The sequence below is a fragment of the Anabrus simplex genome, chromosome 8, assembly GCF_040414725.1.
Source record: "Anabrus simplex isolate iqAnaSimp1 chromosome 8, ASM4041472v1, whole genome shotgun sequence".
NCBI lineage: Eukaryota > Metazoa > Arthropoda > Insecta > Orthoptera > Tettigoniidae > Anabrus > Anabrus simplex.
In genome coordinates, this window is record NC_090272.1 from 56642930 (window position 1) to 56931287 (window position 288358).

Consider the following 288358-nt stretch of genomic DNA (forward strand, 5'->3'; position numbering starts at 1 on the left):
CCGGCTCCATGGCTAAATGGTTAGCGTGCTGGCCTTTGGTCACAGGGGTCCCGGATTCGATTCCCGGTAGGGTCGGAAATTTTAACCATCATTGGTTAATTTCTCTGGCACGGGGGCTGGGTATGTGTCGTCTTCATCATCATTTCATCCTCATCATGACGCGCAGGTCGCCTACTGGCGTCAAATCAAAAGACCTGCACCTGGCGAGCCGAACATGTCTTCGGACATTCCCGGCGCTAAAAGCCATACGCCATTTCAGTGGAAACCCTAGGGACCAGATTTTTTTCGCTGTATGCAGGATTCTGTTCCTAAAGGTGGTTAAAAAGTAAAATAAAAATCATAAGTACATACCTCCATTAGATAATCCAGCAGTAGTTTTATATGATTTTGTGTGGTAGTAGATACAATAATGACACTAGTACACACTTATATACACTAGTTCCTTATCACTAACACAAATCTGTTCTTGCTTATAACTTCCCTGCAGTGCACAGTAGTACAGTACGTACACTTTTTTTAAAACACATTACATGTTTTATAAAATAGCACCGATAGTATTACTGTACAGTACTGTCATTTACTTCTTCCAGCAATCCAATAGTACACTGGACACAACTATCCCTGGTAGAATAGTTCTCAATTAAAATGTGGGCATGGCAAATAATGTGGAACAATTTTGCATTTTTCGCTGTTAATAAACTTAACCATGATAGGTTAATATTGTGTCTGGTCCATATTGACTAGTCTGAATGTATAATATAACCATTTAAAATAGTTTATTTGAATCCGCCTTGATCAATACACTCATTAAATGAAAGAAAAACTATTTATTAAGCCAAACATTTTTCGGGAAGGCTCAACCATTCCCTTCCTCAGTGGTCAGATCAAAGAACAAAGCAATATCACACAATCTTTTGTTTTACAATTTAAAGAAGTATTGTCCTAATACACCATATCAAAGAGTAAAGAGAAATAATGTAAAAATGATCAGTACATAAAATTTTGGTTGAACTGAATGAGAATACTATATAAATTTAGGATCTTCAAGTTTTTATACTTTTCTTCTTCTTTTTGTTCCTTAAATGATCGTATGCTAGTCTATACACTGGGTTATCTTCTGCACTTCTCTCATTTAAACTTGATTCAAAATTATTTTTTTGTGTATTGATCAAGGCAGATTCAAATAAACTATTTTAAATAGTTATACATTATTTTTCGCTAGTGAGAAAGACTAAATGTCCTTTACAGCTGATAGGGCATGTCGGTAGGACTTCACGTTACATAAACCATCTTCTTCATCGTCCTCGTTCTCGTCATCATTTTCGGTTTTATTTTCTTGGGGGTGATGGGTGACGAACTCTTTAATGTGTTCTAACACCACTTCTGTCTCACCTGCATGATCTTCTGCACAGACATTACCATAATTACACTGTTCGAGAATTTGTTGTAACACATCAGGATTTTTGTTTATTATTGTTCCTTCATCAGGATATGAGACAAACTTGGCTTTGAGAAAGCACTGACATACTGTATTTGGCAACACCCCTTTCATTGCTTTTGTGATAAATTACAGCATCAAACACAGAAACAGACATTTTCTCGCTGAATACTATCTCGGCATTTGGAATACACATATACTGAAAATGGTTAGGAAGGAAAGTTACATATTTTTTCTGTTATAGTAGCAAAATTTCCTACTGTTCACACGTCAGAGAGATTCCATTAAATATAAGTAAAGTTACATGAATAGTAAACCATAACTCACGGGACCAGGAAAATTTTCCAATAGTGACAATTTTCCGGTTCATAAGGTTCCGCCAAAGGCAGGTTTTACTGTACTTACTTAATTTCAGCACATAACATTAAAATTAAACAATGGTTTACTTCAGCCTTTATTTCTAACGAGTTAACATCTGCTATCAGGCATGTTATTTACTCGTTTATTAGGAAAACGAGTTCTCTTTCATTTCAAAATTTTGTTTACAGTATACCAGTTGACGGGTATTACTAATCGACTCTGATATCGCCTTTGAATGTTGACAAGAGAGCTCGTAATGAATATGGCGAGAAAAGATACCAAAGATGATCTATCAAATTCAGTATAATTGCTGGAGTGTATAAATATCAGTAATGGAAAAAATAATGCACGCTTAATCACTCGTGACAACAGATGCATCAATGATAGGGTTCTCGCTGTAACCAAAGGATAAAATATATATAGAAATTTTCAATGGTCAGAAAAAGAAAACTTGTTACAGCTGGGTTCTCGCTATATGCCATACTCGCTATAGTGAACTTCTGCTGTAGTTCTTATTTCACAATTATTATCCATTGTGCCATTAATTAAACTGAAAATTTTAATCGATGTTTATGATTGTCATGCCCAGGTTGTTCACCCATCCCATTACGTTTGGGGGAGGCCTCTGTTCTATCATGAACTGCCTTCCATTTCAATAGTCTCTGCCAGTGTTATTTAGCAGTACACCACTGGGTACCTTAGTTCTAATTCCGGTCATCCATATGAGATTTGTGCTGGACAAAATGGGACAGGTTTTTCTCCAGGTACTCCGGTTCTCCCTGTCATATTTAATTCCAGCAACACTCTCGAATATCATTTCATTTCATCTGTCATTCATTAAACATTGCCCCAGAGCAGTGCGACAGGCTTCGGCAGCCGGCACAATTCCTATCCTCGCCGCTAGATGAGGGTTTCATTCATTCCATTCCTGATCCGGTCGAATGACTGGAAGCAGGCTGTGGATTTTCATTTTCACAGAGTGTTCTCAAGAATTGTGTGAGTACACATCAGACAGGGATTTCTGTGACTTATTATCATAGTCTCACATCCTCGATATAGTACTTTCATATCAATTAAGAGATGAAAGTATATGATTTTCCACCTGTTCAATACAAATTCAAATGTGACATTTCATTGTATATCACATTTGAATTTGTATTGAACAGGTGGAAAATCATATACTTTCATCTCTTAATTGTAAATCTTTTTTCAATACGGACCAATTATGAAGTTTTTAACATTAAATACTTATATATCAGTTTGAAATTCTGTTCCTGATGATAGCCCAAGTTCTAAAACATGTGCGGTACCATAGTAGTGGTGATAGAAACTGGTGTTGGTTTCTCACTTCTACTTTGACAATTCAACATTGTTGTGAATGCTAGTTAATGATGGCCATTTCCGCCTTTCCACGCCTACAGTACATCCTTTCTAACTTCTTAATTCCTCTCTTTCCTTGCCTTTCCTGTCATCTGGAAATAATTTCTTCCAACTGGCTTGAATTTAACTCTCTTCTCAGTGTCCAGATCTCTCCTTTTTTATATCCGTATGGTTAAAAAGTACCAGATTTGCATTTTGCATCCATACTTAAAATTATCTGCCAATTTTCAGACTGTGACAGTTTTTTAAAGTTATTATTATTATACCTTTCCACTCATTATTACCATGGTGTTACCCTTCTGCACAATGATATATTTTTCATAAATTTTTCATTCTTATATCTGTTTGCTCCTGTTCGTTCTTTCTGTTTTGCTTCCCACACCACAGTATCATCAGCAAATTTTCTGTTCTCTTCTACCACATGCTTGCATTTTGACTTCATGCATTACCATCGTAAACAACACTAGTGACAACATGCTTTCCTGTCTTGGTCCAATAACATTCCTACTTCAGTCTGGGCACCAGTAAAACTGTTGTCATACATAGCTCATACCATTTCTTTCTTACTATGGTTTTTCATGCCTTTTATCTGGAGACTTAGCTAAGTGGAGAAAGACCAATTCACTTCGTGGCTCTTGTCTTTCTTTGGCCGATACCTGCATTTTTCGAAGTGTTGGATCCCTTCCATTTTTCTCTATGATTAATGTTATATAGAGGATGGTTGCCCAGTTGTACTTCCTCTTAAAACAATCACCACCACCACCATCAGAAGGCGCAAGGTCCGGGCGGTAGGGTGGATGAGGAAGAACAGTCCACTGAAGTTTTGTGAGTTTCTGTCGAATGTGCAGACTTGTGTTGTCATGGAGAAGGCTCACCGTGCATTTGTCCATTGCTAAGTCTCCATAGGCATTCTTCAAGCGCGTGTGAATATCTGTGATGCCCTGGTTTTCCGCCAGAAGAAACTCAATAATTGCTTTCTGTTTGGTACGCACCTCTGTGACAGATGCCATTTTGAAGGCTAGTTATAGTGCTGCCACCTATCAGAAATTAATGAAACTCTATGAGACTAAGCAGGAAAATTCAAAGATGTTTCAAACAAAATTACCATTTTTTAAAACCGAAATTGGCTGAGAAATAAAATGTGCTGCATTATATATTGAACACCCCTCGTAGAATGAGGGAATGAAGAAAGATGAAAGGATGGGAGGAAGAAAGCACAAGTATGAAATAGAGATCAATAAGAAGAAAAGAAAAGGAGATGTAAAAGAGTGGTCGTTGAAGAGCTCTCCTCTGATTGTTTTATTAACTCACTACCTTAGAGCAGGGCCATCCAACCATTGCGCTCCGATAGCGCGCCCGTGCTCGGGGAGCACTGGACAGTCAGACTAGCGCTCTTTCCCTTACGACCACTACACTGTGGCAGCGAGGAGACCTGAGATGGATGATGTTCAGACTGCACTGACTAGATACGTACGTACAGTCGTGCGTCTGACGGCTTTCGTGGGTTTGTTGACATATTGATAGGGCTGTTTTGCCATAACAAATATACCGCATATACAAATCCGATGTGTGGAATATGCAGGAAACGAAATCAAGTGTTAAGTAAAGAATACAGTAATGTGATTTATTCAGAACTGAAATTTTAACATATCTGAGGGGAAAATTCAACAATATTTTACCAGTATTCTTAAACAATTGCACAAGTTTCTATCACTCATCATTGCACGATGTTTACTTTTGGTAAGGTTAAGAACTGAAAAGAAATGCTCACAAATGTATGTTGAGCCAAACATTGACAGAACTTTACAAGCATGTTTATACAAAAGGGGGTATTTCCTTGCGGAAAGCTGCTGTAAAATTCTTCTAAACTTCGTGTCGTTAGAAAGCTGTCTTTAAGACGAACATTGCACTGCAGTTCAAGCAACTCTAATTGAAATAGCTTTGGAGCACTGTCTGCACTAAGAGAAAATGGTCAAACATATACATTTAACACCGCTTGGAGCTCTGATAATTCTGAAAATCTCTTTTCAAACTCTTCTTGTAATTGGCGAATTACCTGCAAGTACTCATCAAAGTTGACACCTTATTTCACTGTTTCAAGCAATGGAAAATATCCTGTGTTCCTTACACGCAACTGGTTTTCCCACAAAATCAATTTTCTTTTGAACGCTTGAATTTTTTTCCACCAAATCACAGATCATGTGCTTTTCGCCCTGAAGCAAAGCGTTCAAATTATTCAGATGGGCAGTAAAGTCACTTAAAAAGGCCGCCACTGACTTAGGATCACGCAAAAGAACTTCAGGCCGCCCTTTCGTGTCATGAAAGGTACCTATTGCATTCCGCAAGCAAAAAACTCGATAAAGCACCTTCGTCTTGCTCAGCCATCTCACTTCTGCATGGTACGGGATATCCGGATACTCCGCTTCGACTTCATCCAAGGACTCTTTGAATTTCTTCTTCTTTTTTTCTATTCACTTTACGTAGCACCGACACAGATAGGCCTTATGGTGAAGATGGAACAAGAAAGGCCCAGGAATGGGAAGGAAGCGGCTGTGGCCTTAACTAAGGTGGTGCCTGGTGTGAAAATGGGAAAGCGCAGAAAACCATCTTCAGGGCTGCCGACAGTGAGGTTCGAACCCACTCTTTCCCGATTGCGAGCTCACAGCTGCCCGCCCCTAACTGCACGACCATCTCGCCCGGTACTCTTTGAATTGACGGTGCGTGAGTCCGTGGGAGCAAAGAAAATTTACCATTCGCACAACTGTTTGCTTCCTGATGTATCAAGCACTCGATCGCTGCCGTTAGGGTACTACCACTCTAAGCCATTTTTAATTTTACATAGCTGAGGAACCCCATATGCAGACCACGTAAAGCAGGAGCTCCATCCATCGTTACACTCTTCAACCGCTTCCATTTTAATCCCATTGACTCAAAAACACCCACCACTACTTCGAAAATATCAAAATGGGTAGTGGTGTCATTGAGAGCTACCAAGTCTAGGAAATCCTCAGTGACCCGAAGATCGTCATCTACCCCTCGAATGAAAATAACGAGCTGAGCTGTGTCCGCAATTTCGGTCAATTTGTCGAGGACGATGGAAAAGGATACAAAATTTGCTGCCTTCTCCATTAATTGCTGTTCCATATCAACAACCATGTCGTCTATTCTGCGAGCCACAATTTGAGGAGAAAGGGAAATTTCTCAACTAGCTCTATAGGACAAATACATGCCGCTGCGTCCATCAGGCACTCCTTGATTAAATTCCCTTCTGTGAAGGGTTTCCCAGCTTTGGCAATTCACAGTGAACATTTGTAGCTTGCTCGTAAAACGGGTCCACCAACCTCACTCTCCTCAATCTCCTGTCAAACAAAAATACGGCAAGTCACAATTTTAGTGTTCTTCTGATAAATCAGTCCTTTCTTCATTCCCGTTTGTAAACAAGCATTTAAAAATTAAAACAATAATACTTACAGAACAGTGCTGCTTGAAATTTTCTTTCAATTCTTCCAACTTCGATTGCCGACTGGTGTCAGCCAAATCACCGTGGTTGGCACTGTAGGGGCATTTTTTTTTTAAACACATTAAATCTCGGTGGCACACTAAAAATTTGGCATGCCCTTTATATGCTGTACAGAAAAATTAAATTTTCCGTTCTACTTTAAAGGCTGCTGCTTCACCACTCTTTTTTTTTGTTTGTATGATGTTCAGTCATCACAACTGCGAATCTGACTTAGTTACACGCTTTTATCTTTAAATTTAGTTACACGCTGTCAACAAAGCGCATTGGACTAGACTACAGTGACTCCATACATATAGACTAGACTAGCGACTGATGGATCGGCTGCTCTTTTCGGCGCGGCGGGCAGACCGCTCGCTCAGCCAGCCAAGCTCCTCCCACCACTACCGAAACTACCTTCTCTCAAAGCGCTCAGAGCACTGGCTTAGAGAGCAGCCAGAAGCACTCGGGGAGTGCTGTTTGGATGGCCCTTCCTTAGAGTAAACTCTTTCTTTCCTGTTACTTCTTACCAACTTATACATCCTTCTTCCCCTCAAGCATATCCTTTTCTATCTTCTTTGTAAATCTTCCTGCTTTTCTTCATCTACCAGTCTCTTGCATCTCCTTTTCTTTCTTATTGATCTCTAATTTTATTCTTGTCATACTTCCTTTCTGCAGTTCCTTCGTTCCCTCATTCTACCAGAGTGTTTTCTTATACTTTTTAAATGAACTTGTTTTTTCATTGAACAGTGATAAATTTTGTAAGGGTGAAAATAAAGAGGATACATTGTCAACCGGTGATAATGGTTATTTGGACTTCCATTCTGTGTGGACAAAAGTCAGTGGCTAAGAGAAGTCGTACTATGTTTTGACAGCAGTGTGTGTTGTTATCGTGTCAAGACAAAATAGTTCATTTTCTTGTGTGTACTGACTCGTTAAGTTTGCTGCAGTCTATAGACACCTGTTTCCCACAACATCCACTGGTACAGCAGATACATGGCTCCCAAGCCACATTGGGATTGCGGGAAATGAACTTGCGGGTGAAGCTGCAAAAAGAAAAGTGATACTTTTATCTCCTAGACCTGTAAATGTACCAACTAAGGATATTTCTTCTCAGCTACGTCGAACCATCTTGGCATCCTGGGTATCAGCTAGCTATCCAAGCTTCCAACAAGCAAGAGCAATTAAGAATACGACTACCATGTGGCGATGTTCTTTCTAGCCTTCATGTAGGCCGAGGATAGGTCTTGGAAGTTCTACGCACTCTTACTTCCAGTGTATTCTTGTGGCGCCGACTTCACCATTGTCTACATCCTCACAGAGTGCGCTGATTTCTCTGGCCTAAGACAGAACCTTGGCCTGCAGGAGAAACTTGAACTCATACTAGCTGATCTCATCACTCTTTATGCGTGAGAGTGGATTAATCATGGGCATGTAAATTTTAAGTGTTCTATTACTTGGGGAACGTACGTTCCCTTTTCAGCTTAATAAACATAATTTTTATTTTATTTTTTAATTCACTTTTAAAATTTCTCTCTTGAGTAAGTATATTTTAATTTTGGTGTCCATTTAATTTGTTCAGAGAGGATGATTATCTAGTTGTACTTTCTTTTAAAACAAAAATCACTACCACCACTCTCACTACTGACTCCCACTTCCCTCTTCTTCTCTCCACATCCTCTCTCTGCTGGTACAGCCATCTCCTCCGAGATCTTCCTACTGGCCTTCTTCCTTCAACCCCTCTTTCTAGGTATGGACGTTGTGCTCTTGTGTCGGGCATTCACTTTACAGGTCCATACCATGTTAGTCTCAAAGTCTTCTTTTCAGATCCCTTGTGAGTGGGGGACACAGACGAAGAATACATTCATGGTATCCCCTGCCTGTTGTAAGAGGCGACTGAAAGGGGCAGCCAAGGGATGATTGAATTAGAACCAAGAAACTACTTGTGATAAGTACCATTACACGGGTACCCTTTACTTGCGAGTAGTACGATTATGTTACATACACAATAGGTTTGTGATTAGTAGCGGCAGAGAGTGGTTCACTGTGGGTTTACATTACCTGTGATTAGTATCACTATGTGCGGAACACCATGGGCTTACATTGCCTGTGATTACCATTATGTGAGAACCACCACGGGTCTGAGTGTTGCCTGTGATTATTACCACTATATGACCGACACCGTAGGTCTGCGTTACTTATGATTAGTACCCAGTATGTGAGGAACACCACGGGATAGTTTGGGTACCTGTGATTAGTACACCTAGGTAACGAACCCTATGGGTTTGCGTTGCATATGAGTGGTGCCATTATGTGAAAAACATCATTGGTCTGTGTTACCTGTGCAACGTATAATACTTGTGTATTTTGGACTCCTTTAGACAAGAAGCATCATTGATTCAGGTTTGTGCTTTGGAAGCAGTCCCTTGGTCAGTAATACTATTGTTTTAAGCTAGTTTCTGGGAAGGTGGGACATTGCGGGTCAGATCCACTGATTGTTTCAAGTTCATAATCATTGTTCAGCATCGTCTTTTTGAATTCTAGTCAGTGGATCAATTTTGGAATTATTTTTAACTTTCATTATTGTGAATTGAATCTGCTGCCTATTTCAAATTAATATTCACCCATCCATTCATTTTTTTATCATCACGTTTTGAATTCTGGTCAGTGGGTGAATTTTGGACGTAATTTTCATTACATTTTGTCTCATTTCATACCATTAGGGACTGAAGACTTGTGTTTTGAATTCTGGTCAGTGGGTGAATTTTGAACGTAATTTTCATTACATTTTGTCTCATTTCATACCATTAGGGACTGAAGACTTAGATGTTATGTCCCTTCAAACAACAATCGTCATCTTCTTTTCTGTGGAGTCCATTTCCAGTTCCATTCTGAAGTCGTCGTTCCTTACATGGTCCTTGTATGTTTTTTGGAGGGTAGTTCGTAAAAAATTAATTTCACATGCCTGCAGTTTCTTTCTCTCTCTTTCATTGTACATGTTTCTAGACTGACCAGAGTGTGTATAGGCAATTAAATTTAAACACCATTTAGAAACCAATCATTGCACCATTCACCTAACTACTTCACCAGTAAGTTAAAAGAATTAAACACCGAGTGAGTTGGCCACACAGTTCAGGCCGTGTAGCTGCTAGCATGCATTCAGGAGATGATGGATTTGAACCTTACTGCTGGCAGCCTTGAAGATAGTTTTCTATGGTTCCTTGTTTTTACACAGGGCAAATGCTGGGGCTGTAAATTAAGGCTATGATCAATTCCTTCCCAGTCCTAAACCTATCCTATCCCATTGTCACTGTACGACCTGTTTGAATTGGTACAACGTAAAATTGATAACAAAAGAAAAAGAATTAAATAACAATAAGGGATTTCTTTTAAGCAGGTGTCAAAACCAGTCAGTGTTTTGCTAGCATCGTACAAAGTAAGAAATAGAATAGTGAAATGTAAAAGAAATGGTTCACCATCACAGAAGAACTCCTCCTACTGACTCATGTAGATATGAATAATTTAATGATTGATATGAGTACTGAGAAACTGCTTTCAAAACAGGCACTTGGTAGACCCAGTTGCAGAATACAACACGTGGTGGAGGATCTCAGTGATAGGTTAATGAAAAAATAACAGGTAAGCAATGTGGGTTACTGCTGGCGTAGGCCATAAATTATTATATTATAATATTACTCACTTGATATGTTTCATGCATTTCGTAATGAGATTGAAGACTTTCTACTCGAGACTATAATAATTTATCTGGAGTGGACTGAGTGCAGTCATTTGCTGTTGTGGAGGGTTACAAGCACCCACTTAAAAAAAAAGCAGAGCCCCTGACACATCGTATACCCATTGTGTTATTCTCAAAGAAGCACTCGCAGCAAAGTATTATAGTTGTACAGTGAACTAGGTCTTAGAATGTATAATGTAGTGAACTTTGATACCAGGATGACCGGGCAAGTTGGCCGTGCGGTTAGGGACATGCGGCTGTGAGCTTGCACCCAGGAGATAGTGGGTTCGAATCCCACTGTCGGCAGCCCTGAAGATGGTTTTTCATGGTTTCCCATTTTCACATCAGGCAAATGCTGGGGCCGTACCTTAATTAAGGCCACGGCCGCTTCCTTCCAACTCCTAGGCCTTTCCTATCTCATCATCGCCATAAGACCTGTCTGTGTCGGTGCGACATAAAGCCACTACCAAAAAAAGATACTAGGATGATTCCATGAATGATGCACAGTATTTTATTTCACTTAAACGTTTCTTAATTTTGGCAGTATCTCTTTACGACCTATCTGCTTCTCAGTAACCAAATACCAATGTTTGGTAAGATTTATTATTCCATCCAAAGCATCACTTAAGTTCACGTGTGGAATGGCTTAGGGAACGGCAGCAGAAAAAAAACATGTCCACACATGGTCAAAGTTTGATGGACTCGTGCACAGGTTGTAGGGTGAGTGAGATAACACTTCCCATCTGTATTCACGCAGCTTAGTGGTCGCAACATTCCCGATGCATGTAATGAACTTCTGTATTGACATTTACTCAAACCAAATTGAGAAGAATTATCTTTTCAATATTACTACGTATACTTTGCAATCTCTCAGAGCAAATACACTTTTTCTATTCCAATTATAATGACATGTTTCATCCCCTTATGTGGGACATTTTCAGCTTAAGGAAGATATAAAATATACAAAACACATAAATAAAATTGACAATAGACTCTCTAAAAATGAAATAAATATTTTTTAAAGTTTATTAAATAAATATTTCTAGATTAAAGGAAGTACAACATAAGTCCAGTTTTCACTACAAACTGGAAGCTTGAATCCCTCTTTTGACCAGTCAAAGAAAAACCACATCTTGAAACACCTGGCGTGTATGAAGTTCCATGTGGTTGTGGTCGCTCACATATTGGCATGACAACAAGGCTTATTAGCACCAGGGTGAAAGATTAGTTAAGAATGTCACTCTTTCATCTTCTGCAGAAAATGCTATAAGCCAGTGCCCAAATAATTTTAACAGGGAAGATGCTTTCAAGTTGTGAAATACATGGAGACCTGTACTCTAGAAATACATAACACCATCCTGGCACAGCACGACACTCCAGAAACTGTCAGCAGAGGGCGGCGAGTCCCGACCACCAAAGCACAGTGCGATGATCCCAGAGTCCAGTCAGTAGAAGGCCATGGATAATGGGTCATGATTCGCTCAACATACTTCACATTCCTTCATATGCTTTGCCCTGATGAAAGCCAATGAAACTTAGCTGAATGTTTGTTAAATATTTGTTAATATATGTACTCTTAAATGGCTTTAATCCAGAAATAATATTTATTTAATAAATGATGAGTCATGAAAACCTACGTTCTTTAATTTTTGAAAGTTTTTTAAAACTTTGTGTATGGGTAACACTTCGGTCGTCTTTCTAAATTATACAGTTCTTTGTGTGTTGTGTCCTTGTAATGATAATGTTCACTCATGCAAAATGATGTCATGTGTATACTGATAATTGGATAATTAAAAGTTAAAATCTCTCCTACAAGCTGTCAACTTGTATTTGATGTTGGGGTGATGTTAAACGGTGTAACCTAGCCAGGGAAATTCCTCTTATAATATTAATGTGCTGTATAATTAATGTTCAATATTTGCCAGGGTAGCATGAAGGTTCCAAGAAATTTTTTGTTGAGGAGTTCCCTGCTGGTCCATTTAAAACACTTGTTCTTGTTCGTACCTCGTATTGCCAGCAGCTAATCGCATATTAAACTCGTACACAATGAACAAATGTTAAGGATATTTTGAGGGTAGACTCCACCTTTACAATACTTAAAGGCATTTTATTCCCTTTTAGAACAGCATCAAAGGGAGATGTTTTGTCTTTATGTGGGAGACCTCTTCAGCCAAAGAATAAAAATATACTAAAGATACACATGGAATTCCTAATAAACTGCTGTATTTTGAATAACATGTCCAAACTTCTTGAGTTATACATTAAGAACTCAGTCAAATGCCACAATTAAAAATACACACTTCAACAGACCTAGTTATGATTAACCTTTTGAACTCCATTACTCTTAGCGTATGCTTCCTGCTCCACTCCTAATTAATTTCTGCACTATGAACAGCTGTAGGATGTGAACAATGCAAAAGAATCTAACACAAAATATAAGTATGTTACATGAATATATTTACAATTAGTAGGGACCTGAAAAATTAGCATCTATTTTTTTCCAAAATTAGCATCTATTTACAAAGTTAAAATAATCAAATGGTATTATTAATTTTAACGATTCCAAGTTTATGAAGTGCAATTATTGTCCTTGGTTCACACACAATACAAATTCATTGTTAAAACAAAAGCATTGTCAGTACTTTGGCATTGCTTTTTCTCAAAATGCACCGTCTGTCTGTAACCACTGTTTTGTAATGAGACAACACGCGCTCGCTGTCTACATTGTTCGTTGGGGTCCACAACAACTCAAGACAGTATTTAGCAAGTATGCTGAACTCTGTCTGAATTGCAGTTAATGCAAGCATGACATCACATTTTTCACTTTCTTGCATCTGGGTTTGAATTGCATATTTCAGAGAACAGTAACCAGACCAGATCCATCGGGTTATGAAAGGTGCAGGAAAAAGCTTTGCTTCCTTTGAATCACCATACTTTGATGCTAAGAATTGTAAATAATTGTATTTTCGCTTTCTTGTGTTCAAAAATGCAGACTTTACCATCGCAACCACATGATTTAAATCTGTCATCATTGTGACCCAACTATTGTCAACCAAGCCGACCTTATGTGCCCAGCACTGTACATGCATTAAATGATCCCCTATGACCACACTTAATGTTTCATAACACTAACAAACACTTCAACTGCATCATATGATACACTATAACTGTGCAGAGCTTCTAAAACACCACGAGAGCAGTTTGTAGCATTTCCTGCATCAAGATAGTTCCCGGAAACAACGTGCTGCTTTCTTTTCAATCTGTCTGGGACTTGGAATATGATGATAAAAACACAATGGCCCATTCTATCTGTAGTTTCATCACAGAGTATGTTGATGTTTTTCCCCACTAGAACCTCTGCTGTTCTTTTCTGGTGGTCAGATGCAATTTCTAGAAAGGAAGAAAGACCTCAAATTATAACAAAATAATTTCAAATTCCTGGATCAATTGGGCACGGGAAAGATAGTTTGATATGGAAATCGCACTCATATTCGGTATCCTGCAGTTTTGCGCGTGGTTTTGATGTCGTAAAACTTAAACCATACCCGATCAATGAAATCGAAACTTACCCGGTAAATATACTTAACGTCGAGTTCTCACACATGGCACCTCTTCATTTGAAAACTCATTAATCCAGGCTCTTAGCTCTTTGCTTTCCAGCTGGTCCAGAAGTATACTTGGCAAATACTTCAACTAGCATTTCGAGAAGTTATCTCTGTAAATTTTTGACGTTTACAACTATCTAACTGTGTAAGCACAGAAGATTGCTTTCTTTGAGACGTACTAGCAACAGGGGTTGAACTTTCGTTATCACGTCGCTTACCCACGTGTTTTTCAGATTTAACATGTTTCACAGTGCTATGTTTTTTCCCACCCAACTCGGCAATTACAATAATTGCAAAACACTGTCGCTGAATCTGTGGCATATAAACCATCCTTTGCATATTGTTGAGCCCTTTCGTGCGCAGTTTTTGTCGTGCGCCCCGTAACCTAAACGATCGCTCGACTTTCTTGCTTTCTACTCTTCACTACAGTAGTTTCTATTTTGAACAACAGGAAAATAACGCTGCGTCTATCTCGTTATTTCCGTGACACTCGATTTACATTTTGATAATAATCGATACAGATCTTATTCCCATTGTAAATGTCGATTAAAGTCAGCAAGCAGCAAACGATCGGCTACTTTTCTTCATCGACCGGAACGCTCGAAAGATTTATGCATCATATTTTGAGTATTTCTGACGATTTTGCCGAAATATGTTGTTTTCGCCAGTAAAATAGCACATTTTCGCAGAATTCACACCAAAATTGCATATTCATACTAATTTCGCATTTTGGGTCACAATTCGCATTTTGTCGCACTTCTATTTAGGCGTAAAAATTATTTTATTCCACGTTAGAATTACCATAGGCTTGGATTCAGTACAAGATTTAAAAATTTGCATTTATCGCAAATGCGATTTTCTTCAGGTCCCTAACAATTAGGCACACAAAATACATTAATCCTTTTAGGTTTTCACTGTGTGGTACTTTTCAAAACAGGTTTCTGGGTGGAGACCAGGTTTTATCGAACATGTTTTGCAGTTGTAAACTGTTTCCTTTCTACCACCTTTCTTGCTCCTGTTTCAACAGACAGCACAGACTTTATGTTGTTTGCCAGGCAGCTTGTTGATGATGTGCAGTTTACCATTCAAACGTTCTTCAACATCAGAAGTAGATGGCCTTCCTCGCTTTTGACGTTTGTTGCGTACTTCGCCAACCAACTCGCTGATCACCTGTTTTCGGAAGGTTTTGTGTGACTGAATCTCCATGCAATTCGTGGTGCAGTAATCTTTATAGAGAAAAAAGCTGTTGACTATTGCCACTTCCAATAGCCAGAAGTACAATTTCCGCCACCATTTCAAGCTTTTCACTACAAAAGCGTAGCTTGATGTGTAGTGGTCCAAGCGATCAACACCTCCCATATGTGACGTGTAGTCAACAATTACGTTTGGTTTCTCTTAATTGTTCAACACAGTTTCTCTTCTTTCTGACAATAACTGAGGTTGAATTGTTTCCAGATGTTGAAAGCATCAGTACTGTGTGCTTTTCATGCTTCTTTAGGCGCAGATTTTTCTTCCGGATCCCATTTGGCAAGCGCTTGCGATTCGGTTGAATTGTTCCAGTGATATGGATCTTTTGCTTCAGTAATTCATCAGCCAGAGTAACACCTGTATAGAGACGATCAGTGTAAACATGGTACCCAGACTGACCTGTTGCATTTGTAACATTAGCAACTAACTGAAGCACGATTCTTTCTGTGAAAGCCAAGTCCAGTCGAATCAAAGATTCTGTAGTTGCAGAACCGTAGTAAGGGATGACTACACATATATCCGTTTGTAGAATCGGATATTACGTAAACTACCCATTTAGTAGGCCTCTGCGGATTGTACATCTTGAATAACACACGGCTTCTGAAAGACACTGTTGATTCATCAGCTGCTAGATATTAATGTGGTGCATAAACTTCCAAGAACTTTTCACTGATATAGTCCAAAACGTACTTGACTTTGCTAATTTGAGACCTAACTTGAGAATTCAAATGGATTGCTGAATCTGGAGCAGAAACATGCAGAGCCCAGAATATCTGAAAAAAATCTTTTGTGGCTAAAACAGTCTACAAAAAACTTGACGATTGTAACCAACCTCTTGAAAAGAAATCCTGCATTCTGTTGTTTTTTTTTTTTTTTTTTTGCATTGCCATATTCAGTAAAACTTCATGGAAAGCCTTCATTTCGTTTACGGTAACACCAGTCCAACCCCACCAAGTCAAATGCCTTGTAAGTGGTGTCACTTTCTGAATTTTGACTTTAGCATATCTGTTGGTCTCGTCGGCAATTTGCTTGAATAACTTGTCATTAAAAATAAGTTGAAAAAATCCGTAAGGTGTTGTGTGATTGTTCCTACCTGATGCTTTGTATCCACAAACTGTTTCATTGAATGAGAATGCAGGTAAATCAGAATCGCCAGCTTTCCACTCGCGCCATGGGTATGGACGAGCATCACCACCTCTGGTTTCATTATCACTATCACTTTGTTCGCTTTCACTTACATCATTCACTAATAAATCATCCAAGTCAGTTGTCGATTCATCATCGTCACTATCACTGTCCACTAACTGTTCTAAAATATCCAGTTCCGTGAGTGAAGACGAAGCAGAAGCCATGTTTACATTCAAACAACAACATCTGTGAACTTGCATAAACATTCAAGAATAACAGAGCTTAAAAAAGTTACCACAATTCCCGCGAACTATTGTAAATAGGAAAACGTGTTCTCTCAAAGACTGTTAGATAGTTCTACAATACCAGAACATGGCACAGTCGTCATACGAGCGCTGAAAGTATGAGATATTGTCATGTCGAGTGGAGCTCGACATAGGAGTGCAAGAGGTTAAAGAGAAGATCATAAAGTTAAAATGAGATTACAAGGTTAAAACAAGATGCATTGTTTTTTGGATAATGATGGAAATTTTATAGGTCCTGTGAATACTCAATTAAAAACACTGGTTAATAGTCCAACACTTAGGTGACGAGTTATTGTTTTTGATGTTCTGGTACCAAGTTGGATATAGGCTTAAATCAGGTGGAACTTCTCTCAAAATATAAAGGTTGAATTACCAGGTTGGTCTAATGGCTCCATATGTTATGGAGAAATTATAATGTAAGAGAAGTCTAAAAAGAAAAAAATTTGGAAAAGATCTGAAAAGAATGAAGTGAAAGATATAGATAACGATAGAGATTGCTGGTCGTCTGTCGGAAGCGGCAAGCGTGTGAGTGGAGGCAAGAGGGAGGGGTTGAGGGGAAATTGAAAGGGGAGAAAAAATAGAAAGGCAACCTTTGTTTGTTAAGGTAGTTTTAACAACCTCAACATTCTTTTTGAGGAGATCATAAATACATTCTTTGTTAAAACTACCATAACTAAACACACGTAGTCTTTCTACTTTTTCTCCTCTTTCAATTTCCCCTCAACCACTCCCCTCTTGCCTCAGCTCATACACTTGCTGCTTCCGACAGACAGCCGGCAATCTCTGAAGGCCTAACAATTTAAATTTTAAATACGCCTTTTAACAAAGTAGATCCAATGAAGTGAATATTTTTAATTGTTGCATTTGATTGAATTCATGTATAACTCAAGAAGTTTCAACATGTTATTCAAAATGTAGCAATTTGTTAGGAATTCCATGTGTATCTTTACTATATTTTTATTCTGTGGCTGAAGATGTCTCCCACATAAAGTCAAAACACGTCCTTTTCACGCTGTTCTAAAAAGGAATAAAAATTCTTTTATTGTAAAGGTGGAGTTTACCCTCAAAATATTCTTACCACTTGTTCAAGTTTGACAATACAGATTAATTATGAACTTCATTTCTTTTAATAATTATACATAGGCCTAATGTTTAAAAAAATGTAACATGTTTATTTTATTTTTATAGTGTCTATTGTCAATTTTGTATATTTTATATCTTCATTAAGCTGAAGATGTCCCGTATAAGAGGTCGAAACATGTTTTTATAATTAGAAAAGTGTATTTTCTATTGAGATAATATGTATTGAAAGGTAGTCTTCTCAATTTGATTTTACTTTCCCGATGTGCAGACGAGTGTTGTCATGGAAGATGAGTAGCCTAGCCTTGAGCAACTGAGGATAGTCTTTGTGTATTTTTGCACAGGTTTTGCATGAAGCCATGATGATTCTGTCATGATGATTCCTAGATGATCATAAGCAAGGATCATCATTTGCTTGACCTTTGAATGCACCTGTCAAAATTTTTGTGGTTATGAAGAAGAAGAAGAAGAAGAAGAAGAAGAAGAAGAAGAAGCTCTAGCTCTCCGCTCCTTAGACTGTACTTTTAACTTTGGCTCAAAGTCTCTAATCCTGTTTAATCAATTGTAACAATTTAACACGAGAATACTTGACCTTGCTTTCATATTATTAGAAAGAAAAGTATGGGCTCTTTGATACAAAATAAGCTTTCAAAAGAAAAATTCAATACAAACCATTATTTTATAACAGTAAACAGTTACATTAATATTATACATCTGTTTAATTAAACAGTTACAATGTATATTGGCACAAACATTTCATTTACATTTTCTTACAGATAAACAGCACATCATATACCGTATATATGTGAATAATCTCCATACCCTTTTGCTATAGTTTTGAACAGACACATTTCACTTATGACCTCATATTCAAGCTCTGTATTAAGTCACACATTTGCAAATCATGTTTTCGATTTCTGGAAACTTTGATTTCATCCACAAAATGCCCGATAGTCCTGCAGCACAATTATCAAGGGAAATTTTTATTTCATTTTCTGGTAATAAGTCAGGTCTGCATTACCAGTTTGAGAGAGTAAATACAAATTTCTCTGGTGCAAATCAATAACAAATATGCAGAAATTCTCAATACATTTCCATAACTGGCTGGGAGACATTGCACAATGCTAGTTTCCCTCAGAAAACTGAAGTTACTTAGTTCAAAAACATGTGCGAAACCATCTTCAGCTAGCCTTTCAACCTGTCATTTTTATTCTCTTGCTTTTGCTGTAGTTTTTAACAGATTCATTTCACTCATGATTGCATATCCAAACACACTATTCAGTCGCTTATTTGCGTACCCTGTTTTCAGTTTCTGGAAACTTCACTTTTCGTCCACAAAATGCTCGATGATCCCACCTTTTCAATAACATGGAGCTTTTCGTTAACAATGAATGCCTTAGAACACCGGCCATCCTAAACATGTGATACTACTTACAATGAAGCTACGTAAATGACATGGTATGCAGCACACTTCTCACTTTTGGCAGGAACACACCTGCCAACAGAGTGAGCAGAATCATTATAGATCCTAGATTTTAGTATGAATTGTACCGACCTTGATGCAAATAATATGTGCGCTACAACTTTCTGCTGCCAAATTTTGGAAGGAAAACAAGCTGTGATTATTTGCATATATAGGGTATATGGTACATACATATTATATATATATATATATGTATTTGTAATAAAAGGTAAATGATTCATTCTGTTTATGGTTATGAAGTAAGTAAACAAAGATGGACAGCAGCTTTCACAGCCAATAAATGGTAACAACTGTTAAAATAGACCTTTCAGTGGATACATTGATTCTTTCTTTCTTTCCTTTTTTGTTTGTTTTACATTCACTGATGTTGGGGATAAAATAAAGATACCAGTCACTAAAAGGAAATAGCACTTTATAAAGAAAAGAGACACATTTTCAACATTTACCACGTAATACGCCCTAATACTTTAGGAATGATACAGCTATCAGATGTAAACGATTAAATTTGTATCCTCGTCCCAAGGTGACGCTGCACTTTTCAGGCACACCCCTAATGGAGGTGAGCTACATGCATCTTTTCTAAACACATACCAGCTCTCCTGCCAATCTTAAATTTCTAGCCGTCCTGGGAAAAACGCCCAGACCTCTTAGAATGACAGCTAATAGTGCTAACAGTTATGGAGATGGACAACTATGAGGTTATTTCAGAGAATTGCCAAACAAAAAATGCAGCACTGCAGGCATTGTCTGTATGCCTATGTTTGTTGCAATGTGAATTGCAAAGACTACTTTAGCTGGGAGAGAAGCTGAAACAGATCCTAATCTCTTCATTTACCTCTACTTTCAACAATATTAGGCAATTCTGTCAATACACTGTCATATGACTAAAACGGATTTGAGTCGTATCCAAGCAGTTGATAATAGGACCCAAATACCAGAGTTCACCTATGAGAAATACTGCAAGGAGCTACAGTAAATGATCTTCCAAAAGACCATTTCTTCAAAGGTAGGCTGATAAAATGTACAAAGAGACATTTGCAGGTCTTGCTACTATACAATCTTAACTTGATAGTAGGAGATTCACTCCTATGGACAGTCCAACAGGCATTCTTATAGGTAAAAGTAGTAATTACCAGCCAGAAATAGCTCGTAAGTTGTGTAATTTCTTCTTCCTGGCCTTTCCCCCTCAGATATACTGGGACTGGCATTTCATGTGCATTGGTCCCAATTTTACAGCCACATGCCCTTCCTGATTCTGACCCTATGTGGATGGACGTATTGACTATTGTGTGTTTCTGTGGTGTTTGGTAATGTATATGTTGTATAAAGATGAAGAGATGTACTGTATATTAAGACAAACACCCAGTTCCCGAACTAGAGGAATGGCTATCAAATCCTCTCAAAAATGAGGTAAACTTGAGTCCTACCTGAAAATGTGGTAGAAAATTCCAGTTGATATATCATGTTATCATAATGGTTAAATAAACTGCTGAGCAAAGAGCATCATAGTTGAGGTGTGACTCTTAAAAAAGAAGCTGTTCAAGTGTATGCAAAAGTTTTGTTTCATCAACATTTTTCTGAGAATGCACACCCATATAAGTCATATCTTCACAATTTGTTTTAAAATGTGGAGTGAGACAGATTCTGCCTTTTAAAAAAAAGAAGCGTTGTTTCAAGTCCTTACAGAAGATACACTTGAAAGTAATCTGCTATAAAATTTCCAGCTGCCAAGTACAGGAGAGTGACATATCACTGACCTCCATGTTCAAGAGGATCGAAGTCCTTAAATTTTCTTGTACATAAGCTAAATGTGATGGTTGTCATTAATGTCTGTTGTTGGGTGTTGCAAGTTGTGCATGATGGAGAGAGAGATATCTTTCACTTCTAATCTTTTTCTTTTTGTTCACCTCTTCACCAACCTCTTGGGCTCAGCACTTTGCTTGTATTTGGCCCAGTTTTACAATCCAATATCCTTCCTAATGACAACACTGTACAGTAGATATGTACTGATACAAACACAAACCCTTAGTCCCTGAGCTAGAGGAATTAAACATACACAGTTAAAATCCCCAACCTGGCCAGGAATCGAACCTAGGGCCCTCTGAACCAAAGCAAGTATGCTGATCATTAAGCCAAGGAGCTGGGCACATTATGCATTGTATAATATATTATAATAAAATGCAGCAGAATATCCAAAAAGCTAATCAAAGACTAACAAAATTCTACAAGTGCACTGATTCAAGAATGCCTGTCATACTTCCTCACTATAACAAAGTGAATAACGTTATTCTTAAAATAATAAAACTTTAATAACTTGCTAAAACAAAGAACAATAAATTCATTATAAAATTGTGACCTATAAATTTGACTTATTCACATAACAGTATATTCATAAATCTATTACGTAATCTTTCATCATATACTTTGCATTTTTACTTTAAACAGATGAGGTAGATATATACTATATGTACTTAACATGTGAATGTTTGCTTGAGATCTGGAAAAAACAAAACAAAAAAAAAAAAAAAAAAAAAAAACCAGTATTTTATCAGAATATTCCTAAAACTAGAGGAACATTACTTTGACACATGAACAATAAAAAGAAATGAAAAAGAGAACAATTGCTTCAAGAAATTCAAATTTGCTTCCTGCAATGTGGCCATACAAATTCATTTTAACAGAACTGTTTACTTCAAAGTTAGACCCTTTAATAAAATAATAATAATAATAAACTCTACTGTTCTTCAATAACTGTTTAGCAACTGTTACTTCAATGGTGGAAGCAGTGTTGCAAGTTTGTAGCACAGGAGTGAAGAGTAAGTGGAATGTACACTGCACATGCACCCAAGCCCAATAAAACCACATTGTTTTGCCTTTTAAGTTAAGCTTAGTAAGTTGGGAGGCATAAAGTAACAGGTGGTTTGGAATAGTAGATTTTCAGTCCAAACACAGGATGTTTCAGCAAACTCTCTGCTTTATCTGCGAGTGGAATGATCTATTCTAAAGCAAAAAGTCTCAAGTAATGGGATGAAGAGAAACATAAATAACGGTGCAATTTCTTTACTGTGTAGTACCATTTTATTTACCAAATATGTTCAGAATACCCACCCTCTTGTTCTACATCATGCACATAAGCATCATAAGACTTCAGCTATCCTCAGCAGCATGATCATTCCTGTTATCAGGTAATGGTGCATAAATTATGTCACGCATGTTGCTCCCCCACCCCCCAAAAAAAAGAAATCCATTTTCTTTAGCTTTCTCCAAACACTTAATGGCATATCCACCAACTCATCTTTACTATAATGCCTCTGCTCCACTTAATAACAAACAACAGCAACTGATCCTCTACTGTGAGTGAAGTCACAACATTAACAAATATCCCTCCCCTCATATACAATGCTTTAACCGGCATATAAAGAAAGACTTGTTTGCTTATAATGAACCTGCAACATTTGCCTTTGGTAAGAGTATGTAACTTAAAAGCTTTTCAGTCCATCGAAAACACTTATTGTAACACGTATAACACTATAACAAAACTGCTTTAGAAAAGATCATCCCATGCACAGATAAAGCAGAGAGGTTGCTTAAACATCATGAGTTTGGATTAAAGATCTACTGTACTTCTTCTCTCCTCTCAATGTATATAGTCAATGCCCACAACATTCCTCTCACTCCCTTGCTTCCATTTCCCTCTCCTTGGAGCAAGGTTATTGTCTGCAGAATTTATCCTCAACCGCCCTACTCTTAGCTACCAAGAATGGAGCAGAGAAACTGGCTTCAGTCCAAATGCAGATGTTGAAGGTAATGGATGATCAGCAGCTTGTATAAGTATACAAAAAATTCAAAAAGTTACTAAAGAGACAGTGGAGGACTGCTACAATAATCACATGTTCATAACATCACTAAATTGCAATCACGGACAAGTTTACACAATGTTAACTATATTGTTCATGAATACACGTGATGTAAAGTGATGAGATAGAATCTGAGGATGTTCTTGTAGAACAAAACATGGCATTCTCTGATTAATAGTGTGTATTGTTTTACAAGTATGTTTTAGTGTTATATGTGTATTAATTAGTGTTTTCGACAAAATGAAATTCTTTAAAGGCACATTAACTAAGTTGACACCGAAAAGTATGGCTTCCTTCTTAAATTTAGTAAGAGTAGGTTGTCCCACTGCACAGATAAAACAGAGGGAGAGAGAGCAGAGATGTTGATGAAATATTGGGAATTTGACTGAAAATCTGTTTTTTCAACAGCAACTGTTACTTCAGGCTACCCAGCTTTCTGAGCTGTATGTATCTGAAGTATGTGGTACAGCAATGGTGTCAAGGGGTAGCATACAGAGATCAAATGAAGTATGTATTTTGATGATTTCCTTGAGAAAGGAATTTACTGCTGTCAGAGCATTTTATTCTTTACAGTACCCAAGGTCGTACCCGGGGGGTGGGGGGGAGGTTAGTGGGGTTAAAACCCCCTCCAAAATAAAAGTGAACTTGAGAAATTTAAACACCATATACGGGTTTAGAAATGGCCTACAATAAATTACACAAATATTATAAAAACAAATATTTGCAAAATACACAATTGAATTTAACCTATAAAATCTGTACCATCTTTAAATGTTTCTCTGCGAATATAGTTAACAATTTTACTAAAAACATGAATACCAGGCGAGTTGGCCGTGCAGTTAGAGGCACGCGGCTGTGAGCTTGCATCCGGGAGATAGTGGGTTCGAATCCCACTGCCGGCAGCCCTGAAGATGGTTTTCCGTGGTTTCCCATTTTCACACCAGGCAAATGCTGGGGCTGTACCTTAATTAAGGCCACGGCCGCTTCCTTCCAACTCCTAGGCCTTTCCTATCCCATTGTCGCTGTAAGACCTATCTTTGTTGGTGCGACGTAAAGCCACCACCAAAAAAAAATGGAAATTTTAATTATGGTGAGAATATGGATTGCTTGATTTTTTAATGTTCTTTAATACATTTTACACCATAAAAATCAATTTCAGTAAACATACAGAAATACTTGCATGTTATCAAGCTGCTAGAATATTTTTTAAAATGAATCAAACCTTTAAATACTTTTAATACTTATAGTGAAAGATATTATTACGTCTATGTTTAAACAAATGACAGAAATCTTTGTGTCGCAGTGTATGTACTTGATAAAGTGTGTTCTGCCCATCAGAGCGCTATGAATTTACCTTTCTACTTCACCCTTTGAGTTGTAAAATGTACTGCTCTAAAACTATTTCAAATGCAGATCAGTAGTGACTGAAAAAGAAAACTTTTCTTTCTGTGAAATCTATTTGAAAGAAAAAAAACATTTGTTACTATTGTTTTTGTTTTTGGAAAATTCCTGGGTACGGCCTTGACAGTACCTATACATAATGGAAAGGAACAAACAAATGAAATATATAAAAAATACAGGGACATAAATAATGGAATCACATAATATGATAAGCACAATAATTAGGAGGGAGAGGGAGGAGACAACATTCTGCACACCTTTGTACATTGCTGTTTTGAAACTCACAGGCTCTGTCTTTATTAACAGTTCTTCTACACATATTTCTTCTCAGCCCCAACCGAGCTTGTTTCTGCTTCCAAGCTTGATCAAGCTGTAATAGTCAAGGAATGGCAATACTGATGGATCTTCAGTCTTGATAGAGAATGTGCAGGATAAGAAAAAGGCCAGGTACACACAGGAAAAGGGAAGGGATGAAAATGAATACAGGTGATAAAAGACTAAGAACATAGGACACACACATACGAGAAGAGGATCCCAATGGGTTAATATAAGTAATCTAAAGTATCTTTGTTGTCTCTTTCCTTTTCCCTGCATTTATCTGGCTTCCTTATTACCTCACACTTCCTACATCAAGACTGAAGATCTGTTGAGATGAGATGAGTGTTGAAGCCCACCCTCCTGATGACAGAGAGAAGCAGAAATAAGTTCTTTGGAGACTGAGAAGGAATGGGTGTAGAAGAACTAGAACTGATGAGGAAAAAGCCTATCAATTTCAAGACGTGGAGATGTGTACAGCAACTAAGGTATTGATGATAACTTGGGGACCGAGCAAGTGGCTGAGTAGCATGGGTCACGTAGCTATGAGCTTGCATTTGGGAGTTTGTGGGTCAGCAGCCCTGAATATGGTTTTCCGTAGTTTCCCATTTTCACACCAGGCAAATGCTGGAGCTGTGCATTAATTAAGGCCATGGCCATTTCCTTCACACTCCTAGCCCTTTCCTATCCTATTGTCGCTATGAGATTGATCTGTATCGGTGCAACATAAAAATAAATAAAAAAACTTGGGGTCTTTCATCTTCATGCCCTTCATGGTCCTACCTTTCTTTTGCCAATACCTTCATTCTTTGAAAACTCGGAACTCTAATGCTTTTTCTTCATACTCTGGTTAATAATAATAATAATAATAATAATAATAATCATAATCATCATCTCAGCTACTGCGTGCAGACATTTTAATTTGTCAGCACGAGCCTGCCTGCTTGTCAATTTTGGCATTCCATTTTACTGTAGGTCTTCTAGATGGCAGAGTAGACCGAATCTCTCTTGGGCGTCTATGGCTGAGTTTTAATGATTTTTTTTCAGGTGAACACCCAAATGTGTCACGAGAGATCTGTTACATATTGTATGACATGGAGTGTTGAATGGACTTTTGTCTGGGCTTCAGAAATCCAACTATCTCTGCCAGGCTTGAACCCATGATCTTGGGATGGCTGCCTGGTTGTTCTTCCTCTTAAAATAATAATCACCACCTTTCCTACACAATAATCAAAGTGTTAACATAATAATTCATCTGACCGGTTTGCATCTTTGCTTCAAAAGAACTGACAAACAAAATGATTAGCACAAAATAATTTCAGCAATTTCCTAAATGTTCAAATGAGTTGCCCAGTTGCAAAACCCGTTTTTTTTCTCTCTCAAAATAAGTTATCACCGCCATTGTATGCAGCTCATCAAAATACATAATCCAGTAATGTAATACATGAGTAAAGGCCATTTAATCCATACATTTAAAGGTGACAAATAACGGAACTGCTGCAGAAGTCGTTATGTGCAGCGTATGTTATGCAGTAAAGCTCGTTATATCCCAGAACCCTGTAAGAGGATCATACTTACACAAACAAAATCAGGCAACTATGTGATAAGAGGTGAAGTAAACTATAACAGCGATTGTGGTGGAAGCAAAAAGCATTCTGAAGCATGGGAAACCCTTTTCTGCTATTGTGCCAGTAACAGTGGGTTCCTCTCAAGAAAGAAAAGCTCAGCAACCTGCATACATTGCCGACCAAACATTACAGGAAAGAGTGGATAAGAAACGATGGCTTCATGTTCTACAAGGCACTGTTTGACCAGCAGAAAAATTTAAACAGTGAAATACCAGACTATGACACTGATGTGGGAGATTTTGTTGGGGACAATAATGGATTGTTAATATAACTGTACAAAATGTTAAATAACTTATAAAACGTTTTGAATGAGTGATGATTTCTTGATGTAATCATTAAATCAAAGAGCAGGGATTAGATACCAAATTTTACATCCTAACATAAAAATTAGTTCCATTCATGCTATTTTCATAGTGTAATACTTTCAAACATAGCTAATAAAACACTTTCACCATAAATCTGCACACTCTATTCCATATACTGCTGCACATATCTTTTATCTCCACAAAACTGCTGCAAAACTCGTTATGCCCAAATGTTTTTTGCAAAAAACATGGGTTCTGTAAGTTAAATTTTGTGGAGATTTTGTGGTATGACAAAGATGAATGCTTACTGTTTAATTACAAAATGTCAACCTCCTATCTTTGTTGCATAACAAATGACAGTTTACTGCGCTTCCTGAAAAATTTGTTTGTCTGCACATAACGGGTTTTGCAACTGGACGACTCAAATTTTAGTTCTTATTTCTGCCTTTATCTGGTTTCTTTATTTGGGTGGCCACTCATTTTCTGTGTATATCTACAAATGTTTCTTACTTCCCTGGAATTCTCTTTAATCTTGAAAATTCATATAAATCCAAACTTGGCCAGTTTGTAAAATAATACCATAAAATGTATAAAACTTAAAAAGAAGAAATGTATGAAACATCAACATTAACAAATTATAATCATCAGCACTTTGTCACCTTAATATATAATATAAAATAAATCCACTATTAGTGCAACTATTAATGCTGAACTTAAAAAGAGGGAAATGCAATGGATACTGTACATTACATCCTGGACACCATGAATAATTCAACATACAGACTTCAGATTAAAAACAACATACAAAATGACTTCATATTTCACTTGTAATTTAGCTACAAACATTGCATTCCAAATCTTAATATCACAACAACTAGACTGACCAAAAGTATGAATGAAGAAAACTCAATTAGTTATAATTACAGTATTATACCATAGGAAAGAACAAAACAAAAGTGCATCCCCATGTTTCTTATCGATAGTATTTTACTATAATTGAAAGGACATGTTTCTTCATTGGTTAAAACAACTAATTATTCCCAGTCAACCCCTCAGCATGGAATTACCTTCATTTTGCAGCAAAGGGAAATAATGCAACCATACAGAATAATTTGAATCTCGTAGTCCGTAAACTATAAACGCTCATTTTAAAATCATGAAGTATCATAATTACAGCCTGCTGTGAATACTGTATTACTCTTTGATCTAAGTAAACACATAATAAACATATGAAGAGCATTGTTACTACAGTACTACCTCACTAATTTGGTCCTCTCAGGATTGGAGGGAGCTGGATTATTGGAAAAGCCACGTTATTAGATACTTGTAAGTACAGGTAACAATGTTGTTGGACTAACGAGTAGTAAAATACAAGGAGATCCCACTGTGGAATGATAAAATTACAGGAAACATTGAAGAGACAAATGCTACAAAGATACTCTGAGACAAAGACGAAATGGAAGAAACAATAACAAAATTACAGAACTAGATCAGAAATACAGAAAACTAAAGCTTCATATAAGAAAGAAATCAAAGAGGAAATGAAACAATATATTTATCATCATTTATGTTAGGGGGGGGGGGGGAATCAAAGGAAGAAAATATACAAGGTGAGCAATCAGATACTTGATATATGGACCGAGGTTGAATGAGCACTAAGGGAAAGTCCACAGGTATAGATGAACTCGGTGTTGATATGATTAAAGCAGTCAGCATTTGTCAAATCCAGTGGCTATACAGAGCGTTGAACACATTTGGACAAATAGGAAAATTCCACCAGATTGGACAAAAGATGCAACTGTCCCATTGTTTAAGAAAGAAACAAAAGAAAATTTGAGAACATCAGATTTTAAGTTTGTCACATGGGTTAAAAATAATGGAGAAAATAATCGAAAGGAGGTTGAGGACTTTTATTAAGCCACTACTAAAAGAGAAACAATGTGGGTTTAGGAATGGCAGATCTGCAATTGACCTGGTCTTTGCTGTCTGAATGGTCACTGAAAATCTCTTGGAGAGGAAAAGACTTAATATTTATATTCCTTGAAATAGAGAAAGCATACAATACTTTCCAGAGAGAAAATATGTGGGAGTATGTAGTCAACAAGGTCAAGGTACTTTATGAGAACTGCCAAAGCTGTGTTCAAATTGGAGATGGATATTCAGATTGGTTTAAAACAATGAAAGGTAAATAACAAGGTAGAGCATTGTTGCAAATGCTGCAGTTTTTGCTGATGATGTGCTACTGCGGGGAAACATACAAGGGAAAGTACAGCAGAGGTTGGATGAGTAGAACAAACAGATCAAAGCGTTTGGCCTTAAAATAAATACATTAAACAGAGTAGTTATGTCCATTGCCAGGAATAATTATGCAGTCAATATCTTTCTGGAAGGAACCAAACTGGAACAAGTGGAAAGCTTCAAGTACCTTTCCAGTATCGTATCTGAGAATGGCACTTCAAAGAGAGAAATAAATAACTAATTGAATACAAATGAGGACACAGCTATATTACTCAGCAAGAAACCTCCTCACAAAGTACAATCTAAAGCTAAACAAACCCTGAACAATAGTTACTTCATTCCCATAATTTTGTATGGATCAGAGATTTGTACCATTTCAGGAAGAGACAGTAGTACACTGCAAAGTGCAGAAATGAAATTTCTGAGGACAGCAGTTCAGAAAATAAGACAGGATAAGACCACGAATGATAAAATTTGTGAAGATGCAAAAATAAAGGGGCCTCTCTTAAAAGATCAAGACTGCAATTGTTTGGCCATGTTAAATGAATGGCACCTGACAAAATAACAAAAGTATGGCTGGAGAGAAATGGGAGGGCACCAGATCAAGGGAAAGATCTAGGAGATGTTGAATGGAGTTAAAAATAATATGTACGAGGTGACTAGAATGGAGACCAGGGCCTTCGTTAATAGAATTCAGCCTTTCTGAATCATTGCCAATTTTACAGATGTATGCAAAAAAAAGTGTCTGTCATTATGTCACCATTCTTTCTTCGGAACAGGAAATAATATACTATGACCACAGGAGTGACTATGGTTAAAAAGTATTTCTAATGTACTAAAAATATATTTAGGAGTTTATCACATAAAAAAAAAAGAGAGAGAAATCTGTTTGGAATTGAGGAAAAGTGTACTGTAGAAATTGGTATCTTATTATTTTTAACTAGTTTTCGACCATAGTCAACCCAGCTGATAGTACGCAATCAACACTAATGCATAGATGTATAAACTATGAAAGAGAAGAAATGTTTCTCTATTACTGTATTTTAAAAAGTGTGTAATATTTTGTAATATATAAATCAAAGCATGTTAATTTATAATAGCCAGCATGTAACTATGCTGTGAAAGGGACTCCATGCTGAATAGTTAACCATTTCCTATCTTTCCCAAATATAACTGATCATATATTTATATATCTCCATTATTACCAAGCTGAAAATGCAATATAACAGCACACAGCTGTCCTTGCAACTTGGCTATCAGCACTGAAAATGAGTGCTTTGTAACATGGAGGCATACTTTTGCTCACTTGTTACAAAAATGAAAATATTTTATTAAAATACATACAAATGCAATTTTTTTTTAATGACCCCATGTTGATAGGAAAATCAAACCTCAATGCTTCAGAAAAATCTTGACTAGATACAACATAATTCAAATATAACCAGATTTTTTCTTCTTTCCCTTCTGATCATTTACAAATAACATTAAAAATGGCACTGCTCTCTACAAATAAAGATTCATAATGTATAATATTGCAATGATTACATGGTAGTTACAACGCACCAAAAAGCTGCTCATTTCACTGAAATGAAAGGGAAGTATGAATGACTACAATGTCACCCATTTGTTAAGTCAGGCTGCCAGCAGCTGAATGGTTATAATCTCATGACAGAACAATACAGAACCACAACACATTTAGTAATTTCATTACACAAAGAGTCAACTTCATACGAGTAAAGTTTCCATGATGATATTCCTCTTGACAGCAGGAGCTAGTTATATTCCACATTAGTTAAAATGGCTATATTTGACAGAGGACAAATCCACATAGTCAAAAAAGAAAAGCAAGATGCAGTTGATATCGTGAACAGAGTCACGAGACCTTCACTTTTACATGGAGTATGAACCACTGAAATGTGACATTTCAAAAACCCCACAATCACACTCCTGATGTGGCAAGAATTCATCTTATGTTCAAATAGTTTTCTTCTTAAAATCTGATTGATTCTAAGGTTGATTTATCAATAATAGATGACCTTAAGATAATATAAAAAGACATAGAGATGGTTGCTTAGTTAAGGGAAATATAAAGTAAAATATATATTTTAACAAAAGTATTGTAGCTCTACGCTGTTAATAAGTAAATCCTTATAACATCTCAATGTACAAGTATTACTCATTCAAAATGTGACTGCACATGGGTGATGTGGCACAAGTGTTTGGTTATCATGGTTGGTAGAAGACAACAGTATGAGCAGTGGGCACATCAGTGCACCAAGTATAGTCATCATATACAGAAAAAATTAATTTTAGGGAAGGATTTACGACAGCTATAAAATGCAAAAACAATACTTGAAATTGAACAAATGACCAAAACTATAAATACTAGGTAGAGTGAAAGGAACCATTGTATTATCACCAAGGACTACTGGTGCACTAACTGAGCAGTCACAGATTTAATGCACTACTATACACAATCTTATTTTGAACACGTAATACTAGTCTTGATGTCATGAAATGCTCCAACTCATACTATTTTTGAGCTTCTTCCTTTTGTGGAAGCCACTAAGGATGAGAAACTTACCACTAAATTCCTGGCCTCTACAAAACTAATCACTTGCAGTTTATAATTATCAATAAATCAAATGTATTTTACCTTTGTGGCTATATTAATATTTTTTTAACAGCACTCACTATTAAGAAAGATGTGCATAGGCCAAAATGTCCACAATATCATGGAAGCTTTACTCTAATTTAAACTCTTTCCTATAGTAACGATTTTTAACAACAAAATTTTTCAATCAGCAATTCACAATTCTAGGATTGCAGTAACAACAATAATAATAATAATCACCATGGCTGAACAGTTCCTGTGATTTCCACTAATAGGAGATATTTCCTTCCATAACTAAACTTAAATGAATCAACAGAATGATTCAATTTAATCTATTTCTCCTATTATTTTATAAGCTGCAAAGTTGAAATTCATGCAGCTGCCAATAATTTCTTGCTTCGTTGATTACACATTTATTGGCAAAAAAAGCAATTTTAAACTTTTTAAGCCAAGAATATGACTATTCAATTTTAATCTTTTCATCTTTACCTCTATGAAAGGAAGATACATGGTGACATGAGATCAATCAGATGATGATGATGAAGATTATGATAAACAATGTGTTATCAACTTATTCAATTCTGAGGGCATTGGAACCATATTAGGTTAAGTCAGAGATTTAGGCCTGATGTCCTACTGGCACATAATTTTTCATACAAAAATTCCACCTGGAGTGTAAGGCTCAGTCATTAGGGCAGAAAGTTAGCAGATATGAATAATTCAAGAAAAATCTCTTCAGAATGTTATTTAAAGAATAATAAACTATGAACCTGACTGAGACTGTCAAAGAATCACATGGTAACTATCTGAAAAAATGTGAAATATCAATTTCTACAAAATTCTTGTAATTTTTGCTATCATTTCTCTGTACAGAAAGGGGCGTGTGTATAAAAATCATATCACAGCCAAATCCAAGGGATCACACCTCCAACTTTAGATGTTGAACAACAGGCCAAGAACTCTTATTAGATAAAGAATGGAATTTTTTGATTTTGCTTACCACCTGGGGTGGAGGATCAAAATACATGCACAGCACCCCGTGCCTGTTGTAAGGGGCAACTAGAAGGAGCAAGCCACTAGCAGTTCACAACTTGGAAGCATGGGATGTCAACCAGAGTCTGCTATTCCTCCACTAGTGCCAATCTCTTCAACTTCACCCCGCCCCCCTCTGTGGGGACTGTAGAACACAACCACAGCACCTATTATCTCTCCTAAGAGGCAAATAAAGGGCTAATCCCCAGATACTCTCTATTTTGGAACATAGGTTGACAACCATGACAACCTAGTTGAATCAGGAATTGTTTCCTCTTACCTATGCCATGCTCCTCTCTTTCATCTTTCCTATCTGACCTCCTTGGTCAACTCTTGTTCCCTCTGACTCTGACTTAGGTTTACTAAGTCTAGGGAATCTTCCATTTTCACATCCATCATGGCTCTTTCCTTTCTTTTGTCGATACCCTCATTCTTTGAAGGATTAGACCTCCTACAGTTCCAGAGGATGGTTATCCTCCTAAAAGAATAGGTTATCACCCCCACCATCTTTATTTTTCCTTCAAATACCACCAGTCTGACCCAGGATCGAACCTGCCAAGTTGGGGTCAGAAGGCCAGGACCTCAACCATCTGAGTCACTCAGCCCAGCAGGTATGAGTAAAAGAAAGGGAGAGAGCATGAAAGATACTCTAGGCATTGCAAACCTTTCAGTGATGAAAGGAATGGATGACTTCCCAAAACATGTATGGTAAAATAAAGTTTTCTTTCATTATAAGGTGTATTGACAAGGCGGACTCAATTAAAACTATTTTAAATAGTTCTGTCATAGAATCAGACAAGTAAATACGGATCAAACAACCATATTAACCTATCATGGTTAAGTTTATCAACAGAGGTACAATGCTTTGCAGAATGAAAGTATAAGTAAAGTAGTAATAATTATAACAATAATATTATTTTTATGTCCCACTAACTGATTTTGCGGTTTTTGGAGACGCCGAAGTGCTGGAATTTATTCCTGTAGGAGTTGTTTTACATGCCAGTAAATCTGCCAACACGAGACTGACGTATCTGGCACACCTTCAAATACCACCGGTCTGAGCCAGGATTGAACCTGCTAAGTTGGAGTAAGAAGGCCAGCACCTCAACCGTCTGAGTCACTGATGAAGGGAATGGATGACTTCCCGAAACATGTATGGTAAAATAAATAATTTTCTTTCATTATAAGGTGTATTGACAAGGCGGACTCAAGTAAAACTATTTTAAATTGTTCTGTAATAGATGCATTGTACCTCTTCCTCTTTCTTCTAATATTACGTAGAGTTAATAGAGGATGCTTATCTCATACTTCCCTTTGAAAAAATCATCATCATCTTCATCATCATCATCTAGAGTATGCTTCAAAATCTCAGTGTCTCTTCCTTGCAGAAGATCACTACAGATTTATTTCCAAATGTCTTTTCTGGATTTTAGATCAATTAAAAGGATATTCTGTAGCTAAAAACAAACTGTTCTTTAATTGAAGGATTAGCAGTCATGAAAAGAACACCTGGGACCTGATTTTATTCTTAATGTTTATGAATATTTAGCAAAACATTTCATACCACAAAAGTAACCACTAGAACTGTTAAGACACTTATCTCACTGGCTGATGAGACGGAACCACATCTGTATCTAGTCACATACACGTCATTGTCCGATGCAAACTGATGTCCAAGAATGTCTCCTTTCAGCTCCCCAAAGAGGAGAAAATAGTGTGGGGAAAGATCAGTGATGTAGGGAGGTTGCTGAATAGTTTCCCCACACAAATCTCGGAAGCATATTCCTCACAGATTTGGCAGTGTGGGGGCAGGCACTGTCATGAAGAAGAATAATGCCATCAACAGCCCACTAGCTTTTTTAACAAGAGACTGACCGTCTCGTCACCCAGTGGGACAAATGTCGTAACAGTTCTGGTGATTACTTTAGAGGTACAAAATGTTCTACTGTACTTTTTGGCAGGTGACCTGTTTTCGTTTGGCGATCTTTTATATTTGTACTTCCCAAAAATTGAACAGACTGTCCATATCTTAGATAATAATTTCTATAATAGTAATTTTTAAATGTTTCCATTTCTCACCTTAAATATTCACTAAAATGCAGCTAAAATAAACAACAAAATCAGAATAAAGTCACACTACTTCAACAAAACAGATCTATACAGAGATGATTTAAGGAATAGTAGGTTAGAATACAACATCATAAAATCGCATAAACAAAAATGAGAAAAAATAATCTTCCATTTCAACAACATATAAAAATAAAGGTTTTCATAACCTATCAATTTTTTTAAATTTACTGTCTCAGCTACAGTTCCAACTAAAATCTCGTATTACGTATAAAATACCTTACAGAATGACTACTCCATTGTAATAATAGCCTATACTGAAGATGGCAGTAAATATGGCATCTAACAGAATTAAACAGTTCTCACTGCTAGCAACACATACAGTGGCTACTATGATAGTGAGGGAGTTGTGAAAGGGAGCAACGATTATCAAACCTCACTCAGTATGATACTATTAAAATGGTGGCATCAGACTTGACATAGATTTTTGAAAAGACCAAAAAGTGGTCAAAGGTATGAAGGGGAAGGACATAGCTATCCTTGGGCTAGGGGCTGATTACCACATTGTTTTGTACCTTAAGAAAACCATCACCAAAGCTGCCACCTACCCTTAGGTTACCTCTGGAAAAAATATCATATCAGTGTCTTAGAAGAATATTTTTTAGTAAAATGGACAACAGCAGAGAAGGCTTGAGTCTGATAAAGGAGATCACAGAAAAAAACAAAAAAAATCACATAAGGAATGACTGCAGGGTTCTACAACAAGAAAAAGCTTTAGCAATAACCCTGCAAGGAGGTGCAAGAACCCATAATCAGCAACCTTGATACATTCTGAAAACATCATCATACTCGCCAATGAGTGAATAATGATGTACTGTGAAACCAACTGGAAGTGAAGAGGAGAAAAAATATTTAAGAATGAAAATAGGCTGCTTTCTAGAGAAAACTAGAAACCAGAAAGAGTAGGCATGACCTTCAGGAGCAATGTACAGGAATACACAGAAGAAGTAACACATTTTGTAATGACAGGATCATAATACTGTCAACTCACCAAGAAAAAAGGAACAGGAGATTTATTTCAAATATGAGCCCCACAAACTGAAAATAAAGATGACAAGAACAAGAGGAGACAAAGTATGGAAGTAAGGATAATTAATTAATAAATAATTAATTAATACAAGACTGTATATGAAAATCAACAGAAGGACTCACTAAGAAAAAAGGAACGGGAGATTTATTTCAAATATGAGTCCCACAAACTGAAAATAAAGAAGATGACAAGAACTAGAGGAGACAAAGTACAGAAGTAATGATAATTAATTAAAGACTGCATATGGAAATCAACAGAAGGACGTGTGCAAGGTTTTCTATCACTGAGTGACTTAGCTATGCAGTACAGGTTGTTCAGGTGTAAGCATACATTCAGGAAATGTTTATACGCAATAAATGTATCTTAATGAGGGGCATGGTTGCTACCTTCACAGTCTATCATTTTCTTACCTCAGTTCTGCTGAAAACTCCCAAAGGTATCATCACCTTGACGAAGACGAAATACATTTTGCCGGGTGATTTGAAGGCTTGCATGTTCAAATGATCCTTAGAGTTATGCCCGCAGGAGGATATGATCCTGGTAGGGCTATCCAAGCCAGACAGGTCTAAGGCGATGATCCAGACTACGAGGGATACCCTAATCCTCCAGGTTGGGGGTTAACTCCCCTATTTCATAAAAAGAAAGTTTTTTTTTACGGATGCCTTAGGATTGCCTAAAGTAAAATCGGATAACTTAGTGATGACCCGGCGAGATAAACGGCTAAAGAAAAGGAGAAATGATACGATGGGGAGGACAACTTTTGGAAGATGGGAGTTAAATGCTGGAGAAGGAAAGCTGAGGATCAAGATAAATGGAGGCAGTTCAAGGACCTACATGGACTGTAGTGCCGACCAGTAAGTAAGTAAGTAGTAAGTTCTGCTGAAAACCTTTGCAACATAAAATGGCTTGTAAAATATAAAATAAATAATAATAATAACCACTATTAGCTGCCACCTTGGAGACCCAAGGTCAATTCTGATGTACCTGGGAAAAGTTGCATCATCTTAGGAAATGCAAGGATACAAATTCCCCGGTGGGTGGGGGCAGTACAGTAGAATACTGTAGGCAACTGAAGGGGATAATACCAGGTATTTTGTACCAGCCTAGAGAGTCTTCATTTTCATGTCCAAGAGGTCCTTTTCTCTTTCTTTCGTCAATACCCTCATTTTTACACTTTCCTTAAACTTGTCCTCGGACACTCCTGGCACTAAAAGCCATATGCCATTTCATTTTACACTTTCCTTGTTAAGAGAGGTTGGCTGCTTAAAACAACAAGGACACAAACTTACTTTCAATTACTAAGACCTGGCCAGTGAGAAGCACGCACTAGAAATGGAATGTTTGAAAAGTGTACTGCAGAAGACAAGGAGAAATGGATAACAATAGATAGAAACAAATAAAAGAGGAGAAGTTGAGAAGAAAAAGAGAATAATATGGTTACAATATATAAAACTGCTGGATGAAAAAAGACTGCCAAAACAAACTACAGAATTATAAATGAAAGGGAAGAGACTGGGTAAGACCCAGATTGCTATGGATGGACCCAGTGAAAGGCAGCTGAGGGGAAGATGGAATATCCTATGTCATGCATACTATAAAACTGACTAATTAATGTCAAAATATCTCTGAAATCCCTTGAGCTACAATTCTGAAATATTCAGATTTCTTTTTGGCATCTACTGCAAGTTCACTAAACCTCAATGATGCAACCTTCCTAATTTGAATATGCAAGTTTTGAGATGAACAAATGTTATGCAAGAATGTCTAATTCAGAAAATGAGACAATCTGTTTGATGATTTTGATTATGTGATCCCTTTTAGTTATTCTATAGCTTTGTTGTTCAGTTTATATACAATGATCGTGTAATGCTATTACTGCCTGGTGAGTGACCATTGAAACTATGGGTCTGCTGTTGTGAGCAGTGTTGTTCCTGACCTTGTAGGTGTGCGAGTGGCCTGAAATGGCACTGAAAATCAACCTTTATCGGAAAGGGTATGTTACGACCCTTCTCAATGTTCGTTTTTCATGCACAAACGTAGTGAAACAGTGTCAGGAGAAGGGGTTAAAATATGGGGTAATACAAGGTAGAAAAAGAAAAATGTGAGAAATGAATTCAGGTTACTTCCCAGAATCCAAGACACTTATCTATCACAGATATTCCACAATTGTATGGAAGGGACCCAAAAAGGAGGTGCAGATCCATATGGACAAAGCCTCAAGACATAGCGCTGGAACATGCCTGCATTTCTATCAGGCAACAGAACAAGAATCAGAAACCATGAAATTCTATTTCAAGACATTCCTTTAAAGAGTCATGATGTCAGTCCAATGAATTTCCAAGTATTTGGACCATTGATAAGACGTCTCCATTATCTGTTCCATCTGGTCAATGGAAAGCTTGCAAGGAGGAATGGGGCAGAATTTCCATACCTATGCTTTGCTGGAGTTTGCTTCAACAAAAACTTTGATACGGGGAGGGGGGTCCAATGGAATATGACCACTAGCGGCACTGAGGTACTTTGTAAGGTGAGTACCCTTGAAAATTGGGAACACGGAAAGAGAATGTGTTAAATGAGAAAATGTATTATTGAATGCAGGAATCAAAACCATCTAACAGGGATATGGAAACACATGTGTGTTTTTCAATATGAGTGCATTTTACGTTGTGTAAGTGAGGGTATAGCAAAAGCTATATCTATCATTTCTAAAGATGAGAGGAGAGTATTAAAAGATGTGAAAAAACACGAGAGGACAAATACAAAAACCTCTTACGCTGGGGCTTATAAAATAACAGTGTATTGAAATGAAATGAAATGAAATGAAATGGCGTATGGCTTTTAGTGCCGGGAGTGTCCGAGGACATGTTCGGCTCGCCAGGTGCAGGTCTTTTGATTTGACACCCGTAGGCGACCTGCGCGTCATGATGAGGATGAAATGATGATGAAGACGACACATACACCCAGCCCTCGAGCCGGCGAAATTAACCAATGATGGTTAAAATTCCCGACCCTACCGGGAATCGAACCCGGAACCCCTCTGACCAAAGGCCAGAATGCTAACCATATAGCCATGGAGCCGGACAACAGTGTATTGAAAGGCGTGAAAAACACCAGACAACAAATATGAAAACATTTGCAGAATAAAACTATCAATGTATTATTGCAGATAGGGGACACGAGATAAGCCTCCACAAAGGTTGTATATCACTTTGAGATTGTACATCCGGGTGTCTCCTGGGCAACAGACTAGGACATTTCCTAGATAGCTGATTCTCTCACACCAGAAGCAAAGAAGTTTGTATGTATGTAACTCAGCTTCTGACATGATATAAATATCTTTTTAAAAAAATATTGTAGGTTATACTCTTTCTACAACAAATGTTAGTTGAAGCCTTACATTTCGGACAGTGGGTTATTAAACATTGTTACCTGGTCACACTTTTTTGACCATGAATTATTCAGAGGTTACACTCAGCCATGTGCGAGAGAATGACTTTGGCCGCCATTTTGAACACGACAAGACTGTGACTAACTCGAGTCAAAACTCGAAGGTGTGAGTTTCAACATTCGGGCTACCTCTACATGCTTAAAGATGAGGGTGCCAGTCCACTTACTAAGGATTATAATTTTGTCTCCATTAGTAAGCAACTTCATGATTTTTTTCCAAATCTGTAACTAGGTTATCATCACCAGACAAAGATGTACCATGCTAGTCAACTTCACACAATTATGTTCCTAATCCATAAGTAGGCTATTACACAACAAATATTTGCTCAACACAGAAAAAGTTTCTAACTTCTGAATGGAATCCAAAATACAAGCACAAACAGGTTCACTGGGTTATTCAGCAATTCCACTGCTAACTGGCAAGCAAAACTGAACATTCTTGAGGCTAACGGTTTGCTCCCTGTGGTGTGGGCTATCTGTGTTGGAAATCATGGTCCTTTCACAAAGGATGACAACAAAAAATTTCAGGGTTAGGCAAAATGTGACTGTACTAACCAGTAATAGCAAAAATTTGTGAGGGAATTTACAACATGTTAATGAGAAATGCATTAATGAATACAAAAGGTCAATAAGTACCACAAAGAAATGTATTATATATCCTTATGCAATGAAGTACTGAATTACCCATCAAGCACCTCACTCCAGGCAGCCATAATTTTTATAGCAATGCTACCAATGTTAATAATGACTATAAATTAGTGGAAACCGAAACTTCAGTCACATGGTTTTGGAAATGTACAGGTTTCAGGGTTTTCTTAATAAATCATACACCAGTAAAATATACATTTCTTTGCAGGACAAAAATCTGAAAATATCAACAATTTTTAGAGTTCCAACTCCCCTTAAGGCAACAAGACAGACAGAGAGAGAGAGAAAGAGAGAGAAAGGAGGGGGGGGACCCCTCAACCCAGCTACATCTGGATAAGGAGAACTTGATAATGATGATGATGATATGATAACAAAGACTATTCAAATATGTACATTCTCAGAATATTACTTTTCCTGCTCTTTCATTTCCATTTATGGCATTTACATGTTGAATCAGGTTAGAAGAGGTCAGTTCATTTTCCACACTCACTCTTATATCAATGTAAGTTTGTAATCTAACCTTCTAGAGCTTTAAATAGGCTCCATGAAAGTGGTATAGGATTTTTTTTTTTTTTTTTTACATCACAATGCAATACAACCTCCTAATGATAAAATGATTCTTGAAATATATGTAATATTAATTTGTACAGTAATTCTGTTTTAAATATGTATCATGGTTTACCTGTATAAGCGATGATTACGTTGGGATTTCCTTCCAACTGCCTGGCAAATAATATATAACACAGTACAATATAACTACCGTAATTACAAAAACAGAATGTAACAAATGACGAATACAGGTAATATATCATTGGTAAGAAAATAACAAGATATACAAGAAGATTAACTAGGTAGAGACACAAAAATATGCACATAAAAGAGTAAAACACACAGTAGTTATGATAACAGAATTTAATCAACTTCTACTGTCTTACTATGGTAGAAGAATAACCTTGTTGGAGTGCTTTTAACCACTTTCTGTGTGTTCCAGTTAGAAAGGCAATTTTCTGTGATGTAGTCTTTTAGTGCATCGTCACTAATTTACTGCTCCAGAAAGCTGGACAGTGCATATGATATGAATACATGTTTATTTGGAATTTTCTTTGCTAGAAGTTTAACATTGCACAAACATATTGAAGGTTTTCGGCGACACTGGGATGAGAAAAGCCATGGTTTTATTTAGTGTACAGCCCCAGCCTTTACCTGTTGTTCATGTTCATCCTTTAGACAGAGTGTGTACCTATTTTCTTTTCTTATGTCGCACCAACTCAGAGAGATCTTATGGTGACGATGGAGTAGGACCGGGAAGGAAGCGACCATGGCCTTTGCCTGACATGAAAATGGGAAACTATGGAAAATCATATTCAAGGCTGCGTACAGAGGGATTTGAAACCACTATATTCTGAAACCAAGCTCACAGCCCCACCGCATAGCCAGCTCGCTCAGTTTATAAAGTATTTTATACGGTTCTATACTATTCCAAAAATGGCTTTCACGGCCGCAGATCTTAAAATCTCGAAAATAGAACCAGCTTCTGGGTGGTTAGGCTGCGTGCATTTGCAGAATTTTGCTCAGACATGGCATTTGGGCTCATCAGTTGGAATGGCACGCCCCTCCAAGATTCTGATTAGCACTGGCAGACCAACTGCGTGATCCTGCCATGTTAGCAAATAGGGATTGCTAACCTGCTAAAGGAGAAGTTTCTCCTTGGCCTGCCACTGCTAAGCAGTCTTGGAGGGGCGTGCCAATCCAACTGATAAGCCCAAATGGCATGTCTGGGAGAAACTCTGCAAACGCACATGGCCTTACCACCCAAAAGTTGGTTATATTCCCGAGATTTTAGGTTCTATACTATCCTTTCGAAACTCCCTTTCAAACTGCAATATTGGTTACACGTACAAAGCATCAAGTGTTCCTGTCTCTGGAGTCAGCTGCTGAAGACGACCGTGTAGAAAATGGCTGAAAGTGCTCCAATGAGGTCATTAATTTACCATTATAAGAAAATGGCAAAGCTAGTTTAGTTTAATTTTTTTTTAAATGAACAACATATCTTCATTTGAGCATTTTACAGAACAACACTGTACACTGGCAAGTAAGGAAATGCTTAACAATGGAAGAGGAAGGTGCAAAAGAGTATCCAAAATAAGACTATTTAACGTTCAGGCATGAGTCTTCCTTGAACTTTGGGAATGAACAGATGTGCAATATCCAAGTCTCTCAGTCTGTCACACAGTATCATTCTGAACAGCATAATCTGGATCTCCTCTTTACCATGAAGCTCCTGCCAAGTTATGCTACTTTGACCTACAGATACCCTTCCACTCTTAAGGGTGATTTGATTTACCCGTTATTCTCACTAACATCAATTCGCCCAAGAGCAATTAGAAAGCTGCACCACTTTTTGACAACTGTTTTGCTACTAAAGTCATCACCAGATTATCTAATTGCCTTTTTCCTACTCTGAGTGACTTTGCACAACATCTGATTCTAAATCCAGAGAGAACTCAGTTAGCTTCAGCATGATCACCCCTTCCATTTCTCATCACTACGCTCACTCTCTTTGTCTTCAGCACCCTATGCATTCCACATGAAGTACTTGCCAGCCTACAATCAGCACCTCACATACGACTAGAACTTCTCCCTAATTCAAGATACATATTTTTTTGGTGTTCTACTCTTGTTGTGTATGTGTCTATCTTGTATAATCCAGAGTCACTTCCTTTCTACACTGGTCAAAATAATTTAGTATATTTCCAGTTTATCCACTAGTCTCTAATGGTTATGTTTCTTTCATGTTTGGATAGGAAAGATTTTATTTTGATTTAAAGAAACAATGCCTTCTTCACTGTTGAGACATTCACAGTTAAACTATGAACATTGCATGTTGTAAGTTTCATTCCGTATTGGCAGCTATCACTTTACAATCGAAAAATCTTTACGTTATCCTCCTTTTCAATACAAAAGTGTCTCTGTGTTAGATGGAACAGTGTCTAACTACACATGTTTTGGCTTATCTAAAAGCCATTTTCAGTAGAAAGCTTAAAATGTTACATATATACACTAAGAAATAAAACACTGAGAAAATTTCTACTTCTTCTAGATTTTACAGTTTAAAATTGCACAGTGCCAATCCCCATTAACATATTTTGCCTCTTCAACCGTTTTTGTGAAAGACTCACTCTTTAATTTCTTATTTACCTATGCATTGTTTTTTGCATTTTATTCGGCTGATGATGACCCAGATTAGGGTCGAAACCAGTACCGCTTCTGCTTTTAATTAAATAGGAATGTAATACTACATTTCATATTTATTTGTATTGAATAGGTTGAACTACCTTATTTATTATTTCAATTTCATTGTGATACATTTCAATATGGAGCATTACGAAATTTTTATTTTTAGATCAGAAAGTGTCGCTCATTTTTCCTACTCTAACTGAAGGAAGTCCTTTGATTAAGCTGCTATTCTGTAGGTGATATTTTTCTTTTCATACAGTGAACAAAGTTAATGAGAAGTACCAGTATATTTTTTCTGTTACTTTGAAACTAAAGGGAAATGCTTCATAATCAAGGTGGAGAATATCTGTATATGCTAAACTTATTTTGACCAGTGTATTTTTCTCTTTCTAGTTCATTATAACAATAATTTGACCATTCCCATTATAAAGGTAATGTTAATATATATAATAATTCTGTTAGATATGTATCACATTTAGCATTTGATGGGCACATTAGGATCTGCCAATACAGTAATATGGTAATAAATTGGCCATTCCCATTAAACATAATATTAGTATTTCTGTTAGATATGTATCACAACTTGCTCATTTGCATATAACTATTATGTTGGGATCTTTTTCCAACTCATCCTCCAACTGCTGGGAACTGATACCTTGGGTACAACAGATTTCATCGAAGGAACTGCTGCCATTGAAGCTCTGATGTGAACTATTTCTTGCAGTCACATGATTCAGTTCAGGTAGAAACACAGGATACTGGTAAACAAACATTGCTCATTAAGAAATATCTCATCAGTTATTTACCTTCAAAATAAATGTAATAAAAATCGTCCACTTGGTCTATTTGGTAAAAGTATAGAAACTTACAGATAAAGCCATGGTATTTGCAAACACTAATTTCTAACATAAAAGGTGCTCTGCTAAGACCCCAATTAAGCATGGTTCCAGTGCATGGGATCCACACTGAGATTTCTTTATATGAGAACTCAGAAAGATCCAAAGGAAAGCAGCACGATTTGTTGTGCATGATTTGTGACAAAAAAGTAGTGTTACAAAAATGTTGCAAACTTTGGGCTGGGAAGACTCAACTGTTATTGGCTGTCTAGACCGGGGTTAACAGTAGGTACTGAAGATGGCATTTATAAAATAATAATGGCTTTCAGTCTTGTTATACAATAGAGCCCGCCTGGTGGCCATGATCTGACACCATAGTTAGCCAGTTTGAGTCTCGCTGGTCGAAAAAAATTTCACCACCAGAATGTTGGCCGGCAGGGCAGGGGAGGTGGTGGTATACCAGTTTCACCCTCTCCCTACTATCATATACCGTGTCATTCATTTCATCTCATTAACTCCTCTGATGAGGTTGACGTCAGGAAGGGCATCCGGAGATAAAAACCCGCCACGACAGATTCATCTCACCTCATACCCGACCCCATAGAGAAACAGGACAAGAGTTGGACAAACCACAGTATTGTTATACAATAGACAACACAACTGGTTGTCTCGCAAAGCAAAATTCTGACTCTCCATTGAGCCTCCTCCTTGATCTTCTCATTTATCACCAATTGGCACACCAGCCCATCCCTTATCTCCTTCCAAGTAACCAAGTTATAATCATTATAAAATATCAAAGCCATTTCTTATTAACAGTGCTGATGTAGTTATTTTATTATTATTAATAATTATATACAGTCGTATCAGCACACACTTTTTTAAAACATAACCGGTTTTTGGACACTAAGGTCCATCATCAGTGTTGAGCCTCCTCCTTGATCTTCTCATTTATCACCAATTGGCACACCAGCCCATCCCTTATCTCCTTCCAAGTAACCAAGTTATAATCATTATAAAATATCAAAGCCATTTCTTATTAACATTGCTGATGCATTTATTTTATTATTATTAAAAATTATATACAGTCATATCAGCACACACTTTTTTAAAACGTAACTGGTTTTTGAACACTAAGGTCCATCATCAGTGTTAGAATTTAAATTTAATTCCACATGAGTGTGTCGTCAAAATGAGTTAAAGTGAGTTTAAAATGTAGCTCTGTTGACATCAACTGTAAAATAAGAAAAAGAAAAAAAAAAAAAGTGTAAAAGTATGAAAATAATACATATAAATTTACAATGTTGTTGTAAAAGGTATGGACATACCATATGAAGAGCTGACTTTTTCTCGTGCTCAGGCTGTTGGTCGAGTACTAACAAATGATCAGCTTTAAGTACGGAAACGCCTGCAAGCACATGATGTTACGTCACCTCAAGGTTACGGTGGAAGCACCTGATGTTACGTCAACTCAAGATTGTGAACAAAATGTTGCTTGCAACTGTTTCATTTAAAATTTTCTCTGGATCCCTTGTCTGCGCCAAAAATGTCTCAATGAATTGACGTGTATTTAATTCAAATCCATAATTACCCTTTAAAATTAATTTTATGTCCTTTTTGATCCCTAAAAAGCTGTAGTTATTGTTGTAAATGTGTTCCGCAAAAGCTGAATATCTGTTGTACTTTATTCCCTTGAAATATTCTTGATATCTTTGATTTAAGGTTCGCCCAGTTCTTCCTATATAAAACATTTTACAGTTGTCACAAGTGAGCCTGTATACTCCCAAATTGGTATACTGTATATATCTTTTTTATTGATACTATGTCATCATCATCATTTCTTCGCTCCAGCAAGCCGGGTGCGGTTGTGTACAAGCCTCTTCCGGTTTGTTCTATCCATCCACAGATGTGCATTATATATATGTTCTGATATTTTATTTCTGGTTCTAAATGCTGTTTTAAGTCGAAATATCTTAAATATATTCACGATTTTAAAAGCTTGATTTCCAAAATACGTAAATGTTACAAATTGACTACGTTCAGAGAATTTCTTTCTTTTCTCATGGATAGACAATATTATACGTAAGAAAGAAAATTGAGAAAAAAAAAGAAAACCATGAGAAAAGAAAGAAAATCTCTGAATGTAATCAATTTGTAACATTTACGCATTTTGGAAATCAAGTTTTTAAAATCGCGAATATATTTAAGAAATTTCAACTTAAAACAACATTTAGAACCAGAAATAAAATATCAGAACATATATATAATGCACATCTGTGGATGGATAGAACAAACTGGAGGAGGCTCGTACACAACCGCACCCGGCTTGATGGAGCGAAGAAATGATGATGATGACATAGTATCAATAAAAAAGATATATACAGTATACCAATTTGGGAGTATACAGGCTCACTTGTGATGACTGTAAAATCTTTTATATAGGAAGAACTGGGCGAACCTTAAATCAAAGATATCAAGAATATTTCAAGGGAATTAAGTATAACAGATATTCAGCTTTTGCGGAACACATTTACAACAATAACCACAGCTTTTTAGGGATCAAAAAGGACACAAAATTAATTTTAAAGGGTAATTATGAATTTGAATTAAATACACGTTAATACATTGAGATATTTTTGGCGCAGACAAGGGATCCAGAGAAAATTTTAAATGAAACAGTTGCAAGCAACATTTTGTTTACAATCTTGAGTTGACGTAACATCAGGTGCTTCCACCATAACCTTGAGGTGACGTAACATCATGTGCTTGCAGCGCGTTTCCATACTTAAAGCTGAACATTTGTTAGTACTCGACCAACAGCCTGAGCACGAGGAAAAGCCAGCCCTTCCTATGGTATGTCCATACCTTTTACAACAACATTGTAAGTTTATATGTATTATTTTCATACTTTTACACTTGTTTTTTCTCTTATTTTACAAGTGATGTCAACAGGGCTACATTTTAAACTCATTTTAACTAATTTTGACGACACACTCATGTGGAATTAAATTTAAATTCTAACACTGATGATGGACCTTAGTGTCCGAAAACCGGTTATGTTAAAAAAAACAGTGTGTGCTGATATGACTGTCTTATTAATAATAATAAAGTAACCAAGTGATAAACCAAGTCCTGTCCTTATCCTTTTGTGTTGTCATGTTTGTCCTCATCTCCTCTTTCTGTTACTCCCTCTTCCCACAATGATGTTTATCTTATCATGTGTTTCTTGTCTCTTGGGTTCCCCTTCATGCACTATCCAAACCATCATCGTTATTTTCTCTACATTTTCTTCTGGATTATCACAATGTCAAATCATGCCTTATGCCTACATAGAAAGCACTATCCAGCTCTGTGATGCTATCTGACCATCTCAACAGCTTTGTCTCTACGATATTTAGCCTCTTTTACAGCTCATCAACTCTGCTGTGTGTTAAGATCAAGCTGAAGAGATATTATGTACATAGCATAGTCCTGTTTCCTGATACAGAGTCGGGGATGAGGTGAGATGAAATAACATGGTATGTTTTACGGCCGGACGCTTTTCCTGATCCCAACATCAGTTGAGGAGCTAATAAAGATGAAGTGAATGATGGTGAATCAAACTGTAAGTAGTGGAAGGAATCAGCTGTGGTCCATAAAAATTCACTGTTTCGGCATTTGCCTGGAATTGAAAATGAGGAACTACAGAAAACAATTCTCAGGACAGCTGACGGTGGGGTTTTAACCCACTTGCTGTAGCGCAACACAACAGTCCTCTTGGGCCTTGGTCTACAAAGCAACTGCTTTGTTTCAAATTAAGTGTCAGCTGTTGTATATTTAGTGCTTCTGGTTTGATAAGTAGGCTAAACAAGCGGCCACACATGTACAGAAGGCGTTAACTGCAACAAACCGGCTTGCATGTTGCTCAAGATCACATCGGTTCATGACTCGTGGTTAGCTGTATGTATCGATTTCTGATTTGTAAACAAGCAGCCGCACATATACTGGAAGGTTTGATCACAACCTGGCTCGTAAGTTGTTTAGCATTTTAAGAAGTTATTTACTACACAAGGAATACGAATGGAGCTGTACTAGAAATTTGAGTCTTAAATTTTTGACACACACATTTTTAATAAATTATTTTAAAGACATTATATAGAACATTTTAACCTTTACTGGTCAACTGGTGGGCTGGCCCCGACATTATGTTTTCCTTGAGGAGGACGAATGTTGGGCAGAACCCGACATGTGATCTTTTTATCATCTTATGGCAATTATACGTTTCTTTGCGTAATATCGATGTTTGTGCTAATTTCTCAAAGTAGTTAATAAAATATCTCAATATATGTCGAAACACTACAATTGAATTCTAGCAAGAAACAACCAAGTGTTTATGTTCTGCATACTCACTGAGCATCATGGCATCGACCAGTAATACAGATAACAAACATAAATGTATCTTTTTGAGCGATTCAGACATTATTGATGCATTGGAGAATTCTGATAGTGATAATACATTTTCTTTGGAAAAATTAAGAGAAAATTGTTGAAAACACTATTGGCCAAGAGGAGGTCTGTACAAGGATCCACGAAGCAAGGCTGTCAATCAACACGTGACATGTAAAAGCCTGAACGGGAAACCACATTTTATTTATTCCAATGAGATAAGCAACACAAGGGACTGCGCAGTGTGTTCAAATAGGAAAATCAAGGGTGGTCGACGGGAAACTGTGTACTTTTGTGCAATTTGTGGAAAGAAACCTGGTTTGTATCCAGGCGTTTGTTTCATACTGTACCACACGGGAGTCGATTAAAGGACTAAGGACTAAAGGTGTAGGTGTCAAACAAATTAGAACAGCAGAATCAGTAGCTAAATCAGCCCTGTATATAAAGATACATCCCTGTATTTAACCCGCCATCGGTATCGTTGTTAGGTAGCCCCTAACAAAAACATTCCTTATTAAGAAAAGTTTTTTGGTTTAAGACTCAAACTTTTCAAACTCCAGGTATTCTCAAATGAGTTTATGAGTCACATGTTTTCCTTCGTTACGCGATGATTCAAAACAAAAAACTTTTCTTAATAAGGAATGTTTTTGTTAGGGGATACCTAACAACGATACCGATGGCGGGTTAAAAATGACCTAAATTAAAGCATTTGTGTGAAATCTGTAAAACTTGCCCCTTTTGAATATGAGCCGCTGAGCAAACATTCTTTATTTAAATATGATTGCTAAATATTAAGAACGGAGAGACTTTTTGGATAATTTTACATTTTTTATTTACAATTGACAATTGAGGTTTTTAAAGTTGTAATCCCATTAGTGGGAATGATATAAGTTGTTAGATGATGAATTATAACAGTTTAGTATTTTTGTTTGCAAGATATTTGATATTATGTGGTAGCATGTAATTTGATCAAGTCTGCAGAACATGTTGTCACTGATGAAGAGAATGTAATGGTGTTCTTAAAACATATACGACAGATTAAATAATATATATTAAAGAGTTTTTTGTAAGTATTGACAAGGCAGACTCATAACATGACCTATAGCATTTTTTTAGTGTTGAGATTATTAGATAAAAGTCTATTCATATTATTCTTTCCTAGCGTTTAGTTCCGCATTGCTGCAGGATCCGCTTTTAAACATGCCATTCTCCAGTTCTTGCAGTCAACGATGTCAGCTCCAGCGGTGCCTACAAGACGTATGTATTCCTTGCTGCAGTAGAACCATTGCTTCTTGGGACAACATCGGGATCGAGAACTTCCGAGGGCTGTATCTATCACTGAATCTGCAGTGTTTCGGACAACATGACCATACCATCTAAGTCGTGCTTCTAGCATATTCTCTGGAACAGGTGCCAGTCAGTCATCATCATCATCATCATCCTAAACCATCTCCAGTTTCCCGGGTGTGGTATATGAGCCTCCTCCATCTCATCCTGTCCTTGTACCATTCTTCCTCCACCAACTTGTCCCAATCATGACCTCTCAGCATTACATCGCTCTTAACTAAATCTATCCATTTCCTTCGTGGCCTTCCCACGGGTCGTCTTCCTTCTACCTTTCTGTCAAATTCCTTCCTTGCAGTTCTGTTTACTGGCATCCTCTTCATGTGACCAAACCACTTCAGTCTTGATATCTGAATCTTATTTAGGAGAGAATTGTCTATTCCTACTTCTTCTCTAATTTTCTCATTCCTAATCTTGTCTTTCCTGGTTTTCTGGATCATAGTGCGTAGGAATTTCATTTCAGCTGCCTGAAGTTTGGAATTATCTCTATTGGTCTGTGTTGTGGTTTCGAGACTGTATGTAAGAATTGGTGTATAATAGGACTTGTACAATGTCATTTTTGTTTTCATGGGTATTTGCTCATCCCACAGCAGGTGTCTTACCTGGTGGTAAAATTGTGCTGCCTTATTGATTCGATTGTTCACCTCATGTTTTGCTAGGTTGTCATTTGATATAACGCTACCCAAGTATTTGAAAACTGGAACGCTGTCCAGTTGAGCTTCATTTAACATGACTATTGGTTCTGCTCCTTCCCCATATACTTTCATCACCACCGTCTTGGTCTTGCTGATGTTTAAACCATATTTCTTAAACTCCTCATTCCAGCTTTGTATTCTCTCTCCCAATTCATCTTCTGAGTCACTCCAGATCGCAACATCATCTGCAAATGTGAAGGCTTTGATATCTCCGTGTTCTTTCCTTTTAATAGATTTCATTATTACATCCATTACAATAATAAATAGAAGTGGTGACAATGAGCTGCCCTGCTGCACTCCTCTCTTTGTTTCAAACCAGTCCGACAAACCACATCCTACTTGAATACAGCTTCTGTTCCCACTATACAACATTTTCACTTTGTCTATGAGGCTGTCTCGCACTTGAAGTTCTTTCATGCATTGCCAAATTCTTTCCCTTGGTACACTATCGTATGCTTTCTCAATGTCCAAAAATATTAGGAATAAAGGCTTGTTCTTCTCCCAGTATTTTTCCATTAGCATCCTAATTGCAAATATAAGGTCTGTAGTTGACCTTCCTGGTCTGAAACCATACTGCTCTTCTTCCAAAATTGGTTCAACAATATCTCTGATTCTGGTCTCTATTATTTTTTCCAATATTTTCAGGACATGAGACAGTAGTGTGATACCACGGTAATTAGTACATTTTCGTCGGCTTCCTTTCTTGAACAGAGGTACAATGATGCCCATCTTCCAGTCCTCAGGAACAGTATTTTCCTCCCATATCTTGTTGAGCAGTCTATAGAGCCATTGGATTCCTGGAACTCCCGCTGCTTTCAGCATATCTGCACTTAGTTCATCTACGCCCACTGCCTTTCCTTTCTTCATGCTCTTGAGCGCATTTTCAACCTCAAGCCATGTAATTGGTGGTTCAGTTGTGGTTCCTCGACTTGGCTCTCCTCTATCCGTTGTTATGTTTTCTGTATCTCCATTCAGCAGCTTTTCGAAATAGATCTTGAGTTCTTGTTTAATTTCTCCCTCTTCTTGTGCCAGAGTTCCATCATCACGTTCTATTGCTTTTATGGTCTCTTGATCCCTTCGCTTGTTTTTCACTACTCTGTATAGCAATTTCATATTTCCTCTACTGTCCTCTTCCAGTTTGTCTGCAAATTCATTCCATTTCTTCTCTTTTTCTTCCCTTACAATGTTCTTTACAGCAAGTTTCTTGTTCCTGTATACTCCTTGAAGTCTTTGTATTTCTTGTTCATTTTGTTCTTGTCCCTGTTTTTGTTTCTCCTTGTCCAGTGCCTTCTTTATTTGGTTTCTTTCTTTCACCGCTGTTTTCACTCTATCATTCCACCATGGTGTCTCCTTTTTTCTTTTGATTGAACTTGTAACTCCACATAGGTTTTTGGCTTCTCCCACAAAGGTGTCTTTGAAGGCCTTCCATTCTTCATTAACGCTGGTTACTTCACACTTCGGCAAACTCTGTTGAATCCTTAGTTTGTATTCTTCCTTTATTTGGACTTCTTGCAACTTCCAAGTTTTAATCCTTGGTTTTTTCGTAATAAGTTTCTGCGTTTCATTTGTCTTATGTTTGAAGTCTACTACCAACAATCTGTGGTCACTGTCCATGCTTTCACTAGGGATGACCTTTACATCTGTGATGTACCTGCCACCATCTTTATTTGTGATTACGTACTCAATCAATGTTCTATACTGGCCATCCCAACTGTACCTTGTTATTCTGTGACTGTCTCTTTTTTGAAGAATGTATTTTTGATTATAAGATCATTTCTTCTGCACAGATCTAATAGTTGTTCTCCTTCTGGGTTCCTTTGACCAAATCCATGTGGACCAATGATGTTCTCGTACCCAAGTCTGTCTACCCCAACTTGCGCATTTAGATCTCCAATAATAATAACATTTTCCTCATTAACTGTATCTTCCAGGTCTTGCCGAAATTTCTCTTTGTCTTCCTCACTGCAGCCTGTCTGTGGGGCATACACTTGTATGATGGTGTACTTAGTGTTCTCCAGTTTCATGGACATTTTAATGATTCTATCACTTTTGCAGATAACTTCAGCTGTAGCATCAGTCCTTTCGTTAATTAAGAATCCAACACCATTTTTCGCTACCTTCTCCTGTCCACTCCAGTATAATTTATAACCTCCATGAAGTGTCTTACTTCCAATCCCTTTCCATTTGGTCTCACTTAATCCCAATATTGATATTTTTCTTCTATCCATCATGTCTAGGAGTTCTTCTAACTTTCCAGTTAATGATAGAATGTTCATAGTTCCAATTCGGTATTTGGGTCTCTTTTTTATTTGGGGTTTCCTTTCAGAACATTGTATATCATCAGCCTTACGGTCATCATACTTTACAATTGTCTGAGAGGACGTGTCAGTCCGGTCTATAATATTCTTTCCGAGGCTCTTTTTCTTATTGAAAGCAACTATACTCAATACTCTCCTGCTGACTTGCTAGGCCTAACGCATAAGAGGATTTTCTTTCAGGGTTTACTCCCTTAGCCTTTGAGGATGCCTTCCTCGTCCTACAAGGCAGTAGGTTCCATCTGTACACCCCAGAAGGATGGGTTGCCTCTTCCGCCATCTCCGCCGTACCGAAGTCCATCTTCTCCGCCGTAGATGCCGTTGAGGTCTTCACCCTTAACCCAGGGCAAGGGTCCTCCATATTTATGACCCCTGGAGAGAGGGTGTCCCAGTATTTTAAAACCCCCAGGAATTGGGCTACCTGTTGGTCCGCGGGTTGTATTGGTTATTTCAACCAGCCCTACATACTGTAGGGGCCCCCTATCCGCCACCTGGGGACGCGCTCTGTAGGGGTCAGGTTCCCCTGGTTACTTATTGGAAGTTAACCCCACCCACAAGGAGTAAGGTTATTTGCAGAGCGCCAGTCAGTACGGACCAAAATGGTCAAAATAATTTTAAAATGCTGTTCAGGTTTGCTCAGATCACAAGACGTGTGGTCAGCATGGCGAATCCTCTCAGCTGTTATTAGCTTCCTAGACCAGGGTTACAATCTCACCATCAGATAGCTTCTCAATTGTTATCACGTAGGCTGAGTGGACCTTGAACCATCCCTCAAATCTGGGTAAAAATCCCTGACTTGGACAGGAATCAAGTCTGAAACATTTGGGTATGAAGCAGGCTCACTGCTTTTAGATCGCAGGACAGGCTTTATTTATTTATTTACATATTTTACGCCCACATTGGAGCACTTAAAATCAATACATTTGAGTTAATTTCTTCTTTTTTCTTCTCCCAGAACTTTCTCATCCTCTCCGACCTGGAATCCCTTTGTGAGTCTGATATAGTATACTGTTTCTGTTCAACTGATTTTAGTTTGAGACTTATGCTTTTGTTCTTCAAAATCCTCTTCTCTTTTCTGTCTTTGATTTGTTGCCGAGTTATACCCAATTCTTCCAAATCATCCTGAACTTCTTTAAACCAATTATTATTGATTTTATTTTTCAAAAAGTAATCAAATAGTTGTTTCAATATCCTGGTGTCTGGTAATCTTGATATGTGACAGAAAAAGGAAATTCTTCTTTTACGCATTGTAGATATTATTGATTCACATTCACAGTAGACAGTGTTGTTAGGCAACAATCTCCACTGTCCATCAACTTCGTGTTTTTTATTAATAATTGTTCTAAGAATTCTTCTGTCAGTTTTCTGTAATTTGTCCGTTGTAGATTTTACATTTAATTTGAATAAAGTTTCACTAGCATACGTTGCCTCTGGTTTAACTATGGAATTATAGTGTTTCAGCTTAGCGTTTATCGAAAGAGATTTTTTTTAATACGTTGGCCAGGTAAGTCTTTGTGCTTGTTTAAATTTAGTTTTTCTGTGTTCTATTGCTTCTTTTTCATTTGTGTTCCATGTTATTATTTCCCCAAGATATTTGAATTTCTGAACAATTTTAATCTCTTTATTACTGTTCAGTTGAATAACTGGTAAATCAACTTTAAAAGTTGGCATCATTTCTGTTTTTTCAAATAAAATTTGTAATCCCATTTTTTTGGCTATAATTTCTAGTTGTTCAATTTGAAATTTAGCTTCTATTGTATTTGCAAGTAATGCTAAATCGTCCACAAAAGCAAGGCAGTTGAGTTTAATACTTCTACCGATCTTGATAGTTCGTTGGCATTTCTTGTTCCATTCACAGTTCACACATAACCTTCTCCAATGCACAATTAAATAACAATGGTGAGAGTCCGTCTCCTTGTCGAAGTCCAGTTCTTATAGTGAATGATTCTGATAATTCACCTCCAAATTTAACTTTTGCCTTCGTATTTTTAAAAGTCATACTAATGAGGTTAACAAGTTTTTGGTGTAATCCAAATTCTTTAAGGCTTTTTAATAATGATTCACGATGAATACTGTCGTATGCTTTTTTTAAATCTACAAACGTGATGACTAGACCCTTACTTCGAACTCTTTGGTGCTTCATTATCCATTTTAAACTAATGATTTGATCTGGAAAGCATCTACCTGGTCAAAATCCTCCCTGATATTCTCTAAGTTCTTGGTCAAGTTGTTCTTGGATACTTGTGTATATAATCTTGGATAAAATCTTGTATGTAATATCAAGCAAGGATATCCTCCGATAATTATTTGGATCGGAGCGATCACCTTTCTTATGCAGCGGGTGGATTATCACTGTATTCCATTCCTTGGGAAGCTTCTCCATGTTCCAAATATCACTGATGTATTTATAGTCGTCCCCGTGTAAGGACGTACCCTAAGGGTGCAACCTTACCCTTTCTCCCCTGTAATATTAAAGTATTGATTTATAGTAACTTTTCTTGCTGTTGGGTCTTTTTCAGTGTCGGTAACCATACAGTTTAGGGACCCTACTTGCCGATACGACGTCTTACATTTACCGTTAATCTGGCACGTTGGCAACGTTCAATCACTGTTCTAGCATAAATTGCGTGTTGCCACCGCATTGATATTAAAGTCACTAATGATACATTTGCGAGAATATTTAAAGAATATTTTCTTTTTCTGTGGGATTGTAAATCTATTTGGCTAATACCAGGTAAGTAGAATTGTGGCATGTTCGGATAATGCATTTAATAACATAGTTTGTGTGAAATGATGAGCACAACATTTTATTAATTACGTTCCTATTTCGTCCCATACTTATACGAACAGAATTCGATTGGGATGTCTAAGAAGGAAGAAGGAAGAAAAATCTGCAAGAACTCCTCCGAAAAGGAAAGCAAGGTTACGTCCTTTACAATCATCAGGTCAAGAAATGCTTGTACATTGCTACGAGCAATTGAAACACGAACTACGACGAAGAATGTATCAGTCGCAGTGATACGAAGCTAATGGCAAGAGTTTCATTATTAACTGGGGTAAGTGTTCGTTTTTATCTTGTTTCTATGATAAGTTTCTGACATAATGACAATCAGTTCAAATGGAGCAGTATTTCATTCTGAACCTAACCTAACCTAATCATGTAGGCCTATACCATGTCTTGTGTCGACTTCGATACGGTTTGTAGACTTAACCTTTGTGTATTCCTGTTGACGTATGGTGTATGTGTATGTAATATATTTCTGTGTGTGTATTCTTACAGGGTAGTGGTGAATATATATGTTATATATTATATTTTATTTAAAAATCTTAGAATAATTTATCTTCATCAGGTGTCTTTGGTTTCAAATGTGCATTTCTCTTTCAGGGTTGCCCACATACTCCTGGAATAAACCACACAAATCTGGACATGATGTTCAAGGAGTAATTCGTCGACCTGTGTCTGAGGGAGGAAGACTGGTTATTGTTCATGCTGGAAAGAAAGATGGCTTTGTACCTGGTATGTTCTTACTTTATTTTACTTCATTTTATTATAGTGAGGTGATCTCTCTTTTCATAGTTATGAGGGTATTTAGGGTTTGTAGTACGGATGTAAAGGGGGAGGGCACGTAAGTCTCTGATAAAACCCCAACTTGAGTACAGTTCCTGTGTATGAGACCCTCACTAGGATTACTTGATTTGAGAACTGGAAAAGTTCAAAAGAAAGAAGCACGATTTGTTGTGGGTGATTTCTGACAAAAGAGTAGCGTTACAAAAATTTTGTCGAGTGGGCTGGGAAGACTTGGGTGAAAGGAGACGAGTGGCTGGACTAAGTGGTGTGTTCCGAGCTGTCGGTGGAGAGGTGGTGTGGAATGACATTGGTAGACGAATACGTTTCAGTGGTATTTTAAAAGTAGGTAAGATCATAGTACAATTATAAAGTTGAGGATGAAAAGTGGGGCAAATATTTGTTTTTGTTTTTTTTAAGAAGGGAGTTAGGGATTGGAGTAATTTACCAAGGGAGATGTTCAATAAATTTCCAAATTCTTTGCAATTGTTGAAGAAAAGACTAGGCCTATCCCTGAAACTACATCTTCCACCTGGGCGACTGATCTAAGTGCAGATCAGTGGTGCCCGATTGATTGAAATTGACTGGCACGAGATCGGTAGTGGCATTATAAGTTACCGCTCATTGGGTTCTGTACGTGGTTTTTGATTTTGACTCCTCCACTGTCAAGGGATCTCTTGGTTATTAAAAAGACTTGCAGGTATTCACTTTAGGCCAATGATTAACCTTAGAGAGGTTTTTCAATCAAAACTTCCCCAGTGTATTTTCATATAATATTACTGGATATTTGTATCAGTAAATTACTTGTATTGCAGGCCTATTTATTATGTTTATTCTGCATTCGACAATCTCCACCTGAATCGGTGCTTGATACCTGACTGTTGAACACCTTCCAAGCTTCTTATTTCTTACTGCCTGATATAGGTTCAGTGTTCGCAGCAATTACATTTGTTCTAAGGTATTGAAATGGGTGTTTATACTTATATCTTTAATGCAAGTGATCGTGGACTTCTAATCCAGATATAGGCCTACTAATGGAAATACATTCATGAGAGATGTTAGGATAAAGTAGTGCAAGTAGTAATTCATTGACTTCATCATCAGGTGACTTTGCTACACAGTAGTTGGTTTCACTTAAAATCAGACATCTTTTTGTATCATTCAACAGAAATCACATTTTTCATCAATTAATAGGCCTATCCTTGAAGAGGATCTCATATTTTTAGGGAATACTTTTTTTTAGAAGAAATAACTTCAAACTAAAACTCAAAATTCTTACAGGTGCTGATTTGATGCTACAAACTTGAAGAGAAATCAAGATTATGCTACAAAAGATGAGCTGCAAAGGTTGTGTAATATGAATCGAAGTCACTTAAAGAGGTACAGAAGCACCTAAACATAAGTTTAGATAATGTTGTTTACATTCATGTTGTTGACTTTCATGTATGCATAACAATATTTCTCTGTTTCTTTACAACCAGGTACATTGTTGACGAGATGCTGCACAGTGAAGGCCATACTGTCCTACGATTTCCTCCAACCACTCATTTTTCAATGCCATCGAATTTGCATGGTCTGTGGCAAAACAGTATTATAACAAAACGGTGGCTTCAAGACCTGGTCATGGATTGGACAGAGCTACAGCTGTGTGGAAGGAATCTCTTGATCAGGTAGGCCAAGTGGAAATGTTATTTATTGGATATAGGCAAGTGGAGTTTATAATATACTTGTCAGGTTGTGATACTTCAATATATCCTACAGGTGACAGCAGAGATGTGGAGAAATGAAGTGAAACACACTGAGAAGAAGATTGTCGAGTCGGCCAACTAACTGGGTCATCTTTGAAAATGTCTTTTTCTATCAGCAGAGGCTTTTTTTAAATCGTCATATTTTGTATAGGCTACGCGAGATGGACAGTAGCCCACTGGTTTTCTGATTAAACATAATTTATTTTAGCTATTGCATCAGTCTACTTACATACTCACTGTCCACGTATACCGGTAACCTGGTGATTCGATTATTGAAGCATTGTGCAATGATGCGACATACAAACTGAGACAATTTCGAGTGGTCATGAGCATAACTCATAGTCATAGGGTAGGCTAAATAATAATGTTATTGGCTTTATGTCCCACTAACAACTTTTATGGTTTTTTTTGAGATGTCGACGTGCTGGAATTTAGTCCTGCAGGAGCTCTTATGTGCCAGTAAATCTACTGACACGAGGCTGAGCACCTTCAAATGCCATCGCACTGAGCTCGGCCCTGCCAAGTTGGGTTCAGAAGGCCAGCGCCTCATCCGTCTGAGCCATTCAGACAGGCGTGGAGGCTAGAGAGCTGAGTTTAAGTAATTGTCGAACGTCAACTAGTTATAAAAATACTGATTGATTAAACTAATACGGTAATTAGAATAACCTAATTGCCTACCTACTTACAAGCTAGGTACTTTGGAATTATGTTTTGACTATCTTTTTAACACTGCAAATAAATCCATCTATTATTTAAAACTCCCTGTAAGAAGAGGACAGTGAATGCGAGTGGGTATTATTTTCAAATGAGCTGAGCTCGAGAGTCCATTGTAGCATATGATTTTTCCAGTGTACCATGACTCTGTATGTATTGCTTCAGAGGAAGTTTGGCTCCCCGCCTATGTCCAGTGTACTGATAATGAGCCGTGTGTGTGTTGTGTCTCACTGATCCGTGACTACGCACGATTCTTTCTGTGTGCCATGATTCACTGTGTCTCGCTGCAACGGAAGCTCGGCTCCCCGCCAGTGTCCTTTTAGCATCCTACATACAGTGTCCATTGTGCCGATAAGGAGCCGTGTGTGTCATGTGGCTCACTGAGCCGTGATTGTGCATGATTTGTGTGCCGTGAGCTTGCCGTTCCTGTGAATCGATTCACTCGGACACTTGAATGAATCGATACACTGCTTCGAATCATGCACTCAGTAGCCAACATTAGTACAGGTACATAGTACATTACCATTAAGACAGATAGCATTGCAAAGTAATTCGTCTTTACCATAATAATAATAATAATAATAATAATAATAATAATAATAATAATAATAATAATAATAATAATAATAATAATAATAATCGTATGGCCTCAGTTACCGTGTGTAGACATTTCAAGTTGACGCCATCTGGCTGTCTGCTTGTCAATTTTGACGTTCCGTTTTATTCTAGGCCCACTAGATGGCAGACCGAGTATACAGAAACTCTCTTGGGCGTCTCTGGCTGAGATTTAATTAATTTTGTCAGGTAAACACCAAATGTGTCGCCAGAGATCTTTTACATGCCGATATCATACGGCATGGAGTGTCGAATGGACTTTTTTCCGCCCTTCAAAAATCCGACCACCTCTGCCGGGTTTGAACCCGCTATCTTGGGATCCGGAGGCCGTCACTCTACCACTGATCCACAGAGGCAGCTGTCTTTACCATGAAATACATCGTCAACATAGATTAGTAAGGTTGGACATCCTGCCCGTCATCATTCATGAGTCGCTGTTGAACATACTGTACTTGTCAAAACTAGTAAGTTTCTATTTTACACAATAATAGTGAAATGTTGATGAAGACGACATACACCCAGCCCCCGTGCCAGAGATATTAACCAACGGTGGTTCAAATTCGTGACCCTGTCGGGAATCGAACCCGCATCCTGTGACCAAAGGCCAGCACGCTAACCATTTAGCCATGGGGCCGGACAATAATAGTGAAAAACCACGTTCACTGCAGCTATTGTTGACTGGATATTTCTTCTCTTTAAAGAACAGTGAGTACCACGAATTAATATCCTGTTTTGTTGATTCCTGTAAACTTTGTATGTACCGGTACGGTGTTGGTTTGCCAGTTCCTAGCGTATCTACTGAATGAAAACTTTGTAGATCAAAGGATTCAGTTTTATGTTTATTGGCTTCAGTCGTCACGGCAGTGCTTTCAATGACAACAGTCGCTCGAGTACAATTCCTGTCGAACCTAACCCTGGTTTTCGGTGGATCACAACCTAACCGGTCATTATAATTTGTTTTCGGTGGATCACAACCAAACCTGTCCCTATCAGTGGTTTTCGGAAGAATACTGTGGTTTTGTCACAAGCCAATACAGACTCTTGAATCAATGTGTGAAAATGGGAAAGTGCAGAAAACCCTCTTCAGGAATGCCAATCTCAAAGTCCATAGTCTTTTTAGCGTTGTCACACAGCTGAAATATCACTTTAGAGGTAATTGTAAAAAGTCTTGTATATAGGCTCTACAGATACATAGTACATTACCAATTCCATCTCGATAGCTATGAGACGCACACTGCATAGCGGTTTCGCTCTATAGATAAATCATATTATAGTGAAAAAAATTTGTTTAAAAAAAATCTGACATGAAGGTCCAGAAGGAAAATACTTTCATTGGAATTCTTATTTATGTGTTCACCACCCTAGTAGGTTTAAATAAACCTTATAAATGCTTCGTAAGGCCCATTCTCGAAAATGGATCTGCATGCTGGGATGCGTACAGGATGGGTTTAATAAATTCCCTAGAGAAAGTTCAAAGAAGAGCGATGCGTTTCGTAACTGGGAATAGGAGGAATACCATTAATTGGGAAAGTCTTGAATCTAGAAGAACTAGAGCTCGCCTGTGTGGTCTTTATAAGACCTATACGGAAAGGGCTGCCTGGAGTTGTATTAGGAATAATTTGGAACCTCCCTCATACTTATCGAGAAATTATCATAAGCATAAAAACCAGCATACGGATGTGGGCAAGTTTTCCTTCGTCAACAGGATCGTAAGGGATTGGAATAAATTACCTGCAGCAGTCTTTGATAGATTCCCTTCTGGTATCAAGTCATTTAAGAAGACCATTAGTGTTTGTGTAAAGTGAAAAGTAAAAGTTGTAAATTATGGGCACTGAATTTGTGATTTTCTGCTTGGATTCGATTGTGAAACTGGGAGGTTTTTACTTGTGGTATTCTCTTTCCAGGAAATTGCTTGCTGTACTCATGTTTTTGTAATTGTTGTTGTTCTTGGTTAATTAACAATGTTTTTAACTTTATTTTTTATCACTTGTAACGTTAAGCTAGTAGTAAGCTCAATCTATAGTTTTGTAAGCCATAGTGTCAAGTATTGGAAATAATTAAATTGTGTGTGAAACTGTACATGATGCTGGATTTAAAACGACTAGTAGTATTTCTTGTAATATTTTTTATGGAATTCCTTTTTGTACCGATACTTGAGTTGTTGTAGTTGTTGGGTAGTAGGTTTTAACTTTATCATCACTTGTAGTGTTAAGCTAGTAGCAAGTTCAGTCTGTAGTATTGTAATTTGTAGTGTTAAGTACTGGAAATACTTAAGTTGTGTGCGAATATGTATATAATGACACTGGATTTAGAAAGTTAAATTACTAGTATTTCTTGCTTGTTGTAATGTTGTTGTTGTAGGGTAATTACAGTTTAACTTCACTTTATTATCACTTATAATGGTAAGCTAGTAGTAAGGTCAACCTATAATATTGTAAGCCATATTGTTAAGCACTATAAATACTTAAGTTGTGTGACAATTTGTATATGATGTTGCTCGATTTAGAATATTAAACTAGCAGTAATGCTTGCAATATTTTCCTTCCATATATCTGCTTCTTGTACTCTTGTTCTTTGCTTGTTTGTTTGTTTTTTTGTTTGTTGTTGTTGGGTAATTATGTTAACTTTATTTTATTATTACAGTACTGTAAGTGACCGTTGCCACCGGGATATTTCCCATTTGCAATTTAATAATAATAATAATAATAATAATAATAATAATAATAATCATAATAATAATGAGTGACAGGGGTTTAACGTAATTTGGAAGGAATGTTTTGCGTATGATAAACGAGTACCAGGTTAACTACTGGGGGGCAAGGGCAGCATGCGTAGAGCTAACCACTCCACTCCACCAAGTGCCAACGTTATGGATAGTGGAAGCCTTCACCTTCCACCCTTCCAATGGCTTTCATGGTTTGTACGGAGATGACTTTGCTTTTTGCTTTTTAAATATTAGTATTCGTGTTTATTATGTTTGTTTATTCATACCCCTGCTTTGTAATTCAGTGACCATGGAATGGCTCTAAATGTTGTAAATTATATTTATATTTACTTGTATTTATTTCCTTTTTCCATATTGCACATGTTTGTTGTTATTATTATTACTGCTACATATCGCTTAACATGTAAATAAACTAATATTTAATACAGTAAATAATGTTTATCTCTTTGGATTCATTTTTTCGTTGCATATTCTTTTTGCTATGACAACATTACTTCTTTATGATATAAATAAATATAAAATAAAAGTATTTCTTCCCAAACATATTTGTTATACGTGCACCAATCAGAGAACCAACTAGGGAAGTACCTTTTACTAAAGTGCATAATGTTTTTGCATACATGTATAATTGAAGAACTAAAGATCCATATACAGGTAAGTGGGTCGCCCATGTGGTAGGCCTATTACGCGTCATAGGAAACTGAGTGAACTGGCTGTGCAGTTTGATCACATTGCTGTGAGCTTGGTATCAGGAGATGGTGATGGATTTGAACCCCACACTTGGCAGGTCTGAAGTTTTTTTTTCGCCCGTCATTTTCATCTCAGGCTAGTGCTGTGTCTGTACGCTTATGTATATTTTAAACGTTTGAAATCTTAGCCCTCTTTCCTATCCCATTCTTGCCTCACAACCTGTCTTCATGTGATTTAAGGCAATGTATATGTAAAAATCTGGTAATGTTGTTTGACTCATAGTGCTCCTGTACATTGGTTTCTGTAATGTTGTAAGCTTGAGATACACCAACTTGTAAGCTGAAAATATTTTTCAAATGCCAAATGCCATAAAAGTACTTAGTGGGATGTAAAGCTGTTAGCATTATTATTAAAAGGAAGGACAGATATGTCTTATGTGGTAAGTCCTTGAACTTGCAGAAATCGCAATGAATTATACAATCTATATTCCCTCCCCCCTTCCTTTTTTTTTTTTTTTTTTTTTTTGCTAGTTGCTTTACGTCGCTCCGACACAGATAGGTCTTATGGCGACGACCCCCCTTCCTTTAAGAATGCAGTTATAGTAATGCGTACATCAGAATAAAGGCAGGATTTTTAAAAATTAATTTAAGCAAGTGAAGGAGAGAATGTATGACTAGCTCAGGTTGACGGATTCGAGTTAGGCGGTATTTGAAAGTGCTCAAATACGCCAGCCTCATGTCTAGATCTACCGGTACATAAAGAACTCTTGCGGGACGAAATACTGGCACCTCGGCGTATATGAAAACGATAGAAGTAGATAGTAGAAGTAATATTCAATTCTGCAGTGAGCTTGAAAGCTGACCTAATTTCCGTTCACGTAGCTTGGCACATTAGTGTTCTTATATGGTGGGTTCGAGTCCGGCGGTATTTGAAAGTGCTCAAATACGCCAGTGTCATGTCTAGATCTACCGGTACATGAAATAACTCTTGCGGGACGAAATTTTTTGGCAGTAGAACTTATTACATTATTATTTTCAAATCCGCAGTGAACTTGAAAGCTGACCTAATTTCCGTTCACGGAGCTTGGCACATTAGTATTCCTATATGTTTCCTGGTAAGCTTGAAGATATAACCAGCCTGCAGGCTGAAAATATGCCCAGTAATCTCTCTCCTTACTGGTTACCGGTATTGAAGAGAGAAGGAAATGTTCGCGCAAAAGAAAGGGAAGTCATTGGATGTCTGGAACTTTCGAAAATCACACTGCAAAGATTTATTAAATAAATTCTATCATTTAACACGCCCCTCTTTTCAAGAATATGGTTAGTACGCCTACTGTATATCAAAATAAAGACAGATACATGTAACATTAATTTGAGTGAGAAAGTGTGTTTATTTCCTTAATTCCTCATTGAGCGTGGAAACCGACTTAATTATGAATATCTTGATTTATTTCATCTTAACTTTTAGCATTTACTAGGGTAGGGACACATTCATTATCGGTGTTTACATTGAGGTTAGTTTGTTATGGTTATGTCTGGTGATTTTAATATGTAACCAGGCAGGTTGGCAGCAGTGATCAGCCATTACAAAAAAGAGAAAAGAAGAGCATCGGGCGGCGATATTTACTTTCTGGGGTATTTCCTTACGCGGCGATTACTATATGTAGGTTTTGAATAGTCTGACCATTAGCATTCTTCCATATTTCTGCTACTATTTGATTCTCTCCTGCTTCTTTGTAGTTTTTAAGTGCATTAATTGCTGTTTTCACTTCATTGTAAACTGGTGGTATAATCTTTTGTAATGGAGTTTTATTTTTTGGGTTAGGGTCAAATTCTAAATGTTCCCCAGGATCCTCACAATTAAGTAACTCTTTAAAGTATTCTGCAAGGATGTTAGCATTATCTTGATTATTGTGTGCCATTTTTCCATTTTTATTCCTTAACATAAGTGTGGGAGGGGTAAACTTAGATTGATATTGCTTGAATGTTTTGTAATAGTCTCTTGTTTTATGCTGATTGAATGTTTCCTCTATTGTGCTAAGCATTTCCTTTTGATAATTTCTTTTAATTGTCCTAATTTCCTTAGCTGTTTGTATTCTGGCATTAATTAGTTCTTCTAGAGATTTTTCTGTTTTCTTCTGTCGATCATTTAACCATGCCTTGTGCCTTGCTTGAATTGCTTTGTCACATTCCCCGTTCCACCACGCATGTTTTTTTCTCCTTTTAATTGGAGTGATTTCTTCAGCTATGGTTTTAAGTTTCTTGATCATCGTCTCTAATTTGTCATTTGGACAGGCTTTATTATAATAATAATCTAAATACCGCTGGGCTGAGTGGCTCAGATGGTTGGACACTGGCTTTCTGAGATCAAGTTCACAGGTTCACTCCTGGCTCAGTCTGGTGGAATTTGAAGTTGCTCAGACACGCCAGTCTTATGCTGGTTGATTTACCAGCACATAAACGAAAGTTCTGTGGAACAAAATTTCAACCACCTCGCTGTCTCCAAAAACCAAAAAGGAAGGTAGTGGGTCATAAAACCAAAAGTGTCATACTCCAAATATCATGGCTTTAAAGGAAATTTATTAGTAAACAAGATGATATAATGTGGTCTTCCGAAAAGAGAGAGAGTAAGCTCATTTGTTTTTCTTAAAACAGAAATAATAAGGACATGGATGAGTACCTTTTGAATTCTACGTATTAGCCCCTCCAAAACACCAAACTGGACCAGCTTACGTTCATTTATTCGTAGAGGATGTGGATTTAACCTAATGCAGAGATCACGTACAGTCGTTCCATATGTCATATTGGAGTACATTCTGAATATATCTCGAAATGCAGGAGGCTGTCGAACTGTAAACAAGACATGAACATCATTAGCATCACTTTCATGAGGTATTTTTTAAGCAAGGCTGATCAGGTACTGTAATTGAATACTGGTCATATCTGTAAATAGGTTTATTAGTTATTCGCTGATAGAGACTTGAAAGTTTTGCATTTGTAATATTTGAGTATTATAAGTTTAAAAAATTGTTTCTTTTTAACTTTCATTAATTAATTGAAATCGACTTTCAACCTATAATGTCATGTTACATACATAATGTGCGTGTTGAAGAGATGTTAAGTACAGAACAAAAATGGCCAACCGGACACCAGTGTGATCCGAACCCACAGTCGTTGAGCTATGGTGGCCTAGGTCATATCTGTTTTGTTGGAAAGGATCTAAGCTACAGGTAGAGCAACCAACGCAAAATCGGGAGGTTGTGGGTTCGGATACCACTGGTGTTTGTGTTGACCATTTTTGTTCTGTATTTAACATCTCTTCAACATGTACTATATGTATGTAACATGACCTAATAGGTTGAAAGTTGATTTTGATAACAATGTGGTTGTGAAAATTGAATATTCATTTCATTAATTCCTTTGGCTTGGGGACTTGAGTGTTTGTGCGCTCTTCATCATTCAAATTCATCTTAAGCAGGGCCTCATCTTCACAGACGCGCAGGTCACCTATAGAGCGTCAACTTGAAAGACCTCCACGAGGCCTCTCTGGAGACCACATGCCATTATTATTATAGCAATTACAGAATTTGTAAAATGCTGTTACTTTATGAATCAGTGGCGTACAAGCTTTGATTGGAATATTGTTGAGCCCTTTCACGAGCAGTTTTTTTGTGTGCCCCACAACCCTACCATTATCATCATCATCTTGAACAAATTTTCTGAACTACATAAAGTAATCAATCTTTTTTTTTTTTTTTTTGGGTATTACCTTATTTTCCTTCTGCACCTTATCATGCAAATCTGCTGCAGTTTGATGTATTTTGAATATAATTGGCAGGGTTGTGTCAAAGCCAGGCTGAAATGGTTTGGTCATCTCAAAAGAATAGACCTACAAAAAACAGCTTGAGTCTGGTTTGAGAAGGAACTCGAAGGCAAAAGATCGCGAGGTCAGCCCAGGAAGAGATGGATCGATCAGATTAGAAATGATCTAGCTGGGTGAAGCCTGGATTTGCAGCAGATTAAATAAGAAGACACCTACATGGACAGATATAAGTGGAGAGCACTAATTCACCGCACCTGGAAAACTGGAGTTGGTTCAAGGTGACCTGCTGCTCTCAGCGTATCGGGCGGCGTGATGATGGTAGGGCTGTGGGGCACACAAAAGAAAACTGCTTGTGAAAGGGCTCAACAAAATTCCAATAAAAGCTTTTAAGCCACAGATTCATAAACAGCATTTTATAAATTATAACAATAATTACAACAATAATGGCATGTGGCCTCCGGAGAGGCCTGGTGCAGGTCTTTCGAGTTGGTGCCCTACCTAAGATGAATTCTAATAACGAAGACAGCTCAAACACTGAGTCCCCAAGCCAGAGGAATTAATTAATGAAGGTTAAAAAATGCCAACCTGGCCAGGAATCAAACCCAGGACCTATTGGACCAAAGGCCAGCATTTAGCCATGGAACCAGACCTATAACTGCTGAGTCAGACGGACAAAGAAAGAAGTTCAAAACACAAGAATTATGAGCCTGAGAACCATGAACTCCAATACAAAACTCGTTGGTGTGTCCTGAAGTATTATGTGCTACCGGTGCTCCTTTACAATGTTGAAGGAGGGACACTACAGGCCTTTGAAATGCGGATGTATCGCAGGATGTTGAACATCCTGAGGTCACTAATGAGGAGGTATTCTCTCGTGCTGAGAAATCGTGGGAAGTCTTAACCCTCGCAAAATCAGTCTATTTTGGTCAAATCTTCCAAAATGACAAATACAGCCTTATATAACTGATCACAGAAATCTAACTCCTTGGCTGAATGGTCAGAATTGAGGCCTTCAGTTCTTAGAGTCCTGATTCCCAGCTGAGTTAGAGGTATTTATTGCATATGGTTAATTCTTGGTCAGAAGAATGCCACATGCTTATATGGAGAGAAGTATAACGTGCAGAAGAACGGTTGAAAGACCAACTGAGGGAAGATGTGGAGAGCAGAAGATGGACTTAGGAATTTGTCATGAACAACAAAACATTTCTAGAGATAGCATTGGAGATGCTTGTTTATAACCAACCTACCCGGCATGCTGGAAGTGTTCGATGATGTTGATGATGGTTAATTCTTCTGGCTTAAGACTGGGTGTTCGTGTTTGTCCCAATACTTTCCTCTTCATACACATGCAACATACCACACTACCAGCCACCCCACCACAGAAATACACAATAATGAATACATTCCCCTCCCCCATAGGGTTAGCATCTCAAAGGACATCCAGCTATAATCATGACCAAATCCCCGTGTGTGACACAATTCACATCGTTGATAAACTTAACCATAATACGTTTGATCCTGTATTGACTTGTCTAAATCTATTACAGAAACTATTTAAAATATTGATTTGACTCCACTGATGAAGGCAATGCATATTGTTCCTGAAACATTTACGACAAAATAAATAAATAAATAAATAAATAAATAAATAAATAAATAAATAAATAAATAAATAAATAAATGAATAAATAAATAAATAAATAAATAAATAAATAAATAAATAAATAAATAAATAAATAAATAATTTTCAATCATTAAAAGTGTATTGACAAGGTGGACCCAACATAAACTATTTTAAATAGTTTCCTTAACAGATGTACAATTCACATCCACGAACCCATTAAGGTGTGGGAAAGGCAGTAGAAGAAGTACAGAAGGCAACTGATCATACAAGGGAAGAGAGAAAGTAAACGTGAACATGGGTAAAGAAGATTATCCTGGACGTTGAACCGTAGACATCCATAATACGGCAACCATTATATGAGGAGCTAAAAACAGGAAAAAATAACTTCATGATGATCTCCAACATTATGAGAAGAGACAGCAGCACCAGCAGCAGAAGAAAAAGAAGAAAAAGAACTACTTCAAAATGGAAAATATATTAATTGCAAACATTCAGCATGTACTCTGAACACCATTCCATGATTATACATCTGCCGTTGGCACACTTTTATGGAGGGAAACTTACAGCTGTATAGTTCAGTTATTATGAGTTTCGACTTGACGTTTGAGCGCTGCCTTTTGGCGGAGGGTAAGTGAATTAATCAACAGCCAGTCATAGGCAGCCGATCGCTCCGATAGAGCGCGTTAGACTCCAGTTCTGGTTAGCGGTGTTGTCGATCTGTTGTTTACTGTAACCACGTGCTATCAGCTGTGTGTTATTGTGCTCAGTTCTTTTCGCGGTCTTTGTGTGTCTTTGTGCTAGGTTGTTGTTCGTTTATATTTCGTAGTGTAGAGTTTATAAATGAATTGTTTAGTATTTTTAATAGTATAACGCGTTATATTGTAGTGAATAGTGTGTAACAGGTGATCTAGTTTATATAGTAGCTTAGTTTAATATTTCGTTCGGTAGTTATATAGTAGGTTAATTTTAGGCCCGTGTGTGAATTTGATATTCTGTCACGTTGACGCCTACGTCTAAGGATGAAGCTCCCAAGAGAAGAAAGCCCTTCGGACGAGGTACTCCACTAAGGAGCCAGACCCGGGAAATTGTTTGTAATGTTAGGGAGTCATTCTTGACAAAGCACCAACAATGGCAGTTAGAAAGAATGAGTTGATTAAGTGGTTGAAGGAGCACAATATTTCGGTTCGCGATGACATGGGGAAGGGGATCTTATGCATCTCTTGAAACAAAACAAGCCCCAGTGCCCAGTTTATGTAGTGGATGAAATAGCCAGAAGGAACGGGCATAAAGTAGTTCACCTTCCACTATACCATTGCCATTTTAACGCCATAGAACTGATTTGGGCCCAAGTGAAGGATTATGTAGCTGAGGATAATCGACTCTTCACAGTTTCGGAAGTTGAAAGACTTATTTTCGAAGCCGTAGGCCGTATAAGTGCGGAGGACTGGAGCAACGTTGTGAGACACACAAAATCCGAGATAATTAAAGCTTGGAAGAAAGAAAGTCTCACAGACGATTATATTGAAAACTTGATTATCTCTTTAGGGTCAAGCGAGAGTGAAACCTCAACAGACGATGAAAATGCCGATAGTGACTCAGAAATGAGTGGTATATTCGCTTTGAAGGATTATTTCCTTCGTTACGGGAAACTGAATCTAACAGCAACGCGAGATCTTCTACATGGTGAGTAGAAATTTAATTTTTCTCACGTTTTATCTGTTCGAGCATTGACATATTTTATCTTGTAGCCTTATGCTATATGTGTTGTGTATTATTGCTCATCTTGTGAATCGTGTATGTTGTTACAAAGAATAACTGATTATGGACTTATATTCCAGTATTTACATTTCTGTTCGTGTTGTGTATCGTCAATCAGCTGTTTGTATTCGTAGCAATTTGGCACCACCGTCTGACTTCCGGCTAACTGTCAAGTCGAAACTCATAAAAACAGAACTATAGAAAAACTGTGTGCCAGACAGGCAAAAAATTTTTCTATTTGTTTTGTTACACTCACTCAGAATCCATGGCAATGATACGATAGGACACCAAAACATTTGCCTAATATAAAAATAGGAAATAACGGAAAATCACCTTCAGGGCTGCCAACAGCGGGGCTCAAACCCACTATCTCCCAAATGCAAGCTCACAGCTTAATGACACAAACATTCAGCAACTCACTCATATTTATTCGTGTAATTAACACACCTTTTTGGCCACTGAGAAAAAACGCAAACTGATTGTCATCTATATATATAAAATAAGAATTTTGTCTGTACATTGCTCAGAATTTGAAAAGAATGGTATATCTGTATCGGTCATGTCCACAAGGAAATGCACTTTTTACTTTTCCGTAATTTCTGTCTGTCTGTATGTATGCACATGCATCACAAGAAAACGGCTGAAGAGAATTTAATGAAAATCGGTATGTGAAGTAGGGAGGATGAGCCACTACAATCTAGGCTATAAATCATTTTACTCACGATGAGTGAAATGGTAGTTTAGGGGAAGGCCTAAAATTTAATTCTCAAATATTTATATTATTAGTGGTCCTATCGATAAATACTACATAACGGAAGTTATATAGAATTACATTTTCGATCATTTGTCATACATTGTTACCGTACCGGCTTTGATAACACAGATATTCATGAATTTGTATTTTTGTTGCCAAGTCCATATCAACGCCGAGCCACGACGAGAAAATGGGTTAACAGAATTTAATGAAAGTCGGTATATAAAGTCGGGGAATAAGAAACTACAGTCTAAGTTATAAAAAAATTTATTCACCCGGAATGAAATTGTAGTTTATGGAAGGCCGCCTAAAATTTAATTTTTAAATACCTACAGTATGTTATTAGTCCTATCGAAAAGTACTACATAACAAAAGTTATAGAGAATACAATTTCCGACCATTTATGTTTTATTCAGTTTTACCGTATCGGCTATGATAAGAGTGGTATTTCAAAGTTGGAAGAAAACTAAACGTGAAGGCCTACAATACTGAAAGCTCATAACTAGAGCCCGGATTTCCATGCACTATCAAATCTCAAAATATGCATGCATTAATGCACTATAATATAGCAAAACATGCACAATAAACCGGAAAATATGCACTATCAAAATTCAGTTTCTCTTGAAACTTTGTACAACTACCATAATTTCTGCCAATGGTCTTAATTTAAGCTCATCCTTTATCTGTCAGCATATTCTTAAACACAGAAAATGATCTTTCTACGTCAGCAGAAGTGACAGGTGCACACTTAAATGAAAACATTAGGGACAAACTGTGGTCACATTGTACATATTTTGCATTTTTACCACAATCTGTCTTATACAAGCTTGACGAATTCAAAGTCAGGATTTGTACGGATCACTTTGTTCGCAGCTACTTATCCGTGCGATGATTGCAGATACTTTTGAATGTCCTCAATAACTGGTAACGATTGCCTGCTGCGATAACGAAGACGTGTGAGGGGTAAGAGTTCCGGGTAGGATATTCCATGATCACAACAGAAGAGGGTTCAGTGCAAAATCAAGGTTTGTGAGCTGCTACCTAAGTACCGTGACGCGGAGTCATAGATGTGTGATACAAGAGATACAACACATGAGCCGTCAATGAGTCATGCAAAATTTAAGGTTCAATTTATAGCAGTGTATAACAGGGACACCTTTATTCCTAAGAAGTACAAAGATCGACGTGGGAACTTCCGACTTACGTCAATGTTTACTCAAGCAACAGATAAGAAAGTGCTTTGGTAATTGGATTATAGGACCTCTGTCATATGTACTGACTTTGGTTGTCAGATAGGATGCCAGGAATACATTCTCCCCGTCTCTCAGTAATAGACATACTGTATAATGTAGAAAAATGGTCCCAAATTCTGCAAACCAACATTCATGAAAGGCATTATCATGCAACTTAACATTATATATGCGCCAAAGTCAGAAGAAATGTCATACTATGCAATATAAACGTCCAAATATTTGCTATTATATCCAAAATCTTCAAAATATGCATTATGCATGACTTTTCCTCTAAAAAGGCCAAAACATGCAAACATGCACGAAAAAAGAACGGTTATTTGGAATCGTTAAGCCATAAAACGAATATTTGCAAAGACTGAGAAGTGTAGCTAGCTTATTTAAAAACATGCATTTGCATGGAAATCCGGGCTCTACTCATAACATTGACCATTGACCACTGTTTGTTGTGATGTTCTTTGTCTCTTATGTTGCCGCTCAACTCCGATAGATGGGATTATTGCTGCATACCGAGTATAACAGCCTGACTGAATACTGGCGGAAAATAGCTGGGGAGTTAAAAAAACGTTCTTCTCTAGCATGCAATTCCTCTGGTTCCTACATTTTTTGATACTGCCGATACGTAACAGACTGATTCATCATACGGTTCCAGCTATTCGATCCCTACTCTGACGCGCTGTTTTGAATGAGCAGTGTACACACTTACGCCAGAGGCTCACTTAGTAGTAGTAGTAGTAGTAGTAGTAGTAAGAGTAGTAGTATGACCTGTTCTAGAATTACATTTTAGGCCTGTTCCAAATTATAGCGCCACAGTTCACTCAATAACTCAAAATTCAAGCCTGAAAAGAGCCATTTCTTAAGAAAAGCTTCTTCCTCTTCACTTTTATTGAATTCTAAATTCATTTTATTCCAAATTAGCAGTGAAGAGGGGGTTTCTCCTCTGGCTTGGAGGAAAAATTTGCCTCCAAGTCAGATAGATTTTTCCGCGCCTGTGTAGTGAACTGAGATTTTCAGACTCGTTGGGTACTCCTAGGAAACAGATTAGTAAAAGGGCATAGTTTTTGCCCTGGGCGTCTCCACTATTCGATACCCCACCCGGCCGAAATAAGACGAAGAGTGTCCGCGGATCACGGCTGTCTGCGGCTTGGTCATTCCAGCTCTGGAACTTTGCACTGTTAAATCGGCAGCGTAGTACTGTTCGTTAAAAGTGAGAAAATGTGTGTTTTTTTATTTGATCGAGTATTTCATATGAAAGCATTGCTTTTAATCGCATCATTCCTACTGACGCCATTGTAATGACTTATGTTCATTTCAGTTGGGAAAACTACTAAGACAGTCTTTCTGAGGATGTAAAAAGGCAGATGGAGAGTAAGTGCCTGCCATTATAATGAAAACTCCCCAACCTGATTGTGACTGACGGTGGGCAAGAGGGCCTACCATTACAATGAAAATTCCCCAACCCAGTCTTCATATGAGGAAAGACGTTTGGTGACTTCCCCGTTACGTTTCTAGCGTAACGTTGAGTGCTACGCAATTTAATACAATCTTGCTCACAACGTGTACACTAACTAACCTAGAATTCTGTATACAATGTAGAATTCCGTAGCGAAGTACGGGTACATCAGCTAGTTTGGCATAAAGTTATCGCATAAGCTTACATCTAGCACGCTGAACACACAGGTTTGAAGTAGCCTATTCTTCCTGTTGCAAACTAATAACAACATCTGAAGCTCCAAGTGAATGGCTGTGTTGTTTGCATCACATAACTTTCAGCTTGCATTCGGGAGATAGTGTGTTCAAACTCTCCTGTTGGCAGCCCTGCAGATGGTTTCCTGTGATTTCCCATTTTCACACCAAGCAAATGGTGGGGCTGTATGTCAATTAAGGCCATGTTCGCTTCCTTCCCGCTCCTTGCCCTTTCCTATCCCTTGTTACCATAAACCTATCTATGTCGGTGTAACGAAAAGCAACTAGCAATTATGTGGGTGGTAACATTCTCTCTGCAATAATGGAGATCCACCCTCGACACTTTTCACCTCAGAAACCCAAATTCACGAGTAATCTCCACAATGCTATGACCCATGCACCGTGCGCTGATGATCATCCCATGTTCAAAGTCAGTTACGATGCATTGCCATCTTCACAACACTGGTATCTGTGACAGACTGCTAAGCTATGCCACAGCTAGCCACAACGCTCAGGGGTCATGCAAGGCACATTTTCTAATGGGACACCCCTTCCTGTGACTTTTGGCCACTCCGTGTAAACACAAATTAACTCAAGTACCAATCACATTTGTATACAATGGCACATCAGCAAGAAGAAGAAGAAGAAGAAGAAGAAGAAGAAGAAAATATTTTCCTTTGTATTCCATTCTTTGTTACTACTGCTGCCATTACCACTTGTATCTTTCCAGAGCAAATTATCTTCCCTCCCATCTAATGTGTTCAAGATTCCTGTTTTCTTGAAATTGTTTTCAATAATCCCCAAATAAATCTTGTCATAAGAAGTGGCATAACCATCACAACGTGGCGATATCATGTATTCCATAAGTTCCTTTTCTACATGCAGAAACTTACCAGTTTTCAGGCCATGAAACACTTTATGACACTTGCTAGTAGCTTGAAACACTTCTTTGTTTTGTTTCTGCTTGTACCGCACACTGCACTTGGACACCGAAAGCACGGCCTGCTGTGCTATTGCCGTGAATCTCAGCATAATCAATTACTGCACTGGAGTTTATACAATGCTGTATTAATTGTACAAGAGCCTCTGTGGCTCAGGCGGCAGGGTGCCGGCCTCTCACTGCTGGATACAGTGGTTCAAATCCCGGTCATTCCATGTGAGATTTGTGCTGGACAAAGTGGAGGCGGGACAGGTTTTTCTCTGGGTACTCTGGTTTTCCCTGTCATCTTTCATTCCAGCAACACTCTCCACTATCATTTCATTTCATCTGTCAGTCATTAATCATTGCCCCAGAAGTGTGACATGCCTCGGTGGCCGGCACAATTCCTATCCTCGCCGCAAGTTGGGGGCTTTATTCATCCCAACCCTGACCTGGTCATTGACTGGATAACAGGTTATAGGTTTTCAAAAAAGTATTAATTGCACACTTGCTCATTGTGGATTTTATAACAAACAATTTCGAGATCACAGAACAAACGTGAAATCACTTGCATATAGTAAAATATGTACGACAGACTGCAAAGAGTTTTACTGCATGAGATCAATGCTGACTCTCACAATGAACAAGTTGAGCAGTACAATTTGGAAACATCGGATTTCAAAACAGAAAGACCTACATTTTGCAACATTCCCAAAACTGCATGGTACAATGTACAAGAAAATGAGTGTATCAAATATCCAAAAATTATATAAATTTTCTCCGCTCTGAATAAAAAAACGGGCTGTATAAATTATGCCATGGTGAGAATTATGCAAATAAATATAACTGCTACAATAATTTTTTTCTATATTCGCCATAAGTGTAGGCAGTAAAAACAGCGGAGGTAGACTAAGGTATGACAAACAGATTAGAGTGGATGTAGAATGTAGTAGTTGTGTAGAAATGAAAAGCTTAACATAGGATAGAATGGCATGGAGAGCTGCATCAAAACAGTCTATGGACTGATGACCCAAACGATGATGAAGGAAATATCTCCCTAGAGCTTTTAGACAAGGAAGAGGCAAGAAAACCAGTTACAAAATGTCATAAAACGCACATGCATATCGTATGATATTTTCCAGGTGTCTGTTTCAGAAATATTAATTTTCAGAGACAGTTCTTTACAGGATTTATGATGAGAATTTTACAAGACTTAACTCTGTGTTGTCAATTTTTCCTTCTGTAATTAGTGACCTCTCTCTATAATACTTTCTGTTCCCAAATGAACCTGTTTTTCCTCACTGATTTTTTGAAGCTTAAAACTGATTCAGTGACACCAGGAAATTTCCTGCAAGACCTTGTAAGTGCCTATCTAATTCTCACTATATCAATAACCAACACTTCTCCCTTCAACTGCACTGCACTGTCTGAACTACACTCAGAAGGAAGCATCAGTTTCTGGTCATGTGGTCCTGACAAGGGAGAAAGTGCTGATCTCTCATTCTTTGTTTTTTCTGCACACAGAGTTGTATCACAGTGCAATCCAAAGAGCTTGCTGTATATAAATATCTATGACAGTATCTAACTTACTAGATTTTGCTACGTATTGTATGCATCTATCTTGGAGATTTTTGTCTGTAATCAGACTCCTGATTTTAGGAGTGACGGCATAAACATTTGAATATTGGAAGATTGGTATCAATGTTACTACTCCATAGTACCTAAAAAAAAGAAAGAAAAAGTACGTGTTACTCTCAAGGCAAGAAGAATACAGTAATTATACATTATTGGAAATAAATGCTGATGAGTAGAGGAAGTAAAGAAGGAAAAGGAGCTATCAAAATTGGAGACAAGGAACTGGAAATAGTAGAACACTTCAAATACTTGGGAAGTGAACTGACAGAAAATGGAAGACTGGATATGGAAATTAGTAGAAGGATACAAGTACAAGGATACTTTTACCACCAGGTATGGAAATTAATATGGATAAAGATATACCAATGAAGGCTACAGAAGTAATATACAAGGGACATTACTTACCTGTAATGACATATGCAGCAGAAACCTGGACAATGACTCAGAGAGATGAAATTCCTGAGGAATATGGTACAGAAGACAAGGAGGGATAGAGTGAGAAAATAAGACATACCAAAAGTGCTAAATGTGAAAACATTAAATGAAAAATTGCAACAGAACAGATTGACATGGTCTGGAAATGTCAAGTGGATGAAAGAAGAAAGACTGCCAAGACAAGCATTGGAAAGACAGATGACAGGAAAGAGAGGACGATGAAGACCAATATAATGATGGATGGGCTCTGTGAAGAACAGCATAGGAAAACAGAACCTGGAATGGAACACAGTGTTGGATGAGGAATGGTGGAGAGACAGGACGAAGTATAGAGAAACAATATTTACCCTCACCTGGTGTCAGGTGGACAAGGAGAATTGATGATGGTGATGGTTGGAAATATGAGAATTAAATAATATACAGCACTGCTTCTCACACTGCCCTAGGCACCCACAGAATAATTTTAAAATTTGATAGTGAATGTATGAACAGATAGCAGGTAGGGACCCTCCTCAGAAGCAGCCCTGCCTATGTGAGTCACAGAGCACACTGACCTGGTGTATAACATCTGGTAAGGGTCCCAGCTGAGGGTTACGAGTGAAGACCTCAACGGCATCTATGATGGAGAAGGTGGAGTTGGGTATGGTGGAGATGGTGGAAGAGGCAGCCCTGGACTTGGGAATAAATACGAGTACAATCTAAAGAGGCCAATGGCTTTGGGCAGGTAAGACTCTTTAGGAGGGTTGATGGTCCCTTGGTGGAGGTGATACCACGAAAGTCCACCTAGCAGTGTCTGGCTACAAAAGGCATCTGCTTCCCCATATTAGGGGCAGCCTGAAAAATTCTTGGCAGTAGGTATAAAATGCCTTTGGGTGTGGTGAGCCCATCATACTAATAGCCTATAAAATGACTAAGAGCAAGTTAGGCCTCTGAAACAGTTAGGGCATCCCCCAAAAGTGACACGTAGTTCCTGGTATTCCCATCCTGAGGGAACTATGAAAAGAAGAAAACTGTGGAAGTCCTTGATTCACAACCCGACCCAGAAGACTGGAAACTGTAAGTGAAGAAGAAGTGAATGTATGAAAGTACTCTCTTTTTCTCCATGTGTGATGGAAGTGGGGGTGGGGAGACATTTAAAAAAAAGTAATGTGAAGTCATGTGGCCTCCTGAGAGGCCTGGTGTTGGTCTTTCTGGCTGACGCCCAAGGGCAACCTGCATACCTGGATGTGTGGTGGTGGTGGTGGTAGTAATGATAATGAAGGTGAAACCAACATGGCAATCTCCTGTCGAATAACACCAAGGGGTCTGCTCAAGGCTTAATGGCCCCATCCAATGATTGAATCACCATCAACAGGATCATATAATATTATCAAATAAAATGAAATAGTGCATTTTGTTTTGAATTTTATAAGGATTCTTCTTCTTCTTTTTCGAGTGCCAATCCGCTACCAAATGTTAGCAGTCCACATGACAATTTTGCTTTTATTGACTGTAGTTTGAAGAAGATCGGTCAATGAAGTATTGAACCAAGTCTCCAGACCTTTTAGGCAGGTTCTCTGAGGTCTTCTGCATCAGTGACTGCCAGGTACATTCCTTTCAAATATTAAATAGAGACCAAACATCTCAGGAAGTCTCACTGTGTGACCCAGATATTCAATTTTTCTTTTCTTAACAGTTTTAATAATTCCTATATCCTTCCTGAGTCTCCATAATAATTCATGATTTGTAATTTCCAAGTTCTTTGATCAAGGTTATGAACTTCATGTTGTTGGTCCGTATTGAACTGGGATTACATATAAATTACAAACAGAAAAGTTTTCCACCTATTCAATATATTTTTATATTTTTATATTTACAATGTATGTATTTACATTACATGGGACTAGTTTCAACCCTACTCGGGGTCAACATCAGCCATATTTAAACAATACACAATATTTGATGAAATCCTAAAACATGTTTCTAAGCAGTAAGAACGTTATGAATATATAATTAACTCTATGATGTGTGGTTGAATTAGGCAAAGTGCTATGGTGCTCAGAATGTTGCAAATGAAAGTGAAATATTAAGAGTGACATAGGTGAGCAATATATAATACAAAGTACACTAAACACGTTAAAAAGTGTGGGTATATAAGTACAAATGAGATGCTCTATGTTGTAGATCAACTTGAGTAAAATTTTAGACACATGGTGTTTTAGATAGAATTCAGTAGGTCCTGGTAATATATTACGGTTGTGGACAGAGTGCTATGGTACTAAGACTGAACAATACAACGTGACACATATAATAAAATTAAACAAGTATGTACAAATGTTTGAGATCCTCTCTAGAAGAATCTGTGAGGAGTTGATTATATACTGTATCAGCTTAAGCAGAAAATTTTATAAATGGTGTATTAGGTAACCCAGCTGTGTTGATATGGCTGCATGGTTGATTGTTGGAACTGTGTGGACTGAATATGAAGTTTTAGAAATCTTCTGGAGTTGTAAGTAGACACTATGCGTTGTGATATTGATGGGTGGAACTCTCAGTTCATAATGGAACCAATGGGATCTATTAAAATTGAGAAAAGCCAGTAAAAAATGCAAAGTACGCAAAAAGAAGAATAGATGACAACAAAGCAAATGGACACTCACCTTGCGGGGCGGCGTGTGCAGCTTAGCTGGTAGTGTGTGACTGGTGGCCTTAAATTCCCCCCCTCCATCCCCTCCCAAACCTCCTCCACTCTGCCCAACCTGCATGCGCCTGCCCTTCACCTTCCTCCCCTCCCATATATCTCCTTCCACCACCAGCTAAGTTGCACACACCGCCCGCAAGTGAGTGTCCATTCGCTTTGTTGTCATCTATTCTTCTTTTCGCGTACTTTGCATTTTTTACTGGCTTTTCTCAATTTTAATAGATCCCATTGGTTCCGCTATAAACTGAGAGTTCCACCCATCAATATCACAACGCATAGTGTCTACTTACAACTCCAGAAGAATTCTAAAACTTCATATTCAGTCCGCACAGTTCCAACAATCAACCATGCAGCCATATCAACACAGCTGGGTTACCTAATACACCATTTATAAAATTTTCTGCTTAAGCTGATACAGTATATAATCAACTCCTCACAGATTCTTCTAGAGAGGATCTCAAACATTTGTACATACTTGTTTAATTTTATTATATGTGTCACGTTGTATTGTTCAGTCTTAGTACCATAGCACTCTGTCCACAACCGTAATATATTACCAGGACCTACTGAATTCTATCTGAAACACCATGTGTCTAAAATTTTACTCAAGTTGATCTACAACATAGAGCATCTCATTTGTACTTATATACCCACACTTTTTAACGTGTTTAGTGTACTTTGTATTATATATTGCTCACCTATGTCACTCTTAATATTTCACTTTCATTTGCAACATTTTGAGCACCGTAGCACTTCGCCTAATTCATAGTGTTAATTATATATTCATAATCTTCTTACTGCTTAGAAACATGTTTTAGGATTTCATCAAATATTGTGTATTGTTTAAATATGGCTGATGTTGACCCCGAGTAGGGTTGAAACTAGTCCCATGTAATGTAAATACACGCATTTTAAATATAACTATATATTGAATAGGTGGAAAACTTTTCTAATTTATATGTAAGTTCTTTGATATCATTTAAGAAAAGACTAGGTAAAATTGATAGGGAATCTGCCCCCAGGGCAACAGTCCTAAATGCAGATCATTGACAACTGAATATGTATCTGTCCAGGAAATTCTTGGGCCCAAATGGCACGTCTGGGCAAAACTCTGCAAATGCACACAGCTAACGACCCAAAAGCTGGTTCTATTCCAAAGATTTTAAGATCTGCAGCTGTGAAAGCCATTTTTGGAACATTTAGAAATAATTTTCATGAAATGTTCTGTTGTTTGCTAAACCATACTTTTTTCTTTTCCTTTTCACACTGATATTTAAACTATATAGTGCACTAACTTCTTATGTTATCCATAAGCTGTTATAGACCTCACAAGGAATCAGCAAATACAACAGTATCATCTGCATTCTTGATATTATTGAGATATTCAACATTAATAAGAACTTGCTGGTACAAAACTATAAAGGCCCCTCTGAAGATAAACTCTGAACAGAAATTGAAAAGTACTGGAGACAAAATCCTTGTCGGACATCAGACTAGAAGGCAGTATTTGCCAAATGAACTCCTTCAACTCTTATTTATCAGCTGTTTGATTCCAGTAAAGTTCTTAACAATATGAATATCCTATCTTCAATTCCAGTTTCTTTGAGGATGCAAATCAGTTTGGAATGTTGTACAGTGTCAAAGGCCTTCTCATATCTATAGAGCAAGCAACTAGATCACAATTTACATCTCAACATCTTTGAAATCTGTATATACATACTAGTTTCTCTAATACCAAGAGCATTTCTAAAGCCAAACTGGGTGTGAGACAATTGTTCCTTACAACGATGATGTGAATAATTTTGACAAATATTTTTAACAAGTGACTCATTAGGCATATTTTTCTATCATCCCCACATGCCTTGGCTGTATGCTTCTTAGGAATAGTGATGAAGGTAGAATGTAATCATTCTGCAGAAATTCTTCCTGTGCTGTAAATATCATTAAAGAGTTGTGTGATGATGCTAATGGTTCTGTCATCAGCAGCTTCAAATGTTCCACAAGGACTTCATAGGTCCTGGTGCCTTTCCATTTTTGGCAAGTTTTATTATTCTTATATCGTCTTCCTTTAGAATACGAGGGCTGGATTCAGAAATTATATCATTTACCACAACATGCCTACAAAAAGATTCTCTATGCACCTTTTCCACACATCAACCCTCTCCCATTTGTCCACAATAATATCACCATTCTGGTCTATATATTCCACAAGCCTCCTTAACCTTTTTACAAAGATTAAAGCTATGAGGGGGATCAAACATAAACAGGATTTTATTTTTTATTTAAATTCACTTATTGAAAAACACAAGGCAAATACAATTTATTTTTCTACATAGTTTCCTGCTTTGGAAATGCTTTTGTCCAAGCGTATGGGCAGCTTTTTGATGCCCTCATCGTAAAAAGAACAGGGTCGTGTCACCAGTCAGTTGCGCACGAAGTCTTCCACACTCTCGTCATCTTCAAATCGTTGCCCTCCTAGAGCTTCTTTAAGTGGTCTGAACAAATGGAAATCGCAGGGCAATAAGTCTGGGCTGTGAGGACGACGATCAAATGTAGTCCAGTGGATTTCCTGTAGTTAGAGCTGCAGTATGGTGCCGCACATTGTCGTGGAGGAGGACCTGTCGAATCGGTTGGTCTCGTCTTTTGCGGCAATATGCAACCCTCGCCTTGTTCAACAGCCCGCAGTAGTAAGCAGCACTGATTGTGTGTCAATCCTGTGCATAGATCGTTGTCAGTAATGTCTTTAACCGCATGAATGTTTTCGTCTGCAATGCTGATCCGAGGACGGTGATCGTGTTGCTGATTTTCCACACGTTCTCGTCCTTCCTTGAACGTTTTACGCCAGGCAAACACACATGTCCTTGACAATGTTTGATCGCCGAACTGTGCAGTCAATCTCTGGAAAGATTCCGCAGCTGTAACTCCTTCACGAGCATGAAATTTTATAATTATGCATTGCACAGTGGAGGGGTGCACCTGTTGCTCCAACATCATGAGCGTTACTGACGAAATGGCGGGAAATATATAACAGCACGCTCACCCCACTCCTAACAGTCCCGCCTAAACATAGCAAAAGCACGGGGCCAGTCCTACCAACTGTTGATGTTTAGGAACAAAAATCCCATTTATATTTGATCGACCTTCGTATCATGTTTTTCTGTAGAACCTCTCTCTATTCACATTTCAATTTCAACCCGTCTTCGCTCAACTCTTAAATTTTCCTCTTATATCCTTATCGATGGTTTTTTAACTAATGTTAATTAGTAATGTTACTTGCTTTATGTCCCACTAACTACTTTTATGGTCTTCGGAGACGCCGAGGTGCCGGAATTTAGTCTGGCAGGAGTTGTTTTACGTGCCAGTAAATCTACTGACATGAGGCTGACGTATTTGAGGACCTTCAAATACCACTGGACTGAGCCAGGATCAAACCTGCCAAGTTGGGGTCAGAAAGCCAGTGTCTCAACCATCTGAGCCACTCAGCCTGGCTGGTTTTTTAACTAGTTTAGCTAATATTCTTAAGCTCTAGCCTCTTTTCTATCAGTTGGAGAATTTCATCAGTCATCCATTTATTTTTCTTATTATTAGAGTCAGATGTGAGTTGTCTTTGTGCAACATTTTTAGTATATTTCCTAGCTTTCTTACAACTGTTTATATTTCAGAGGAATTTGGCTTTACTACTATGAACTAACTTGATATTAAGATCTTTGTAACTTTGATTCTGATTTCAGTAAATGAGTCTCAACTTTCTTGTCGATGCTTTTTAATTTTGTTGTGCAGCAACAACCGGCACATAATCAGATCCAATATCAGCACCAGGACGTGTTTTAACGGAAAAGAAGCTATTGTGAAATATCTTATTGACCAAGATGAAGTTGATTTGGTTCCTTTTTTTTTATTCGCTATGGGAGCATATTTCTGTAACAAGGTCAGATTAACAGATGCTGCTTGAATATCCAAAAGCATCATTTGTTCACTAACTGGCATAAAGTAATGTACAGTATTTCTCTTGCAATGCTGTTAGGAACTACCACCCCCCACTCTGAATTCATTCCTGTTATTATCACAACCTTAATAATAACATGTATAACCACCAGATATGCACTGACCGTGCCGCAGCCATCTCATTTCACAGTTACCCATAATTTCTACAGCCATCCTTTGCAATTCTTGCTTTAAACTCTCTAGTTTTCCTGGCTGGCCCATTGTCTGCACGTTCCAGAAACCTATTTTCTTCAACAGTGTAAATTTCTTCTGTTCCATTGCCCCAAGAGATCCGATTGGAAGAATTACTACAGAACTGAATTTTATATTGGTCATTGAAGCCATATGAACATAATATGGATACTTCAAGAGTTTTTAATGCAATGGTTTCCCGTCTTCTGCATTCTAATGCTGTTGATCATATGTATGGTTATTCTACCTTTAGGGGCAATTTCTTACCCCAAGGGCAACAGAGTGCCAATTCACCTATCTGCTCGTCCACCCTCCAAAGAGGCTGTTGGCCTACACCAGAAGACACTCAGTCCTTGCATCTGTTAAACTACGATCTTATAACAGTCGCTCTTGCTTATTCTGTGAACTGAAGTAGTTGAAGTATAGTCGACAGTATATCACAAGAGATTACAGGGTATGTGTGCCTCTGATGAATTGAGCACAAACTGACACAGGACATGATGCAATGACTGATTGTGTCTCAAGGATAATGGAACATTAACACACCTGTGGGAAAAGGAGGAACTAAAACCAGCGGTGCAGGTATCTAGTTGGTGTTTAGTGTAATTCTCTTGACAAGTAAAGCACATGTAAGAAGAAAACAACCTTACTAAAACACCAGTCACCTATTTGGAAGTAATATATTTGAACAACACTCAATCAGTGATGCAAGGACAAACACAATAAAAGTTGTACGCATGACAAAATGGTGAAATCTAGTTATATATGTATGAATGTTAATTTAGAAGCAATAGAGGCTATGGAAGAAGATTAAAATATCGTATCAATTACAGACACAGTAGTCCTAAAAAGGCCCAGAGGATAACAATCGCACTCACAAATTGGATATCAATATTACAATCAAACATAAAGAAACTAAATCAAATTCAGAGCTCCAACATAAACATGTAAATAGGAGCTTATAGTGAAGCACATCTGTCATAGCCTCCAACAATATCACACATCTAATATGAAATGGAAAGAAAGAACTTCAGTCTTCAATTTGACACACTGAAAGTAATTTAAAATCATCCTTCATATTAGATAGCCCAAAAAAATTTCCCAGACCAAGGTTCATGCTCATTTTAGGAATGGTTAATAAAATGGATACTTTTTATTAGTAAACTATAGGCACTGGATTCCAAAAACTGCAAAATACAGCACACAAAGGAATTTTACAATGGTAAGAAAAGTATGTTAGTTTGATTAGTGCTTACACTGAATAATAAATTACACATGTTTCTTGGTCAATAATGCACATTCTACACATTATTCAGAGAGATATCCTTTGTATTTCCAGCAAAATGATAAGGATTTAATAATTTAAAAACAATATTACTTCCTTGATATTTAAAAAAATTCTCACACTATACATAAAATTTAACTGCTGGGCTGAAAAAACAAACTCACACCAAGTTCTGAATGCAGGCTTTCACAAGGTTATTCTCCACATCAGCTTCTGCTGCAATTCTAGCAACATGGTTGAAGCCATCAATGTAGGGTAGAATCTGTAAAAGATAACATATAAGAAAGCACAAAGAACATCTGAAATAGCCACATAAAACTACTGGTAATACACATTTGAGACAGGAAGCTAGGAAAGAAAATAGAAACTCTCTACTATAGTCTAGCCCCTTGTCTGAATGGTCAGTTTAGTGGCCTTCACTTCAGATAGCCCCAGGTTCCAGATTCCTGGCTGAAACAGGGAATTTTAACTGCCTACAGTTAATTCCTCTAGTGTCTTAACACTCACCCGGCTATAAAACTGGGCAGAACCATACCCCAGGTAATTGGGAGAGAGGCCAAGAAGAAGAAGAAGAAGAAGAAGAAGAAGAAGGAGAAGAAGAAGTCTATTTTCTTTAGTTTCTGCCCTCCAAATATTACATGTGGAAATAATAAATTTAAACATAATTACAAGTCAATATGGATAGAGGGAGCAACAGAAAGGAAAGATAAAAGGCCAAAACTAAACATTAAATAGCTTTTTTTCCAACAATATTTTTTTTGCATCCAATGAGTCAGAAACCAATAGGCTATGTCTTCTCGCACCCTTCCTTTGATGTCTGTCCTCACTAATTCTGCGAGCTTCAAATCGTCGTGGTATAGGAGCAAATATACCCTACTATGGTGTGTTCTGAAGAGGAAAACTTATCATCAATGCAGTAGCTTTTCTCTACTCCAGTACTCCAAATAACTTGAAACATTTCTGTTTTCTTCATTTTATTCAGCTCACATTTTCTCTACTCTACTCTCCCCTTCTATCTCTGTTTCTAGTTGTTTATTCTGAAATACCCACTCAACAATTGAACAGTTGAGAGATGACACTGTAGCTTCTTGTTTCTATGACTATTATGGGAGTGTACATTATCACGACCAACGGCACTATTATATGGAAGATTAGGCAATAATTTTTCACTCAGTCCACTTTGAAAAGTGACCATAATTCATGACATTGTGATAATCACCACTCTTCTGCTTCAAATAATAAATCAATAAAGTGTTTTCCACGAAAATGAATTTTCTGTCAGCATGAATAATGATTAATTGATAACATGAACAACTTACAAATTTCATTATATACGTCTGAGGGGAATTCCTCAAGGCAGTATTATCGGACCTTTATGTTTTCTTATATATATAAATGAAATGAGTAAAGGAGTGGAATCAGAGGTAAGGCTTTTTGCGGATGATGTTATTCTCTATAGAGTGATAAATAAGTTACAAGATTGTGAGCAACTGCAACGTGACCTCGAAAATGTTGTGAGATGGACAGTAGGCAATGGTATGTTGATAAACGGGGTTAAAAGTCAGGTTGTGAGTTTCACAAATAGGAAAAGTCCTCTCAGTTTTAATTACTGCATTGATGGGGTGAAAGTTCCTTTTGGGGATCATTGTAAGTATCTAGGTGTTAATATAAGGAAAGATCTTCATTGGGGTAATCACATAAATGGGATTGTAAATAAAGGGTACAGATCTCTGCACATGGTTATGAGGGTGTTCAGGGGTTGTAGTAAGGATGTAAAGGAGAGTGCATATAAGTCTCTGGTAAGACCCCAACTAGAGTATGGTTCCAGTGAATGGGACCCTCACCAGGATTACCTGATTCAAGAACTGGAAAAAATCCAAAGAAAAGCAGCTCGATTTGTTCTGGGTGATTTCCGACAAAAGAGTAGCGTTACAAAAATGGTGCAGTGTTTGGGTTGGGAAGAATTGAAAGAAAGAAGAAGAGCTGTTTGACTAAGTGGTATGTTCCAAGCTGTCAGCGGAGAGATGGCATGGAATGACATTAGTAGATGAATAAGTTTGAATGGCGTTTATAAAAGTAGGAAAGCTCACAATGTGAAGATAAAGTTGGAATTCAAGAGGACAAACTGGCGCAAATATTCATTTATAGGAAGGGGAGTTAGGGATTGGAATAACTTACCAAGGGAGATGTTCAATAAATTTCCAATTTCTTTGAAATCATTTAGGAAAAGGCTAGGAAAGCAACAAATAGGGAATCTGCCACCTGGGCGACTGCCCTAAATGCAGATCAGTATTGATTGATTGATTGTATTGATACAGCTTAATTACGAACTAATATTTGGTTTAATGATCTATCCAATCAATACACTTCACTTTACACTTTACTTTGGTACATCTATCCAATCAATACACTTCACTTTACACTTTACTTTGGTACATGTTTTATATGCATAAAATATTTTAAGATTAAGCATATTCTCACTTATAAAGTATATTGATTGGGTGGATCATGAAACCAAATATTAGTTCTTAACATGAGCAACACTGAGACCGCCAGTAAGAGGAGACTGAGTGCAGGCTAGCATACACAATCGGTCTGTTCTCTTGCCTGTACTGACAAATAGATGTAAGTATTGTGCGCACACCTCTCTATGATATTGGGGTTTTCTACTAGTACTTTACAATGGAACTGGCATTTTTTCCACTTAAATCCTAATAATTTCAGCAAAATTCATAAACATTCTAAGCCAGCTCTAAAATACCTTTAAAGCTTTGCATAAATTTCCTAAGTTAGAAATTTACTTCTTAACAGTATCTGTCTGTTAGGTCATCAGCCCATAGGCTGGTTGGATCCTCAAACAGCACCACCAAAGGCTATGCAGTTATAGGGAAACTGCAAAAACCAATGGCAGCACCAAAATGAGGCGTACTAGGCAAGATGAGGAGTGAGGTAGTTTGCCACTGCTTTCCTCACTGGACCAGAAGGTGCTACTGCAGCACGACTGATCCTATGAGCAACACCTTTCATAACACTCAGACATTAGTTGTGCTCCAAATGTCATTACTCAGCACCACCCATACCCCAGCAGCTTCCATATTGTCACAGCCATGGATGAGACTGGGACTTCGGTGGAAGCTACACTTTGCTTTGGCCTGTGCCAATTTGTGAATTTTTCTGTGGATTGCATGTTTCGTAAATTAATTTTTCTGATGTTTGACTGAAGTGATCTCTTTTTGGTTTCAACTCAGTTTATAACTGCTAAGTTCTTCAGTCTGTAAAAACTAATTTTGAATAAATCAATTTATAAACTTAATTTTTTTTTTTTTAAGGTAGAGTATAAATGCATTTATTCAAAATTAGTTTTGGCAGACTAAAAATCCCAGCAGTTATAAATTTTGTAAATTAATCAACTTCAGTTTGCTTGCGGTGTTTTATTTTCTTACCCATTGGAGAAGAGAATGATAACTGGCACTTAGCAAGGGACTGTTTGCCCTCTTGAATTACGTCTTCAATAACTACTGTGATACATCTGTTGCTTCACAGGTATATTCTATAACATTATTATTGAATTTATACTGTTCTTCCACGGTTTTCAAATATATTCTATTTCATTAGCCTGTCCTTGTAAACGCCTTCCCCGACAAAACTTTGATCGAGACCATAGATGCCATTTGAACATCAATAATGAAATAAAAAGGGAGGGTATGGAAGGTGATCACAGATTATTGATTGTGGAATTATACCCCATGGCACTTATGCCCTTGAAAGGGCTTTGGCCTGCCCAGCAACCGCTGCTCAGCCTGAAGGCCTGCAGATTACAAGGGGCTGTGTGGTCAGCACGTCGCATCCTCTCGGTCGTTATTCTGGGCTTTCGAGACTGGGGCCGCCATCTCACCGTGAGATAGCTCCTCAATTCTAATCACGTAGGCTGAGTGGACTTCGAACCAGCCCTCAGGTTGAGAGAAAAATCCCTGACCTGACTGGGAAACGAATCCAGGGCCTCCGGGCGAGAGGCAGGCAAGCTACCCCTACACCACGAGGCCAGCTTGATTGTGGAATTGAGACAAGTAAAAATCCCTAAAATTGTATTGAAGAAGAAACCAAAGATCAAGATTTGGGAATTGGAGGAAGAGGATAAAAGAATGGCATTCCAAGATTGTATAAAAAGGAAGTTGCCTAACACGGAAATACGAAGTGAAGAAGAAGAGTGGGACAATTTAAGACAGACATTTGTGGGAGCAGCAATTGAGGTATGCGGGACAACAAAAGCAAAGATTAAGGGAAGGGAGACACAGTGCTGGACAGACAAAATTTAAAAAAAGAAATAAGAGAAAGGAACAAGGTGAAGAAAGAAATGGATAAGGAAAAGCAGAAAACGTATCAGAGGGATGAGAATAAGATAGAAAGGTTGGGGCTGAGTGGACTTCGAACCAGCCCTCAGGTTGAGAGAAAAATCCCTGACCTGACTGGGAAACGAATCCAGGGCCTCCGGGCGAGAGGCAGGCAAGCTACCCCTACACCACGAGGCCAGCTTGATTGTGGAATTGAGACAAGTAAAAATCCCTAAAATTGTATTGAAGAAGAAACCAAAGATCAAGATTTGGGAATTGGAGGAAGAGGATAAAAGAATGGCATTCCAAGATTGTATAAAAAGGAAGTTGCCTAACACGGAAATACGAAGTGAAGAAGAAGAGTGGGACAATTTAAGACAGACATTTGTGGGAGCAGCAATTGAGGTATGCGGGACAACAAAAGCAAAGATTAAGGGAAGGGAGACACAGTGCTGGACAGACAAAATTTAAAAAAAGAAATAAGAGAAAGGAACAAGGTGAAGAAAGAAATGGATAAGGAAAAGCAGAAAACGTATCAGAGGGATGAGAATAAGATAGAAAGGTTACATGTGGAATACAAAAGATTGAAACTACAACTAAAGAAGAGTATCAAGGAAGAAAAGGAGAAATGTTGGGGAGAGTTTACCAACAAAATTGAGCAAGATAGTCGAGGAAATCGGAAACAATTATGCAGAGTAATAAAATCGAAAAGAATAAATCAAGAATAAAATCAGTGCATTAGAGAGGGAAGATGGATCCATAGTACGAGGACGGTTTGAAAAGTTCTTGGAATCACCGCTAGATGTCAGTGCCAGAGCAACGAGGTTCCCACGCAATAATCACACATCCTTTGTGAGTGAACACGTGGCGTGTCAGTGTTCTAGCTGCAGGAATGTGGTAATGATGACTCTTTGTTGTTGTTCCCGCGCAGTGATTTGTGACAATGGAAAAACTGAGATTCGAACAGTGATTAAATACTTCGTAAAGAAAGGTATGAAAGCAAAGGAAATTCATGTCGACTTTCAGAACACACTGGGGGACTCTGCTCCTTCATTTTCAACTGTTGCCAAGTGGACCAGCAAGTTTAAATTTGGTCGGGAGAGCTTGGATGATGATCCGCGTAGTGGACGGCCAAAAAGTGTTACGACCCCAGAATTTATCGCAAAAGTGCATAAAATGGTCATGGAGGATCGTCGACTGAAAGTGCGGGAGATTGCTGAAGCTGTAGGGATGTCTTCTGACTGGGTATATTATATTTTAACCGAAGAATTGGGTATGAAAAAATTATCTGCAAGATGGACATGCTCTGGACATTGGACAATAAACGCACCAGATTGGAAATGTCCGAACAAATTCTGGCCCATTTTCAGTGCAACCAACAAGATTTTTTGCGCCAGTTTGTGACTACAGATGAAACTTGGGTCCACTACTATACCCCAGAGACTAAACAGCAGTCAAAGCAGTGGAAACATGCTGATTCACCACCACCAAAAAGAGCAAAGGCAGTGCGTTCGGCCGGAAAGGTCATGGCCTCAGTTTTCTGGGATGCAAAAGGCATTCTGCTGATAGATTATCTTCCTACTGGCCAAACAATTACAGGGCAATACTATGCAAACCTCCTAGACCAACTACAGGAAAAGATACGCGAAACAAGGCCTGGTTTGGCAAGGAAAAAGGTCATCTTTCATCAGGACAACGCTCCGCCGCACACAAGTGTTATTGCCATGGCAAAACTTCATGAACTGAGGTATGAATTGTTGCCACATCCACCTTATTTGGCACCATCAGACTTTCATCTATTCCCCAAGCTGAAAATTTTCCTCGGTGGACGGAGATTTTCTACAAGGGAAGAACTGACAGCCGAATTGGAGAGGTATTTTGCAGACTGGAGAAATCTCATTTTCGAGATGGGATCAAGGCATTGGAAGATCGCTGGACCAAATGCATTAGTCTACAGGGAGACTATGTTGAAAAATAAAAGCAGTTCCACCGAGGTAAGATACTTAATTCTAGTACATTCCGAAAACTTTTCAAACCACCTACGTACATGACAAAAAGGGTCTTCAGAAGGTGATGGCAAAGTATTTTGAAAAACTTTATAATGAGGATGACTGCTCGGAGGAAGAAGGAGATAAGAAAATGGAAATAATAGATGGAGAAAAAGAAGAGAACCCGATAACATGGTTGGAACTTGAAAGGGCAGTTGAAACAATGACCAAAGGTAAAACAAGTGGAAAAGATGAATTCTATGCTGATATGATTAAGGCAGCAGGAAACATTGGACTACAGTGGTTATACCGAACCTTCAATACCATATGAAAGGATGAAAGGAAACCTGAAGATTGGCAACAAGGAAACATTGTACCATTGTTCAAAAAAGGAAATAGGAAGAAATGTGAAAATTATAGAGGTAACCCTGTTATCAGATGGGCTAACAATAATGGAGAAAGTCACAGACAAAAGACTGAGGGATATAAGAGAAACACAGTTAGAAGAAGAACAATATGGCTTTAGACCAAATAGATCAACAATAGACTTGATATTTACAGTGCGAACGATAATGGAAAAAAGTTTGGAAAGGAACAAGGAAATCATACTCGTATTTTTTGTTTTGGAAAAAGCTTATGATACAATTAAGAGAAAACATGTATGGGAATGCCTACTGTAAAGGAATGTACCAAAATCATTAATTAACAAGATAAAAATGTTGTATCATGAGAGTAAAAGCAGTGTACAAGTGGAGAGTGGTGACTGAAACATTTTATACAAAAAAAGGTCTCAAGCAAGGAAGTGCACTGTCGCCATTATTGTTTATTATATTGATGGATGAAATCATAAAACGTGTAAAACAAAGTATAGGTAGTGAGGAAGTGAATCCTTTGGTATTTGCAGATGATGTGATGATTTGGGGAGGGAGAAAAGGAAGTACAAAGGAGACTGGACATTTGGAATGAAAATCTGGAGTTTGGAATGGTAATTAGTAAAAAGAAAACTGTAGTCATGCACTGTGGAAAAGAGAAGAAGGGCAGCCAAGTGAACAGAGATGGAGAACGGTTAGAGAATGCAGAACAGTTTACATATCTGGGTAGAATTATTAATGGAAGTAATGAAATCAACACTGAAATTAATAACTGACTAAGTAAAGGTACAACATTTTATCATCAAGTCAGAGAGCTCTTATGGGATAACAAAGTACCCAAGAGAACTAAATATACAGTGTATATACCGTATTTCATACCAATTGTAGCATACGGACTAGAAAGGCTGGTAACTAATAAGAGACAAGATAGTAAGAACCAAGCAGTAGAAATGAAATTTTTAAGAACATCGGTTAAAAAGACAAGAAGTGACAGAATTCAAAATATTAAAATCAGAGAGGAGCTAAATATAGAACTGTTAATACAGAAGATACAGAAAGCAAGACTGAGATGGTTCGGACATGTAAAAAGAATGGGAAAGGAACGGGTAGCAAGAAGGGAATTGGAAAGAGAAGTTAAGTGAAAGAGACCAGTTGGAAGACCTAGAAGAATGTAGATGGATCAGATTTGGAAGGACATTAGAGAAGCTGGATTGGATGTGGCAGAAATAATGGACCAGGAAAAGTGGAAGGACAGAAAGGAGTGGAGGAGGCTTGTTAACCACACCTGAGCGACTGGAAGTGGGACACTGATGATGATGATAATGATTATAGAAAGATAAGGGTAATTTCAAGACGACTCAACAACATGCTGGTATGAAGTCTGAGAGAGAAATGTACATAGTACTGCCATAAGTTCTGTCAGTACTTTCAATTCATATAACTACTAAATAAAACTACACAAACCCATTAATATACATATATATTGAGAAACCACAAAAAATGCTACAGAATGAACATAGGCCTACTCTTATTCTAAATGATCACCATGTGCGGCAACACAGCGGTGTAGATGCTGAGGCCACTCATCAATAGCTGCACGAATCGTGTCCAGTGGAATGTATTTGACAGCTGACGTGATTGATTTTTTAACATCTCAACATTGTAGTGCCGTTTTTGACATGCTATTGCCTTGAGCTTCTGCCACAGAGAATAATCCAATGAATTGAGGTCCGGACTTCCACTAGGCCAGTAAGCAGCAGCGATGAACCGATATTGGCTATCCCCATATGTCATTAACAAGGCCTGGGATCGAAACTGGCATATCACATTCAGTTTGTCAGTTAGTAAATGCCGTGTGTATATTTTATATGCACCAATACATAAATCATCCTTCAAAATACGTGATGTATTTCATAGAGATATATTCATTTCATGAGACAAAATTATTTGTTTATGCAAAGGATTGCGTTGAATCCTTGCATGAACAGCATTCACAACTTCATTTCTGTATACACACCTAGGATGGCGTGATCTGACATTTGTTTAAACCATGCTATTGTCCGAAAACACAAATAGTTCATTGATACCGATATGTTTCAGCGCAGAAAAAACTTCCTTAGCTCGCTTTCTGCAACGAAATACAGCGATATGATTTTCATACACTCCCCACTCCATCTTTCACTGCTACCTGCTGCTGGCACATTGCAAGCCGGGTACTGGCGGAGTCATGAAGGTGACCTTGTGGACAACATACAGTGTTGCCATGCTTCTTTATTCATAATTACCATACTACAGCGTGTTCAGATTTTACTGACAGAACTTAAGGCAGTACTGTGCATAAATCGTAGTGGAGGGAAGGAAGTGCTGGAAGGGAGAAGGGAAGATGTGCTGACTAGTGATACCCAATGGTTTCTCCCACAAGCACTACAGAAACAATACTTCATACTAACCTGATATGTTGTGAGATCCCATTGCTCTTTGTGAAATGTCGAAGGATCCTCAATGAAGACAGGTACTTGGTGGTCTTGAACAGGTTCTGGATCCTGAGACACAGGAGCAACTTTCAGGTGAGTTGCAGTTCTTCCTCCTATTTAACATGTACACACTCCACAACTGATTCTTTTTAGGTTCCAGCAGTTATAAAATAATTTGTATTCATGTTTGGTGTTCTTATACTTTGCTTTTTTATTTTATACATTTTAAAAGTTGGCAATGGGATGAAAATCGTGTAATTATCATACAAGGTCTTGTTATTGTAATAAAATCTGCCAATGAACTGCAGAGAGTCAAATACAAAACTTCTCTACCAAACTGAAAAAATACCTTAGAATCAATATACCCATAAAAATTCAAAAGAAAGAACTCTATAAAATTATTTAGCCCTGAAAACTACACAGACAGAAGTTATATACATAATTATTATATATTAAAAATCAGATTCAACAATACTGCCCTTTCACATTGTATCAGCATCTAATTTTCAACAATGGGTCTACCATTCTTTCCCTATTTTTGCTGGTGGAAGCTGCACTTCTGAACATGTATTGTTTCTTTTATGTGTGTCCTAGCTATGCACACTTACCTGAAAGTCACTGCTCTCCCTCTGTTTCCTCATGCGTGTATATATCATTCTTGTTAGCTTATTCACCTGAATATGTCACAAAAAAAAGGAAAGTATTTACATTCCTTTCCTGTAAAGGGATGAAACAGACAATGATCCTACTGAAGTACAGCAAAACCCACTTGTCCAAGACTCGATTATCTGGGGCTCTATGTTAAATGAGACACTCGTTTTGTCAACATAATTAATCAAGTTAATGGTAAAATTCGTAAGAATGTGCTTTGCAAATTATCCAAAAATATTTGTGGCTCTAACAAGTATCTTTCCTGTCATTGAGCCTGTGAACCAATAAGCCATCATAGGTTGAATGAAAGGAGACGAGGAGCAGGACCTAACAGACCATGCCACTGTTGAAGTTTTACATACAAAAGACCATGATGAAAGTGATAAAGTTGCTGAATGCATTTCTCATGCACATGGCCTACGTGCGATCGAAGCAGCCTTGGCCTACACAGAACAACAAGAAAAGTCTACAGCACACAATTTGCTTTGGTTGAGATGGTGGTGCAACATATCAGTGAGAAAGGGGCATAAGCTTAAACAACAAACAGGACTTCTTTGTAAAGAAAGTTTAACTTGATTTTAAAATGGTTATTAGGGCCTATTCTGTTAGTTTCTCTATTTGTTTTATGACACATCAACACAGACAGGTCTTATGGCTGGGAAGGAAGCGACCATAGCCTTAATTCAGGTGTGAAAACGGGAAACCATGGAAAACCATCTTCAGGGCTCCAACAGTGGGGTTCGAACCCATCATCTCCGGAATGCACGCTATTAGTTATGTGACCCAAATGGCGTACCCAAGTCACTCGGTGCCTACTCTATTAAGTCCTGTACATACAATTTCCAATTTTATAAGACAAATTCAATTACTTAAAATTTGCATTACATCAGCAGTAACAATGTCATCATTTCTAACTAAAACCATGCTTTGCTACACGTTCTGCCTTATCTGAGTTTTCTGCTATCTGAGGTACCCTCGATCCAGCTACCCAAGATAAGTGGATCTGTTCAGTAATAAGCAATCATTCCTCCATTTTGTGTTCTTGTTTCAAAAAAACTTAAAATCAAAAGATATGTGCCACGTAAGAAATTAACAACTCTGATGAAGAAAAAATATTAACGAACCGCTCTTTTAAGGTCATTATTGGGCAAAACGTAAGCAAGTCCTTTGGAGTTAAAAAAACTGCCTCAAGGATCTGTGCTAGCCCCGTTACTCTTCAACTTATACACCGGTGACATGCCTAATACCATCAGTACCAAATCCTGCTATGACAATGACTAAGCATTAGCCACTCAAACCTCAAAGATAGAGGAGGGAGAGAGCTTCCTATCCAAATATATAAAAACCTTGAATTCGTACTACAAGAAGTGGAGATGCTATCCAAATCTAATACTGGGTCGTGGATCTATCTCTGACTTACAGAAATCACTTAGAAAATACCAGTTATAAACCTAAAATGTGCAACATCCTCAAGAAGCTGACTGGTACCTCTTGGGGAACTGATGCATCTACCCTCCACACCACAGCCCTCACCCTAGAGTACCCCCTTGCTGAATATTGTGTCTTAGGGTGGCAATGCAGCACTCAAACTAAGAAAATCTATGTCCACCTTAATGGATGTATGGGAGATTAAAAGTGCACTGGAACCTACTCCTGTTTCCTACCTGCATACCATCTGCAATATCCTGCCACAATAACTTACACAACAGGTAGTGCAATTACAAGAATGGAAGAAACCTCATGATCCCAACTATCTGCAACAACTCCCAATCCAGGACATATGTACTAAATGATCTTCCCTCAAACTGCCTGAAATCTAGGAACCCAGTATGGCAAGATATAAGAGGAACTTATACATCAAGGAAGAATGGCAGAAGGATTGGAACTCAGCACCAAATATAACCACCAAGGCCACCAAGGTGTTACAGATCCCACCAGTCAACATCAGGAGTTCAATCTAGAGACGAATATGTGAACTAGACTAAACCGAGTGTAGAGTGGCCATGCCACATGCAATGCTTCCAGGCATAAATGGAGGGGGGCACTGCAACTCTCCAGCATGTGACTGCAAACACTTTGTGAAAGTTTGCCCACTGAGAAACTTCTATGGATTTTACCAAGACCTCATCAGCTTTAACCTAGCTTCAGTTACAAGATATTGATTCATGATATACTATATGTATATTTCTATACCACATTTCTTTGTTTACTTAAGAGCTATTGTTCTGCTGTGTGATAAATAAATACATTAATTAATGAATGAAAATCCTCCATTTCACATTTTGTGAACATCAACCCTATACTATATAATTATAATAAACAGTACTAGTAACATATTTTCTTACCAATAAGCGTGCAAATTCTGTAAGTATTCAGATCATAAAGCACTTGCTTTAACATTGTAGAAAGACGAGCTTTCCCACTAAGAGTTTGATTCTGTTTTGACAGGAAGTGTGTTTCCAACTCCATTGTCATCTAGGCAAAGAGATAATTTAACAAACATTATTTCTAGTCACCATTTTAGATACCATTGCTGTACTGAAGTTCAAAAATATTTCTTCATAAAATTAAAAAGCAAGCTCGCACTTTTACAAGACTGGTGATTTTTTGCATAGGAAAGTTTACAAGTGTGTATTTATCATATCTATTTGGGTGACTCAAAGTACTACAGTAATACATCTAGAGGCCTTCAATACAGCAAGCTCTATGAACTGTGGTGAGATATTCTAAATGGCAACTCACTCATAAGGCAACAGATGAGGATATATTATCTTTCTAAAATTCCATAAAATATTGTATATTGATTTTTAATACAAATAAGCACTAGTGGTAAAAATTAAGCACTCCTTCAGGAAAAGATCAATTGAATGCTTTTACTAACACTAAAATTAAAAATATTGCTCAAGGCCACACCAAAATGCAGGTTGAGGGGTTGTGGAAAGATAAGACTAAACTGGAGAAGAACCACATTTTCCTCAAACCAGCTGCATCAGCTTATGGGAAAATAATGATGATGACAATGATCTATGGAATAGTTCTGAACTAAATGAAATAATAATAATAATAATAATAATAATAATAATAATAATAATAATAATAATAATAATAATAATAATAATAATAATAATAATAATAATAATAATAATAATAATAATAATAATAATAATAATAATAATAAATTGTTGCCATAAATTAGTGAAATGCTAAACAATTAGCAAAACAAAAATGAAAACACTGTATGTGCAGGCATTTTGATTTGATACCTTCAAAGCCAACACCAGTTATAAGAGAAAAGTATAATATATGCCAGATATGATATTATTTAGGATCTATACCGAATGAAATGAGACAATAAGGAAACTTTATGTTTCATGATGGCTTAGGGGTTGTAGTACAGATGAAAAGGAAAGGGCATATAAGTCACTGGTAAGACCTCAATGTATGGGACCAACAACAGGATTACTTGATATGAAAACTGTAAAAGATTCATAGGAAATCAGCACGGTTTGTTCAGGGCAATTTCAGACAAGAGGAGTGTTACGAAAATGTTGCAAACTTTGGGCTGGGAAAACTTGGAAGTAAGGAAATAAGCTGCTCGACTAAGCGAAATGTTCTGAGATATCAGTGGAGAAACGGCTTGAGTAGAATTTTTAAAAGTAGGAAAAACCTTGTGGATGAATCTGAAATTCAAGAGGACAAACTGAGGCAAATATTCATTTATTGGAAGAGGAATTAGGGATGGAATAATTTATCAAAGGAAATTTTTGGTAAATTTCCAACTTTTTAAAATTCATTTAAGATAATTATACAACTGATAGGAATCTGCCATCTGAGTAACAGTCCTAAATGCAGATCAATGGTGATTAATTGATTGACTGACTTTGCTCTGCTTCCTCAGAAATGACATATGAGTGGCCATAGCTATTCTAATAATGTCAAAATGTTTGAATTTAATAGACCATTGCTCTATTGACAAAATGGTATGCTTGCCAATCACAAGATGGCTCATTTCTCTGATATGAATGCGATAAATGTGTCATGGCTTAGCACACTGTTGACTGTTTCAGAATTATCCATACCTTCTGAAATGCCTAATTCACAGGAAAGGTTCACGATTATTTTATTGAATAAAGTGAAGGTTGCATGAGAACCTACGAATAGCTGTGACTCATGTAAATTAAAAACCAATTCTGGGCATACAAAGGGCTACAAAATTGATATATCAATGGGTTAAATAAATCACACTGTCTACAAACTTTGAGTTTTGAGTAGAATTTGCTTATTGTTGTGTATTCAGAGCATACTAAAAACGGGCATACTAATAGAAAAAATATAAATTCAGAAGACCAAATGTTTGATAGAGATTGTACACTTTTACTGATATCACCATTCCTAACTACTGTATACAGAAACCACTAGAAACAACGAAAGACAATGTAGTCAGTGTAATTAGTCATTTCACACGATGTCATAAACTTGGTTACCAGAGCACAAAGCTAGAAAATACCTAGAAGTACATGGTCACCACAAGTTATTGTGATGTCTTTTGTATGTAAAATGTTGTCCATACAAAGATTATTTATTTTCTTTCTAACTACATAATGTTGTCACTTACCAGGTAATCAGCAAGCTTCTTAACAACAGTTTCATACTGTACACTTCGTGCCCACGCATCACACACAAAACACAGGTTGAAATAAAATGCATTTCTGGCATACTTTTTGTTGTCTATTCTCACAGGAAATCCCAGGATCTTTGATTCATATAATGTTCTGAAATGTTAAATGATTTTTCCATTAATAATCAACATATTTTTTAACTACAAGAAAAATTTAAAACTAAATTTTATCATCAGATCAGATATCAATTATATCTACTTTATCATAATAGCAACTTCAGATTTACCAATAAATGTACAAAAGAAATGTACATTTCTATTTAAAAAATGTAACATTCAGTTCTATTACATAATATTAATTTATATTTACATTAAAGAATTCCATGCTTAATTCCTATGCTAGAAGGTCATCACATACATTAAATCTCTACTAGGGCTTAATCGGTGACAAAAGCCTCTGATTATTCATATCTTCTCCCTTTTAAAAACAATCACATCTTTGTTAACATTGGTGCTTCCACGGCCCGTACTGGTAGACATGATATGGGCCTTTGGGCTTATGCCATATCAAGAAAACAAGGTGAAACCCTTTATGTTTCACAGAGAACTTTGCATTTAAGATTGTTTTACCGTTGGAGCAGTAGTGGTACATTCATTCAACACCAGGTGGCTCGCTGTATGCTGGCACAGCGCTCCAAGCGGGAGCTGCCGACAACTTTAAGCTCCAATTAAGATGTTCATCACACCGTGTGTGCGTGAGGAGTTACAGAGAGGACATCAGATGAATCAGGGACGAATGTGGTAGAAGAAATAAATAGAAACTAATAAAATCAAATGCAACAAAAGACACCAAGATAAAATAGAACAGAGCTGAAGAATGAAAAGAAAGTATGTGATGATAGGAAAAACTTAAAACGGTCCACCTTTTCAATACAAAAAGTTATATTTTATTTATAACATGTATTTGTACTTGGAACTAGTTTCGACGCTGTGTTTGCGTCATCATCAGCCAAAATGGGAAACGGGCAAGCATGTAGGCATTTATGTTACACAAGGCGTTACATTAAACAATACACATCTTACAAGGAGATAATGTAACGCCTTGTGCCTGTTTCCCATTTTGGCTGATGATGACGCAAACACAGCGTCGAAACTAGTTCCAAGTACAAATACATGTTATAAATAAAATATAACTTTTTGTATTGAAAAGGTGGACCGTTTTAAGTTTTTCCTATCATCCTTCTCAGTTCAATACGGACAAAAAAAAATGAAATTCTTAGGTTTAAAAGAAAGTATGTGGAGAAAACCAGATGATGATGTGAGATGGTGTGAGAGAGGGGGGAGGGGGCATAACCAGTGTACACATGTTATGAAAGTACGATATTAACACATAGCTTGGAATGAACCAACTGGGTGATGACGAACGTACGAATTTGGAAAACACTGAAACGAAATAACAATATAGAAAGGACAGGGAAGAGAACTACCTACGTAAATCCTTAATGGCTGGCAACTACGTATTACTTAATTGATAGCCAGTGTCCCTGTTGAAATTGATAGGATTTTTACGTATTTCCACAGCTTTCCGTATAATTCTAGATCTGCAGTGTTTAGTGCGGGTAAGAGCTCAAGCATTTTGGAACACAACATCATGACCCAACGATAGAGCGTGCTCAGCTATTGTTGACTTGTCTGGCTGGTTGAGACGGATATTTTTTTGGTGTTCCTTGATGCAAGACCCAATGGACCGGCATGTTTGGCCAATGTATACCTTGCTGCAAGTAAGTTAAATTTTGTACACCCCAAGGTGTAATAGTGCGGACAATTTGTCCTTGCTTTTACCTAAACTGTGAGCAATTTTAGTGACTGTGCCAAACACGGTTTTTATATTATGCTTGGGAAGAGTTTCACCTTATTTTCTTGACACAGCATAAGCCCAAAAGCCCATATCATGTCTAATCACATCTTTGCTCAGAGAAACACTCCTTCAGACATTTATTCTGATATCAGTAGTTCAAAAAGTACGTTCCTTCTGTCATGTCCTAGTTTATGAGCCACGAGTAATGGATGAGTGGTCTAGTATGTAGGTCTGGAAGTCCAGATACTAATTTGTTAACAAACAAAAAAGTGAATCTTGGACAAGTTGCAGTTCCTCTTGTGTTCAGATGGAGAAAACTAAACAATTCACCAGTAGCCTCTAAACCGTTAGAGTTAAAGGCTGGCTAAGGCTGTCACCAGTCGGTGGGACGGAGAATTGGAACTACAGTGTGTTTAGAAATATAAATTTTAAAGTTTTTGTGTAACTGAAATATGTTTGTAAATTTTTTTAAATATGGAAACATCACGATAATATGGAACTGTAAATGAACATTGCAAGATACGAGAATTGTTTTCACGATAATATGGAACTGTAAATGAACATTGCGAGATACGAGAATTGTTTTCGAAGTGTTTTTTTTTTTTTGTATGTAAATTTTTATGTAATTTATAATTTAAATTAATGTCAGCAAGGATGTAACTTGTCCAAAGGTTGATTTGATGTTTGTAATGTGATTTAAAAATGTAAAAGGTTATTTAAGTTGAGTCACCCTGTACCACACGTGTGGTTTCCTATGATGAAATTTTGGTGTTGTAATCGTAATGTTCCAGAACTTGTGCAATTGCTAACGATGCTAAAATGACCATATATGGTCACAAGATTTCCTATTGGCAAAAAGGTCCAGGAATCTAGCGTAAGTTTAATCTTATTGGTTAATTGTAATCGGGCCATTTCCGGCCTGGTGGCCGGCTTGGAAAAATTATGCGTGAGGTCGGCGTCAATTTCCATCCGACCGCCCAAGCGAGTGTTCGCGCTCGAGGGCTACTACCCTCGGGAGCTCCATCTTTCCGCGGTAAGTGTTATTTCAGTGTTTTTGCTATGTTATTCTCAATGTTTTCTGGTTTTGTTTCATTTAGTTTAATTCCTTTGGTGTTTCATTATTTCTTTGCTTAATGTCATTTTAAAAGTTTAATTTAATGTGTCCGAGTTTACCCTAGGTTCCAATTGCCGTAGTTTCAATTCTTTCATCCATTAAATACCTTCGCTTTAAACTATACCTTTAATGTAGCATCACCTTCATTGTTAAATCAAATTTTATGTTAAGTTACTTAAGTATGTCTTGTTTCCGTGTCGTGGAACTGTATTCTGTAAAACTTTGTCATTTTTAATATAGTTGCGCTAGAGGGTGTTTCTTGTAAGTCTTTTCTCCCCCATAACGTCATACGTTCCCATGGACCTCATAGATAGGGCTTCCCAGCACGTTCCACTATCCTGTCTTAGTTGTCATTTTTAGGCCTGTAAGTGTTCCCTGTATTTGGTTTATATGAATTCTCTGCCAATGCGTCATTTTCCTATCTCATTATTATTATTATTATTACTCTTATATTACTTTCTATTATTATTCTTATTTTATCATTATTTTTTCTATGTTATTATTATAATTTATGTGTAACTGTAGTTGTCCCGAAATTATGGTTACAAGGCTATGCATTAAGACATTCACTGCAGCCTGCTAACTATGCTTTCTTTTTAATACCACCCGTACCCCAGCAGCTTGCATACTGACACAGCCAAGAATGAGACTGGGACTTCGGTTGTAGCTACATTTTTGCTTTAGCCTATGTCAGAGACAGTGCAAAAGTACTGCGTTCATCAAGAAATGGCAGTACGCAGAACAAGCTAGAGATACTGCATATATTCTGACTAATTGCAGGCAACTAAAGGAGTTCACGTTACTTTTCTTCGTTCCTTTGTACGATATCATAAAAGAAGGAAAAAATGTGTGTCCTCATCCCAAGATGGTGCAACTCTTTTCAGGCACACCCCTAATGGAGGTCAACTGCATGTACCAGCCCTTCTGCCATTCTTAAACCTTTGGCAGTGCCAGAAATTGAGCCGGGGCCTCCAAGGATGACAGCTAATACGGCTAACCATTACATTACGCAGATCCACACAAAAGAAGTGAAGCAGAAGAACAGCATGGGCCCTCAATCATTTGCTTTTGCAGATAATTTAGTCACCTGGGGAAATACTGAGACAGAGATCTAAGAAAGGTTGCACTTCTGGAATGATTATCTGAAGGTGAATGGACTAAAATAAGCACATTCAAAATTGCTATGGATTCAATGTCAAACTAAAATTGAAAGTACTGTATATTCTTCTTCTTTTCCTACCGCTTTTCCCACACCTGTGGGGTCACGACTACGAACTGCATCACACGTGTGGATTTGGCCCTGTTTTATGGCTGAATGCCCTTCCTGACACCAACCCTAGATGGAGGGATGTAATCACTATTGCGTGTTTCTGTGGTGGTTGGTAGTGTGGTATGTTGTCTGAATATGATGAGGAGAGTGTTGGGACGGACACATACACCCAGTCCCCGAGCCAGAAGAATTAATCAGAAGTGATTAAACCAAGCTCAATAGCTGCAGTCGCTTAAGTGCTATGTTGCTAGATTTTTCGACCTATTTATTAAGTCAAGTCAAATATACCCGTCTCCCTTAATCTCGAAAACCAACAGTCGCTTAAGTGCGGCCAGTATCCAGTAATCGGGAGATAGTGGGTTCGAGCCCCACTGTTGGCAGCCCTGAAGATGGTTTTCCATGGTTTCCCATTTTCACACCAGGCAAATGCCGGGGCTGTACCTCAATTAAGGCCACGGTCACTTCCTTCCACTTCCTAGGCCTTTCCTATCCCATTGTCGCCAAAGACCTGTCTGTGTCAGTGTGACGTAAAACAAATAGCAAAAAAAAAAAAAAAAGGGCAGCGATTAAAATCCCCGACTCGGCCGTGAATCGAACCCAGGATCCTCTGAACCGAAGGTCAGTATGCTGACCATTCAGCCAACAAGTCGGACAAAAGTACTGTATATGAAAGACTTAAGACATTTACATAATTTAACTAGTCCTATTTTTTTTTATCAGGCTTGAAGATGGTTCATACATATCACAGAAAGGCAGATAAAACTAGTCATGATGCAATGCAAGATGCTGTACAGGATGTTCTGAATACTGGAATGTCGGTTCACCAAGCAGCTAAATCTCATTCAATACCTTACCCTACTCTTCGACGATACATCCAAAAAATTAAAAGTGATTCTGATGGAAGATTGACACCAAACTATGACAACCGTAAGGTATTTACTGTGGAACAAGAAAAGGAATTAGTGGAGTATGTGTTGCATTCTTCTAGGATATGCTTCGGCGTTGACACCAAAACATACTGGCGCTTAGCGTGTGAGCTGGCTGTGAAAAATAGTCTGACAATTCCAGAGAACTGGAATGAGGGAACAGGTGTGGACTGGTTATATGGGTTCATGAAATGAAATCCTAGTTTAAGTATCCGAACCCCAGAAGGCTGCAGCTTGTTCAGGGCAATGTCTTTTAATCGGTATAATGTTTCGACTTTCTTCAACAACCTGGAAGAACTGTACCAGAGGTATCCTGAGTTTGCTGATGGTACCAGGGTCTTCAATTTAGATGAAACCAGTACCTCAATTGTACCAGAGACACTTCCAAAGATTGTGGCACAGAAAGGAATAAAACAGGTTTCTCAAGCTACTATTGGTGAACATGGTGTCTTGGTCACCACCTGCTGCATAATTAGTGCGAGTGGTACTTTCTTGCCCCCAGCAATGGTATTACCTCGAGTACATTTTAAGCAACATATGACAAGTAGTGCAGCAACAGGCACCCTCAGATTAGCTACAAAGACTGCCTGGATGAACAGTGAACTCTTTATGGATGTCATGAAGCATTTCATTCATAAATCCAGTAGTAGCAAAGATAATCCTTCGCTTCTGATTTTAGACAATCATGAAAGCCATCTGTCTATTGACGTAATATATTTAGCAAAGGCCAATGGAGTTGTTATGCTGACTATACCCCCACATACCTCAAACAAACTGCAGCCTCTAGATGTGGGCGGGTTCTCTTCATTCAAGGGAAGTTATTACTCAGCACTAAATTCCAAACTCCTACAAAATAAGGGTATTCCTCTTACAATTTACAATGTAGCTGCATGCGTTAAAATTGCTCATGACAGATCTATGACACCCTCTAACATATGTTCTGCCTTTCAAAAAAACTGGAATTTTTCCTTTTGAGAAAGACATATTCACCAATGAAGATTATATGGTCAGTGAGGTGACAAACAGAGTTAAGGAAAATAAAGGAACAATGTCAGATGCTAGCAGTGTTAGCCTGTCACAAGATCAGCAGCAAGCAGGACCATGTGTAGTGCAAGATAGGCCTACTCAAACATCTTTTCCTAAAAGATTTTCTCCAGAAGTAATTCGAGGATATCCAAAAGCTGAGAACAGAAAGACTAGTAGGCCTAAATGCAGGAAAGGATGAAGTTTAATTGCAACTGATACACCAAAGAAAAATTTGTTGAAAGCCACAAAACATCCCATAGAAAAGGTTAAACAGAAGCTTTATGAGCAGGAATCTGAGGAAGAGGACGGTGGAGTTCAGTACGAAGAGAGCGATGCCAACCTGGATGAGTTTGATGAATCGGAATACAACTTTGAGGATTTGGACAAATCTCCAGAAACAGATGATTTTGTTCTGACCAAGTTTGAACTGAAAAACAAAAAGTATGTTTACTATGTGGGGAAAATATTGAAACCAAAGGATGATGCAGGTGACTATCAGGTATCATTTATGAGAAAGAGGAAAGCATGGGTGGAAAGTTCTTTTTTCCTCAGGTAAGGGATGAGGCATCTGTTCCAGCAAACAATATAGTATATGTGCTGCCAAATCCTACTGAACAGGGGTTGACAAAGAGACAAAAATCATACTTCAAATTTGGAATTAACTTCCAGTCCACTGAAGTCCGTTAATTTCAAATGTGTATGCTTGGTTGTAAGAGAGTCATATATGAAACTTATTACGTACCAATCCTGACCTATGGTTGCGAAACATGGACCGTGAGAAACAAAGATGTTAGTAGAATCCAAGCAGCAGAAATGAGATTTGTCCGTAGCATGATCGGCAAAACACGGAGGGACAGAGTCCGTAATGAGGAAATCCGCAAGCAGGCTCAAGTTGTAAGACTGCAGGACAAAATAACAGTGCAGCAACTGAGATGGTATGGACATATGCGACATATGGGTGATAACAGAATACCAAAAAAAATGTACGATCTAAAACTTGAAAACAAAAGATCAAGAGGGCGACCAAGACTCAGGTACAAGGACATGGTGAAGATTGATATCCAACAGAGATGACATACTTTGGAAAGCACTGAAGAAGGAGAGAAGTTCAGGGACCGCAACTGGTGGAGAAGCCTCGTTTGCCGACCCATCGCTTAAGATGGAACGACGTGGGATATGTATGTATGTATGCTTGGTTGAATGCCTATATGCTTAGTTATGTAATTTATAAGAGGATTGTATGTGAAGATCACATTAAATTTGGAAATAACTCTGTAATTAAGTTCTTCTGTAGACTGTAGACTGGTTCATGGTACCCCAAGGATGGGGCAGAATGAACCATTTACCTAATTTTATTTAAAGACACACAGCTTAGAAACTACTATTCATAGTATATTCATATAAGGGCATTAGATATTTGAATGATTGAACTTCAACAGGGGGAAAACCGCAGATCTGTATTAAAATTACTGGATGAGTAGCAGTGAAAAATATTTTTTCCGGTTCAATGTGCCCCACACTCCCCTATGATATTTTATGATATGTATATACTATATGATATATTCCTCTGTTTAACACTTTCTCTGAGTATTCTGAATTCCTCTCACACACGCTTAATTACTTGACTAATTCCAGTTTCTCATATTTTCCCACTCAGTTCCCAACTGTTATTTATTTCAACAGGCCATGGAATCTTATTGAGGAAATATTACAATATATGTGTTCATATGAATTATTAGGTCTAAAGTCTAGTAAGGTTTAGAAATGAAAGTACAAGAGGAAAACATACACAGTCAAAGTGCTTCTTTGAAGTTGAGCTTTTGGGATAATGTACACACTCACAGCATCAAAAATCTCCTTTGAAATATAATTTTCAGGAACCTGAAACAGAAGAGCATAAAAGAGCTGTTAAATATAATATCTTCATTTAACTGATCAGTAGTTGCCATAAGACCTATGTGTGTTCGTACAACGTAAAGCAAATTGGAATATTCATCCAAATACAAAGAGGGAATGTGAGATGAGGATAACGAGCCTGTTATATAGCAAAAATTCTATAAGTTAAATAAACAATGTCTTAAACATCTGAAACATACATTTTCACATCACATGGGGAAAATAAAACTAAAATTTATTTTTACATCAATAACACTGCGATATGCCCTTGCTGGCGGGACCTAGTGTTTACAGTGCACTATGTCTTCTGGTATGGGCTAGAGCAATCTTGTTACTTTCATTGATCTGTCTCAGCTTTACCCTTGGCTTTGACAAAATGAAAGTGACTGAGGTATGAGTGATGCTAGTAATGCCATTCCTTCTGCAGCCAGTCCCTGCTATGAATGGTGTGAAAATATTGCTCATAGGGTCGGTTGGTGCATGCATTTCAGTGGGCTTGGCAGACTGATGTGTAATAGCAACTTCTGGCTCGGTGAGGAAAGCAACGGGAAACTACCTCACTCCTCATTTCCCTAGTACGCCTCTTCAGTGATGCCTAGGCCATATATGACAGCTGATGGCAGAGCTGTTGAGGATCCAACCAGCTTTCGGGCTGAGGACTAAACATACATACATAACACTGCGATAACAATGTGACTACAGAATGCAGAACACATTACACTAAAACAATTGCTTAAGGGGGGAGACCTGGCTTAACAAAGGGAAAAAAAAGGTTAATATTCATTCGATTGTTAAATATGCTACAACTGTTGTTGACAATTGCTGCACATATCCCAGTATTGGCATGCTTCCTGGCAACCAGAAGCAACTTCAACAATTTTAATTCTAATAATTATACATACATACATACATACATACATACATACATACATACATACATATCCCACGTCGTTCCATCCTAAGCGATGGGTCGGCGAATGAGGCTTCTCCACCAGTTGCGGTCTCTGAATTTCTCTCCTTCTTCGATGCTTTCCAAAGTATGTCCTCGCTGCTGAATGTCAATCTTCACCCTGTCCTTGTACCTGAGTCTTGGTCGCCCTCTTGGTCTTTTGTCTTCAAGTTTTAGATCATACATTTTTTCAGTAATCTGTTATCTCCCATGCATCGCATATGTCCATACCATCTCAGTCGCTGCGCTGTTATTCTGTCCTGCAGTCTTACAACTTGAACCTGCTTGCAGATTTCCTCATTACGGACTCTGTCCCTCCGTGTTTTACCGATCATGCTACGGACAAATCTCATTTCTGTTGCCTGGATTCTACTAACATCTTTATTTCTCATGGTCCATGTTTTGCAACCATAGGTCAGGATTGGTACGTAATAGATTTCACATATGACTCTCTTACATTTTGTTGGTATTTTCTTGTTCCATATTATGTCTTTAACTATTTTGTAAAAGTTGCTACCTGCCTGAATTCTGTGGGAAATTCCTTACCTATAGAACCAGAATCAGAGATAACACTTCCAAGATATTTGAATTGTTCATCTGTAGCTGTTTCCCCTCCATTTCAATGTGCCCCATTGCTTGTCCGTATCTCTTCATGACCATAACCTCACTTTTCTCTTGGCTGAAGATGAGTCCATATTCTTTAGCAGCTTCTGTCCAGGAGTTTATTTGTCCTTGAAGGTCTTCTTTAGAATCTCCCCACAAACATATATCATCCACGAACAAGATAACTTTCATTTTCTTACCTCTATGGCTTGGTGAACTTTTCTCTGAATCTCATTCATCACAGTGATGAAAAGAAGAGGAGACAAAACACCACCCTGTCTTAACCCAGATTTTATATCAAAGATTTCAGTCATTCCTACAGGTGTTTTGATTTTACTTTGGGTATCTTCATACAAATTCTTGATCCTGTGTATCACGTCATCCTGTATTCCAATTTTCTTCAGTATTTCCCACACATTCTCTCCGTTCACAGCATCAAATGCTTTCTTGATATCCAGAAAGGCTAACCACAAATCTCGGTTGTGTTCGTAGTATTTTTCCATTAACTGATGGACTGTAAAGATTAAATCAGTTGTTTATCTCCCCTTCCTGAATCCATATTGTTCTTCGAAGAGGTTCTCTTCAATAAGGGGTCTGATTTTACGCTCTATAATTCTTTCATAAAGTTTACCACTTGAGTAATTCCTGTCTCGGGGGTGGGCACTTTACACTTCAGTAGGCCAGAGTGATAGGATGGCTGAGTTCAGTCGGAGACCCAGTCCTGTGGGGTATAACATGGAACCCATGCCCAGGGATATGGGTGAAGACCTCAACGGCAGTGAAGACAGAAGTGAAAATCACTGGTATGGTGGATCTGGCGGAAGAGGCAATATCTGATCCCTGAGATCTGACGCAGGGCCTGCTGCCTTGCAGGGTGATAGGGGACTATTAAAGGCTAAAGGAGATAACCCTAACAGAAAAATCTTCGGAAGTGATAGGCCCAGCAAGTCAGCTTCTGAATAATTTGGAATTGCTTCCAAAACTAAACGAGGCCTCGGATGGAAATATTGTAATCACCAGAATAATGACTCTAATAATTGTAATATTTTAAAATAAAATGTTCAAAATTTCCCGCCTTTTTAACAACATATCACTGTTTCCCTTATAAATTCCAATTTTATGAGAATTTTCATACTTTTCCTTTTATAAAGTGTGTATCAAACCTCCACCTACAAAATGAACCTCAATCACTAACATAGACTGTGATTTAGATATTTTAGTCGGGTTTTTATTCCGAGCACCTGAAAATATTAATATTTTTTAAATAAATATGTTATATAAAATCTAATATAAATCCTATTGATCTGAATGAGGTACAGATTGTAGTACAAAACTATGGGAGGAACCCTGAAAAAAAATAATAATTATCCGTGAAACAGTAAGATAGTTATGAAGGAAACCGTGATATATTGTTAAAAAGGTGGGAAATTTTGAACATTTTATTTAAAATTGTTATAATTAGAATTCTGAAATTATTGAAGTTGCTTCTGATTGCTAGGAAGCATGCCAATACTGGAATATGTGCAGCATTTGTCAACAACGTTTGTAGCATATATAACAATTGAATGAATATTGGCCTATTTTCCCTGTGTTAAGCTGGGTCTCCCCCCTTAGCATATTAGATCTCAAAATCGGAGGTAAATTGAATGGACAATGTACCGGGCGGTACACCTCTATGCCGCACATTTAAATCTTGCGCCAATTAGAACTCCTCTACAGGAGAAACACAGAACTTGGAACTAGATCTACTTAAACGTTTCCTCAGAAGATGTCACCTCCTTAATTTTGTGATTGTGAAGTTTCCAGTACTGTATGAAATTCTACGTGTTTTGTTTACCATTTATCAGGAAGTTTGGATTTTCTGCAACAGATGTCGCTACAAAACTATGATCATGCACCCTGGTGCGAAGTGAAGGAACTTTATTTGAAGAAATTTTGTATTCATAAGTTTGTTCTTTACTAAATTATGTTCATTCATTTTTGGGTTGGCAATATTGATCTTTTCTTTCCGCCAGTTTTGAATTCAGCCAATCCCTAATTTCTGTAATTAATTTTCGGCCTATCACAGGCTTCTTCTTCGATTTGATGTGTAACTTTACGCTAGCCAATAAAAGTAAGAGGGTGTGGCTTGATTATTCATGAAAGGTCTCGAACTTTCCCCGAGGGTTTATAAACTGCGGATTTTCACGGCTCTTGGCCACTTGATCAACATCTAACTGAGTGTGTGTATGTGAAGCAGGAGACGGGTGCTGCCTCTTTCATCAGGCAGCAGTTCTTCAGCAAGGTAATGGCTGTTTAACATCTTTATTTCTTGTTAACTCAGCAGTTTAACCCGCGGGAAAGGTCCGAAACTTTTACCATGTAACCTACTTTTCTAAAAATGTAATTTTCTGCCGGCTTATGTAAAAACTTCATAAAATCTGTAACCGTAATTCGGGGATAGAGAGTGATGCACCCACTCGAGCTCCCCTTCATATTGGTTTGAGGTGACTATGTTTTGTAACTGGTTTTCTTCCTTTCTGTAATGTCTTAAATTATTCTTATACGAGTCACTTCCATAGTTTGGGAATAGCCCCTGTTTCATCGGCCTAGTGCCTTTTAGGTTTTAGGAATGCATATTTAGGAGTGCAAGTACACGCTTCCATTCAACTTGGTGTTTCAGGCCATTTACTTAACCTGTTCTTTTTCCGCTAAGGCCCAGTAGGTTGGGTACGAGATACCCCCATTTCATTTGTGTAAGTTGTGCCTTGATGGCAAGTAATTGCAAAGTCTGATATTGCCTTGAAGAGACTTGAAAAACTGAGAGCGTGTCAGCTCTTTTCAAGTGTTGTAAAGGTGCCTCTGGGAGGGCTGATATTGTAAATGCTGGAGCAAGGGCTCCATGTATTAGGGGCTTGAAGCCCAGGACTTGTAGAATTCACTACCTTGTATTTTACTTGGCTCATATCTAACTTGCCTATGGGACCCATTATATTGTTATTCGTTGATTTTTGAAATTCTAAAAAAGAAAAGAAAAAAACCTTTGTTAAAGTTTTAAATTCCATTCTTGACTTTGTAGTTAGACCCGTTCACCCTGGCACCTTCTTTCACCTATGCGTTCCACGGGTAACCCCGTAACAGACAACAATAGACAAAATGAGTTTAGGAATAATTTTTTTGGGAAGTCTTTGACTTAATGCAACTGAATATTTTCATGTTAAATTCAAAATAACTATAAGTTGTTTTCAGTATATGAAAATGCTTTATTTTACAATGCAAAATGTAAATTTATGTCCTCGTCGCAAGGTGGTGCAGTTCTGTCCAGGCACAGCCCCCAAAGGAGGCAATCTTAAATATCTGGCAGTACTGAGAATTGGACCCAGGTTTCTGAGGACGGCTGCAAAAGGCACTAACTGTTACACTATGGAGGTGGTCATATTTTACAATAATAATAATAATAATTTCGTGTGGCTATTACTAGCCGAGTGCAGCCCTTGTAAGGCAGACCCTCCGACGAGGGTGGGCGGCATCTGCCATGTGTAGGTAACTGCGTGTTATTGTGGCGGAGGGTAGTGTCATGTGTGGTGTGTGAGTTGCAGGAATGTTGGGGACAGCACAAACACCCAGCCCCCGGGCCACTGGAATTAACCAATTAAGGTTAAAATCCCCGACCCGGCCGGGAATCGAACCCTGGACCCTCTGAACCGAAGGCCAGTACGCTGACTATTCCGCCCACTCGGACATATTTTACAATGAGATAACTTCATAGGTTAAAGTGACCTAAGGGAGAGACCAACACCTTTGACCGACCAAAAATAAGATTTTTCAATTTATTTTTCATTTAAAATTGAAATTTTCTCTATATAACAGCGCAAAATTTTTGTTAATATCTCCAATACTTTCGAAGTTATGACCAAAATTGCAAAGCCCTCTCACCCAAGCAAGCCCTTTACCGGTAAGTTTGTTGCTCGTTTCCCATAACTTTTGTTTTTCAGAAATCTGGGTACACAGATCAAGGCAGGAACTATATGCGAGTATAGAACCAATCTCGAGTGTGATAAGAAAGAGAAGGTTAGGATTTGTTGGACATCTCATGAGGATGGATGACAGTAGGCTGACGAAGAAGATATGGAATGCAACCTGCTTAACTGGAAATAAGTGGATGAGGAAGTCAGAGAAGATTGGGAGACTATTGGCATAAAGGAAAAATATCCACTGATGACAGTACAGGATAGGTCCAAATACAAAAAGCTCGTGAAAGGTCACAGATGGACAGACACCAGGATCCAGATTCAGATCACGGAAGCTGAGAGAAAGAGGAGGAGTGAGAGAATGAAGAGGTATTGGGAAGAAAGAAGACGTACCGAACAAGTCACTCGTGATCGTCAGGGGTCGTAACGAACCTAATAAATAAATAAACTCTTGAAGTTTTTAAGATATTAAGAGAAGATTTTTTAAACGAAATGGAAAACAGGAAATTAAAATTTATTTGACATGTCATCAGATACAAAACTTTTATCACTAACATACTTGAAGGGAAAGTGCTGGGAAAAAAAGAGAGGAAGACCTAGGATGAAGTATTTGGACCCGGTCGGGAATCGCACCCGGGACCCTCTGAACCGAAGAGGTTAGGTTGTGTCAATTACATGGAACTGAAATGAACATCCAATGAAAGAAAAGAGTGGTTGCATCGACAAGGCATTAGCCTTTAGAATATTGATTGATTTATGTATATTTAACAAAAAGAAAGAAGAAGATATACTACAATTATTAAGCTGGTTCCAGTGGTTAGGTTTTGAAAAATATTTTCAAATGAAAATTAATGAAAAATTTGACTGCTTGAAAATAACTTCATGAAAAAAAATATTTATATTTGATGGACTACACTGATTCTAGTATATGTTGCAGCTCATACCTGCCAACTTTCAGAAATCAAAAATAGGAAGATTTTTAAATTCTTGGATTTCATCCCTATATTGCGCCAAAGTCTCGATGCAAAAAGGACAACATGGAAGGCATCCATATCTACAGTTACAAGGCGAATTGACCATTAAATTTACAAACTTAATCTAAGGAAACATAAAAATGGCTACAAGAAAATGTAACAAACATGGAACAAAATGCAAAATAGTTTCCTTTATTAGATTATAACCTCCCCCCTCATAGCGCAACAGCCCCGAATGGCCATGGCCTACCAAGCAACTGCTGCTCAGCTCGAAGGCCTGCAGATTACAAGGTGTCGTGTGGTCAGCACGACGGGTCCTCTCGTCCGTTATTTTTTGCTTTCTAGACCGGAGCCACATCATCAGATAGCTCCTCAATTGTAATCATGTAGGCTGAGTGATCCTCGCCAACCCTCAGATGCAGGCAAAAATCTCTGACTTGGCCAGGAATCGAACCCAGGGCCTCCGGGTAAGAGGCAGGCACGCTACCACTACACCGCGGGGCAGACTACTACACTATAACACGAGTAGCTATAACATTACTAATTATAATAAAAAAGAATCATACAAAATATCCATGTGCTTGGAAATGATCAGGGAAATGGCAAAATAGTGGCCATGATTCACTGCCCTTTTGAATAATTAATTATATAATTATAATGGCACGGGTTTATATGATTTCCAAATAAGTAGGCATATTATTAAGGAATAATGTGTTTGTCATACTAAGTTTAATACACCCTATTTTTCTATGCTGAAAGGTGTAGGCCCCCCCTTAAATATCATACAAAATCATAAAATTTGAGGTTATTCTGAAGCCATAAAGAGTATCTACTAAGGGATGGAGTAGACCATACAGCCAGTGACTCAATGTCAAGTATTGGGTGATGGTAAATAACCCGGTTCTCTCTTTAAGTTCATTTTTTTATAATTTACTTTTTGTCGCACCGACACAGATAGGTCTTATAGTAATAATAATTTTGTGTGGCTATTTCTAGCCGAGTGCAGCCCTTGTAAGGCAGACCCTCCGATGAGGGTGGGCGGCATCTGCCATGTGTAGGTAACTGCGTGTTATTGTGGTGGAGGATAGTATGTGTGGTGTGTGAGTTGCAGGGATGTTGGGGACAGCACAAACACCCAGTCCCCATGCCAATGGAATTAACCAATGAAGGTTAAAATTCCCGACCCGGCCGGGAATCGAACCCGGGACCCTCTGAACCGAAGACCAGTATGCTGACCATTTAGCCAACGAGTCGGACGGTCTTATAGTGATGACAGGGAAGAAATCGACTAGGAGCAGATAGGAAGCGCCGAGGCCTTAATTAAGATATGGCCCCAGCATTTGCCTGCTATGGACATGGAAAACCATTTTCAGGGCTGCCGACAGTGGGGATCAAACCCACTATCTCCCAAATGCAAGCTGACAACTACATGACCCAAACTGTGCAACCACTCACTCAATCAACTCGACTCTCTAAATGAGCCACTGATTTTGTGCGGAGCAGCTTCTTTAGTTGCGTGCTAGTCACCCGGTGGAGGAAATGCCACTGAAACCCAGCAGGTTAGGGACAGCCTCAGTCAAACCTGGCAGTTAGGTATAAAATGCCTTTGGGTGTGGTGAGCTCATTATAATAATAGCCTTTATGAAGCATCAAAGTGCATCCAGAACAAAGTTCTAAGGAGTACCTCAGAAACGACGCATATCTCTTGTGTCTTCAGGGAGGTGCAAGAAGTGGATGGAGGTAACGATCTACAGCTGACCCAGAGGCTCCCTCGATAAGGGTGACGGAGGAAATAAAAATAGTTTTAGATAAGACCACACTGTATTTAACTAATCTAAGTACCTAGTAAATTTAGCTTAGAAAAAATAAAACTGATGTATTATAATTTGGACTGAAAATTCTAAAAAAATAGTTTTTTCTAAAAATGATACATGAGGGATTCCTACGTAAATACTATAGGTAGCAACTTGAGGTCAAAATGAGAAAGGATGCAAAAATTATTGATATATGTGTTTAACAGGATTTTCCTTCCTTAATTAGGGTACATCCCCAGCATTTGCTTGGTATGAAAATGGGAAACCACAGAAAACCATCTTGAGGGCTGCCGACAGTGGGGTTTGAACCCACCTTCTTCTCAATGCAAGCTCACAGCTGCATGCCTCTAACCGCATGGCCAGTTGCTTGGTCTGTGACTTTATTTAAGTTTATGTGATCATATACATACTGGCATATTATGTAAAACAAGGAATAGTTTGGATAACCCTTATTTTATTGTGAAAAAACCAGGCTGTATAATTTTTGGGAAAGTCTTGGGTGTGTTATTTTAGTACCCTTACCTTACATATTTTATCTTTAATAATTATATGAACATAAAGTTTAACTTTATTATCTTCATGGCAAGCATTTCTAAATTAAATCACTGTCAATCACTGGCTCATCTTCTTCCTGCTCTTGCTTTTCCTGCTCTTTGAAAGTTCAGTTGTTGAAAATTAGTCATTTTTGTGTGTGTAAAATGTGAGGTATGGATTGGATTCTAATTATCTCTCACAATGCCTTTCTGAGAAGATCTATGTCGATGACTTTTGTAACTTTAGGTAAACATTCAGCTGTACGGCTTCAGTAGACATTTGGTTTATGTTCTTCCCTTCCTTTTTTTGTTAGTTGCTTTACGACGCACCGCCACAAGTATGTCTTATGGCAATGATGGGATAGGAAAGGCCTAGGAGTTGGAAGGAAGCGGCCGTGGCCTTAATTAAGGTACAGGCCCCCAGCATATGCCTGGTGTGAAAATGGGAAACCACGGAAAACCATCTTTAGGGCTGCTGACAGTGGGATTCGAACCCACTATCTCCAGGATGAAAGCTCACAGACGCGCGCCCCTAACCACACGGCCAATTCTCCCGGTCGTCCCTTTCCTGCAGGCACCTTTTGCCTCCCCCAGGTTTGTGAAATACAGTATGTTGCTTCCTCTTCAATGATTAGGCCTACTGTTTTCTTGATTTGTAAGATGAACCTTCATCGGAGCAAATTTTTTTGCTATTTTGCTTTACATCGCACTCACATAGACAGGTCTTATGGCGATGATGGGATAGGAAAGGCATAGGAATGGGAAGGAAGCGGCCATGGCCTTAATTAAGATACAGTCCCAGCATTTGTCTGGTGTGAAAATGGGAAACCACGGAAAACCATCTTCAGGGCTGCCGACAGTGAGGTTCGAACCCACTATCTCCCGGATGCAAGCTCACAGCTGCACGCTCTTAACCGCACAACCAACTCGCCCGGTCGAAACAAATTTGAAATGCCAGTTAGCAGATGGTTTTAGAACCGCACTGGCTGCTTTCTTCCAGTCAAAAAATTATCAGGACAGATTAGAGTTCCAAATTTCAGTGGGGTCAAATACTCAATTTGGTACCAATATAGTTGGGGATGTGTGGAATCTGGTAAATGCAGCACGGATGAAGTTTAAGGAAGTGGAGATTGCTACCAGTGGAATACTGTGTAGGAGGGATACTGACTGGAGGGTGATTGGGGATTTAAATGAGACTATGGAGTGGCTATGTGGGAAACTGGGAGTGAGGTTTCTAGATCTTAATGGGTGGGTAGGAGACAGGGATCTGTGCTCAGATGGCCTTCACTTAAACCGCAGTGATACGTATAAGTTAGGAAATTTGTTTGAAAGGGTAACAGGGAGGTACATTCAGAGAAACGGGTTGGGCTAGGGAGCGGTGATAAGTTTACAGGGATCTGGAAGTCAAGTAGGGATGACATAAAAATGATACTGTTGAACTGTAGAAGTACTGTAAAGACAGGAATAGAATTAAATAATTTAATAGATATAACCTCCCCCCATGGCACTACATCCCTTGAAGGGCCTTCGCCCACCAAGCGACCGGTGCTCAGCCCGAAGGGCTGTAGATTACGAGGTGTCATGTGGTCAACACAACGAATCCTTTCGGCCGTTATTCTTGGCTTTCTAGTCCGGGGCCGCTACCTCACCGTCAGAGAGCTCCTCAATTCTAATCACATAGGCTGAGTGGACCTTGATCCAACCCTCAGGTCCAGGTAAAAATCCCTGACCTGGCTAGGAATCGAAACCGACGCCTATGGGTTAGAGGCAGGCACGCTACCCCTACACCACGGGGCTGGCTGTTTAATAGATATATACTTACCAGATACTGTAATAGGAGTTGATTCATGGCTGAGAAACGACATAACGGATGCTGAAATTTTCTCACGGAACTGGAGTGTGTATCACAGAGATAGGATAGGAATAGTGGGAGGGGGAGTATTCATTCTGGTGAGAGAAGAATTTGAAAGCTACGGAAAAGTTAAAGATGACAAACATGAAATTCTAGGTGTAAGGCTCATTTCTAAAGATAATAGGCAACTTGATGTCTTTGGAGTGTACAGACCGGGAAAGGGTAGCGCTGACGCTGATTCAGAATTATCTGGTAAGATAATTGGATATGTGGGAAATGACATGGAAAGGAATGTGATTGTAGCGGGAGATCTGAATTTGCCAAATATCAACTGGAAAGGTAACGCAAACTACAGGAAGCATGACCAACAAATGGCAAATAAGCTAATATGGGAAGGACAGCTGATTCAGAAAGTGATGGAACCAACTAGAGGGAAAAGTATCCTGGACATAGTGTAAAACGAGATGAGCTCTATAGAGAAACTGAAGTAATAGATGGTATTAGTGATCACGAATCTGTTTTTGTTGTAGTTAAAAATAAATGTGATAGAAAGGAAGGCCTTAAAAGTAGGACTATTAGGCAGTACCATATGGCTGATAAAGCAGGCATGAGGGAGTTGAAAAACTATGATCGCCGGGCTGAGTGGCTCAGACGGTTAAGGCGCTGGCCTTCTGACCCCAACTTGGCAGGTTCGATCCTGGCTCAGTCCGGTGGTATTTGAAGGTGTTCAAATACATCAGCCTCGTGTCGGTAGATTTACTGGCACGTAAAAGAACTCCTGCGGGAGTAAATTCCGGCACCTCGGCGTCTCCGAAAACCATAAAAGAGTAGTTAGTGGGACGTAAAGCAAATAACATTATTATTAAAACTATGATTGGTGGAAAACAGTACATAAAAATGTAAACAGACTCTGGTATGGGTTTAAAGCAATTGTTGAGGAATGTGAAAATAGGTTTGTATCTTTAACGGTGGTAAGGAATGGTAAAGACCCACCTTATTATAATACAGAAATAAAGAGACTAAGGAGGAGGTGCAGACTGGAAAGAAATAGAGTTAGAAATGGATGTGGAAGTAAGGAGAAATTGAAGGAACTTACCAGGAAACTGAATCTAGCAAAGAAGTCAGCTAGGGATAATATGATGGCAAGCATAATTGACAGTTATACAAATTTTAGTTAAAAATGGAAGGGTATGTATAGGTACCTTAAAGCAGAAACAGGTTACAAGAAGGACATTCCAGGAATAATTAATGAACAAGGGATCTTCAAAAGGCAGAAGTATTCAGGAAAATTACTACATATACCTAGACCAATACTTTAATGCCAGTCACAATTTCAATGAAATCTCAGAGAAACCCAACATACTCTTCGATCTATTTATCACTTTCCTCAGAAACAATAATGCAGCCAACCTAAACTCAATCCTAAATTTAATCAAAGGTACTTTTCCAAGACAATTACACTTTCTCCCGCACCCTTCAGCCCCACCTTAAGCCCTCTTCCTAAGCTATATATAATTTTATATATGTCATTTCAATACAAGAACTTACTGATTTCCATGATTATAATTTTTACAACACCCCATTTATACTTTATTCTTTGTTAAAAACCTCTTAGTATGTATATTCCTTGTATTATTAACTATTACCATAATAACATCTCATTTCACTTGTTATTCTTTAAAATAACATTTTCTTAGGATTTCGCCAAAAGTGATCTTTGCTCCAATACGGCTGATGATGACCCCTAGATGGGTCGAAACTAGTACCGTGTAATTTATAATTTTGTGAATATATTTTAGTATTGAAAAGGTGGAAACGTTTATGTTGTTATTATTATTATTACTTATATATTATTCTCAGTTCAATACGGACCAAAAACATGAAATTCATAACCATTAATAGTCATTATGAGTACACCTGCGTCAAAGCTTTTGTAATGAATACCTGGCTCTGTTGATTCACAGAGGGCAGAGATGACAAGAGCAACTGAAAGCAGGATATGTGATGCTAATCAAAATGGATATGAAGAGGACCCACTGGCCGCTTGGAGTAATCTTGGAAGTCTCTCCAGGGCAGGATGGGTATAGCCGGGTACCCAGAGTGAAGACCACTGAAGGAGAGAAATTGAGACCTGTGCAACGCTTGTATCCCCTGGAGGTTTCCTCAAGCTGTGATGATCCCAAACTTGTCCAGCAGATGGGACCTTCGAAATTGGACTGTGATGTGCCTAGTGACACCCCATAAGTGATTACAACCACAGCAGGAAGAAAAATTAAAGTCCCTAAAAGACTAGACTTACGATGCATAAAGGAGGGTTGTAATTTTATCACATAAGTACTATACGCGCACTTTATCTTGAGCCCGGATCTCTATAGTAACGAATGGGAACTAGGGCTCAAGATAAAGTGCGCGTACTATATCTAAAATTGCAAGATGGGAGTGATGTTATGGATATGGTAGGTGTGAAATAAAAAAGACTATTCAGTTTACTCTGTGTATAATTTCCTTGCCTTTTTTGTTTCTTACCGAGAAGGCCTGTTACACTGTTGTTCTGTTTATATAAAATAAATGGTTGTGTGATTTGTTCGCTTTATATTTGTGTACTATACGCGAACCTTTTCTTGAGCCCTGAGCTCCCTAGTGCTGAATCGGTAGACTTCGGTTATCTTCGACATCCACATTGGCATCCTTTGAAACACAAACTATGCATCGCTGTGCGACATCTGGCGTACACTTTACGAACTGGTACTGATGTTGTTTACACAGCAAAGCCAAACTATATAATTCATGCTAGGAACAAGATTCACATCGAGAAATGTTATATAATGTTAAATAATGTATGTGTGACAGAGTTGTTGGCGTAAGATAATAAATGTTTAGAAAATTCATATCGATCGATCATATTATCGATTCAATTCAGAATTCATTTCCATCCAGTTGGCAGTATAACCGGGACCGTCAGCACTCCCTCCTTACCCCTCACCCCGTAAAAATCGGGCTCAAGAAAAAGTTCGCGTATAGTAAATCTCCTTCAAGTCCGATGCTTGAACCATGACTTCAGCACCAGACGAAAGTCGTCCTCGATCGTGTTTCCAGATTTTATTTCACTATTCTACATACGAGCGTACAGGGCTACCCACAAACTGTTAGTGATAACACCCAGCATGTTTCATACACAGTCATGCACATGACAGATCGCTCCATATTCTTCAGACCTGCCTGGAGTACAAATACGCATTAAAACATCAGTTGTATGGTATTCCTTTAAAAAAATTAAATCATATAACTAGAGTGTGATAAGTTATGGCAGGACAAGTTGATGATGTATGGCTTCCAGAAGAGATATCCTGTCTTAATGGGCAGTAATGGGTGGCATGCAGTAACATGTACTCACCTGGCACGTAATCTTCGGTCCGGCTATAGGATGAAATTCACACAGAAATATACATCTCAGAGCTCCTTCTTGGTTATACCTTCTAAAATCTGTGTCCTCTTCCATCTTATCCTTATTATTAAGTTATCATTTATGCAGCACGTGATCGCGGTACAAGGTATTCATCACCATCTCTGTTTACAAACAATTACCAATAGCCCTATTAGCATTTCTAAATTTTCGTTGTCTTCAAACAGGCTCATTTGTCTTGGCAATAAGAAAATGTGCTTAAGTGTGAAGTAAACGTTAAGTATTTTATTACAAATTACATTTGAGCCACAGAAATGTGAACGTAGTTTTGATATATAAATATTAATTTACAACACGTTAGTTGGTAGACCTGAGTCTAAATCAGCTGGGGAGCATGTGGCCTTGCTTGTAATTGGTTGTGGTGTGCAAGTCCAGTGTTTGTGTAGTATTTTACGCCTGTGTTATTTTTAGAACCAGTTGTGCAGTTATGTAATTGTTTGTTGAAGAGCAACAAAGAGCTCGTTGTTGAAGAGTGAAGACAGTTGTAGCGCTTTGTATTGCTTTTTATCTCGCTTTGGGCGCTTAGCGGCGTCCATATTCTCTTTGGCGGCGTCGTAATTTGGTCGACTCGTAGCACACCGACAGTGTGTATACCATCTTTTATAGGTGAATGTGAATCCTCGGTCAGTACATTTGTAGTAAACTCTTCGAAACGAAATAATAATTTAAAATTTTGAAGAAAATAGAGGGGTCCCATACTTTCCGTATAAACTACAGTAAATAAAATCAAAGAGTGAATCATCATGTCTACCATGACTTTTGGACAGAAGTCTTTCACTCCCACACCTCCTGATAAGGGAAGTTTTCCTCTGGATCACGAAGGCCACTGCAAAATTCCAATGCTGAAGTATATGATTTGCCTTAAAGAACATAAAAATGATAACTCTGCTTGTCGGAAGGAAGCTAAGGACTATCTTGGTTGCAGAATGGATAATTCTTTGATGGCAAAGGAGGATTGGTCTAAATTGGGTTATGCTGATTTAGAGAATGATTCTAAGATGTCAAAGAATAACTGATGTAGACTATTTACTTTAAACTATCAGGTGAATTTCTTATGTAAGAGTTTTATTGCCTGTAGGCATTAAGTAGAGATTCTTCTTGAGTGTACACTTGAAAGGATCTCTTAAGTTACATGGTTTCAACTGAACATGATTGTCTTATAGTGGTTTGTTTTTAATTGATACAATATTCTTTTTAATTTACTAAAATATCAATTGAGTACACATACATATTCAGAGGTATATTCATATTTGTTTTTTTATGTATAGATAAAATTCTTCAGAATCCTCTATTTCTGAGAATATTTTTCATTTATTGTCAGTTTTTCAATTTAGAATCTGGCTCTTGTTTCATAAATTTCATTATTTAGACTCTCAGTAGCAGGCTAGATATTTCCTTGCTTTTCTCTGCAACCAACAAGTTGTCCTGAAAGAAATTTATAGGCTAGATTAGGTTCCGTGTTTCATATCAAGTTTGAAATAACATTTTTGATGGAAAGAGTATACATTTTCAGTTTGTATCTTCTGTTAAAGTAGGCCTAAGCCTATTTGTTTGCTATATTCAGTGTAAGGTTATAGTGTATAGGCTATAGCGTGTAAGCTAAATAACTTATATTTTGTTGTTATTTGTTGTCATAGAACAGTATTTTAGATTGATCTGTATATTCTTTTGTATCTTCTGCAGTATCTTGTACATCACTTTTCTTCATTGGAACTGCTGGACTTTAGCATTGGTCAACATGTCTGCTAACAACAAAAGACATGTCTTGATTGGCTCCACTGGAAGTGTTGCTACCATCAAACTACCATTACTTATCAGTTCTCTAATGGAAAGTTCAAATCAGTCATTAGAAATTCAGGTGGTGGTAACTGAACATGCTAAGCACTTTTTCAGCAGTTTGGATATTCCAAGTGGAGTGAAGGTGTACTGCGATGAGGATGAATGGAAAGCTTGGAGTGGGCGTGGTGATCCTGTGTTGCATATTGAACTCGGAAAGTGGGCTGATATAATGGTGATAGCACCACTTGATGCAAATACATTGGCTAAGATGGCCCAGGTATAAGTTACTGGAAATTTAGTCTCAGAGTATAATTTTAACATTAATCCATTATTGTTCATCTGACTTCTTAGAACTATAGTTACGGTTAACATTTTCCTCAGAACTTGTAACATTTCACCTTCAACACTTATTTCTTGTTATTGTGAGGAATTATGTACCACACTGTTTGTTGATCACATGAACTTTAGCTGTCTCACACACAGTCTTGTTGTCCTGCATATTGGAGTTCCAGAACAGTCTGTGGCTTTATGGTTTAAGATCAGCAAAAGAGTAATTAATCTTCTGTGCCATATTTTATCCCATTAGTCGATTCCAGCTTGTTGTGACATTTAAGGGAAAATAGAATGATTTAATAAATACAGGTGATAATATATTCTATTTAATAATACATGATATGACCAAAGACTTGATTTTGACAGTACTATCCGCACACTTTATCTTGGTGCATTTACATCCTAGTGCTGAATCGGTCGACCTCGGCGATCTTCGAGATTCATACTGGCAACCTTTGAAACACAAACTAAGAATCGCTTAAGCATCGTTGTGCGACATCTGGCGTAAACTTTACGTACTGGTACTGTTGTTGTTTACACATCAAAGTCAAAGTATAGAATTCATGCTAGGAACAAGATTCTCATCGAGAGATATGTTTTATAATGTTATATAATGTGTATGTGACATAGTTGTTGGCTTAAGATGATAACGGTTTAGAAATTTCATATCGATCGATCATATTCTCGATTCAATTCAGATTTAATTTTCATGCAGTTGGCAGCACTATCGATACCGGGACAGCTCGCTCCTTACTCCTCACCCCGTACACAAATGCATCAAGATAAAGTGTGCGGACAGTACATATTGTTGCACACTCAACTCTTTTCATGGAATGTCAGTTGAGCGTAATAGGCAAAGAGTCTATAATACACAGTCCACAATAATTCTCCCATGCTTATACTTTCACCTCAAGACGCAGTCCTTCAGGTATTTTGGCTGTCGATGTAACCTTGTGGAGTGGCACAACACCGCTCCTTGATTAACAGCCAACGGTGGCAGTGCAGAAAGTGGGACTGTCTCTGCGGGTACCGGTAAGTCAGGTGGCACAGTCAAGTTTGGGGAACAACCAGGAATTGCAACCAGATCTCTAAACTCAGACTGTTGTGGGGATGGCTGGTTGTTCATTTTTGGGCCTCCTGAAGTGTCCGGAGTAAACAACATGAATTTCTTTCTCATATTTGACTGGTGTAGCTGATCAATGTACCTTTCGAAAATGAAACCGTTGTCCAGTTTGACCAGGTAATGGAGATAGAGCCATTACACAGGTACTCCACATTTGGTAATTGTACTGTGGACTTATACTATGCACGGCATTACTTCTAAATTGACAGTTCGCCAAAGAACACGCGAGCATCGCCTTACCTATATTGCCACTGCTCTACTGCTGCGAGAATGGCTGATGCAAACGGCTGTGCCACACAGCCCTCGTATAATGTAATACTGTACTCAGAAAAGCTAATGAATTTTGAGTGAAAATAAATTCATAAAAACTTGCAATAATGCAATATGCACTTACTAACAACACCCGACACTAAAACAAGAATACACTATTAAAAATAAGAGAAATAAGAAATTATCCGCAGCTAATAGCCGGCGCAGGAAGGAGGTTATGGCTGATCTCAAGAGTCACATTCTTGATGCTTGTCTTCCACGAACTACACTGAGACATGTTATACACAGGCGAACTAACACACAGGTGTAAATAACACTACTGCTACACTGAATTATTAAACCTGTAAAAACTGTAGGCTATTTTACTAGTTTATGCTATGCTTAACTATCAACTATAATGCTAGAGAGATGGTGTTGTTTGAGTCATAAGTCCACAGACTGGTCCGATGCACACCTCCACATCACCCTATCCTGTGCTAACCCTTTCGTTTCTACATAACTTCTGCATCCTACATCTGTCCTAATCTGCTTGTCATATTCATACCTTGGTCTACCTCTACCATTCTTACCTCCTGCACTTCCCTCAAAAACCAACTGCACAAGTCCTGGGTGTCTTAAGATGTGTCCTATCATTCTGTCTCTTCTTCTGGTCAAATTCAGCCAAATCGATCTCTCACCAATTCGATTCAATCTCTCTTCACTCGTGATTCGATCTATCCATCTCACCTTCAGCATTCTTCTGTAACATCACAGTTCAAAAGCTTCTATCCTCTTTCTTTCTGAGCTCGTTATCATCTAGGCCCTATGTTTCATTTCCATACAATGCCACACTCAAGACGAAAGTCTTCAAAAACATCTTTCTAATTCCTATATCAATGTTCGAGTGAGCAAGTTTCTTTTCTTAAGAAAGGCCTTCTTTGCTTGTGCTAGTCTGCAATTTATATTCTCCTTACTTCTGCCATCATTAGTTATTTTACTACCCAAGTAACAATATTCGTCTACATTCTTTAAGACGTCATTTCCTAATCTAATATTTCCAGCGTTACCTAACTTCGTTCTACTGCATTCCATTACTTTTGTTTTGGACTTATTTATTTTCACCTTGCACTCCTTACTCAAGACTCTGACCATACCATTCAGCAATTTCTACAGATCTTCTGCAGTCTCAAATAAAATATCATTAGCATATCTCAGGGTTTTGATTTCATCTCCTTGGATTGTGATTCCCTTCCCAAATTCCTCTTTGATTTCATTTACTGCCTGTTCTACAGTATATAAACATTAAAAAAGGAGGGGTGACAAACTGCAACCTTGCCTCACTCCTTTCTGGATTGCTGCCTCTTTTTCAAAGCCCTCGATTCTTATCACTGTAGACTGATTTTTATACAGATTGTAGATAATTCTTTGTTCTCGTACCTGATCCCGATCACCTTCAGAATCTCAAATAGCTTGGCCCAGTCAACATTATCAAATGCCTTTTTAAGATCTACGAACGCTATGTATATGGGCTTGTCCTTAATTCGATCCTCTAAGATCAGACGTAAAGTCAGAATTGCTTTACATGTTCCAACATTTCTTCTGAAGCCAAATTGATCTTTTCCCAACTTAGTTTCAGTTTGTCTTTCCATTCTTTTGTAAATAATAAGTGTTAAAATTTTGCAGGCGTGAGATACTAAACTAATGGTGCGGTAGTTTTCACACTTGTCAGCACTGGCCTTCTTGGGAATAGGTATAACAACATTCTGCAGAAAACCTAATGGCACTTCTCCTGTCTCGTACATCTTACACACTAGATGGAATAACCTCATCATGCTGGTTTCTCCTTAGACAGTCAGTAATTCAGAGGGAATATCATCAATTCCAGGTACCTTGTTCCTATTTAGGTCTATCAAAGCTCTATCAAATTCTGACCTCAAAATTTGGTCTCCAATTTCATCAGCATCAACAGCCTCTTCCTGTTCCAGAACCATATCATCTACGTCTTTACCTTGATACAACTGTTGGATATGTTCCTGCTATCTTTCTGCCTTATGTTTTTTTCCTAGAAGTGGTTTTCCATCTGAGTTCTTAATATTCATACACCTAGTTTTCCTTTCTCCAAAGATTTCCTTGATTTACCTGTATGCATCTACCTTTCCTAGGACCATACAACTTTAAACATCCTTATACTTCTCCTTCAGCCATTCTTCCTTAGCCGCTCTGCACTTTCTGTTCACTTCATTCTTTAATCGCCTGTATTCCTATCTGCCCTCTTCATTTGTTGCATTCTTGTACTTTCGTTGTTCGTCAAGTCAAGTCTAGTATCTCCTGAGTTATCCATTGATTTTTAGTTGATCTTTCCTTTCTTCCTAACATTTCTTCAGTAGCCCTAGAGACCTCATTCTTCACGACTATCCCTTCTTTCTCTATTGTGTTTCCTTCAGCCTTTTCATTTAGTCCTTGTGCAACATGTTCCTTGAAACAGTTCCTCGCACTCTTTTCTTTCAACTTGTCTAGATCCCATTTCCTTGCATTCCTTCCTTTCTTCAATTTCTTCAGCTTCAGACAGCATTTCATGACCAACAAGTTGTGGTCAGACTCCGCGTCAGCTCCTGGGAAAGTTTTGCAATCCAACACCTGATTTCTGAATCTCTGCCTAATCATAATGAAGTCTAGTTGATACCTTCCAGTGTCTCCAGGTCTTGTCCATGTATACAGCAGTCGTTTGTGATGTTTCAACCAAGTATTAGCAAGGACTAAATTATGCTCAGTGCAGAATTCAACCAGCCGACTTCCTCTGTCATTCCTTTGTCCCAATCCGAATTCTCCTACTGTATTACCTTCTCTTCCTTGGCCTACCACTGCATTCCAGTCTCTCATCACAATTAGATTCTCGTCACCTTTTACATATTGCATTAACTCTTTCCCGCGGGTTGCATAGTAAAGCGTACTGGAGTCGTACATTGTCTCCCACGGGTTGCGTATTGAAGCTTACTCGATTTTCAAACCGACTTCCTCTGCCATCTGTCCGCTAAACATATAACTTTTTGGAACCAGTGAATTCCCTACGATTCCTAGATACTGCATGGAATCCTAAAATAGTGTTCCTTTATATGTTTTCTTAGATAGAACAGACAGCTGACTGAATGTAAACACATTGCAGCAACATGGCTGCACATAACCAGTTGAATGCAGAGGATATTTGTTAAAAATTAGAGTAATATGTTGACGAATGCAATGGTAGTGAGTTTGAAGTTGTAGGTATGATAATAAAAATAGCGTGGGAAGCAGTTGGGACAGGATATGAATCTGAGGGAATTGAAATACGGCACAGGACAGGGAATGTTAATTCAGGTACCGCCTCCTTTTAAAATATTAGGCCTACTTGTACAAAACATAAGTATGAGTTTTAATTCTCCAGTTAATATCTGTTTCGGACTATGGGCCTTTACGTAATTACATAATATTCCAACTGTCATTTTATCTTCCAGTCCCATTCAGTGAAAAATTGTTTATAATTTGTATGTCCGAGAGGAAGTATGATTTGCTGTCTAAATATCTTCATCCACCTGATCCCGAAAATGAAATAAATTGGGGCATTCAGGGTGAATTCCTGTGTTCTCTGCATTACCAAGAACATGTGAGCCCTATCAGGTCGAGCAATTCAGACTGACTTTAAGAACAAGCAATTTAACATTATGCACCATATTGGATGCTTCTTGATGTATCATTCTGAACAGGGGTGGGTTCCCGCATGTAATTAGGTGATTTTATTGTATCATTTTGGAATGACTGTAGTGTATTTTCCATTGTTACAAAATTTGAAAGCGATATCTTAAGTGGTGTTTACAGAATAAATTATTTAGTGAAGATACTCCACAACTATACCTGACAAGCAAATTATTACTCTTAGATTTCACCAGACAGTGAGTCAAAGATAGTCCGTGGGAAAGGGTAAAATATTCTATGTATCTCTTCACATATTCTTTCGATTAGCTGCCTCTCTTGATCAGTGGTGGAGTGTCGGCCTCTGAGTCCCAAGATAGCTGGTTGAAACCCGGCAGGGGTAGTCGGATTTTTGAAGGGCGGAAAAAATCCATCTGACACTCCATGTTGTACAATGTTGGCGTGTAAAAGAACTCTGGTGACACATTTGGTGTTCACCCAACAAAATTCATTAAATCTCAGCCATAGATGCCCAAGAGAGTTTTGAGTTTTGGTTTACTCAGTCCGCCATCTAGTAAGCCTAGAGTAAAACGGAACATCGAAATTGATGGGCAGACAGACAGACAGATGGCGTCAAATTGAAATGTCTGGACATGGTAGCTGAGGCTATACGGTTATTATTAATATTATTCTTTCGATTTCTTCATCATGTGTTAAACTAGTAGGTATATAGACCTGCACTATTGTGGTGGGCATTGGTTTGGTGTCTATCTTGACAACAATAATCCTTTCACTATGCTGGTCGTAGTAGCTTACCCGCTGCCCTGTTTTCTTATTCATTATTAAACCAACTCCTGCATTTCCCCTGTTTGATTTTGTGTTGATAATTCTGTAGTTGCCTGACCAAAAATCCTGCTCTTCCTGCCAACATACTTCACTTATATCAACTACATCTAACTTTAGTCTATCCATCTCCCTTTTCAGATTCTCTAACCTAACACAACGATTCAAACTTCTGACATTCCACGCTCTGACTCGCAGAATGTCACTATCCATCTTTGCGGATGATTGCCCCCTCTCTTGTTGTCCCCACCAGGAGATCCGAATCGGGCACTATTTTACCTCCGAATATTTTACCCGGGAGGTAGCCATGTTGAGTATTATTACAAGGCCATATCAGTCAATCATCCAGACTGCTGCCCTTGCAACTTCTGAAAGGCTGCTGCCCCCCTTTCGATGAACCATTCATTATTCTGGTCTCTTGACATAGCCATCCGATATGGTTGCACCTGTGGTTCGGCTATCTGCTTCATTGGGACACGCAAGCCTCCCCAGGCCCCGATTTCAAGTAGTTAGCGCCCTGGGGAAACAATATTTAGCCGCCCACCCTTCTGCTCGTTTTCCTGTTCCTCTAAAAAATAGTTGTTTACAATTTATTTATTTTTTTTGCTAGGGGCTTTACGTCGCACCGACACAGATAGGTCTTATGGCGACGATGGGATAGGAAAGGCCTAGGAGTTGGAAGGAAGCGGCCGTGGCCTTAATTAAGGTACAGCCCCAGCATTTGCCTGGTGTGAAAATGGGAAACCACGGAAAACCATTTTCAGGGCTGCCGATAGTGGGATTCGAACCTACTATCTCCCGGATGCAAGCTTGTTTACAAATTAAATATTACAGTTTTCAAGATTATGAGTTTTAAAACAGCACATTATGCAAATGCAGTTAATTCTTATAATTAAAGTTATCAAGCCAAATAAAGATAACAGCCAAATAAGAATGAGGCTGTTTATTCTTTTTTTAAAAGCCATTGGTTCAGTTTAATAGTTTGTATGTAAGTAAATAATTTTAGAAATAAGACACGTTTTCTTCATAAAATTTAAATATATAGATTAAATTCAGGTTTTAAAGTTAGAATAGTTTAAAGTGTTTTATGTAGTCTAATAAAATAATTGGAATAATTTGTGGAATGTAAAAGTAATTTGAGTGTAATGAATTTAAAAATGCCCCAAAAATGCCCAGTCCACCCATTTGTAAATTAGGGCCTGAGCCTCCTCATCATGGCAAGGTCACATGGTTTGCAGAGGAGAATTAGACAGATAAAGACTTAAAATAGCAATGTGAAAAAAATACAAGGTACCAAAGAAAATACAAAAGATCACGTGGTGAATGTGCACAATACTGTTGGCAACCAGGTTTCGAGATGGCACTCAAACTATGTAAATCGATATGAATGGCAGCTTGGGATTGGCTGGATGTCTATGTTTCCACACATAACTACCAGATAGGGTCAACATTGACCAAAACATCAATTTAGAATGTATAATGTTCAGAGTATAGGTATACTGGGTAATGCCATGGCACTGCCTATGTATGCTAAGCTTGTATATGTAGAAGTGTTGATGCTGGATCTGACAGCAGGAATAGGGTTGAATATTTGCTCTGGTTGTAAAGAAAATACAGTAGAACTTGTTATATGCACCACGGGTGACTTGTTAGTAGCTTACACATATGTTACTTATGCTTCCAGCCATTGACGAGATGCCTCTTCGACCAGACCCTTGATCTAAACAGACCTGGCTCATTGCGAAGTTCTGTTGGTCTAAATTGTCTGAGGTGTATAATAAAGGACCACCCTACGATTGAAGGAGAGGCAGGCGCAACACTTTTGCCGCATCATTTCAACAAATGCCTTAGTGTTTTTATTTACCACAATTGGTTATTGTACCTATCTGTACTAAATTCTGGGAGTGGAGCCATTTTGTTTAGAATTTCAGTCGATGGCAGTGGCTGTTGACTTGGGCAGAATGAAAAATGTCATATATTTTTTAATACAGTATTGTGCTATAAAGTAAATATACTGTATATGTATTGGGGTCGATTGGTGGATCCATAGCCTTGGCAATAAATGTATCACTCTTCTTCAACTAATGTGAGGTAAGAAATACACCATAAGACCTCTCTTGTGTTGGTGCGTTGTAAAACAAATTTTAAAAACTATTTTTTGCTTAGTAAATATGAAATATATTCAAGTGTTTTAGGTTATGCAGGTTGTATATACTGATTGGTCTGTAGCCTGTGATATTGATAGGTCTTATTGTTTTTCAGCAAAATGATGTTCGTTCGCGTTCTAAAGCTAGGCCTGGATTCTTAAGGATTTTCCTTTATCAATTTTTAGTTACCTATCTGCCTTCAATGATCAAGGTTTCTGATGTGATTCTTCTTCTTCTTCTTCTTCTTCTTCTTACATTCAGTGTCAACATTCCTGTGTACTGGTTTCATCTTGTGTAACCATTATTGAAACTACAAGTCTCCTTCTACACTTGAAATATTCTCATTCTATACACATAAATGTATTTCCTTATTTCTGATCATGTCAATCTATCGGTTATTTAATTTGATTAGAAATTTTCCCGAACTTAGCGACACTACTCATTCTACATATCAACAAACCTTTGGGTTCAATCTTTAGATAGAATAGTTGCCCTGGGTTCAGTATTGAAGACATCACAACCTTTCAACAATGTTTTACCCTGTATTTGTTTTGTACTACTCTTTAGAGATTATATAGCCCTGTCTTAATGCAACTTTTGACTTGGTTAGAAGAGCGGGATGCTCCTTCAACAAGCTTATGAAATACATCTGACTGTCCTCAGTCACTACTTCTAAATTACCGCTGTCTGACATGTTTGCTTGTTTTGAAGTAAGGATTATGAAGAAAAGTCCAGTATAATGTGTTTCACATACCAGGGGTAAGGCAACTACTCCAAGAGTTCGCTGGTGCACATGCATACAGATAGGGAGTCTGACCTACCCCTGGAAGAGCCAAAATTAAGTCTACAGTAATGAAAAATGACTTTGGAGTAAAAGCTCAAGGTTTATGTATACAAAAAATAGCATTTACTTTTACTGTTAACTAAAGTAGAAGTAATAACAAATGCTATGTTTTATGCATTCGCGCATTATTAAAAACCAAATCCCATGGTGCAACAGCCCCAAAGGGCCATGGCCTACCAACCGACCACTGCTCAGCCCGAAGACCTGTAGATTAAGAGGTGTCGTGGGCAGCGCGACAAATCCTCTTGGTCGTTATTCTTGGCTTTCTAGACCGGGGCTGCTATCTCACTGTCAGATAGCTCCTCAATTATCATGTGGGCTGAGCCCTCAGATCCAAGTAAAAATTTCTGACCTGGGCAGGAATCAAACCTGGAGCCTCCGGGTAAGAGGTGGGCGCATTACCCCTACATCGCAGGGCCGGCATTTGCATATTGTAACAATGTAAAATCATGTTCACATACTGCAAAAGCCATGGAGTAAAGAGTATTTGAATGGGAGAAACATCGGATCTATAAGATCTATGTACTCTATGTGCCTTCAGAACGGAAGGTGTTCATTGTCATTGGGAATCTTGCTAACTTTTGAATTGCTAGAAACACCCAGTTTATTTACAGCTGCTAAAGCATTATCATGTCAGGTCAGAAACACCCTGCTACCATATGTGACAGTAGACAGTACTGTACTGCAACTATCTAGCTGAGGGTTGGGCGTCCAGTACCAAACCTGACAAATTAAGGGAGAACTTCGGTACATGGCATAGGAGTACTGGAACAAGAAACTATTTGTGAAGTGACTGATTAACCTAGGAGAAGTCACTCTTACTGTTAAATGCAAAGAAATTGTAGACCTCATGGACATATGCACACTTGGGATTTTAGGTTCAGGAAAGAAAACCTTATGAAACGGTTATATTGTACTAGAGTGGGAACCCTAATGAAGCTAGAAATTGAGTTCCTTTTGTTCTCCACAAAGATGTTGATGTGCAGGCAGACATCAGTTATATGAGTGACAGAATCATTGAAATGAAATTGCATGTTGGCCAGGTATTCCATACCTTTCTCCAAGTATATGCCCCACAGACAGGCTGCCCTGCAGATGAAAAAGATCAGTTCCTTGTAGATCTAGAGGACCAAATAAAGGAAGACAACATCACAATTATGGGAGACCTGAATGCCCAAGTTGAGACAGATACGCAAGGCAGCGAAGACATCATAGGCCCTCATGGCTATGGTGGCAGTAATCAGGAGGGAGAAAACCTGATAGACTTCTGTACATGGACTAACCTGAGCATATAAAACACTTGGTTACAGAAGAGAGATAGCCGTAACATCACAGCTACAGTTGGGATGGTAAGCAGAGGACAGTGATAGACTATATAATAACTGATAGATGTGCTAGTCAGTTCATCACTGATTCTAAGGTTATTTCAAGTGAAAGTCTCGGTGACCACGGGTGTTTGGTTGTGCACATTGGGAACGTCCATCTGCAAAATGTCAAGCGCAAGAAAATGCCAAAGATAAATACCTGGTTGCTAGGATAAGATGGGAAGAAAGAAGAATACCAAAGAAAGATCTCAGCCAAATTACCAAAAAATGAAAAAGGAGGCGTAGAAGAAGAGTGGCTGTCATTCAAGAACACCCTGGTTTCAGAAGCCGAATCACTATGTGGAAAGACAAGTGCAATATGCAGGGAGAAAGAAACACCATGGAGGAATGAGAGGGTGAAAACTGCTGTGAAGAAAGAAATGCAGCAAAGAAGAGAGTAGATAACAAAAAACAGAAATCGGTTCACCAAGAAGATTAACTTCGGTACATGGCATAAGAGTACCGAAACATGAAACTATTTGTGAAGCGACTGATTAACCCGGGAGAAGTTACATGGTGGGGAACAACCGCAGGTATGGTAAAGTTGGTATCACTTGGAATACAGGTGACGATCACCCTCCTTCATATCATTGGTGGGAATGTGGGCAGGGCTCTCATATGCTATCAGTGGACAAGATTAGAAAACAGGAAGGAGGCTGGCTTCAAAATACCTGTTACCAAGTTTTTAGGAAGACGCAGGCTATGATGGTTTAGACATGTTATGAGGATGGACGGAACAAGAATAGCAAGGAATTACTTTGACAGAGAAGTGAAAGGAGGGGGTGGGGAGACCAAGGAATAGATGGACAGACACAGTGAAATCTGAGATCAGGAAGAGGAATGACAAGTGGGAGGACATAGAGGAACAGAAACAGTACTTTGACAAGTGCTTGTGGAGCTGGAAAGTGATGATGATGATGAAGGCATATAAAGTTGAAGATCTTTATATAATCAGCATTCAAACAAAACAGAAGAATGCTCTGCTTTAAAACAACTCTTGATGTAAGATAATACAGGAAGTTAAAGAACTGATTAGTCATATTGTTGTATTCAGACTTCTTACCTTAAGTTGATCTAAGAAACTGAATGTATGGAAGAGGGAACAACCTCCTGTAAATGCATTGCTATTGAGAGGGAGTAATGTCCTATAAACACACTGTCAGGGGGCTGATTACCTTGATGTATGCCTCCTTTACCTTCAGACTGAGCGAATTGCCTATGCAGTTAGCGGCACATAGCTGTGAGCTTGTAATTTTCTGCTAAATTTGGCAGAATTAGAAGACTGTCGGCGGAGAAATATACCATTTAGCGGACAGCAGAATTTTTGGCGGAATTTAGTGTTTTATCCATTTTATGTTCTTTTTTAATTTGTACTCCAGTCTGTCTCTGAGCTATTCCGTATTTCTTGTCAGGATCTAGCAGTCATATGAGGGAAACATGTTATTTGGATGTGATGTTATGAGATCATGATATCATAAACTCCTAATGCGCGGGGAAAGAGTACTTATCTCTTAGTTGATGAATGACGACAGATAATGAAACTGTGAGAGAGTAACATTTATATTTATGCTATGAAGGAAGACCGTTTAACGAAATGGCCTGTTCTGTGTGTGGCCCTTGAGGTAGGGGATTCACCTAGTTTGCACCTGGCACTAAAACGCCTACAAGTTTTAGCTTGCCGGGTCTCAGGCAGGGGTTTAATCCCAGTGAAAATCACAAATCAGGTGAGAGCAGACATTTACTGTTATTATTATTATCATTATTATTATTATTATTATTATTATTATTATTATTATTATTATTATTATTATTATTATTATTATTATTATTATTATTTGATATTGAATTTCTTGGCAGAATGTTAGCGGATTTTAAGTAGTATTTAGCGGATCTCGAAAATATAAGTTGGCAACACTGGCTACCATGCAGTAACACTATTGACATAACAGTTCATAAGTACACATGCAACTTTTTAATTCCACAGTCCAGCTTTTTGAGGCAATATGGACGAAATGGTTTGTCATGAGTACTATCACACTGTAATACTATTGACAAAGTAGTTCGTTGCTACGCGTGCACCTTTTTAGTTCTGCATCCCACCTGTTTGAGACACTGCTTTTGAAAGTAGACTTTTGTGCTCTTTTGTGGAATCTTTTTTCTTTACATTTATTATCTCTGTGGTGTGTGTACATGTGTATAAAATGCAACCTAATATATTATATGGAACGAGTAGGAGGAGGGAGAATTTGTTAAATTGACCTAGGACCTTGATTTAGAATGAGGCTAAATTGTGTGAAAATAATTTAGCACAGGGATGTTTACCTATGCATCTGGAAATACATACCACTTAAACAGTTTAGATAGCAGATTAAATTTAAGAATTTCTTTTTTAAGTCCGCATTAAACTGAGAATAATAGATAAGTAAAATTTTAAATTTTACTTATCTATTAGACAGCAGTCGCCATCATAATCATCATACACTGAGTTATATGAGCAGCCTTTGTGCTGTATAAGTTGTGAGAAAACTTTTCTCTGCCCAAGTTTATTGCTTTACAGATGGATGATTGGCCAAACAGCAGTGAAGTAGCAGGTTTGGTTATGTAACTTAAGGGAGTACCCAGTCTCTGCAGATTCTAGACAAAAGCTATATAACACTGTGGGATATTTTTTATGTCACTCCGTTTGGTCCCTACTATTGCCCTAATTTCCTTGGACAACATTTCCTGAACATCCTGTAAATTCTTTTTCATTCTCTTTCCTAGTAAGTTGCTCATCCTCTCTACTTCCAAATTCCCAACATGACTGCATTGTAACAAGTGATAGACCTGCTTACAGTGTTATTTCTGATTTTGTTAAAGCTTCTGTTCATTCTAAACCCAACAACCAACACTAAAATCTACATTGTGAGGTGAACTTTATAATCTAAAGTTGATATTATCGTCTTTTGTATGCAGGGCTTGTGTGATAATCTTCTCACATGTGTTGTTCGAGCATGGGACTTGAATAAGCCTCTTCTCTTCTGTCCTGCCATGAATACTCGGATGTGGCAACATCCCATCACCTCAACTCACATTGCTGCTATCAAATCATGGGGATATCATGAAGTTCCCTGTGTGTCTAAGACTCTGATGTGTGGAGATACTGGAGTGGGTGCAATGGCTGAAGTGCCAACTATCACCAAAGAAGTACTTACCCAATTAAGTAGATAAACTAGATTTGTGAAATAGTGAAATATATACATTTTCAGTGTGGAACATAGTCCCACCTGATGAATTTTTCATTCCCTTTGACACTAGACTTTTATTGAATTAAATTGAATATTTACAATGGTTGAACTTGTATTTCTCTATATTTCTCTATTACGAGCCCTCAATTATCCTCATCCCTAACTTTCCAGATGCTTGAAATCATATGTGCAAGTGTAATGTGCAGAAATAATATAGCCAAAATGTAATTTTGATTATTAAATTCATCTGCTGTAAGAATTAACCTAAGGATTAATGAGACTCTCCTGTGGAAACTTCCTTGGCTAGTTTTCTGTATGGCCATTCATTGACTCTGAATGTTACCTATGTAGTCTTTCAGTACAGCCAGAGGGCCAAGACAGCATGAAGGGAGAGTGCATGCATGTACATAACGGAAACATGATCTTGGTCCCTTTCAGGACCATAGTTAACCATCATCTCTGTATATAATTTTTGGAAAGGAATAACCAAAGTTATATACATTTTAGACCAAGGTTAGAAATTACAAAATATGTTTTTTTTTTTTTTTTTTTTTTGTACTATCCATTCATTTAAGAGTAATTTATTGCAAATGAAAAGGAATTTTAAAAAATAATTGAGAGAGTAGTATTTACAGCATACTCGACCCCAGCATTCAGTTTGATATTTAACGACATAACTACACATTAAATATCACTTCCAAAGCACTGAGACATACCTTTATCAATAATTTGTCTCTATTCCAACAGGATAATGAAAGTGATATGTTAGAATTTTATTCTAACTAGAATTAATTTCAAAACTCTTGTCTTCCAGTAACCACAAAACAGGATTTATACAGCATTTTCCAAAGCCTACATGCTTGGGATCATTTCTGAAAATAATTATATCCATTCCGGAATGTTCCTTTTGTATTACTGAGTGATCATTAATGTGGAAAAATGGCATTATACTAAAGAAATAAAATCCAAGCACTGTGGGTCATATACGACCCATTGGCCTAAAATGGGTTAAGGGGAAGTATAACTGCGCAACGATCCTCTCTTAATGCTAATCAGACGTAAAATGAAAGGTGTCCGACACTTTGCAAAATGAAGTTCTCGGCAATAGAAAGGGGAGGGTCACGAAGGACATGGTAATTAAGACTTGCTAGGCCTTGCAAGCTTAATACCACTATGGTTGGAGGAGAACAAAGTTGACCAAAGGAGGTTGGACAGGAAAGATGAAAGTGAGGAGCTTGACACAAGTAAGTCAAAGCAATGCCAGATTCAGCTAGGGAAACCACAGTTGCTCACCAATCCACCTTCCCAAGTTCAGAGGCCCTGTTCCCCTTTTAGTTGCCTCTTACGACAAGAGGAGGATACCGTGGATGTATTCTACTACCCCCAACCACAAGGGATTGCTAGGAACATGTATTAGGATAAACACAATGACAGCAAGGATTGGCTGTACGATTTGGACCCTGTAGTTATGAGCTTACATTCGGGGCATGGTGGGTTCAAACCCCGCTACTGACAGCCCTGAAGATGCTTCTCCATCGTTTCCAGTTTTCACACCCACAAGGGCTGGGCTGTACCTTAATTACGATAAGTCAATGATCATTCCCTTCACAGTCGTAGCCCTGTCCTATCCCATCATTGCCGTGAAACCTTTCTGAGTTGGTGAGACATAAAAGCAGTAAAATAAAAAAGAAACAGACAGTTACAGATCAGTTAAAAAAGAGGGAGTGACAGAAAGAAGAGATGAGGACAAACATGAAAACATAGGAAATTTTATGCAAACACGTGAGGTATCCCAGGAGAGAGAGAGAGAGAGAATAGGTACATATGTAGTAATGTTTCCCCTAGTTCTTACCTCTTGGGTTGATTTTTGATAGGTTGTGTGTGTGTGGGGGGGAGGAAAACCTTTTATGCTGGAACACTTTAAACGTGAAAAATACATTATCATGAGACCGAGAATATCACACGTCTTAGGTGGGAAAACTTATTATGCAGAAACTTCTTAGCTGTGTTTTATTGTATTGACAGAGAACACAATAAGAGGCAACTTTCAAGTCTCAGTTTTATTTATTGTTCAGTATAAAAATACAAATAACAACATACCCTTTAAGAATGTCATTAATCTTATTATAGAATAGACTTTTGGAATTTGGATGCTAAAATATATTATATTCTTAAAAGTAGCTATAATAATACTTGTTTCTCTAATTACACACATATGCACAGGACCCATTGTTTTATATATTTCAGCAAATCATTTAATATATTTTTTTAGACACACAGGTCAAATAAAGGGTGATTATAAAGAACTGTGAGAGATACTAGTTCTCAGAAATTTGGTAGATTATACTTTATAAACTTCAGAAATCTTGAAATAACTCTTAAGCCATAGTAATCAAAACTGTAGGTAGTGTCAAGAATGAAAAATATCTAGAGCCATATTGTAAAGGACTTAGTTTTGCATATGGTGATATAAATGTGTATTACAAAGTGATGATATTAAGGATTTTTGAGTGTTTTAATATCTTGCATATTCTTAATTAGTTTTCAGTTGTCACAATGTACCAAACAGTGGAATCAATACATAAACTCTGCCCAAGAGGCAAAGGGCACTACATCAAAAATATGCAATTTCACTGGAGAGGTAAAAGAATGTTTTTCAGTATTTCTTTCACTCGCCTGTTTTTCGATTAAAAGCTTCATAAAGTTTTTACATAATAATACAAATATGGTTTGACTTTTTTATCAAGCATTTCTCAAATTTTGAATATTTCTTAAATTTGTTTTGGAAGTATACTGGACTTGGTGCCTTTTACCACAAACTGGCTAGTTCACTTATTATTGCACATAAGAGATTGTGTTTGCATCTCGGAGAACAGCGCAGAAAATATGGTAAACATATGTCAAAAGCTCAGTTTCATAAAAACTGGATGTAGTGCCATTTACCTCCAGTACACAGAAATGTGTAAAATTTCGGAAATGCAAAAGAGGGATTCAACCCTACTTTACTTAATCTTTTAATATGGATTTGGAATTTTTGTAATACATTGTTAATAAATAAGGATCTACAGTCCCTAAAGCTACTGTATATACGTGAATAATTTGCACACCCTAATTTTAGGAGGGGAAATTCTAAAAACAAGAAACTTCAATTTGTGCTTTATTTACAAGAAATAAATCCACTTTACTTTTTGACTACAAAATGCCCGATGTATACTAATTGTCCCTTGAAGTAAAGGTTTGCTTTTTCTTTTGTTTTGTCATGAATACAATTTTCACACTGTATCTCATACTTCCTTCCTGCTGCACGGTTTCCAATATTCTCCACATCTTCAATAATGCAAAGATTTTCTTTAACCATGAATGAGTGATAACGATTTTTTGCACTTGCGGCCGTACTTAAGTCATCATTCACTGATGCCATATGCAATGCTGAAGTGTAACGGGTTTCAGTTATTATGAGGGTGGCAACAACTTTATCACTAATAATCAATAATCCGCGTTCTTAACATTTTTCAGTGCCAACTTTTGAATAAAAATCATTGTATAGAGTATCCGTGTATCTATGGCTTTTTTTTTTTTTCTCTCTCTAAGTCTTATTCTCTTGTAAATTTTCCACCTAGTGCTTCTCAGATTTACTGTACTCCAGACTGATTCTGGAATCACTGTAATTTGGTCCTTTCTCATCTGATTGCTCCACTGACAGCTATTCAACATCAGTAGTGTGTTCTGTGTTTCTCTTGTATATATACCATCCAAGTGGAATTAACTCACCCGTCCAAAAAGCAGGGTATTCTGGTAAACCCTCACTGTTAACTGCAACTCTTTCACCTTTGAACACTATATTTTTGAACACAGTTACCCAAAGAATTCCCAGAGCCTCAGATCAATATTTTCCGCTTGAATTGCTGCACGGAAGTCAGTAACGTCACTTGGTGATAAATCCCAACCACTTAACTCCCCAAGACTCCGTAGATTTGGACAGTTTTCTATGAAACACTGTACACTTTGTGTAGTCAAATTTCTGGCATTGGGAAACCATACATCTCTTAAATTTTCACGTACTGTGTGACTTAATATTTCATGAATATCAGCATCTGAGATATCTATTAAATCACCAATACTTAATTCTTCAAGCTTTTGTGCTGAAGACAGAATATATTTGATGCATGAAACACTAATATCCGAGTAGAAAATTCCCAGTCTTACAAGATGTTCAAATGATACTTGCTCAAAGTGCCTTATAATTTCTATTTTATAGCAAATAAATTTTGTTATTTGAGGACATGTCATTCCAATCATACTTAAATCCAAAATGCCGGCTCCTAGAATTAACTCTAGGGATCTAACTGATGATCCTATTTTACTTAAAAGGGGTTTCAGTTCATCACACTGAAATTTATGTAATTTAATTTGATCTAACTTGGACATCGCTTGGAAGAGAGGTATTACATTTTCGTTTGGTTGATCTAAATATAGTGATTGAAGCTTTGGACAGGTTTCAATTATTATTTTGGCTGTTTTTATGTCTGTGTTTGTGTCATGAACATGTTGCAAGTTTGTTTTTAATTCTTTGGTATCACCCTCTGAAATGAGATGAACTATAGCTTTCCCAACATGTGCATATGGTCCTAATGATATCAGATTTGGTAATTTCTTTATAAATTGCGCTATGGCAAAAGGTTCAACTTCCTCTCCACCAGGATTACCAACATTCAGAATTTGCAAGCTAGCAGCAAGGGCTTGGTTGCTACATAGCAATGATGTTCCTCTCTCTGTAATACTGCAGTCTCCTGATATGTCCATCATCTGAAGGCTCTCATTATGAAGTCCTATAGTTTCCAAGACTGTGTCATTTGCCATGTGTGGTATATTAAGTGTTGTCAAATTTTGGATATTTTCTAGGATAGTTTGTAGTAGATGGCTACTCTCATGATTCAGCCAGACACCTTTTAAATCTAATACTTGTAGACCTGCTCCCTGCAGAATAATAACCTCAACCAATCTTGTATAGTATGTTTCTGGAAACATTCCTATAATAAGAGCACGTGTATGAGGCTGTAAGAAGAATTTCAGTGCCCAGTATCTCACAATCGGATCAAATTCTTCTATTCTCAATATATAATGTAGAAACTCTTCACTGATATTTGGTGGCAACACCGAGAGGTAGTCGGCAACACATTGTAATGCATTTTCTGTTTCTTCGCTGAACTCCTTGAACTTCAGATTTGTTATTGTCACTGCTGTCACCACCAGGTCAGCTGTTTCCTCCAAACTTAAGAAACTGAGTGGTGGGACGGTCAAATATGCAGGCATTGGTTTTTACTGGAGTGCTAGAAAATAACAATTAGTTAGAACATCAGAAAGCTAAAACTACTAACTATGACTAACAAAGCAGGTTTAGAAATCATGTTGTCTTGTTAATGCTTAGAATAACTTTAGCTTTCCAGTCGGTTGATGCTCAGTTCAATAGACCTGATGCTTGGGGAGGTAATTAAACGAATAATAATAACAAAGTTTCCAGAAGGAATGTATAATTTAATTTCAATAATTGCAAATATTAAAGTATTAAGATCTTGTCAATCATGAAATTACCAGCATTTTGCCCGTGTGTGACATTGGGATCATCAGTTGGATTGCCACAGCTTTCCAGGATGCTGATGGCCAATCCGCCATTGACAGCAGGCATTTATACCCATGAAGATACATATCTCCCCTACAGCACTATCAATGCATTGTCCTACACAGGTGGTTTGCAATGGCATCTCACCAGTGCACTGCCGGGCTGAGTGGCTCAGACGGTTGAGGCGCTGGCCTTCTGACCCCAACTTGGCAGGTTCGATCCTGGCTCAGTCCGGTGCTCAAATACGTCAGCCTCGTGTCAGTAGATTTACTGGCACCTAAAAGAACTCCTGCGGGATAAAATTCTGGCACCTCGGCGTCTCCGAAAACCCGTAAAAGAGTAGTTAGTGGGACGTAAAGCAAATAACATTATTATTATTATTATTATTATTATTATTATTATTATTATTATTATTATTATTATTATTATTATTATTATTATTATTATTATTATTATTATTATTATTATTATTCAACAGTGCACTAGCTGCCAACATCTTGGAAAGGTTTGGCAATCCAAACAATGAGCCCACTGCCTCAGTGGGGAGAAACGCTGGTAATTTCACTGTCACCGGTCGATGGGACGGAGAATTGGAATTACAGTGTGTTTAGAAATATAAATTTTAAAGTTTTTGTGTGGCTTATCTGAAGGATTTCATTTTTGTTTGTAATATTTTGAGAAATGAAGAAATTGAACTCTGGACTCTGCTGGAATATTTTTTTTATGTAACTGAAAGATGTTTGTAAATTTTTTTAAAATATGGAAACATCACGATAATATGGAACTGTAAATGAACATTGCAAGATACGAGAATTGTTTTCGAAGTGATTTTTTTGTTTGTATGTAAATTTTATGTAATTTATAATTTAAATTAATGTCAGCAAGGGTGTAACTTGTCCAAAGGTTGATTTGATGTTTGTAATGTGATTTAAAAATGTAAAAGGTTATTTAAATTGAGTCACCCTGTACCACACGTGTGGTTTCAAATGATGAAATTTTGGTGTTGTAATCGTAATGTTCCTGAACTTGTGCAATTGCTAACGATGTTAAAATGACCATATATGATCACGAGAGTTCCTATTGGCAAAAAGGTCCAGGAATCTAGGGTAAGTTTAATCTTATTGGTTAATTGTAATCGGGCCATTTCCGGCCTGGTGGCCGGCTTGGAAAAATGATGCGTGAGCTCGGCGTCAATTTCCATCCGACCGCCCAAGCGAGTGTTCACGCTCGAGGGCTACTACCCTCGGGAGCTCCATCTTTCTGCGGTAAGTGTTATTTCAGTGTTTTTGCAGTGTTATTCTCAATGTTTTCTGGTTTCGTTTCATTTAGTTTAATTCCTTTGGTGTTTCATTATTTCTTTGCTTAATGTCATTTTAAAAGTTTAATTTAATGTGTCCGAGTTTACCCTAGGTTCCAATCGCCGTAGTTTCAATTCTTTCATCCATTAAATACTTTTGCTTTAAACTATACCTTTAATATAGCATCACCTTCTTTGTTAAATCATATTTTAAGTTACTTAAGTATGTCTTGTTTCCGTGTCGTGGAACTGTATTCTGTAAAACTTTGTCATTTTTAATATAGTTGAGCTAGAGGGTGTTTCTTGTAAGTCTTTTCTCCCCCATAACGTCATACGTTCCCATGGACCTCATAGATAGGGCTTCCCAGCACGTTCCACTATCCTGTCTTAGTTGTCATTTTTAGGCCTGTAAGTGTTCCCTATATTTGGTTTATATGAATTCTCCGTCACTGCGTCATATTTCTACCTCCTTATTCATATTATTAAGTATTATCTTATTTACTACAAGTATTTAATATATTATTTACTACTGGTATTATTTTATTACTTCATTATTATTAGTTATGTACGCGCTCGAAATCAAATGTTACCGTAATTTCGGGACAACTACAGTTACACATAAATAATAATAATAACATAGAAAAAAAATAATGATAAAATAAGAATAGTAATAGAAAGTAATATAAGAGTAATAATAATAATAATGAGATAGGTAAATGACGCAGTGACGGAGAATTCATATAAACCAAATACAGGGAACACTTACAGGCCTAAAAATGACAACTAAGACAGGATAGTGGAACGTGCTGGGAAGCCCTATCTATGAGGTCCATGGGAACGTATGACGTTATGGGGGAGAAAAGACATACAAAAAACACCCTCTAGCTCAACTATATTAAAAATGACAAAGTTTTACAGAATACAGTTCCACGACACGGAAACAAGACATACTTAAGTAACTTAACATAAAATATGATTTAACAATGAAGGTGATGCTACATTAAAGGTATAGTTTAAAGCAAAAGTATTTAATGGATGAAAGAATTGAAACTACGGCGATTGGAACCTAGGGTAAACTCGGACACATTAAATTAAACTTTTAAAATGACATTAAACAAAGAAATAACGAAACACAAAAGGAATTAAACTAAATGAAACTAAACCAGAAAACATTGAGAATAACATTGCAAAAACACTGAAATAATACTTACCGCGGAAGGATGGAGCTCCCGAGGGTAGTAGCCCTCGAGCGCGAACGCTCACTTGGGCGGTCGGATGGAAATTGACGCCGAGCTCACGCATCATTTTTCCAAGCCGGCCACCAGGCCGGAAATGGCCCGATTACAATTAACCAATAAGATTAAACTTACCCTAGATTGCTGGACCTTTTTGCCAATAGGAACTCTCGTGACCATATATGGTCATTTTAACATCGTTAGCAATTGCAAAAGTTCAGGAACATTACGATTACAACACCAAAATTTCATCATTTGAAACCACACGTGTGGTACAGGGTGACTCAACTTAAATAACCTTTTACATTTTTAAATCACATTACAAACATCAAATCAACCTTTGGACAAGTTACACCCTTGCTGACATTAATTTAAATTATAAATTACATAAAATTTACATACAAAAATAAAATCACTTCGAAAACAATTCTCGTATCTTGCAATATTCATTTACAGATCCATATTATCGTGATGTTTCCATATTTTAAAAAAATTTACAAACATCTTTCAGTTACATAAAAAAAATATTCCAGCAGAGTCCAGAGTTCAATTTCTTCATTTCTCAAAATATTACAAACAAAAATGAAATCCTTCAGATAAGCCACACAAAAACTTTAAAATTTATATTTCTAAACACACTGTAATTCCAATTCTCCGTCCCATTGACCGGTGACAATAGTTACTTTTTAAAAACTCCCTCATGCCTGTTTTATCAGCCATATGGTACTGCCTAATAGTCTTAATTTTAATACCTTCCTTTCTTTCACATTTATTTTTAACTACGACAAAAACAGCTTTGTGATCACTAATACCATCTATTACTTCGTTTTCTCTATAGAGCTCATCTGGTTTTATCAGCACCACATCCAAAATATTCTTCATTCCAGTTGGTTCCATCACTTTCTGAATCAGGTGCCCTTCCCATATTAACTTATTTGCCATTTGTTGGTCATGCTACCTGTCGTTCGCATTACCTTCCCAATTGACATTTGGTAAATTGAGATCACCTGCTACTATCACATTCCTTTCCATGTCATTTCCAACATAGCTGATTACCTTATAAAATAATTCTGAATCAGCGTCAGCACTACCCTTTCCCAGTCTGTACACTCCAAAGACATCAAGTTGCCTATTATCTTTAGAGAAGAGCCTTACACCCAGAATTTCATGTTTTTCATCCTTGACTTTTTCGTAGCTTACAACTTCTTTCACCAGAATGAATACTCCCCCTCCTACCATTCCTATCCTATCTCTACGATACACACTCCAGTTCCGTGAGAATATCTCTGCATCCATTATATCATTTCTCAGCCATGATTCAACTCCTATTACAATATCTGGTAAGTATATAGCTATTAAATTACTTAATTCGATTCCTTTGTTTACAATGCTTCTACAGTTGAGCACTAACATTTTTGTCATCCCTACTTGATTTCCAGTTCACTGTTCGCTTAACACCGCTCCCTAGTCCACCCCGTTTCCCTGAATCTACCTGTCTATAACCCTTCTAAACAAGTTTCCTAACTTACATGTACCACTGCGGTTTAAGTGAAGGCCATCTGGGCACAGATCCCTGTCTCCTACCCACCCATTAGGATCTAGAAATCTCACTCCCAGTTTCCCACATACCCACTCCATAGTCTCATTTAAATCCCCAATCACCTTCCAGTCAGTATCCCTCCTACAGAGTATTCCACTGATAACAATCTCCGCTTCCTTAAACTTCATCCGTGCTGCATTTACCAGATCCCACACATCCCCAACTATGTTGGTACTTATACCTGCTTGCCTTACGTTGTTAGTACCAACATGAAACACTATCACCTTCTCCTTTCCCTCTTCCTTCTCTTCTACTTTCCTCAACATCTGCCTCAACCTAATTCCTGGATAACACTCTACCTTTGTTCCCTTTCCTCCACACACTTTCCCCACATGTCTAACGATGGAATCCCCCATGACCAGAGCCTCAACCCTACCCACCTCATTTGATCCCCTCCCCTCCTGGTCAGCCCTATCTTCTCTCACTGCTGCAGAAGCTACATTCTCTTCCCTTTTCTCCCTCCCATGACCCTGTTCCACCTGTCTTTTCCTTTCCTACCTTTTCCCTTCCTCCTACTTCCACACAACTCAGCAACAGTTCCTGTTCCTCATGTTCCCTTGGTTGTTCTACCTGCAGTGACTCGTACCAATTTCTAACAGACACCTGACCTGAATTCTGATCCTGAACAGAGCCCTTAGCCTGCAATCTCCTTCCCCGTAAAACATTAGACCACCTGTCTTCTACAATTTCCCCATTTCCTTCCCTTGCATTGCTGATTTCTCAAATTAGGCAGTGAACAATTGAATATGTTTAAGAATCTTGCCATTGTTTCACTTGAGGCATGGAATGCACAGTTAGTTCTGTGTTAATTAGCAGACAGGATTTAATTAAATCTTGTGCACCAGCCTGGAACATGAAACATGGAAATTTATTTTTTTGAGAGTTGTAAGCAATTCACCAAGGAGTGTTATAGTTTAAAAATGAAAAGAGTGCCAAGAAATTCATGGTGCTGGAATGGTCTGTGTAGATTTATTGATTGTTCTTAGACTAAACAACATTATCTTTGGGTAACCCTGCTCTAAACAAACACAAATTTTAAAAAAATTATGTTGTACTGAATCAAATGTATGGATGGAGGCCTGATAAGAACTGCACACAGGTGTATATTATTTTGGTATGGATGTTCAAAGGGAATATCTACTGTAGTAATACAACCAAGTTTTTGTAATTATTTCTTACAAATATATGGAATGTATATGCACTAGTAGAAAAGCTACCTCTGTGGATCAGTGGTAGAGTGTCGTCACTCCATGTCGTACGATGTCGGCATGTAAAAGATCTCTGGTGACACATGTGGTGTTTACCCGACAAAATTAATTAAATCTCAGCCATAGACGCCCAAGAGAGTTTACTCGGTCTGCCATCTAGTGGGCCTGGAGTAAAATGGAACGTCGAAATTGATGAGCAGACAGGCAGATGGCGTCAAATTGAAATATCTGCACACAGTAGCTGAGGCCATATGATTATTATTAGTAGTAGTAGTAGTAGTAGTAGTAGTAGTAGTAGTAGTAGTAGTAGTAGTAGTAGTAGAAAAAGAAGCATGTACAGTATGTTAGGAGAGTATTGTGTATAAAAACACACTAACGAAGAAAATGACACTTAGTATATAAGATTCCTGCCTTCTTAAAATGAGGGAAACCTGCAGTGTGTCCAGAAAGCTACAGGCCAGTTGCTTTAATAAGTGCTTGTTATAAACCCCTGGAGCACCTTACCTACAAGAGGATGAGCCCTCAAAATTTTAACATTCTTGTAATTGAATATGCAAATTTCAGACCCTATCATAGCTGTGAGGACAAAGTTCTTATATTGATAATAATGCATATTTGCAGCAGGATTTGAGAAGCATGTGAAGTGTGGAGCAGTATTTTATAGACTGAATCACTCCTTATGGCACAGTTTGGAAAAAAGGTGATGGGTAAGTTCCATATACTCACGGGATGCAAGCTAACTATGCACTTGTTAAACAGTTTGCCATCAAATGTACTAGTCCATATAGTGAACCAAGTAAACCAAAAGTATTGTATATTAGTCTTCTTCATGATTCTCTGTTTTCTCTCTTACTGTTTAATATGTACACTTGCTGACACAGAAAGTGAGTGTCCCTTGGAAGATATGGTTGCCCTCAACATGTAACATGTCCTTGCTGAGTTATATTCCATTTCTTTGTCCTTATACAGTCACAGGACATGACTGTTACGTCTCTTGACCTGGGACATAATGTGTACATCCAGTGGCCACATTAGTTTTAATGTTGTAACATATGCACTGTATTTTGTCTGACCGTCATAGTGCAGTTCTGTGAAGTACTTCCGAGTGTGCAGACTATGTCAGTCAATGCCTTGTGTACTAAATTGTGAGTTCTGTCGCTTGAGTCTTGGTAGGGTAAAATATTTTTATATTCATTTTTATTTCCTACACTGACTTATATGGTGAGTCATGTAACTTTATTTGTTTTATCATGCCATTATTAACAGTGAGTAGGTTTATTAATGGCTCTATGAAAGGCCGTTACACACCGTCATTGCACATGGCCTCTTCCAGGTGTATGGCCATGGAATCAATTAGGGCAGAAGCATATGCATTGTTGTCACCTGCCACCTTGTCCCAGGCTGCAGTGGTAACATCCCAGAGAGCATCTTTCATATTTGGCTTAGGAACGAGCCAGGTCTCCAGCATTACTCTCTTCATCTTGGCCCACACATTCCCAATGGGATTCATGTCTGCCTCACAAGGGGCCAGTCGATAAGCTTGACCTGACTTTGCTTTGCAAACCATTCCTGAACTAATCAGGACGTTGGATCAGAGATAGGTCCTGCTGAAATTGTATAACACCTGTGGGATTAATAATACTGTATTATCTAAATATGTATATATGCAAATATATTCCCTGGTGGTGAGATGTTACTCGATTCTGTGCAACATTCGTATCCTGCGAGAGCTCATCCAACTCCAGCAAGCAATAGATACACGGCCAGAACGCTGATGCTTGACCACGTGTGCTGGATTGTATCGGGTGCCAAAAGGGAAAAACGTATACTGACCGATCGATGATCAAGGAAAATGTGCTCTCATCGGAGAATATGATATGACCAATCATGTACCACATTTTCCTCAGTAAACACAAGGCGGTACACACTCTGCTCATCATTGAAATTTTGTTTCTTAGCCACTCACTGGGAATGTAATTCTGCCTCATTCAGGCATCTCAAGGCCATCATTGAGATGCCAGGAAAATGTGCAGCCTGGCATAGCTGCATGGCATTCATGAACAGGGTCAAATGGGCCTCAGTGATGAAGCAATCGTCCTGTTCCCAGTTTGAGAACCGCCACAAACCTGCACCAGCACGTTTGTTTATGCCTTTCTATTCTCAGAAACGTCTTATCCAATGCATTGCCATACTCTGTCGGACACCATAGTGTTGCCCTTCCCCTGTTGTGGTTAGATTTCCTTTTTCAGCAAGAGCAACTACCCACTCACAGATGTGAGGTCCTTGGTATGCTGTAGTTGTCAGTTGACCTCTGTAATAAGATGGTGGGGACATCCTGCAATGTGATTAGTTTGCCCACTGTCGCTGCTGGTGGAGTGAAAAAAAACTATCCCAAGCAGAATTGAACCAGCCACCTTCCCAATGTGAACCTGATTGTGTGCCCATTGGGCCATAGTGATTCACGAACAGGCACATATAACACACCTATTAACTTTTTGCTACTTTCCACCTTGCTTATATTTAAAGCCATTTACAGCAAACAGTGCTATCTAATTGCTTCCCACACTCGTTGATACTTCAGTTATGATGGCAACTTCTGTACGAGTAATTTTTCGTCGCTGCAGAGTATCATCCTAGGATCCACAACATCATGGTTGCATGTGACAGTGCTCGTCACTGTACAGTTGAACTTAGGATATTTAAGCGCGCTCACCTTCTGTGTCGGGAAGTGTACATAGTATAGTGATACCTACCACCACTTCTTGTAAAGTGTGCCTATGATGATTTTGCATAGTTATTTTTGTAAATAAAGGTTAGAGATTTCTTCATATGGTTATGAGGTTATTTAGGGGTTGTAGTAAGGATATTCAGGAAAGGGTGTTTATATCTCTGGTGGGACCCAAATTTGAGTGTGGTTCCATGATATGGGATGCTTAACAACATTACTCACTACAAGAGCTGGAAAAGATCTAAAGGAAAGCAGCATGATTTGTTCTGGGTGATTTCCAACAAAGGAGTAGTGTTACAAAAGTGTTGCAAACATTGGGTTGGGAAGACTTGAGAGTAAGGAGATGAGCTGCTTGACTATCAGTCACCGAGCTCGATAGCTGCAGTCGCTTAAGTGCGGCCAGTATCCAGTATTCGGGAGATAGTAGGTTCAAACCCCACTGTCGTCAGCCCTGAAAATGGTTTTCCGTGGTTTCCCATTTTTCACACCAGGCAAATGCTGGGTCTGTACCTTAATTAAGGCCACGGCCGCTTCCTTCCCACTCCTAGCCCTTTCCTGTCCCATCGTCGCCGTAAGACCTATCTGTGTCGGTGCGACGTAAAACAACTAGCAAAAAAAAAACTATCAGTCACTACTGATCTGCATTTAGGGCCATCAACCAGGTGGCAGCTTGCCTAACTGTTGTTTTCCTTGCCTTTTCTTAAATGATTTCAAAGAAATTGGAAATGTATTGAACATCTCCCTTGGTAAATTATCCAATCCCTAACTCCCCTTCCTACAAACGAATATTTGCCCCAATTTGTCCTCTTGAATTTCAAATTTATATTCATATTGTGATCTTTCCTACTTTTAAAGACACCACTCAAACTAATTTGACTACTAACGTCATTCCATGCCATCTCTCCACTGATAGCTCGGAACACACCACTTACAAGTAACTATTCTCATTTTTGTTCCGTATTGAAGATGACGTATATCACAAAATATTTATTATACCAGCTGTTCAATACAATCCACTATTTTAAGTGGTTAAAATTTTACATAATACTAAAAAGTCTTAAGGTACATATTTCACTCTTTCTTATGGGCATCATCAGCCAAACTCAATCTTGAAGTTATTGGGTTTGGGACTTATCTAATCTTATAAAATGTATAATAAAAAAATTGAACAATGATCTCTTAAAATATTGTACAAGAACATCTAAAATCAGGACAGTGCACAGAAAGCTTTGTTGGATAACAGTTTTGAAGTCTATAACATGGTCAATTTTGAATGTGTAAGCATCCAAAACCAAAATGGATCTTCTTCTTATACACCATTAGAACTTTGACAGCTTTAAGCGTGGAAGTGCCGGGCTGAGTGGCTCAGACGGTTAAGTGCTGGCCTTCTAACCCCAACTTGGCAGGTTCGATCCTGGCTCAGTCCGGTGGTATTTGGAGGTGCTCAAATACGACAGCCTCGTGTCAGTAGATTTACTGGCACGCAAAAGAACTCCTGCGGGACTAAATTCCGGCACCTCGGCGTCTCCGAAGACCGTAAAAGTAGTTAGTGGGACGTAAAGCAAATAACATTATTATTATTATTATTATTATTAAGTTTGAAAGTACATTCATCTGAGGGGAACATTTGACCCACTCTGATAACATGAGTTCAAGATAGCAAGACAGACCAAATGTCAAATATAATTAAAAGTGAAGTGTGATCACACTTCAAAGTTCTAATGGTGTATAAGAAGAAGATCCATTAAGGTTTTAGACGCTTACACATTCAAGATTGACCATGTTATAGACTTCAAAACTGTTACAGTATCTAAAGAAGCTTTCTGTGCATTGTCCTTATTTTAGATGTTCTTGAACAATATTTTAAGAGATCATTGTTCAACATTTTTATTCTACATTACATAAGATTAGATAGGTCCCACATCCAATAACTTTAAGAATGTGTTAGGCTGATGATGCCCATAAGAAAGGGTGAAACATGTACCTTAAGACTTTAGAGTATTATGTAAAATTTTAACCACTTAAAATAGTGGATTGTATTGAACAGGTGGTTTATTGTTGTAATATTTTGTGATACACACCACTTATAATACAGATGATATAGATGTTGATTCCCATAGTGAAATATTTGTCCCGAGGGAGTAAATTTATAATACCAATATAAATGGTCCGTTATTGGACATTATAAATTTTCCTGCTAACTCATTCCTGGTTGCCAGCGTTTTACCCCAGTGTGCTAAATTGGGCTAATCAGTTGATAAATAGCACACCCACCAAGATGCATGGCTAATGCATGCCATGAAGGCCCCTCCATAGGCTACTTGGAGCCACCGGCAGTGCCAATGCACTATGAGAGACTTTGTCTCATTACCAAAATTTGTTGCCTGCCCGGCCATCAGATGATATAGATATTGATTCCCATAGGGAACCTGAAATATTTGTCCGAATGAGAAAATTTATTATACCACTATAAATGGTCCATTATTGGACATTATAAATTTTCCTGCTAACTCATTCCTGGTTGCCAGCGTTTTGCCCCAGTGTGCTAAATTGGGCTCATCAGTTGGTAAATGAGCCGCTGAGAGCCAAAGTGGTCTAAGTCAATTTTTTCCTATTCTGAGAAATTAAAGGTTTCGCGTTTTGTGTCATGTAAATTCAGGCTTTACAAGAATTCATGATTCATTTGATGAAATATGCAGATGATATATTAAAATTATATTTAATAAAGACATTTTAGTTATTTGTTTCTTAAATTGCTTCTTATCGTTCCTAAAATTTGGAGTACCACTTTTCCTGTCAGCAGTTTACTCATAGCGAAAGGTAAAGTGGTACAAATCAAGAGTTGTACCACTCTTCCGATAAATGTTTTGGCGAAATTAAGTAAAAGGAAAAATTTATAGGTTGTGTTTAAACCTCTAATGTGGTAATGCATTTATAGAATAATTGTTAGCAAAACATATTGTTTACAGTAGATGTGAAACTGCATGTACAGCTCCATTACAACTTTTTCTCTCACAGATTGAGTTAAAATAATTGCTGTGTTGTTAAATGATAGCTACGCAATCTGGTCTAATAGTTCAGCAGTACGGATACTCATGAATTATAAATAAATTTGTTTGCCCAAAGGTCAGAATTTATAAAAATTAAATTATCATGCTGAAATTTAAACAGACTCTATAATGGAAGATACCAGTTTACTCAATTTCACAATTTACGTCATCTTCCTCTTATAATGGGTCGACATAATCAGGTCCATACTCCACAGCCGAATTCACAGTTGTCAGTTGATTGAAGAAAGTGTGGTGTGCCGGAGGGATGTATGGGAGAAGGGCCTTGGGGACAAGTCGCACAGCATTGTTGAGAGGGATGAGTTGAACACCAGACAAAGGAGGACGGCCACGAACACGATGTGAAGGAGTAATATCCCAAGTTTTGAAAGGGATTCCTTCTTCCGAAGATTCCTTGTAGAGAATGAGATGAAATCAAAGCCATTGAACATGAAGCCAACTAAATTTTTCATTTTGTATGTTCATCTTTCTAAATGTTACACTTTTCTCTATGTCTTTTGTTGAGATAAAGTCATTCAGAGCCATTGTATAAATGGCAAAGGGTTGTTTTCTCCTTGCCTTTTGAATGGTATTACACCAGTCATCCGGAGTGAAAATTTGAGAAGTTCTTTATTTTCTCTCGATAACTCTGAAATCCCAATCGTTTGGAAGAAAAGAGTGTCCCGATAGCATGAACTGTGAGCGAATTTCCCTTATAAAGACTATTTTTACTTTAATAACACCTGAATATTAAAAATCTAAATTTAAAAAAAACAATACCGATACTTACTGGCACAGTTACAAGGACTTTTTCATTTCAGAACATAAATAACAACGATAATGAACACAGAACAACACAACCTTGTGGCTGTGACGCTTGACTTATACCACTATTCCTGTAAATGCACTCCGCTCTGGTGTGATGGGAAGAATGCATCTAGCGCTCTCAAGCGTCTCCCATGGGAGTTATCGTTATACCACTTCTTCTCAACAAATTTTCATATGTTATAAGTGCACTGAGTGGTAAAACTCAAAAACTGACATTTCTTGACTTAGACCACTTTGGCTCTCAGCGGCTCAAATAGCACACCCACCAAGATGCATGGCTAGTACATACCATGGAGGCCACTGCATAGGCTACTTGGAGCCAACGGCAGTGCCAATACACTATGAAAGACTTTGTCTCATTACCAAAATTTGATGCCTCCCTGGCCATCAGATGATATCGATGTTGATTTCCATAGGGAACCTAGGGGCCGATGACCTAGATGTTAGGCCCCTTTAAACAACAAGTATCAATCAATCATCAATCATAGGGAACCTGAAATATTTGTCCCGAATGAGTAAATTTATAATACCAATATAAATGGTCTGTTATTGGACATTATAAATTTTCCTGCTAACTCATTCCTGGTTGCAAGCGTTTTGTCCCAGTGTGCTAAGTTGGGCTCATCAGTTGGTAAATAGCACACCCACCAAGACGCATGGCTAGTGCATAGTGTGGAGGCCACTGCGTAAGCTACTTGGCATGACTTAAATGGGTCACCTTATAAGAAAATGGATTATTTCAGCATGCCCTGAATTACAAGAGAAAATACAGTCAATTTTTTGTAACTACATGCTGTACCAACACGTTACATACATGTTGATGTCATTACCTTTCATGTTATGATGACTTATCTTTATGTTCAGAGTACATTTGTAATTTCAGTACTAATTGTTTTGCAGCATACTGCATTGCCAGGCCCACAGCTGTCTCTTCGTAGCCATAAATTATGAGCAGAAGGGTGTAGATTTCTCTTATCCTCCATACAGCAAAGGTTATAACTCAGACAGATTTTGTTATCCATTTTCTGGGTTGACTGGGGTAAATCAGACTTCCTATCACCTTTCTTCCTTACACATGCAGTACATCTATGCTAATGAATGGAAGACCAAACTGCTTCCTGATTCGTACGGTTGATAGAGATGTTGCAGTATGTTATCGTTCATACAGTATTGCATGTTATCAGAAGCATGCTTACTATTCTGGAGATTTGCCTTGTCAGGAACATGGGCTTCTCGAAACATGCACTCTTGTCTCCCATCCCTATCAGCAGATGTGTAGTGTGAAGCCAATTAATATTGCCATTAGTTTTCACCATGGTGGCTGCTATCCATCAATGCTTGAAAACCTGGTGAAACATTTTGTCTTGATACAACGCATTCTGTGATCTGACTTCTTCATTTGCATTTGTTCAACTTTAAGAGGGAGAAAATGAGCCAGTTTTTCCAAGTGGTGTAAGTCCAAAATTGTTGATTTTGGACTAACACTACAAATCGATTCATTAAGGAGTCCTTTATATACTGACAAAGTAGTGTATGTAGCAGTTCAAAAATCACCCACATGGGAGGAACACAAATTTGGCGTGGTGAACAAATTGACTCAGCACTTTAAAACCTTGTGGTGTATGTTGGAGCAGACATGATCCTTTTTCTTATTCTGTTTGCTATTTTGGAATATTGGAGACTTACTTTATATATTTTTAAAAATGCCTACTAATGTTTATAATCTCTGTTTAAATAAAAAATAAGTTCAGTTTGATTTTCCATCATTTTATTGATGATTACTCTTGTAACCATATTGAAAATTTGACTGAAATTGAAATGTAATAAAAGGGGAAGAAATATTAAAATACAATTTCAGAATATTTAGTCACTGATTTGTTGTAGAAAATTAACAAAATATTGGCCCTGAAATTTTGTTTCAGCAATATTGTCATAGTTTTGTACCGTTTTCCATGTTATAAGGCAGTACCTTGTAAATGAATTAACAATTTTAATTGGACATGGAAATTTGACCCAAAAAAAATATCCAAAAGCATTATCCAGATTTGTCTAAATGCTTCTTAGAATTTACTGTGAGATCAAATATTTCAAAACTGCAAATATGGACTTACACCACTTGGAAAATAAATGGCTCAAATATAAAAGTTACCAAATTTTGAAAATATCTTAAAGTGAACTACATGCTGCCTGCTGTAGGACCTCATCTTTCTAGGAATGAACATACAGATTGTGCCTATTTTTAATTGAATGATTTCTTTTTCATGCATAATCTTTTATTAAATGTTTTCTTTTTCAGGTATTTTCTAATTTTATTTATCCTGAATTAGCTTCAACAGACTGAAAAACCTCAGTTATAGACATACTACCTCTGACAATAAAATGGAAGAAGACACAGCTGATTTCATTCAATTATTGAACCAACCATTGTTCTGTATTAGACTCAGTAATTATTAATACTTGCCAAAGAAGAGGTATTCTATTGTGTGATTTATTTATTTGTTTGTACTCAGTTCCTACAACCCATTAAGCAAGCAAAAGTGTAATAAATTAGAGAATTAATAGAGAACATTTGACATCCTTGTTTATAATTATGATATGAACAGTCCCATAAAACTACAAGTTTGCTTAGATATATAGCATCTTTGGCCAGATACTCCAATATTAGGATTTATGAAGCCAAGCTAATATTGAGGAAATACAATTCTAGTAAGGTAAATAAATGTTTTTAAGATAGAATACAGTTGAACAGAATTAGATGATGCAGGAAATATTAGAATAGGAAATGAAGTTTTTAAAAAAAGTAGATGAATATTGTTACTTGAGCAGTAGAACAACTAATGATGGGAGAAGTAAGGAGGACATAAAATGTAGACTGGCACAAGCAAGAAAGAAAGGCCTTTCTTAAGAAATTAAATGCATGCATGTTAAAAATGTTTTTCACTTTTTCTGGAGTGTGTAGAAGTAAAGCATGGACAGGACTAGCACAGAAAGAAACAGAATAGAAGCTTTTGAAATAAGCTGTTACAGAAGAATGCTGAAGGTGAGATGGGTAGATCAGATCATAAATGGAGGGATACTGAATGAAGTTGGTGAGAGCAGAAATATTTGGCAAAACTGGACCAGAAGAAGAGAGAGACTCATAGGCCACATCTTGAAATGATGACAATAACAACATACCCTTAAGTGATAAAATAAAAACTTCTTGTTTGTTCCACTGTAAAACTGGAAATATTTATTTATTGTACTTAACAGTCTCAATTGTTAATATCATTTCGGTCAGTAATCATGAAACTTTGTATTTTCATATTATAAAACTGATGACTTTGATGGAAAAAGCGAGAAGTACTGTCAAGGTAGTGTCAATTAAAATGTTGTTTATTTTGTGTTGGACTGAGGATTCTACTGTATGTATATGTAATGAAGTTAAAACTACTTTGCATTTAAGTTATACTGGTGAACACTTGATTTCCTGTCAAAGTCACTTTGTTTTAATCCATATGTAAACTAATTTACAAACCTTGCTGTATCTCCTCCTTAATAGCTGGGAGTTGGAGACTAAAATAAACCTGCTAAACTTGAAGTCACCAGCTGGACCTTAGCCAAGCACGCACACATATTGCTGATTGTAAACAGTAATATTTCTTCAAACAGAACTGACCCATGGTGGGCTGTATAGTCATGAATAAATTAACTTTGAATTTCAGGCTCTTGATTTCATTAATATTTTGTTTGCCAAGATTATGAAATAATTAGCATCAGCCCTTGTGTTTCATCTGCAGCTCAGAGCAACTACTAGACCATGCATGTATACTGAACTTTCTTAAAAAGAAGTCCCAATTAATCAGTTTCTTTTTTCTCAGCTGATGTGGGAAGTTACGGTACAGATTTGGAAATATTTACTATCAAGTGAATTAAGAACCTCAGGAACAGTACCCCACTAAAATTATTTATATTAATGTCAACATTTCTTCTTCCTTTGTTTTATTCCAAAATTCTTAGAGTGGCATTTCATGGAGATTTGACTCTGTTTTATGGCTGAATGCCCTTCTTGGTGCAAACACTACATGCAAGGAGGTAGTCACAGTTGGTTTCTGTGGTAATTGGTAGTGTGTAGATAATTAGATGTGTATTGAGATGAACACACACACACACATACCTGCTCCCCAAGCCAGAGGAATTAACCATTCGCAGTTAAGCATCCTGGTCCAACCAGGAATCAAACCTGGTGCTCTCTGAACCCAAGACCACTACGTTCCCCATTCGGCCAAGGAGTCTGACTTAAATGCCAACACTTAAATCTTAAATTATGATACTAAATATTTCTGATGAAACTTAATTGAAAAATATGTAAAACCCTTGAAGCTCATGCCTGAGATTTCTAGCCCCCTCCATAGATCAGTGGTAGAGTGTCAGCCTCCAGATGTCCGACTCCATGGCTAAATGGATAGCATGCTGGCCTTCGGTCACAGGGGTCCTGGGTTTGATTCCTGGCAGGGTTGGGAATTTTAACCTTAATTGGTTAATTTCTCTGGCACGGGGGCTGGTTGTATGTGTCGTCTTCATCATAATTTCATCCTCAGCATGACGTGTAGGTCGCCTACGGGTGTCAAATCAAAAGACCTACATCTGGTGAGCTGAACTTGTCCTCGGACACTCCCGGCACTAAAAGCCATACGCCATTTCATTTTTTTAGCCTCCGGATCTCAAGATCGTGGGTTCAGACCCAGCAGAAGAATTCTGATTTTTAAAAGTGGAAAAAGTTAATTCAGCACACAGTCATACAAGGTGGACACATACAAGATTGCTGGTGACATATTCTGGGTTTGCTCTATAAAATTAAAATTCAGCGATAGGTTGCCCATTAGTGTTCTGGTTTCTCTGTCTTCTGCAGGAATAATTCAGAACATCAAAACTAACAAGCAGGCAACCTGAATTGAGTCAAATCAAAATACTTTCATAGATGAGGCCATGAAATATTAACAATAATTCCTAGTTCACCATCAACTATACTAGCATAACTTTCATTTGAACCTGCATTTCTTACTTCAAAACATAAGCTCGTACAGTAATAACAGCTGGAATAGTCATAATACAGTAGTCCATGAATAAAGATTCTTAATCTAGATCAATTTATCAACTTTTGCCTATGGAATTGAGCCAAATATTGCTTAGTTCTCTTTAGTCTACAAGTATGATAATTTTAAATGATATTCCCAGTTCAAGAACTATACAACATTAATTGAAACTTAGTTGCGTAATGAGGATGGGTATAATGCTAACAGAAAATTACACCATAAGCTATTCAACATATTCCCTGCTTATCAATCAGTCATCACTGATCTGTATTTAGGACTGTCGGTCAGGTTAGTGATGGGCAATGCTCTCGCTCGAGACTCTCATTACAGATCTCGAGAATCTCAAGACTAATTCTCCTGTGCTGCGACGTGTGCGATGTCCCAGTAACTAGGAATGTAAGCTTGACAGTATATCATAAGCAGTTATTGCATGAAGTAACATTGTTGTATGGAAATGTGTGTGCTGAAATTTTTTGTCAAAAGCCTGGAAAAATACTGCATGATCAACCATGAACCCCTTAGTATTATTAATGAAAGTGAAAACAGAATGTCAGTATATGAAACTGTTAATGACTTATTTGAGGTGGACATCTTAGCTGAATAATCCTGTATAATTTGAAGAAAGTGTCCATAGTGATGAAGACATATACACAATTCAGAACAATGTCAAATTGTGGGGATCGCGAAAGAGCCCAACATTTATGCAAGTGTGAATGGGAGATAGGATGTACACCTACCTGGATACTAGATGTGAGCATTATTCGAACTTGAGATGGAGCAAGATGTGCCTTGCTGCATATGCAACCACCATTACGCACGAGTGGAACGTGTAATCTAAACATGCTCGAGTTTGCTCCAGTTCTTTCATCAGGGTAGTGATGGGCAATGCTCTCAAGACCGATTTTCATGTGCTGCGATCTGTGCGACATCCCAGTAACTAAGAGCTTAAGCTTGATAGTATATCAGGACCAATAACCTTGGATGTTAGGCCCATTTAAACAACAAGCAACAATGATAGTATATCAGCAGCAGTTCCCATATGGAAATGTATGTGCCAATAAATTGTGTCAAAAGTCTAGAAAAGTACTGCATTTTCAACTATGAGCCCCTTAATACCATTAACGAAAGTGAAAACAGAATGTCAGTATCTTAAATGGTTCATGAGTTATTTGAGGTGGACACCTTAGCTGAATAACCCTGCACAATTTGTGAAGAACTGAAGATAGGTTGTACATCTACATGGATACCTCACCCAATTGTTGTCGACAGAGGAGCTTCTTGTGATACAGGCCGGGCCAGAGGTGTTCTCTGTGACGATTCCCCTTCAGCGATATTATGTGTTTTTAGGTACTGGATCATCCCAGAAGTGTTTCTGCTGACGTATGTTACCTCTTTTGAATAACTAACACTGCAGGCTGTGCTATGTGCCATCTCTTCAACATAACCTGCATCCACGACTCTGTTGCTAAAGTTGTCGCTTATAATTAGACACAATTACACGTTGCACCATCATATATTGAAGTACCTAATTATGATGCAAATATTGAATAACATTGTAAGGAATTATTTCCTTCGACATCAAAATATCCGTAAACACAAGCACTGGTTATATGGATATTAAAATGTGGGATCTGATAACGATGTACACCTACAATAACCATCGGGTTTTGTACTTAGCCTACTCATTCGTGTACTTACCGCTGCATACAATGCCAGAATGTCATGTTATACTGTATCAAAATAGAGCTCAATAGAAATTAAAGAAATGAACACAGTCAATCAATCAATCAATACTGATCTGCATTTAGGGCAGTCGCCCAGGTGGCAGATTCCCTATCTGTTGCTTTCCTAGCCCTTTCCGAAATGATTTCAAAGAAATTGGAAATTTATTGAACATCTCCCTTGGTAAGTTATTCCAATCCCTAACTCCCCTTCCTATAAATGAATATTTGCCCCAGTTTGTCCTCTTGAATTCCAACTTTATCTTCATATTGTGATCTTTCCTACTTTTATAAACGCCATTCAAACCTATTCGTCTACTAATGTCATTCCACGCCATCTCTCCGCTGACAGCTCGGAACATACCACTTAGTCGAGCAGCTCTTCTTCTTTCTCTCAATTCTTCCCAACCCAAACATTGCAACATTTTTGTAACGCTACTCTTTTGTCGGAAATCACCCAGAACAAATCGAGCTGCTTTTCTTTGGATTTTTTCCAGTTCTTGAATCAGGTAATCCTGGTGAGGGTCCCATACACTGGAACCATACTCTAGTTGGGGTCTTACCAGAGACTTATATGCACTCTCCTTTACATCCTTACTACAGCCCCTGAACACCCTCATAACCATGTGCAGAGATCGCTTGTTGACACATTTACAGAGTGGAGAAGGCCCATGATTGGCTATTTGCATACTCAGCATAAACAACATTCAGTTCCGTCTACCTGTAGGCCTACTTGCAGGGACAGTACTCTCAAGATCTCTCAAAATTTCTCATGAGAAACAGTGCCTGTGCTAGTCTCAAGAAATCTTGAGAAATCTCGAGTCCCTGTCTCAGACTGCCCATTACTAGCCCAGGTGACATATTCCCTACAAACTGTTTACCGAATCTTTTCTTAAATGATTTCGAAGAACTTGGGAAATTTATCAAACATCTCGCTTGATAAATTATTCCAATCCATAATTCTTCTTCCTATAAATTTGTGTCCTTTTTGTATTCCAACTACAGTATATCTTCATTATGATTTTTTTGTATCTTCTAAAAGCTCCACTCAAGCTTATTTGTCTTCTAATGTCATTCTATGTCACCTCTACACTGACACTTGGAACATACTGAATAATCATGCAACTTGTATCCTTACACCCAAGTCTTCCCTGACCAATATTTTAAACATTTTTGTAATACTACTATTTTCCAATATAAATGGTCTGTTATTGAAAACTATAAATTTTTCAGCTCATTCTCAGTTGCTAGCTATTTGCCCCAGTTGCCAATCTGGGATCATCAGTTGATAATCAGCACACCTACAGAGACGCATGGTTGGTGCATATAATGGTGGTGGTCATCATCAAATGTTTTCATTCCCCTCTCTGAAAGGGTTGGGTGGGCCACCTAAAAGATGTGGGGAGGTGAGCTAGAAGAGGGAGGTGGGTAAAAGGATGTGAAAAATGGAGGAAATGGGAGAGGGGTTTGGCCTCTTGGGTAAGTTTTATTTAATTTTTGCATTTACAAAAGTTAGAGCTAAATTAATAAATATACACTGCCAGAAAAAAAATGCTACATACTCAAGGATAATGTTATTTTATTAACAAGCAATGTGACAGGTAGTTCCTTATTGCAGGAGGATATAATTACAAATTCAGACCAAATGAAACACATGTCACAGTAAAAGGTGCCCAAACAGTTTCATCAATATACAGCATACCCCCCTCTGGCGTCAATGCAGGCGTGTATTTGTGCATGCAAACGATCATAAAGGTGCCAAATGGCATCCTGCGATAGATTGTCTAAAGCATTTTGTATCTTTTGATGCAATTCAGCAATAGTTCTTGCAGACTCTGGAGGATGCATAAGTTCCCACTTCATCATGTCCCATGCGTGTTTAATTGGTGAGAGATCCAGTTATCTTGCTGGCCAGGGCAGTTGTTGTACACTACGTAGAGCACATTGTGTTGCAGAAGCTGTATGTGGACATGCGTTGTACTGCTGAAAAAGCACATCATCTTTCTGTCGAAGAAATGGCAGTAGCTCGGGGACAACAACCTGTGCAGTGTAGCGGGCACTGGTTACGTAACCCTGCAGAAATACCAACTGTGTTCGCGAGTTATAACTTATGACCCCCCACACCATGAAGACTGGGGTGGGACCTGGGTGTCATGAGCGAATGCACTCTGGAATAGGCTGCTCACCAGGTCTACACCGTTCACGTGTACGTCCATCACTTCCATACAGACAGAACTTATTCTCGTCACTTAAGACAACAGAGCGCCATTCCCCTCTCCAGTCGACTCTTTCACAACACCAGAGTAGCTGTGCTTGGCAGTGTAGTGGTGTCAGTGGTAGCCTGGCCAGAGGCACATGTGATTGTAATCCTGCTGCAAGCAGACGGTTGCCAATGGTCCTTGGTGACACAGCAGGTGCAACATGTGACCAGATTTTGATGTTGGTTCGGCCACCGCTGCTTGCACAGTGCATCGATCTTGATGTGCGTCTGTACTATGCGGATGTCTGGAGCATGGTCTGCGGATGTGGGAATGTCCCACAGACCACTGCTAATAGCAACGACACACCATCGATGCATTGTGCTCAATACCTGCAGCAATCCTTCGATACATCCGTACAGCTTCTCGTAGGCCCACAATGCAACCCCGTTCAAATGGCTGCAGTTGTTCAACAGGAGCATGTATCTGTCGGTGAGGCATGGTTGTACCCTAGAATGAATGTTGTAAACACTATTTACCTCTAACTTCAGCACAGTTACTGCCTGCAGAGTGTACACTGACAGGCTTCCTGAGTGCCATCTGATCACCAATGTCTATGACAAATTAATAGCTTACACAACAACCCCTCAGTAAGATGTTATTTTTTACAAGATACTCTCCAGTTCAATTCCATACTTTATATAACCAAAATCATCAACTTACATTACTCCATCATAGATAAAATACATTATAACATGAAGGAAAAAATTATTATTTATTATTTGGAATTATAAGAAACTGTAGGAATGAAGTGATGAACACAGGGTTTGTGAAGAATAAAGAAGGAGCCAAAAGAGATAATGAACAGATGGAAAAAATATTTCAGTGAACTGTTGAACGTGAGAAGTGGAATGGGCAGTTAAAAAAGATGAAGATGAGGAAAGCTGTGGGAATAGATGAAGTAGCCATAGAAATGATCAAGGCTGCAAGACCAGTGGTACTCCAGTGGACTTAAAGAATACTCAAGTGTGTATATAGAGAGAGATAAAAGTGCTCGAGGACTGGGGAAAGGGAGTCATAATACCAGTATTCAAGAAAGGAGACAAGAAGATTGTCCAGTAACTACTGAGAAATCACCATCATCTTCCATATTGCCAAGCTAATGGAAAGGATGTTGGAAAGAAGAATTAGAGAAAAGGTGGAAAAGCAATTACAAGTGGAACAGTTTGAATTCAGAAGTGGAAGGTCAACAGTGGAATCCATTTTCATTCTGAGACAGATCAAGGAAAAGGGCTGGGAATATAAGAATAGACTTTTATAGACTTAGGAAAATCATAAGACGGCATCCCCAGAACAAAAGTTTGAGAAAGCCTGACACACAAGGGTACTGGAAAGGAACTAATAACAATGATAAAAGCAATATATGATAACTTTTGCAGCTGTGTGAAGAAAACAGTGGGGTAGATCAGAATGGTTTAGAATTGACAATGGGGTAAAACAAGGGGAGTATGCTGTCACCTTTACTGTTCATAATGGTAATGGATAATCTTCACTGGGCTGATGATCTAGCGGTTTGGCCCCTTTAAACAACAACAAACTAATCTTCACTGTTCATAACAGTGATGGATGACATTGTAAAGGCAGCAAAGTGAGATTATAGGGGGGAAAGAATGAATGTAATTATGTTTGATGATGATGTGATCTGGGGAGATGATGATGAGGAGGTGGTACAACAACAGCTGAATGTATCAAATAGAAGGATTGAACAATGAGGATTGAGGATCAGTGTGGAGAAGAGCAAGACAATAGCGATGAGTTGATAAAGTAAAAAAGGAAAAGGAGTTATCAAAATTGGAGACAAGGAAATGGAAATAGTAGAACACTTCAAATACTTGGGAAGTGAGCTGACAAGGAATTGGAAGTAGTAGAACACTTCAAATACCTAGGAAGTGAAAGACAGAAAATGGAAGATTGGAAATTAGTAGAAGGATACATCTGGGGACTGCCTTTTACCACCAGGTATGGAGATTCATGTGGAATAAAGATGTACCAATGAAGGCTAAAGAAGTAATGTACAAGGAATATTACTTACTTATAATGACATATGCAGCAGAAACCTGGACAGTGACTCAGAGAGATGAGAGGAGAGTACAGGCAGCTGAAATGAAATTCCTGACGAGTATGGTCGAGAAGACAAGGAGGGATTGAGAAATGAAGACATATGAAAAGAGCTAAATGTAAACAAAATAACTCATAAATTGTAACAGAACAAATTTGATAGTTTCAACATATCAAGCAGATGAAAGAAGAAAGACTGACAAGGCAAGTGTTGGAAAGACAGAGGACGAGGAAGACCAAGATCACGATGGATGGGCTCTGTGAAGAACAGCATAGGACAACTAATCCTGGACTAGAACACAGTGTTGGATGAGGGATGGTTGAGAGACAGGACGAAGTGGAGAGGAACCATATTTGCCCCCATCCGGTGTCAGCTGGTAAAGGGGAAATAATTATTATGATGATTATGATTTCTGTACACTGCAGAGACACCACTACTAGACCAGAAAGACCTAGTCAATACACTAGAGCTTAAAGAATGCTGATTCATACAGAAGATATTAGGACCTAGGAAGAACCATACTGGTGAGTGGAGGATCAGGAGCAATATGGCAATATATCAATCACAGATGTCATAAGAAAATGGCACCTAAAATTCTACAGACATATAAAGTGCATGGATTCATCAATTGACAGAATCATAGAAGACCTAGAACAATCTGGCAATACACAGGACACTAAATTTGACAGCGTCATGTATAGAAACGATGCCCAGAAATGAGTATTTGCTAGAGTAAAAGTAAACACTTGAGAAAGGAAGAAGAAGAATAAGTAGTTCTCTGCCAAACAAAGACAGTAATTAAGCCAGCCAATGAAAACTTCCCAGCAAAAATGAATACTGTCTGGCATGGGCGCCCGCAAGGGGGGGCGCTTGCCCCCCCCCCCTGGAATTCTAAACAGTTGATGTTCAATTGTTTAATATCATACCAGATTATTTCATAAACTGAACTTACTGACAGTCATCTAGCATCTGTTATATTCGCAAATTTCTGTAAACAATTTAATGTTGCTGACGTTGTATTGGTATTTTTATTCAAGAAAATTGTTAATGTGCCCCCCCCCCACTTGGAAAAGATCCTGCGGGCGCCCATGCTGTCTGGTCCCAAAATAGGCTGAGTACTTAATAGAAGAAGAGATCAAGACACAAAAAGGTGCAATACAAGGATATGTCCTGTCTCCAGTCCTTTTTTACTTGTACTCTGAAGTCATTTTTCACATCACTCTCCACACCATCCACCACGCAGCTGACATGATATTAGCTGATAATTCAGAAGATCTTCAATTCCTTGTGAACAGTATCAACAGAGTAAATAAAAAGTTTGGCCTTAAAATCAACATCCAGAAAACAAAATTCATGGTTCAGTAGGCACAAAATAAACAATGTTATCACCCTGGATGGAAATGCTATTGTAAGGGTGTATTATTTCAATTATTTAGTATGCTTACTAACACAAAAATGGTATCTTAATGTAGAAATCAGAGCCAGAATCAGCATTGCAAGAGATATGTTTCTCTAGTTAAAACATCTTGTGTGCAACCTTTTTCTTTAGCGTGTTGATGTCCAGATATTCATCTCTCCATTTGGTAGGTGATCTGCGAAAAATCCTTCTTGAATCCCGTGGTCTACACTCCATCAGTCTTGATCCATTTTGAGGTGCTCCTCACTACATGGCCTGCCTAACTCCACTGCAGTCTTACCAAATACAGTAGAGACTCTTTTTTTCTTCTTTCGTTCTTCATTATTGTTGTTCTTGATTAAATTTGTTCTCTTTCTTCCAGTATAAATTCCAAGTATCAGGTTAATATTCAAAAAAGTAGACTACAGACAGATGTTCAAAGCCTTTAAACAATGCCAGGATGATCTCCGTAGTTACCGGCTCTTGGACTTGAACTTTCACATAATCAGCACTGATATTTCTCTTATTTTTCAATTTATTGGTAAAAGGAATAGAACAAAACATATTGTAAATAATATTCTAAATAAATTTTGTCATTAGCAGTTTTCTGGTAAAACCAACCATAAAAAAAATACTTCGAATTTTATGTTTAAGGGCTCCCACTGAAGGCAACTTTCTGCCAAATTTTCTTCAATAACTTATAGCTAAGATCCTACTTGTCCTTATCCTAAACTTAAATACCGTCTTTCAATTTTGCCATGATGCTGAGTAACAGACAAACCAACAGACAAAAATTAAGCTAAACCTCACATAGGCTATTATTTGTCCTCTCTGCTATAAAACCAAGCATCAGGTTAATATTTAATAAACCGGGCGAGTTGGCCATGCAGTTAGAGGCGCGCGGCTGTGAGCTTGCATCCGGGAGATAATCCCACTGTCGGCAGCCCTGAAGATGGTTTTCCGTAATTTCCCATTTTCACACCAGGCAAATGCTGGGGCTGTACCTTAATTAAGGCCATGGCCGCTTCCTTCCAACTCCTAGCCCTTTCCTATTCCATCGTCGCCATAAGACCTAACTGGGTCAGTGCGAAGTAAAGGCACTAGCAAAAATATATATATAAATTATAGCCAGAAAGTTGATCTTATGTACTGTTTACATATATACTTGACATGACCAAATAAGCTGAAAGTCAATTTCAAATTATATCAGGATAGATTTCATCACAAACAAAAAGGAACAAGTTTTTATTGAAAACAAGAATGAGATGTTGAAATTGAACAAAGAGATTGAATTCAATCACATATTTCAGATAATGCAGTATATTTTTCTTCCCTTCTGTAAAGTCAGGCTTTTGTTTGTTTGTTTGTTTTGTTTTTATTCTCGTATCATTTGTGGTAAGATGGTTTAAATTTTAAAATGTATGATTTTTCTGGACACATTTATTAACCTTCTTAGGAATAATAATATGACACTGATAGGTGTAATAGAGCTTTATATCATTTAAATTCTTGCACTTTTACTTGCTTTATCATAGACATCAGGGAATGCTTCTTTGCAGTCATATTTATTTCTTAATTTGTCATAAAGTGTATGATCAAACATATTCCTAAACTCCTCTCTGCTTCGGAATGAGTCAGCATACAACATTTGAAAACTGAAACAGAAATCATGTTCAAATAATGGTTAAAAAATCTGAAAAACCTTGTTAATATAGGTACTTTATGTTCTATAACACTACTCAAGGTTTATTTTCATTGCAAATGAAACAATAACACTAAACAGGAAGAGGTCCGACACTCCGATTGTTGTTCAAGTCCATTTTCAGCTGCCAGGAAGTGTCAAAATGACTGAGATTATGGATGGATGGATGTATGTATGTTTCAGCATAGCTCTCAATTAAACTTGGCACACAAATTACTTACTAAGTGGGGGGGAAAAAGAAATCTATGGGGATAAGACATCCCTAGGCCTGGGGTAGGGAGATTGTGTCATAAAAAGTATAATCAAAAACAATCAATACTAGTGTCAAATTCATAGTGTTTGGGATTGCTGAAATGAATAGTGATACTCTGAATGCCGTTTAAGTCCAAGTTAAGTCCCACTGGCATTGGGGGTGAGAAGGTGTGGGAAAAATAAAATGTCCAAAATGACTGAGGTTATCAATGTATGTGTGTATGTTCCAGCATAGTTCTCACCCAAACTTAATATCTAGAAAAAAATTACTGTGGGAATAAGACACCCTTAGCACCTCTAAGGGAGAAAATGACCTGTAAAATTAGTCAATAATGACCGGGGCCACTGAGGTGAATAGTGACACTCCAGTTGTCGTTCAAGTCCAAGTTCAGCCCCCCACTGGCATGTGGGTTGAGAAGGGGTGAAAAAGTAAATGTCCAAAATGACTGAGATTAGTGGTGAATCCACAATTATCAGGGTCATTAGGCTGATTGGTGATGGTCCCATCTTACATTTGTGATGTATGAAGCTTGACTTACCCTTTAACTTTAGCAACAAAGTCCTCAACAGCTCGGGTAGTCTTCTCACATTCAAAAGAGTCAGTTTTAGGTACTCCGTACACACCCACATCAACATACATTTCTTCACGTGTTGCGGCAGGATGAACCATACCAGGATCATTGGGCAAGTTGAATGGACACAACCAAAGAGGATAAATCTGCAAATAATTAGTACCAGCATTTATCACACTTACGTAATATTTCAAGGGAAATGGAACCAGTATACTAGTTTTACAACTTTTATAACATAATTGTCAATATGGATCTAAAATGAAATTTATTTTGTGAGACTTTTATTGTTTATTGAGATGATTAAAAAGATTGAGTTGGTATAACTAACAAATCAGTGATGATGAAAAAAAATTGTTTCACAGAATTCTGTTTATTGCCATACCAAATAAATAATTTATAATTCTAACACCAGATACTTGCTGAATTTTGCATTCATTTGATTGATTCTAGTCACATTCTGCAGTAATATAGCCTTCAACCTACATATGCCTACATATTCTTAAGGCCAAAAACTGTGGAGGAAATTGAATACAAGGAAGAGACACACTTTTTTGTTCCATTATATCTAGTCAAATGGAATGTAAATTAACATAATTTTTATTGCAACAAAATGTATCATTTAATAACATTTGCCATTTTCACTCAGAACATATTGAACATAGAAGAATTCATAAAGAACACCTATAATTATAGCTGTCAAGAATAAGTTACCTGAACTTCTTTATGGAACTTCAAAATGGACTCTTTAAGTGCTGAGACAGGAACTAGGAGGTCTTGAATAAAATGATGTTTCTCATACAGTTCAGTGATTGCTTTAGTTTCTGTCAGCTTCAAGAGAGAGACTTTCGGAGGCATCATCCATCCAAATAGATAACGGAACAAAACGTTGTTTCCAAATGGTATAATGTCCTGTAATAAAGTATGGTTAATCAACGGTTAGTGAATCAATTATTTTGTTTTTCAGTGACTAGATCACGTAGAGTGTTGTTAAGTATGGAAGTTATAACCTAATGCATCTCTAGTTGGTACTTTCACTTTACAAGCAAACCTTCTGATGGAGGCAGATAACAAACAGTGAAATTTTTCTTCCAATGTGTTTGTAATGTTAAAATAACTGGTTATACAAATTTTTGCAACATGAGTGTGATTACTTTAAGGGCATAGCTGGGGGGGAGGTTACTGGGGGTTAGATTCCACCCACCCCTGATGGAATTTTTACAAAAAGAAAATTACAGAAACTGACAATAAACTAAATAAACATTCAGAGACATAATTGTAGTAAAACAATTCCAAATGTTCCCGTTAGATTGCACCATTCTGCAGAGATGACTTTATCCCTGCTTTCTCTCCTCTTGCAACAGTAATTTCTTTGCCATGCCACTAGGGTAAGCTGTACCGCACCACCCACAGTGTTACCAACATTGGTATTTCATCAGATATCATAACCATTTTTTGAGGATATACTTTCGGAGGAAACGTTTTCTCATCAGCATAACTTTATGTTATACTTTTGACAGTCATAAAACGAGCTTTGTGCCAAGATTGTAACATGTGGGTAAATGGCTGGACTATTGCAACATGGAATTATTGGTGTTACTGTAGACGTTATGTTTACATTTATCACGTGTAGGTCTTGGTGTGTTTTGAGGTGATTGAGTGTTTTGATTCTAGATTTTTTTCTGTGCATTATTATAACTGATGGATTCTGGATTGTGAGTATGAGTTCGTCACAAACCTGCCGGTGTTTGTGTAGTTTAGTTTGACTATTTGTTGGTGTCTTTAACACTCAAATCTACCACCTGTGGGTGTATTAGTATTTTGTTGTAACTGAATGTTTGGTTTGAAATATTAAATTTTCAAGATGTAATCTCATGTGTAGTGGAGTGTAAGTGAAAATGCATACTATAAGTAATTTACAAGTTAGAGAGTTTTTCCAGTGTTTTGATTAGGAGAAACTTACCGTAAAGACACTTGGAAGACCATCACCGGACTTAATTAAATATTGTGCAGAATATTAATACTGGAAATCGACAGTTTAAGAGGGTGTTTAAAGGGATATTTATACAAACAGTGATTGGTTATATGGGTACTAAGTTAAAAATGCGTTATTCTGCTTCCCATGCTTGTTGCTTGGTGGGGAATCCGCGTGGACCAAAGTAGGAGTTACAGACATAAACCATGTAAGTACCAAAGTAAAGAAACATGAATCTTCAGCTGTTCACTTTCAAAACTGTTTAAGACTTGACACTTTTTGGAACTGTCAATATAGCTGAACAACTCGATAGTGCGCATTAGAAGGAAAATTGTGGTGTATAATGAAGAAGTTAGGCATAACAGATATGTGTTAAATATTTTAATAAACTTTATTCGTTTCTGCGGTTATTTTGAACTCGCCTTCAGGCAGCACGATGAAACTCAAATCAAACCCAGGTGTTTTCAGAGAACTAATTAATTTTAGCGCTGAATTGGATGCTGTGCTAAAAGGTCATTTAGAAAAGGCAACTGTTTTCAAAGGAACATCCAAAACAATTCAAAATGAACTTTTGCAAATTATGTTTAAGATATGCCAGAAAGAAATATCAAAACAAATAAGGGAATCAGAATTTTTAGCTATTATAGCAGATGAAATCAGTGACATTTCGAATATATTCCAGATGGCTGTTGTGTACCGTTACGTAGTAAGAGGCAAACCAATAGGAAGGTCCTGGAGTTTCCCGTCTCCTGTAAACATGGCGCACAGACATTAGCTGCGTGTTTATGGAAGAATTAAAGAAGCACAAAGTAAATGAAACTCCCCAAAAGTTAATTGCACAGACATGACAGGGCATCCATTCTGGCTGGTTCCCCTGGTGGGGTACAAGCTATTGTAAAAAAATCCTATCCCAACGCAGAATATGTTAATTGCTATGCCCATCAAGTTAATCTTGTAATGAGCAAGGCGGCATCAATCAACCGCAATGTGAAAATATTTTTTTTCAAGTTTGCAAGGAATTTGTGCACTCTTCTCCAATATCCCACAGTGGACCGCGATATTTGGTAAGGTAGTGAGGAAACGCTTGCCACGGGCTTGCCCTTCTAGGTGGAATTTTCAATCACGATGCGTAAACGCAGTGTATGACTGCAAGGAAGACCTTATTTAGTGTATGAACCAAATATTGGAAGGTGACTCTGTAATGAGTGAAACGACAATTTGTCATCTTGGTCATAAAAAAGGTTCGTTCCAGTTGTATTTTCAATTATTGGCTGGAATTCTTCCGTAAAGTTATGCCACTAGTTGAAGTTCTCTTCAATCAGCTAAAACACGGAGACACTGATGCGGGTTCTGCACGTAAGGCCGTTTCAACATTTGAAGTGTCCGACTTGGCTGAATGGTCAGCGTACTGGCCTTCAGTTCAGAGGATCCCGGGTTTGATTCCCGGCCGGGTTGGGGATTTTAACCTTCATTGGTTAATTCCAGAGGCTCGGGGGCTGAGTGTTTCCGCAACATCCCTGCAACTCATACATGACACTATCCTCCACCACAATAACATGCAGTTACCTACAAATGGCAGATTCCACCCACCCGAATCGGAGGGTCTGCCTTACAAGGGCTGCACTTGTCTAGAAATAGCCACACGAAATTAATTAAGCATTTGAAGTAAATATCTCCAAGATCCGAGATTAAATTGACCTCACGAGCTGTAATGAACCTACCGTTTGCTCATTGAAGAAAAGGAAATTGGAAAAGAGAAGCAAAGGAAGTGTGCGATGATAATTTCCCAGGCTAAAAATCGTTTTAGCTTCTCAGGTCATCTTGTAGCTACATCATTGTTTCTTCCAGGGAAGTTCTCCTTGTATTGTACTACTTTCCCTGAAGGCACCTTACAGACACTGTGTTCTGTGTATACGTTTTTGGACAAACTGAAACTACTCTATGAACTATCTTCCATCTGTTTAGCACAAGAATTCAGATCATTGTCGGGTGCTGTTAATCTAGCAGAGTTTATAATAACCAACAACCTAGAGAGGACTTTCACAGAGTGCTTGAAACTGTTGAAGTTAATTCTTACAATCCCTATGATGTTCGTCAAAGCAGAAAGATGTTTTTCTACTTGAAGATAATAAAAACTTTCTAAGGAACTCTATGACCCAGGAAAGATTGTCAGCATTGGCAATGCTTTCTATAGAAAGAGATTTGGTAATGGAAATCGCAGACTTCAATCAACGGGTGACTGACAAGTTTGCTTCAATGTAAAACAGGAGGGCAAATTTTCAATTCAAGTGAGGTAATAATAACTGTAGTTATACTGTATAATTAGCCTCTTATTTCCTGTATTTTAATTGCTGGATATATTTCAATTTTAATAGGAATGCAGTTCATAATTTAAGGATACTAGGGTTTCTTGTTATTTCTGTAAGCTTCCCATTTAAAAATGCAACACTGAAAATGTTGGTGCAACATCCAGCTTCAGATACCACCAGCCGCCAGTGGCATGTAGGACCTCCTTTTGTTACTATTACAGCATTTTATCTTTGCGGTACCACGTGAGTTGGCCGTGCGGTTAGGAGCGCGCAGGTGTGAGCTTGCATCCGGGAGATAGTGGGTTCGAACCCCACTGTTGGCAGCCCTGAAGATGGTTTTCCGTCGTTTCCCATTTTCACACCAGGCAAATGCTGGGGCTGTACCTTAATTAAGGCCATGGCCGCTTCCTTCCCATTCCTAGGCCTTCCCTATCCCATCGTCGCCATAAGACCTATCTGTGTCGGAGCGACGTAAAACAAATAGCAAAAGAAAAAAAAAATCTTTGCGGAAGACTTTCCTCTAAGATCTGACACACTGAAGATGGAATTTGTTTCCATTCTTCCTAAAGCATGGTGAATAGTTAAAGCGTAACTATGAACAAGGGTCTATGTTAACATTTTTTAAACTTTTGTTTACACAAACTAAGTTATTTGCAGAATAAAGGTGTATGATACCTCTTCCATCTAAATTCTGAAGTGAAATGTGCCTTGACAATCATAGAACAAGGTCTATATTGAACATGAAGTAATATATCTGCTCCCCTCACGCCAAACTACAACAATCACAGTGACCCTCCATTCAGCAATTTGCAGCCAGTGCTATTCTGTCTTTGGAAAGTGAATGTTTTCTTATTACCAAAATGATCATGTACACCTGTCATGAAGTGTCATAAAGAACAAGGACAAAAGAAAATGGTTTTGAACTAAGTAATATATATGTACTAAATTTTGTTGTTGTTGTTTTTTTCCTCTCTCAATATTTACTTCTATACTTTAGATATTATTATTTCGAGAAACAAGGCAAACATGAAAACATGAACAGCCGATGTACTGCATGTTTAGCCACTGAAAATAATCATAACAAAAACACCAGGGCAAACTAAACATCTTTACAGATGGACTAATTTTTCATCATTCTTATTTCTTCCATGTCTTAAGGCCCTGATGAGCTTGTTTCTGTTTTCCAGCTTCCTTCTATCCTGGGGTCCAGCTCCATGATTAAATGGTTAACATGCTGACCTTTGGTTCCAGGTGTCATGGGTTCGGTTCCCGGTAGGGTCAGGAATTTTAACCATTGTTGGTTAATTCCGCTGGCATGGGGGCTGGGTGTATGTGTCGTCTTCATTGTCATTTCATCCTCATCACGATGCTCAGGTCGCCTATGGGCGCCAAATCAAAAGACCTGCGCCTGGCGAGCCAAACATATCCTCGGACATTCCCGGCACTAAAAGCCATATGCCATTTCTATCTTGGGACATGTATGAGAAATATTCAGTCTTAATAAGAGAAAAGTGGGGAGAGCCTCCGTGACTCAGGCAGCAGCGCACCACCCTCTCACCGCTGGATTCCGTTGTTCAAATCCCGGTCACTCCATGTGAGATTTGTGCTGGACAAAGCGAAGGCAGGGCAGGTTTTTCTCTGGGTACTCTGATTTTCCCTGTCATATTTCATTCCAGCAACACTCTCCAATATCATTTCATTTCATCTGTCATTCATTAATCATTGCCTCAGAGGAGTGCGACAGGCTTCCGTAGCCGGCACAATTCCAATACTCGCCGCTAGATGGGGGCTTCGCCTGGCCAGTCGAATGACTGGAAACAGGCTGTGGATTTTCAAGAGAAAGGTGGATAAATACAAGAAAAGAGAGAATCAAAAAAAAAAAAGGAAACAGAATATTAATATAGGATGTAGAATGCAAAGAATAGAGGATGACAGGAAGATAGGAAGAAAGGAATCCAAGTGGTTTAATATAATGAACATGGAACAAAGAAGTAAACAAATATAAATCAAAGTTAGGAAGCAATCAAGTGAATAGAAAAATACATATGAAAGAACACAATGATAGACAGAGGGAGCTGAGAACAGACAGACAATGACAAATATAAAAGGAGCAACACAGTTTCCATATATTCACACATTACAGAACTATCTAATAGATTGTTTCTCTGCTCATAAACTTCAATTTTTTCCAGAACGATTCCAGATCAGTCATTGGATTTATCTTTTGTTAATGTTCCTATGCTTCATAGATCCCCTTTTTTGATGTATAGTATGGACTTAACCCAATGTTTAACCAAATTTTACTGCTGTAAAAAATAAATTTTCACTGAAATATATATTTCTCCAGAATCAAAATTCATGATTTTACCTGAATCTCCCAAAATAAGGAACGTGAGTGCCGATGGTAATAATCTCGAAGAGGAATATATTCAACTCCAGAACCAGTTTGAAGATATTCTTGTACATGAAGGAAGAACCATGGCTTGTACCATTTACCAATTTGGTTCAGCTAAAAGGAAATGAAATAAGCAGAAACTTTTAGCAACGATGTGTATATTCTATAAAACACCAACACAATCCAAATAATGTATAACAATTAGATTTTTTTGTACAACTGTACACTCTACATCTCTCTGGTTTAACATATGAGAACATTACATGATTAGATCAGTACAGTCTAACAAGGAACAGTTGTAAAGTGCCTGGTAGGTATTTGTCTCATCTTTTGTAAACAGGCAAAAATAATCCACTAACTGTTAGTAATGGAAGTTTTAGCTACCCATACTGACTCATTCCTTTTCACGCCATCAACAGAATCTATTGGTAATTTCTGATGAACACATACAGGTAACAACCGTTCCACCTGGTGCACTTCCCTTGTTCAACGTTTGGATGTACAGTTTTTTCATCAATGAAACAAGTTCACCAAACATGTTTGTGAGCAAGTGTTACTCCACAACACTGATATCGACCTCCAGGGACGTAATGCTATCAACCTTAATTTTCTTATCCACAATCAGTCCAGTGACCCCATATTCATTGAATTATTAAGTATGCCTGGAAGAAAGCTACATTTCAGTTGAATGTGATTCCTTTGATGTTTCTGACAATGTTATCTGGATCACTGAAGATTCGAGTTGCTCAACACTCAACTGCACAGATGCATCATTCTTTCAATGTTCTTATTGCTGTTTACATTTGTGCTTAACTTCCAGAGACCCTAGGCCAAATTTAGACATTTTAAGAAAAACATTTTTGTGTTTAATGGGCTCTTAAATAACAAAATATGACAAATCTGCAAAAATAATGTTTTAGGTGGAGGCACATTTTTGGCCATGGGGTCTTTTGGGCAGGGGGTCTGTTGGGGAAGATTTTAACATTAACTTTATTTCTTTTCTGTTCAGTTTGATCTTAGGAGGCAAAATACGACATACTGTGCGGTCACCTATACCTTGGAGTAGCAGAAGACACAGCAATTACAAACATATAATGCAGACTGTATCACGTATAATACAAAAATGGTCACCACTAGTTACACTAATTGTCTGAGCCAGAAAAAGATAAAATACATTATGTATCTTAAGAGCCGCTAGAGGTTAACAGTCTTTTACACCACAACTCACAAACATGTTTAAGTACAAGTAAGGACAGCTAAAAATAGTAGATCGAGCTTGATAGCTGCAGTCGCTTAAGTGCGGCCAGTATCCAGTATTCGGGAGATCGTGAGTTCGAACCCCACTGTCGGCAGCCCTGAAGATGGTTTTCTTTGGTTTCCCATTCTTACACCGGGCAAATGCTGGGGCTGTACCTTAATTAAGACCAAGGCCGCTTCCTTCCCAATCCTAGTTCTTTCCTGTCCCATCGTCGCCATAAGACCTATCTGTGTCGGTGTGATGTGAAGCCAATAGCAAAATAAAATAAAATAGATAATCATTATTTATAGCTGAGTTGCCTGTTGTATCCATTATTACACCAGTATATACCTATGCTTATAAATATGTATAAGTACCACTATGAGCAGCTAAAAGTGGAACAATAAGCATTGATTATTGTTGAACTTCAATTCGATTTTATACCATTATCGGTTATGCACATCGCAAATGCTCCTTGTACATTATTAAGTAAATGGGAAGTTGTGTACAGTGTCAAATATATTAATTACTATCTTTAACACATGTGGAAATTAGTTTTGTGGCCATTTCACACTGTTTATATAACTTTCTTGACAGAATGAGCTGGACAAACATTATCTCCACAACTATCACACATCTGGTTTCCTTTTTTTTTTTTTTTCTTTTTCTGTTGCCACTTATTCAGCATGAGTTTCATCCCTGTCACTGTCCCCTTCAATTACATCATAAACATCATCATCTTCTTCAATATGGTCACTCTTGGCATCGCTGCCAGGGCTACTATAAATTACATCTTCCATATTATTTTTGGTATCTTCTGAATCTTGTAACATTTACTCCTTGCTGTAACCATCAGCATAATGACAAATCATTCTGAACTGCTGATTAGCCTATGATATATAGAAGTCGACAACATTCTCTGGGAAAAGCGAGTCTTCTCCGTATCAACATAATGGAACCTTACATGCAGCAAATTTTAATCTAATAATCAAGAAGTATTCATAACAAGAAATATGTAAGGGGATGCTTCTGACCACAGATGATAAATTTTCTTAGATTTAAGAAGACCGGCATGCAGTTAGGGGCGCGCGGCTGTGAGCTTGCATCCGGGAGATAGTGGGTTCGAATCCCACTGTCGGCAGCCCTGAAGATGGTTTTCCGTGGTTTCCCATTTTCACACCAGGCAAATGCTGGGGCTGTACCTTAATTAAGGCCACGGCTGCTTCCTTCCAACTCCTAGGCCTTTCCTATCCCATCGTCGCCATAAGACCTATCTGTGTCAGTGCGACGTAAAGCAACTAGCAAAAAGATTTAAGAAGGGAAAATAGGTGAAATACACCATTTTACTATGACAGAAGGTTTCAAAAAGCATTCTTAAGAGGTCGTAATTGTAGATAAAAATTTAAGGGTTGTTATGTTAAATTTTGAGTGACCTGGGTCAAGAAAGACCCCAAAAAGAGTGCAAGGGTGAAATAGAATTGTGCATACTAACATCAAAATTAAATCATGCATAAGAGAATCTACAAAGTAAAGAAAGTTCATGGTACCAACAGCTGAAATGTCAAAGCTCTTAAATGAATGTACAGAAACTAAGCCCAGGATGTTGTTACAAATCAGAATTTTACCTTGTCGGATTCATAGGATGAGACCAAGTCACCAGTCATGATCACACCTTGATCTTGATTGAACATAAGTCCTTCTACAAATAAGTGTGGATTCTTCTTTGTGCTCTCTTCAGTAAACATTTCAACTGCTTCATCCAAGGAATAAGCTGGTTTGTATTCTAATTTAACATACCTGGAACCCAGAAGATGAAAAACATAACAAATATAAATTAATGAATAGTCTCACAAAGAATTAGTTCATATACGTTTCTTTTAGATAGGTAAGAAGAAATGATGATAATGGTGATGAAAATCTACAGCCTATTTCCAGTCACTCAACCAGGTCTGGAATTAAGAGATTCACCTTGTAGCGGCTAATTTATTTTCAGGTGCTCTATGGAATAATTTTCAGACTCAAGTCGATAATAGGTTATTCTTACAAGTAATGAAAATCATTTTATTTTCTGTATTGAAAGAATCTCAATAATAATATAAGAAAATTTATTGGACTCCAACCTATTCAATACATTACAGGATGTTAACATTTTTGGTTAAACATCGTTAAAATGGAGACATGTTTCGCCCTCCATCTGGGGCATCATCAGTCATATCAAAGCACCTCAAAATTAAACCAGAAGTCTGGTTGGAAATTATGAACATAATATGTAAGAAAGAATACATTATAAAAACACATATAAGGTCCTATCCTAAATGAAATAACAATAGACTAGTTACACAGTAAAATACGCTAGTGGTTTCTTAATATTAAAATGAGGCCATCATATGCACAGTATAAAAATGAAAGTAATCAAAGTCTATATGTTATTGAGTTCGATGGTAGTTCTACGTAGTATATAGAAATGTTGGCAAAATAAAACACAATTTATAATTACTGTACACTTATTTATAATTGTTAAAATTGATGAGGTAAAACATTCCAATTTGTCTATTTGTAATTTGGCTCCAACCAAAATAATTCGCCCTAGGATTCATGAGGTAGTCAACTCCGTTGGTCACTCTCTATATGAATGGAGTGCACAGTGCAAGTGAACAGCTTTTGTTGATTATAAAATGAGGCTGTGCTAAGACAGAGTTAAAACAACACCGGCTTCAAATGAAGATAGTTAAAAACATCATTAGGTTCTTCCTAGTTGACTAAAGGTTTGCGTATATTTTGTTGTTGAAGTGTGGGAAAGTCAGTTGTTGGTTGAATGGGCAACGGTCGAAAATGTTGTGCAGTGCAATCGGTGTTTGAGCTGTCCTACATGTGAGGGAAATCTGAAAATGGAGGATTTGTCTTAATTAGTTAAGTGAAATGACGGAAAAAGAGAGAGAAAAAAAAGGGGGAAATCATTGAGAAATGAAAGATGTGAAAGTTAAAACTTACCTTGAAAGCTGTTGAGCTGTTACCTAATTGCTAGGAGGTTTGTGGAGCACTGGCTGTCGCTAATGTCCTGCTCCTCGTGTTCTACGTGTGATGTCTTAGAGGAGGGGAGTGGATTTGAGAAGGCGGGGCTGTGGGTATGTGATTGGCGCTTGGAGAGGAGTTGTGTGTATTGGAGGGAGAATAGGGGCGTGATGAGTTGAGCGGCTTAGTGGGGGTGCTTGGAGAGCTTGTTTAGAGGACGTTAACAAGTCTTTTGTCTTTCAGATTTAAACTATTGAGTGAAAATATTAATTGTTCGTAAAGAGGGCTTCGGTTGTCTAATGGATCATTTAAATTTTTATTCTTATTATATTTTTGGTCCAAAAAAATGTATAAATTTTTGAACACGGTCATGAGCCTGTCTTTATCTAGTCTTTTTAAAATTTGGAGATCCTGTTCGATTGTGGTAAAACTATGTCCGGTGTCTTTCATATGGATGCTCATGGCTGACTGTTTATTGTGCTTTTGGGCATTGAAATGTTCTGCATATCTAATTGCAAAGCTTCTACCAGTTTGACTGATATATGAACTGTTACATTCAGCACATTTCAGTCTATAAATGCCAGAGCCCGAAAATTTATTGTTGTCCGAGTTTATCTTATTGTGGTTGAAAAATAGCTTTTGATTAGAATTATGGGTCTTATAGGCTACCCTAATATCATGTTTTTTTTAAAGGGGTAGCAATTTGATGTATAATGGGGTTAATGTAGGTGAAAGATGCATATTTAGGCTTATTAATTTTTATTGGGAAGAGGTTCGTGGAAATTTCAATTTCACTTTATTGATTATTTTCTGTATGATTGAGGGATTGAATCCATTGAAAACAGCTATTTCTTTTATGGTACTTTTTTCTTTTTTTAAATTGACGGTTGACATGGGAATTTTTAACGCTCTGTACACTAAACTGTAAAACATGGCTTGTTTGTGCGATTGTGGGTGAAGAGAATTTTGTTTTATGGTTGTGGGAGTGAATGAAGGTTTTCTGTGAATCTGGAAATCGAAATTGTTTAAGGTCCTGGTGATTGTAATGTCTAAAAAATTGATGAAATTATTGTCCTCATCTTTCAAGTTTACTAAAGAAGATGAGGACAATAATTTCATCAATTTTTTAGACATTACAATCACCAGGACCTTAAACAATTTCGATTTCCAGATTCACAGAAAACCTTCATTCACTCCCACAACCATAAAACAAAATTCTCTTCACCCACAATCGCACAAACAAGCCACGTTTTACAGTTTAGTGTACAGAGCGTTAAAAATTCCCATGTCAACCGTCAATTTAAAAAAAGAAATAAGTACCATAAAAGAAATAGCTGTTTTCAATGGATTCAATCCCTCAATCATACAGAAAATAATCATTAAAGTGAAATTGAAATTTCCACGAACCTCTCCCCAATAAAAATTAATAAGCCTAAATATGCATCTTTCACCTACATTAACCCCATTATACATCAAATTGCTACCCCTTTAAAAAAAAACATGATATTAGGGTAGCCTATAAGACCCATAATTCTAATCAAAAGCTATTTTTCAACCACAATAAGATAAACTCGGACAACAATAAATTTTCGGGCTCTGGCATTTATAGACTGAAATGTGCTGAATGTAACAGTTCATATATCAGTCAAACTGGTAGAAGCTTTGCAATTAGATATGCAGAACATTTCAATGCCCAAAAGCACAATAAACAGTCAGCCATGAGCATCCATATGAAAGACACCGGACATAGTTTTACCACAATCGAACAGGATCTCCAAATTTAAAAAAAGACTAGATAAAGGCAGGCTCATGACCGTGTTTGAAAATTTATACATTTTTTGGACCAAAAATATAATAAGAATAAAAATTTAAATGATCCATTAGACAACCGAAGCCCTCTTTACGAACAATTAATATTTTCGCTCAATAGTTTAAATCTGAAAGACAAAAGACTTGTTAACGTCCTCTAAACAAGCTCTCCAAGCACCCCCACTAAGCCGCTCAACTCATCACGCCCCTATTCTCCCTCCAATACACACAACTCCTCTCCAAGCGCCAATCACATACCCACAGCCCCGCCTTCTCAAATCCACTCCCCTTTTCTAAGATGTCACACGTACAACACGAGGAGCAGGACATTAGCGACAGCCAGTGCTCCACAAACCTCCTAGCAATTAGGTAACAGCTCAACAGCTTTCAAGGTAAGTTTTAACTTTCACATCTTTCATTTCTCAATGATTTCCCCCTTTTTTTTTCTCTCTCTTTTTCCGTCATTTCACTTAACTAATTAAGACAAATCCTCCATTTTCAGATTTCCCTCACATGTAGGACAGCTCAAACACCGATTGCACTGCACAACATTTTCGACCGTTGCCCATTCAACCAACAACTGACTTTCCCACACTTCAACAACAAAATATACGCAAACCTTTAGTCAACTAGGAAGAACCTAATGATGTTTTTAACTATCTTCATTTTAAGCCGGTGTTGTTTTAACTCTGTCTTAGCACAGCCTCATTTTATAATCAACAAAAGCTGTTCACTTGCACTGTGCACTCCATTCATACAGAGAGTGACCAACGGAGTTGACTACCTCATGAATCTTAGGGCGAATTATTTTGGTTGGAGCCAAATTACAAATAGACAAATTGGAATGTTTTACCTCATCAATTTTAACAATTATAAATAAGTGTACAGTAATTATAAATTGTGTTTTATTTTGCCAACATTTCTATATACTACGTAGAACTACCATCGAACTCAATAACATATAGACTTTGATTACTTTCATTTTTATACTGTGCATATGATGGCCTCATTTTAATATTAAGAAACCACTAGCGTATTTTACTGTGTAACTAGTCTATTGTTATTTCGTTTAGGATAGGACCTTATATGTGTTTTTTAATGTATTCTTTCTTACATATTATGTTCATAATTTCCAACCAGACGTCTGGTTTAATTTTGAGGTGCTTTGATATGACTGATGATGCCCCAGATGGAGGGCGAAACATGTCTCCATTTTAACGATGTTTAACTAAAAATGTTAACATCCTGTAATGTATTGAATAGGTTGGAGTCCAATAAATTCTCTTATATTATTATTAATAGGTTATTCACCGTGTTATCTAAGAAACAGCTAATCTTAGAGAAAAAATTGGACACACTAATGAACCTGAAACCTTACAACAGCCATGTCAAAGAAACTAGCAAAACCACGAACGTGACTGAGCAATTTCACCCACCAGTTATAAATTTATGTAGGGTATCAGTGAATGAGGATGAAAATTTGATTTTAGCCAAAGGTCCTGAACATAACTGGCCTAATTTCAATGTGTTCAATACAGCCACTACCATAATAGAATCCGAACTAGCCATCAGCCAAGTGCCAATAGATAAACAAGATGAGTTAAGAATCAATATAAAAAGGAAACTGAACAATATTTTTACTCCAAAAAAATAAGTTCAACCCCTTTAACTATAACAATAACAAGGATTCGATTGCTGAACAAAAATGTGTACATGCACTTAAAAAGAAGATCATTGACAATGATCTCATTGTCACCAAAGCAGACAAGGGCAACACAACCGTTGTAATGGACAAAAATGAGTACCTGAATAAAACAAAGAAATTCCTTACATTCACATTTTCCATAGTTAAAAAGGATCCTACTCTGAGAATTCAACCACTACTCAAGCAGATCCTACAGAATACTCCATACCTATTAACAGACCAAGAAAAAAACAAAATTAATAAAGTATGAACCCAGGTCTTCCCACCGCAAAAGCCCTTCCTAAGATACACAAGACCAGCGTCCCAATTTGCCCGACCATCAGCTATAGACCAAGCCCTCTTTATAAAGTGTCAGAGTTCATTCAAAAGTTTTTAAGTAGAAAATTACCAATTTATGTCTAAAAAATCCATGAAAAACACTACAGAATTAATAGATAAACTAAAAAAGTTCAATATTCAACCTAATCACTCTCTTCATTCTTTTGATATTGTGAACATGTATCCTAGCATAAACATTTCTAAATTATACCCTATTATTAAAAATCATTGAAATAAATACAGTTTTTTAAGTAAATTGGAAATCTAGGATATCATGTCTATTTTAAAATTAGTTGTAAACAATAAGTTCTTCACTTTTGATAACGGCATCTACCAACAGGAAGGTTTGGCTATGGGTTCACTGGCCTCCAGTATCTTAGCTGAGATTTACCTGGATTTTTTAGAACATACTAATACTAACTTCAACAATATTCTCTTTTGGGCAAGATATGTAGACGATACCATAGTAATTATGGATGAGAAAACAGTAGACACTGCTACCACTCTTCTCAGTCTTAATAACATTGGTTCACACATCAAATACACACTCGAATCCGAAAATGACCAAAAAATAAAAATGTTTTAGACTTGACCATCTTCAGACACTCAAGCTTTTTAAACTATAAGATTTTTAGAAAACCTACTCAAACAGCTTCTACTATCTGCCAAGACTCATCACATCCTCCAGATTCATAAATGAGCAATGGTTCACCGACCCTTTAATGTTCTTATGTCTAAAAAAGACTTAAAAAATGAATTGAATATTGGCATGATAGCAAAATCTAATGGTTACAATAGTTTTTTTCATTGAAGAATAATCAACAGATACAAGCATCGTCCTTTGACCATGTTAAAGAAATAAAAATCCAACGTCCCCACAATTTCTACCTTCACGTATAATAAAGAGATCTATAAAGTCACTAACATCTTTAAAAAACATAATGTAAAAATAGCCTTTAAAACTAACAATAAAAGTACAGAAATCTTACATAATTCTACATCAGTTAACAAGATTGACAGTTTCTCAAAATCAGGAGTATACAGGATCAAATGTAATAGCTATATTTTTTCTTATATTGGACAGACTGGGAGGAGTTTCAACATAAGATATTCAGAACACATTAATGCCCTAAAATAGAACAAATTCTCAGCAGTTGGACAACGTATGCATGATTATGATCATAGTTTTACTGACATACTGTAGAACAAGATATGGAAATCTTCAAGATGGTAAATAAAGGACCCCTCTTTAACATAACAGAAAACTGCTTCATACATTTAGATCAGTATTTCAATTCAAACTACAACCTTAATGGCATTTCAGAGAAGCCCAATATTTTATTTGACCTTCTTATTAATATTTTTAGAAATGTTATGTCAGCAAATTAGAATTCGATTTTTCATTCTATTCATGGTACCTTCCCACAGCAACTACCCCTATTCCCGCAGTCTTCAGCCCCACCTTAAAAGGACCCCTCCTTTCTTTCCCCTTCCTCTTTCGCTTTCTCTCTCGTTCTTTCTACCCTGCACCTCCCCTTCAATCCTCCCGCCAATCCTCATACATATCTCCCCTCTGTATTAGTCGTGTACAACTAGCTACGTTCTACACATTCCAGCGCTACGTGAGTTGCATATTACTTATGCCATACAATCAGCCCTTTTCTTCAGCAGTCATCATACTAATATTGGCTTTTATTATTATTTATTAGGTCAAACTTCTCGTTCTGCATTGAATTGCAAACCTTACCACCTGCATCTTAGAATTAATCTGACCTTCATGCGCAACATTTGCCCTCAACGTTAAGAACATCAACTGGAAGTTTTTTAATGGCATCAATGTACCTTGTTTTAACACTAATCATATTATGTGCACAACTTAAATTTAAATGTCATTGCTACCACACAACATCATCTGATTATTAGAACTTTGTATTGGAATGCAACACATTTTTAAGAACCTTCTTCAGCATCAAGATCAATTAGAGACATTCCTTACCAGCATCCAGATTGCCTTATTTTAATGTATTATGTGCACTTTTTAATTTTTTAATATCATTGTGACCACCCTTTATCTTCAGTTTTAACTTTGTAACACACTGCAACTCTCACATGTTCATTTTAATATCATTGTATTGTACATTGTTTTTGGACTATTTGATACATTGTATAATTTGTGTTATGGCTGAGTATGACCTTGACCTTAGGTTGAAACTAGTACCAAATTAAATTTTTTTTTTTTTTGCTATTGGCTTTACGTCGCACTAACACAGATAGGTCTTATGGCGACGATGGGACAGAAAAGGGCTAGGACTGGGAAGGAAGGCCCACCATAGCTCAATTGGTAGAGCAACCGACGCGAAATCAGAAGGTTGTGGGCGGATCCCACTGGTGTCTGGTTGGCCATTTTTGTTCTGTACTTAACATCTCTTCAACACGTACTAAACGTACCTAACACGACCTAATAAGTTGAAAGTCAGTTTCGATTACAATGCGGTTGTGAAAATTCAATATTCATTGACTTGGCCCTCAACGGGCAACTTAAACACACTCTACAGTGAAATGGTAGTAGTACCAGACCTGTAGCTTACATCCTTTCCAACAGAACAAAGATGGCCTAGGCCACCATAGCTCAATTGGTAGAGCAACCGACGCGAAATCGGGAGGTTGTGGGTTCGGATCCCACTGGTGTCTGGTTGGCCATTTTTGTTCTGTACTTAACATCTCTTCAACACGTACTAAATGTACGTAACACGACCTAATAGGTTGAAAGTCGGTTTCGATTACAATGCGGTCGTGAAAATTCAATATTCATATTCAAGAGTGTTGCTGGAATGAAAGATGACAGGGAAAACTGGAGTACCCAGAGAAAATTTTGTCCCGCCTCTGCTTTGTCCAACACAACTCACATGGAGTGACTGGGATTTGTACCACGGAACCCAGCAGTGAGAGGCCAGCATGCCGCAACCTGAGCCATGGAGGCTCAAGATGATGATAAAGATTTTAAAAATTATAAATTAGCAAAGTTATCACTTAGCTTCACAATTCTTGTCTGTGATATGAGTAGAAGTAAATGACTGTATAATATTATAATGAGTCTCAATCTAATGATGAATTATTACAACAGGAGAAGGAACAGAGATAATAAGATAATATAGTGAACATTTATAGAGTTCAAGAAAGCATAAAGATATCTCGGACTATACCCCAAGTTAATAAATGTGATAAAATTTATCTTCACAAACACCAAATCAAAAGCGAAGTTCAGGGGCAAATCATCAGAACCATTCGAGATCAAAACAGGTCTATGCCAGGGTGATGGACTCTCACCACTACTGTTCAACTGTGCTCAGAGGGAATGGTTTAAGGAATGCCCCAAAAATATATAAATAGGCAGAAAAATCGAAAGAAACTGCCTTGATTTTGCTGCCAACTTGGCATTACTAGAAACTGCCTTAAACAATGCTAAAACATTGTAACTAAAATTGGCCTCAAAATATCAATCAAAAAGACAGAAATGATGTCCCAAAATCCAACATCATTAAAAGAAATAAGCATAAATCGTAATACAGTAAAGTCAAAATTGTCGCCTAATTTAAATACCTCGGAGAAGTAATAACAAACAACCTAAAGAAAAAAGCTTGATCCAAACAAGAAAAAACTAGCTAGCTAAAGCAAAAAAATTAACCACAGACATCTACAAAAAAAAAAAAAAAAAAAAAATCTATCTAAACGCAAAATTAAAACACTACAACACAGTTATAAAACAGGAAGCCACATATGCAGCAGAAAATAATACTCTTCCACCTGAACGAACAATCAAAAACTGATAGAGTCCAGAAGATCAAGAGAAGAATTGGAAGAACCTGCATCAACAAAATATACCAGAAAGATGGACAGTGGCAGATAGTAGCCAACAAAATTGTGTACGAAGAGTTGGAACCTATTACCGCTATGTGTAAAAAGGAGACACTCTGACACATAATTAGACTATAGGATTCGAGACTTCTGAAACAACTGGCACAGTATAATCTCAACTCAAAGAATGCCACAACAGGCTGCAGATGGATCAGAAAAATAAGAGTGGAACTGAAGGCAATTAGCCTTACACCAGAAGACACCACAGATAAAATAAAATAAAAGAAACCCAGGACACAAACCTCTGCTATACACTCACAAGAAAGAAACTCACAACATGAATAACTTCAACACCAGAAAGACATGAAGAACAGAACATTAGAAAAAATACTGGGATGACTGCAAGGCCCGAACAGTCCCTTCAAAGAGACTTGGATAATGGACTGACTAAAGTGAAGAAGAAGAAGATTATATGGAAGGAGGCAGCTTCCTAGGGCCATCTGGGATACAACAATACAAGTGGGAGACTTAACATATGATGATTATTCCAAGGTAAGAAATCTAGGTGTGAAAGAGTTGACAGTAGCGATGGGCAATGATCTCACTCGTGACTCTCAAGACTGATGTCACAGATCTTAAGAAGTTCTTGAGACTAATTGTCCCGTTCTGAAACATCCAAACAATTACAAGCATGGATAACGCCCAAAGCTTGATAGTTAGTAGCATACCATTGGCGATTATTACATGAAATAAAGTTTTCATACGGATTCACGATAACGTATATACTGAAATTTCAAAAAACACACTGCCTAAGTTTTGAATTAATGCAGTGATGTATAAACATGCACAATGTTTTGAACTGTTGACTGAATATTACAAATCATGAAATATACAGTACCAGTACTTTGGTATTTAGCTAGTATTACATAAAACAAAGCATCTGAACCAAGCAAATTCCGTACCCTCTATTCGTGTAAATGTTTCAGTAAAAAGAAACCAACAAATATTCGATATCAGCTTTCTGTGCCATTAAAATGCTAATGTTGATACACACTTTGTGAAATACATTGTTTATTCCCAATTTTGCTATAATGTTCTCAGTTTGTGGTATCAGTGAACTCAAAAACCACATTCCATGTATGAAAGAAAGGAAAAACAAAAACAAAAACAGACAGACATTGTTGATATCACCAAACACAACCTCCAGTCATGATGAAATTAATAAGATATATCTATAGCCCAAGAGTTTTAAGACTTAAATCACTGATTTATTGAGTAACCTTGTCCGGCCCCATGGCTAAATGGTTAGTGTGCTGGCCTTTGGTCACAGGGGTCCCAGGTTCGATTCCAGGCAGGGTCAGGAATTTTAACCATCAATGGTTAATTTCACTGGCATGGGGGCTGGGTGCATAAGTTGTTCTCATCATCATTTCATCCTCATCATGACTTGCAGGTCACCTACGGGAGTCAAATCAAAAGACCTGCACCTGGCGAGCCGAACATGTCTTTGGACACTCCTGGCACTAAAAGCCATATGCCTTTTGATTTCATTTATTGGGTAACCTTGAATAAGAGTATTACCACTCCATACATTGCCACAATAGATCATATAATACTACACTAATAATAGACATGGGCTAGAAGCGAACGGCCTAGTCACTCTTTGACTCGTATTTATGGAATAGGGGAGGCTCATGGATGATTACTTGCATACTTGGCACAGACAACTTTCAGCTCTGCCTAGTTGTCGGCCTACTACACACTGTTTGCCACATGATGCAGGGACAACACTCTTGAGTTCTCGACACTTCTCGCGAACAACAGGTCATTGCACTACTCTGAAGAAATGTCAAGATCCTATCTCAGACCGGCCATCACTAGTTGACAGTGCTGGCTGCATGTAGAATATTACTGAATGAATAACTTATTCACAGAGGCTCACAGGCAGAATGTTACACTATAGCGAAAATATCTGAGGTTTGTAGATAGTAATATCTTCGAATGATCTCTTAAAATCTTCTTAACAGCTAGGGATATAAGAACATTGAAAGGAACACATAATAGGTTAAATGCAATGACAGGTCAGGGTGCAAAAAGAGGGAGAAATAGAATGGAAACGCAAAAAGACAAGAATTATTTCTACATCTTCATATACTGCCAGATAGATTAGATCTCTCCTCACCAACCCCTATTCTTGTACATCAATTTCTTCTCCGCCCCAAGCGGGCCTGTTTCTGCTTGCTAGCTTCGTCAGGAGGGTCATCACTGAGGGGCCATTTTGACAGATCTTCAGTCTTGATGTGGGAAGTGTGGGATAAGGAGGAGGTTGGGTAAACACAGGGAAAGGTTAGAGACAAAAAGATAGGTGGTAAAAGACTGTCGAGATGACCCCTCATACTTTAACAACTCTTTGATAAGTACTATATGTACTGAGCATGAGCTAATATGTTTGAAGTATATTTCGAGTACAATGCAGTTGTGTAAATTAAATATTCATTGAATTGGCCCACTTTGCAGAGTCATGGTAGTAGTTCCAAACCTGTAGCTTAGGTCCTTTCCAACAAAACAAATATGACCTAGACCACTGTAGGTCAGTTGGATAGAGCATCCAATGCAAAATCGGGAGGTTGTGTGTCCAGTCGGCCATTTTTATTTTGAATTTAACATCTTTTTAGTATGTCTTCTCTTCTTTTTCCTGATACATTTCTGCTAATGCAGCTCGTTCTCTTTGGTATGTATACTATCACTAATATGTTGAAAGTTTATTTTGAAATATATTTTGTTTTTATTAGTTATAGGTATTAACTAAGGTTATTTACTTACGGTTCAGCTGGGATTATTTTAATTTCTGCTGCTGTAAGAAGCCCTAGTGTTCCATATGACCAAGGAATACCATAGAACAGTTCACTGTTTTCATCCTGGAAAAAGAATTAAAAATCTCTAATTTTGAATTTTTATGAGATATTTTACCATACAGATTGGCTTACGAACATATCAAAAGTTAGAATTTCTCAAAAATAAAAGAGGAAATACTTTCAAAAAATACGAGTAAAAATGACTAGATAAAGTTATGCTTACAGTTCAAAATCAAATTATTCAACTCTGAAGTGTTGAACATTATACCTATAATATTTTATGTTGTATAAGAATTTTAAAAATAGTATGATGAATTGTCATGCCATACAAAAATGCATGCCTTGCTGGTCAATTGACTGTTCTCAACTTGACCATATCATAAATGGTAACTGTCCAAACATTTATGGGTGTTGTTCCGATTATGAATAAACTACGTGTAACCCGCCTCAGCTGGTATGGCCTGATGATAATAGTGCTTCATCACACTCCACCTGGAAATTAAACTTGCAGTTGACCAAAGAAATTCTGCTTCAGTGAGACCTGTACCACGTTTATCTACTTTTCGCCCTGTGGGTGGGGGCTGTAGAATAACATACACGGTATCCCCTGCCTGTCGTGAGGGATGATTAAAACATGCCTCAAGAGCTCTTAAATTGGGAGCGTGTGTTGGCGACCATGGGGCCCTCAGCTGAGTCCTGGTATTGCTTCCACTTACTTGTGCCAGGCTCCTCACTTTCATCTATCCTATCCAACCTCCCTTGATCAACTCTTGTTCTTTTCTGATCCCAACGGTATTAGATGTCGAGGCCTAGAAAGTCTTTCATTTTCACATCCTTTGTGGTCCTTGTCTTTCTTTGGCCAATACCTTCATTTTTCGAAGTGTCTGACCCCCTTTCATTTTTTTTTCTCCTTCTGATTAGTGTTAATAGAGGATGGTTGCCCAGTTGTACTTCCTCTTAAAACACCACCATCACTACCATATGTTCATTTACATCCTGATGATAACAAAGTGGGGATCAGCATGCCAAGCTGCGGAGCTGCACCACCACGGGACAAATGCTAGGAAGAAGCCGATATTGCTCCCTCTACTGATGCTGAACTGTCGTAGTGTTTATCCTCAACTTTATCCTCTACTATGTGTTCCCTTTCATATTCCTGTATTTCTATATATGACTTGATTTGTCATGTCTCTGTTTCCTTTCTCCTTTTGTGTTTGTCCTATATTCCTGGTCTTATACTGTCTATATTCATTTTTATTTGTTTCCTTTACTGTGAAGATCTGTTAAGACAAATGAGCCAATAAGTGTTGGAAGCCTGCCCTTCTGATGAAGCTGGAAAACAGAAACAAGCTTGCCAGCAGTAGAAGAATTGTAATTGATGAGGAGACAGCCTGTCTATTTGAAGAAGGTGTGTTTTGATGTTTGTCCTTGCCCTCTTTCACTCCCACAGGAACACATAATAGGTCACGGATGGGAATAGTACAAGGAAAACATAATTGGGCTAAATTACAGTTACCTGAGAAATATTTTACTCAAATACAATGACAAATTACTTTTTCAACAAGTAATCAATGAAATTAAAAACTTTACAGAACACTAGTCTTAAGGTAAATACTAACATGTTTTTTTTTTTTTTTTTTTGAGGCTGGAATAATACAAACATCTGCAAGGAAAATATATTACTCCATTGCTTTTTTTTTTTTTTTTTTTTGAGATAAAGACAGGGGTTACATTCACTTGGTGAGATCAAAAATGATAGCTTGGAACTTATTATGTTTTCCCATAATTTTTACTCTAGTTAACGACTTTTAGCACTTCAAATAATTTGCTATTTAGTTTACAAATAAAATATTGCTTCATAAAATTCTCACTTTGGGAGAAAGTATGCCTTTGCATTTACTAAAAAGATGCCATACAGGGGCATCTGTGTTTAATTTTAAGAACTTTGTTGGGATAAGTATGATGTCTTTGGAAGTACTGAAGAGGTAAGAAAGTAGACTACATCATCCAGAACTGATTCTGCTGTAGCAGAACTGAAAAAAGTTATCTTCATAATCATCATTTATTATCATTTCCCTGATTCCACTTCCACGCGATATATATCAATTACTACAAAAGTAATGATTACAAATTAAAATTACTAAGAATGTAATCGTTACAAGTAATCTCATTACTTTTACTCACTTACCGGTACTTCCCAGCTCTGAATAGTACAAATGTAATGGCACATCAATGTGGGAAGAAGAAGGAACAGAAAGATGAGACAAGGTCAAACATGAAAACACAAAGGATAAGGATAATCTCTATATCTTCAATAACCTGTTTATACTATTATGTATTCCTGTTCATGTTGCCATTTTTGTATATACAGTATGCTCTTTTTGCAGCTACTGGTTTGTGTCAGTATTTCTTTTTACTGTAAAAACCAATTGCAGTACTAGGCCTATAGTGAATTGTACGGCACAATGAGGAGTGAGATAGTTTGCCATTTCCTTCCTCACTGGATCAGGAAGCACTATTGCAAGTTACATTTTCCTCTGGCCTGTGCCAATAGATGCAAAAATACCGCTACCATCAAGAAATATCAGCAGTGGCATTTTCAATTCTTTTATGTGTAAGTTTTTTATGTACCTATGTATAAGTTTGCTTTGTTGGACTTTGGTTTCTTATTCATGAATTACTTCTGACTTAAGTAAATAAATAAATCAATCGTCGTCATGATCTTGCACAGCTAGAGACACTGCCCAGGTCAGTCATCATTGATCTGCATTTAGGGTTGTCCCTTAGGTGACAGCCTTCCTATCAGATGTTTACCTAGTCTTTTCTTAAATAGAATATAAACCTCTCTTTGTTTCTCTCCATTACTTAAACAAATAAAAAGTGTAATAAAAAAGAAGGCTTATGAACCTGGTGAGCAGAAACATATAGAGTGATTATAAAGTACAAAACTCTTATTTTCTAGCAGAAACATTGTAATTATAGCATAAACATTAAGGTAACATATGGAAGAATTACAGCTTTGAATGTAAATAAATTCAGCATATTTGTCAACTGGAAGAAAGTAAATTATAAAAAAACTATAGGCCTTAGATATTTTAAAGTTGTATTTGACAAATTTGGTTGAAAGCATATCATTCATCCACAATTTATTATACAGTAAAACTTTCTTAATTCAATGTCGTTGGGATGCAAAAATTGGAGTTCGAATTACGTGATTTTGAATTAACCGCCATCTCGTAATTCAGAAATGCCAACCCTTGCGGTATTGAAAAATATTTTAAGACCCATTACTGCATGCAGTTAACCTTGATTCACAGTTTAAACCTTTCAAATACCATGGAAAAAAAAAACTATTTCCAAACTGTATCCACAAGGTGCATTTAGAGTATTCAAACAATGCACTTGTATAACTCACTGGCAAGCATAACATCACGCAAAAAAAAAAAAAAAAAAAAAAAAAAAAAAAAAAAAAAAAAAAAAAAAAACATGATTCAAAGACGATGAGAAATCTATACAGGCTCCCCTGTGCAAGTGCTTTATTCATTGGATTACTGTACTATATGAATTTTAGATGCCTTGTACTTGCACGGAATGTACTGTAAGCCTACCTGATGCCTGTAAAACATTGTAGCTTATCGAACATTCCTTTGGCGAGGGGAGAAAGTCTCTTCCTTCTGCCTGCATTACAACACAGCTCAGTGACTATTCTTGTGCGATTTCCCGCCATGGCACTTCCCTCGTAATTCAGAAATGCCAACCCTTGCCTCATCACAAAGTATTCTAAGACCTATTAAAGCATGCAATTCACCTTGATTCTCAGTTTAAATCTTTCAAATGCCATGGAAAGCACTATTTCTAGAATGTATCAAATAATGGACATAACCTCACGCTACAAAAGAAAAAAACATGATTCAAAGACAAGGACAAATTTTGCTAGCTCCTCTGTGCAAATGATTTAACTTTTGGATTACTGTACTGTTTGCATTTTTAGATGCCTTTACTTGCACGGAAAGTGCCTGATGTCTTGAACACATCATGGTTTATCAAGCTTTCCTATGACGAGGGAGGGAAATCTCTCACTTCCGTGTGCATTGCAACACAATACAGGGACCGCCACCCTTGTACGATTTCCAGGCTGGCCCTTCCCTCCTTTAAAACCATAAGTCCGTTTGGGCTCGGCATAAAGAAACACAGTTTCATCGGCATTGATAATATTGTTCAGTGCGTATGAATTGATTACAGCATATGAGCCACTCTTTTTCGCCCGCCAACTGTCGGCATAGCCAGTGTTCACGGATTCTGCTTCTCCGCACACTGCCTACTACATGATATTGTGGCATTCCTTAAAACGCTGAATACAAAAGAATTACAATTTCACTCAAACTTAGCAAATACGAAGGACACTGTAGGCACACCAAAGTAAGTGAAAGTGCAGAAAGCTACTCCTGCACATTCCAGAAGACATGTTCTTTCATGATGCGGAGAAATTTTGAATTTAAATTACTCTCTAAAAGACTATTTTCTTTTTTAATGTAAAGGCAGTTTTGAATTAAATGTCTGAATTTTGGTAATGGGACCAACATTGCTCTTTGAATTACGAATTATCCGTATTTCAAATTAAACTATTAAAATAACATGCAAAACTGTACCTCATGTTTCCGGGAACGAGAGCTTCTTCGAATTAGGCGAGATTTTGAATTATCAAGGTTCTACTGTATAGGTTGTTTTCCTTAGCAATTCTCATTTATTTTCAATATAATGAAAATAAGTTAAAAAATCTTGCCTTACCTTGGAACACTTAACCAGACTTCCATCAGGCAAGACAAGCTCAAAAGATACACATATATGTTGAAACAGACCATAGATGTGGGATGATGACTCAACTCCTGTTCCCATTACTAAACCACCTGAAGGAAGAAATTTTAACTGTGTAAGCAGAATATATTTCATGGTGTTCCCACAGAGAATGACATTTCTGTCAGATTAAATGCTCAGGTGAAAAGCTAACAGGAGCCAAATACGAGATATACAGTTTAGGAAAGAGATGGAGAGCAGCAACTCACCATGGAAGAATCTATTATAGAACTATTTAAAATAGTTTTACTTGAGTTTGCCTTGTCAATACACCTTATAATGATGATGAAAGGAATGGATGATTTTCCCGAAACATGTACGGTTCATGGTGTGGGTTACTGTAGTCACGTCCTAGTTCGTGAACCATGGGCAACGGCTGAGTGGCCTAGTAAGTGGTCCTGAAAGTCGGGATACCAGTTGCTATGGAATGGGAGTGGGCATCTTGGACATATTCTGAGTCATGGCCCTCCTTGTGCTCAGGTGGCTAGGACTATACAATCCAACGGTGGTCCATAACCCGTTAGAGGAGAGATCCTCACTTGGACCATGTGTAAGTAGGGTAGCATCCTGCTTCATGAATTTACCGAGCTCAGAACATTTTAAGCAAGCCTCGGACCTATGGGAGTAACAGAGTCCCACTCCCATTTGACAGGTGAGGGACTCCTTGGAAACAACTTGGCAAACAAAATGGAATTCGATGGGGAGCTATCAATATTAATGGGGCTTATAACAGAAAGAAAGTAGAACTTGCTGAGTCAGCAAAGAGGAAGCATCTGGATGTGTTAGGAGTAAGTGATATATGGGTAAGGGGAGATAACGAGGAAGAGATAGGAGATTATAAAGTGTACTTGACGGGTGTTAGAAAGGGAAGGGCAGAGTCTGGGGTAGGGCTCTTAATACCACTGTACGCAACATAGTTTCTGTTTGGCACGTAAATGAGCGAATGATGTGGGTAGATTTGGCAGTTGGAGGAATTACAACAAGAATTGTCTCAATGTATTCACCATGTGAAGGTGCAGACGAGGATGAAGTTGACAAGTTTTATGAAGCATTGAGTGACATTGTGGTCAGGGTCAACAGGAAGGATAGAATAGTGTTAATGGGTGATTTCAATGTAAGAGTTGGAAATAGAACTGAAGGATATGAAAGGATGATTGGTAAATATGGGGAAAATATGGAAGCTAATGGGAATGGGAAGCGTTTGCTGGATTTCTGTGCTAGAATGGGTTTAGCTGTCATGAATACATTCTTCAAGCAAAAGGCTATTCACCGCTACACATGGGAGGCTAGGGGTACCAGATCCATAATAGACTATATCTTAACTATCTTCGAATTCAGGAAATCTGTTAGGAATCTACGAGTTTTCTGGGGATTTTCAATGATAAAGAACACTATCTGATCTGTAGTGAACTACAGTAAGTATCTCGAGGCCTAGGGTAAAGAAAGTGAAATCTGTCTGCAAATGAATAAGGGTAGAAAATCTCCAGGATGTGGAAATTAAACAGAAGTACAATGATATGATTAGTGAGAAGTTTCGAACAGTAGATAGTAAGCAGATTCAGGATATAGAAAGAGAATGGGTGGCATAAAGGGATGCTGTAGTAGAAACAGCAAGGGAATGCCTAAGAACAAATGTGTGTAAAGTATCAAAGGCGAACATCTTGGTGGAATGATGAAGTGAGAGCAGCTTGTAAATGTAAAAAGAAGGCCTATCAGAAATGGCTCCAAACAAGGGCCGAGGCAGATAGGGATTTGTACATAGATGAAAGAAATAGAGCGAAACAAACAGTTGTTGAATCCAAAAAGAAGTCATGGGAAGATTTTCATAATAACCTGGAAAGGCTAGATCAAGCAGTAGGAAACCTTTCTGGACAGTAATAAAGAATCTTAGGAAGGGAGGGAAAAAGGAAATGAACAGTGTTTTGAGTAATTCAGGTGAACTAATAATAGATCCCAGGCAATCACTGGAGGGGTGGAGGGAATATTTTGAACATCTTCTCAACTTAAAAGGAAATCTTCCTGGTGGTGTTCGAACAGCCAAGCTCATAGGGAGGAGGAAAATGATGTTGGTGAAATTACGCTTGAGGAAGTGGAAAGGATGGTAAATAAACTCCATTATCATACAGCAGCAGGAATAGATGAAATTAGATCTGAAATGGTGAAGTATAGTGGGAAGGAAGGGATGAAATTGCTTCATAGAGTAGTAAGATTAGCATGGAGTGTCGGTAAGGTACCTTCAGATTGGACAAAAGCAGTAATTGCACCTATCTATAAGCAAGGGAACAGGAAGGATTGCAACAACTATCGATGTATCTCATTGATTAGTATACCAGGCAAAGTATTCACTGGCATCTTGGAAGGGAGGGTGCGATCAGTCGTTGAGAGGAAGTTGAATGAAAACCAGTGTGGTTTCAGACCACAGAGAGGCTGCCAGGATCAGATTTTCAGTATGCGGCAGGTAATTAAAAAATGCTACGAGGGGAATAGGCAGTTGTGTTTATGTTTTGTAGATCTAGAGAAAGCATATGACAGGGTACCGAGGGAATACATGTTCGCCATACTGGGGGACTATGGAATTAAAGGTAGATTATTAAAATCAATCAAAGGCATTTATGTTGAAAATTGGGCTTCAGTGAGAATTGATGGTAGAATGAGTTCTTGGTTCAGGGTTAGACCTTTGCTGTTCATAGTTTACATGGATCATTTGCTGAAAGGTGTAAAATGCCAGGGAGGGATTCAGTTAGGTGGAAATGTAGTAAACAGTCTGGCCTATGCTGACAACTTGGTCTTAATGGTAGATTGTGCCGAAAGCCTGCAGTCTAATATCTTGGAACTTGAAAATAGGTGCAATGAATATGGTATGAAAATTAGCCTTTCGAAGACTAAATTGATGTCAGTAGGTAAGAAATTCAACAGAATTGAATGTCAGATTGGTGATACAAAGCTGGAACAGGTCGATAATTTCAAGTATTTAGGTTATCCCAGGATGGTAATATAGTGAGTGAGATTGAATCAAGGTGTAGTAAAGCTAATGCAGTGAGCTCGCAGTTGCGATCAACAGTATTCTGTAAGAAGAAGTCAGCTCCCAGACGAAACTATCTTTACATCAGTCTGTTTTCAGACCAACTTTGCTTTACGGGAGCGAAAGCTGGGTGGACTCGGGATATGTTATTTATAAGTTAGAAGTAACAGACATGAAAGTAGCAAGAATGATTGCTGGTACAAACAGGTGGGAACAATGGCAGGAGGGTACTTGGAATGAGGAGATAAAGGCCAAGTTAGGAATGAACTTGATGGATGAAGCTGTACACATAAACTGGTTATGTTGGTGGGGTCATGTGAGGTGAATGGAGGAGGATAGGTTACCTAGGAGAATAATGGACTCTGTTATGGAGGGTAAGAGAAGTAGAGGGAGACCAAGACGACTATGGTTAGACTCAGTTTGTAACGATTTCAAGATAAGAGAACTAAATGAAGCCACAGCACTAGTTGCAAATAGAAGATTGTGGCGACATTTAGTAAATTCACAGAGGCTTGCAGACTGAACGCTGAATGGCATAACAGTCTTTAATGATAATGTATGTATGAATGTATGGTAAAATAAATACTGTAGTTTTATATTATTTTAAGGTGTATTGACAAGACAGACTCAAGTAAAACTATTTTTAATAGTTCTGTAGTAGATTCAGACAAGTCAATACAGGATCAAACATAATACCTATTATGGTTAAGTTTATCACCACGGAAGGACGTGTGGATAGAGTAGGCTTACACACAAAAGACAGACATGGGTCCATAAATTATTACTGCAGCTTTTGTCAGTGGAGGATAGAATACAAAAGGTAGTGGTCATCACTGACAAGTGTATGCTCTTGTCAGGTAAAAGGAGGGAGGAGACAGGCAATACAATTAACACTTTTGACACTACCATATTTTAACATAGACCCTGGCAATGAACAGGGTCTTTTTCCTGAATTTTAATACATTATTACACAACAGCAAAACATAGTACATACCTGATTTTTGTATCATATGAAGGTGTCAACCATCAAAAATGAAGATGTTGATCAGGAAGTACATATCGAATGTAATTGAATTATACTGGTCTTACGAAAAACATTTTAAAAAGTACGGAAAAACGTTTACATTCAAATTATACCAATAAGCCTGCTCAATCAATAAATATTAATCATTTGATGTGGCTACTTAAACCATAAATAAACACAATTACATTTGAAATACAACATTTATCTGTTTAGAAATAGTTTGTTTTGGTATATTAGCCCTGAAAACATTGTGCTATGCACAGTCCAACCCTGCAATCCTTGCATCACTTTCTTTTCACAGTACAAGTGAATCATCGGCCTGCATCTCTTCGTCTAAATGAAAAAATAAGGGCAAATTTCTGGAGAGGTGAAGTATTTCTATCATTTGTATTCAGAGTAAAATAATGCAGCTAAAAACATGCATTTGAAAGTGATGTAATAAATAAAATTCTTGCCCGAATTATCACTTGATATATTATCTGGTTCGTAGGCAGAGTATTCATCACTGTCATCTATTTCTGAACCCACTACTCCCAATAAAATATCCAAGATATCACTATCATTGAGCCGGCTTGAGGACATGTTTGTACAGTAACACAGCTGACAGCGCTACAGATTTGCCGCGCTCAGCACCCGGCACATCAAATGCTTCGGTAGAGGTCATGGCAGTCATTGAACACTCTCTGCTAGCAGCCATGATATACAGTACAGCAACACCAAAGTACTGTCAACTACTGTATCTTATCACACCTGGCTACAAAGGGAAGCCATTAAAATCCTGAAGCACACCAACAACTTAAACCATAGGGAGGAATCTGACCGGGTAGAAAAAGCCTGGTTTCCAGTCCTGAAAGCCTTAAATCCTGGAAGACACGATGGCAGCAGCAAACCAGAGAAAGCAATAGGTGATCAGTTGCCTGTCTCTGCCAAGGCAGGTCAACGTACATTGGACTCCTTAATGCTTCAATCATTGGCTGAAAAACAGGCAATCAGCGACCGCTCCTCCAGCATGGCAGACCAATAGGCGAGCAGCGCACCATAGCCTGCGTTATATAATGAGGTGGAATTACAACACCACTCCATTCCACTGTGAGCTTCGCTGCTATCGAGGTCAGTCGGAACCCTTGATAATGCCGAACACAGTCTTCTGCGAAACGTCGGGACCATAACCTGCTCCTGGGCTACGGCCTACAAGCCCGGAAAACACTGATATGATTTGAAACACCGGCCGTGAAAGTCTCAATTGCTATAAGCATGCAGCAGATGCTGTACAGAGGCACCTTCAATGCTGGGGAGTGGGAAGTACTGGAACACCCGCCATACTCACCAGACCTGTCTCCGTGCAATTTTGACCTCATCCTCAAATTGAAAGAACCATTACATGGGAGACAATTTGAGATACAAGAGGACTTTGCCAACACTGTGAAACATGAGACTGCAAACTTCACACATGGCGAGGCAACTTGTATCTGATGTCTCCTGTATCATTGCCAATGTGCTGTGTGACAATCTAGGGGACTGCTTTGAGGGTTCACTGTAAAGGTTACTGTACTCCCTGAGAATAAACATTATGTAGCACAAGGAATTCATGGTTGACAGTTTCCTTGCTTTATATCCTATACGTGGTAAACCTACACAGCGCTATTCAAACATTCAACACCACCTTATGCCCCAGTCCCATCTGTATATTTCCATTTGTCTGGTAGATCCTGTGTTTGTGCGAAAGAAAACAGTTGCTATGACTAATGCCCAACCCTTGTATATTGAATTTAAGATGGATTGGCATGTAGCAGTCACAGAGCACATCAGTGATTCTCTCCACTGCATCCAACTGGTGTTAATCCTCATCATTCATACTGCTATTACTCTCCAAACAGGATCCCAGGTATTGATAGGAGAAGATTTTATAAGATGCTTGCCAAATAATTGAAGAGTATCGTCGTTCTGTTTGGTCTCCATGTTCTTGGTGTTAAGGTGAAGGCCATTTTGGCTAGGACTGTTTTTCTATAATTGGATTTGATGCTGTAGGTCCATCCTGCTGGTACTTGCGAGTAGAATGTTGTCATGTTAAAGGAGGGTCCATGGAAGCCCTCTCTTTAAGTCACGCTTGATACTGCAATACCCATAACAAGAATAAAGAGCTGTTGCAAAAGTGGTGATCCTTGATGCACGGACAGTCACGGGAGAGCTGTTGGAGATGCCAGCTGTACTCTACTGCTGCTGTTTACATATAGCATTTGTATCCATAGAATGGTCATTACACAAGAGACACATACCACTATTGGATGCTGAATTAGCTTTCATTCGAGACATCTGCCTGACAAGGTTTAGACTGCTATGGATTCAGCATTAGAGAGCTGAATCTCTCTCTCTCTCTCTCTCTTGTGTAGACTATCCAGTTTTTTTTTTACAAGTTGCTTAATGTCACATCGACACAAGTAGGTCTTACATAAAATCAACTTCATGGTCCGTATCGCACTTTAACAGATTCACAACTGAGTATTTTTTATTTTCCACCTTGTCGATACATTAGTTGCTTAAGGCAACTTATTGGTTAAAAGTGGTAAATGTTTCGTATATTATTAACATCTTCAGCCACATAACACTGTTTAGATGAAACAATTCATATAGTGACATATATTTCTCTCATTGATACTTTATCGACAAGGTGGAAAATAAAAATAGTTGTGAACAAGTAGGTCTTACGGCAACGATGGAATAGGAAAGGGCTAAGAGTGGGAAGGAAGTGGCCGTGGCCTTAATTAAGGTACAGCCCTGACATTTGTCTGGTAGTGAAAATGGGGAAACCACGGAAAACCACCTTCACAGCTGCCAACAGTGGGGTTCGAACCCACAATCTCCCGAATGTAAGCTGGCAGCTACGTGACCCAAATCACGTGGCCACTCACTCGGTTTGACCATCCAAGTAGAATCAGTCAACATACTTGTTTGGAGAGTAACAGATTAGGGTTTGAGTTGCAAGGTGGTCATATTTTCACCACCTCTGTCTTACAGAATAATGATGACTTTAAGTGAAACTATCTCCTAAAATCATTGTAAAACTTCAAGAAGAAAAAAAAAAGATAAGTCAGTTTCTGGCGTGATAAATTGTGTATTGTCAAGTGGTTTTACAGACATTTCTCATCCATTTGATGACTTCAGAGACAGACAATTCAACATCAAATACCTGAATTTGTATCCACACAATGGTCAACATGCAAGCAACATATTTACAAAAATTGGCAGTAGGTCAAAGAGAACTTACCTACAGTAAGATCATCAAGTTCTGGGACAATGGGAATAGTCCAACCTAAAGGAACTAGAGTGGCTGTCAGTTGACCCATGGAAACAAGTGGTTCACAGACCACAGTCTGAAATAGAAATGTATTTGAATGTATCATTGCATGAATATACATATTTTAAGCAAGAAATTATTTTTTATACTTAATTACTCAACCATTTATGAATATTATATATACAGTACAATATATACTTTATATAATAATCTAAGACTTAAAAAAATTGACAGTATGTAAAATGGGTTTAAACCACTTCTTAGATCTAATTATAAAGCTATGTGTCTGTGACATCTAATGTTGAAGATGACACAGACACCATGTTCATGACCCAGAGGAATCAAGCATTGAAGGTTAAAATCCCCAACCAGACCAGGAATCAAACCCAGGACCCTGTTAGCCAAAGGCCAGCATACTAACCAGTTAGCAACGAAGCCGGACAAAACAAAAATTCTCTGCAGTCCTAAAATTGAAGTCTTTTCTGGAATGAGGAGATGATCAACAAATTTTTGAAAAGTGGGATATCAGTGGAAGTAGGGTGTATCAACACGCTTCTAGTCTGTGGTGTCATCGTATGTCCTACATTGGAACTTCAAGCTGGTTTACAGCCAGCAGAACTTCGTCCTCTGTGGGGTGTAAACATATCCTGGGTGTAAGGATGGAATATCAGTCAAGATGGTGGACAGTGCATGTGTTGGTACATCACCAGGTGTAATAGATCATTTAAATAAAGATCATAAAATGAAATGACATCCATATTTTGAAATATTCTCTTGACATTTTTATGTTATTTTTATTGTTATTGTTGTTGTTTTCATTATTACGCTAATAAAGTTTCCTATCATTAGTGTTCCAACTGCATGTACAGGATTTCTCTTCTGTTATAAAACCAATAAATGTAAGACATACTTGTAGATTATTTTCCATTGTATCACTCCCAGTTCATGCATTATTTTTAAAACCTTAAGTTATAACAAAAATTATTTCAACAGTTCAACTCATTTGCTCTTGCATATGCAGTATACCATGAAATAAACCCCAAAAATAATTTTTCTCCCTCCTGAAAAATTACTGATTTGTTGGTTACATCCTTATTCTTGAGAGGCCTTCAATTATTACTAATTTCCTCAACACGGTATCTGTGTGAAGTTGTAAATCTGACTCACTTGTTTCTCTTCATCGATCTCAAGAATATCCACCAAGTTGACGTGGATATTATACAGTGTATTCTTGTACTTGGGCTTTCGGAGAGACATGGTCTGGTAGCCCGGTCTGGAAGTACACATTGGCACCTTTGCCCCAGATGTCTTCCATTCTCGTACCTAAAAAGTAAAACCAGTGTTAGTTAAAGAAACTACACACACAATTTACCATAATGCCATACTTTCTTTATTCAAGTCAAGTAGGGTGACCATATGCTGTCTATTTTTTGGAAATATACTCTCTTATCAGGCAAAGAAACATCTGGGTGGATTTTTTGAGAATTTCGCAAATGTCTTTATTTTTTTATTTTTTTATTAGCAAAATTTAATTTAAATCATTATCATTGCCTCCTGCCACCAATATATTGTTTAGTTAAAAGCCACACAAAAGATAATTCAATTACAATTATAGATGTTATAGCTGGGGAAAAGCTGTTCGCATTATTTAGCATATTCCAAGGAAATTGTTTACATTAGTACACTATATATAACATACAGAGTATATCTAAACACTTGTAACAGATGATGGCAGGGGGTGGGGGAGTGAGTGAGCTGATTCCTGGGATCCAAACAAGAAAATATGTCCCTATGAACATATGCATATTTCATCTCTGAGAGATTCAAACACTTTGCTTAAGAATGGGAATGATATCACGTAGTACAGTATCTAGCCCTCACTATTCTCAGAGTAATGGGAAAGCAGAAGCTGCAGTTATGTCAGTTATGCAATTGATGAAGGAATGTGAACAGTCAAATTCTGATATTTGTCTAAGATTACTTCACTAATGTAATGATCTATGTGATTTTAAAGAAAATAAAGAAAACAATGAAAGAGCAGTACAGCTAACATGCTCCAATAAAGATTGTTACATAGTATATAACAGATAAAGCTATAACAACAAAAATTGTTTATCTAAAAACCTCAAAATACAACGCTACAACACAGCAGTCAAACCGGAATGCCTATACACAATTGAATGTCTAGTTCTTCAGTTTTGTTTGTCAGTGTCAGGATATTTAATGTTCCCACTCTGATTCATTGTCTTCATTTTATATAGGTAGCTGGTGTAACATCAGGCTGTAAGCTGTCGTTCACACCAAACTGATGTCGTTGTCATGAATTTCCACATCTGAGGCTCATATTATTCTTGAAAACAATTTCCTCAATAATCCCTCTGTTGACCTGCTGAGCCTAACAAAGAGGAAGATTTTCTTTCAGGGTTTTCTCCCTTAGCCTTTGATGTCCAGTCACCACAACCTACAAGGCAGCAGGTTGTACTCATATTAATCCCTGAATACATGGCTGCCTCTTCTGCCACCTCCACCGTACCAAAGTCCACCTTCTCCGCTGCAGATGCCGTTGAGGTTTTCACTCATAACCCAGAGCTTGGACCCTTATCAGATGCTACACACTGGGCCAGTATGCTCTGGAACTCACATAGGCAGGGGCGCCACTCCCTGGGTAGGACTACCTCCGAAAAGGGTCCCTACCTGCTACCTATGATACAGGAGCTAATGTATATAATTATTTGCTCAACAATGAATTCCTATTGCATAAAGTATATTCTCTACTGGTCTGGAAGTGAAGTAGAGTCTAAAAATGGAGTGAGATTTTTTATACATAAAGACATAGATGCTGTAGTCAAGTCGAGTTTGTTAGTGTGAGTTATCTGTGAACTTAGGAAGAAAAAATTATAATGTTATCCAAGTCTATCCCCCACAGATAGGATGCACAAAAGAGGAAAAGGCCAACTTCCTTAATAACTTGAAAGAACACACAGAGAATGAAAATCTAATTGTAAAGGGTGATGTTAATTCACAAATTGGTTCACAACGAGCAGGATATGAATCCACACTGAGCCCTCGTGCAATGGGAAATAGAAATGAAGAGGGAGAATATATGCTAGATCTATGCATGAGAAACAACCTGATAGTGAGTAACACTTGGTTCAAGAAAAGAAAATCACAAGATATAGCAGGGATGATAAAAAGGATACAGTAATAGATTATATTCTGATAGACCAAAATGTATGGAAGAATGTGAATGATGTTAAAGTCATTCCAGGTGAAGACCTTGGCAGAGACCATAGACTGATGGTTACAGTTACTGCAGAGAAAAGACCTCCCAGAGTCTGTAGGTAACAAAAGAGTAAAAAAAACAAAAACTTGGTGACTTTCTGAGCCAAGTGTAAAGGAAGAATTCAGGGAAGGTGTCCGCAAATTGTTGCAGAGAGAAGAACTGAAATTGGTAGATGAAGAATGGGACACCAAAGAAGGTTGTGGTAGGTACAGCAGAGAAAGTATGTGGACGACAGAGCCAAATATGAAAACCTAAAAATCTGCCTGGTGGAATGATGATATTAAAAAGGTAATCAATTACAGAATCTGTGCAAAAAGAGCCCTATATCAAGCAAGAATATGGGGAGATCATCATGTAATAGAGGAGAAGCTGTCAGATTACAGAGAGAAAAAATTACATGTCAAACAGTTAGTTACAGCTGAAAAGCAGAAATGCAAGGAAGATCTAGCTACCATAATAGCACAGGATGGGAATGAAAAATGGTTATACAGAATTGTTAAGAGTAGAAGAACTGGAACCAAATCTATCCAGTCTCAGTATTCTCCCCAGAAATTTTTGTCAGCGGGTGGGGGAATACTACTTCAAAAATGCCAATCTATTCCCCTTCAGCATTATCAATAATATCAGAGAGGTAAACATTAACTGCAAAATTGAACTATTTCACTGTTATCATGAACAAGACAAAATAAGATATTGCTTTGTCTACCATTACAAAATTTAAATTTACTTTTAGCACGATGCTTTATATATTGATTCTTCTTTGAGGCCCAGTTGTCTGCAGCTCTTACATAATTGAATTCTGTTGAGTATGGTCCCTCTAGCGAAATTAGCATCAAATTGTTGAGTGTCGTCTGCTTTATACGATTCCTCAAACAGGTTTTTAACTCTCTTCAAAGCCGAAAATCCCCTTTCACATTCAGCTGTGCTCGCAGGTATGGACAGTCCAATAGCAGCCAGTCTTGCTGATTTTGGAGAAGATTCCTTAAGCTCGCATGTTGTTGCAAATTTCATCATTACTTGTTTAGGTCTTAACCTGATGTAGGACTCTCCTTGGATCATTTTTGATGAAACAGATCATTCCCGTTAAGGACTATTGTAATTTAGGACTGGAGGGCTTCCCATTTTAGAGTAGAAATCCAAAAGCAACTCAGAAGCTTCATTCTGATCTTGAATTTTTGGATTAAACTCTCTTGAAAAGCAGGAAATGATGGATATATCTGGAAATCTGTGTTCTAGATATTGGATAACAGTATACGTAAAAAGCAAAGTCACCTCCGTAGAGGCCATGAAGGCCCTTGGAGGAGTGAAAGGTAAAGGCTTCCACCATCGTTAACCTCGGCACATGATGGGGTAGAGTGGTTAGCTCTACGCCCGGCCGCCTTTGCCCCCAGGAATTAACCTCGTACTCATTTTGGGTGTAGGCTGAGTGAACCTCAGGGCCATGTGCACATAACAGTATATGTACTTGTCATAAATTGTTGTTTTGAAGGTCACAACATTGACATCTGAATAAGTCATGTGGAAGTCTGACCATAGATCTTCTTAGAGACTATACAGCAGTGTCATGAGACAACCATCTAGTAACACTGGCCATTTTTAGTTTAATTTGAGGGCAGTCCATGATATTATGGATTTCAGTTAAACCAGCCATCCTGACTCAGGAATTTTGAAAAAAAAAAAAGAGTTGCTGTAAAATATCATTAAACTTCACTAAATAAGGCACTTCAGCTGATGCTTGGGCACTAGCAAGTACCAATTTGTGGTTTATGCAGTGACAGTTTACCATGAGTCCATTTGTTTTTTTCTCTTAGCAGTGTTGCAATTCCCTTTTGCTTACCAATCATGACAGCTGCCCAATCAGATGTAGATCTACCAAATTACAAGTTTTTAACCCTAAATTTTCAAGGGTTTCAATTAGTTTATTTGTTATGGTCTCAGCTTTACCATCAATGATGCTGCAGGTTGACACAAAACTAACATTAACCTCTTTTTAAGTTGGTTGACATATTTTATGTGCACAATAAGTTGCTTCAGTACAGAAATATCTGTCGTTTCATCACACAGAACACTGAAATAATCTGCTGAATGTAAGCCCGATGTTCTTTAATAAGGTACCGGTATTTCACATCTAATTTTTGAAGCTATAGGCCCTGACATCAAGTAACTCCTGCATTATTCTTTCTGAGTATAATTAGAATTATCACCAATAGGATGCTTTAAGTATGTATAATCCATAGCCTCGCAGTGTTTGAGCAATTTTCCGTTGTAGTGTGTGGTAGGCTAGTTCATTTTTTGCCAAACAATACTTTGATATTAGGGCTCCGAGAAAAGCATCTCTCTCTAAATTGTTTAAAATAGAAACTGTATTTTCTATTTGCCCAAATTCAGTTTCTTCAAATGCACATCTTTCACTTAAGTTTGAACAAAAATCAGTATACAGCTTGCTTTGTTCATGGTCAATAGTAGCGTAAGCTGGGATTGAGACACGGGCTATCACTAGCCTTAGGTTACCTCTTTTTGATGGTTGGTTAAAGTGAACGTCAAGCCTTCAGCATTTTGAGCTGCAGCCAGTAGCCAGCGGAGAAGCCTGCTGTGATGTCAAGGCTGCTTTACAGGCTACAGCCCCGGCCTCTGCTACTGCCAATGCTCAACCCCTGACCAGTGGAGATGGTAGCCTAAGGTTTAGCAAATGGAAGTCCGGCTTTGTGGCGAAATGGATAGAACATTCACCTTTGGTCCGATGGCCCCGATTCATTTTCCAGAATCAACCCCCTCACACTATTGATTCCCCCTGGATTATTATTATTATTATTATTATTATTATTATTATTATTATTATTATTATTATTATTATTATATGTCGTGGAAGAAATCTGCAGAAAAACTCGAGCAGAGACCAACTACCACGGAGAATAAGGAATTGTCCAACACATCAACAGTGACATATGACTCGGAGGAAGATCAAGGAAAATGGGAAACGTTTCTGTCCAAGAAGAAGAGAAAGAAGAAGAAGAGTGAGGATAGGAAGCACGAAGATATCCCAATGAAACAGGCCAGTAATAATCCTGAAAGTACAATGCTTAGCGAAAGTGGGAAACGACCTCATTCTAAATCTAGGAGTCGCTCAGAAGCCGTAATCACCAAACCAATGAACAGTAAGACTTTCGCTGATGTTTTGAAGGATATCAGAGACAGGGTGAAGCCGGAAGACAGTGGAGCAGGCATTCGATCTATCCGTAAAACAAGAGCGGGAGCTATTCTTCTTGAATTTAACAAAACAACTAAGATGGAAAATAGGGAAGTATTCAGCAATTCTCTGAGAGATGCCCTCGGACGAGATGGCGATGTAAAGGCTTTAATCCCCCGAACTACACTGGAGATTCGAGACATGGATGGTGTCAATACCGCCGCAGATGTGGAGGAAGCTGTAAGACGAGATTCCGGCAATCCCCATGGAGAACTGAAAATATCGGTCTCGAAACCAAACAGCTGGGGACAGAAACCTGCCATCTTCGAAACCAAAGACGAGGACGCTCAGAAACTACTGGAAGCAGGAAGAATCAAGATAGGATGGCTATACTGCAGAGTACGAGCTAGAACTATGTTACCTCGCTGCTTCCGATGCCTATCATACGGACATCTGGCAAGGAACTGCACAGGCCCCGACAGAAGCAAGCTCTGTTTTAAGTGTGGAGAATCTGGCCACAAGGCAGTAGACTGTAAAAAGAACAATCCACGATGCATGCTTTGTTCAGACAAGGGTGTCAATGAAGCTGAACGAAATCATATTCCTGGATCGGGAGCATGTGCAATATTTCGTGAAGCTCTGGAAAAGGCAAAAAGTCATAGTAAATGATGCGAATACTTCAAACAAATATCCACAGGAGTCAAACAGCTAACAATCTTATGACACAGCTGATTTACGAGATGGAAGTAGACTTAAAACGGTCCACCTTTTCAATAAAAAATGTTATATTTTATTTATAACATGTATTTGTACTTGGAACTAGTTTCGATGCTGTGTTTGCGTCATCATCAGCCAAAATGGGAAACAGGCAAGCATGTAGGCATTTATGTTACACAAGGCGTTACATTAAACAATACACATCTTACAAGGAGATAAAAACAGGGACGAATATAGAAAACAAATGAATCGTTGAGAAAACAAAAGTTATACAAATTAAAAATAACCTTAACCACACATCTTGCAGTGCGAAAGTGTTCTTCTTGAATGATTCCTGAATGTAAAACACACGCGCACACATTTCTGAGGAGCCAGCAGGCAGGACAAAGTAAAGTGAAACCTTAAGAGTTCTTCTGAGAAGAGTTCATCATTTTTCTATGTTCCGACTAACTAATGAAGTCTCCCTTGAGTTCCTGATAAACATACACAACAGGAAATTCTCCTTCACTCTCAACAATAGCTATAAAGAACAACGGTAAAATTTTAAATATTGCGCAGAGACGTGAAAGCATGATTTTGAACATGATATAACTCCTTCAGATAACCCAGTTTTTACACAAGGTGTTACATTAATTAATACACATATTACGAGGAGATAAAAACAGGGACGAATGTGGAAACACATGCATCGTTGAGAAAGCAAAGTTATACATATTAAAAATAAGCTTAACCACACAACTTGCAGTGCGAAAATATTTGCCTTGAATGATTCCTGAATACAAAACGCACGCGCACACACTTCTAAAGAGCCAGCAGGCAGGAAAAAGTAAGGTGAAACCTTGAGAGTTCTTCTGAGAAGAGTTCATCATTCTTTCTATGATCTGACTAACTAATGAAGTCTCCCTTGAGTTCCTTACTTTTTCCTGCCTGCTGGCTCTTTAGAAGTGTGTGCGCGTGCGTTTTGTATTCAGGAATCATTCAAGGCAAATATTTTCGCACTGTAAGTTGTGTGGTTAAGCTTATTTTTAATATGTATAACTTTGCTTTCTCAACGATGCATGTGTTTCCACATTCATCCCTGTTTTTATCTCCTCGTAAGATGTGTATTAATTAATGTAACACCTTGTGTAAAAACTGGGTTATCTGAAGGAGTTATATCATGTTCAAAATCATGCTTTCACGTCTCTGCGCAATATTTAAAATTTTACCGTTGTTCTTTATAGCTATTGTTGAGAGTGAAGGAGAATTTCCTGTTGTGTATGTTTATCAGGAACTCAAGGGAGACTTCATTAGTTAGTCGGAACATAGAAAAATGATGAACTCTTCTCAGAAGGACTCTTAAGGTTTCACTTTACTTTGTCCTGCCTGCTGGCTCCTCAGAAATGTGTGCGCGTGTGTTTTACATTCAGGAATCATTCAAGAAGAACACTTTCGCACTGCAAGATGTGTGGTTAAGGTTATTTTTAATTTGTATAACTTTTGTTTTCTCAACGATTCATTTGTTTTCTATATTAGTCCCTGTTTTTATCTCCTTGTAAGATGTGTATTGTTTAATGTAACGCCTTGTGTAACATAAATGCCTACATGCTTGCCTGTTTCCCATTTTGGCTGATGATGACGCAAACACAGCGTCGAAACTAGTTCCAAGTACAAATACATGTTATAAATAAAATATAACATTTTGTATTGAAAAGGTGGACCGTTTTAAGTTTTTCCTATCATCCTTCTCAGTTCAATACGGACAAAAAATGAAATTCTTAGGTTTAAATGGAAGTAGACATCGTTATTATTAGCGAACCATATCAAGAGAGAGGACGTCGTATAATGGAGATGGTAGCCAGAACAGGTTTGGTGGTCAACAACATTGGAAATGTGCCAACATTTCGATGGCCAGGATGTCAGGGAACAATACCGAATGTAACCTTCTCATCAGAGGATATTACGCCTAAGATTTATGAATGGCAAGTGATCGAGAACTACACGGGGAGCGATCATCAATATATCATCTTTCGACTGCTCCAAGAATCTCCTCAAGAAAGAAACATCTTGCGCAGGCCAGCACGGTGGAACATAGCCGGTATTGACAAGGAAAAGTTCATTGATGTAATTCGGAATGGAATGGACAACATAACTGAAAAATGTTTTGCTCGTAGAGGGAAAGAAGCAGCTGGTGTATGTGTTGAACTCACTATGCAGCTAATCCATCAAGCATGCAACGCCTCAATGTCCCGAAGGAGACCGCGAAACAGCAAGCGCCCAGCGTACTGGTGGACCAAAGAGATTGCTGAACTGAGAAAGAATTGTCTGCGACTTCGACGCAGGGCTCAGAGGATGAGAGGCAGTCAAGAGAATACCTCAGTCACAGCGGAGTACAAGTCAGCGAAGAAGGAACTCCGTAATGCCATCAGAAAAAGTAAAGCCGATAAATGGTGGGCACTGGCTAAAGAAGTAGAAGATGATCCATGGGGACAAGGTTATAAGATTGTCATGAAGAAACTCGGGACATTTTCAACCCCGAGTGCGGATCCGCAAACAATTAAACAAATTGTGGATACACTATTCCCAGACCATCCAGAGAGGATTGACTGTGACGATGAGAAAGAACTGGATGATATACCCCTCTTTACTGTAGAAGAGCTGAATAGAGCTATTAGCTCTCTTAGAAACAAGAAAACTCCAGGACCAGATGGTATACCTGCAGAAGTGCTAAAGATAATAGCAGAACTATGCCCAGAACTGTTGCTGAATATGTACAATCATTGCCTGCAAATGGGTGTTTTTAGTCCCCGATGGAAAATGGCTCGTTTGGTTCTGATCAGCAAAGGAAAACTTGGTGGTTATAGACCTTTATGTATGCTGGACACAGCTGGAAAAGGCCTGGAGAAACTTCTGCAGCCCAGAATCCTCTCAGCAGTTCAACTAGCAGGGGATCTATCTGTTTACCAACATGGATTTCGGAGAGGACACTTGACGCTAGATGCAGTGTGGGAGGTGGTGAATACAGCAGAAAGGGCACAAACGGGCAACCATCATTCCCGTAAATTGAAACTTCTTGTGACCCTGGATGTGAAGAATGCCTTCAATTCGGCAAGATGGAGCGACATGTTGGTAGCTCTTGAAGAAACTTTCAAGCTACCAATATATCTTATGCGCATAATGAGAGATTACTTCAAAGATCGCACTCTGTTGTTCGATACGTATGATACGGAAGACGGAGAAAAGACGAAGCGTCTGACGGCTGGTGCAGCGCAGGGATCGATCCTTGGTCCAGATCTTTGGAACATAATGTATGATGGCTTGTTACATTTGGAGATGCCAGAGGACACGAAGCTTGTGGGCTACGCTGATGATGTGGCCGCCTTGATAGTAGCTCGTAATGTTGAAATGGCTCAAATTAAACTGAACCAGGTGATGCGGCGCATAAAAGAATGGATGATGAGCCACAATCTAACGTTAGCCGAACACAAAACGGAGATAGTTCTTCTGACGAGGAAAAGGATCGAAACTCTTGTACCAATGACTGTTGGAGAGTTAGTGATAGAAACATCTGCGAGCACAAAATATCTAGGAGTGACACTTGACTCCAAGCTCACATTCTGGACTCATATTCAGAGAGTGACAGACAAGGCAGTAAAATACATGACTGCACTTAGCAGACTAATGGGAAATATTAAAGGTCCGAAGTCCAGTAAACGATGTCTTCTCATGTCGACGGTTCAGTCAGTGCTTCTATATGCTTCTGAAATCTGGGCTGAATCCTTGAGATTTGCTTGGTATCGGAGAAGGATAGCTGCCGTACAACGGAAAGCGGCTTTACGTATTGCATGTGCATACCGCACTGTTTCCGAACCGGCAATCCTCACGGTGGCAGCAATAGCCCCAATAGACCTACTCGCATTGGAGCGGCATGAAATCTGGCGTACCAAAGGAGAGCTGGGAAAGAAATGTGCAAAGAAGCACGCCTTCAGTCAACTGATGAGGCGATGGCAACTCAGATGGGAAAGTGACCCTCGAGGCAAATGGACCAAGCGACTGATACCACGCTTGGTTATCTGGGTTGAAAGGGCCCATGGTGAAGTAAATTACTACCTCACGCAGCTTCTAACAGGACATGGATATTTCCGGAAATTCCTGCATAAAGTGGGCAGAGCGAGTGACGCAGCATGCATATACTGCGATGACATTGACGACGTATATCACACCTTTTTTGTATGCGGCCATTGGACGATTCAGAGAAGATGTGTGGAAACTGAACTAGGAGAATTGACAACAGATAATGTTATTTCGGTGCTGCTGCGAAACCAGGAATCCTGGGATCGCATGGCAGTGCATGTGGAGGACATCCTTCGTCAGAAGAAGAAGGATTTGGAAGCATACGAATGTTCGTAAAGGAGAAATGAAGAAAGAAGACGTCTGAAGGACAAAGCATGATATCACCCTGAAGTAATGCGAGAGCTGTTCCGGGGTGATGACTCACATCGTGGGAAAAGGGTGTGTGGTTTTTAGTGGGTAAGAATCCCACACACTTGTGGAGTGCGGACCCTTCACAAGTGTCTTTTTGAAGATTTTCCACAATTCCTCGTAAAAAAATATTATTATTATTATTATTATTATTATTATTATTATTATTATTATTATTATTATTATTATTATTATTATTATTATTATTATTATTATTATTACAGCGGTCACACCCATCGTTCACTGGTTAATTAGCTTCCTCCAGAGATCAGTGGTGGTGTCTGACCCATGATCACGGGCTCGATTCAAACTAACAAAAGAAAACACTAAACCTGAAAGATGGCATTTCATTTTAGCAGATCTACCAATAAAAATAAAACTATTTTGCTCCTCTAACAGCAGCCCTGCAGTCTCTTTGTACAAGGATGTAGAACTAAATGGGAGTGAAGAATACCCACACTCTCTTATCTACATCATTAAGTCAGAAATATGAGGTGAGGAAGTATATACGATGAGTAATGCATGGTTGATGGCAGTGGCGATCTGACGGACCAAAGCCTAGCACACCTATCCTCCACCGGTCCCCGCTCCTATCCGATATCCAGCAGCAAGCCGCGTGTGATGAGTCGTGGGGAGAGGGGTGAGAGTCTGGGCTGCAATATCAGTCTCCAATGCCTTGCTCTCAGAAATATGTGCGATGTATTTTCTCAGTGCTTTCAAGTTTTGTAAAGGGAATAATGTTTAAGATGCTTACATTATAATGTGCTTTAGACTTCCATCATTCCCAATTGAGATTTGGGCTTCACTGATAGCCTTGTTAGCCCTCAGTATACGCCACTGATGGTCAACTAAACTCTCCTTTCAAAGTCTTGCACACAGTATAGTCACCTGTCACTTCCTTCTTTATCGGTTTCTTCAATGAACATTTTACACATGTGGAACATAACTACCATTTTCTTTCTCAACTAACCACATAAATTGCTTAAACAAGCCATTGCTGATGTCCGATAAGCAGTGTTTAGAAGAGTGTTTCACTTGTGGTACTTTTATTTTGAATACTTTCCACTTCACCAGAAGAGCCGGCCTCAAAAATGCCTTTTTCAGAAATCTCATCAGGTGTTGAATTATTACTTTTACTAGGTTCTTTCTTAAAGAAACTTAGAAGAGTAGATGTTTGACTAGATTTTCTGCTTTCGTTACCATATCTGTGTTGGTGCGACGTAAAACAAATAGCAAAAAAAAGTTTTCCTGCTCATTTTGAGAACACAAAATTTGGCGTCAAGAATACGAAGAAATGAAACAGGCAGTTCAATTTAGATCATTCCCACCAGAAATTGAAAATAAAACCAATATTCGTAATGAATTAGAAAGTAAAGCACAAGTGGAAAATACTTACATTCTTCTTATGATGCCATCTCCCTCCGAAGGTTGGCAATCCAATTGATTATGATTACACGCGAAATGGCAGCACGGAAGTTTTCTATCAACGTATGTCTATACCACCGCCGCAAGTCTTTCAGCCAGGAATTTCTCCGTCTTCCCACAGATCTTTTCTCATCAATTTTCCCTTGAATGATCAGTCGGAGAAGTTCATATCGTTCACCACTCATGATGTGCCCGAAGTAGCTGAGATTACGCTCCTTGATGGTGATAAGAAGCTCTTTCTTCGTGTTCAAGATGTTGAGGACATCTTCATTTGTCTTCTTTTCTACCCAAGATATTCGGAGTATTCTGTATAAGTACATTTCAAAAGATTCAATCTGCTTCTCCAATATAGGAATGAGCGTCCACCCTTCGAAACCATACAGGACAAGAAAGACATAACAACGTAGCATTCAAACTCTGAACTGGAGGATGAGTTCTCAGCTGGTGAATAGGGTCCTCGTGGTATTGAACATTAAAAAAAAATTTTTTTTTGTCTAATCCTGGATTTCACATTTTGAATCGGAATGCTGCTTCACTAGAGTTCTAAGATATTTGATGGAAGATACTTGTTGGACGATGTTGTTGCTGATGTAAAGGAAGGCCTGTTTTGGTGTTTTCGAGAATACAATTAGCTTGGTCTTGTTAATATTCAAGGATAAACCGTAGGTTTCACTGGTCCTCACGATGTTGTTTATAATGATTTGAAGATCACTAGGGTTGCTGGCTAACACAATCGTGTCATCAGCAAATCGGATGTTATTAATGGCACAGCCATTGATCTTGATACCTACATTAACATCTTCCATAGCCTCTCTGAACACAGCTTCAGAGTAGATGTTGAAAAGGAGTGGGGACAAGACACATACCTGGCGGGCACCTCTTCGTATAGCTACAGTATGTCCTCAATTGTAGTTCCTTCTATTTTGACCTCTGCCATTTTATTCCAGTACAAATGGGTCATGATACGAAGATAACCAACATCTACACCAGTAGTTTTTAAAATCTCAACAAGTTTTGCATGAGATACGCAATCGAAAGCTTTTCGGTAATCGATGGAGCAAGCGTGTACATCTGCATTCCTATCTAGGCATCTCTGGGTCAAAACACGCAAGGAAGAAAAAAAGAGCCTCATGAGTACCCAGTCCATTCCTAAAGCCAAACTTAGTATGTCCAACTTGGCTTTCGCATTTGAGGTAGATTCGAGTGTGGATGATACACAGAAATACCTTTAGCACATGGGACATTAGGCTGATCATATGATAATCATCAAAATGTGATGCACTAGCCTTTTTAGGTATGGTGACAAAAGTAGATCTTAGCCAGTCAGATGGAATTCTACCAGATTTATATATTGTGTTGTAGTTAGCAGCTCTAGTCCTCTGCCATGGCCTTCAGCAATGAGTTCGAGAGTTTCTGCATGAATCTTGTCCAGACCTACAGCTTTTCCATTCTTGTGGAGTTTGATTGCATACAGTACTTCCTCTTGGGTTATATTTGGACTTGTTTTGCTGCCTTTGCCAATAAAAGGTGGTTTGTCTGCCCTTACATCGCTAAGTAGGTTTTTAACATATTCTTTCCAACACTTCAACTTGTCTTTGACTCAGTGGCGTATACTGAGGGCTACCAAGGCTTTCAGTGAAGCCCAAATCTCAAATGGGAATGATGGAAGTCTAAAGCACATTATAATGTAAGCATCTTAAACATTATTCCATTTACAAAACTTGAAAGCAGTGAGAAAAAACATCGCACATATTTCTGAGAGCAAGGCATTGGAGGATGATATTGCAGCCCAGACTCTCGCCCCTCTCCCCACGACTCATCACACATGGCTTGCTGCTGGATATCGGATAGGAGCGGGGACCGGTGGAGGATAGGTGTGCTAGGCTTTGGTCCGTCAGATCACCACTGCTATCAACCATGCGTTACTCATCGTATATACTTCCTCACCTCATACTTCTGACTTAATGATATAGATAAGAGAGTGTGGGTATTCTTCACTCCCGTTTACTTCTACATCCTTGTACAAAGAGACTGCAGGGCTGCTGTTAGAGGAGCAAAATAGTTTTATTTTTATTGGTAGATCTGCTAAAATGAAATGCCATCTTTCAGGTTTAGTGTTTTCTTTTGTTAGTTTGAATCGAGCCCGTGATCATGGGTCAGACACCACCACTGATCTCTGGAGGAAGCTAATTAACCAGTGAACGATGGGTGTGACCGCTGTAATAATAATAATAATAATAATAATAATAATAATAATAATAATAATAATAATAATAATAATAATAATAATAATAATAATAAAATCAGAACAAGAAGTTGTAGGATAAACATTTTAAATTAATTGTTTAAAAAGAGGACAGCCCTTCTTGTGTTAATGATCTTAAATCATATACGTACTTACCTGAATAATTCACTTCCACATTTTGAACGAAGATTCTGGTAATGCCGATTCTCTTTATTTGCCTTATGTTGCACCCACTCAGAAACGTCTTATGGCTAGTGTGGGATAGGACAAGCCTTGGACTGCGAAGGAAGTGGCAGTGGCTTTAAGGTACAGCAGGTCCTGCATTTGCCTGATGTGAAAATAGGAACCACGGAAAACCAGATATCAGGGCTTTCGACAATGGGATTAAAACGCACTATATCCCGAATGCAAGGTAGGAGCTATATGCCGCGAACAACGCAGCCAACTTGTTCAGTAGTAGTGGTACGGTAATATAGGACTGAAAGTTCTCATATTACTCCGTATCGTAGGCAGAGGGGGTGAGGTGACTAGGAAATTCAAAACATTGTAGGTGTGGTGTTGGATAGTAAACGTCTTGTGATGGTGGTGGTGGTGGTGATTATTGTTTTAAGAGGAAGTACAACTGGGCTACCATCCTCTATATAACACTAATCAGAGAGAAAAAATGGAAGGTGTCCGACACTTCAAAAAATGAAGGTATCGGCCAAAGGAAGACAAGGGCCACGAAGAATGACTCCCTAGGCCTCCATACGTAATACCGTCGGGGTCGGAAAAGAACAAGAGTTGACCAAGAGAGGTCGGATAGGATAGATTAAAGTGAGGAGCCTGGCACAAGTAAGTGGAAGCAATGCCAGGACTCAGCTAAGGGCCGCGTGGTCGCCAACCCACACTCCAAAGTTCAGAACCCACGGGGCCCCTTTTAGTCGCCTCTTACGACAGGCAGCGGATACCGTGGATGTTATTCTACCGCCTCCACCCTCAGGGGGCAAGCGTCTTGTATCATCGTTGTTCATTATTATATTTATTTTCAAAATGCCGGGTACTGTGCTCTGTAGGATACCATTTAATAATAAATAGTGTTATTGGTTTTTCGTCCTACCAACTACTTTTTACGGTTTTCGGAGAAGGTGAGGTGCCGGAATGGTGTCGCGCCGGTGTTCCAATTCGGGCACAAGGTTGGCGTATTTGAGCGCTTTCAAATACCCAATATATCAACTTGGGCAGAAAGCCACCGCTCTACCGTCTGAGCCACTCAGGCAGGCTGTAGGCCTATGCCGTTTATTGTGTTTCGCTGCTTCGTCAGTTCGTACAACGAAATAAAAGTGACCAATTGTACACATGCTGGATTGTGTTACAAGCACAGGCAACGTAATTCTGCTAATCGCCAACAGTGTAACTTACGTCTAGCCGTTGACAAGTGTGGTGCTTGCATCGTTGAAAATCGGCTATATTCGGTTATACTCTTTACTGGCCCCGCCCGCCCTTCTGTACGAGCAACGTGGCATTTGAAAGGTAGTCCGGAGCGGACATAAATGCGAGCAAATACAGTAGAGACAATACGCGACACTTCCGTATTTTTTGCTATTTGTTTACGTCGCACCGACACAGATAGGTCTTATGGCGACGATGGGATTGGAAATGCCTAGGAAGTGGAAGGAAGCGGCCGTACCCTTAATTAAGGCACAGCCCCGGCATTTGCCTGGTGTGAAAATGGGAAACCACGGAAAACCATCTTCAGGGCTACCGACAGTGGGCTTGAACTCACTATCTCCCGATTACTGGATACTGCCCGCACTTAAGGGACTGCACTCCCGTATTTAGCCTTGTTAAAATGGGAGACAAGTCGCAAGTGGCGCTCCTAGTGGCTTGACCTGAAAATTCGCGCTAAATTCAAATATCAATGGAAATGTATATAAGGAAATGGATAAATACATTACATCTAGAAAGAAAGTGTTACTAAGATAATAACTTCAAAGTTGCTAAAGCAAGTCTGGATAAATGAATGAAGAATTATTTAACAGGTTATTATTTAAAGACTGAAATTAGACATATAATCAAGATGTGAAATGGACTGCTGTGATAGGGCTTGATCTTTCATTTATGAATTACCTTTTTAGCTTTAGAATTCCTGCCTGAACGTTCACGGCTAAATTTTTCTTTTTTCTCATTTAAAAGCATTGTATCATCATATTTAAACTCTTGTCAACAAAAATATCGGCACATCCCTTACACACGTGATTAAATTAATTTACATTTATGAGCTGGACATTTTTCCTTTTAACTTGAAGCCTACTAACAGAAAGAAAATCTATAAATTTAGCCTCAAAAACATTCTAACTTTCCCTATAAGCAATACTTGCCATAATGCCATTACATTAGGGTGAAGCAAATTTGCATCATCATATTGTTTCAACAAAATATGTACATTTCTTAAATCACCCATATTTTCTTCAGTGCTTGACAACGCATTACGGCATTCCAAATGGGGTAACTTGGAACACAAGCAGCCACACTCATTTGCATATGTATTTTCCTGAATTAAATCAAACCCACAGATCACACCTACAACACGTCGGTATTGAAGGTTAACTGCTGCACTATTCAATAAAATATGCGTATTATATTTTAAGCCAGTTAAAATATCGGTCGAGCAGGTCAAAAGATTATGAAGTACTATAAAAATCTCTTTGTCACTGGAAGAATATATATGCAAACACAATATTACTTACATTTTCTTGTCACGAGGGCAACGGAAGAAAGACCGCGCATTCTTCTCTACTTCACAGTTAGTGCAGCCAAACACAGCACATACCTTTCCCCTCATGTTGAGAGGAGATATCAAGGAATGACACACGCTACTATCTAATTATGTTAACTCACTGGAAACGCATAAATAACACCAAAACTTCACACACAAACACACGTGCTCTTATGACAGAATCAGTAGTTCTCAGGTCAATCCGCTAGAGAGAGCTGTAATAGCTGTTCCTCGATAACTCGCTGAGTGTCGCGTATTGTCTCTACTGTATTTGATGCGAGCATTGTCGCATTTAAAAGGAAGGTGGGAGCGGGAAAGATTTCAGATACCGTATTTAAATGTGAAATAACATTGTACCGGTACTTACCGAAATGCTTCTGTTCAAGGCTTGCAGATACTGTATATTTTCGTGGTAGAATACACTGTCATTCAAACCACAATTTAGTCACTTAATTTTCAGGGAAGAGTACCTACACTATGAATCAGTCACTCAATAAATGAGAACGTTCTCCTAATACACTAAAGTACACATAATATTACGATAAAATCACACGGTTTTTTCACTTCACTCTCACGGTAGAGTAGACCAACTGTCAGTCACTCAAGAAAAGAGAACAGTCTCTTTTGAGGTTCAAATTTAGTGATTTTTGCTTCAGTAAACTCTGGCGTAGAAATGTTTTGATTTTCGGGCCTGAAGAGTTGGAAAGATGGACTTAATTTGATTCTAAATAATATCTATGTCTTCTTCTCGGTCGATTTGATCGATGATTTCTTTGAATGCATGTAGAAGTTTTGCCTTACTTTGTTCTATGTTTACACATTTTCTCGTGGCATCTGTAGTTTGTAAATGTCTAAGAATAATATCTTGCTCCTCAATGTGTTCTTGAATAATTAGGATACTTTCTGAAGACTTCGTAAAGTTCGTGTTTCGTGATGAAACACTCCATATTTCTCTCTCGCGAGACAGCAATTTCCTCAGACAGCACCAGTGAGCTTTTGGTGTCGTTATCGAATCACGGACAATTTGCTGGTAACTTTACCTTTGTGGAGGTGAATCAGTCTATCATAGAGTTTATCACACACAAAAGTCATAAGCGTATTAAATGCTATATGCAACCTCTTTTTTCCCCACCCATGTAAATGTGCTTCAATACACTATGCATTCGTTCAAGATGCATATTTGTGTTCCATCCAGAATGCAGGCGGTGACAGTAGGCCAAACTGCAAACACACGGTTTGTACTCATTATCGAAATAAAACCCAAAATCTCTGGTATTTGGGTCATTTTTCTATGTGATTAAATCTTATCCTGTCATTTTAGTAAATGATACCTCGTCCCTCTCAAAGTCCGCAGCAGTTTGTACACTTCATCCTGTTTCTCACGACCGTTCACTTTTGAAAGATTTTTTTCGCCAGGTGTGGTCAGCATGTCACGAACAAAATAGGCGAAATTCGGGAGGTAGCATTACCGTAGCTCAAGCATTATGATGAATTTCTGCCGTATCTGACATAAATACTCCCAGTTGCAGGACTTCTGACAGTGCATTTCTTATAACAGATAAGAACAGTGCCATGACACATGCGTCGCTTCTACTTGAAAATATAAAAGCACATGGAAATCCCTGCGAAAGAACGAGAAGAGTTGTAGGCCTAAGTTCAAATTCGTAATTTCTGAGGCCATAAATACCATCAAACCATACAGAATCGTTGCCATACTGTCGAAGCATTTCCCTCTGTGTTTCATTCATCATAATAAGACTGAAGTCATCAGCTTGCAGGATGGGTTTCTAGAAGAATGTGGTTTGTGAAACACCACGACATCAGCAGCAATCTCCATCTCATTAATCCAGGATTCGTCAGACTCGAGACGTACAGTAATTTTTCTGTCGAACTGCGGGCGATTTTAAACTGTACTGCTGCTCTACATTACATATATCATTTCTAGTGAGTAGGTGGATACGTTCTAGCCCTGAACTACCCAAAGAACCTCTAATGTCATCTAGTATTTTAATGAATGGAACTTTCATCGCAATCTTCGCTACAACGTCAGTTTTTTCGGTGTGCGATAGTCTTAAAAAAACTGTTACTTCGCCTGGCGACTGAAAGCTTGCATGAATTTTTGCGGGACAATATCCATTAACCTTGTTGCTCCCTAACATTTTACAGTGGCGTATAATTTTGCTTTCAGTCTTAAAGTCACTATCGCGATGACATTTAAATGACATTTTTTGCACACCTATCTTTCTTATTAACATATTTTGACCGCCATACAACAACCTCACAGACTTCTTCTTTTTCGGTTTCACCTTTCCTATTATAGAACTCCTCTTCACTCGAAAACTTGATTAGTGCTCTGATGTGTAGTGGCGTATAACATCATGTTTTGTAGCGCGAGTCTCGTTACAAAGTGGACACTTGGCATTACTGACCTCGGTGTTGAGCGTTTCCCTTTCAAATGACGCGTCAAGGAAAATTGCGAGTCGGTTATAAAATCGCATAAATTGCAGATAAACTGTGTAGTCGAACCTGAATGCTTCAGCTTTATATGCTTCAGCAAAGTTTTTTTTTTTTTTTTACAATTTGTTTTACGTCCCACTGACACAGATAGGTCTTATGGCGACGATGGGATAGGAAAGCGCTAGGAGTGGGGAGAACGTGGCCGTGGCCTTAATTAAGGTACAGCCCCAGCATTTGCCTGGTGTGAAAATGGGAAATCATCTTCAGGGTTGCCGACAGTGGGGCTCGAACCCACTATCTCCCAGATGCAAGCTCACAGCTGCGTGGCCCTAACCGTACGGCCAACTCGTTCGGTCACCAAAGTTTTGTTGTGACTAGAAGTCGTAGCGCAATGGCTGCATGCAACGCGATCCATGTTTTCATTAAATATTTTGTTTAAACAGGATATTTATCCTACAATATAAGTACAAATAATACGTTAAAATTTACACAAGGCAGATATACAGTGGCACAAATAGTAGCAGTATTACTCTAATTACATCTTCACTCACACAACAGAGGCAAAAACCGAGGAAACTAACTAATCAACTGCAGTAGCAGCGATTGAGAATTAAAAGTAGTGGGAAAGGGGGGGGGGGGGGAGATTTACAGACAACAAAAAGTACGCGGGTTTCTGGGATATAGCGGGCGGTGCCTGGAGGGGGGTATAAATCAAAACTGAAAATAAGCTACGAAATGGGTTTTTAATTCTCTCTGAGTCAATTTCAACAGAGAGGTAAAGGTTGACAGTTTAACAACGTAAGTGCAGTATAATATATTTTGACCGGGCGAGTTGGCCGTGCGCGTAGAGGCGCGCGGCTGTGAGCTTGCATCCGGGAGATAGTAGGTTCGAATAAGACCTATCTGTGTCGGTGCGACGTAAAGCCCCTAGCAAAAAAAAATAATAATAAATATATATATATATATATATATATATATTGAGATTTTGATTCAATACTATACAATTAAACTTTCACCAAACGAACAATATTTACACATATATTACAATTAAATAGAAGTATGGCGTGATTATACAATTAAAAATCATTTACCATTTGCTACGCACTAAGAAACTAACAGACACTAAAGAGACTGCCAGACTGACGAATGCGCGCGGTAAGCGGATGAATCATACCTCAGAGTCCATGGCCTTGGTAAAATAAATATACACCTGCTACCCTTCCTCACAGCACATACAAAGTGTCAGAGCCATCTACAGTTACTGCAACTATACAATAACTGTAGTTGGCTATGAAAGTGCCCACTACTTGCCGTGGAACAAATGGGTTATCCGCGTCGAACGACACTTTGTGGGTATTTCCGCTAATAATTTGTGTTAATAATTGAAAAATGAAAATCCACACCTGTTTCCAGTCATTCGACCGGGTCAGGAATAGAATACATATAGAGCCACTGTAGAATAGAAGTAGAATAGAATGAATGAAGCTCCCATCTAGTGGCGAGGATAGGAAATGTGCCAGCTGCCGAAGCCTGTCGCACTCCTCTGAAGCAATGATAAATGACTGACAGGTGAAATGAAATGTTAATGGAGAGTGTTCCTGGAATGAAAGGTGACATGGAAAACTGGAGTACCCGGAGAAAAACCTGTCTGCTTCCACTTTGTCCAGCACAAATTTCACATGAAGTGACCGGGATTTGAACCATGGTATCCAGCAGTGAGAGGCTGGCGCGCTGTCGCCTTAGCCACGAAGGCTTCGTGTGTTAATAATTAAAGGAAATAATTAGCTGATAAGACAATAAGGCTTGTACAAATTGCTTGTTTTCATAATTCATATAATCCTAGTTTCTGCTGGGTAAAATCGGGTACAAATGTAATGTTTCTTCCACAAAGTGGAGGGCAACTGCCCGCTCCCCCTCGCCACCCACCTTATCGCCGCTACTGATCAACCGTACACGTTAACTGCACAGTACACGGAGCAGAAAATAACATCATAACCCACACACGACATACAAAACTGAGAAAATTAAGTAATAATATTATTGGTGCGAATGCATCTGATAAAGCGAACACCCACTTACGCAGCCGAAACTAGCATCGCAAACTAAGAAACCTTCTAACCGAACGTACCCGACCGCAGCCAAAACTATCATCACAAAAAAAGTGCGGGACCAGTAACGAGTGAGACCGAATATTGCCGATTTTGAACGATGCAAGCACTACACTTGTCAGCCGAAATTACCCGACCGCAGCCGAAACTATCACCGTTGACCATATGGCCGATTTTTCCAACGATGCAATCATTACACTTGTTGGCTAGACGTAAGTAACAGTGTAGGCCTACTTTACTAAAGAAAAAAACGTACCGGTAACTGAAATATTATATATCCTTTGCGTTTTCTCTACAATGTATGGAGTTGCGAGCCGCACACGTAAAGAGCATAATTTATGCAGTTAATTTGTTCGATCTAATCTATTAAAAGTAACGCACTATAAGCGGAGGAAACTATATGGATGGCGCTTAAACTATGGGGTCCCTATTTCGCCTTGGCACCACCCAGAACGCTGTGGCAGCCACGTTAGCCACTCTATAGTCTTCTTTCTAGCTCGTAGGTCGCTAACCTACCCTAGCCTATCGAGTCCAATCGTTTTGTCACTAACCTACCCTAATCTACCCAGACCAATTGTTCTGTCACTAACCTACCCTGACTTATCCAGACCAATGGTGGTGTCACACGAGATACTAGAGGCCTAAGGGCCGCTTCTCGGTTCTAACCTGGGGGCTTACTTGCCCCCAGACCGATGGTCTAGTCACTAGCCGGACCTGACCTATCCAGACCAATGGTTTTGTCACTCCCCGGACCTAACTCATCCAGCCCAATGGTCTTGACACTACCCGAGCCTAATCAATCCATCCCAATCGTCTTGTCACTAAGAATGCGTAAGTTGGCAAGTCTGTCGAGTGTTACGTGATGTCGCCAAAGCCGCGCCATGTTGGATCTCTAACCTCACTTTCGTACGGAAGTTTTACCTTATACTCTAAGCACTCACCGGTTTATCTGTTTTACATAATTGAAGTTCATATTGGAGATTATTTGAAAGTATCACTGGTTCCTAGGGTGGTGGTGATTATTCTTTTAAGCAAAAGTGCAACTAGGCAAATGTTCTCTCTTAATATTAACCAGAGGGGAAAAGAGGAAGGAGGTCCAACCCATCGAAAAATTAAGGTATCGGTCAAAGAAAGGGAAGGGCCCCGAAGGGCGTGAAAATGAAAGACTCCCTAGGCCTCACAAACCACTGGGGCTGGAAGAGAACACGAAATTACCATGAGAACCTAGACAGGATAAATAAAAGTGACGATCCTGGCACAAGTAAGTGGAAGCAATGCCAGAACTCAGCTAAGCGTCTCCTTTGCCACCAATCCACGCTCCCTAGTGGAGAGTCCCTGGGGTTTCCTCTTTTATTCACCTTTTACGACGGGCAGGGGATACCGTGGATGTATTTTACTCCCCCAAGCACAGGGGGATTTTTGACCAAGCAGGTCCTCCGAAAAGCCGTATTCGTTGATAAAACAGTACTGGTTAGAAATAAGACCATATTATTCCCTGGGAGCAAAGATAGCATTTTCTTACCTGTTTCTGGACGTATTTCACTTTCTTCTCATGCTGTTTGGGAGCACTGTTCGTTTTGAAGACAATCCAGTTGCGGGCATAGCTATACACTTCGTAAGCAAATGAAAGAGGAAGCAGGAAAAAACAGGCGAAAACCCAGCGGTAATTAATAATGATATGTTGGAGGGCTTTATCCCAACCTCCCGACGTCAACATGGTGGTGGCTACAGGTTGATCACTGCTACTCTAATCCAGATCTGTCAGCCCACTGAACCACGAGCTGGATGGGAGTGAGAGTGGGGGGGTCCGTCGTCGAGACACGCGAGTTGAATGCGAAGGTCATGGGTGAAGTTCATACACCACGCGACTGTGGCCTCGCGATATCAGTTACGTCCAAAGATGACACTAACGAAATTCAGAAATCTTTACTTATAGTTTCAAACCAATGCTGGGTTTTAGAAGAAGATAAACTTTAAGTGAGTCCGCTAGGGCAGTCCACTGGTAAATATAAATCGATGGTAAATCATTACGAAAGTAACATGGCTAAAACCATGAAAGATTGACGCAAGTCAGGTTCTGTGTGTGTATGACAAAACAATTTTTCATTATTATGTATTATTAAACAGGTACTCACCAAGAATTTTTCGAACTTATTGCTACTGTATCTCCGAACATGCATGAAAGTCCTTATTAGAGGAGTGGAAAGCCGTGTACTCCTCTATCCGTAACCTCGGCATTAATTAGGATAGACTGGTTACGGGTTGTAGTAAGGATGTGAAGGAAAGTGAGACCCCAATTAGAGTATGCTTGTAGTATATGGGTCCCACATCAGGATTATCTGATACGAGAACTGGAAAATATCCCAAGGAAAGCAGCACGATTTGTTCTGGGTGATTTCCGACAAAAGAGTAGTGTTTTGAAAATGTAGCAAACATTGGGATGGGAAAACTTCGGAGTAAGGAGACGAGCTGTGCTCGACTAGCGGTATGTTCCGAGCTGTCGGTGGAGAGATAAATGAAATGGCGTATGGCTTTTAGCCGGGAGTGTCCGAGGACAAGTTCGGCTCGCCAGGTGCAGGTCTTTTGATTTGACACCAGTACACGACCTGCACGTAGTGATGAGGATGAAATGATGATGAAGACGACACATACACTCAGCCTCCGTGTCAGCGAATTAACCAATGACGGTTAAAATTCCTGACCCTGCCGGGAACCGAACCCGGGACCCCTGTGACCAAAGGCCAGCACGCTAACCATTTAGCCATGGAGCGGGACAGTGGAGAGATGGAGTAGGATGATATTAGCAGACGAATAAGCTTGATTGGAGCTTTTAAGGGTAGGAAATATCATTATAATATGAAGATAAAGTTGGAATTTAAGAGAAGAAATGTATGCAAATATTAATTTATAGGAAGAGAAATTAGGGATTGGAATAATTTATCAAGGGGAACGTTCAATTACTTTCCAAGTTCTTTGAAATCATTTAAGAAAAGACTATGTAAACAATTGATAGTGAATCGGCTACGTGGGCGACAGCCCTAAATCCAGATCAATGGCGACTGATTGATTGATTGATTGATTGATTGATTGATTGATTGATCTATGCCCAGGCGCCTTTATTCCCAGAAATTAACCTGGTAGTCATTTTTAGTGCAGGCTGAATGAACCTCAGGGCCATATGCATCTACAGAAGTACAAATCTTGTATATCCATTTTCAATTTCCTGACTGGGAATCGGACCCATGTCCTTCCGAGTGAACTGACCACACCTTCACCGCCTTGACTGGGCAGTACTTAGTCCACTGTAGTACTTAACATGATCGACCATGATCTACCCTATTAAAATCCTTGAGTAGGTCAATAACGATACAGTCCATTAACCCTCCTTGATATAAATATAATATATCCATGGTAAATCATTACGAATGTAACATGGCTAAAACCATAAACGACTGACGCAAGCCAGGTTCTGTGTTTGTATGACAAAGCAATTTTTCGTGCATTATTATGTATTATTGTATAGGTACTCCCATCTTTCAAGTTATTCCACCAGATATTCAACATTGCCGAAAATGTGATATACAGCCTTTTTTGAGGGAGGTCTTCAAAACGTGATAACGATATGCTTCTCCACATTAGAACGGCATAATGCAACGTTATTAGTTTCAAATCCCACTAACGAACTTTACGGATTTCGCAGTTGTTAAGGTAGGGGGTTCGAACTACTGTCGGCAGCCCTGAAGATGGTTTTCCATGGTTTCCCATTTTCACACCAGGCAAATACTGGGGCTGTACCTTAATTAAGGCCACGGCCGCTTCCTTCCCACTTCTAGCCCATTCCTGCCACTTCGTCGCCATAAGACTTATCAGTGTCGGTGAGACGTAAAGCAAAAGTGTAAAAAAAAAAAAAATAAATAAAAAAAATAAAAAAAAAATAAAAAAAAAAATAAAATTGTAAGATCCAGGAATTTTGACCGTTGGAGTTTTTACGTACGAATAAAACTACCGACACACAGTTGGAGCATGTCAGCGCCTTAAAATACTACTTACTGAGCCGAATTCGAGCTCGTCATTCTGGGCTGTTGAAAGCCATCGCTCTACCATCTGAACCAATGAGTGTGACTAGCTAATTAAAATGGTTTGAATTGTACTGTGTAAGTGCGAATGTACGTAGTTAAATATTTTATACCACCGAAAAAAAATTAACACTTAAGGAAAATTTAATTCTCCGAACAGTATTTTACAATTACGTTCATAACGATTTAATTTGGTCCGCCTCTGCGGTGTAGTGGTTAGTGTGATTAGCTGCCATCGCCGGAGGCCCGGGTTCGATTCTTCAGCTCTGTCACGAAATTTGTTAAGTGGTACGAGTATTGGGACGGGGTCCACTCAGCCTCTGTAGGTCAACTGAGTAGAGCGAGTTCGACTATTCCTCCTTTCTAGTTGTATCCCCGACCGAATGTCTCAAGCTCCAGGACACTGCCCTTGAGGCGGTAGAGGTGAGATCTCTCGCTGAGTCCGGGGGAAAAACAACCCTGGAGGATAATGGAAATAAATAAATACATAAATGCATAAATAAATAAATAAATAAATAAATAAATAAATAAATAAATAAATAAATAAATAAATAAATAAATAAATCCGTGCCCAGCCAGCTTTCGTGGGGGTCTGGCACCGAATTGAGTAAGCGCCAGACATAACTCCTCGGAAGACACTGGGGTGGGGGGCCTCAACCCCGACACGGCGCGTCCCATATGGCTGATAGGGGATGCTCCTGTAGATATGCAGGACAGGTGTGAATAAGGCCAAGCCAAATAAGCACCCGCGGATCAACTGAGGCAAAAAGGACTGCAGTCAACGGTCTCGACGGCGGAAGAGGATATTTCCCAACGGCTGAGAGAGCGGAAGAACTGGCTCTTCGGCTTACAACCGAAGTTCTAACCACGGACTCCTAAGTAATCGTAAACGATAATTTAGCCGGAAGACACCAAGAGGCACCTCTCGATCTTAACCATCGAGTTGTAACCTTGTGATCATACCAGTATGATCACCCCCTGCATGTATCTTCAACTTGCAACATTGGCATGATGGATAACACGTTATCACAGCAACTACCCCAGGCTCTGGACACACCTAGTCCGGTTTCTCCCGATCATCGGATTCTGGGGGATCGGGAGCATCATGCAGAGAAGAGTCGGAGCTTCTCAAAATTTCTTCGTCCCAAGAAAAAGACCTTCTTAGGTACAATTAATGTCAACACCCTACTGAAAACAGGCAAGCTTAAACAGCTAACGGACACCCTGGATAAGTTTGATATTCAAATCATAGCACTCCAGGAAACGCGCTACCAGGATGAAAACCATTTTGACTCTGAAGAGTACAGGATATTTAAGGGTAAACCTGCCATAAGAATCCATGGGAACTTAACGCAACTTGGAACAGCTTTTGCGGTACGAAAAACTATCATCAGTTCTGTACTTGACTTTACATCCCCATCTGAAAGAATCTCAGTACTTACTGTGAAATCTGGCAACAAAGCTTACTCCTTGGTCAATGCCCACGCTCCCACAAACACTGACAATAAGAAAAACCCAGGGAAAGTGGAAGCCTTCTGGGAACTCTTAGAAGAAACCACTAGCAAGATTCCAAAGCACCACGTGAAAATCTTAGTAGGTGATTTTAATGCACAGGTTGGCAGAGAGAGGAAACACAAATGGATTGTTGGTCATCACTCGGCACATTGGAGAACGAACAAGAATGGAGAACGTCTTAAAGACTTCTGTAAAACATTTGTCTTAAAACTAATGTCTACGCATTTTGCGAGACCCCCACATAAGAAGAAAACGTGGAAATCACCAAACCCGTTATTGGGCGAATTCCAGATCGATCACGTCGCAATCTCCAGAAAGAATATGTGTGAGATCCAAAATGTTAGAGTATGGAAGGGATTTGTCGACTCGGACCACTACCTAACACAAATCAAAGTGAGATTCCAACCCAACAGATGCAGACCTAAACACAAAAGATCTCTAAGAGTTGATCCAGAATGTCTTCGACAGAACGCCACGACCTTTCTACAAGACATACGACAGCAGGACCCCAAGGACTGGCCAGGCCTTCGTAAAACACTTCAGACATCAGCCATGAAATTAGGGCAGCCTCCAAGGAAACGCAAACATAGGTGGTGGAACACGACCTGTGATAAAGTCATTGATGAACGGATGAAAGCATGGAATCAGTGGAATGGACATCAAACAACTAAGAGATGGGAGACCTTCCTAAAAGTTCAGAAAATCTCCTCAAAAATAATCCGCAGGGAGAAACGAGCCTATGACAAAAATAGACTCATGGAAATCGAACAAGATTTCCTTAGAAACAACTCCAGGAATTTCTACAAGACCTTCCGTGAGAATTTATCTAGCTATCAACCACCATCTTAATGTTTCCGTCGAGCAAATGGAACATTAGAAACGAACACCAAAGAGAACTGCACTATTCTAGCTGACTACTTCCGAGACCTCCTCAATTGTAATCCTCCAAAGGAAAGACTGAACTTTGAAAAGCCCATGCCCAACCCCGATTCACAGCCACCGACAATACAGGAAACAGCAGAGATTATACGATCGCTTAAAAATAATAAAGCTCCTGGAGAGGACGGCATCACTGCGGAGATGTGTAAACTTGGAGATGATCTTGTAAGCAAAATTCATGCAATCCTAGTAGAAATATGGGAAACGGAAATGATTCCACAGGATTGGAAGTGTGCATTAATACACCCATTGCACAAGAAAGGTGACAAGGCAGATCCAAACAACTATAGAGGCATATCTCTACTGCCAATCGCATACAAAATCCTTTCCAAAGCTCTCTTGAACCGGTTAGAAAAACAGACAGATCATCTGATTGGCGAGTACCAAGCGGGTTTCAGGAAAGGTCGATCATGTGCAGAACAAATATGGAACTTGAAGACGATATTAAGGATTCGCCGAAGTGCCAGCACGATCGTCACCTTTGTGGATTTTAAGAAGGCGTATGACTCTGTGCACAGACAGACAGTATTTGATACCCTAGAAGAACTCAGAGTGGACAAGAAGACCAGAGCACTTATCCAGCAGACCCTCACAAGTACGACCTCTAAAGTGAAATTCCTTGGAGAAATCTCTGAGCCTTTTGAAATATGTACGGGCGTTCGTCAAGGTGACAGCATCTCCCCTATTCTGTTTAACTTAGTTCTAGACAAAGTTATTAGAGAGTGGGAAAAGGATATCAAGGGTGTGAACATCGGAAATTTGGGAAGCAAGGTCAATGTGAAATGTTTAGCATTTGCTGATGATCTCGCAATCATTACTAAGACCAAGGATGAAACAAGGTATGCCATACAGAGACTACACAATATAGCATCAAAGGCAGGCCTCCAGATATCCTACGAGAAAACCAAGTACATGGAAAATCTACGTCAAAATAGCAAAAGAACTCCGCTAGAGATGGAAAACGGCACAATTTCACAGGTGCCCTCCTTCAAATACCTTGGAGAAATTATACTACCATCAGGATTAGACAGTAGTGCCAATGTAGAAAGAAGCACCAAACTACATAAGGCATACAGACTGACGTGGAATTACTACAACAAAAGAGTCATATCGCGTAATGCAAAATTACGACACTACAAGACAGTTGTATTGCCCGAAGCTTTATATGCCTCAGAAACCATATGCTTAGGTGGTCACTCTAAAATTACAGAAATTGAAAAGCAGGAGCGGAAAATTCTCAGGAAAATTTATGGTCCTACGAGAGAAAATGGAATGTGGATTAAGAGGAAAACAGCGGACCTCTACTCCTTCACCGACAGGTTTACTGATGCTGTACGGAAAAGGCGCCTTAATTTCTATGGCCATATCTACAGAATGAACAGCGACAGACTAACTAAAAGATTATTCAAAGTAATCAACTCAAAGAAGGTCAAAATAAAATGGCTAGAAGAAACTAAGGCGGACCTCCAAGAAATAAATATTACAGACGACATCATGGAAAATCGTGGAGCTTTTAGAACCAAAGTAGCTAATCATAAATTTAGGGAGAAACCAAAAAAGACAACTGGTAGGAAGTGGTCGACAGAACGCAAGATGCAACACAGTGCATTCATGAAGAGATTTTGGGAGGATAAGAAGGCACAAACCATCAAACCAACTAACAAGTTCAAACGCGCTCTATGAATGGGCATAACGAAGGAAGAAGAAGAAATAAATAAATAAATAAATAAATAAATAAATAAATAAATAAATAAATAAATAAATAAATAAATAAATAAATAAATAAATAAATAAATAAATAAATTGTATTAACTTTTATATTTATTATAATTTACGTCTGGTTCGTTGGGTGAAGTGGCCAGCGTTATTTCCCTCGGGTCAGAGGGTCCCAGTTTCGAATCCCGGGCCGGGTGAAGCATTTTAACCACTCTTGGCTAACTCCTCCGACTTGGGGACTGGGTATTTGTGTTTGTCACTGTAAACAACTCTTCGTATATGCATGACACACCAAAGCACCAACTATCACAGAAACAAGCAATAATTAATACGTCCCTCTACATAGGGTTCGTGTCAGAAAGAGTATCCGGCCGTTAAACAGAGCCAAGACACCTTATGAGACATAATTTACACCCGGGACTCTCTCAGGGTGTGGGAGAAGTTGTGGGAGAAGACGAAGTGCTTGAAGAAGACGACGATGTATTATATTTTATAGCTTATTTTTGGGTTCGTTATATTCATATTGTTTGAAAACATCCAAGTATGTATTTCTACCCCTTAGTTCCTGATAAGGTTTCGGAGAGATAAAATTATATGGCATGTTTTACGGCAGGATGCTCTTCCTGGCCCCAAAATTCAGTTGAGGAGCTAATGTTGAAATCAAATTGGGTAAGGAGATGGAAGGAATCAGCTGTGGCCTACGAATAGGAACTATCCCGACATTTGCCTGGAACTGAAAATGCGAAACCACAGAAAACCATTCTTAGCAGTGGCGCATACTGCGGGGCCTACCACGGCTATCGGTGAAGTCCAAACCTCAAATGAGAACGATGGGAATCTAAAGCACATAATAATGTAAGCATCTGGCACATTGTTCCATTTACAAAACTAGAACGCAATGCGATAAACCGTCGCTCGTATTTCTGTGTGCAAGGTATCGTTGACTGATCTTGCAGTCCAGACGCTGCGTCTCTCTCCCTTCACCGCACCCCGCGCGGCTTGCTGCTGAATGTCCGCTATGTGCGGAGACCGCGGAGATAGGTGTGCAAGGCTTCGCTCCGTCAGATCGCCGCTGCTAACGAACAACCACGCGTTCCTTATTTTATATACTTCCTCTCCCCATACTTCAGACTTACAGTAGTTATACAGATAAACAGAGTGTTGGTATTTCACTCCCTTTTGCTTCTACTTCCGTGTAGAAAGGCATTGCAGGGCTGTTGTTATATGAGTAATATAGTTTTCTTTTTATAGGTAGATCTGCTAAAATGAAATGTTATCTTTCAGGTTTAATGTTCCCTTTGGTTGGTTGGAATCGAACCCGTGATCATTGGTCGGACACCACCACTGATATACCGAGGAAGCTAATAAACCAGTGAACGAAGGGTACGGCCGTTGGTAATGCTGTCGAATTCAACATTTTTATTTAATAATAATCCAATAATGGTGCATGGCATTTGTATAGACTACCGGGCGAGTTGGCCGTGCGCGTAGAGGCGCGCGGCTGTGAGCTTGCATCCGGGAGATAGTAGGTTCGAATCCCACTATCGGCAGCCCTGAAAATGGTTTTCCGTGGTTTCCCATTTTCACACCAGGCAAATGCTGGGGCTGTACCTTAATTAAGGCCACGGCCGCTTCCTTCCAACTCCTAGGCCTTTCCTATCCCATCGTCGCCATAAGACCTATCTGTGTCGGTGCGACGTAAAGCCCCTAGCAAAAAAAATGTATAGACTTGGTGGTGACTTAATGAGGATTAAATGAATGGCGAAAACGTGATAAAAACCCAGTCCCCAAGCCAGGGGAATTAAGAGTACGAGGGGGTTGATGCTGAGAATTGAACCGGACTCATCGGACCAAAGGCCACAAAGCCGGGCTTAAATTTGCTAAACCTTAGGCTTCCGCCTTCACTGATCAGGGTTTGAGTATTGGAAGTAGCTTTTGAAACAGCCTTGACAACACAGCAGGCTACTTCGTTGGCTATTGGCTGCAGCTTAAAACGCTTAAGGCTTGACGTTCACTAAACCAACTGTCGAAAAGGGGTAATCTAAGTCTAGTAGTAACCCACGACTAGATCCCAGCATACGGCACTGATTCTCAGGTCAGTCGACGGTCGGGTTTGAACCCACTCGTCTTCCGAATGCAGAGCTTGGCTCCACAGCCACTCCGCTCGGTAGTTTCCTAGTTTGAAAACAGTGTAGTGTAACGCTATTTTCGGCCGGCTGTGTCTATCATCTGAGCTTCTGAAGTGCCTCACTCAATCACAACAGTAGGATGGAAAGCTAATTTTAACATATGTTGTATGTTTGAGACAGAAATTCGCCAGAACTGAAGAATAATCTGTAAGATTTCAAAAATGAAATAATCTTTTGAAGGTCAGTGAGTCATTCACTGCTGCTGATATCACCTCTAACCTCCAACCTCTGAACTCGCCAGCGCGCTTTCTTTACTGTCATGTGTGAAATCCCGATCGGCTCTCTCCCATATCGTTCCCTCAATAGGAATGTCACTCAAAACTTGTCCGCTAGGCAGCATAATGGTAATACACGGAATAGGCTTTTCGCTTCTCGATTGTTTTTCATGAGACTTACATGGAGTTTTTCTAAATTCGAATGTATGTTGGGTATTCAGCCCGAAGGCCGCTTTGCTCCTCCACAGCTCCGCCAACAGCTGTCACAAATAGCCTAGGCATCACTGAAGAGGCGTACTAGGGAAATGAGGAGGGAGGTAGTTTCCCGTTTCTTTCGTCACTGGGCCAGAAGTTGCTATTACGTAACAGTCTGCCAAGCCCACTGAAATGCATGCACCAATTGACCCTATGAGCCATATTTTTACACCATTCATAACAGGGACTGGTTGCATAACGAATGGTATTACTAGCATCGCTCACATCTCGGTCACTTTCGCATTGTCAAAGCCAAGGATGAGACTGAGACAGGTCAATGAAAGTAATAAATTTATTCTACCCTATACCAGAAGACATAGTGCACTGTAAACACTACATCTCGCCAGCAAATGAATTTTCTAACCTTATGATAATCGAAATGATAATAATTTCGTGTGGCTATTTCTAGCCGAGTGCAGTCCTTGTAAGGCAGACCCTCCGATGAGGGTGGGCGACATCTGCCTTGTGTAGGTAACTGCGTGTTATTATGGTGGAGCATAGTGTTATGTGTGATGAGCGAGTTGCAGGGATGTTGGGGACAGCACAAACACCCAGCCCCCGGGCCATTGGAATTAACCAATGCAGGTTAAAATCCCGACCTGGCCGGGAATCGAACCCAGGACCCACTGAACCGAAGGCCAGTATGCTGGCCATTCAGCCAACGAGTCGGACATAATCGAAATGAAACTGTTATTTTAAATGCATGAAAATGAAGGTACCATATTCTGCTGATGTTTTGAAAGACGTGGGAAATAATATAGCTGCAATGACGATTACGGATTTCAAAGCGGAATTGAAGGAAAAGGGCGGAAAATTATCCGGAAAGAAGCAAGTTGACCGAAAGGGAAGGACTAAAAGTAGCAACTTTTCTTTTAGTGTGTTTGTTAATATTGAATTCTTTAAGTGCAAATAGCCATTTGAAAACATGTGTAATATATATATTAGGTTAGAGGTGTACAAAAAGCACGATAATGGTACGATTGCAGTACCAGAGGCTACATCCAGTACTACTGAATTGAATTTCCCTTCAGCGCACGAGTTTTAAGACCTTGTTTCAAGTCATAAGAGTATAAGACAGATGTAAATATTTTAAATTTGGAATTGACGAATTATTTCGTGTTCAGGAAGTCTATAATATTGATGGTGCTCCAGTGTCAAATTATAGGTCACTGTGTAACCGTCCAGGCTTCTACAGCCACACTAATTTAGTGTACAATCATTTTACGCGATATCACTCGATGTCAAGATTATCCGCCATCGGCAATTATTTATAATGACATATTAATTCAATTTCAATCATTTGTAAATAAGGCTTTTGGAATCATATAGTATATATCAGAACTTAATTTATTATTTAAATTATTATATTATGTAGGATAGGATTCCATTATGTACTGTAAATATGGTCAATATGTTGAGACATAGTTTGTGTCATTTCGTCTCATACTTGTGTACACGGAAAAGTTATTCTTGAAGCGGGGAAGTTGGATAACTCACGGGTTTAACTCATGAGCAAAAGGTAGTATACAGCGACCCGCGCGCGAGGTTAGCAAGCTGGAAGACTACATCATCGCCACGCCTACTGGTTACTTGTGAAGAATGAAGAGAGGGAGATGATAACGCGATCTACGAATCAGATGCTTCGTTGTATAGAGATTTGGTATTGAACTGTTACCAAGAGTGGGAGAGCCCGGGGATGTATTATCTAGCGCGGAGCAACCCTTGATACGACACTACCAGAACCACAACTACTTTATTATTCTTCAGACAGTGAGTGGTCGCTTCGAGACATAGTTATTTTCGTACAGTGTGTTGTCGCATCGACACAGTACTTAGCTGCTGTGATGCTGTCGGATCAGGGTGAGACGAAACAAGCTTACGGCTTGTGATATATTCCGTAATTATTCTGGACGAAGAGCTACGTTTAGTTCAAGTCCACGGAATTTGGTACAAGTCTGTATTGTATCAGTAGAATAGATAAGTTGGATTGAGATTTCTGATAACATGAAAAAATTCATATCTCTGAATTTTCTCCTACGATCAACGCTGATCAATTTTCACAAGTATAGGGCCAATGTCTAATTTAAAGAGCAGGCAATTAGGGAGTACTAGTCCAGATAGCCCAAACCATATTTCAGAAGGAAGGAAGGATGTCCATGGAGCCAATTCTACAACGAGAAGAGGGGAACGAGTAACCACGGAATAGAGATGACCTCAATTAGATAAAGCAAGAAGCAGTTAATTTCAGTAACGTAAATTCTAAAATCCCTCCAAGCTTTAAGGAACTTTTCCAATTCATCTCCTTTTTTTGTATAATAAATTCATTTTATTTTATATTGCGTTAATTTTCTTTCTCATGCGATACTTAATGGTTAATTATTTAAAATCCTACCCCTGTGATGTAAATATAAGTCTCTATGCTAGTAAATATAAATTTTGCTGTACAGTTTTGTTTAAAACTGTAACGCTGGCGCCCAAACATTACATAGAGAAATGGAAAACCATGGAATGTTCATTGATTCTATTTGCGTGGCAATTTGCGGGATAGCCACATATAGTTTATTTGATATTCATGTGTCCCCAGGTATTAACTTTCGTCTCTCCCAGTGTTAAGCTGAGGAGAACGAACAGTTACATATGTCATTCAGGATACTCCACCGCACACGCTGCTTCCCTGCTTCTAAATCTTCTTGCTGTCGGGATTATTTCCAAGGTGCCGGAATGGAATGAATGAAGCCTCCATCTAGCGGTGAGGACGGGCATTGTGCCGGCTGCCGAAGCCTGTCACACTACTCTGGAGTAATGATTAATGGCTGACAAATGAAATGAAATTAGATTAAATGAAACTGGAAGGTGTTACTGGAATGAACAATGACAGGGAAAACGAGAGTGCCCGGAGAAAACCCTGTCCCGCCTCCGCTTTGTCCAGCACAAATCTCACATGGAGTGACCGGAATTTGAACCACGGAACCCAGCGGTAAGAGGTCGGCGCGCTGTCGCATAAGCCACGGAGGCTTATTGAATAACAATAAACAATGTTATTATTTTCACGTCTCACTCACTACTTTCAGGTTTTCGGAGACGCTGAAGTGCCGGTATTTCTGCCTGCAGGAGTTCTTTTACGTGCCAGTAAATTTACCGACACGAGGCTGACGTATTTGAACACCTTCAACTACTACCAGATTGAGCCAGGCTCGAACCTGACAATTTGGACTCAGAAGGCTAGCGCTCTACCGTCCGAGCTAGTCATCCCGGCTAAAATAGGTCATATTAACTGATCAGAACGTCACTGACTTATTATAAAATGATTTCTTAATTAGAATTAATTATCATTCACTCGTTTTAGTAATGGCAAAATCTTCAACTGCAAAATGCTTCCAGCAGATATTAAAATTACGGGTCACGCTTTTATTCCTTAGGTCCTGTCTACGAAGAGCATGCAACCACTTTTTACGGAAGGGCTTCTCCAGAAATTGATGGTATGAATACGATTGGCCTTGATTTTCGAACATTAGAATAGTGCAATAGTCAGGCAAAACATTCTTGTTTAATTTTCAGCCATTGCGATACATTAAAACTTAAACTTCATCAATTAACTAGGCAACTTCCATTAAGAACACAGAGGAACAAATGACGATTGACAAGCGCATACCGTGTACCACTCGTGAGACATCTATCGGCAGTGTTTCAGTACATCCCTATTCTGAAGATTGTGATCTTCTATAAGGATTGTTCTCTGCAAATAACTTCAGCCTTGTGAATGTGGTTAACTTCCAATAAGTAACCAGAGGAACCCGACCCCTTCAGAGTGCGTCCCCAAGTGGCGGATACGGGGTCCCCTATTGGGATGATCTTTGGATCCGCGGACAAACAGGTAGCCCAATTCCTGGGGGCTTTAAAATGCTGGGACATCCTCTCTGCAGGAGTCGTAAATATGGAGAGCCCTAGCACAGGGTGATGTGTGAAGACCTCAACGGTAACTACGGCAGAGCAGGAGACCTGCGGTACGGTGTAGAAGGCGGAGGAGGCAACCCAATACTAGGGATAAAAATCATATAGGTAGCGTCTGTTCTCTATGTTAGGGGTGGTTATCGACAGCATCTGTACTCCAGGCTAGGGGCGGCTGAACAGAAACCAGAGAAGGCAACGGGAAACCACTCTGGTCATATTTTCCCCAGGTTGTCATTATAAATACAGTTAATCAGGCAGAGACCCCTAGTCCCGGGCAGGCCTTAAAATGGGCGGGGGTGCTAGGAATCTCCCGGTTCAATGAAGGGACATCTAACATGAGATTAGCAACATGGAATGTGAGGAGTTTGTTAATGGCTGGCAAACTGGACAATACGATTAAAGAAATGTAAAGTTTATAGACTGATGTTCTTGGGGTAAGTGAATTAAGATGGCCAGGCAGAGGTGCATGCAAAAGGGATTATGGGAATTTATATTACTCTGGCAGTCCTGACATAGATAAAAATCACCCTAATGGTGTAGCAATATTTGTGAAATCAGAAATTGTGAAAGATGTCACAAATTTCGCTCTACTATCAGATCGATTTATGCTTTTACAACTACGTGGTCACCCTTTCAATATCAACATAATGCAAGTATACGCTCCCACAACTGGTAAAAATTATGAGATGGAGAACTTTTACAAAGACTTGAAAAACATCCTGAAAGCAACGAAAAGTGATAATGTGACAATAATAATGGGACATTTCAATGCAAAATCGGAAACGAACAGCGTGAAGATTTGGTGGGAAATTGGAGACTTGGCGAATCCGATGATCGTGGAGACAGGTTGTATCAGTTCTGTTAAGAAAATGAAATGGTCATTACTACTACATGGTATCAACTTCCAGACCGTATTGTAAACAAGATAAGGTTTACAAGAACACAACTTATTTATTTGCTTCACACAGAATTCTACAGTATGTACAAGAATAAAACATAAAATTGTCTTGAAGCAAAGTAGATGATTAATCTTGAGAGAGTTTCTGTTTCTATACACTATGTACACTCTGAATGTATTTACACTCACTGCTATCTTGAAAAGATAGTTCTTGGGAAAGATATAGTTCGTGATAGTTGAAAACTATCATTTGCACTAGCATAGATTAGCTAAGAGAGTTCCTTCTAACTTGAAGTGTCTGAGTTCATAAGCTTGTACTAAATGAAAGCTATGTTCACAATTAGAGAATCTAATGTGTGTGTCGGAGCTTGAGTGAGCTTGGGGATGTGTGGCATACAACATCGGGGCTCGACATGGATGAAGGAACGGGAAAGTGGACTAGTGACCTGAGGTGAAACCTCATACTACCAGAATTCCGTCCACCTGGTCGAGACACATTTTTAAGAGGAGTAGCCTCCGTGTTCGACGTTCAATGTATTCTGAAGCAGGACTGGGGAGAATCCTGATGAGTGACAGACATGGAGCTCCTTATATACTGCACACGACGTAACAGACACGCGCACTGAAGACTGCGCGTCAAGTCTCGAATGATCCACGCTTGCGTGCATGCTGCTGGCTGGCGCTGAGCGAAGAGAGCGGAGGACATACAACACGTAGACTGTACACTTGGATTTCACCAGCTTATAATGTGTATGAGGGGCTGCCTGGCCGAGGCGATAAAGGCGTGCTCGGTTCGCCCGGAAGGACGTGGGTTAGAATCCCCGTCAGGAAGTCGTAAAATTTAAGAAACGAGATTTCCACTTGCGGAGGTGCATATGAGTACCAAACATGAGTACCAGGTTCATTCCTGGGGGCAAAGGCGGCCGGGCGTAGAGCTCACCACCCTACCCCATCATGCGCCGCTGTTAACAATGGTGGAAGACTTTACCTTCCACTCCTCCAAGGGCCTTCTTGGTCTGTACGGAGGTGACTTTGTCTTTGTCTCTGATAATGTGTATGACATTCCAAAACTCAATCAGATTGATTACATCCTCATCAATAAGTGATTCAGGAACTTTATTGAAAAGGTTAATACATATCCAGGCATATGTGTGGCATACAACATCGGGGCTCGACATGGATGAAGGAACGGGAAAGTGGACTAGTGACCTGAGGTGAAACCTCATACTACCAGAATTCCGTCCACCTGGTCGAGACACGTTTTTAAGAGGAGTAGCCTCCGTGTTCGACGTTCAATGTATTCTGAAGCAGGACTGGGGAGAATCATAACCCACTAGTCGCTGACGCACAAATGAGATTAAAAGTTTTGCATAAAAACAAACATTCAAGCAGAATAGATGTGCGAAAAATAAGGAATTGTCGAATAAAACAACAACTTGCTTATGAACTCAGCAGTGGCGGCTGGTGCAGAAAATCAGTTGTGTGCTGTAACCCACCCCCCGTCAAAAATAAAAATATTTAGAAACATATGCGGTTTTCATGAGGATCTCCACTGAGTTTTTCATACTGAACAAACACGCAAACAACCCCAACACATATACACATTCCTCATACAAAACTAATTAAACCCACAATAACACGTTCAATCACAAAAAATTCACGAACTCAGAAACACTTGGTGTGAGAGCGCAGAAACAGAACTTCGCAACGTTATAAAAATCATTGAAATAAAATCAGCAACATCGTAATGCAAAATTACATGTTATGTTGTTATAGTGAAATTTATGTCCGCTTCCGTAGTGTAACGGTTAGTGTTATTAGCTGCCGTCCTCGGGGGCCCGGGTTCGATTCTCGGTACTGCTACAAATTTAAGAATGGCAGGAGGGCTAGTATGTGGTTGAAATGGTACATGAGCTCACCTCCAGAGGGGATGTGCCTGAAAAGAGCTGCACCACCTCGGGATGAGGACACGAGTTTACTTAGTGAAATTTATAAACTAGACGTTTTGTAATTAAAGGACATCACAATAACATGTCCTTATTTTGACAACATAAAAAGTACATTTTTTTATAGTTCATCGATTTACAAATGTGGCTATGGAATAGGCAAGGACTATTAAAAGACCTGCAGCTGATGGCTTTCTCTACAGTATTTTGTTTCCCGTTTGCTTTGAGCGATCCACTCTTAAATACTACCACTGAGTCACCTGCCACGTTCTCACTTCGATCAAAATTCTGGTGTGACCAGTGCTGCCTCTATGTGGTCGAACGAAGACTCGCTGTGAAGTGATGTCTTGGCTGTTGTTTCCACAGCCTATCGAAGAAGTTAGGCACGCATGCGCAAAAGGTGGAGTTCCTGCTTTGAGGCAGAAGGCTTAGAAATTCTCACTGAGTCACGCTGAGCTGTGATCTGCACAGCCAGCACCCGACGTGGAGCGCACGACTAACATGGTTGTGAGGAGAGTTGAATGATTTGTTATTCTTTGGCTGGCGTCTTTTTCATTGCACTGTATTTGATTGTAGATAATATTATTAAAGTAATTTATTTTTCAAATAGACAATGTGCTGCAGCACTTCAGCACATAAGTTTCGGCCGCCCCTGGAACTCAGTGAAGAGCTAAAGCAACTAGCATATAACAGTCAAGAGGTAGAGAACCAATGGAAGGAAATAAAAACCACTCTCCTGAGGGTAAGCAAAAAACACCTTCAGTCAGACAATAGAAACAAGAAGAAGAAGAAGAAGAAGAAGAAGAAGAAGAAGAAATGGATGACAGAACACATACTGGATTTGATGGAAAAACGCAGGAGTGTTAAATCCAACAAGGATCAATATCGGCAGATTAATAATAAAATTAGAAGAAAATTAGAAAAGCCAAAGAGGATTGGATGAATAAAAAATGTAAAACTATAGAGACTCACAATGAAAAGCAAGCCTTTACTATTCATAAGGTCATCAAAGAAGTAACTGGGACCTTCAGGCGGAAGATGCCCCATTTTTAAAAGATAACATTGGTAAACCTATTATAAATCATATTGACAGACTCAAAACAAGGGGAAAATATATTACAGACTTTTTTGATAACCAACGACAAGTACATGTCAAACATAAACACGCAGACCGGCCAATAATTTTGAAATCGGAAGTAACTCATAACATAAATCAATTAAAAGATGGATACGCTTTGGGCCCTAATGAGATTTCATGTGAAGTTGTCAAACTTATCAATGATGAACAAATTAATAAGATAGTGGGCATCTTTAATATCATATATAACTCTGGAGAAATACCTAAGGATTGGCTATTATCCACTTTCATTCCCCTGCCAAAACAATCAACTTCAAAAAAATGCAAAGGACATCGTCTCATTACCTTAATGAGCCATTTGTTGAAATCCTTCCTGAGAATTATACACGCCCGAATAAGAAAGAAATGTGAAGACCAGATAGAAGATACCCAGTTTGGATTTAGAAATGGTTATGGAACTCGTGAGGCTCTATTTGGATTAACAACTCTTCTACATGAATGCTGGGACCAACAGAAAGATGTATTTGCCCGCTTCATAGATTATGAGAAAGCATTTGATAGACTAAAACACGATGAGCTCATCAGAATACTCAAAAAAACTGGAATTGGCAGTAAAGATATAACAATCATCGAAAACCTCTACTGGAATCAAAAAGCTATGGTGAAAATTGATGGTGATACAACAGACTATATGGAAATTGGCGAGGGATTCGACAAGGCTGTGTTTTGTCCTCGTCATTATTGAACATCTACTCGGGAGTTGTATTTAAGGCAGTAACAGATACAGAAGTAGGAATCAAGGTCTACGGAGAACTAAAACTCACACTCAGGTATGCAGATGACACAGTACTTCTTGCCAGTATTATTGAAGGCTACAACTGTACTTAGATAACCTCAATACAGTTGGAGAAGAAATGGGTCTCACAATCAACACTAAGAAAAATAAACTAATGGTTTTCTGTCGAGGAAGAGTTAATTGTATTCTGAAACTGAAAGGTCAAAAAATCAAACAAGTTGACAAATTTAAATACGGTACTGCACCGTTTTGTTTATTAATGTTCCCGCGGTGACTTCCTCTATTGCGCCGCGTTGGAGCATTAATTAAATATACACCTGTTTAAACATTGATCTGGCTACGAAATTCACAACCTCGGGTCAAGAATCATACCTAGACTCTGTAGTATATCATTTACAGATAATTTACATGAAAACTGGGATATCATGTATGAACACGAGCAATAACAATATGGTGCATATTCGTTTCTCAGGGTAAATTACTTTCATTGTATTCCCATATACTCTAGATAAGTCGTAGATTCCGTTGAAGAGTAGCTTATATGCTCAACTAGTCATACAGTCTCTATACATTTAGGAAATTGCCTGATCAACGCTTAGTATTCGGCATAAACAAATTCAATTGATCCATATATTATCTTATTACTACGTACTATAAGTTACTTTAGGAATAGAAACGCAATATTAATACTATATCTAGTTTATTAGCATGCTAATATATGATAAAATGGAACATCAATGCATCTATCGGCAATAAAGAAAAGAAAATCATATGAAATTACAAAGATCATTCTTAAATTCTTGACTTCTGAGATAAACATAGTTGAAAATCTTTAAATTACCATTATATTTGTTTACATTTTCGTTAACCTTCAATAATATATCATATTTTCAGTATTTAAGTTGCTTCACGGGGAAAAGCAGGGATCAAAACTTTATTCATCAAGGAGGAGTGGAATATCTTCCTGTTATTACTGTTTGGGATTGTCTTTGGGGCATCATTTAGGTTTTCATCTTTCTTTTCGGTCTATTTGTCTGAATTTATTTGGATACTTCTTTGGATTCTCACTTCTGACTCATCACGTTACGAGATAAGCATTACGTCGTTTAAATCTGGGTTCAAAAACACCAATGCAGTTATTAACATTCCTATCATAGCCAAAATTGAATAAATTAAAACTGTACACCATCATATGTACATAATAAACCAAATATCCTTACTACAGAGTGCCATAGATATAATAGTAAATCAGTCTAACCTGCGAAAATCGTGCCACGAATTCCTAATCATATGCCAATGTATTTACTTATTCTCAAATATCTCTTCGCTGTGCCAATATTTTGTCAAAGAAAACCGTTCTTCATATTAGCGTTGACGCGCTGAACTTCAAATATATATATGCAAGACTCCTTTTTATTCTTGTATATTTATATTACGTAACGTATAACAAACAAGTAACCTATCAATACCTTCAGCTTGAAAGTCACTACGAAACATATAATGTTTGGCTCAAGTCATACACTCAACTTAACATGGCCTGAATCCTTCACTTGCAGTGCTAATCCTAATATAAATATTATATGCAACACAGGAATTCGCAATTCAATCAGCTATCCCTTACTCATGCAACGAACAGAAAACATATCTCCTCATTCTAACTACATCTTGCCACATTAATATTCCATTTCCTTTATATATACCTCCATATTTAAAAATATATTCATTTAACTCCATTTAAATAACCTCTGTGTTACGGTAGAAATACTTAATAGCCTGAATATTCTTTCACACACTGCAACTCCGTAATATTTCAACATTTCCTTACAATACAATTATCGTACTGGCCATGACTGCAACTCATATTGACCTCAAATATTAGGTTACGTCTCGTATCTCGCATGCATTTTCTTCAACCACAACTGGTTTAACGTTTCACGGTCTGCTCGTATGGATTGGCACTAAACATGCACAAATGCTCAATCTGATCTTGTTTCCATTAACCTAAAATCATCTCATAAGCACCATAGTTATATTGCAGAAATTGGCACATATCATCGGTTGATAATTGGCATTTATACTCTAATATCCGTTCATTGGCACTAAATCTCTTACTTCTAGCACTCCTGCACTCATACGAAATATTTTTCATCAACTAATTTCAAATTCAATACGATGCAACTCATAATACTTATCTCGTAACGGGATTCTGCTGCTGGATTTCTCCTGGTCTAGGACATCTTGGAACAGGCAGCCCTCGCAGTCCAAAGATTACATCATCTGCGGCTCCGGCTGGGAATCTTGGCTTGAGCTATTTCATCTTGAGCGATCAATTCCATCTGTTTAAGCTGACTCCATCTTATCACCAGTTCTCATGAAATGATAAAACAACAAATACATGGTAGAATGCATATTTCACTGGTGAATAGTAGGTTACTCAATACGTATTAATTGCCTTGTGATTCTCGTATTGGTCGTAAATATCTTTCTTAATTTGGTAATTTCTTTAATTCAGCCTATTTTTTGTTAATTCTTTAGCTTCAACAGATATTGTTCCCCACTTGGAAACAATAAATTATGCCTTCCTTAGCATAAATTTGCAGCTATAATACTTATTTCGGCAATGTTCTACTCGGCTGTAGTCTCTTTTCGCTTCTGAATTTGGCTGTTGCAGTAATAAATATTCTCTTTCAAATCTTCGCTTTTCCTGCCGATATTTTGCAGATGCAGTCTTCAACGATGTCTGTATATTAATACTTTAATATTTAACGTTGCGCTAATCTCTTTCTTCTCCTTCAGTAGGTTGTGCTGATCCTCTTCAACTCGTAAGTTTTTCTCAAGGTAGTCAAGAATCGGTTCCATTCAAATTTTTTTATGGTCCATCATTATTTAATCTTGAGACTCTTTTTCTTTGCGACCGGTCGATATCGATTTACAATGTCTCTACTCTGTGCATTTGCACATTGCTTGAAGCTATTGTACGCCATATTTATCCACTGTTTCCATGACATTTTCGGCCGCTAATGTAACGTAATGGTACAGTACCTTGGTTGTTGGATATCAGATGATTTAAACCCAGATCTCGAAATTAAGACCCGTATAGAAATGGCAAGATCAGCATTCAAGAAAATGAAGGCTATGCTGTGTGATGACGCCTTAAACCTAAAACTGAGACAGCGCAGGGTTAAATGTTATGTTCGGTCAATGTTGTTTGTACCTTCAAAACGGCCACCATAAAAAGGCTAGAATCTCTAGAAATGTGGTTATAGACGAATGCTAAGAGCACGTCTCTAAAGAACAAATGTTACAGAGAGCAAACTCTAAAAGAGAACTACTGATCAACATAAAATGTAGGAAAATTGCGTACTTGGGGGTATGTGCTACGTGGTGAAAGATATTCAGTATTAAACCTCATTTTAAAGGGAAAAAACGAAAGACAGTGAGGGGTAGGCAGGAAAAGAACGTCATGTCTCAAGAACATTCAAGACTGGACTGGAATACGAACCGACGCACAACTCTGCCGTGTTGCTGAAGATTGAAGAACACTGTCCGTACTGATCTCCAACGTCCGGGAGACTGGGCAAGGCATATAGAAGAAGAAGATAAGGATCGTTAAGTCACAGACATACACTGTAGATTTAGACTGGCAATGAGCAGCAGGATTCTGAAGCTGGAAGCGTGCGGCCGCCGCCATCTTTCGTCACTACACTACCCCTATCGATTAATATAAAATAGTAGCCGAAACGGGAATATTGGACAGGAGATAATTAAAATAATTAAAAGCTCATAGAAATAATAACAATAAAATTGATTCATTAGACCTATTAGGTCCTTTATTTTACTGTTAAAAAAAGAAAAACTGGTATATCAATTTACCAATGCTTGAAAATAACCAACCTGTTTTAGACTGATCTTTGGACAAATCTGTTTCCATTCAACTCTCTTACAGCATGATTCACACTCATTTTCAGGTTTGTTTGTTTGTTTGTTTGTTCAGTCCTTGTCCCGTTTCTCTAAGGGATCGAGTATGAGGTGAGATGAATCTGCCGCAGCGAGTTTTTATGACCGGATACCCTTCCTGACGTCAATATCATCAGATGAGTTAATGTGATGAAATGAATCACGTGACATGTGATACTAGGAAGGGAGAGGGTGAAACCCGGTGCCGGCACGTAGCCTACTCCTGTCGAATAGCACAAAGGGTCTGCTCAAGTCTTAATATCCCCATACGACGGACGAATCACTATCAACAGCGTCATATGCCCTCACTACATGTGAGTATTGCGAAGAGGTTTGGAATTTAATCCAGGCATTTGACATTTGTCACGCAATTTAGTGATTAGAAACTGTATACCACCACCTCTCCTGCCCTGCCGGCCAACATTCTGATGGTGAAAATGTTTTCGACCAACGGAACTCGAACCGGCTAACAACGGTGTCAGACAGTTTAGACCAGGCATCGTCATTCGAGAGTAAAATGCCTTCGGAGCCAGTTTGCTCCCCACTTTCGAGGAAAGAGCAGTTTAGCGAGTAAGCAGGGGAAGAAGTAGGGAAATGCATGACGTAATACGTACTGAAGGCCAGTGACTCGAAGGTAAAGCACATCTTTCTGGACAGGTTATTTTGCCGCGTGAACTCATGCGAGGTGACAGTAGTGCGTTTCCTCGCATCGCACGGTGTTAAAGCCTAGTCGGTTTTAATGTCACTATATGAGGAATTTGAGAGTAGTTTTTCACGATATTCAGGCATTAGAAAATAATCTGCAGGTTGATGTGCAAACTGTTAGACCAGAACTGCAGCTAGAACTGATTGACTTACAGTGCGATACTCAAATGAAAGAAAAGTTTGCAAACACAAACAGTTTGACTGAATTTTTTGTTCGTTTTCCACGGGAGAGATTTCCTAGATTGCACAAATTTCATTCACATGTTTGATGTATATTCGGATCAACTTATTTATGTGAACAGATTTTCGTTAATGAAGATTTGTAAATCTAGACACAGAAGTAGGCTCACCGATGAAAACTTGAAATGTGCTTTGCGACTTGCCAGTACGCAAACGATAGTACCAAACATTGATACAACACTATCTAAACGAACCCAAAGGTCCTGTGAAGGAGCAGTACACCAGTGATACGTTTCAACTTGTGTTTAATTTGTTGACATAGTCATAAATGCCATAAAAATATTGAAGTGTATGTTAATGAGAGTGCAAAGAATGTGTACAAATCACACAAATTGTATTTTCTTTCGGTAAATGTACGTGTCCCAAAAGCCTCAGTTAATCGTGAAAATGTATTTATTCAGGACATATTGCAAACTGCTGTATATTCCTTTGTCAATGAATAATTTTCTTGTCCTGTTGTATAAACTGTGTCTCGTTCATCTCACATGATCCATGCTCCAAATTATTATTATTATTATTATTATTATTATTATTATTATTATTATTATTATTATTATTATTATTATTATTATTATTATTATTATTATAGCTGTTGTTTATGTGGTAACATTTCCGAGCGGCAGGTACACTACGGCCACGGTATGCAACCCCCTGTCCGCTGCTCTCTTGTCATGTGACAGACAGCCGTTCCGACAGAGCAAGTAAAGCTAGCCATACACGTACAGGAAATCCTCAAGTAAAAGGCCTTGGGGATTTTCTCAAGGTTCAACTCCAGGTTGACTGGTGGTGGTTGGTTGTTCACGTGGTGTTGCAAATAATTTTCATCGTGGTAATTTTTTGAACTCACTTACCACAAGAAAGGTTCATTCTGGCATATTTGTATAAATTATGTTAAAAGTTCTCAAGACATGACGATATAGGACACTCCCGACAGTCACTTCACTTCACAAATCCACAAGGCCTACTGCCGTCAACACATACACGCAGCAAGGGCGCTGGGAAAATCCGGCCTTCTTGGCCTCAAGACGGATCTCTCGCACCCAGCGCGGCCTCAAGGACGCGGCCACACACGTTGAAGAATTCCTCACGGATTGGACTGTTCAGGCCGAACCTTGAGGAAATCCCCCTCGTTTATGGCCGCGTTAACACCAGCTCCCTAGAGCAACTACGTGATGACTGATGACGTCTGGTTTAGACTTCCACGCCTTAACGATCATGGCCACCAGGCGGGCTCTCCCACGTATTTTCAGGCACAGTGATGAAATTACACTAATAAGGCGATAAACGTGCGTATCCTTTGAGTTTAGGTCTAAAGTATGTGAGTTTTAACTTGAAAAAAAAATGTTACATACAACTGAGCTGTGACTTCATTTGGTATGTTCCCTTTCATGACTGAGCTTAAACCATTACATGTACTCTCTCCGAAATACTGTACATTGCACACACGAACATCTTTCGTAGGAAAATATAAATTACCTTTATTCTGAAAAGAAATGAATGGATAAAGATTTTCAAATAATAATGTTTATTGTTATTTATTTTACGCCCCACTAACTACTTTTACGGTTTTCGGAAACCCTGACACAAGGCTGACATATTTGGATACCGTTACTTTTAAATACCACGGGACTGAGCCAGGATCGAACCTGCCATGACCGAGCTCGATAGCTGCAGTCGCTTAAGTGCAGCCAGTATCCAGTATTCGGGAGATAGTAGATTCGAACCCCATTGTCAGCAGCCCTGAAAATGGTTTTCCGTGGTTTCCCATTTTCACACCAGGCAAATACTGGGGCTGTACCTTAATTAATGCCACGGCTGCTTCCTTCCCACTCCTAGCCCTTTCCCGTCCCATCGTCGCCATAAGACCTATCTGTGTCGGTACGACGTAAAGCAACTAGCAAAGAAAAAAGAAGAACCTGCCAAGGTGGGTTCAGAGTGCCAGCGCCTCAACCGTCTGAGCCAGTCAGCCCGGCTAAGGATTTTTTTTTTTACAACAGGTTCCTTACAAGTATCACATTGTAGAGAATCGGCTAACACCTTTGCCGCTAATCCTGAGATACAGTATCTCTCTCTCTCTCTCTCTCGCTCTCTATTCGTTTAGTCGATTCCGACTCTTCGTGACCCCATGAACTAAGATACGCCAATTTCTTCTGTCCTGCACTGCCTCCCGAAGATTTTCCAAGCTGGAATTTAGTACATCTGTGATGCCAGCAATTTATCTCTTTCTTTGCCGCCCTCTTCTCCTTGTGCCTTCGATCTTCCCCAGCATTAAGGTCTTTTCTAATGAGTTGTGTCTTCTCATGAGGTAGCTTAGTTTTGTTTCAGGATTAGGCCATTCAAGGAACACTCTGGTTTTATTTGCTGTAAAACTGACCTATTTGTTCTCTTCGCAGTCCATGGGACTCTAAGGATTTTCCTCCAACACCACAATTCAAAGGAGTCTATTCCACGGCGTTCAGCTTTTCTTATGGTTCAGGTCTCACATCCGTACATCATAATTGGAAAAACCATAGCCCTTACTATACGGATCTTTGTTGTTAACGTTATGTCTCTACTCCTTAAGATATTGTCAAGATTGGTCATTGCCTTTCTGCCAAGTAGCAATCGTCTTTTGATTTCATGGCTACAGTCACCATCAGCAGAAATCTGTGAGCCAAGATAGTTGAAAACGGAGACTACCTCCATTTTTTCTCCTCCTACATGCCATGAATTGGCAGGTGTAGTTACCATAATTTCTGTTTTCTTGACATTCAACATTAGTCCAGCCTTTGGACTTTCTTCTTTCACTTTCAGTAAAAGGGTTTTTAAGTCTTCTTCACTTTCTGCCATCAGGATAGTATCATCTGCATATCTCAGGTTGTTTATATTTAACCCAGCTATTTTGATTCCTCTTTCTTCTTCATCTAACCCCACATTCCTCATAATGTGTTCCGCACACAGATTGAAAAGGTAAGGTGACAATATGTAGCCTTGTCGTACTTCTTTCTGAATCTTGACTAATTTAGTTGTTACATATATGGTTCTCATCACAGCTTCTTGATCAGCCCGTATGAGGTTAATGATATGATCTGGTACTCCCAAGTGTTTTAGTACTTTCCATAATTCATTATGATCGACACAATCAAAGGCTTTAGCATAATCAATAAAGCAGAGATAGACATCTTTCTGGAATTCTCTTGCCTTCTCCATTATCCATCGGATGTTGGCGATTTGATCTCTGGTCCCTCTTCCTTTACGAAATCCAACTTGTTCTTCAGGTAGCTCTCGGTCTACATACTGGTGAAGCAGTGGCGTACGCTGATTCCAAGATGTGGGCTACCACTAGACTTAGGTTACCCCTTTGCGATGGCTGGTTTAGTGAATGACAAGCCTGTTAAGCGCTTTGAGCTGCAACGAAGAACAGTTGCCTTATGGATCATACAGGATAACCCGGGGCGTAATTACCCATACTACCTGGCCTTAAGAGTAATAGAGAAAAGGTTGCACATAACCGGCCATTAACACAAAAGGCACGGAGGTGAAACTCCAACACTCCATTATAGAAATTACTAAAAACCTAAGTGGGCTTACGGCCCAAAGATACAGAGGTTAATCCCATACTACAAGTGGGTGACTAAAGGAGGAACCTTTAAATCCAAGACGAGATTTACAAAATTTAGAGTTTGAAAACTTTAGTCACCCAATTGCAAGGTTGAATGGGAGACGGCAGATGTTCACCACTCTTCTTTCCCTTACATTACATATTTCCCGGTAGGGAATAGAAACAGAGTCCTCAGACTTCGCCGAAACTCCTACACTTAAACTACTAGTTTACAAAATTATATTAAAAGAAAACGGCTAAAACCTTCCCCTCAAACTACCTGCAGGCGCTATCACATGTTTAGGAAAATTCTGCCATTACCTTGTATCGCTGGATATTCTTCAAGCAGGCCGCGCCCTGCCTCCTAGGCCTCCGTCAAGTCACACTCCCAGGCACTGGAGCAATTCAGACAAGACGGCGCTAAAGTGCCTTGCTTATGTAGTTCTGTAAGGGGAAGCTTCCCACACTTTGTTAGATGCCTCTAACATCGATTTGCTAGCTCACTCTCACGCACCAAAAACAAACCTAGAGTGTACCTGTTGAAATACGTATTTCCAACGGGATACCCTTTGTCACTTAAGTAATACGTGGTTGCCAGCCATTGAGGATTTATATAGGTATCCTTTCACTATTATTATATCTTTCCAATTTTTTTCCAAATTCGAGATGTCTTGAAAAATTGTTTTCCATGGTTTTCCATTCTCCTGTACTAAGGTGAATGCCGAGACAGTTCCTAGTATAGGCAACAAACGCCTACCCCCTAGCGACCGAGAGTACCACTTACTATAGACAACGGTAAAGCATTCTTAAGTTCAAGTCATTCAAACCTTCATTCAGTTTTAGAGGTCTTACTCGTGAACAAACGAGATTATCTTTTGAAGACGCAGAGCAAAGTACTCTGTGAAAAGAAAAGGCCAAAAGCTTATTATCGTATCTACATACAAACTAGTATTATCTATATAATGCCATCATCATTCATTGTGCAAAATATGAATCACCAGTATGCTGTATTTTAAGAAAAGTGTGTGTTTGGTGGTTACTTACACTAATGCCTGTATTTCATGTACATCATCCTTTAACTGGTCAGTTTCATTTGTAAATGGTAGAGATACCGTGAGTGTATTCTTGTATTCTGCCGGCCCCATTCACAGGGGGGAAAAGTAGCATTATTATTGCTATTATTATTCCTGACCTATTAATAAATTCATTAGTCAGCACGTACTGTAGTTAGGTCTAGTTTTACCGCTGAATATCCTTCCTTACGCCAACGCTGTGTGATGGGACGTCATCAGTATTGCGTTCAGCTGACGGAGAGGGGCAGGTTGAGATGGATATTACGTTGGTGTTCCTTGATATGCTCACAGCCCGTGGTGACCTACCTGTTTGGACAAATGATCGACAAGCGAGTACTAACGCTCAACTATTGGTTCGCACTACCTTGAAAGCCTTGCAGGCGGTCATGGTCCGGGGGTGACAGTGGCTCTTGAACGGCAGTGGTCTAGCGCCGGGGATATCTTGGTATAACCGCGACAGGGTAACCAGTGCCGAAAGGACATATGGGATTGCCTGGTGGGTTTAGGGAGGTTTCTCATAACTTCTCCTCTACGGAGGGGTGGATATAGCTGGCAGAAGACTAGCCTTTGCCCCTCAAGTTGTTCTGCACTCTTGTACTAGGCTATGTTTCTGCCATCTAGTGGCTGAGTATGGCCTATCTATGTCGCGTTCCAAGATGTTCGACTACTACTAATATGTTTTCATTCCTTCCTTGAAGGGGGGGGGGGGGAGGTGAGCCCCTAAGATGGTGACGCGCAACTCTGCATTTAATTCAAACATTGCTGATCTATCCCCTTTGATTTTTGCTTTTCTTCGTTCTTCTGCAATTTGTACTACCTCACTCGATAACCATTTGGCCTTCTTGTTATTCCTTTTCTTGGGAATGTGTCTTTCTGCTGCCTCCTTGACAGCAGAGGATACTTCTGTCCACAGCTCTTCAGAGTGTTTGTCTTCTACCTGTAATGCATTCAATCTGTTCTTGATTTCTACTGTATAATCACAAGGAATTCTTCGAAGGGCATATCTGTACGATAGGGTGGCTTTAGCTGTTTTCCTCAACTTCAACCGGAATTTTGCAATTAAGAGTTCATGGTCTGATCCGCAATCAGCTCCTGGTATTGTTGTAGTTGATTGAATAGCACTCTTCCACCTACTATTACAAATTATGTAATCAATTTGATTCCGGTATTGGCCGTCTGGTGAAGTCCAAGTGTATAGACGTGGTTTGGGTAGCTGGAATAGTGTGTTGGTAATAACCAGAGAATTGTCTTGGCAGAATTCTAGGAGTCTCTCCCCTGCTTCATTTGTTGTACCAAGACCAAATTTCCGTGTTACACCATCTACCATTTGGTTTCCCACTTTGGCATTCCGGACTCCAACTATGAAAAAAAGACATCCTTTCTTGGTGTCGACCGTTGTAGTTCTTGTAAATCTTTAACTGGTCAACAACATCCTCTTCAGCGTCAGTGGTTGGTGCATAAACTTGAATGACTGTGACATTGAGAGGTTGACCTTGAAATCTGATGGACATCATTCTATCACTTTTATAGTTGCAACCCATTACAGTTTTACCTGCTCTGTTACTGACTATAAAGGCTACTCCATTACGGTTGTTGTTGTCTTGTCCAGAAAAGTATACCGTGTAGTCATGCGAATTAAACTCTCCCATTTCGGACCATCTCATTTCTCTTATTCCCAATATGTCGATGCCAATTCTCTCCATTTCTTTTTTGACTACATCCAGTTTTCCTTGATACATAGATCTCACATTCCATGTTCTTAAACAGTACTGTTCCTTGCAGCATTGCACTCTTCTTGAGGCTTCTCTCAACCTAGTTCCTCACGGAGATCCGAACGGGGAACTTGAAACTCCGAAATATTTTAATTTGAGTAAAGCCATGGGGTTTTCTTGAGATAATTTCAGTGGTGGTTTCCTGTTGCCTTCCACTGACCTCCAATTCCTGTCTGCTCACCGACTCAGTTTCCCGCTGGGGTTGGGTACCAAACCTTCTGCTGAGTTGCTCGGCTTAACAGGGGCACCACGCGTAGGTAGGAACTTGGAGAATTGAGGTGACAGAGACTAAGAGAACTCACTTCCTGAGTTCTTGTAATCGCATCTCTCCCCCATTTTTTTCATAGTCTCAACGTGTTTGCAGAGACTTACCCAGGTTAACTCCTGTGGCCCGAGATACAGTATATTCAATAATATTCTATGATAATAAAGCTAACGCCCTATTTCGATTGATGCAAGCTTACCAGTCACTCGACTCTAATTTTAACAGTAATTTTGACATCATTATAATATACCTTTAAAGCTTAGAAGAGACCGAGACCGCTGTTATTCAATTACCGACACCAGCAAAACAAAAACTTAACTTATAACCAAATGTGTTATTATTATTATTATTATTATTATTATTATTATTATTATTATTATTATTATTATTATTATTATTATTATTATTATTATTATTATTAGACCCTATGTCGCACTCTATCACAAGGGGACTAACGCCAACAAATATACACCGGCGCCAAGTGAATTAGGCATCTTTAATCGTAAATTTAATTGGATTAATAAGTAGGCAACAAGTGTACATGACCACAAGTACGCCACTTACCAGTGTATTGAAACTCCTATTCCTTCCTTATCGTGAACAGGAAAAACCACACCCAAGTACTACAAGGGTATTCATTATTCTGCCACACAGCAGTTTTCCGAAAGATTAATGTGAAATGTACATAAAAACAACATAAAACAAAACTGCACGTAACATAGTAATATGTGCCTTCTTCTTCTTTTTCTACCGCTTTTCCCACATCCGTGGGGACGCGGCACAGTGGGTAATTTCTAGCATCCAGCCGGCCAAAAATAATATTTTCAACTCTTGTCTTTGGTGCGCATTTTCTGTGAGTCGTGTTTATAAGACTCATGGGTACAATAATTAACTATTGAAAAGTCGCGCTGTCAGATTATCTATTCTCACCGAAGGCCTAAAGTGGCTCTCCTCCGTTAGGGCATCATATTCTGGCGAGGCGAGCGCACAGTTATTATTATGTGAGCGCTCAGTAAAGACATCAGAACTAAATATTTCTTTAGCTTGCAATATGATTATATTAGATGAAGGTATGTATTTTTATATAGTATGTAGCATTTTCTGAAAATTACTATATTATTGTCCGAAATATGCACTTAAAATTCAGGTACACGGTGTCCAAGCGCTATCTAATTATACAAATTCGAGCTGACTTTCAAAATGGATTGCCTTTGATTTCCGCAATAAAAGTCTTTTAGATGAGTTATCTATACTTCAAAGAATAGAATACTGTGACTTTTTGCTGCGACCAGGCGCGACCATGAGAGTAATTAATTTTTTTTTTCAGAAGCCATGTACTCTGTAACCAGGAGGTCGGTTTTCGTGCTGTTGAGGAACAGCAGGGATTATAAGCGGAACGATGATATTGCGAATGTTGTAACTGAACATTTAGGCTTTGAGGATTGTTCCTAGGATATATCCGAGTCAATAAGGAAATCTGTCAGTATTTTTTGTGCTAAAATTGGATCACGCTGGATAAAATATGGTAGAAAAAGGGACAAATTGCTGAAGTACAATAAAAGTTGGTTCGAGCAGAGAATGAGCCTTGCAGAAGGACGTGTATCACAACAATGTCAAGATGAGCCTGCCAGTACTATAGGTCATTCCATGTTAAGAAAACAGTATTGCTCTTATGACAACAGGGTTGCCATATCGAACGCTCCGCTCAACGCCATCACGGGAAAACGGCGGCACATACATTTGTGAAATTCAGTATGCAAGTTCAAGACAAAAGGCTGAAGAAACTAAGCTAAAAATTACTTTTATGAACTGAAGGGGACGTGGGGTTTACAGGGGCCGCTTTCGGTTCGTACAGAATCAGAGGTAAATTACGGCACATAAGAAACCTCAGCACTGAAATATAAGGCAAAGTGCGAGAGAAAATATACAAATAATTTTTATGGACTTAGGGAGCGGGTGATGTATTTAATTGCATTTAATAAATTTATCCAGACAATAACGGCTAGAAAACAGACGCAGTAAATAAATACTGCAGATGACTACAAAAGATCACAGAATTAATGTTAAAGAAATAAATCACACACGTAGGCTTATCGCATAACTCTCATTCAACACAATACATTTACGCATTGATTTAGAGTCTAAAATACACACGCAATAAATAAATACTGTAGATGACTTCACTACAGAAGTTCAGGGAGGAAACGCGTCTATTGGTTGATAGCCTATCCGAAGCAAAGTGTTGGCAATACCAATGATGGAAACCGCTACAAGATTCTTCAGAGAGGCTTCCACTTTTGCGGATATTACTGGAGTAGATATACATTTAATAAACCATCTACGTGCCATCGTAGAAACTCTTTCGTGTGGGTATGCCATTGATAAAGTAACATTGGCATGTACGCAAAGGAAACTATACAATTATACTTACAAAAATACAAATCGCACTACATGCCTGTAACTTTGCACAAACTCTTGAGTCATGGCACTGTATTGTACCTATTGGAGACCTCTCCGAGGAAGCCCATGAGACCAGACAATAGGAAACCTTCCAGAAAGACACAAATACTGACCTTTTCCATAGGCTGCCTATATCGTCGGACCCTTATATTACCAGCTTAGGGAAATCAAGGAGGAGGAAGTTGATTTCGCTTTCACGAGAAGTGCTCAACTTACTGTCTGAGCCTCCTGTATCTGGTTCTGCCGAAGGAGATAATGAAAGTGACGATAGCGATTCTGATGTAACTGCATCTAATGAATAAATTGTTTGGCAAGTACATGTATTCCTGTATCTGTTTTTAAACATTCTAAACAGCATGTCCCACTATTAACATCTATTTAATTTCTTAAAACTATAACGAAAAAGTATTAAAATTACAAAGATTACTAATTCTATTCCTGGCGTAGTAATTTGTTCTTTGTACTTGATTGACCACACATTTAATTATCTCCAATAATAGCAGTTACATACTAAGTTTTATGTAAATCGGTCCATTAGTTTCCGAGATACGATTTATGGCCGGCTAGATTCCTGAAATTACGCACTGTGCGCGGGTGCAAACTGTGTCGCACATGTGGATTTGGCCCTGTTTACGGCCGGATGCCCTTCCTGACGCCAACCCTATATGGAGGGATGTAATCACTATTGCGTGTTTCTGCGGTGGTTGGTAGTGTAGTGTGTTGTCTGAATATGAAGAGGAAGGTGTTGGTACAAACATAAACACCCAGGCCCCGGGCCAGAAGAATTAATCAACGGCGATTAAAATCCCCGACCCAGCCAGGAATCGAACCCGGAACCATCTGAACCTAAGGCCTAAACGCTGATAATTCAGCCAATGACTCGGACAACATAGTAACATGCTTGTTTACATTGAATCTGTAGTGCCGTAAGATGGCGACGGCCGCAAGTTTCCGGCTTCACTAGCACCAGGCCGAATGAAGTATAAATGGAACTCATATTGTTCAGCGTTAACGCTGCAAGACAGTGCTAGTGTCAATTGGTCTTTAAAGCGACTTCACAGAGTAATATGAAACAGTTGGACCTGGAGCTTGTCGGCGCTGTACTGCTAGACATCTGCACATAAATTAAATACAGATTAATGCGCCTGTTACTGGGTATTCTATATAACACACTTCAGTAACTTTTGCAGAAAAAAATGGTAAAAAATATGCGATGCAGAATATACACAATTATTGAAAATAATAAGCTACAGTTGGAAAGAAACTTAAAATAATTTTCTTGCTGCTTTAGAAGATGACCTGGACTTCGTCTCTCTTGGTATTTCCTTCACCCGAGAAATAAATCTGGAATTAATGTAATGAATATCCGACTCGTTGGCTGAATGGTCAGCGTACTGGCCTTCGGTTCAGAGGGTTCCGGGTTCGATTCCCGGCCGGGTCGGGGATTTAACCTTCATTAGTTAATTCCAATGGCCCGGGGGCTGGGTGTTTGTGCTGTCCCCAACATCCCTGCAACTCACACACCACACATAACACTATCCTCCACTACAATAACACGCAGTTACCTACACATGGCAGATGCCGCCCACCCTCATCGGAGGGTCTGCCTTACAAGGGCTGCACTCGGCTAGAAATAGCCACACGAAATTATTATTATTATTATTAATGTAATGAATTAACATTTTGGGTAGATATAATGCCAGATGATCCTCTAAAATGAAAAATTTCGAAACACTTGAAGTTCATACGTCATATCCACACAGTCTGGAAATATATCGGGTCTTCCCCTTTTTAGCTTTTCTTCCATTGTAACGTCTATACGTTTCAGCACGTCATGGACGGCATTGCGAAATTTAGAGTAACAACCGCCAAAAAGACGTAATTTGGAAGGAACTCTTACATCACAAAGGCCACAGTGAGTTTCAGAATCATATTCTAACGATTTCACACACACTCATCGCTCGGTACAATTTTATTTGCTGTTCTGTGAATCGAGCAGCCACACAAATAATACACTTGATTATCGCCTGCTCTAGCTGAACTGTTATCATTTACTGACAGATCCATGGGACCAGGCCTGTTTTAATATCTGTCAGTGAAATATATTTCAGAATATTTCCCTTTACCTCCCTCCTTCACCGTCTTTCATCCCGTTCCATTCATCTTATCTTTTGCGAGAAGACAGTTTGTGGTCAATAACAGCGAATGAGTGAATTCTTTCATGGTACGTACAGCCTTGCGTACAACCCTTATAGGCCAACGCAAAAGGAGATGAGAAAAATAAATAGCATCGGAAATGTTGCTCTTATCACGTGTAAATATTTCAAGTACTTCTCTGTTTTCGAAGCCATGCACACTAAATGCTTTATAAAATGCCAGACCTATCGCAATTGATCTTCTAAAAAGCTGCATCGTCAACTTTGCATTCATCTTTAGAAAACCCTTAAGATTGATGTACCTAAAGATTTATGTTGTGACAGAAAATAACCTGGCATGATACTGACTATATTTAATAACAATGCGCAATTCACACGCAAACAATATTATACAGTGTGTCGTGCCTACACAATATTGCTTTCAACTGCTAATCGTTCAGAGTAAGCGATCTGTGCGGCGCATTCTGTTGAAATATGGAGCTAATTTCTCTGGATTACGGGGGCTTTATGGAATTTCCAACATGTGATTATCTACTCGGTTACATGCCGGATGCGACCCGGCCATTATCGTGCCAATAGCGACCGAGCGGATAAGCACCGTGCCGCATGCGACCCATCAATCACTTACAATTGATCTGCATTAAGGGCTGTCACCAAGTGGCAGATTGCTTTTAAGTAGCTAACTTGGTCTTTTCTAAAATAAAGTTCTGACACCGTTGTTAGCAGGTTCGAGTGCCGTTGGTCGAAAGAAAAATATAATAATGTTGCTGGCTTTACGTCGCAGTGACTACTTTTATGGTTTAAGGAGACGCCGAGGTGCCGGAATTTAGTCACGCAGGACTTATTTTACGTGCCAGTAAATCCACCGACACAAAGCTGACGTATTTGAGCACGTTCAAATACCACCGGACTGAGCCAGGATCGAACCTGCCAAGTTGGAGTCGGAAGACTAGCATCTCAACCGTCTGAGCCATCTGAGCCACTTAGCCTGGATGAAAAATAAATTCACCATCAGAATGTTGGCCGGCAGGGTAGGAAAGTTGGTGGTAGACAGTTTCTAATCACTAGATTGCATGTCAAAAGCCTGGATTCAAATCCAAACCTTTTCGCAGTGTTCAAATGGAGTGAGGGGATATGATGCTGTTGATGGTGATTCGGCCGTCGGATGGCGACGTAAAGCATTGAGCAGACCCCTTGGTATTATTCGAGAGGAGTAGGCTACGTGCCGAAACCGGGTTTCATCTCTCTCTACTTCGTTATCATAATCCCACATCCAGACGCGCATGCCGCCCAAGGCAGTCAGTAAAAAGACCTGCGACAGACAAGCCGAACACGTCCTCGGACACTCCTGGTACTAATAGGACACGATAAGTAAGTAGGTCTAAGTCGTAAATAATTTCAGAGAATTAGGATTTTTTTTATTGCTAGTGGCATTACGTCGCACCGACAGGTCTTAAGGTGACGGTGGGATAGGAAAGGGCTAGGAATGGGAAGTAAGCGGCCCTGGTCTTAATTAAAGTACAGCCCCAGCATTTGCCTGGTGTGAAAATGGGAAACCACGGAAAACCATCTTCAGGGCTGCCGACAGTGGGATTCGAACCCACTATCTCCCGGATGCAAGCTCAGGGCCGCGCGCCTCTAACCGCATGGCCAACTCGCCCGGTGGGAGAAGACGTAAACGCATCACCATGGTTCGTGTTGTAAAACGAGTTTCCCCCAGAAGTGTTATGTAAAGTAGGGGCAGTAGCTGCTTATAGGACTTAGTGAAATGGCATTGCACTTCGTTTAGCTTACCTTATCTTGGGTGATGACACAACTTATCAAATGACAATTTGCTTGTCAACGCCGGTCGCATCCGGCACGGTTACAGATTATGCGGTCGCTAGTGGCACGGTTCGCATGCGGCACTCACCCTGATAAAACGGATCGTAGGATGTTTTAGACTACGGCACAGATCTACCACGTCCACGCACTCCGTAAGGTTGTGTATTACGACCATAGAAATTAAAATACTGTATATGGCATGTTTGTTACGGCCAAATGCCCTTCCTAACGCCAACCTCAGTAGAGGAGCTGATGAATGTGATATGCATGATGGTGAATGAAATTGGGTAGGAAGGTGGGAGGAATGGGCTGTGGCCTGTGAATGGGAACTAACCCGGCATTTGCCTAGAAGTAAAAATGGAAAACTGTAAAAAAGACATTCTCTAGACAGTTGACGGTGCGGTTCGAACCCACTCATCTCTCGAATGCAAAGCTTGGCTCCATAGCCACTCCGCTCTCCCCTATGTGGATGGATGTATTCACTATTACATTTTTCATTGATGGTTTTGTGTGTGTGTGTGTGTGAGAGAGAGAGAGAGAGAGAGAGAGAGAGAGAGAGAGAGAGAGATATTTCGGTGCAAACACAAACACCCAGTCGCCGAGTCAGGAAAATTGACCAGCGCGATTAAAATCCGGAAACCTCTCGGGAACCGAACCAAAGGCCCTCTAAACAGAAGGCCACGATGCTGGCCAATCAGCCATGGAGGGAGAGAATCCTGACAGCCTATCTGTGGGCTGAAATCGCATTGGTTGTCGTCCAGCTTATTGGTCATACTCACTTTTGTAAGAAGCCTGTGAACACCTAATCATAGAATTACCTCGATAGCTGTTACACACTTTTCTATTCTTTACTACTTTCATCCAATCAGAAGCCACCGTAGGCAAATTCCTTGCTAATCCTAGAAGCCATTTCATCCCTATTTTCCCACGGTATCTATTCCTCCTGATTTATGACAATGTATTTTATTGCCCATCCTTTCTATTTCCACGATTATAATTTCACATAATTGTTATCCCACTCCCTCTCCACCTTGCTCCTTGCCCAAATGGTTAGCATTGAGATCTTCAATTAAGAGATTCCCAGGTTCGATTCTCGACCAGGTTGGGGATTTTAATTGCGTCTGGATAATTTCTTTGGCTCAGATAGTGGGTGTTTGTGTTCGTACTAAAACAATATTCATTCACAGGCATGTCACGCTACCAACTATCACGGAAGTATGAAACAGTGAATTCATTCCTCTATTAAAAGCTGGCGCGAGGAAGAGCGTAAATATGGGCTAGGTTCACATGTGCGATGCAGACAGCACCCACGACCCACCCAAGGACTGGGAAAAGCAGAAGAAACGGAAGGGAAAATATTATTCTTCTCCCAATAAACTCGGTTGTTCGGGATTTCAACAGAAATATTTGGTTTTTTACATTAATAATATTATGAAAACATATTTTGCATCCGTCTGGCGATTCCTTAGGATCTACAACGGAGTTGCTCTACTGGGCGCCTGCTTGTCTGAAATACGGGCAGCCTACGTAGCACGCGTACGTAACAGTCAAGCGAGGGAGCGAACACACTCGGTACGGTACAGGAGCAGTGAAGTAAGGTTTTTCGGTGATACAGGTGATAATGTTTTAAACGAATGCCACCACAAAACCTGTTCTATTTTTGAGCTCATCTGTTGTCAGCTGGGTGTCCTGGGTTCTTCCTTTGTCCCGCGCTCAGGTATAATCCTTGGACCCTTTCACTTACTGAGGTATGAGATTTTGTAACACTCAGCTGTAGTGATTTGGCAAGTGCAGACTTATTAAATGCAGTGTGCTATTCAAGTGAAATGAACTGCGGCAATAGATCGTTTTAGTTAGTATTGGTGTCAAACTGTTCCTAAGAAAGTGAGTTATTTTTTGCACTGAGAGAAAAGTTGAATGCCATAGTCATTTTCGGCACAAACCTTAATACCGAAATATTTAAGCAGTTTATACTTTGCTGATGTTAACCACAATAATGTTATTTTCTATTTCCAGTTTGGTTCATTAAATGTCTGAAGGAATGATAAATTTAAACCGTATATATATTTCAGTCGTAAGTAGTGTAAATTAACAAATTTCATGATCATTTTCAGAAAACAGATTAACACCAAATGACTTTACGGTAAAATGCCGAAAAGTGCATATTTTGTTAAGAAAGTTTGTAAAGTATACACCTCGTAAAATACACTTAAGAAAATAGAAATTGCAACACAATGAAGGCATTGGTCGTTTGTGTTGATTTTCATGATATGGAACGATGCTATGTAGGTATGTAAACGATCAAAGTTTCAGACCCATTGGATTGTTGCTACAGGTCTCCTCATCTGATTGGTCGTGGAGGAATCAACTCCAGTATACGGACTCTGGTGTAGCGTAGTTGACTTGCAGTCTGTGCAGTGAAGTGTTCCCCGTCAAAACATGTCTCGACGACAGAGAAGAGCACGCTATCGACAGCTGTCGCGGTTTGAGAGGGCTCGGATAATTGGGCTGTGTGAGTCTGGATTATCGCTAAGGACTGTCGCTGCACGTGTTGGCCGACAGGCATCTACGGTACAACGTGTATGGCAGCAGTGGCCAAATGAAGGTACCCACACTCGTAGACCTGGCACAGGCCCAGCGCGACGGACAACTGTGAGAGAGGATAGTCGCATCATTCGGATGGCCCGGATGGAACCCCATGCAACAGCAGCGCAAATTCCAGCAGCTGTGGCACCCCACGTTACACAACAAACAGTCGGTAATCGCCTGCGTGCAGCTGGCTTACGAGCCCGTGTCCCTGCAGAAGGTGTTCCATTGACCCCACGACAGCGACGTGTAAGGCTGGCCTGGTGTCGAGAAAGATCGACGTGGGTCGACGAATGGCATAGGCTCGTCTTTAGTGATGAATCGCGCTTCTGTCTTGCCCGCAGTGATGGCCGGAATCGTATGCGCCGACGTACCGGGGAGAGGGGCCGCCCAGATCTTATTGTCGAGAGGCACACAGGGCCAACACCAAGCATTATGGTTTGGGGAGCTATTGGCTTTAATGTGAAATCACAATTGGTGCTTGTTGAGGGCACTATGACTGCTCTACAGTACGTTGATAGGGTATTCAATCCAGTGGTTGTCCCTATGATGGCGAACATTGCTAATGGGATGTTTCAGCAGGACAATGCCCGGGTTCACACTGCACGCATCTCCAGAGAAGCTCTCCACGACATCACAACCTTAGAATGGTCCGCCAGATCCCCGGACCTCAGTCTTATTGAGCATGTGTGGGACATGATGGGTTGACAACTGGCCAACCGTCCTCAGCCACCCACAACTCTGGAACAACTGACACGTGCAGTGCAGCAAGCATGGACCACAATTCCTCAGGAAGCGATCCAGGGCCTTATTGACTCCATGCCTCGACGAATTCATCAATGTAATGCAGCGCGTGGTGGGCACATCCTGTATTGATTGTTGTCCAAACTTGCGGTCAAAGGGACCTGAAAGTGTAATAATCGAATCACAACCGAACACTCGTCCTGCATGTTCAATTGCAGCAATGTAGCACCACTCCTTCCATTTTCATCAGTGTATAATAGTGAACATTGTAAATCATTGCGTAAGGTACCAGAAAATTTTAAGGTGCGCGTAAGGTCTTTGTTGTATCCGGTCAGTTTACGTAAACAGAACAGGAATAACTGATTTCTTTCAACGTAAGTTTGAAAGTGACCTGGATTTCTGTCCACTAGAAATTATAAAAAATAGTACGATCATTGACCTTCACGGCCTATGACGTAACCACAACGTTCCTGTCGCTGAAGCGCAAACATTAATTGCCCGCCCACTTACCTGCTGTGTGTTCTCCCACGGGTCGAACCGCCCAGCGTGAGGACCTCTGATCTACAATGAGTACACAATGATTTTCTTAAAACATTACTCATTTCACCTTTGCCACTCCTATTAATATGACGCTCTTGATGGTTATTCGTCTGTCGGATGACGACCTTAAGCCTTGAGCAGACCCCTTGGTGTTATTGGACGGTAGTCGGCACCAGTTTTTCATCTTCGCTCCCTACCTAAATATCATGCTCAACATTTCATACTCGCAAATAAATAAATAAATAAATAAATAAATAAATAAATAAATAAATAAATAAATAAATAAATAAATAAATAAATAAATAAATAAATAAATAAATAAATCCAGAAATACTACTTCCAATTCTGAAGGGGGACATGTTTCTGAGGTTCATTCGGTATAATACTTCAGTGTGTATCCAGGGGCGTATAACAGAGTGCGTAGTCACTAACTTGTCATCGAGGCGACCGTGGTTCGAATTCCAGATAATGAAAATATAACTATTCTCTTCATCAATCACCATCAATCACTACTGATCTGCATTTAGGGCAGTCGTCCAGGTGGTAGACTTCCTAACTGTTGTTTTCATCGCCTTTTCTTGAATGATTTAAAGGAAATTGGAAATTTATCGAACACCTCGCTTGGTAAGTTATTCTAATCCCTAATTCCCTTTCCTATAAGCGCATATTTGCCCCAATTTGTCCTCTTGAATTCCAACTTTATCTTCTTACTTTTCTTACTTTTAAAGAAACCACTCAGACTCCTTCGTCTACTAATGTCATTCCAGGCCATCTCTCCACTGACAGCTCGTAACATACCACTTAGTCGAGCAGGTCGTCTTTCTTTCTCCCAAGTTTTCCCAGCCCAAACTTTGCAACATTTTTGTAACGCTACTCTTTTGTCGGAAATCACCCAGAACAAATCGAGCTGCTTTTCTTTGGATTTTTTCCAGTTCTTGAATCAAGTAATCCTGGTGAGTGTCCCATATATTGGAACCGTACTCTATTTGGGGTCTTACAAGAGACTTATATGCCCTCTGCTTTACATCCTTACTACAACCCCTGAACATCCTCATAACCATGTGCAGAGATCTGTACCCTTTATTTACAATCCACCGAGCTCGATAGCTGCAGTCGCTTAAGTGCGGCCAGAATCCAGTATTCGTGAGATAGTAGGTTCGAACCACACTGTCGGCAACCCTGAAGATGGTTTTCCGTAGTTTCCCATTTTCACACCAGGCAAATGCTGGGGCTGTACCTTAATTAAGGCCACGGCCGCTTCCTTCCCACTCCTAGCCCTTTCCTGTCCTATCGTCGCCATAAGACCTATCTGTGTCGGTGCGACGTAAAGCAACTAGCTATTTACAATCCCATTTCTGTGATTAACCCAATGAAGATCTTTCCTTATATTTACACCTAGGTACTTACAACGATCCTCATAAGGAACTTCACTCTGACATATTTCTCTATTTCTTCAGAACATAATTGAAGACCTCGGGGGTAAATAATGACACCCATTATTGTATGTTCTGAGATATAAAGGAATGAATTTTCACAAGTTTACTGCTAAAATATTGAATGTTTGAAACATCTTACTCATAACAATGGCATATGTAATCCTTCTTTATATATCACCTGAGAAAATTGCATACAGAACCACTGTTATAGCTAATTAGATACGACAAACACAGTATGCGCCTATCAATTTGAGGTTTGTAGTTGTTTACATGCAATATTGATAAACGAGTGAACTGACAATGAGAAAAAAAAATATGTTTCTGAAGTTCTGGCTGACGTGCTTTGTTTACCACCCTAGATAAGGAAGAATAAAAAAGAACTTTATGTTGGATATAACTGTTTACAATAAAGAATTGAAAAGTCCAAAATATGAGGATTATCACTCTTTACCTCCGAGGTCTTCAATTATTACTCTCTGTTCGATAAGGGACACACCAGCTCAGCACACTTTTGATAGAGGAACCCCCTAGCTCAAAGTTTTTCGAGCAGGGGTACGTTGGGTGGTACGCGTGCGTGGTTGTCGGCATCCCGATATGATAAAGGAGGTGGAGGACGTGCCATCAGGTTCATAGTGGCTGTTCGTATGTCCAGATGGAGTGTCGTTTCGCGGAAGTACTCTTAGGTTCCCTCTTCAGCTACTGGTCCTCCGCGGAGGTTAAGGGGAAGGGAAAAGGAAGGAGTTGTCCCTCCAAGTCGCTGGAGAGCCGCGGAGGGAGGAGTAAAGGGAAATGACACCCAGGCAAGCGTAAGCGCAGTAGAACAAGTCCTTTAAAAAAAAAAAAAAAATGTTTTAAGTCGCACCGACACAGATAGTCTTATGGCGACGATGGTATAGGAAAGGCCTAGGAGTGGGAAGGAAGCGACCGTGGCCTTAATTAAGGTACAGCCCCAGCATATGGCTGGTGTGAAAATGGGAAACCACGAAAATCATCCTCAGGACTGCCGACAGTGGGACTCGAACCCACTATCTCCCGGATGCAAGATCATAGCTGCGAGCCCCTAACCGCACGGCCAACTCGCCCGGTAGTAAAAGACTAGAGTAAGCTGATTTCCTTTTTATAGGGTGTGGTTTGTGTGTATTTTTGGAAGTAATCTAATCTATAAGGAGGCAGCTTTGTGAGATTATGGGTAATAAACTCAAATTCAATTATTACTCTCTATTCATTTGCTATTTCCGTTACGTCGCACCGACACAGATAGGTCTTATGGCGACGATGGGATAGGGAAGGTCTAGGAGTGGGAAGGAAGCGTCCGTGGCCTTAATTAAGGTACAGCCCTAGCATTTTCTTGGTGTGAAAATGGGAAACCGCGGAAAACCTTCTTCAGGGCTGCCGACAGTGGGATTCGAACCCACTACCTTCCGGATGCAAACTCATAGCTGCGCGACTCTATCCGCACGGCCAGCTCGCCCGGTACTGTATTCATCTCAAAATATTTTTCGACATATAGAATCTGATGAAAATCTAGTCCTGACAGCCCCTATTCTTCTTCTACCACTTTTCCCACTCCTTGGTGCGGTCGTGGGAGCGAACTATGTCGCCCATGAGGATTTGGCCCAGTTTTGCGGCTGGATGTCCTTTCTGGCGCCAGCCGTATGCGGAGGGATGTAGCTCTACCCTTTGTTCTGTTTCCTGCTACGGGATCGGGATGAGGTGAGATGAAAGATAAAGATGATGATGATGAGTATTATTATTATTATTATTATTATTATTATTATTATTATTATTATTATTATTATTATTGCTTAAAGGGGCCTGGTATCTAAATCTTCGACCCCTATAATCACCACGTAATAGTAAAAAATAAAACGAAATTAAATATTATTTTAAAAATTAGCAAAAAAAAATTAAAATGAATCCAGTATATAAGGCGTGATCAAAAAGTTTCCGTTTGAGGACGTTGCTGCAGCGGACATGTAACGTAGCGCGACTCCGATGTGGGTGTAGAAGTATGGACATGTAGACAAAGGGATTCATGTGGCAGTCGTGTCGTGCCGAGATGAATGCGTTAAATGCAGCCACGTGAATTATGGCGACGTTATTATCAAATGCTCCCAAACAGGACCAACGTGCCGTTAATCTGTTCTTGCCTGCCGAAGGACAAACAGCGGTGGACATCCATCGGAGAATGAAGACTGTATATATTGGGCAGCATGTCTATCGAAAATTCTCGTTGTGGAATGGTGCACCAAGTTCCGTGCGAGTCGCGTCTCGACACATACGCCGGTCGATCTGGGAGGCCAGCCTCATCCATTAAGACAACTCAAGTGAGAGACACTCGAGCAGCCGCCTTATAGTCCTGATCTCTACCCATGCGATTATCACATCTTCGGTCCCCTCAAAAAGGCCTTGAAGGGTCGACGTTTACTGTCGGAGGAGAATGTGCAGCAGGTGGTTGTGGACTTCTTCACGCAGCAGGACACAGTGTTTTACGACAAGGGGATCTTCAACCTGGTGTGTCGGTGGGATGAATGCCTAAATGCTCACGGCGACTGTGCCTAATTGGCATCCCGATTCAGGACTGTACGGCCATCGAAAGGAAACATTTTGATCGCCCCTTATATGTTATTATTTGTCCAGTACGGTATAAGAACCAAGCATCAGGTTAAGTTTTTAAAAGTACAGACAATATGTCAATTTTGTTTCAATTAATTACAAATGCTAGGGTAACATAGTCTTTGGCATCTCAGCAGGCAACTAGCAGTCAGTTCTAAGCAATACATATGGGATTTTCTTGAACCGAACCGTCACATCTCTGATCTTTACATTCCAGTTGAAAGTACAAACACCGTATTAAAAAAAATTTTAAAAAAAACATATAAATACAGGATAGCTTACTTAATTACAAATGTTAATGCATTGGGGGCCCCAGAAGCTCTGAACTTTGGAGCGTGGGTTGGCGACCACGGGGCTCTCAGCTCACGGAGCTCTCAGCTGAGTCCTGGCATTGCCTCCACTTACTTGTGCCAGGCTCCTCACTTTCATCTATCATATCCGACCTTCCTTGGTCAACTCTTGTTCTTTTCCGACCCCGACGCTATTAGCTTTCCGAGGGCTAGGGAGTCTTTCATTTTCACGCCCTTCGTGGCTCTTGCCTTTCTTTGGCCGATACCTTCATTTTTCGAAATGTCGGATCCCTTCCATTTTTCTCTCTGATTAGTGTTATATTTCCCTAGTACGCCTCTTCAGTGATGCCTAGGCCATCTATGACAGCTCATGGCGGAACTGTTGAGGATCCAACCAGCCTTCGGGGTGATGACTAAACATACACAGAGGATGGTTGCCTAGATGTATTTCCTCTTAAAACAATAATCACCACCACCACCTTAATATATTGGGGAGGAAATAGTTTTAGTTTCCACGGAAACATTTCTTATTCTTTGAACAATATTGTTATTGATATCGTGTTTATTGTACGACTATGAAGATTCTGAGCAAATTAAATTTGCTTAGGCCTTCGCTGGACTTAATAATGTTTGATTATATGGCAAATATACTATGAGAAAGAGTAACACAAGAAAAATTATACTTAACAGTAAAATGCAAATAAATGCCGAATAGGTATGCATTCACTGTCAATGAAAATCCACCATGTTCTCAATTTATTTACAGTAGTTACTGCATAGCGGCATATCTTTGTTCAGAAATAAAAGAAATATCTGACACACAAAATGAAGAAACCCCTGAAAGTGTTTCTACTCTGGAAACATTAAACGCTCGAAGAAATAATAAACTTACTACTTCCGGGTGGTGCTGTTCACTGTACGGTTCGCACCTTGCATCTCCTTCCTTTTCACTACTTAACTAATAACTAACCATTAAACAATCTTTTAATTATACATTTTCCACTAAATAATAACTTTCACATAACAGCTGGGTGAGGAGCATTAAATTGCACCGGTACCAGCAAATCTAACCAAACTCCTCCTCCCGGCGGAAGGAGGGGGCTTAAATTTGAGATGGATGGACAACGCATGCCAATATTATCATACGAAGTATTATACCGCCTGCTACATGTCGGAAGTTACACTACTGTTAGGAGAAGAGCCATGTCAGCGAGGTAGTTTCATTTCTATAACCGAACTCCTTCGGTAGCAGGACTGCTGTTTGCATTTAACGTCCTCCCAAGTTGTTACCAAGATGGACGTAAAGTCGACTGAGTTGAAGTCGCCACCTGGCCATCAGAAGATTTTGGAGTCGCCAGCTTATCAATAAGGTTTTGGAGTCGCTAGTTGACCATCAGAAAATTTTGGAGTTGATAGCTTATCATCAGAATATATTGCAATCACCAGCCGATCATAAGAAGATTTTGGAGCCGCCAGTCGACCATCAGAAGATTTTGAAGTTGTCAGGTTATCATAAGAAGATTTTGGAGTCGCCAGCAGGCCGTCAGAAGATTTTGGAGTCGCCAGCATATCATCAGAAGATTTTGGAGTCGCCAGCCGAACATCAGAAGATTTTGGAGTCGCCAGCTGATCATCAGATGATTTTGGAATCACCAGATGAGCATCAGAAGATGTTAATTAGGCTAAGATGTGTGTGTGTGGGGGGGGCGTTTGTATGGGTGTGTGTGGGTGGGTGGGTGTGTGGGAGGGTGTGTGTGTGTGTGTGTGTGTGTGCTGGGTTTTACCGGATGTAATGTACGATTGTCATTATGTAACACATTTCATACTGCGGGATATTATTGGATAAAGGAGAATTTATTAATCGGTTAGAGTGTCTGGCTGTTGTATGGGTGGTACTGAGTTCAGTTACGAGCCCTTTACAGGGTTCTTCTGCTAAGGTGGTGCCTGATGTGCAGGACTCACACAGCCCAGAATGAAATAATTGAGGTATACTTGATACAATCAGTACAGAGCTCCAAGGGCGAACAGGGTAGAAGGGTCTATCACCTATCAATACATTTATTTGGGGATGATGACCTAGATGTTAGGTCCCTTTAAACAATCATCATCATCATCATGAAAAATACCGGCGAAGGATAGTTGCAGTACAGCGGTGATCAGCTTTAAGAAGTTCAGAAGCTGGCTTACGGCAAACGAATGAAACGGCAGCAAAGATGGCAGCAAAGATGGCAGGAAGATCCACGAGGGAAATGGACTAAGCGGCTGATGCTATGTTTAGCGAACTGTGGAGCACGGGCACACGCTGAAGTCAATTATTACCTTACGCAGGTCTTGACAGGTCACGATCTACATAGAACAGGCAGAGCGAGCAATCCATTGTGTGTTTATTGTAATGATGCTGACGAGGTACTTCACACTTTTTTTTGTACGCCAGCATTGTTTTACACGAAGAAGATGTTTAGAAGTTGAGCAAGGAGAACTGACACCAGATTCTATTGTCCTAGTGAGGTTACGGAATCAGGAATGTTGGGATCAGATAGCTGCGTATACAGAAATTATCTTACGAGAGAAATAGAGTGATTTGGATGCTCATGAACGTCAGTAAAGGAGAAATGAAGAAAGGAGAAGCCTGATTGGGTAAAAGCACGATGGTCGCCACGCTTCTGGGAGAGCGGGATGGTGCTCTCCCAGCCCCACGACACTTAAAAGGTTTTGTGAGTGCTTTCCTCTCTCTTTGTATTTGAAGGAAATCGGTTGCTTTAAAAAAAAAGTAGGCCAATCTAACTTCGTGTGGCTATTTCTAGCCGAGTGCAGCCCTTGCAAGGCAGACCCTCCGATGAGGGTGGGCGGCATCTGCCATGTGTAGGTAACTTTTTTTTTTTTGCTATGGGCTTTACGTCGCACCGACACAGAAAGGTCTTATGGCGACGATGGGATAGGAAAGGCCTAGGAGTTGGAAGGAAGCGGCCGTGGCCTTAATTAAGGTACAGCCCCAGCATTTGCCTGGTGTGAAAATGGGAAACCACGGAAAACCATTTTCAGGGCTGCCGATAGTGGGATTCGAACCTACTATCTCCCGGATGCAAGCTCACAGCCGCCCGCCTCTACGCGCACGGCCAACTCGCCCGGTGTGTGTAGGTAACTGCGTGTTATTGTGGTGTAGGGTAGTGTTATGTGTGGTGTGTGAGTTGCAGGGATGTTGGGGACAGCACATACACCCAGCCCCCAGGCCAGTGGAATTAACCAATGAAGGTTAAAATCCCAGATCCGGCCGGGAATCGAACCCGGAATCCTCTGAACCGAAGGCCAGTACGCTGACCATTCAGCCAACGAGTCGGACAAAACTCATGTCCTCATCCCGAGGTGGTGCAGCTCTTTTCAGGCACACCCCCATTGGAGGTGAGCTGCATGTACCATTTGAACCACATACCAGCCCTCCTGCCATTCTTAAATTTCTGGCAGTACCGGGAATCGAACCCGGGCCCCCAGGGACGGCAGCTAATAACACTAACCGTTACGCTACGGAGGCGGACAATCTAACGCTGTTTTTACATGTTTTACATTGTGACAATAAAATTGATTTTATAACTTTAACAAAATGTATTTCTATTTTGTGCGTAACATATTTGTGTGTAAGTAATTCGTACAGAGAAGACCACATTTACAGTTTAAATAAGGTTGTTGCTGACACAGATATAAATGCAATGATACGTTGAACGAATATCGATGGCCTACTGCTAATAACACGTATCTGAGAATGCACTTCCTATCCATTATTTTTCTTAAAACTGTTCGCGCTTCCCAGCGTGAACCGATTTCGTTGTGTCCTTTTTTCTCTGCACACGTGTAAATAGTTGAAATCATACAAGTTTAAACAAAAATTCTATAGCATTCAAAGTAGAAACAGGTGTAGTTCAGGGTTCCCTTATAAGACATTTTCTCTTCTTCCTGTATATAAATGATATTGTGAGTTATTTACTCTGCAGGTCAGCACTCCATGAGGATGATATCGCTGTCATAACCAAAGACTTTAATATTACAAGTGGTAAGGAGTTGACAAATGTGGAAAATAGATGGTTAGAGATGCTACAGATATCATCCAATTGGTTGCAGGCTGATAAACCATTTTTAAATGATAACAAGACAGAACCGCCTCTGTGGTGTAGTGGTTAATGTGATTAGCTGTCACCTCCGGAGGCCCGGGTTCGATTCCCGGCTCTATCACGAAATTTGAAAAGTAGTACGAGGGCTGGAACGGGGTCCACTCAGCCTCGGGAGGTCAACTGAGTAGAGGTGGGTTCGATTTCCACCTCAGCCATCCTGGAAGTGTTTTTCCATGGTTTCCCACTTCTCCTAACTTAAGGCCACGGCCGCTTCCTTCCCTCTTCCTTGTCTATCCCTTCCAATATTCCCAACCCCCGCAAGGCCTCTGTTCAGCATAGCAGGTGAGGCCGCCTGGGCGCGGTACTGGTCATATTCCTCAGTTGTATCCTCCGACCCAGAATCTGAAGCTCCAGGACACTGTCCTTGAGGCAGTAGAGGTGGGATCCCTCGCTAAGTCTGAGGGAAATGCCAACCCTGGAGGGTAAACAGATTAAGAAAGAAGAAAGAACAAGACAGAACTTAAATGAAGTTTAAATGAGAATGAACATAGTTCTGTCAAGTTATCGGGAATACATTTGGATTCTAAGTTAACTTGGTATACTCACAAAAATTATGTAAAAGACTGTCTAGAAAGTTATTTTTACTTCGAAGACTGAAAGAGTTAGTTAATAGTAATCAGATGTTGTGTGCATACTATGCTTTCTTCCGTTCACATTTATCATACGGTACCATATCGTGTGGAAATTCGACAGACGCACAAGATGTGTTTAAGTGGCAAAAGAAGGCAATAAGATGTATAAAAGGAAAGGCCCAGTAGCGGCGACTGGGAATTAGAAGTGGGGGGCGGGGCGCAAAATTTTACAGACAACAAAAGGTAGCCTACCCGAGTTTGCGGGGCGGGGGAGGTATACCAATACATCAAAACTTAAAAAAGAGAAGCTACAAAATTGTAAATTTTGTTTATGCTCTCTGAGCGAATTTCGACAGAGAGGCAAAGGTTGACACTTAAGCGCGATACGAACAATATTACACATGTATTACAATTAAATAGACTTGAGGCGTGATTATATAATCAAAATCATTTAGTATTTGACTACACACTAAGAAACTAACAGACACTAAAAAGACTGCTAGACTGACAAATACCGGGCGAACTGGCCGTGCGGTTAGGGGCGCGTGGCTGTGATCTTGCATCCGGGTGATAGTGGGTTCGAATCCCGCCGTCGGCATCAACTACATCAAAGAATCTCGTCCTCTCCAGTATTTGTAACCACCGAATAGACTTTCAGCCGGCCCCGTCGTGTAGGGGTCGTGCCTGCCTCTTACTCAGAGATCCCGGGTTCGATTCCCGGTCAGGCCAGGGATTTTTACCTGGATCTGGATCTGAGGGCTGGTTTGAGGTCTACTCAGCCTACGTGATTAGAACTGAGGAGTTATCTGACGGTGAGATAGCGGCCCCGGTCTAGAGAGCCAAGAATGACGGCCGAGAGGATTCGTCGTGCTGACCACACGCCCCCTCATAATCTGCAGGCCTTCGGGCTGAGCAACGGTCGCTTAGTAGGCCAAGGCCATTCGCGAGATATTGTGTCATGGGGTTTGTTTTGGATAGACTTTCATACTGTGAGTACACCAGGGATATTATATCACTCTTCACATATTTGCCCTCTGTCTTCAGAAGAGACCACATTGGCGAAGGAACCAACGGAAAAATGTCTAATCAGTACTGTGTTAAACTTTCGACATTCATACATGAATGTAAAAATAAAACTCTGTTAATATCCCAAGTATTGTAAAAGTGTAGAACGTATTTATATATCAATGTATATGTCAAACAAACAAAAAGAAAAAAGAAAAAAAACCTGTTTGTATTTTTTTGCTAGTTGCTTTACGTCGGACCGACATAAACGGTTTGTAAATACTACTAAAATAAAGATACAAACCCCTTAGCTATAAAACAAACCATCTCCCATCTCCTTCTTCACTTCCTTTACCCCCTTCTTCCTCCATCACATCTCCCCAATTCGTCCGCATCTCTTGGCCAGAGAGGGAGGGCGTAACCCTCTAGGTGGCCCACCACATCCCTTCAGGGTGGGGGAATGAGAAACCTTTGTAAGTTAGTCAGTCACTGGTGACTTGTGGATCACCCGCTTTGCAGCTAAGATCTCTCCCCTTACGGCAGTCATGGTCTGTTGAAGAAAACCCTGCAGAATAAACGTTTTACCACCGGTCAAGCGGTTCCTAATGCTATGGAGGAGCGGCTCAGCCAGCAACCAATGTCCCTCATTGTAGAGCAGACGTGTTGTCCAGGAGCTCTGTGCTCCATGGGAGATCGGCCTTCTCTTGGGGTAAGCAAATCTTAAATATCCTAATAATAATAATAATAATAATAATAATAATAATAATAATAATAATAATAATAATAATAATAATAATAATAATAATAATAATAATAATAATAATAATAATAACTGACAGGTGATGAAGTCACAGCCGTCAAACAAAATGAAACCCTTAGCGAATGTGCTGGAAAGGTTGGCTTACAAATTTCCTTTGAAAAGACCAAGTTCTTCTGCTCAAAACTTGACATCCGAAATTTGAACACGACATATGGGCAAATCAACCGAGTACCACACTTCAAGTACTTGGGAGAAATACTTGAATCAACGGGAGGCAAGAAGGCCGCCCAGAAAATTCGCCTACAAAAACTTCGGAAAACCTACGGTAGGGTTCACAACATATACAATAAAAGGTGCTTTTCCCGCCATGCAAAGATCAGACATTATAATACAGTAATCTAGCCCGAAGTCTTATATGCCAGCGAGACCCTTACACTAAACGGGAAAGGTGACCTAGAAAACATTTTAAAAGAAGAAAGAAGAATCCTGAGGAAAATTCTCGGCTCCCGAAAAACAGATGTTTATAGACTGAGATCACGCAAAGTGACAGAAGAGCTTTCCGACATTGCACCGGACATCCGCAAAAGACGTCTGAAATTTGAAATATTATGGACACGTTCGCAGACTGCCGGCAAGTAGACTGACACACAGGATTCTCACCTATATAGAACAGCTGAAAAATATTCCATGGGTACTGGAAGTGAAGAAGGATCTGGAAAAAGCCCAGATTAACTCAGCTGACTCCGCAGACAGAAACTTCTATAGGAAAAAAAAATTAACGGATGGAAAGTGCAACCAGAGAACAAAATGAAAAAGAAGACTGGAGCAAAGTGGACAGAAGAACGAAAAAGGATCCACGGAGAAAGGATGAGAGCTGTTTGACAACTCAGAAAACAGAATCGTTAGAGCTTTACATGATCCATTGGGTCCATACGCACATAATAATAATAATAATAATAATAATAATAATAATAATAATAATAATAATAATAATAATAATAATAATAATAATAATAATGGCGTGTGCTGGCCGAGCCGTTCCTCCATAGCACCAGGAATCGCTTGACCGGTGGTAAAAGTTTTATTCCGCAGAGTTTTCTTCAACAGACCATGACTGCCGCAAGGGGAGAGATCTTAGCTGTAAAGCGGATGATCCATAAGTCACCAGTGCCTGACTGACTGACTGACTGACTGACTGACTGACTGACTGACAGACAAAGTTTTTCATTTCCCCGCTCTGAAGGGGTGGGGCGGTCCACTTAGAGGGTTACACCCTATCTCTGGCCAAGAGATGCGGATGGCCTAGTGCAGGTCTTTTTATTTGACGTCCGTAGGCGGCCTGCGCGTCGTGATGATGAAATGATGATGAAGACGGCTCATACACCCAGTCCCCGTGCCAGGGGAATTAACCAATTATGGTTAAAATTCCCGACCCTGGCGGGAATCGAATCCGAGACCCCTGAGACCAAAGGCCAGCACGCTAACCATTTAGCCAAGGAATCGGACAATTTCCTAATGTAACTTAATTTTATTTTGTTTCATGTTTTAATTTGTCAGAGGAGTTAACCCCTCCATCTTTCTATTATAAATCAAATGTAATTTATGATGGTGTAAATATGTCTTACATCACGTTGGCAAGAGGCAATCCTTTTCTAACAGTTTTGTAATTTAAATTTACTTTTCATTAAGCTGTACCTCGGTATTCTGATTCATTTTAAAATATTTTCCTATGACCCGTATTTTAATTTCTTTGGTGAAGGTGGTCGCTTCACATTACAAGTATTTTACATGAAGACTAATACCGGCAAGATTGTAAGACTGCATATTAATTACATCAGGGTTTGTTTCTCAATTTTGTGTTTATGCTACCAGTAGTGTTACTTATTTCCTTTTCCTTAATGTTTTTGTAATTAATATGTATTTACTATAAGTAAGTATTAACTAAATTATTTTTTTGGTCGAAGTTTCGGCTATAAAAGTTATTCGATCCATAACCTCGTAGGGTTCCCTCCGCTGTGCACAACCTGCCGTTTGTTTCCGTGTGTTTTACTTTGTTTTATTTTGATTTTATGATATGGTTTTAACGATTATACATTTTTTAAATATTCCAAGTGTTTTTTTCTTTTATTATAGTTTTATTAATGTTCCCCAACGCCGCTACAAAAAGCATTAAGAAGAAGCCTGCCTGACTGAATTTGAACGTTCAACTGGCAAAGGATGTTTTCGCCACTTTACTTGGTTACCATAGAATCCAATTGTCTCAATAATTGCGGAAGCCGTGCCTTTGCCAAATCGTTAATTGCTGAAACGCGAAGCTAACTGGCGTCTTCTCTTGCAAATCCCACTGCCACCATCATTTGGACCATTGTCTTAAAGACGAATGTGTTTTATCTGGACATCACGGTCATCTTTCGCATGTTTCATGTTTCATTTAAAAAGAATGATTATAGCCACTCACAACGAAGATCTGATGGATTTTTTTTTTCTACACAGGAAGTAACTCACCTAGGAACCACACCGCCTGCGAATGAGGTGTGGCAGAATACATCCACGGTATCCCCTGCCTATCGTAAGAGGCGACTACAAGAGAGGTCAGGAGCTCTCAACTTAGGAGCGTGGGTTGATGATCACGGTTCTCCTAGATGAGCCTGGCATTGCTTCCACTTACCTGTGCCAGGTTTCTCACTTTCATTTTTCCTCTCTGACCTCCGTTGGCCAACTCTTGTTCTTTTATGACCCCGACGATATTAGGTTTTCGAGGCTTAGGGAGTCTTTTATTTTCACGCCCTTCGTGGCCCTTGTCTTTCTTTTGCCGCTATCTTTATTTTTCGAAGGATTGAACCTCTTTTTGATTAGTGGTAAGAGAGAATAGTTGCCTCGTTGTACTTCCTATTAAAACAATAAGCACCACCACCACCATCCTTGGAGCCAGTGATCAAAGAGACAGTAAGGAACAGGTTAAGGGAAGTGTCCTTACGACCCAGACGTCCTGTTCGAGTGCTCCGTTTCACGCAGCAACATCGCGCGGCTCGCCATCTGTTTGCCCGTACCCACGTCAACGGGCAACTTCGCCAATGGAGAAGTGTGTTGTTCACAGACGAGTCCAGATTTCCCCTGACACAGTGTGATGGACGTCAACGTGTATGGAGAGGCCGTGGTGAGCAGTGCGTGCCAAATGTTGTCCAGGAAAGCGACCGATTCAGATAAGGTTCTGTGATGGTATGGGGTGGCATCAATCGTCCATGGTTATCTTACCGCTGCGGGGCACATCGAGCAGATACTGCTACAGAATGTGTTTGTTGCTGCATATGGTGTTGGCCCTGAATTCGTACTCATGCACGACAATGCCAGGGCTCATGTAGCGCGCATCACCAGAGCTGTCTTGCGAGAACTGGACATTCGAGAGATGGAATGGCCAGCAGTGAGTCCCGACCTTAATGCCATCGAGCATGTGTGGGATAGGCTTGACAGAAGAGTTCGTGGGGGTCCTGTTCCACCGCAGACTCTCCACGACCTCGAACAGGCTCTCATTGAAAAATGGGACCTGATACCGCAACCTGACCTCCGTCGACTTACACGGAGCATACCACGTAGGTGCCAAGCTGTGATAAATACTCGTGGAGGACATACACCATACTGAAGCCCTCCAACTGTGATAAAATCCACCCTGGAGGACTGTTATCACTTTGTTTTCGCCCCTATTTGGACATTTCCGTTTGTGTTCTGAAAATGAATGCGAATCCATCGATGCTCTTTTGTATACTTCAACGGTAAAGAATAAAGGTTTGGTTGGTAATATACCTGGGTATGAGGTATTGTTTTGTGGAGCATGGCATACGTTCAAAAACATCTTCCCCTATTTTTTTGAACTGTGTATTACGCCTTCAAGTACAGTAACGTAGGCGGGCTGAGTGGCTCAGACGGTTGAGGCGCTGGTCTTCTGACCCCAATTTGGCAGGTTCGATCCTGGCTCAGTCCAGTGATATTTGAAAGTACTCTAATACGTCAGCCTCGTGTCGGTAGATTTACTGGAGCGTAAAATAACTCATGTGGGACTAAATTCCGGGACCTCAGCGACTCTGAAAACCGTAAAAATCGTTAGTGGGATGTAAAAACAATAACATTAAATTATTATTACAGTAATGTACAACACCAAATTTGAGAATTTACTCTTCATTGTAATTTTAGACTGACCAGGTTCGATCGAAAAACCAAGGTGGCCAAACTTAAACGGATACTGCACACAGCTTGCTTCCCCGTCTGTCCTCTTACAAGTTATGCAGTTTATTGTGGTTGATATTTTCTTCGAATGTCCCAAGCCCCGACCACTTTTAGGTTGGGAAACCGATCACTGCCAACTTACAGTAGTTGCACATCATCATATTGTTTTTCATTTTCCCCCGATTCAGCGAGGGAAACCCACCTCTACCGCCTCAAAGGCAGTGTCCTGGAGCGTGAGACATTTGGTCGGGAGGATACAAAACACTGGTGAAGAGGACCAGTGTCTCGCTCAGGCGGCCTCACCTGCTATGCTGAACAGGGGCCTTGTGGAGGGATTGGAAGGGATGGGCAAGGAACGGGGAAGGAAGCGACCGTGGACATAAGTTAGGTACCATCCCGGCATTTGCCTGGAGGAGAAGTGGGAAACCACGGACAACCTTTTCGAGGATGGCTGAATCCTCTGTACTCAGTTGACATCCCGAGGCTGAGTGGACTCCGTTCCAGCCCTCGTACCACTTTTCAAACTTTGTGGAAGAGGCGGGAATCGAACCCGAACCTCCGAGGGTGGCAGCTAATGACACTAACCATTACACCACAGAGGCGGACACGTCGTCATATAAAAGGACAAAGAGGGTGGGGACCTCCCTTGGTAAATATTTTGTTCCTTCCCGACCTCGACGATGTTAGAGTTGCAAGGTCTAAGGCGTCTTTCAATTTCACGCCCTTCGATACCTTTATTCTTCGCAGTGTCGGACATCTTCCATTTTCCCTCTGATTAATGTTAATAGAAAGTGGTTGACAAGTTGTATTTCCTCTTAAAACAATAATCATTACCTCTACCGCCTGTCATTAAAATGACGAGTTTGTAAAGGATATTAAGGAAGACAAATTACGACAGTGCTTTTCAATAAAATGAGGTGTAAACTTGACATTGTGTTTGATGTACGTTTCGCGCTGAAACGGTCCATGGAGTTAAAAATACTCATACCAGGTGGTCCTCTAGCTCCGTACTTTCTACTTACAACTGTCCTGCATACACTAATGGTGAGTGGGGTGCCTAATCACTGGTTTACAAAGGAGCGCTGCTACGTGCTGTGTTTCGGATGTAAAACAAACAAGTCATTTTACTACATACGTTCTGTAACAGAGTGCATTTAAAAACACACCAAAGATGCAGAAAATAAAGTACACGTACGGACATTCCTGTTTACCAAAAAGTTGTTTGTACAGTATGTGGTATATGCGTTGAACGATCCATTAACTATTAATTGCAACTCTGCTCGGCGAAATACCTGTGCAGAAGCCGGGCGGTTATTTGGAAACTCCTGCGCAAACCATCTGCGAGCTTTGGATGCATTCTGACCATATTCTCTATACATTTAAAAATATGTTTCTGTATTCGCCGTTGCTGAACACATCCGCCATTGTCGGTATGTTAACACCAACTATAGTACTACTCTATCAACCTGGCGAGTTGGCCGTGCGCGTAGAGGCGCGCGGCTGTGAGCTTGCATCCGGGAGATAGTAGGTTCGAATCCCACTATCGGCAGCCCTGAAGATGGTTTTCCGTGGTTTCCCATTTTCACACCAGGCAAATGCTGGGGCTGTACCTTAATTAAGGCCACGGCCGCTTCCTTCCAACTCCTAGGCCTTTCCCATCCCATCGACGCCATAAGACCTATCTGTGTCGGTGCGACGTAAAGCCCCTAGCAAAAAAAAAAACAAAAACAAAAAAAAAACTACTCTATCAAATACCAGCCTACTATTCAGCGTTCGAAAACGAGGCTTACGAACGCAAGGGGGCGTATTTGACAGTTAGCGCCGAGGAACATTCAGCAATCGACAGTCCGGTTGTTATCTCTTCATATCCTGACATAAATAATAAGCAGGCAGGAATAACCCTGTGAAAATCAATCATTAGATATCCCATTCATCATCAGTGCATGCGGTACACTTATAAGTAGAAAGTACAGCGCTGGTGGACCATCTGGTACTGAATTCAGGAATTCCTTTCAGGACAACATCCCAGTACTCCAAGATGTGGTGGTGATTATTGTTTTAAGAGGAAGTACAACTACGCAACCATCCTCTATACAACACTAAACAGAGAGAAAAAATTGAAAGAATCCGACTCTTCGAAAAACGAAGGTATCGGCCAAAGGAAGACAAGGGCCACGAAGGGCATGAAAATGAAAGACTCCCTGGGCCTCGAACACCTAATACCGTCGGCGTCAGAAAAGAACAAGAGTTGACAAACGGAGGTCGGATAGGATAGATAAAAGTGAGGAACCTGGTACAAGTAAGTGGAAGCAATGTCCGGACTCAGCTCAGGGCCTCATGGTCGCCAACCCACGCTCCCAAGTTGAGCGTGCCTGAGGTCCCTGAGGTCCCTTTTAGTCGCCTCTTACGACAGAGAGGGGATACCGTGGTTGTATTCTTCATCTGCGTCCCCCACCCACAGGGGGTCGGTGCTCCAAGACCAATTAAAGCTATGCATTATAGCAATATAATTTTAAAACATATTCATTCTTATAATTATTAATTCTTCAACATTTTATTGAGGGAATAAAAGCACCATACCGATATGTTTACGAGAGTACATACCGTAATTTATGACAGTAAATAATGAAATACGAAAAAACAAATTCAGTCTTTACACATCAGTATTGTTTGCAGTACCGGTAATAAATGTGCCAAATATTCATGTGCTATATATTCAAATTTGGACATGCCCACTGTAGATGATTTTGGTGATTATTGTCTACGACTCGCAGTAGTGAGGATCGGGAATTGGAAGTGGGCGAGGGGCAAAAATATTTACAGATAATAAAAAGTAACCGAGTTTGTTATTAATTAAAGAAAATGAACGAATCATCTGATAAGACAACAGGGATTGTACAAATTGCTCTTTTTTTTTAATAATTCCTACTTTCAGGCGGCTAAAACGGAATAAAATGTAATGTTTTCTCCACAAAGTGTGTGGGGGGTAAGCCCCTCGCTCCCCCTAATCGCCGCCACTGTATTATGAGGAAGTACAACTGGCTCACTGCAGAGTCGATACGCATAATTCCACGGGTGTGTAAAATACGGACACTTCTGCATAGCAAAACTACAAAAGGAGGTGCAAACTTGGCATTATGTTTGATGTTTTAAAAAAATAAAAATACTGACAACTTCAAGAACTCCTCTTTGTACAAAATCCCGATATTCCAACACCAATTAAAGCGATGTTAAACACAAAGCATTATTGTAATACCATTTAATAGATATGTTTAATTCCTCGCCAGAAACACAAGCGCATATATGGAATAATTTACTCTCAATAGGGGACATTCTCAATAACGGACGCGGACACTGCAAAATAAAATAAAATAAAATAAAATAAAATAAAATAAAATAAAATAAAATAAAATAAAATAAAATAAAATAAAATAAAATAAAATGCTCTGTATAACGGTTACAGAAGTGATGAATTGGAAAATGAGAGGCGCTAAATCTGAACTTGGCAAACGTTTAAAACAATTTGGTGATGATGAAACAGACATAGAGTCCAGGGATGATGCTATCTGCGGGTGTTTGTTGAATGTCTCGTTCATTGTGTGACTGTTGATACTAGTGCATCACACACGGATGAGGACGAAGCAGTGGAGGCGACAGAAGCTCATTCAGTGATTTCGTGTAAGAATAGGCCTACCCGTATAATAATAATAATAATAATAATAATAATAATAATAATAATAATAATAATAATAATAATAATAATAATAATAATAATGTCCGCCTCTGTGAAGTAGTGGTTAGCGTGATTAGCTTCCATTCCCGGAGGACCGGGTTCGATTCCCGGCTCTGCAACGACATTTGAAAAGTGGTACGAGGACAGGAACGGGGTCCACTCAGCCTCGGGAAATCAACTGAGTAGAGGTGAGTTCGATTCCCACCTCATCCATCCTCGAAGTGGTCTTCCGTAGTTTCCCCACTTCTCCTCCAGGCAAATGCTGGGATGGTATCTAACCTAAGGTTACGGCAGCATCCTGCCCTCTTATCCACCCACAAGGCCCCTGTTCAGCATAGCAGGTGAGGCCGTCTGGGCGAGGTACTTGTCCTCGTCCGCAGTTGTATCCCCTGACCCAAAATCTCAGGCCCCAGGACACTGCCCTTGAGGCGGTAGAGATGGGATCCCTCGGTGAGTCTGAGGAAAAAACCATCCCTGGAGGATAAACGGATTAAGAAAGAAAGAAAGGAAGAAAGGAAAGAAGGAAGGAAGGAAGGAAGGAAGGAAGGTAGAAATAATATAATAATAATAATAATAATAATAATAATAATAATAATAATAATAATAATAATAATAATAATAATAATATTAATAATGTACGGCCTCCAGAGAGGTCTAGTGCAGCTCTTTCGATTTGACACCCTATAGACAACCTGCGCGTCTGTGAGGATGGGGCCTAATGTTGAACACAGCCTCGAGCCAGAGGAATTAACCAATTAAGATTACAATCCACGGTCCGGCTGACAATCGATCCCGGGATCCCTTGGACCAAAGGCCAACATGATAACCATTTAGTCACGGAGCCGGAATACCGTATTACCCCTTAAAAGGCGAGAGAAATATTTATTCTTATTATTACGGTATGCTTTACGTCGCACCGATACAGATAGGTCTTATGGCGACGATGGGATAGGAAAGGGCTGGGAATGGGAAGGGATCTGCCTTGGCTTTAATTAAGGTAGAGCTCCAGCATTTGCCTGGTGTGAAAATGGAAAACCACGGATAACCATCTTCAAGGGCTGCCGACAGTGGGGTTCGGATCCACTATCTCCCGGATGCAAGCTCACAGCTGCGCGCCCCTAACCGCACGGCCAACTCGTCCGGTGCCATGTCTTTTCATTTTGTTCTAGAAGTACTGCATAAGCTACATTATCTGTTTTGTATGACAGTATTAAGCATGCTTCTTCTTCCAGATCATATTTCCAATTTATTGGAGTCAACACTTGATCTAGATCAAGCACTGTTTTATGGTCGGATGCCCTTCCTGACGCCATCCCCATATGGTGAGAAGTATTCACTATAGCGAGTGTCCGTGGTGGTTGTTGACATAGTGTGCTGTATGTAAATGAAGAGAAATGTATTGAGACGAACACAAATACCCAGTCCGCGAGCCAGAGAAGTAAACTAAAAGTTCTGCCCGGTCGGGAATCCAACCCCGGGTCCTCTAAGCCGAAGACCAGTATGCTGACCATTCAACCAAGAACTAGGGCAGTATTAAGCATACTATTCAATTTTTTCTTTCTATCCTAATCCGTTTACCCTACAGGGTTGGTTTTTCTCCTCAGAATTGGAAAACCACTTCGAGGATGGCTGAGGTGGGAATCGAATCATTTAAGAAAAGGCTAGGAAAACAACAGATAGGGAATCTGCCACCTGGGCGACTGCCCTAAATGAAGATCAGTAGTGATTGATTGCTTGATTGATTGATTGATTGATTGATTGATTGATTGATCCCCTCTCTGCTCATTTGACCTCCCGAGACTAAGTGGACCCTGTTCCAGCCCTCGTGCCACTTTTCAAATTTCGTGACAGAGCCGGGAATCGAACCCGGGCCTCCAGAGGTGATAGCTCATCACACTAACAACTACACTACAGAACACATTTAATTTTATCGATGCAAAGTACTTTAATCTCGGTCTGCAACTGCGAGCGTTCATGTGGAAAATGAGCCTCCAAATTCGACTGAATTTTCCGAGCAGCGGGCACTTTGTAACAATGGACATTTTGTAAATCTCGGAAGTGTCCACTATTGAAAAGTTTCACTTATCTTATTTCTTTTAAATTATGTTCCTTGCTTAT

General features: G+C 38.9%; 5 protein-coding genes across 6 annotated transcripts; 2 read left to right on the forward strand and 3 right to left on the reverse strand.

Moving 5' to 3' along the window:
• Nucleotides 1-40237: 40237 nt before the first annotated feature.
• On the reverse strand, nt 40238-121574 carry LOC136879120 (GATOR1 complex protein NPRL2). Of its 2 annotated transcripts, XM_067152866.2 has the most exons (9): nt 121424-121574; nt 107248-107339; nt 99262-99418; nt 96992-97121; nt 93972-94108; nt 84996-85093; nt 76211-76341; nt 65487-65656; nt 40238-43896 (listed from the first exon to the last, which is right to left on the reverse strand). In XM_067152866.2, the coding sequence occupies exons 1-9, from the start codon at nt 121526-121528 to the stop codon at nt 43726-43728; spliced, it is 1191 nt and encodes a 396-aa protein (XP_067008967.1). In that variant the 5' UTR covers nt 121529-121574; the 3' UTR covers nt 40238-43725. The 2 variants fall into 2 exon arrangements, with proteins under 2 accessions (XP_067008967.1, XP_067008968.1); XM_067152867.2 differs by lacking the exon at nt 96992-97121 and having other exon boundaries at nt 93972-94064.
• Nucleotides 121575-122111: 537 nt separating this feature from the next.
• Nucleotides 122112-136931, forward strand: LOC136878779 (cytochrome c oxidase assembly protein COX19). The gene is made up of 2 exons (XM_067152248.2): nt 122112-122535; nt 136796-136931. Exon 1 carries the CDS (start codon nt 122236-122238, stop codon nt 122506-122508), a length of 273 nt encoding a protein of 90 aa, XP_067008349.1. The 5' UTR covers nt 122112-122235; the 3' UTR covers nt 122509-122535; nt 136796-136931.
• Nucleotides 123231-137176, forward strand: Ppcdc (phosphopantothenoylcysteine decarboxylase). The gene is made up of 2 exons (XM_067152247.2): nt 123231-123548; nt 136796-137176. Exons 1-2 carry the CDS (start codon nt 123231-123233, stop codon nt 137048-137050), a joined length of 573 nt encoding a protein of 190 aa, XP_067008348.2. The 3' UTR covers nt 137051-137176.
• Nucleotides 137177-139112: 1936 nt separating this feature from the next.
• Nucleotides 139113-158304, reverse strand: LOC136878777 (uncharacterized). Its single transcript, XM_067152245.2, has 2 exons — nt 158148-158304; nt 139113-142397 (listed from the first exon to the last, which is right to left on the reverse strand). Exon 2 carries the CDS (start codon nt 142378-142380, stop codon nt 140923-140925), a length of 1458 nt encoding a protein of 485 aa, XP_067008346.2. The 5' UTR covers nt 142381-142397; nt 158148-158304; the 3' UTR covers nt 139113-140922.
• Nucleotides 158305-168561: 10257 nt separating this feature from the next.
• LOC136879121 (delta(24)-sterol reductase) lies at nt 168562-227762 on the reverse strand. The gene is made up of 10 exons (XM_067152868.2): nt 227491-227762; nt 204495-204650; nt 203298-203403; nt 195921-196039; nt 191101-191195; nt 179204-179375; nt 176315-176455; nt 170377-170574; nt 169633-169811; nt 168562-168794 (listed from the first exon to the last, which is right to left on the reverse strand). Exons 1-10 carry the CDS (start codon nt 227683-227685, stop codon nt 168641-168643), a joined length of 1515 nt encoding a protein of 504 aa, XP_067008969.2. The 5' UTR covers nt 227686-227762; the 3' UTR covers nt 168562-168640.
• Nucleotides 227763-288358: the final 60596 nt, after the last annotated feature.

Coding starts and splice junctions, on each gene's coding strand:
- LOC136879120 (XM_067152866.2), bottom strand. CDS start 121,528: ATGGAAGAGGACACAGATTTTAGAAGGTATAACCAAGAAGGAGCTCTG. Junction 94,109..96,991: donor CAGAATTTGCACGCTTATTG/GTAAGAAAATAT, acceptor CATGTTAAATAG/GAGGAAGAACTGCAACTCAC. Junction 43,897..65,486: donor TAATACGTAGAATTCAAAAG/GTACTCATCCAT, acceptor TTTGTTTACCAG/TATCCTGTGTTTCTACCTGA.
- LOC136878779 (XM_067152248.2), top strand. CDS start 122,236: ATGTCTACCATGACTTTTGGACAGAAGTCTTTCACTCCCACACCTCCT.
- Ppcdc (XM_067152247.2), top strand. CDS start 123,231: ATGTCTGCTAACAACAAAAGACATGTCTTGATTGGCTCCACTGGAAGT. Junction 123,549..136,795: donor CATTGGCTAAGATGGCCCAG/GTATAAGTTACT, acceptor TTTTGTATGCAG/GGCTTGTGTGATAATCTTCT.
- LOC136878777 (XM_067152245.2), bottom strand. CDS start 142,380: ATGCCTGCATATTTGACCGTCCCACCACTCAGTTTCTTAAGTTTGGAG.
- LOC136879121 (XM_067152868.2), bottom strand. CDS start 227,685: ATGTTGACGTCGGGAGGTTGGGATAAAGCCCTCCAACATATCATTATT. Junction 204,651..227,490: donor TGAAATACGTCCAGAAACAG/GTAAGAAAATGC, acceptor TTTACTTTTTAG/GTACGAGAATGGAAGACATC. Junction 168,795..169,632: donor TTTGTTGCTAAAGTTAAAGG/GTAAGTCAAGCT, acceptor TTTCTGTTTCAG/TTTTCAAATGTTGTATGCTG.